General features: G+C 35.6%; 4 protein-coding genes across 5 annotated transcripts in view; 1 reads left to right on the top strand and 3 right to left on the bottom strand.

Annotated features, from left to right (window-relative positions):
* LOC136035037 (probable endochitinase) overlaps positions 1 to 9,746 on the bottom strand; it is a gene marked incomplete in the record, with an annotated part of 42,699 nt that extends 32,953 nt beyond the window's left edge. Inside the window, 2 exon segments of the mRNA XM_065716638.1 lie at positions 6,731 to 7,032; positions 9,662 to 9,746. Of these exon segments, the coding sequence (XP_065572710.1) occupies positions 6,731 to 7,032; positions 9,662 to 9,698 (339 nt within the window).
* A 6,083-nt stretch (positions 9,747 to 15,829) lies between these two features.
* LOC136035036 (leucine-rich repeats and immunoglobulin-like domains protein 3) lies at positions 15,830 to 157,584 on the bottom strand. Of its 2 annotated transcripts, XM_065716636.1 has the most exons (18): positions 157,413 to 157,584; positions 141,873 to 142,185; positions 130,941 to 131,012; positions 123,959 to 124,030; positions 119,399 to 119,470; positions 100,623 to 100,760; positions 91,391 to 91,534; positions 83,565 to 83,708; positions 69,474 to 69,617; positions 48,778 to 48,921; positions 46,984 to 47,194; positions 41,680 to 41,857; positions 34,861 to 35,093; positions 32,732 to 32,849; positions 31,334 to 31,615; positions 25,779 to 26,057; positions 23,482 to 23,690; positions 15,830 to 20,144 (listed from the first exon to the last, which is right to left on the bottom strand). In XM_065716636.1, exons 2-18 carry the CDS (start codon positions 142,031 to 142,033, stop codon positions 19,728 to 19,730), a joined length of 3,018 nt encoding a protein of 1,005 aa, XP_065572708.1. In that variant the 5' UTR covers positions 142,034 to 142,185; positions 157,413 to 157,584; the 3' UTR covers positions 15,830 to 19,727. The 2 variants fall into 2 exon arrangements, with proteins under 2 accessions (XP_065572708.1, XP_065572709.1); XM_065716637.1 differs by lacking the exon at positions 123,959 to 124,030 and having other exon boundaries at positions 19,542 to 20,144; positions 157,413 to 157,554.
* A 9,006-nt stretch (positions 157,585 to 166,590) lies between these two features.
* LOC136035034 (zinc finger protein 91-like) lies at positions 166,591 to 255,301 on the bottom strand. Its single transcript, XM_065716634.1, has 5 exons — positions 255,281 to 255,301; positions 234,839 to 235,774; positions 227,239 to 228,216; positions 215,771 to 216,799; positions 166,591 to 166,808 (listed from the first exon to the last, which is right to left on the bottom strand). The coding sequence occupies exons 2-5, from the start codon at positions 235,763 to 235,765 to the stop codon at positions 166,641 to 166,643; spliced, it is 3,102 nt and encodes a 1,033-aa protein (XP_065572706.1). The 5' UTR covers positions 235,766 to 235,774; positions 255,281 to 255,301; the 3' UTR covers positions 166,591 to 166,640.
* LOC136035033 (SLIT-ROBO Rho GTPase-activating protein 1-like) overlaps positions 248,708 to 259,388 on the top strand; it is a 239,328-nt gene continuing 228,647 nt past the window's right edge. The window contains exon 1 of the mRNA XM_065716632.1: positions 248,708 to 248,830. The gene's annotated coding sequence lies outside the window, so the exon portion shown is untranslated. The remainder of the gene's footprint in view (positions 248,831 to 259,388) is intronic.

The following is a 259,388-nucleotide window of genomic DNA, read 5'->3' as shown; positions in this document are numbered from 1 at the left end:
TGTCTCTAACCCTAAACAACAACAATAACACTTTTGCATAGATGGTAATGATATTTTGCGCTGAAATACATCAATGATTTCCTGAAGAGAAACAAGGGATATTAATTTTCCCTTGAGTAGCAGCAGTGCATTTCTTTTTTCTGGCAGGGCTCAATAGGCTATTGCAAATGCGTAGAGAGAGATGTATATTAGCTTATTCATAAGCTACTGCTCCTCATCTACTTGATTTATATAAATTTGTTTTGATATCTCCGTCGTTAAGTGTATGAGTTTAGTATCTGAACTAAAAGGAACTAGCTTATGAACCTAATCGGATTACTTTTTGTACTGCATTGTGTTAGATTGCGCAATTAACTTGCGGACTTAATTGTGAGGGATTGCTCACTTCATACAAAGTGAGTTATTATTAGTGTATAATTGAATATATTGATGTTATCGCTGATTAAAAACTGTGATTAAGACTGATTAACAGTTTGTGAATCTGCAGTATCTCGTCGGAATAAATGACGGAAAATAGCCCCTAAGGCTACCACCCGAGAAGGATACTCCCACTGAAACCCTTAGCCGGTCGCCATTCCAACCTACCTATAAAACTCTTTCTAGAACCCCCCCCCCCCCCCCAACTACGCGATCCAATACTGTTAGCCACTTGTCAAGAATTCAGGCCTTAGCCGAAACTAACTCTAATGAAAGAGGTGAGACGCCTGGCAAAAAGAGGAAAAAGGATGAAGCTCGTTCACCAACGATAGTGCAACCCCTCTCTTCAAGTGTCCGGAAACAGGTGCTAACGATCACCCCAATTATTATACTGTCTCAATCAAGAAACCAATGGCCAACCCTTTTCAAAGATCGAATAATGCAAATTAGGAAAGTTGTCTTTCTGATCACCAAGGTGAATTTTGAACTTGTTTTCAAGCAGGACGAGTCTATTGATATTTACTTTACGTCTTGTCAGGCGGCAGACCATGTCCTGTCAAAATCCAAAGAAATAATTCTTGATGGCTCAAAAATTTAGCCACAAGAAAAGATGTGGAAAAGTTACACAAGTATGTGCTGTATGGTGTTGATACCAGTGTAAAAGTGGAGGAAATACAAACTGAACTAATAGATTTATCAGGTCTTCTCATCAATCCTTCAACTGCTATAAGACTAAGTTTAAACAAAGAAGGTTTTCTTCACCCTAGCCGTTCAATCCTTATTTCCTGCAAAGTTGAGCTAAGTGGAGAAATATTCTTGTACGGTATGTCTCTTTTTTACAAGATTTATAAGCCTAAGCCCCTACAATGCTCCACTTGTCTGGCCCACGGCCACAGCAAAAAACACTGCAAACAGTCCATCCGTCTTGCCTTAAGTGTGGGAAAACAGGCCACGCAAAAAGTGAATGCCCTGAGTCAGACCCTTTCTGCAGAAATTGTAACCGTAAGGGACACACAGCCCTCCAAAAACAATCTTGCCCAACTCACCAAAAGCGAGTTGTAATCCTTAGAACATCTGATAAAATGAACCTACCCTACTCAGTTGTAGCTGCAAGAATCCCTTGGCAACCCACACCCCATCGGCCCAGTAGAAGCCAAGCAACAGTTGCTGTAGCAGATGCAAAGACAGTGTCATTTCCAAAAGAGGCAAATAATGTTCATACTCAAGGTTCTAGTCATTCCCCCCATCCCTTACCTAAGTTTACTTCAACATCCTGCCCTCCAAAAGATTCATCTAAAATAGCCAAGAATGGCAAAGGCTTGCAACTTATCTCACAGTCAGTCACTTAATTGAGGTTAGTAATGAAGCTGAGGAAACCAAAAATATTCTCAAGAAGAAAGCTATCACTAAACTCCTAGGTGATGACATATTAGAAACAGCTATGGCTCAATTATCCTCCATGAAAAAGGACATAGATTCCACATCAAAGCTAGTTAAGCCTGTAGACTCAACTGCAAATCAAATCAATGCAGGCTCTGAAATTGCCACAACCCCCAAGACGGTAGTCGATGCCACTGCCCTAGTCAAAGGCAAGAAATCTAAGAAAAAACGGCAAACTTTCCATCCCAGTCCAAAATTACCACCAATGATATTTCGTCGGCTTAAGAAGATTTCAGTATTCTAATCAAGGAGATGATGAAACTCAGACCACAATGGATGTTTAAATGTACACCGTACAAGATTTTACGTTTCTCACGAATTTATCACTGTGTAATAATGTTGTTTTTAACTATTACGATGACCAAAATAATTTGCCCACCAGCCCCTTAGCTAGCCCCGATAGCCCTTTAAACCAAATTAACTGTGAATATCTCGACACTTTTGATTTTGTGAAAAATGTGAAACCTAAGCTAATGGAAGAGACCAAACTTAATGTAATTTGCTTTAACATCAGAAGTATACGGGATAAGTGGGCTAATTTTAAAGACTTAGTTTTAATTAATGGTTACTGCCCTTTCGACGTAATTGGAATAACGGAAACGTGGCTTTCAGAAATTGATGATAAGAATGAATTTTCCCTCCCTGGTTTTCAAGCTATTCATATTGAAAGAAAATTAACCAAGTCCTCTGGCGGCATTTCTCTTTACATCCGGTCAAGTCTGAAATTCACCAGGCTATTAGACTGTGAATCCTTATTCTCGCAGCCTATAAATAATAGATGCATTTATTCAATAATCGTAGACATAAGTGTTGACGAGAATTCTTTTATTTTTTCATTATTTTATAAGCCCCCCTCACTTCCGACCCCTTTCTTTTGTAACCTATTTGATGATTTTTCTAGTTTTATTAATTTACCACAAAAGAAGGCAATAGTTTTTGGGGACTTCAATTGTAATTTACTAAATGTTAGCAATAATAATGATTGTGATACCTTTTTTGAAACATTCACTTCAAGTGGTCTTCTTCCCACAATCCTTTTCCCTACTAGAGTTGATCCTGTGAGGTCTACAGCTACTGTAATTGACAACATTTTTGTATCCACTTCCCTGGGAAACCACCTGTCCTCCAAAATAATATTTTCTGACCTGTCAGATCACTTTCCAATCTATCTCTCGCTACCCTCCCTACCAACTACTCAGCCCTCTAGAACTAAAACCCCTACGTATAATAGAATATATAGTACTGTGAATATGAACAGGTTCACGGATCGTTTGAAATCCTTCGACTGGTCCAAGGTTTTGGATTGTCAGGATGTTAGTTCAGCCACAAATGGTTTTAATTAAGGACTGAGTGATCTTAACAGTGCAACCTTTCCAGTCTGTAAATAAAACCGAAAAACTACCCATATACGCCCCTGGATGTCTAATAGACTGATAATCTCTTCATACCGAAAAAATGACCTATATAATTTAGCTTGCAAAACCAGTAACGTTATTGACCTGACTAATTATAAAAAATACAAAAATTTATATACCAAACTTGTCCGGGAAGCAAAAAAAATTATTATTATTCGAAAATCTCTCATTGCAAAGGGAACTTGCAAAAAATTTGGTCAACAATAAATGAAATTCTTTCAAAAAAAAGAAATTCAAGATCTGTACCTCTTAACCTTAAGGACATCAGTGGCAGATTAATTAACCCGAGTTCAGTACCGGATGCTTTTAATAATTATTTCGCTAATATTCCAAATGCTAACTCCTGTTCCTTCTCCCAGTCAGTACAACCTAGCAAGAATCCTGGATCCATGTTTTTCTCTCCAACTGATCGTAAAGAGGTGCTTTAAGTTATCAAATGTCTCTCTAATAGTAATACACCTGACTTCTTTGGCATAAGTAATAAGCTTCTTAGGACCGTATCTTCCTATATTTGTGAACCCATTGTGCACATAGCAAACCTGTCTATGACCAATGGAGTCTTCCCAGAAATATTTAAATCAGCAATTGTTATCCCGATTCATAAAAAGGCGATCCATCTGAGATAAGTAATTATCGTCCAATCTCACTTCTCCCAGTTATATCTAAAGTGCTCGAGAGAATTATATTCCGACGTCTGTCTCCCTTTTTATTTGGGATTCATTCATCAGATTCGTTGATTTCTCCTCATCAATATGGCTTCCGTTCCAAATTTTCAACTGCTCATGCACTAATAGACGCCACACAATTTATACGTTCCCAACTTGACCTTAAAAATACTGTATTGGGCTTATTTCTGGACTTTTCTAAGGCCTTTGATATGGTTGATCACAGTTTTCTATTAAGTAAACTCAACAACTTAGGGATTCGTGGAGTTCCTTTCTCATGGTTTGGCTCTTATCTCTCTGGTAGAGTACAGAGTGTGAGTCTGGGCGGTTTGACTTCACATCCCCTACCTGTCCGAAGGGGCGTCCCACAAGGCTCTGTTCTTGGTCCAATACTTTTTCTCCTTTATATTAATGATTTGTTTACGGACCTGGGTCCATCAGTGCACCCAGTACTTTTTGCTGACGATAACAACTTTTTCATGACTGGTCCTAATTTACCATCCGTCGTCTTCTCTACTCAAACCCTTCTGAATAGAGTACAGGAGTGGTGTCTAGTTAACTGCATGACCATTAACATCAAGAAAAGTCAGGTTGTATTATTTCGAACCCCTTACAAAAAAAATGAAGCTCAGCAAGCACTTGGCCTAAGATATTCTACCAATCTCCTCCCACAGGTCGAAGTAGCCAAGTTTCTTGGTGTCCACATAGACTCCTCCCTATCATTTGCAACACACGTGTCCTACATCAGAGCCATAATTTTGCGACAGGTAAGTATGATTAATCGTGCGAATTATTTTCTTCCTCCCGATATCCTTGTCACCCTTTATTACTTTTTTATTTACCCATATATCTCATACTGTGGATCTGTTTGGGGCAACAATTTTCCTTCAGTTACCAATAAATTAAAATCTGCCCAAAACCGTGCCATCAAAGCAGTTTTTTGGCTGCCCCGACTATATCCCACCCAGGACTTGTACTCCGATTTTGGTATTATCCCTTTTGAACAAATCATCAAAAAATTAAATCTATACCTTGCATACTCCGCTTACCATAAAAATCTTCCTCCTCAATTATTATCTTATCTTAATATTAATAATTCTGAAGGCCTCTGTCTCCGTTCATCCAACCGTTGCTTCATTGTCCCCAAGTGTGTGTCTAGTTCCGCCCAGCGATCCCCCATTTATAAATCTATACTTCAATGGAATATAATACCCTCCAGTGTCGAGCTATCCACAAGTTTTCGCACGCTGTATGTACTAAAATTTTGATATTATAACTCTCTAACTTCTTATTCAATTTGCTTTAGTTACCCATGTTTTCTCTTTTCTTTTCTTTCTCTCTTCTTCATTTTCAATTTTTTGTGGTTATGGTCCTCAACAAGTTCGCTTCCAGGATCTTTATTATTATTGGTGTTATATTTTAGTTTTATTTGAATAAAGTGAATTGAATTGAAGTGCGATGTAGTACAATAATGGCACTTTTTAGTGCCAATTCTGAAGTCGAATACCTAGGATGTATATTAAAGGTAACGTTATAATATCCTTGTTTGAAAATAGTTGGTACGAGGTTTACAATCCTCTCCCAGGCAGAGCTCCTTTCACAACCCCTTTAGTAATTCAAAAGTCGGAAATACGACCTGAAGAGAAAACATCCAAAGAAAAAATGTAATCTGTTTACAATCATTTTCATGAAAATAATTAAAATTATGTTATCCGAATTTTCTCACAAATACTTTTGCCTCATTGTTTAGGCTAAAAAAATATTTCTGTGTAAAGCTTACTATGTAGAAAAAAATAGAAACAAACGAAAATAACTTGATAAAAGCGAAGTTTTTCTTCTGGAAGCAAAAATTGAAATCGAAACTTAAAATGACCGAAAATGAATGCTTTGTAGATTATGCAAGATATATCAACAAAACTAGTCCAACTAAACTGACTCGTTATATTTCCATAGAAATATATTTCCAATTCTAAAAACTTGTGCCAAGGAGGTGCCATCTTTCAGATATCTCGTGCACCAGGTTGTGCCTGTCAAGTGTTGTGGAAGTGTGTCAATTGTGGCAGAAGCTGTGCTAACTGTGACAGAACGTTCAGCTCGTCTGGAGTTCTAATATACACACCAGGTGGTGGAAACTGGGCAACCCTTTGATTCGCACTTTACTGAAAACTAAGCTTGTTTGAATTTTTTTAGGAAATTATAATTATAGGTTAAAAGTTATCATTATCATTGGCACTGAAAGACTATTGAAAGCATTTTAAATACAACCGTTATTTTCAGCCAGCTACTGATTTATGGACTTTTCTGACCTTAACAGAATATCTTGTTTTGGATGCTAGTTTTACATCACTAATTAACAATGGAACGGAAATGCCCTGATTTTTAGTTAGAGCCCTCACCCCCAAGTTAAAATTTGAAATTCTTTGTGACAATATCTGGGAAATCACAAAGCCAGCTATCAGAAGACTGGTCGACCGCGGTGGCAGCAAGTAATGCAGCCACCACAGCCAGCAATTCTAAAAATATAGGGCATTGTAACAAGTTAGTTTATTTGAGGTAGGTTTACAGAAAATTTTTGAATAGCTTACAAAAGTATTGCTGTCGTTTGTTTTAAGTTTCATCTTCATTCTTTACATTTGTAAGAAAAACTGTTTGTTAAAATAAAATACTAAAGGTTCAACCAGACTAATTTATGCGAAAAAATCTTTAAAGCACACAGAAAGAAGTTGATGGCCAGGGCTACTGACAAAAGATTAATTACCTTATAGCACCAATAAAAAGGAATAGAAAACTCACCCTAGAATATTTCTCTGATCCCTCATTCCATCCACCAATTGCTATCCAAGTTCTAAGATTCGGGTTAATAATCTTCAAATTGTTGAATCGTTTATACGCTCCCCTCCCCCAGTTTTCATACAGGTCATTATATTCATCTAAACTAACAATTGTGTTGCTGCTTGACAAACCAGCAAATGAGTAGACAAGGTCGGTGCAAAGGAATGGATCTATATCTTCAACTTCAAATTTTCCATCGCCCCATCTATATACCGACCAGGCTCCGTAGTAGCAGAAAAAGTTTTTGGCTTGAACACAGGCTCCTGGTTAAGGAACATAAAATATTTTAGTTTGATTAACTTAGTTTAATTAGATACAATAAAAGTTATCCTCATTTTTATCCAAGTTTATGAGCCATTCATTTGTCATACCTGTCCAAACCATAAAAGAAGCAGCAGAGAACAGGGAAACAAAAAACTTCGATTGTAGCATTAGAAAGTGATCGTCAAGATGGGACCAGAAATACACAATCTAGAGTAATAATAAAAGAGGGTTTAAGAGAAAAAATTGAACGTATGAAAACCCTAGCGTAAAACAGGCAAACAAATTTTTAGCATGAATAACATAATTGAAAAATATTTTTTGGAGTTATTGTATTTGATCAAACAATTCGTGGTAACAAACTGTAGTAAGGAGCGACCCGGCTCAATAGTAACCGAAAAGCTAAAGAACGGATATTGATACCAATAGTTGCATCAAAAGAATCGTGTTTTTATGTTGATTTTAAATATGTAAGTTTCTTTAAGTTTAGTCTTACCCATCAAAATTTAGCCTTATTTTAGAAAATAGGGGTAAATACCCTTAAAAGTCATAGAGTTTTAACGAAATCACACCATCAGATTCAGCGTATCAGAGAACCCTACTGTAGAAGTTTCAAGCTATTTACAAAAATGTTGAATTTTGTATTTTTGCCAGAAGACAGATCACGGATGCGTGTTTAGTGCCCTTTTTAAGTGACCAAATAAAATGAAAGGGCTCCTAGGCCCCCTCTCACGCTCATTTTTTCCCACAATCACCGGATCAAAATTTTGGGATAGCCATGCATAGTCAAAAAACCTAATAACTATGTTTTACAGACGAATTAATCCCCCGCAGCCCCGGGGGGAAGGGCTGCAAGTTAAAATTTTGACCATTGTTTGCATGTAGTTATGGTTATTGGGGAGTGTACAGACGTTCTCGGGAGGACTTTTTCGCGTTGGGGGATGGAGGGTGGGCAGGGGTTTACATGGGAAGATCTATTCATGGAGTAATTTATCATGAGGGAAGAGAATTTTCATGAAGGGGGTGCAGGATTTTCTAGCATGTTTTAAAAAAAGAATGAGGAAATACATAAATAATTTTTTTTCAACTTGAAGTAAGGAGTAGCACTAAGACTTAAAACAAACCAAAATTATAACGTATATAGCGGGGTTCATGTCCTCCTCAATACCTCGCTCTTTACGCTAAAATATTTTAAGTAATTTTAACTATTCATTTTACGGCCTTTGTGATTCCGGGGTCATTCTTAAAGAACTGTGACAAAATTCATGCTTTAGTATAAAGAGCGAAGTATTGACGAGGGAGTGAACCCTCTCATATACGTAATAAAAATATAGAAATATATAGAAGTTCGTTACGTAGGTTTATTCGTAAGTTACGTACATTTATTACTAATAAAAACATTCGTAAAAAAAATGAAGTTCTAGTTGCCTTTTTAAGTAACCAAAAATTAGAGGACAGTTAGGCCTCCTCAAAATCGTCCTATCAAAACTATGAGAAAGCCATTTAGCCAAAAAAAAATATGCAAATTTTGTTTTAATTATTCATGTGCGGTGAGCCAAAATCAAAACATGCATTAATTCGAAAACGTTAAGAAATTAAAAAGAAAACAAGTTTTTTTCTACTGCAACTAAGGAGCGACACTAAAACTTAAAACGAACAGAAATTATTCTGTATATGAAAGAGGTTGTCCCCTCCTCAACGCCCCACTCTTTATACTAAAGTTTGACTCTTTTTCACTTCTCTACTTTTTAAGACAACAAAAAAGCTTTAGCATAAAGAGCGGGTTATTGAGGAGGGGACAGTCCCTTTCATATACGGAATTCGAATTAAACAGCCTTTGTGATTCAGGAGTCATTCGTAAATAACTGGAACAAAAATCAAACTTAGGTTATTATAAGGTTATTATTAGTTTTAAAAAAAAGTAAAACTAATAGGCAAATTCCGTCTTAATTCTTCATGTATGGTGAGAAAAATTGAAACCTGCATTAATTCTAAAACGTTCAGAAATTAGGTAAAAGAATGTTTTAACTGCAAGTAAGGAGCGATATTAAAACATAAAAACAAACAAAAATTATTCCGTATATGAAAGGGGTTGTCCCCTCTTCAATGCCCCGCTTTTTACGCTAAAGTTTGACTTTTTTCACAATTCTACTTTTTAAAACAATTAAAAACCTTAGCACAAAGAGGGGGGCGTTAAGGAGGGGACAACCCCTAACAAATACGGAATAATTTCAAATTTGCCGGAATAATTTCAGAAATATTTATGAAATAGCCTAATCTCAGATATTGCACTTTTTCATATGATACAAGTAGGATGAACGCACTCAAAAAGTCCTAATATTAATATAGAAAAATCGATTGTTGATTTTAGATGTAAAATTTGTCTATTATCACATGAAGCTGTGTAACAAGTGATTATACTGAAGAAATGGGGGGTTAGTGTTGTTCAGTCTGTATGGTAGTGCTGAGTTTTTATATAGTGAGGCAATATTGAAAAAGGAAATACAATATAGAAATTAAAAATAAATATTCGTTTAAGGCTTAGGAGGGCAGGTTAAGACATTGATGAAAGAGTCTAATCTCAGATACTGCACTTTTTCCTTGTGATGCAAGTAGGATGAATGCACTCACCAAGTCCTAATATTAATAGCGTAAATAGAAATCTCATTCTGGATAAACTGAAGGAGTAATAGACAATTAGCCTCTTATTTATATAAAAAAATCACCTATCTATCCTCTACAAATGCGTCATTATACGATAAGAAACAAGATATCGATAAAGTCTACTTTTTTTCTTTAGGATTAACGTTACTTTAATCCTAAAGTATACAATACATCGTTTTTCGTATGCCTAAGTGTGTTTTTGAGACATGTTTTAAACTGTGATTTGACATGATTTAATTTGATTTATGATTTGAAATAGTATTTAAGCTACGAAAATTCCAAGAAAAAAAATATTGTTGCATCAGCGATCAATGACATGCAATCTCTAAGTAATATACGCCTAATTTATGTATAAGAGAAAATAAAAATAAGAAGACTTGTTCGGTAGATAAAGCTAGTGGTTAAGTTTCTTGGGAGCATATCCCACACGGGTTTGCTTTTAGTTAAGTGACAGTCACAGACTACATAGTTCTGTCCATAGAAAAGAGAACTAAAAAAAATCAAAAATGATATAAATTACCAGCTTTGGTTTTACGTTTTAAATTATTTTTCTTTCGAATAATTGTAAGTGAAAACTAGGATGTCAATAAATAGCCCTGTCATAAATTCTGAAATTTGACGTCAGAAATTACTTTCTATGATAAGGGCTTGAAAGCATTTCTACCCTTTCTTCCAGCTATCAGTATACCTTGGTGTTTCAAGGGTACGAGTTTCTGCGAGTTAAGTCTCTAAAAGCTTTCTATTTAACTTTCTTTACGGGTATGTGCTTCTGGAGGTCTTAGAATTCAAGCCTAAAAGAATATCTTGAATCAGCTCTAGATAATCGATTTTGAAGTTAAACACTTTTTATTGATAAGTTCTGGGACCTAATTTAGACAATTAAAATGGCCAAAACTTCCAAGCTACTCATAAAACAAAGGGCCTACATTAAAATTAGTTAAGAATAGTCAATATTAGCCTAAATTTTGCCAATATTAACCTTAGATGGGCGGAACATTTTGAGAATGTGCTAAACTGGGATAAAGTTATAGAATATCATATAGAAAAGAATCAAAAAGTTCCTGACAATTTGGACGTGAAGCAAGATCTTTTTTACAAAGAATAAATAGAGACAGCACTAAAATGATAAAAGAATAATACGGCCTCATATGCCGATAGTGCGGTAAATGGTTTTGTTTTAAATATGGTGGCTTTGAAGTTAGAGATACTTTCACTTACCCAGGTCCAAATATTTTGTCCAATAGCTCCTTCTCCCCAATTTCTCCCTCTGAGGCTATAAATAAAATGTAAAAGGTTGGAAAATCAAGCACTTGCCCCTTAGATATCTTCTTAAACGAAAACAAGAAAAAAAATGAACCGCTGGAGTTTTGGAGCGACTTCCTGTACTCTTGTGAACTTGTACTCTTGTACTACTTGCACTCTTACCTGACGTCAAATGAAATCGCAGTCATGTATAGCTCAGTGCCTGCAACTTTAGGACCAAGTGAGAGTGGAGTTAGCATTGCGGGATGCTTTAAGCAAAAGCAGTGCTTGTGAGTGACTACCAAGTCCCTTGAACTTTTGATATTTTTAATTGATAAATTTTAATTTGTGTGGTCTTTTTACAGATTTGTTTTTTTTTACTAATCAAAAACTGAAATGAAAATAGAAATAGATTTTTTTTTTTTTTTACCTTTTCTATGTCTGTTTTGTGTTTCAGCTGTTGTTTTTTACGGTTACTTTTTTAGCCAAAAAGAGTAGAGTAAACTAAGAGTAGACTCTAGACTAAGAAGTCCTGCATACATTGTTGTAGACCTTGATAGTCTGATACTACCACTACTAATAACTCACTGCAGCACCAAGCCGCCTGAGGGCAAAACAGCTACGCACGCTCCTCCCTTTAACCTAATCCATTCAAGGCCTCCCTCTTTATACCCTCCCAGGAAGTTCCTATTTCCTTAAATCTTTATTTATGACATCCTCCCAACCTAGACGAGGCACCCATGCTTCAGAGCCATATTTAACCACTGTCATCACTGTAGCTTCCAATATTCTAATCTTAGTTTGCAGACTTATCTTCCTATTCTTCCAAACTTTTTTTAACTATGAAAAACACCCTGAGCCTTTGCTATTCTATTTTTAACATCTTCACTGATCCCACCGTCTTTACTAATAATACTACCAAGGTAAGTGAAGCTGCCAACCTGATCATTCTTTTCGTTACCCAACGTCACCTTTTCATCTTCACTTATTCCTAGCCTTAGTGACTTAGTCTTCTTTAGCAGACTAGCTAGAATAGCGTAATAGCAGGTTTCATATAAATAATTGGAATACACTATAATCAAATGGCTACTTTTCATGAGTACTAATAGCAGAACTGAATAAATAGATGCGAATGAATCACCTTTTTAGATTCACGACTACAACGCTTATAATGAAGAATATCTAATGACGGATGATCTAGAAATACAAAATATATAATTTCAGTATTTAATTTCAACAAAGCGTATACTCTTCATAGAAGACAAAAAAAAGAAACAACAATAGGAGCCAACATAATCGCTTTGACAAAAACAAAAGCTGTGGAATGATTACTTTCATTTTTCATTCATTTTATATTTCATTCAATCATTTTATATATTCATTTCATTTCATTTTATATAGGAAATCAGCTTTGGATAAAACTTTTTTTCGTTCATTTCAATAATATATTGTACATATTGTACATAATATATGTACAATTTTGTATATATATTGTACAATATATTTACAGTATGTACATATTGTGCATATATTGTACATAATATATTGTACAATTGCCTCTCTTCAATTATGTAATCATTTGTTTAGTATACCAGTCTTGGGAATAATATTTCAATTGTCAGATGCTAATAAACCGAATATAAAAATTTAAGACAAAATACATCAAGTCATGAAATAAACCTATTAAAAAAATTAGATACAAATTAAATATTAGAAATGATTTTCTTTTATCTGTGCATAGAAATTTCGTGGAATTTGTTTTGCTAAGTGGTTCATAGTTCAATGGTTATCTTTTAAGGCAAAGTGTCAAATTGAATGACATAGAAGTGCTTCAATTTCCGCCTCTTTTTTTATTGACAATAAATGACAAATTTTTTTATTGACAATACACTACAGAAATATTTTTGGTTTTGTTTCATACATTTTCTCCACTGCTTTATTTTTATGGACTTCATAAGATTGCTCTTGGAATGGTACAGTTTCGTGCAAACAGTCTTCCTTTTCTCCTTCTGTCTCTTTTTTTTTTTTTTTTTTTGTGTTTGTGCTGTAGCATTGGTGATTTCTCTTTTCATGATATATATATATATATATATATATATATATATATATATATATATATATATATATATATATATATATATATATATATATATATATATATAAACAACTCAAATACCGATTTAGAAACAGCATTTTTGTCTGTTTAAATAACCTGCAGGGAACTTCTAAAACAGTTCAGGAAAATGCACAAATGGAAAGCATTTCAAATACAAGCCAAGTCATAAAAATTTTTCGTTGATAACTTGAACCAAAAAAGCATTGTGGGAGAAAATTAGAAGAATTTAAGGGCAAATGATATTGTATGAGAGAAAAACGATAGTTAGGAGACAAAAAAAGGCATCCTCTATGGAGTATCGGTCAATGCAATCAATCAGTATTCACAAAATTCATGATCCATCTCAATTACTACAATGTTACTTTTGTTACAAACGTTAATACTAAATGTTAGTGTCAATCGTTTTAAAATGCAACGAATGCTGGACAGATTGAAGGGTCTGAAATATTATTATTATATTAGATTTTATTATATTATTTTATATTATATTAATTTGTATTATATTATTATTATATTATTATATTAGATTGAAATATTACATCTCAAAGCTGACTTCCTAACTACTCTTCTCCATTTCTCGCACGAAATACCGCATACATTATTGGTCAAATATCATTTCAAAGCTCGATTTGAACAACAATAGTCATATATACACATTAATATAATTACGATAGTACAAGTCAATATTAAATAAGCTATAGCAAAATAGGCTTAAATACAATCAAGAGTAAAATTTTACTGAAAACCCGATTCTCAATATTCATAAAAAAAATTAGAAATAGGTCAATGAATATAAAAATACGGTTGTGCCAGGGACGTGCCATCAGTGCGCATAATTGGCAGTGTATTTTCCTATATTCAGGATGTCTCAGCTGGCACCTACATAGACAAGTATATTCTCTGCACGCGATGGGTTTTGCAAAACCATCTTTTGTGTGCGTATGTACCAAATGAATTTTTGTTCGGGGGAGGGGGGGTACAAAAGAATGAGGATAAAAGTGTTTGTTTTCGTTTTTATCTGAGTATTTAGGACCAACTTAAGAATCGGAGAAAGTTTTTAGTTTTTCAGGAAATAATTCTTTATGTGGATTTCACGACCAGTTTACGAACAAGAGAAACATCTCAGGAGAAAGGAGTGGAACCTAGTAGACCCCCACTCCTGCGCTGGATACGGTCCTGTAAGAGCCAATACAACTAAAGTAAACATCCAATCTGTATCCGTAGTGGAATTCATATCAGCCAATGCAGACAACTACTAAGAGCGGCAAAATTCACCAAAAAAATATGGCACTTTTACAGAAGTATATTCATTAACACATTACTTTGGATTCCCAAATATATAGACTTACTTTTTGTGAGGTCAGTTAAAACCCCAACTAATCAAGGTTTAATAAGGCAAAAAATTTAAAATTGTACATATTTTTTCAATGGAGCTCATCCAATTTAACACAAAATCAAATTAAAAGTTTCAACAAATAAGATAAAAAGATTATATTAAAATCAGGTATGGTAGGTAACACTGTTACCTAACGTTTATTCATTGTAATACATTGTCATATAAAGACCACTTATACAACTCACAAAGCCCTAAATGCCTGTGTTGAGTAAAATAAGTTCTTATTCTATTCAAGAAGAACAAATCAAAGATAGACATATCCTAGGAGACAATTTAATATGAGGAAGTTTATCGCCTAAAGTCTACTGAGTTTTTCAGGTAAGTCCTTTGCTCTACTCCCTGTATACAGCCAATATTCCAAATGTAACACGTTTTATAGCCTTATTCATGATTCATTGAGACAGCACTATGACGATTCTCCTATCAGGTCACTTATTACAAGCTAATAAGTGACTTCTAATAACGTTATTTTCTTCTAAAAACGTTATAATAACGTCATTTTCTTCTAAAAACGTTATAATAACGTTATTTTCTTCTAAAAACGTTATAATAATGTCATTTTCTTCTAAAAACGTTATGGAAAAAATACACTTTCTTTGGAAATGGAAACTGATATTCTCTTCCAGTTGGGTGGATTGCCAAAACGGCAGCCAAAAACATTCAGCAAAGCTGATAAAAATGAAAGACAAAACACAGATGGGCCCCCTAAAAAATACAAATTTGAAGATCTACAGAAAATACAAAATAAACAGAAAATGTATTATGGAAAGTTTTTACTCAACGATTGGTCAGCTATCAAGTTAGACAAGTTAGATATACAAAAATTAGACAAAAGGGGTATTTTAACAAACTATACTCTCAAAATATAATCTAATCAAAGTATTACTGGCTATTGACAAAAGGGTTATTTTAATAAATCATACTTATAAAATATTATATAGGCAAAGTGTTACTGGCTATTATCGTGGTAAAAGTTGGCACAAAAGAAGAACCCAACTATAAAATCAGCACAGGCCCAAATATTGAGAAGATTTTGTACTAAAACTTTCATGAAATTTTCAATTAATTCTTTCCGTTTATATTTGTTCAGTTTATTAGCAGTGAACATTTTAAATACTGCTCTTAAGAATTAAAGAGAACATATAAAGCTCTTTGTTTATTGCAATGCATTCCCAAAGGAGTGAACCAATTGGACTGAAACTCGACAGAAAAAGTGGGACGAGGAGCCCGTTAGAGGGACAAATTTTAGCATTATATTCATCATTTATTTATACGGTTCTAAGGTGTAGTGGTTTTAAGGTCTTTATTAAGCGCACCAGGTATTCAATTCAGTCCAGGAGGCAACTTATTTTTTCTTCTTCTTTTTTTTAATTTGATTTTTACAGTAGGAAGCTACGGGACGTGGCATGATAATGCCAAGAAGAGGCGAGGGGGAGTTTGTTGGAGAGAGGGGGATAGTTGATAATCGAGTGATATAAGGAAGAACTAACTTTTTGGAGATGTTTTATAGACGTGAAGCATTATAAAGATTCTCGAGCAACGCTGATCTGTTTCGGCAAGAAAAATTCATTGATCATACAGAGCCATGAAATATAAATTTGGAAATATGTTCTGAGACTTAGCACAAACTACAAAACATGTGTGCGCTGAAATTGAATAGAACTAACCAAGCTTCAAGTTCATTTCCTTATCTGATATTGGTAAAAAACTAAAATTAGAAATTACTATATATAACCTTAGATTCATCACGCTCTGTGTTTATTGGGAAATGTTCTATTTAATAATACAAGACATAATGTTTAGACACTTTTTGATATTAAAACAAAAAACTGTGATTATACTGTAGACATTATTGAGGTTGATAATTTGTTCGTGTTATCTCCCCTTCAGCTACATGTTCGGAAACTTAAAAAATCAAATGGATCGATTGCCTTAATCTACATTTTCAGAAATAGGGCCAAACTGGTAGAGGGTAATGAGACTCGGACTCCTTTATTGCTGAATTTGTTTTTTGTTTCCTCGTTATTTGTCGTAATTGAACTTCATCTTTGCCCACTTTTTTGTTCAGTTGAAGACGGCTATTAGTTCTATGAGCAAAATACTCAATTTGTTTTCTTCTGCAATTTATTCTCTTTAAAAAAAAATCCTTCGTTGCATTGTCTCTTCTCAATTGTTTGTATGATGGAAAGGCTGTGTGGTTTTCGTCATTATTTATCCCACACAATGGAAAGTTAATATTTCCTCCATTCATTATACATTTGGTAAATCCTAATTTGTAAAGTTTTAATGAAATATTTCACAAAAATCGAAAAGAAAATTTAAAAAAAAAGGGGGGGGGGGTAGGATCAGAAGTGAGAAATTGAAAAGCGATGTTAGGTTAACCTAGCCTCACATGAATCATTTAGCCTGTATACAACAGTACATTCTAGGCTTTGAGAAAAAAGAGTTCAAACTATTATAATTTAAAAAAGGAGGGAGAAATCTAAATTCACCCAAAAACGAAAAGAAAAAATACTGTTGACTTTAAATTTATTCCATTTTTTAAAGCTATTATGGTTTATATTTTCTCTTTGTCAATGCTGAAGACATCTGGTTACATGCAGGCAAAAAATTTGTGTCATTCTCCTTTTTTTTAATAACCATAGACCTTGTTTTTCAATATTTGGTTTTGTCAGAATAGGCCACTTCTGATTTAGATTTTTTTTATCTGAAGTACATGATTTACTTCCATAGTAACAGAAAAGGAATTCTCTTAAGTCTTTGCTATAATCTTCAGTTTATACCATAAAGTGACCATACTTCTTGAAGCAAGTTGGTTTTACTGTTGTCTACATTAAAAATCATTATCTTGTAAAATTTATCGTTATCAGACAAAAACAATGTGCGGAAGGAAGTGATTTAATGTCAGCCATAAACAAATAGTTACCATCCCACGGAAGAATCTTGTAGCGTCCTGCGAAAAAAAAAATCGGGCCGTAGCCTTAAGGTGATAATGCTGAATTCCTAAGCAGGCTTAGCTAGACATCAATGTTTAGGCGAAAATTAGTTTCGACAAATCATAATTTAAATCTTTTCTTATCTGACTGGTCTAAAATAGTCGTGTGTAGACAGTGATAAATACGAGGCTAAAAGAAACTTTGTAGTATTAATTATATCTGAGGAGGATCCGGAATTTTGGGAAGGTGAGAGGGCCAGTATCTCTAGCCCTTTTTACGCTCAACAGATTCATATGGGAGATATAACCTTTTTTTAATTTTTGCTTGAAAACTGCCCGAAAATAAATCGCACTACATCAACAGGTGGGAGCATGGCGCTCTTAGATCAGCCACTGATGTTCACGGAGCAAAACTTCTTTTGGTTTTTGAGCGAATTTAGATTTCTCCCTCCTTTTTTTAATTATGATGGTTTGGACTCTTTCTTTCTCAAAGCCAAGGATGTATTGTTGTATACAGGCTAAATGATTCATGTGAGGTTAGGCTAACCTAACATGACTTTTCAATTTCTCCCTTCTGACCCTACACCCCTTTTTCAAAAATGGCATTCAATAAGATATTTTCACTTTAATGCTACCGCACAGACAGTTTCCTATCTTCTTTTTATATATGGTTTCAGCCACTTTGCTTTGGTTCACTCTGATACCGAACCTACTATCAAAACTAATTTTCTGGTGGCGTTTCTTAATCATCCAACTATAATATCCATATTGTGTTTCTACCCTTCAAGAAAAATGTCAATATTTTACTCTCTCTTTTTTTTAACTTTACCCTCTAAACTTCATTCATTTCCCCCTACCTCCCAAAAAAATAGAAAAAAAGAAAATTGCCTCTTCAATAAAAAGAAAAAAAAGCACAGAGCTCCTCGTCTACACTTTAAATTAGATTTGGGGGGAAAAAACGTAAGCATGTCTTATTTTAGGAGGAGTTTTTGGATCATTCCAGGACAATTGATTAAGATAATAATCCAGGCTACAAGATCTGATTTCCTATTCAATAGTAATAAATATTCTTGGAACATTGAGGAGGTTAAACAACCCAAGACCCTTGATAAAATAAATAACCAATTTCTTACAAAACAACAGGCATTCCGAAAAGACAACTCTTGAACAAAGCAACGAAAATATATAATGAAAGGCAACACTAAAAACACATATAGGAACTACACAACATAATAAGCTCTCTACTTAAAAACTGAGATCCATTTCTGAGAAATATATGACAACATTTTCAATCATTGACAGTACAGAGAGTCAAACACTGCTAACATTGGACGCATAATATAAAATATATCCTTCCCTTAAATAGGCTTTGACAGGATTTGAAATTTACTTAGGCTAAGGACTTTCGGCCGAGGTAAAAAAAATTGTCTTAATGCAAGCAAGTATTCAATTAGCTTCTGTTTACGATAATTATTGAGAAAATTGTTTCTCCAATCGAAATCATTGTCGGTTTCCTAGAATTACAAAATTTGGATCTATCTTATATAGACCAAGATGTTCAATTCCAAAGAAACATATGGACAGGGGTTCACACTGAATTCTCGTTTTGAATATTTTTGGATGACAAAATTTGCCGTTTTCTGTCAAACCTTAGCGCGTGTATGATGAATACTTTAAAAGATTCGTTCCAAATACAGACCAGCACCACTTTATAGAAAGATTAAACAAAAATTATATTTAGAAAGCTTTAGGTCAAATTTTGCTGAAAAAACACCTTTTACATCCTTTCCTAAAAAAATTTTCAGATATTCTATTAATTGAGTGAAAATATTGTCATATTATTAACTTGTCAAAACCACTTCGAACATAAGCAAAGCGTAATAAAATAACGAAACAACACAACAAATTAACTGAAACAGCTAACACTTTTCGACACACATTGTCAAACAAACATGTGGTGTGTTCCATAGCACTTAATACATAATATGTCTAGTTAATATTATAGATAAATGTCTTGCTACGTCAGATTTTAATATTAACATCTTAAGAAGACCGTTAGAACGAGCAACTTCCAATTGTGTCCGATCAAAGAACCTATTGCACCGACATATTCAAGTAATTGTAACTGATGACTAATAAGACTGCCAAAGTCCAGTAATTTTGTATTTAAGCTGAAAATAATAGACTAGCTTGATCCGAAATTCAGAACAGCTAATGGAATTGCAAACAGTAAACCGATTTGGCTTTAACTTTAATAGTCCCCCCACTATTCTGTGCATCAATGCATTAAACACCATAGAACACACACATGATCCTTCATTTAATTTAAATTTTAGCTATGTCATTAGCATATAGCAACTACCTCTTCCCCCTCATCTGGTAGCTGACTTAATGGATTTGTCCGTAAATTTATCACCTCTTCATTTACTTTAGTCATAAACTGAGGAGGACGAGGAGGAGCAACTGGCTGAAATGTACTTAAAGTTCGTACATGCCTCGGTCGAACACTCAGCTTACTACTATAACTCGAATTCCGAGTGTCACAACTAAGCTCACTATTTGTCGGGTGTAAGCTTTGGAGACTAGAGCCACGCAATAACGATGCACTCTCATGATCTAGATGGATTTCATCTCGGGTTCCTGTCACTTCGTCCCGAGCACTATCTCCTGTGCCGCTATCGCGGAGGCTTTCACTATCAGAGTGATCACTATTACTATACTGAGGATGGAGGTATGGACTGGGGTTGCTATAATTGACATCCTAAAAAAGAGAAGCATCTTAACTAATTAAATAAGGCTTGTAAAAATTCTAAACCTTAAGAAGCTTATGCAGTAGTTGCAGGAGGGTAGCCTTCGTCCGGTCTTAACTCCTGTTTAAGACAATTACAAAGGTCATACTTTTTTCTCCTGAGTTATTCTCCTAATAAGACGATTGGAAGAGCGCAAGCCTTTATCTCATTCAAACCAACAGCCACTCTGAGCCTATCTCCAAATATTACTTTGATTTTCTTTGAATATTACTTTGAATAGTTTCCAGCAGCAATGTGATTTGAAGGAACAGTTCTGATGTTGTAGCCTTTCAATAAATGGAATTCATTTAATATTAAACGGCTGAGTTTTCTAATTGGGACTAATTGGGTTTTCTAATTGGGAGCAAAAGTTTTCTAATTGAGAGCAAAATTGGGACTTAAAATGAACAAAAATTATCGCTTCGCATTTTATCCAACCTGTAACTGTAAAACTAAATCTAATAAACTGACATGTGACATTCCTCTGTATTTATAGAATTCTGGAAAACTAGTGCTTTTTCTTTCTTCTTCCGATTTGATATTTAGTAACACTGGAATACGGGGCCCCGGGTTCGATTCCCCCTCCCAAAAGGTAGGGTGACAGCCTTGCTGCCTGTCCCTGTAAAAAAAGACGCAGCAACTGAAATGTCGATGTGATGCCCTATGCCCAATCAATGAGTCTGGAGAATCTTTTATCCTTTATAGCAAGTCTATGAACTTTGTACAGGGTTTACTGATGTTCCTTGGCGTTACCCAAGTAAGTGAAAACCCAGACTAAAGTAAGCTTTTGTATCTCTTGTTACTTTAAATCTTTATTTTTAACTATATTTTTCATCCAATATTAATCTAACATAGAAAAAAGCAGAGTATTTTCATTACTATTTAGACGCAAGAAGATTAAAAAACGCCCTCTTTGTTTCAATTACAAGAACTTCCGTTGATAAACTGAGAAGAATATAATTTTCAAAACTGGCTCCCATGTAAAGTATGATCTAGTCATAGATATTTAGTATTAACATCCTGGAAACTGAATGTATTTCTAATGAACATAGCCACACCTTGCAATTCTTCAAAATATTTAATCTATATGAAAATAACTAACGAGCATTTTCGAATTAACTTTGAGAATATTTATCTGCGGAAACAGTTTGGAATTTTTCTCTCTTTTTTCATATAATTTCATTACTCAAATAGCTTAATGCATTAATAGTATAAACAAGTAAATAGAAGATTGAAAAATACACATACTGTATTAAACGATCGTTTTCGCTATTTTTTGCCCCACAGGGGAGGTTATGGCCAAAGTAGGGCCGATATATCACAAGAACAAGAATTGTGAGATCGCATCTTGGTTGATATATCGAATTATCGATATATCGATAATATATCGATATTATATCGAGCATTTTCTGAAGACAGACTAACACGAGTGTGCAGTACAAGTAACTTGTACAGTCTCTAATTTACTTATTATAAAGGGACATAAAGACGGGCATAGATTTAAGGGAAAAAATTTTAAATAGGAAGCAAAACCCGATATTAACGCTTTAAACGACCAGAAAATACTCTAAATACGAAGGGGGAGGGGGTCTATCACCACTCCTTACCCAGAAGCTTAGCTTTAAGCACTAAACTTTTAAACATCGAGCTGAAAATGTTTGTTATCGGTATCATCAACAATGGTAAATGAACTAACGCAAATGTAACTAAATAAGTACACCCAATTATGAAGCATTGTGGCAAAAGAAGGAAAGTCAACGTTTGAAAACATGTAGTGTCTTTTATTAAAATATGAGTTAAACTGAAGTACAGAGATGAGGGGGCAGTCATCTCCATATTTAGGAGTTTTTAGGAAAATTTACGATTTACGTCGGTCTTAATTTGTGTTCTAAAAAAAATACTTATTTTTAATTTTATTTCTAAAAAGGTTATGTCTATATTCACATAGCAGACGTACATGAAAATGAAGCTTTTGATTACCATTTTTCTTATCTTTTGAAAATATAACCTAAATGTCTTTAGTAAAAAAAAAAGCAAGAAAAGAATGAACAAAAAAATAGTCACCATATAGCCAAAAAACAGACTATCTATAATACCGTTTGCTTTATCGTTGCTACCCTCATTTAACTCTAAGCATTTTGTTTTCAAAAGCGTTAAGACTGATTTTAGGTGAACTTTTTTTTGAATTACCATGACCAAAACAAGAACTGTACAAGCTTTTAAAGTACCGAGGACAGTGAAAATGAAACCTGATTGTCTGAATCGGTTAAGGACAAACTTAAAACGCCTTAAAAAAAAACTATAGAAATCAACAATCCAGTTTTTAACCAAAAAGAAGATACATATCCAGATATGTAAGTAGTGATCTTTAATATAAAGAAAATCTTTTTTTTGCGGTTCAATGTGGCAAAACTGACGAAATTGTGGGGCTTATGGGGCTACCCTAAAAATTGTAGGGCTACTTTTTGAAACAATCGAAAGAAAAATTGTTAGTAAGTTGCAGATTTCAGGTACAATCAGGCTAAGAAGGGTCCCGGGCCAAAAAGTGGGTAAAATTCTAGTTAATTGACTTCTTGCTATCTCGGAAAGGGTTTAGGTTAGGAAAATGGAACTTTCAGGGATGGTTCTACAGGCCAAAGTATGTCCTGGGAAGGTATTTTAAAATACCCATCTCCACCCCTTCTCCCTCTAGAAGGCCCTGAAATTTGCCTACATGACAGGTCTATACCTATTGAAATTTTGACAAAACAACATTTTACATTAATTTTCAGTTACTAGTTGCTTTTTCTCTGCCTTTAGTTCTGAAAATACAATTCCTGTTAATTGAGTAGAATTTTGAGCCATGTCAATGTTGTTTTTTTTTTTCTTCAAAATTTAGGAAATGTGTTTGCATATCTTTAAAACCTTATACAATGGAATTGAGCAAAGTTATGAAGCTGAAAACAATTTTGTTGTAATTCAATTGAGCAGAAGATCCACTTTGCAAGGTTTCACTTTTATAACACACATATTTTTAAAGGTCATCAAAGTTCAGGGCCCTCTAGAGGGAGAAGGAGTGGAGATAGTTGCTTCATAATACCTTCCCGGGACATACTTTAATCTGTAGATTCATCCCTGAAAGTTTCATTTTCCTAACCTAAACCGTTTCTGAGATAGCAAGAAGTCAATTAACTAGAATTTTACCCAAAAAGTGTGTTTATATTGATGTCGTTGGTACCTTAACACAAATGGTGCAACGCCACTAACAATGGTGCCCTCACAACACTACCAACACAACTAGCATTGCATCAAAAATAAGGAATAAAATACCATTTCTGGGTAGAGCATCGTAAAATCAGGTACAGGAGCTTCAGATCCAGGGGGTAGCATTTCTTCGGGTAGGCTTATTTGTTTTTTTGAACGATAGATACAGTAGACCCAAACAACCGATGTCAAAACAATGGCCAAGACGACGACAATGACGATAATTGCTGCAATTGTCGCTCCGTCTTGGACTGAAAGGCCAAATGTCAGTGGGGCTGAAAAAAAAAACCAGAAAATGGTAAGAGGTATATATATTAATTATATAAATTATATATTATTATAAATATAATATATTATTATAAATATAATATAAATTATAAATTATACCTTATTAATTATAAATTATTTTATAAATTATATATTATATAAATTATACAATTATATAATATAATATAAATTATAAATTATAACTCTTTAAAAGATAAATTATTAGTTTGTTTTCAGGAGTTTGTTTCCAGAAAATCAATTGACCGAAAAGAAAACATTTGCATGACACTACTAATACTATTGCTACTACTACTACTACACCTACAAAACTACTAACACTACAACTACTGTTTCTGTAGCAAACACTCCCAAGGTTGAGGGTATTGAAGTGAAAATTTGAGGAAATGCTGAGTGGAAAGGTGAACTCAATCAAAAGGTACTATGTGCATACGGATTGTCAAAAGGGCGTATGAATATAATAATTGATATAATTGATATGAAACTGAAGAATATTTTCAAATTTCTTCACATAGTAGACCACGAGTTAGTTTAGTCTTTGTCTTGAAGCAACTTCACAAAATATATTTGAAAATAAATAATAAATAATTCAAATTAATTTAGCGAATAATAAGTTCTCATTAAAGTGTACAAAGAAATGAAGGTTATCTAGTATATCCAAAGCGTTGACTAGTCTACGGGTATATCAGGTCAAGAAGTGATTCAGGATTATTCTTGATTTTCAGTTAAGTTTCTTCAGCAAGATCTTTTCTGTATCTTCTATATAGGCCGGCAAACGGCTGAAATAAGTCCTTTGACGCTCAAAAATCACCTGATATATCTATAGGCAAAATTAAGCCCTAAGATTTATTAAAAATTAAATTAGCTATTCTCTTCGCAAGATTTCCCTATTCGTAAGTTCCTTTTTTATGGGGACGTTCGTGTCAGCATTATTCTCCATACTTTACATTTTATTTTAAGATATTTTCATAGCTTTCGTATTCTTCATGAAGGTTGCTGTAGATTTTTATAATAAATGGAAATATGCGAGAAAGTTTCAACTGTTAGAAGGACAAATTTGTTTGAATCAAAGAAATCGTAAAAAATTGAAAATAATTGCTCATTTGGCATTTGAAAATGGCATTATTAATATTGAAAACTATTAGAGCCAGTGACCGTACACCGTTAATCAGCAGAAGCAGAAAACTTCAACAAAGCATAAATTAAATATATTCAAACATATAGGCTACAAACTAAAATATTAAAATTGTAGGAAAAAGCAAAGTAAAGTAAGAGTCAAAAATAAAACGTCCCTTATCCTCTATCGGCGAAAGCAAGCTTTCTTCTTCAGCCCAAAGTAAAAATAAAAAAGTAAAAGAGATAAATTACTGATGAGAATAATATTTATATTAAGACTTTATTTATATTTGATTATATTTATAGATAATATTTACTTATATTCTTTTATTTACGTTTATATTTTTTATATTTATTTATATTTATATCTTTATTTATATCATTATCTTGGTTGAAAATTATATTGCGTGGTTGTTTTATTGGAAAGAAACCTAAGTTTCCTCACTTAATCATTTTCCAAAAATCTTTCGTTAAAAAACAAGCCCCTATGGTTATTTTCCCTTAATAATAATAATTTATTACTCATCCACAATACAAGAGGTGAAGGATAAACAAAAATTAAAAGAAAAAGTATAAATAGAAAAAGGGACTGCACTAAAATCAATGAAAATCCATAGCGCTACGGTGTCGGTGATTAGCCCCCAGTGTAATAGATATATTCTTTTAAATTGTTCCATTATCTAGCAAGACAACTTCAAATATCAGAAGCAAGAAAAATACACATGGTTTTCCTACTCCTATACTTCACTTCGCTTTTTATTGTGTTATATATTCAAAATTACATAAACTGAAACTAAGTAACAAGTAACAGTAACAAGTAACTAAGTAAGAAACAAGTAACTACGAAAGTAAACTAAGTAAGTAAACAAAGTAAGAAAGTAAACAAACAAAACTAACTAAGTAACAAACAAACTAAGTAAACAAACAAAACTAAGAAAGTAAACAAGAAACAAGTAACTAACCGGGTTTAACAGCGAGCAGGGTCGCTCCCTGACTTTTTCCAAGAACGTTGGACATCTCACATTCGTACCGGCCTGTATCTGATTCCTTTACATGAACAATGATTAATAACTGATTATCAGCCGTAAAAAAATGACGTTCAGTAACAGGCAGTGGGCCACCGTCTTTTGTCCAAACGAGGCGGGGCTTAGGGGAGCCAGACGCCATACATTCTAATACAGCTGTTGATCCAGCCATTACCTCTTTACTAGGTTCCATTGGACGGACGAAATCAGGTGTTTCTTAAAAAAAATTGATATGTAAATAATTAGATAGAGTTAAGATTGTGTGGGGGAATGTGGTCTCAAGTCGATTTGCAATTATTTCAAACAAGTTGAAGATTTACAAGATAAACCAAGTTGAAACATTTGAAGATTTAACATACTACACGAGGTATAGTCCACAAACTCCTTTTCATCTGAGCCAACATATTTACCAACATATATATATATACCAACATATACCAACATATATACCAACATATTTTAACACCCAATGCTACCTTCAGGGAATAAAATACAATGGCTAATGTGTATATTTTCTGAACAGCTTTTGAGATTTAAAACAATAAAACCGAGGAGCAAGAACACAAATGATTATTAGTTTTTCAACAGATTAATTTTTGAGTTCACTAATTTTTTAATTCCGCCCGCTCTGGATACAGTACTGTCGACAACTAATGCCTCTATCTATGAGAATTCAAACGAAGAGTGGGATCTTCGTTTGTCAAACGAAGAATGGGATCTCCTTACTTTCAGTTGAAAAAACTTGTCTTTTTTATTTAATTTCTGAACGTTTTTAATTAATGCATGGTTTGACAGATTCTAAACATGCAAAAAACAGTGTTGCAATTCTGTTTGAAAAAACAGTGCGTTAATTTATGGCAAATTCTTGTATAAAAACTTTCCTCAAAACTAAAAAAAAGGCTACATTACCCTTAATAGAAATAACGACAAAATGTATACTGTCTTTCATCACACAAGCAATAGAGAAAATAACGACATGAGAAACTTTTAAAGACAGTAATTTTAAAGGAAACTAATTGAATATTCAGCCTACGTATGCAATAACTGTCCTCAGCGAAAAGAACAGCTATCACCTACTGTTTCTTACTGTTTTAAAAAGCAGTTTCGTACTGTTTTAAAAAGTAGAGTTAAGAGAAAGAGTCAAACTTTAGCGTAAAGAGCGAGGCGTTGAGGAGGAAAAGCCCCTTTCATACACGGAGTAATTTCGGTTCGTTTTAAGTTTTAATGTTGCTCCTTACTTTCATTTGAAAAGACTTGTTTTTTTTATTTAATTCCATCAAAGTTCGAATAATAAGTTATGTTTCATAATTAAGAATCAGTTTTGTGATTGCCATCTAAATTTTAAAGATTTTTCTAAAAACGGTTTTTTTGGATATTTTTCAATGAGTCCTATTTTACACCAATTTAGATTTCTTTGCGTGTAAATTATAACCTAACTCAATGAGGACGTATTCTCAGATTGTAATGACTATTGAGTGACTATTAGTCAATATTATCAAGTTCATTAGTCTAGATACACATCTAATAGTAACTCAAAAATCCTTCGTCAATCTTCATTCACAACATTTCCACAGAGTCGGCACCGTATTAAACCAGAATACTTGTTTGGAAACTAATTGCTGACGAAATGAAAATATTCACAATTATATAATTTAACAACAATAGACTTAATTACAAAATTTAGTCATATATGTACAAAGACTTTGTGTAAGAGCAGAACAGCACCATAATTGAATGAAATGTTACTAATTTGGAGATTGAATACTAGGTACTTACATCACAATGAATTCTTTCAAAAGAACATTATCAAGTTCATTAATATTGATAACCATAAAATAGTAATTTAAAAGCTTTACGTAGACCTTAGAGCAAGATTTACTCAGTAGGTTAGCTCTAAAATCGAAGCGGAATATAAATAATTTCGAAACTGAATAATTGCACAATAAAACGCATTCAATTCCTTTAAGAGAAAAAAGCGGCCAAATCGGTTCCAGAAATTATGTACTTTATACACATCTCAATCAATTTTAAGTTGTCATTTGAATGGCAAAAACTATGGTACTAAATAACAAACAATACAAGAAGATTTTCAACAAGTCATTCAATTTCACTGAACCAAATTAGGGAATTCAATAGGATTAAATACCACAGGTTTGCATATAACATGTCAAAAGTCAAAATCAGTTTTACACACCCACTGGTTAAAACTGGAGATTCCGATGGATTTGATGCTCTTTGTTTAAGGTGTACTTGACTCAAAGCCGGTATTCTTTGCTTGGAAACGTCCACAGATGGACAAATTAACGAATATTTCCTAAAAGCTCGCAAGTTAATAGAGCAAATATCGCATTCACACGCAGGAAGAAGGATTGCTAATAATCCCCCTTTCTAAGACAAGTCCAGCGACAATCCCTTCCCGAGAAAACAATAGCCTGAAAATACATTTTCATGTGTTTCCAACCTACCCTCTCAATACGAAAAAAGTGTTTAGAGTTTAAATAAAATACAGTTCTGACTTTCAATGAAATATTTATACTTGAAGTCCACTAAAACTGAAATTATACTAAGCTACCGAAATACTACCGAAAATTACACTAAGCAGGATTTTGAAAATTCCGAGTTTCTATGTAAATATTGTTGCCATCTTGTCCTTAACTGTTCTAACATAGATGTCAGCATCAATACACCCACTAGCAAGTGCAAAAACGGATGAAGACGTAGCATCTCACTAAAAAAAAACCTATGAGAAACTTGGCGTTCTGGGGATAGGCAGGATACCAGTAACAGATACATTATCTTGATTTAAATAATGCAGATTTAAAATATTATCAAATAAAATGAGAACAATAATCAAACACAGGATTTTACCAGTAAAAAAATATATACATAGAAAAACACATCACCGAGGTCGAACATTGCACGTACGGAAAATAAAAATGGGCCCAATGAATATAAAAACTGCCAAAAAGCCTGTGGCTTTTACTCGCTATAAGAAAAATAATAGGAAAATCACTGTTTATATATAAGTTAAACCCACGCGTCTTCGGTAACTAGCCGAAGGCTTTACCAGTAATATTCGTAAAGGCTTCGGCTAGTTACCGAAAGCTTCTATGTTAACCTTCCACGTCGATTGATTTTTTTCTAGCATTTCCTTTCCATCATAAATCTACCTTTATTAGTTTTTTAAAACCTTTTTTAAAAGGCATTTTCAAAAATCTAGGAAGAATTCCCTTTTTAAAAAAATTAAAGTAAATAAAAGTTGTTTTTAAATTTAGGAAGGGGGCAATCTAGGGGGCCGGCAGAAAAAGAGGATTTAAACAGCGCAAGAGTAAAAATTTAAATGAAGCGTTATCATTGTTGATAAATCCCCAAAACTTTACTTGATTATGAGTATACCTCACATAATTAAAAAATATCAATCAAATCAGCCGAAATACCAACATAGTATCCATAGAGTAGCCAGGGGTGGGCCCGGTTGAAATTTTTAAATTTAAGTGTCGAACTAAACAAAATAAAATAAAACATAATACTGAAGTAGCCTATCATTTCACTTTCTGAAAATGAATTAAACCATAAATAGAAAACCGAAACAAAAAGGTATCATACAGACCTCAACAGAGAAACACCGCAATTCTATATAGATTTTGGCTCTTCAAATCTCCTACCCAGGCTTAGTGACACCTCCGGAATAATAGTATAGCAGCCTATACTTTCTATAATGTTCATTAATTAACAAAATAGTCATAATTGCAAATACCCAGGAGTCCCTCTATCTTATACCTGGATAAAAAAGTGATAGCTCATTAAAAATGGCCTAAAAATATATCTTTTTCTAGTTAGCAGAATAGCGTGCTTGCAACAACCTAGTGTGCAACCCTTCAAAAGGCACGAGTTTTTCCAACTTGATGTTTATTAACTATTGAGATACATTTATTGCATGATGTTTGTCAGTTTATGATTTTTGGTATCAACATCAATTCTTAGATCTTAGCACGATATTATCACTAAGTTAAACACCACCTGTGTACACACCAAGTGAGTCTGGTAATAAAATGTCACACAACGAACATCCAAACAGCAGGTTGTCACAAGCCTCACCTTACTCCTCCTCTCTCGAATAAGCGCAAAAGACCGCATGAAATAAATGTAAAGAATGACCAATAAATAGCGGTTAATCAACAGACAGAAACAGCTAGTGATTGGTTGTAAACTAATAAAAATTTATTTCGATCCTTTACTTGCAGGTCACGCAAGCAAGTAGCCTACCTATTTATTGCTAGAACTGACAACAGACTTTCACTCATCATGATATATCCGTGGCCCCACGTATCTTGTACTTTTTGCATGATTATCTACTCATCAGGTCCTTAAGTGGGTTTTTGTCCGCAGAAAAAAATAACAGAGGTGTATTTACTTTACAACAGCCGAGGAAAATCATTGGTGATTATTCTAAACATTGATTTTTTATTTATTTTCTTTTTATTATTCAGCAGCACATTTAATTTAAACACATTTTTATCTTGTTAAAATTCTAACAACAAGAAGTTCAGGAATAGTTTCAAAACTTTATTTTCGCTCCACTATAAAACTATTAAAATAACAGATACGCTTTCTACTTTTAAAAGAATCATACACACACATGTTGCCTAACATAAAAATAAAAAATTTTGAATTTCCAAACATTGGCAAGAGCTCATTCCTACATTCAAAGAGGGCTCGTTGAACACGTTGGTATGTGCCGAAATCAACGAGTCACAGAGGCAGCAGGGAGTTTGATGACCTCCATACAACTTTCAAAGCCAATGAGCTGTCTACGGTAACATTTCCAAAACGGCTTTACGTTAACTCGATCCTCTGAATTAAGCAGGCTAATATTAGAAATAAATTCTTGCAAGTGTAGCCATACAAATATGAAATCATTGGGGTATGAGAAAGCAGTTAGTCTAAACGCAAAATGGGCAAATAATACAAAACGTATTTATATGGTGAAATACTTGAGCTGAAAAATTCATGACATTTCAGGGGATTTGGACTCGAACCAGCCCTCCCCTTCCTCTGTTCAACTGTCTACTCGAGGGTTTCAAAAAATTAGTTTGAATGAACTAAATACATCTGAATATAAAAATGTACAAAAAATATTATGATCGTAACTTCGAATTCTAAGGATTAACCGGGACTTACTATGCAAACTATGATCTATACATATTTTCCCCTAAAAAACATAGACTACTTGTTTGAACATAAGTACTTTTTATGTTGTACATTTTTCTGAATTGACACAATGGTGTGTTAGGTTTTAGGCATATTCAGAAACTCTATCCAATAAAATCAGGTTAGAATCCTAATATAAGACCAGCGAGAATAATGACACTACTCAATTTTGAAAACTTCTCAAAGGATAAATGGAAAACTTTTAGATACCTCATTCGTACAAACTACCTTACTATTCACAACAACTCGCAAAATCCTCTAGTAACCAATAAATAGCTTACCTAATACAGTCAATGAAGCGTTTGCAGTCACACTACCCGCGGGATTCTTTGCCATGCATGTGTAGACTCCAATATCAGATGGGGTTATTCCAGTTATAAAATATACATCATCTTCAGGCATCACATGCATCCGTCTTTCTCTGGCAGCTGGAAAATCAGAGCCTCCATCTTTGAACCAGCTTATCTCTGGGGAGGGGTAGCCATCAGCGTCACATTCTAGTCGAGCAGTTCCACCCACTTTTATTCTGGCATCAGTTGGTACTTTGGTGAATGAAGGAAACACTAAAAAAGTAATTAGAAGACTTCATATTTTATAACAATGAAAACCTTATATAATAGTTCTGAGTTTAATGAGCCGTATACCCCCCATCTCCTGCTTAGAAGGGATATTTGCCCTTTCACCTAAGACCAATAACATATACAGAATGTAACACTCAGCATTTGTAACACTCAAAGAGAAAAATAGTGAAACAAAAATAAACCACTTAAACTTCTTTTCCTAACTTCAAACCTCCCCTCAAAACACTTTGCCACACTTGTTTCCTTTTAGAAAATTTTTCGACGGTACCCATGTTTTTTGAAAGAAAGGGGTCTTACATTAAATTCGAGTTAGTTTTTTTTTTTTTTTTTTCAGGAGGCTTTGATCAGTATCTGCCTTAAGATATTGTTCAAAATAATATCTAGGAAAGTCTCCTTCGAACTAAAAATGGAGGGGGAAGAGGATACCGTATACATATCGTGAGTAGACTCTGTGCTAGATAGAATAAAGATTTTAATATGTTTTGCCTCTAAGTGGAAAATACATTTTAAAACACCATCATTCAATGATAATACTCGAAGGAAGTGTCTGGGAAGAGATGGGTATATTTACAATGTATGTGAAGCTTCCGCAAGATACAATGTAGTCATTAGTAGATCTAGAAACTTTTTTTGTAAGCATGGAAGGAGGAGGTTGTTGAACAACAAATTTTTTAAATCTTGTTTATCCTTTAAAAACAAACGACCGGGGGAAAAAACATTAGGTTTCAGATAAACGAAAGAATATAATTTTGACGATATCTAGACCGAAGAGATTTCTAATAAAAGGAAAAAATAGCATAAGCTATTGTCACTTAACTATTATTTAAAATATATATAAAAAAAAGAATACTCTTTTCCCTAAAAAATATCAAAGGGTATGGGACAGACGTCTTAAAACCTGAAACAGTTAAACTTCTTTATCTTAACAATTTATTTTCAATCAGAGTCAACTCAACTTTCATTCAATCGTTCTACATTAAGAGAGAAAGAAAAAGAAAGAGAAAGAGAGAGAAAGAGAGAGAGAGAGAGGGGGGGGGAGTTAAACTAGCTAAATTCATTACTAATATCCAAGTTAGAATTAAAACGAAGTCTTCTCACCATGCACTAAAATCTTAGCTTTAGAGGAATAAGTTGTCCCGAAACTATTCGACGCAATGCATTGGTAACGTCCACCATCACTATCGGTCACGTTGCTAAAAACCAACTCAGAAGTAGTCTGAAAATGAAAAAAACATAATTATTTCTTTTATTTGTGAATAGCTATATTAAATATTTTATCACTAAACTATATCTTCGACACGAAGGCACATTCTTAGGTCCCTTAGAGGGGGAGGGGGTGTTCCTTACCTCCAGGGACGGAATTTATTTTCCCACATGGACAGAAATTGGGTATCATAATTGCGGACTAACAAGTCCTTTTAAAATTTAGCAGTTGCTCGTCGGTGATAAAATGGCTGTCGTAATTAAAGGGTTAATATGTAACATTTTTTTTTTTAATGAAGATTTGACCAGTCCTCTTTAACTCCTAGATTTTATCGATTATGCTATCCGCTTCCCTATATCCTATTTTATCCTCGATAGAAATAAGATTTGTAGTTTATTTTTATGAAATACTTAAAATTTCTTTTTCTCATTTACACAAATATTGAAGAACGGAGCTTTTACTATTAAAACTTTTCTTTAATCCATCTTCAATGTTCAAAAAAATCCTCTTTTGACAAGCAATAGGTGGTAAATAAAAGGCAAAAAACTTATTTTTTCTCTTTTTTTTAGGGTTTTGAATAACACAGCCGAAATCAGCAACTTTTACTTACTTTCGAGAAGAGTTAAGGGACGATTTAAGATGAAATTTAGGATTAAGTAACGGAATTATATTAAGTGCAGTATATTAACAGAATTAATGAAAGATATTTATGCAGGATGTGAGTGGCTCACTTGCCAATTAATTGAACCATTGGTGGCTTTGACAGATTATTCCGTTTTTACTCCCTTATATTTTTATTTGTTATCGTGGGCGCTTTGAGACGCTGAGGAAGATTTGTTAAATGTTTTCCCGATTAACTCTCTAAGAATAGTCTTAGGTGCTCATTTTGACTGAATGCATATCAAAGAATAAGCCGAACGAAAATAGGAGTTCGGTTCAGTACCAAAGATTGCGCTTTTTAGCCATCCATCTAGGACCAAACGAAAAGCCGGTCGTCCCCGGATAGGGTGAGAAGAGGTTGTAAGGGAGAATTTAAAAGAACTTGGAACTTCATGAAAGGGGGTAAAGGGTGAAGCTTTGAATAAACTGAGATGGAGAAGGAGCATGCGCAACTATGTTGGCCTCAGGCACCTTTTTCCTTTAGTGAAGTTGTTAGTAGCAGAAGTAGTAACAGTATGAATACTAATTCTTCAATCATATTGTATTACAAGATAGTTAAATTTGCTTCGGAGGAAATTATTTGGCAATACAGTTTGTTATTGAACACAAAAATACCCTTGTGGTGTTAGAATCGTTACTTTTAACTGATTTTCTTGCGTTAAGATTCATTCTAGGTCTTTGAGGCTGACAAAATAAAAAAAAAATGAGCCTTAGTGCAATCTATTCCGCTCATATTCAAATCATTCCGGAATCAGTTGGCAAAACTCTCCAGCGAGGAAAAGAGCTGACATGATATGTTTTTCTGATATGTTGCAAGGAAAGACAAAGATCTAAAAATAACCTAATTACCAAAACTAGGTACTAGGACAAAAAAAAACATAGGCAAGAAAATGAGAAAACGAAAACAATAATATATTGCGAGCATTTCAGCTATACACAAAAAAAAGCCACTAAATAAAAACCACTACCCAAGACCAAAATGAATTACAAATATGAGCAGGTCTATGATCCAAAACTACATAATATTTACTCTATTTTTGTTTGAATTTTTTGTTGGAATTGCTCTCGAAGGGAGAATCAGCAGGACAATGTAACTTGAGAGGATCAAAGTGTGGTTGAACATCACATCTTGATCTAACATCTCCCTTTGAGAACAGCTTAGCAAACAGTTATCGGTAATAATCTTGGAGGCTGGAAAATGCCGAATACGACCTTTAGAGGGTGACAATGGTTTCACCATGAACCGTCATTCACCATAAACTACTGGGAGCTTTAAACCACACTTTCCCCCATTAATGAAAGGCAAATATGAAACTTTGGACTTTGGAAAACCCTCTCCTCCCGTGTTGAGGAATAAGCTTACTACTGTTTTCTTCTCATCATCCGAAATCTTGGAATTCAGGGTCTCATCAATGACAGATCCTTCTGATAGCGAGCTTATTTCAGAGAGTGTTAAAACAACATCATCTTTTTTCCATTGAAACGATATAATACCAGCGGCTGTTGATTCAGCTGTGCATCGAAGGGTAAAATTACCACCTCGCAGTGCTATCTGTCCTTTGGGCTCTTCTGTTACCAATGGCTTGGGATAGTCGTCTAAAAAAAGAACATACTGCTAGATTTAATTTGTACTTTCTCGTTTTTTAGTGCTTCAAGAAATTGGTCCCAATCTAGAAATCTAATGAACCAACGTTCTAGGCTAGCAATCAGTGGTATTTAAAAAAGTAAGACCCAATCTGTAAACATTGAAATGAAAATAAAAAGCAACAATAATAAGAGCAAAATAAATATAGACGTCGCTCCAAATTGTACTTCATTATCTAAAAATGAATTTTAACCCAAGAAGAAGGAAAACATCTTCAAGGTATTTTCAAAAACCTTAAACAACTTTCAATTACTTTATTTAATTTTTAAAGATATAAAGGCTATTAAATGTAGATGTTGAATGACGTTGAATTGTTGAATGTGTTTCATAGTAATTTATCAATCTATTATTCCAATAAATTGAAATACAAACAGAGGTCCAGTCAAACGAAGAAGCTAATTTCGAAAAGGGGGAGGGGATGAAAAAACCCGAAAAGCAGCCATAAAACAGTCAAAGTACACGAACACTAAAGTATACATAACAGATATTAAAATTATGATTCATTTACCCCCCCCCCTCCCCATGCAGACATTATTTATGCTCCAGAACTAAACCATCTAAACGATGGTGGAGCCCCCGAATAATTTTTTGAGTCAAATCCCCCCTCATCCGAGTCAATGTGTGTGGCTATGCACAGCAGCTCCAACAATTAGATAATTTTCAAATTGCCTCATCTTAACAGAGCGCCGTCATGGAGATAGCACATCTTTACCGATCAACGCATTACATCCAGAAAAAAATTTAGAGCCATTTTGGATCGTAAACAGTTTTAATAAAAAAAAAAATAAAACTTTTATCTAGACAAAAAAAAAAATCCTCTGACACTTAATTTTTATGGAGAATCAACCACAAGGAATGGATTCGCCCATATTCAAATTTGCTCATAAACAGATGTATATTACAACCCATACAAACCACATAATTTTTCGTACAATCACGTCAAATCTTATGAAACAACAGCAAATAAAACTGCAATAACTTATGGGACAATAGTATTACATTGCTTCGAGACCACCCAGACATATGACATCTGGAGGTTAATATCAAAGAGAACCACCTTCACCTTTTTGTCATCTTTTGTCAAGTACCACCTAAACATTGCTGAAATCTGATGCATTTCTTATGTTGTCCGTACAACTATGTAAACACTGGCCCATGGCCACTATTCCCACTATTGACTGGCCAAGACACCCCCCCGCCCCCAATCCACCCCTAATCCGAAATTACAACTTTTCTTTGGGAGCCCCTGTATCCAGCAGTTATTTGTTTGTTTTTTTTTCGAATTAGCGTTGACTTATAAACTCGACCTTTGCGTCTCCCTCTCCTCACCTAGCAAAAATACTCTGATTAAGCGCTTAGATTTTTACTAAAGTCATTCCCAAAGACATAGTTATTATGGTTTTTGACTATGCGGAACAAAATGGCTGTCTCAAAATTTTGATCCATTGACTTTAGAGAAAAAATGAGCGTGGGAGGGGGCCTAGGTGCCCTCCAATTTTTTTGGTCACTTAAAAAGGGCACTAGAACTTTTCATTTCCGTTAGAATGAGCCCTCTTGCGACATTCTAGGACAACTTGGTCGATACGATGACCCCTGGGAAAAAAAAACAAAAACAAACAAATAAACAAGCACCCGTGATTTGTCTTCTGGCAAAAAATACGAAATTCCACATTTTTGTCGATAAGAGCTTGAAATTTTTACTGTAGGATTCTCTAATACGCCGAATACGATGGTGTGATTTTCGACTTTTAGGATTATATGACTTTTAGGGGATGTTTCTCCCTATTTTCCAAAATAAGGCAAATTTTCTTAGGTTCGTAACTTTTGATGACAAAGACTAAATTTGATGAAACTTATATATTTAATATCAGCATGAAAATCTGATTCATTTGATATATATTTTAGAATCAAACTTCCGTTTTTTAGAGTTTCGTTTACTATTGAGCCGGGTCGCTCCTTACTACAGTTCGTTACCACGAACTGTTTGATACAGGCTCAGATCAGTAATCAGATCAATTTGAGTCCCTCAAAGTACCGAAAACATCAAAATACTTCATTTTTTTTACTCGAACCCAGACTCAGATCTATTCATACCTGAAAAGCTAGTTTTTTCAAAGCTAGCCATATACAGTTTTTACAGGAACATCAAAGGGCAGTGTTGCCATTGTTTTACCGTGAAAACAAACAAGAAAAACTAGTTCGTTAAATTTGACAACTCATTTTGTCTGTCTAAACTCAAACATTAACAAATTGTTGATTCCAAAAGACGAATACAATTTCAAATGAAAGCGACTTGTTGTTAAGCTATCTGGTGCCATATGTTTTAAACTTTTTTTCGATTTTTCACCCACATTCCCACTTATATATTCTAAGATATATATGACAACAAGGCCGTATTCCAGGATTTTGTTAGGGGGGGGACTACAAAACAAAATTAAAAAACGCATCAAAAATGTGTTATATGCGTTTTTTATTACGTCTTACGAGTCAGGAGAACATTTCAGGGGGAGGGGGTCAATCATCCTCCCCCCCCCTCGATATGGCCTTATATGGTAGTGTAAGTTTCACATGTACGCAACAAGGCGTTCAAAGTATTGAAACAAGAAAGAATTTAAAACCTAACAGTATTTTTTTTTTCAAAAAAGGAAAGTATCTAAATTGAAGTGACTACAAAGAAAAAATCACGCCAATGTAAAAAAATAACTACTCTGAGCAAAAAAGTTATTGCTTTGGCTTTTTCATTTTGTTCTCTTGTAATGTTAAGATTTTTTATCTTTTTATGGTTTAAATCCTTCCACTTTTTCAATTTTGTAGACGCCTTGTTTGATTGTTACTCTTTTTCTTCCTAGTGGCTATGTACCTATCGTTTTAAAGATTTACTTATTCTGTTTTGACATGGTAGGCTAGCTCGGTTTAATAAAACAAGCAAAAACCAAATTTTTAAAGCATCGAGTCCATGTCCCTGGCATAATTCCCTCACCTATCCCGTCCCAAATATTAGGAGTTTACACCTATAAATGATGACTTTGCACGTAGTAGCTCGTACTGTTTCCGATAGAAATAAAAATAAAGGGAAAAGAGAGAAGACGTAGGTAACCTCAAGGAATATCAGCTACGTAGCTAATAAAACAACCAAATATTAGACACTTTAATTACAAAAGATAATAACCTTTGCTCTTAAGTTGGTAGAGCCTGACAAATTTACTATTTTATTGTTAATTTTTAAAGCACTTATCAAGTAATGATAGGGTTTAGCAAGGCGAAATCCTTTTAAAGAGCAATTCAACCTCAGAATATCAGTTACAACTCGAGGAACCAGTTTCAACAATAAAAAAGTAATAATAGTAATAACAATAGCAATTGTCTATCCTCAAACATCCATTTGCATATGAAGAAAGCCTGGATATACATGCCACAAAGAAGCGATTGAACAGAGACGGATCCTACATATTTAATTCTTACATCGTTTCCGGATAGCCACATCTATGTTTTAGATTAAAGAGACACTCTAACAAAAGTCCCACTCCCACAACAGACAGTCACATATCCCCAAACTGACTCCCATCCCCGTTAAACATGAGATATCGGAAGAGTTTTGTTCCGAGTTTGGTTGAGTTATATAATAGCCAGGAAAATTAGTCATTAATTTTATTGTTATCTATTTATTTTTTATTTTTACTTTTAACTAAGTTTTGACTCATTATATTTTTTAAGTATTTTCATTAATTTTATTGTTATCTGTTTCTTTTTATTTTTGACTTTTTAACTAATCGTCCACTCTTTTTTATGTAGTTTGTAGAATGAATTATGTTTGACGTGAACGTCAAGTTCTTTCGATGATATATATATATATATATATATATATATATATATATATATATATATATATATATATATATATATATATATATATATATATATATATATATATATATATATATATATATATATATATATATATATATATATATATATATATATATATATATATATTTCTATACCAGTGCTTGTTTGACGTTAAATTCAAAGTCGGCAACCATGCTGTGATAGAAATTTTTAAAATAATATTCTATTCTACTCAGAAGTCGCATTTCGTTTTGACAGTTGGATCTTACGTCACTCCATAAGAAACGTATTGTTAGCAAATATTCAGTATGCGTATGTTTCGGATCAGAATTGAAAAAATATGTTTTTCCGCCGAAAAGAGATTCTTTATTAGAGTTTGAACTACATCTCAAAATGTTATTGTTGTGAATTTATTGGTTGAACAAATTGATTGATTGGAATCCACTGAGAACGTTAGGTGCTTCGCCGTCAGAATCACATCACTTTCTCGGCAAAACCACTCAAAAATAAAAAATTTTGATTTAATTGGCACGTGACAGGGGAATGTTTTTTATTTGAGCTGACACATTCGACTCTCGTCGGGGTAGACTCTCCAGAACCACCCGAAAATAACCAGTAAATGAACGCTGCATTATGATGTTAGGATGACTTTTCTAAGAGCGTCCTTTTGTGGAAAAAATTACAGTCCTAGACGGAATATTTCAAGATGGAGAGGTCCAAAGAAAACTTATGTCTTATAGCCACCACACTCAAGTTCTTGGTCTGAGTAGAACCGGTTCCTTTCTGTATTTCAGTACGTACTCGGTGATAATAAGCTTAACGTGAGAGAGATAAACAACAATGTAGGTATATTTTAAATAAATACTAGCTGTTGGGTTAGCACCCCAACACCTAATTAGTGGGTGTATATATATATATATATATATATATATATATATATATATATATATATATATATATATATATATGTTTTTAACTACGTAAAACTTGCGAATATACAACATTCTTTGCTGTCCCATTGTCTGAGCATATAAATAGATTGTCAGGTTTACCGACTCTTGAACATGCAACATATAATTGTCCATGGGAAAAACAATCCGTATTCAGATCTATACCTCATTATTCTAATGATTGCCCTTGAGCTTTGTTGATTGTGATTGCTAATCGAACATTCCCTGTGTCCCCATCGTCATTTATATATCCCCCCTGTGCCCCCCGGCGTCCCCGTTGTAATAGTGTCCTTGTGTCCCGGTCGTCATTTATATTCCCTGTGTCCAGGTCGTCATTAGTGTCCCGGTGTCCCAGTCTGTAATTTCTCTCCGAGTGTCCCGGTCGTCATTTATATTCCCTGTGTCCCGGTCGTCATTTGTGTCCTGGTCTGTAATTTCTCTTTGAGTGTCCCGGTCGTCATTTATATTCCGTGTGTCCCGGTCGTCATTTGTGTCCCGGTTGTCCATGGGAAAAACAATCCGTATTCAGATCTGTCAGTCAACAGACACACAAACAAGCAACTTATTTTTATATATATAGATTGTATATATATAGTTGGTATTTTGGTTAGGTTAGAAACCATTTAAATACCATTTAATATAATGCGTTCTGGGTGGCATGATTTCCATATTTCTCTGTTGTTCTCGGTTGTGTTTCAATAGTTTTGTTACTAAAGTATTATATTTTCATTATATTTAGGATTATATTTCATTCTTTTTTAGGATTATATTTATATTTCATCATATTAGGATATTTCATTAGGATTAAACTAACTTCACTTCTTGAGTGTGGTGGCTGTAACACTTAAGTACCGTCCAAGGCATACTATGCACCGTCAAATAGACATGAAACCGCTAAAGAAAAAAATATGGAATATTCAAAAACTGTTTCATATTAAAAAATAGATATTAGAAATATCTCCACTGAAAAGGACTGCAAAAATTAGTTTTAATTAAAACCCAATTAAAAGCTTCTGTCGATAATTAACATTAAGAAAATCAAAAACATAATAGTAAAATGAATATCAGACAAAACTAGGTAATTTCCAGGAAGGAAAATTTATGGAGAGCTTCCTTGGTCAAAAAAAGCTGTTTTGTATCATTTTCTTCTTACGTAACAGTTCTTTTTTTTTATTATCTAAAGGAGAATACAAATCTTAACCCAAGGAGTGAGTTAGTAGTAGACAATTTTATTAGAAATAAACATTTATTAATCAATAGCACAACATAAGCGAAGCTTGCGAGGCTGTGCTAAATTCAAAGAAAATAAAGAGACAATATGGAGAATAAGAAAATATGGAGAATGAGACCATATACCGAAATCAACAAAAAAAAAAAAAAAAAAAAAACAATACACTTCCTTGCGTGACCCCAAGACAACAACAAAAAAATACATAAATATTACAAATGAATAAGCTATGTAAAATTTATTTTAGTTAATCTGTTTCAAAAGCATACCTACCGAGCAACTCCACACGTAAATCAGACTTAAACTGGTCAAGGCTACCTATTTCCTTGATATCTATACTCAGTTTATTCCAAAGTTTTGAAGCTCTGTAAATAAGTGGAAAAGAAGACCTACTTGAAGCTAATCGAGGAACCTCAGTATTACCTCGTATCCGAGTTAAAAGAAGAAACAATAATATGAATTGTCTAACCTTCAGCAACAATTTGCATATAAAGGAAGAATAAACATACATACCACAAACTAGTGACTGTAGAGGCACCGCCGCCAAGGGTAATCCTTGTAATGTTTCTGGGTGAGCACACTTCATAATCATTTCTGAGCCGAAATCAATAACACGTAACCACTCAGTTAACCATCGAAGTTGGCAGTCACATAAAAGACTGGAAGTATTGACATGAATCTCAGACAAACCCTAAAAAATTGAAAAAACCTTTAATACTGAAAACGAATGAATTGTTAGCTTTTTCTCTATAAAATTTCAAATCCTGTATTCAAGTCAGTCATTAGGAGGGGTGGGAGTGGAATCCCCCTCCAGCCGAAACGTCAAAATAGCATAGGAATCTGTATTATTTGGTAATTTTAATGGCTGAAAAAGATACTTTTCCAGTAGGAAACTGTCATAAGATGCATTCCTCGAATTCTTTGCTCAGGGAACAGTATAGTGCATGGCCATAAACTATTAATTTGTCCAGAAGGAGGTAGAAGCCATTTGAATTTAAACCGGTTCAGCATAAAAAAAAGGACATTTTAGGTACTTTAGGACATTTCCGAACTTTTCAATAGGGAAGCAGCACCTAAAAGCATCACATCAGGATGCCTCTGTCCCTGAGACACGTCCCCTTCCCTCAATTTGTGCGAATAGTATTGTAAAGCTTAGGATCAAAAAGAATTTGATGAAATTGTTAGATATAAAAATACTTTAAAATTAAAGGATAGAAAACAGTGCTTCCGGAAGTTTTCGACCGATTTTGCTAATAATTAAAGGGAAGTTCTAAGTATGTATTATTTTCCTCAGTCTATCATTTCTTAGATTGAATGGCAGTCAGTTAATTGTTAAACTGGCATAAAAGACACGAGAAAACCCAATAAATATAATTTTGAAAAATCGAAAAATTTTACAACGGTCAACAATTTTTTATTTTATTTTTTTTTTACCAAGATTCATTTAACATAATTTACTAATAAATTGGTATGACTGGCAAATAAACTTTTTTAGCAATACTAAATCCATCCCAGAATTTAGAGTTATCGAAAAAGCTTTTTTTCTAAAAAAAAATTCTTTTTTGTTATCTATATTGGAAAATACTTTTTCTGGTATTTTCAGCGAAAAAATCGAGAAAAGCGACAAATCCTCTCCCCCCCCCCATTAGAATTAGAAAAAAAATCTAGACAGAACAAAAAAAGAGACGGGACAGTTAGTTAGAAAGGTCGTTTATTCCGCTTCTAAGCAAAAAAAAAAATAATGAGGTTGCCGATAAACTTATTTTAATTTTAAAGGAATTTTTGAAAGAAAAGTTGCTATACTTTTTAACATATGAAATATATTGATATATAACCCAATAAATCCGCCGTCTCTCCAATGAAAAGAGACGGCCATTGTTTAGATTGGTTCTTTCTTCTCTTTTTTTTTTTTTGCCAAAAAATTCTAAAGGACTGCAATAACCTTATTCGAGAAAAACCAGTTCAGATCATATGTATCGTCAGTTAACAAAAGTCTAACTCTTTTTACAACAAATCAAATAATACAGCTTAAAACTTATTTTAAAGTTGAATGAATAAGTGGAAGTAATTTCGACATGCACTTCAACATATAAAATATATTGACCCATGACCATAGTTGGTCATTTGATTATGTTCTTTCCCAGAGGAGATAGGAGCAATGGAATTTTTGTTTTTTTATATTTAAGGATAATATTGTGTTATTTTTGTCTCTCCAAAGTATTCCTACTAGTGCTCATGAGGCCTAGTCCATTCCTTAGACCTTAGTTCTTCCTATATTGCCAGAGGCATCCAGGACTTCCAGAAAGAGCCGCCAATCATCCCTCATATGTGCTGCTGCACACACGTCTTCCCATTGGAGTTGGATTGTCGAATTGATAAACTTCAGGTCTCGCTGTTATGTACGACGAAGTGTATTTTTTGGCCTTCCTCTTCTTCGGGTTCCCTCTGGTTGCCACTCGAGTGCCGTTCAAGGGTAAATTTTTTACGCAAAAGCTAAACGATGTAGATAAAAATAAAACAAATTATCTAGAAGTTAATTATTTTTTTATATAATATTCATTCTGAGGATCTGTCAGCCAAAAACACTGCTTGTCTGGTTAGTGAGGAGATATGAATTTTGATTGCTGCCGTATTTGAACCTTGGGGCATTCCGGAAACCCTCAAATAGATAGTTAGAACAAGCCATTTCTTTTTCATATGCAAATCAAACAGAAATTTTCTCATTCATAATATCATTTCACAATAGAGTAGCAACTACCAATATATTTTTTAGGGCCTGCCAGAGAAGTAAAAAAAAATCTTACAAGAACATTCAAAGACTCTTTCATATTAACAGTATTCCAGGAGAGAGGACATCAAACAAAACAAAAACCAGAAATGTAAATCAGTAAGCATCTTTATTCTCATCGATCAAATGATTTCACAACAGAGTATAAGCAACCGATAATTAACTTTTTAGGTTAACTTTTGATTAGGTCAAACTAATTTTATCATTATAATGAAACTAAGAATTCATGGGAATTAAGTGTCTGAGGCTCGGAATACTCAACAAGCATCTTTATTTCCACGTTTTGCTGGATCACAAATGTGGAATTCTCAACCAGAGGGTATTAGTCTGGCAGAAAATATTAGCCAGTTCAAAAGTTTAACCGTTTTCTTCTGATAAGTTGATCATTGAGACTAGAATTTTTTGTGCGGGTGTGAGCGTGTTTATAAATTAAGTTATGAATATATAATAGGATGTAAGGATGGGAACAACCATGATAAACAACCCAATAAGTTGAGTGGTCATTGAAAGATGCAACAAATATTATTTTTTATAATAAATTTATCTGATCTTTAAATTTTTTTCCCTAGGTGTCATAGTAAGAAAGAAAAAAATTATAATCTATAAATAAATAGGGGATTTTAATATGAGCGCATTTTAAGCTATATGCTCCCTCCGAAACAAGGGATTTCCCGACGAGCCTGCAACTGTACTCTGCACCAACAGGACAAGTTACTTGTATATAATAGGATTTATTAGTCTCAGATCTTTCAATTTACAGAGTAAAAATAATGATAGCGCTGATCCTTTTTCTTAGAGAAGGATTTAAACTTATTTTCGCCTTATTTTCAAATTATTTTTAATCAAAAGTGACCAAGTACATGAAATTCCAAAAATTTAAATCGATGGATTAAAAACGTAAGATCTCAGCTATAAAATGATTGCCAGATATTCGTCTTAAGGAGAGCAGAAAATAACATTACAAAACATGTATAGGGAACACAAACTTTAATTCAAACAAACAAAAAAGACAAACTACACAATTTTCTTTCATATCAATAATTAATATTTATAAAAATAAATAAAGCTATCTCTGTATTTTACGACGATGAATTTCAGGAGTAATTACTATATTTGTTATTTCACTTACACAATACAACATTAAAGATGATTTTGAACTGTACATTCACATAAAGTTTCCCCTCAGTCTCTCCCTCCCCCATCTTAACTAGTCTGCAACCCTTTTTCTCCTGCTAGCTTGATCTTGTGTTCAATCATGGCTAACAAAAACATTATTTTATGACAATAAACGTTTGTATTGAAATACTTAATTAAAATCATTTTTCCTACTTTTAAATCATGTAAATGAAGTGTACTATTAGACGGATTAAGTACTTGGGAGTTTTTTTTTTTTTTTTTTTTTTTTTTTTTTTTTTTTTTTTTTTTTTTTTTTTTTTTTTTTTTTTAGAGTTTGGATTTCGTTTTAACGTTCCACCCGAATCTTTGGTAAATCAGCTCTCGTCTGTCAGAACCAAGGCAAAAATCTGACTTTAATTTAAGGGTGGACACTCTCCTACTGTCGACTCCTACTGTCCAATGGAACTGTCTGAATGTTTCTATCAGTTTCGCTTTGTTAGATACGACCTACTATTTACGTGGAGAAAACAGACTTCACAGTTTTCTACAGCTTACAGCCATCGGTTTTCTACAGTACAAACATATCAGAATCACAAAATCTAGCATCGATGTTTAGCAAAAATGGAGTGGCGACGACAGAATAAAAATTACTTTGAAAAACCTATAAACAATTCTAAATATTTTTATAAATTTCTCCCATTCTAAATAGAGAAAAAAAATTCTATTTTCTGTGGTCCTGCCGTTCTGTGTACATATTAGAATTATTGCCCGATGAATAAATAGATCTGTGGCAAATAAATCAAACAATATAAATATTTTTTGATGCAAAAAAAAAGAAGAAAAAAAAAAACAAATAAAACTGTCTTAGTCTTCTCGCAAAATTGCATGCTTTAGCAGGGAACAGAAGCCTTAGAATTGCATAAGTCAGATCCTCAGGAATTTTGAGCCCAAAAGTCAAACCATCACTATCCTATCCATATTAAAAGTTGTAGCCAAAAAAAAGATTTTACTCTCTGTGGCTGGATAATAAATAACTATAAGAGAAGGATGAATAACAAATTAAAGAACAGTGAGTCAACTTTAGTGGCTTCCGACCTATGGCCAAATGAACTCGTCCCCAATTTAATATTATGCTAAGTTATTCGCACCTATTCAACATACCATAAAGATACAGCCCAACTCTATTTTGATCACTTTTTATATGCTAACTAACCACAAGAAATTACCACACTTGCCTCATGAATCAAGTTGCCTCACATACATTATGGCTATTTATAGGATGAGTGCGTATATATTTAATGCAAATACAACAACTAGGATATAACATAATGTTCACTGGCGAACGTAGTCACATCAAAATTGCTACTAATTGTATAATTAAATTATTTTTGGCAGATACTTCATAATGATAGCTGGTGGAATACTACTATGTTTAAAGTTGCAATACAGGATTACAGTTTACTAATAGAAAAATTAGGTCTACTTCGTAACCGCGACGTTAGAAAGAAAACGGTTGCCACGACAAGTGTAATTTTCAAGCTTTCAAGTCAGAACGTCGTTGAAAGTCTTCGTCTTTGGCGAACTTTACAATGTAATGTGAAGAAAATTGTTGGTTTCCAGTACGAGAACCAGATTGTTTCAAACAAAGTCATACACAGGAATCAACGTTATTTGGGACGCTAAAAGCAGCTAAGATGAAAACTAGTCAAAATATCCAAGATAACTTTGCTTGTTACTATATATGATTTCCAAATGCCTTTTAATGCATTTTGCGGGGTTTTTGAAGTTTTATTTATTCTACATTAAGTAAAGAGCCGACAAGCCGATATTTTGAGAATGCTTGACTTCATACACCTAAATTGTTCTCTTCATTTTTATAATATAAATATATGTAGGCCTTTATACAAGCTTACCCTTATTTCAGCAAAGGGGTTATCCTCCAGAGTTGTGATGGGATTAGCAGATAAATCAAGGACTTGAAGTGAATCCAAACCAGCGAAAGCTCGACGAGCAATCGACTTAATTTGATTATCGGCTAAGCCCAGTTTTGTCAAATAGTTTAAACCAAAGAATATACTATTTGTGTCTTCAATTATCCAAGAGATCTGATTTCTTCCAAGCTCTCTATAAATAAGAAAAAAGTAATAGAAGTAAAATAACAATGGTAAAACGGGCAAAAAAAAATAGAAAATAAAATTTTCAGTCAAAGCATAAGTAAAAACAGTCGAGACCGAGAAAGATATATTTGTTTCTAAATATGAAACTACAGGGGCATAAAGAAAGAGTAGAACTCCTTAAAAAAAAAGGCAAATACGTGAACAATTGACGAGATAATAGAAAAATGGTGAAAACCTTACAATTTTACAGTGGAGTCAGACTCGATATATCAGTTATTGGTTTACATCAGTCTTAATTGAGCTGACTAGGAAGCTATCCCAAACAAAAGATAGGACAAAGAGCTATTCTACATGTTAAGTAAAAGTAAATGACTTGATATTGACATTCATAAAAGTTGGACATAATCCTTAAGAGCGAAAAATGATTCCTTAAGACAGAAACTATACTCTGCAGGCAGAGTCACCAACTCTTCAACCTACATATCTAGATATTTATAGTTAAGCATTCAAGTATTCTATATCTTCTTATTTACATATTCTGTACTTTAATATTTACATAATATCAGACCACAATAAAAAGAGTATAATGTGGAAAATGATATTAAGTAAATAACTACAGCAATATCATGAACAGTTAATAAAAAATTCGAAACTGTGCGAAACAGATGTGAGAATACGCTAGCGGAGAGCAGTTGAGGTTTGAGCGGAAAGACTCCCCAACACGGCAGCAACCTTAGTCGTTTTCTGCAGGGAGGCCACCAGCTCTTGTGCATATCATAGCAGATAATTATCAAGCTAGTAAAAATAATGTGCCACTAGTGATTTATGCCGCTTAATTACGAGGTTTTATGCCTCTGTCAAACCTGGCTTAAAAGATTCAATAGACAGTCTAATATCGATGTGCAGCGAAGAACAAATCATTTTTCAAACCCTCTTATCAAGGTGTTTCCTCCTCTATTTATTCAGAGCGAGCTCTGAGCAAAGAATTTTGCCTGTTTTAATTTTGAATTGTCTTATTTAAAATTATTCCAGCTAGCATTCAGGGAGCTGAGCACATTGGTCAGTTTTAAAATAAACTAAAAAAGTAGTTTTTAATGAAGAAAATATACCTTATTAGTCAAGATTTTTTATTTATGTTGACAAACAGGATATTTTTTTTTAAATAAATGAATAAATCATTGAGAGTGAAAGGGCTACCTTTCATCAGGCACTTTGTTGCCTTCCCTTGGCGTTGTTGTGATATTTATTTATAGTAGTTTCAAAATAAACTAATTTTATTTAGTTACCGTTTTGCCACCAAGAAAAGTAGTGGTACAGAAAGAGAAGGGGCATCATGAGTTGGTGCAAGCGATTATCATTGGTGCCAAATCTGATAGTTCCTTTGTAGTTGGTGTTTGGCTTTGCAATGGCCTGCATGTTATGGCGGCGATGGGTTATTAGGATCCCCGACATAAAGTATTTGGTTACAGTTGTTATACAGAAAGATCAATATTTAAAAAAAAATAAATAAATAAAATTATAGCGAGCCTACGGTATCTCCGAACTATATATTAAAAAAAAATCTCAGTTAAATAAGAAAAATGAACTCACAGAATTTTCAAGGCTCCAAGGTTGGCAAAAGCTCCCTCACGAATAAAATTAATTTTGTTGCCATTCAGGTGTAGACTTTCTAACCTAGACAAGTGAGCTAAATTCCCCCGCTCTATACGGGTCAGCTCATTGTTGGTTAAATCCCTGGAAAAGATTCATAAAATTAGTTGCTATAAGTATATATATATATATATATATATATATATATATATATATATATATATATATATATATATATATATATATATATATATATATATATATATATATATATATATATATATATATATATATATATATATATATATATATATATATATATATATATATATATATATATATATATATATATATATATATATATATATATATATATATATATATATATATATATATATATATATATATATATATATATATATATATATATATATATATATATATATATATATATATATATATATATATATATATATATATATACAGGTTAGTTTGGGTTTTCTAACTCATTTCCGATATTTATGACCAAAATTAACCAAAACTAGCATACCTTTATGCTAGCATACTAGCATACTTTTACCATCATAGCTTACGTAAGACTGAAAAAGCTGACTCGCTAAGCTAATTAAATCCAAGCATAGAAAAAGGAAACTCGGACATTCACGGGTGAATATCGACATTAGCCAGATTTCAGAAATTCCCGGTAACATTATATATATATATATATATATATATATATATATATATATATATATATATATATATATATATATATATATATATATATATATATATATATATATATATATATATATATATATATATCAAATTCTGTTACAAACTATTTTCCCTAGATGTTTGTAGGGCTCGTCGACATATTATAGTAAATGTAAAACCCAACATTCATATGGGCCATGGATCGAAAAACATAGCATGAACATTACACATAAATTCAATATTCTTCGTTTCTGAAGAAACGTTGAAACGGATTAAATCCCATAAACAAGAGAGGAATGTCCCTCAAGAATATACACAGCTAGTTTCGTTCTTAACGTGATTAAATAAAAAAAAACAAGTTTTTTGAAATGAAAGTAAGGAGCGACATTAAAACTTAAAACGAACAGAAATTACTCCTTATATGAAAGGGGTTTTTCCTCCTCGATGCCCCGCTCCTTGCGCTAAAGTTTGTCATTGTTTTAAAAAGTAGAGTTGCGAGAAAGAATCAAACTTTAGCGCAAGGAGCGGGGCGTCGAGGAGGAAAAATCCCTTTCATATAAGGAGTAATTTCTGTTCGTTTTAAATTTTAATGTCGCTCCTTACTTTCATTTCAAAAAACTTGTTTTTTTTTATTTAATTTCTGAAAGTTTTTGAATTATGGCATGTCTGATTTTGGCTCTTCGTACATAAATTATTAAAATGAAATTTGCATATTAATTCTTTTTTTGGCTAAATGGCTTTCTCTTAGTTTTGATCAGACGATTTTGAGAAATAAGGGGTGGGGAAGGAGGCCTAGTTGTCCTCCAATTTTTCGGTTACTTAAAAAGGCAACTAGATCTTTTAATTTTTAACGAACGTTTTTATTAGTAAAAAAAATACGCAACTTAAGAATTAACTTACGTAACAAACTTTTATATTCTTATATTTTTGATTATATATATGAGGGGGTTGGTCCCCTCGTTAATACCTCGCTCTTCACACTAAATCTTGTTTTGTCCCAATTCTTTAAGAATGACCCCTGAATCAGAAAGGCCGTAGAATAAATAGTTGAAATTACTTAAAAAATTTTTAGCATAAAGAGTGAAGTATTTATCTCCTCCTAAATACCTCGCTCTTTATGCTAAAGTATTTTTAGAACCCCTCATATGCGTAATAATCTCTGTTCGTTTTAAGTTTTGATGCTTCTCGTTACTTTCAATTGAAAAAACTTCTTCATGTTTATATTTTCATTGTTTGTTTTTTTATAGTAATGCTAGAAAGTCCTGCGCCCTTTTGATTGAATTTCTCTTCCCCCATGAAATATTCCTCCAAGAAAAGATCCTCCCATATAGCCCCCTCCCCTGAACCCCACACCCAAACCAAAAAAATCCCCCTGATAACGTCGGTACACTTCCCAGTAACCATTACTGTATGTAAACATTGGCCAAAGTTTGTAACTTGCAGCCCCTCTCCCAGGGACTGTGGGGGGTATGTCATCCCCAAAGACATAGTTATTATGGTTTTAGACTATGCGGAACAAAATGGCTATCTCAAAATTTTGATCCGTTGACTTTCGTAAAAAAATGAGCGTGGGAGGGGGCCTAGGTGCCCTCCAATTTTTTTGGTCACTTAAAAAGGGCACTAGAACTTTTCATTTCCGTTAGAATGAGCCCTCTTGCGACATTCTAGGACCACTTGGTCGATACGATGACCCCTGGGGAAAAAAAACAAAAAAAAAACAAATAAACACGCACCCGTGATTTGTCTTCTGGCAAAAAATACGAAATTCCACATTTTTGTAGATTGGACCTTGAAATTTTTTCTATAGGGTTCTCTGATACGCTGAATCCGATGGTGCGATTTTCGTTAAGATCCTATGACTTTTAGGGGGTGTTACCCCCTATTTTATAAAATAAGGCAAATTTTCTCAGGCTCGTAACTTCTGATGAGAAAGACTAAATTTTATGAAACTTATGTATTTAAAATCAGCATAAAAATCTGATTCTTTTGATATATCTTTTAGCATTGAAATTCCGTTTTTTAGAGTTTCGTTTACTATTGAGCCGGGTCGCTCCTTACTACAGTTCGTTACCACGAACTGTTTGACAACTATCGAGTAGTTCACAGGGACTATCATTAACCTTTTATTAAATGACATTTTAGCATGTTTTTGGTAAAATTGGCTTTCAAAAAGTAGTATTTGATAGCCAAAATTATTTTGTCTTCTATTAGCATTAATCCATAATTTTAGGTAGAAGCTAATAAAAAAAAAAAAAAAAAAAAAAAAAAAAAAAAAAAAAAAAAAAAAAAAAAAAAAAAAAAAAAAAAAAAAAAAAAAAAAAAAAAAAAAAAAAAAATCATGAATATCGTACCTCTTTTGGCATCCAAAAGAGGCATCGGAAGCAGGAATGGCAGTGTAGGGAAAATGTCTTAGGTCATTTTCCAGACATTTTTGGAAGGGAGAAGCAGGCAAAGAGTACCCCTCCCCCACGGTGAACCTTATCATAAAGGCCCAGATGAAGGTTTTGCGCTCCATCTATTCAATCATCCGCGTGAAAATATAAATAAACAAACATGCATCAAGACAAAGAATTTCAGATCTTAGAAATGAGTTTCCAAGAAGTAGAAGTCAAGGGGAAAATTTAGTATCCCCTCGTGTAAATGCTAGATGTCCGGTGATGTTGTGTTTAATGCGACATTTAAGAGCCGAACAAAGAACATTTTTAGTTAAGCTACACAATGTTTTAATTTAAGTTTTTGAAATTAAACTTGATAAAGCTTAGGGATTTTGATGGTAGAACTTTATTTCCATGTTTTGTGACTGACTGACTTACTAACCCCATCAAAGAGCATCGACAACTAATAAGAGTGGAAACTCGCAATAGTACCAAAAAGAAATCGCCAACACTATCAAGCGTCTGGTAAAATTATAAGGTTAGGCCTAGTATATGTCTTTTAAGCAGTAGATTCGCCTACCCTAGACAGCCAAATACTTGACTTTTTAGGCAGTTTGAAATGCGGGTGAGGGTAGATAGCCCAAAACTATTTAACTAGTAGATCAACCAGTTTAAACCTAGGATTCTAACATGTTATAGCGACCAAACCAAAGAAGCCTATTGGTTATAGAAACCAATGAAATATATCAAAATATGATAAAAATATAATACTTTAGCAACAAAACTATGGAAACTATAACAGATGATTATGAAAAGCAGGCCGCCCAGAACGCGTTATATTAAATACCTAACTTAACCACCTCTATATTATATTTAATTAAAATATACCTGATTCCAACATGTCTGAAAAATACAAAGTGGTCTTTAAAACCAAGCATTTCCATGGAGGAGAGAATAGTCTCTGAGACTATTACTTGGAATGCTCTAGAATCTACACCCTTCCAAGAACATGAAAGCATTCAGGCTCATCTATATAATGATGATATAACTTTCAAGAAACGATTTGAAAGTTGAACACGGAATTGTTCTACTACTGTCGGGTCCTTAAGACGGGCAACGTCAAATCTTTTTGGGGGTTCCTTCCGTTTACGAGCCACTAGCCTGATCTTCACAGACATTTTGACCAAGGTATGATCCGACCCGCCCTTGGAACCTGTGTCAGGTCCTCTGTAGGCTCTGCAGTTCTGGATCGAGCTTCTCCAACGTGACGACACGAGTAGGTAGTCCAGCTGGGAAGATGTCCTTCCATCTCTGGATCTCCAGGTTATGACGTGTGAGGGCTTGTGTCTGAAAAGGGTGTTTGCTATTACGAGGTTGTTCGCTTGGGCGAATTGGACCAATCTGGTTCCTCGTTCGCATCTTTCGCCGTACCCGTGAATTCCAAGGCTCCTGTCGCCGTTTGCCTGTCTGCTGCCGACGTGTGCGTTGAGGTCGCCACCGATAATGAGGAGGTCACGTTTGGGGGTCTTTTTTACAGCTTCGTTGAGTTCGGCGTAAAACGTATCTATTGCTTGTTCAGAGCTGACCCTTGTGGGTGCGTAGACCGCAAACACTGTATAAACCTATATAACATAGGGTGAAGCAGAACTATACAGTACATGAACAGCAAATGAATGAGATGTACGCTTGTTTGATGACTACTCTATACACAGCAATGTATTTCCTACACAACTACGCTCATACTTTCTGCAGAAGTCTACGTGACCGGTGGGTTATTTCCAAATGTTTTGAAAAAAGACCAGTTTACTCAGTTAGAATTCTCGCAAAATTTGACGCTGTTAAATGAAAACAAGAAATATCACCAATTACGCAACTTAACAAATTACAACTTAACAAGTTATTAAAAATTACACAACCTTCAAAACGATAAAATTTAATGTGAATAGTTAAAATGTATGTTAACGAGAAGATTATTACGTGAAATTGGTTTTGAGATGAATCTGTGACGGACTTGTATAAATATCATCTTTTGCCTTTGCTTCGATTTCAAAATATGTCTATTAAGGATTTGCGCAGTATCTTAATCAATTCACAATGGACACGGATGAAGAAGCATATATATGTTAAAAAAAAAAAAAAACTAAGTTGAGTGCAACCGCCACATATTGTGTACCATGCTCTTGATATTTACCGGGTATGAATTTTTGGTGCTGCCTGACAGAAGGTCCTGGTTTAGACAGGTATTTATAGCTGCATTATCTTCATTCAGGTTCATAATCAGGGTTTTCTTCTTCTTTTGTTTGGGGGGGGGAGGTTTACCAATAATCAAGACCAGCCCAATTATACAAACACGAGGGAAAACTGAAAATATAGGGGATGGGGCCCAAATACCCCCCCCCCCTGTAAACACATCAAGATGCACTTGCTTTATTTGTTTTTATTACTCATGTCGCCAGATTTCAATAATCACTATAATTAATATTCGTGGCTGCAATATCTTCATTCAGATACATAATTAGTAAGTTATTCGGGCGGTGGGGGGGGAGGGTTGAGATTGTATATAATCAAAAGTGGACGAACTGTACTAAATATATGAAGGAATACTGGATTTTGAGGGAACCCGAAGGCCCCTTGTGCATATACCTGGTTTCTTGTTTTGATTAGTCACATCATCAGATTTCAATAATCACTACAAAGATAGCAAGCTATGCACAGCTTACATTAGTATTGCAAGTAATTGTATATAAATTGCGAGGTCTTAGACTAGGGCAAATTCTGAGAACCGAATCTGATTCTTCGCAGAGAAAATAAATCAAGTGGTAATTGTACTTACAAGGAACCGAGAAAAGGGAATGAAAGGATTCCCATTGGTGGGTTGGTAGATGAATGAATACTATACCCTATTTTGTTTACTGTGGGATTTGTAGCACATAGAAGGATAACCCGTAAACAAATAGACAAGAAATATAATTGCCATTTAGCGTCTCATGGGGAAACAAGGCAATAATACTAGGCTGCAGCAATAGTTTAAAAAGCTTCACCTGACGAATATTAATGAAAGGTTGATTGATCAACACTACAGCGACTACAGGCTGTCACAAACGGCGTATTTGCACTCATGATCTTATAATGATCTGATCCGGTTATTTTATTAGCGTTTTTTTGTGTGATTCTTTTTTTTTTTCTTCCTTCTTAATGTTTTACTACATTATACATCTTTTTCATACGTGTGGGTAAAAATTAAAAATTGTTATATTGTCATCTTATAAAGCACAACAAGTGACATTGTAATATTCGCAATTTCTGGAATAGAACTTACACCTTTTCTTTTTCCATATTGGTATAAGCCGCGTGAGGCACTCATATAAGCTCAGCTGAATCAGCTATTGTAATTCTACATTACCAGTTATGATGATTCTAATATTCTCATAAAGGTGATACAATGGGGGCTGTTGAACACCAGTGTAGAGTGAGTTGTCCCGGCTTAAAACATCAAATGGCGGGTATATCCTAATTTCCATACATAATTAGCAGTGGGCGGAGGAGAAGTGTATACAGATACGTTGGCCTCAGGCGGCTTGATGTTGCAGTAAGTTATTAGTAGCAGTAGTTTAGTATTAGCAATGGTAATAAGCGTCGAAGGCCAAATTTAATTTAATAGAACATAAACATGGTTCCACTGAGTCAAATGGATCTAAAAGACGCATACGTTCTCCGACAGGTCAAGTATTCTGAAAAGGTATCTAGTCAAACAGTTCGTGGTAACGAACTGTAGTAAGGAGCGACCCGGCTTAATAGTAACCAAAACTCTAAAAAATGGAATTGTGATACCAATAGCTACATCAAAAGAATCGCATTTTAATGCTGGTTTTAAATATATAAGTTTCATCAAGTTTAGTCTTACCCATCAAAAGTTACGAGCCTAAGAAAATTTGCGTTATTTTAGAAAATAGGGGGAAACACCCCCTAAAAGTCAAAGAATCTTAACGAAAATCACACCATCAGATTCAGCGTATCAGAGAACCCTACTGTAGAAGTTTTGAGCTCCTATCTACAAAAATGTGGAATTTTGCATTTTTTGCCAGAAGGCAGATCACGGATGCGTGTTTTTTTTTTTTTTTTTTTTTTTTTTTTTTTTTTTTTTTTTTTCAGGGGTGATCGTATCGACCCAGTTGTCCTAGAATGTTGCAAGAGGGCTCATTCTAACGGAAATGAAAAGTTCTAGTGCCCTTTTTAAGTGACCAAAAATATTGGAGGGCACCTAGGCCCCCTCCCACGCTAATTATTTTCCCAAAGTCAACGGATCAAAATTCTGAGATAGCCATTTTATTCAGCGTAGTCGAAAAACTTTATAACTATGTCTTTGGGGACGACTTACTCCCCCACAGTCCCCGTGGGAGGGGCAACAAGTTACAAACTTTGACCTGTGCTTACATATAGTAATGGTTATTGGGAAGTATACAGGCGTTTTCAGGAGGATTTTTTTGGTTGAGGGAGGGGTTGAGAAGAGGGGGATACGCTGGGGGAACTTTCCATCGAGAATTTGTCATGGGAGAAGAAAATTTCCATGAAGGGAGAGCAGGATTTACTAGCATTATTTAAAAAAAAAAACAATTAAAAAATAAATGTGAAAAAGCTTTTTCAGCTGGAAGTAAGGAACAGCAATAAAACTTAAAACAAACAGAAATTATTACCCATATGAGGGGCTCACCTCCTTCTAATACCTCGCTCTTTACGCTAAAGTATTTTTAGTAATTTCAACTATTTATTCGACGGTTTTTGTGATTCAGGGGTCATTCTTAATGAATTGGGATAAAATTTAAGCTTTAGTGTAAAGAGCGAGGTACTGACGATGGGGCGAATCCCCTCATATATGTAATAAAAACATGAGAATACAAAAGTTCTTTACGTAAGCTAATTTATAAGTTACGTAAATCTTTTACCAATAAAAAGATTCGTAAAAAATTAAAAGTTCTAGTTGCCTTTTTAATTAACCAAAAAATCGGAGGGCAACTAGGCTTCGTCCCCCGCTTTTTTTTTCTCAAAATCATTCGATCAAAATTATGAGAAAGCCATTTAGCCAAAAAAAAAAAAAAAATGCAAATTTCGTTTTGAAGCCAAAATCAAAACATGCATTGATTCAAAAACGTTCAGAAATTAAATAAAAAACAAGTTTTTTAACTGAAAGTAAGGAGCGACATTAAAACTTAAAACGCACAGAAATTACTTCGTATATGAAAGAGGCTGCTTCCTCATCAACGCCCCGCTCTTTACGCTAAAGTTTTTACTGTTTTAAAAAGAAGAATTTAAAGAGCGGGGCGTTGATGAGGAAGTAGCCTCTTTCATATACGAAGTAATTTCTGTATGTTTTAAGTTTTAATGTCGCTCCTTACTTTCAGTTAAAAAACCTTGTTTTTTTTATTTAATTCCTTTTAAAAGGAATTAAACATATAAGTAAAAGCCTTCAGTAAAAAATAAGACCTGAGAAAAAGATTCATTTTTTTTTTTTTTGAAGTGGTCAGACATACAGACACATACAAAAAAAAAATCAAAGCAAAAAGAAATGAAAGGTAAACCGTCAAAAAAAGTAAAACAGTTTTCTAAAATAAATTAGGAGATATCTAGATCCTCAAAAGATCCCCCATTCTATGAAACCTAATTTGGTCCATTTATAGTTAATCCGATTTCCAGTTTCATAGCCAACACAGGCACAAGCTACGAACTATTGGGTAATCCTTTCCAATACTGAAATCTAAAACACAATAGCCTACAGCATTTTCCCTAAAAAATCAACATCACCCAAAAAACTTTCCAAATGACACGCGCTAGAAGAATCTAAACATAAGTAGGCTAAAATGTGGTCTATCGTGTTTTGACCCTCTTACCTTGGAAAAAGCTTCTTATACCCGCCTCCCCCTAAGGTTCGGACCTGTGGGCAGACATGACTGTTCTTTTACTAAAAATGGTAATACTATAATTATTCTTAATAGAAAACATTTTCATTAAAAAGCCAACTGTCACGGACAAAATGTCATTGAAAGCAACAAACTTCTCCATGGTCATCAGTATTTTCGTCAAATTTGAACCCAACTTGGTTCTGCAGTCAATAAATCTTGTATCTTATTTTTCTTATATATTGTATCTTATTTTTAAGATATATTGTATCTATACGAAATATTGTCTTATTTTTCTGAAGTTATTTTAAATTTAACCTTAAGTAATGATGACAAAGAAAAATAATACAAAATTCGCTGTTTGCATTTCCAGACTCAGAAGTTAGAATATTATCTATCTAGATTTTTTTAAGAAGAAGTAAATTATTTGTGTTAAAATAAAACAATTTTGCCTGTATTTTCTTTTTTTTAGTCCTTTCGGAGTCAAAACATGGGGAGTTAGAAACCCAATAATCAACAAGCAAATTTAAGGTGGCGTTTATTACATCTAAGTTGAAATACACACTATTTAGGAAACTTCTCAAATGTCTTATTTCTTCTATATTGTTTTCCCTGCATAAACAAACTACTAATTAACAGAACCGTTTTTACAGCAACCAACATTATGCTTGCTTCGGTATTCGGCTATTGTTAACCCCAAATGAAACATGATATTTAACGTGCATGTTGATATCCGTCGGGCAAAGTTCCTTAATATTTATTACTTCCCTCATAAAAATGCGTTTCAAATTGCGAAAAATTAATAGATATTAAACAGTCATATGCACCGTCCAAGAAAAAAAAATTTGCCCATTAAAGTTTCAGGCAGAAAATTGCCTTTATAATTTTATTATTAAGTGACATACCCCTTAATGAAGGTGCAATTTACGGACAATAGGCATTCACACCCACGGGTGGTATGAAATCAGCATGGGTTAGATAGAATCCAGGGTATGGGTCCGTGACGAACCGAAAACCCCAAAATCGATCATAATGCCGAACAAAAGGAAGCATTTAATGTCACCATTTTAGTCAATTCAAAGAGATAAAAATACGAAGTCATTGCAATGACTGGAAAAGTGCAGGAGAAGCAGGAATAGTTTAATGGCTTAAAAATTACGAATCAGAAGTTTTTCTTAAGCGGAGCAATTATGTAACAGAGCCATATTGTCTACGTTATAAATGAAATCTATTTGTCACATCTCCAGTGCCATAAATGCATACAACAAGAGCAATTTTGGTTTGTTGGTTCTTTTCTCTTGTTGAAGCCAAGTATTTCCTTAAAGAGGGTCTAGACTGGGGGAAAAAGATGCCTTTTTGTGAAATATCCTCATTCTTAGTAACCATATTTACGAGTTTCTAAACCCTATGAGATATCATAGATACCTTGGTCTATTCCAAAGGGCGTCTCTGAAATGAAGTCGACTCACCAAAACGTAGGGAGGGTGTATTTAAAAAAAAAACAAGGGGTGATTTACTTTAAAATTTGTCAATGAAAATACCAAAAAAGCAATTTCTCAATGAAAACTCTCAAAAAAGGTATTTTTCAAAATAAAGAGAATAAAATCCAATAATTGACACTCCTGCTTCCCAGAAATGTCTAAAGATTAGAGGCGGCATTAAGGGAAAACTCCGGGTCAGGTACAAGCAGGAGCCTTACAAACAGGAGTCCCTGCTCTAGGCGAATATAGATGGGCATATGTCACTTGATTCCTTACAATTCAACGGTAAAAATATATATAAAACTATAATTACAAGCCTAATCACCCCCAATAGATCCCTCACTCTTACCCCAATCTTACCCCCCACCAATAGATATTTCCTAGTAATACCTAGACCTTCCGCAGTTATACAAAAATTAACAATAAATTGCTCGACACACTTAAGCAAGATTGGAGGGGTAGAAGTTCTTAAAACCCCTGGAAAACGGCAAATTAAAAAAATGTGGGGGAAAACATATGGAAATCGTAGAAATTTGTGACGTTTTGGGAAAAGCGAAGGATCTAACCCTCCATAAGCGCCTGTGAGGTACACTTTAGTGTAATAATTTAATAAATCGTCACCAGAAATGAACTGTTTAGGCAAAAAGTATACCATGAATAAAAAAAAAACCGTTATGTACCCTAAAACCAAAAGCACTTATGATAATTTTGTTTAAAAATAGGACAATTCAGTCCAGGTTACACAACCAAACATACCACCTTGAAGTGCCGCAGATTCAATCTAAAAGACCTTCACGAAAACAGACAAGAAAAGCATCTCACATTGCAACCACAAAACATATTATTTAAAACATGATTGCGCGTATTTTGATGGATTCTGTTACAACCCTCTACCAAATCTATTATTCAAAGACGGGACGAAACAAAAACACAACCCTCTCTAAATAATTTCAAGACAAATTCAGAGGAATTGTTGGCACAAAAAAAGGAAAAATACTTTACCATGATGAAAGTTCATTTTAGTCTCTTTTTTTCAACTAGTGTATTAGAGGTAAAATCCGTTCCTATGAATAAAACATTTAGAACTGATTGTATCTTTGTGTGAAGATATGACATTATGAAGATTATTTTTGCAGAAAGGACAAATGAAAAACAACTAGATTGAATTTAGGAGCATAAAAGAGAACTTCCATTTAAATGACGACCATCTGAGCAAAAACATCAAGTCATGGCACCATCATTTACCTGAAGAATTCCAGCACGTTTGCAAAGGGGCGGTGGGGAATTCCGCCTGCAAGAGCTCTCAGTATTTTTCTCCCTTTTTTATACAATTTACTTATTTTGCGGTTTTTTAATCTTTTTTTACCCGCATTTATCTACCCCTACCATGAAAAAATTCTTACACGCATGTCTGAAACACATAAAAAATCATGGCTATATAGACTTTAAAAGTCCGTATGCAAGACATTTGTTCATGGGAAGGTTTTTTTCTTAGGAGGGACAAAAAGCTAAGAAAAAACGCATCAAAATTTATTTATATGCACTTTTGTTATGTTTTCACGAGTCAACAAAAGTTTCGGAAGGGAAGGGGGAATTCAAACCCCATAGCCACCCTGGACACGGGCTTGAGACTTTAGCGGGATCATTTTTGTTGTCAAATATGGTTTAACTGCTGTCTACGCTCTGTAGTTGTTCTATTAGTAATCGCTTAATCGAAATATTTACCGTAAATGACGTCCCAGATATCCTTTTAATCTTCCTATTAAAACATTGTTTACAACAGAATTATAGTATTAAAAAAGAAAAATCAAATGGGGCATTTCAGTTTGAAACCCGGATATGTCGGATTAAGATAATTAATCAGGTTGATCACAGTTTCCGTAGAAAACAGAGAGGAAGACACAGATGTTCGTCATCATTTGTAATCCTACGTAGCTTTTTAAGCATCTTTTTAGACAAGGGAGGGGAGCGAGACTGGCCAGAACAATGGAATTTCCACATTTCCCCCCTGTCCATCCCCTTGAAACATTTTTCAATGACAAAGTGAAAAGTCGAGAGTGTCTCAATACGCCACGCCAAAAGACACAGATGCAGAACAGGAGGCAAGACGTAAGAGCCGACAACACTCTGATTGGTACAAGAGGCAAGATCGGAGGAAAAGGACATTGGACGTACGCCTGAGAGGCAAGGGCACCGGCGGAAAATTTCCCAGGGAGTAGACACCAAAATAGCAGTGGTAGTTGGGTGACAGTTTAGGTGGTTTATGGCACCAAACTACGACTTTATCCAGAAGAGGACGAATTTGCAATCAATTTAAAATTCTGACAAGATAAATTGATTTAAAAGTATCTATAACTATATTTTAGGCTTCCCAGTTGCAAAAGAAGTAATGTCACGCGGTAGCAGTAGTGGATACAACGAAGATGATTTTCATTGTTTGTAATGAAATTAGGCTACGTTTGGTGATCTGCAATTGTGTATCAGCTATAATGAAGGGGGATGAGTCATTGTTGAAGCAGCGGTAGGGTAGATTCTTACAAATGTACATTTTAATGGATAAACTACTTACTCTTCCAGAGGCTTCAAATAAATGTTGAAAGAGGTAGGGGGATTGGAATTAATTAAAATGTTTCTCTATACAACTAAAATGCTACATTCCCATATCTAAAAGCACAAAGGTGGAAAAGGTAAGGCAAGTCATCAACAGCCCCGCCAGGAAATTTCTTTAGGGTGGCAAATACTGCTGGGAACTTGGTTTTCAGCAATTTTAAATGGCAATATTTTTCTCTTTCTATTTATATGAAGTACTTCAATGTATGTAAACGAATGCATGTAATGTATTTATCGATAAGAAAATCTTATTATAGAGGTTTGTGATTTCAGTTATGTAGAAGATCAAAAGTCTCACAGAATTTCCATCCATACAAACAATACTACTCCTTTTCATCCAACCGAAATTCTTTAGTAGTTATATTAACAAGGACTTTTCACCAAGGTTACTCTTCATCGCCAATTTTTTAGGTATTTTTAACGTGAGGACGGTACTAAAAAGCAATTGACCAATTAAAAAAGTAAAATCAATTAATAAGGGATTTAACGCACCAGTACCTCAAATTATGTCTTAGTTGGGTCTGGGTATGATTTGGAAAACAATCAGAAATTAAATAAAAAAAAAACTTTTTAACTGAAAGCAAGGAACAGATTTGGAGCCTATTTGAACAAAATTTGGAACCTATTGTTTGTATGAAGGGGGCTGTCTGCTTCTTAGCTCCCTACTCTTTACTGTGAAGTTTGGCTTATTTCCAAATTTTTAACAAAATACACAATTGGAAAAAAAGATTTTTCAAAGCACTAAAAAACTTGTTTAATGAACAGTGTTGAGAAAAGGGCAGTCTCCCTTATATACAGAGTAACTTATATTTATTTTAAGTTTTAAACTTGCTCCTTACTTTAGTTGAAACATCTTTTCCATTTCTTTAATTAAATTTCATGAAACTGTAAAGTTTTATGAATACAATAATTTTGGTAGCGAAGAAAGAACTACCAATATTTTAATGATCTCTATTTGGATTTTGATGGATAATCAAACAGTTCGTGGTAACGAACTATAAGCAAAGAGCAACCCTGCTGAATAGTAACCGAAATTCTAAAAAAAAAACAGGATTCTGATACCAATAGATATCTAAAAACAAATTAGCTAAATATCAACGAATATCAGCGTCTTAGAAAATTTTTCTGATTTTCGAAGAAAGGAGGAAAGACCCTCTAGAAGTCATAAAATTTTAATGAAAAACACAATATCAGATTTAGCGTATCAAAGAACCCTGGAGTACAGGTTTCAAGCTCAAATCTGCAAAATGTGGAATTTTGTAATTTTTGCCAGAAAAAAAGGTCACAGATGCGTGTTTATTTGTTGTTGTTTTTTTTTGTCAAGGATGATCGTATCGACACAGTCTGTCTAGAACGTCGGGAGATGGTTCAGTCTAGTTCTAGTGCCCTTTTTAAGCGTTTTTTATTGGAAGGCAACTAGACCCCCTCCCACGCCATTTTTTCCCAAAATCGTCCGATTAGAATTTTGAGACAGCTTTTTTTTCAGTATGGTTGTAAGGCCCAACAACTATGTCTTTGGATATAAATGACCCCTAAAACCCATGGAGAAAGGTTTTTAAGTTATAAAATTTGTCCATCATTTTATTGGGAAGTGGGAGGAGAGGAGGAATTTTCTGCTGGGAGAATTTTCCATGGAGGACGAAGTTTCCAGGGGGTGAACTTTTCAGGGGAAATTTTACACAGGGCGAATTCGCCAGAATTCCTATACGAAATTTCTTTATATGTCTTGCTTTCACTTTACCGATTCAATTTTACGGGTGGAGATGCCAAGGGTAATTGTCCGGGGTAAATGTTCGAAAGAATTGAATTGTCCAGAGGATATTTCTATGGGAAGGGGGATTTTTCCGTGGAGGTGGTGTCAGGTATCCTGGTGTTATTTCAAAAACGATAAGAAATTAGACAAAAAACGCGTTTTTTCAACTGAAAGTAAGGTGCAACATTAAAATTTACACGAACAGAAATTATTACGCATATGACGGGGGTCGCCCCCTCCTCAACACTTTGCTCTTTATACTAAAGTTTAAATTTTATCCGAATTGAGGCTCAGTGTTTATAAAAAGTAACGCATTATCAAAGTAGTTCATCCACAGAACGTGCCCTACCCCATCTATCCCTACCAGGAAATCACGGTACTTATGTATTACAGCAACCCCACTCAAGAAGTGAAGTTAGGTTAATCCTAATGAAATATACTAAAATATGTTGAAAATATAATACTTTAGAAGCAAAATTATGGAAGGTACGAGAATTATGGAAAGCAGACCGCCCAGAACGCGCTACATTAAATACCGGTACTTCTTTATTATACGGTACACATATCGAGAATTTGGATATATAAATCAGAGAATAACCAGTTTATAACTGTTAGTGTTTGAAGATAATTAACTTACACGCAGTTGAAATTTACATTGTAGATGTATTTTTATTAAATATTTACTATATAGAGATAGTATTTCGGTTGGGTTAGGTTAAGTATTTAATAAAATGCGTTCTGTACGGCCCCCTACCATAATTCTTTGTAGTAGTTTTCATATTTTTGTAACTAAAGTATTGCATTTTCATCACACTTTTTCATATTTCATCAGGAATAACCTAACTTCACTTCTCGAATGTGTACCATATAATACACAAGTATCTAAATACCTAACCTAAAAAAACCAACTCTACATATTAAATATTAAATAAAATATACCTATATACTGCTTTATCTCATTGTGCCTAAACCAATTGTCTCCGAATGCAGACAGACAACCCGGTTTTACGCAGACAGATAAGATCAAACTTGTCGAGTGGGGTCGCTATAATACATAAGTACCGAAATCACGATTTTTTTAGATCACCATTTTGGTTGTTTCTATAAACTATGAAGTTTTTAGGGTAGAAACATATTTCGTTAGTGATGCCATGTTAAACCGTCAAAATAAATAAGCATCATTAATTAGTTAAATTTGCGAACGCTTTTCACCCGCAGAAATTAAATGCTAATTTGCGAATATTTAAATTTGCGAATATTTGCGAATAGTTAAATTTGCGAATATTTTCATTCGCAAAGACAACTACAACTTCAAAGGGAAGATACCTGTTCTTAAGTTGTTTGGTGCCATTTGGATTTAGCTAAGTTTTGATGATTTTCACCCATGTTTGCTAAATTTTGCACCCACTACAACCAAAACTACATATTTGGATTTTTTTTTCACTTTCCACTTAATCAATTTTTTCCACTTAATCAATTCAAACACTTTGATAAAATTGTCTTTGGTACTTTAAGTTTTCTTCATGTTGACGTGATATTATTTTTTAATCATCCCACGGGAATGGAGTGATCGGGAGTGTAGGTCGTACTGAGTATTTTCCTCCCCCTCCTTCCCTAGGCATTGGGATGTGTATAAACAAGGTGCTCTAGTGAAATTAGCATAATAAACGTTGTTGAATGAAAAAAAAAACATAAAAAAATAAATGGCACATTATAATACCAAATATGGTTGAATATAAATAGCGCAGAACAAGCTTGATTTTTCAATTGAAACTGACATCTCACAACCAGGTGGTAAGATACAGTCTCATTGAGTATAATGCATTAATAATAGCTATCATATTGAGTAAATCAATGGATGATGAACATACTGCTTTATAAGAGCTATTCAAGAATGACTGATTACATGGAGAGACATGGCTTTTTAATCCATAACCATTGGTTTTTATTAACATATATCAAAGGTTAGTTCATCTTTACATACGAAAGCAAAACTTTTCCTTAATAAAACTCAACAAGGAAAACACATAAATAATAATAATTTACGAGTGAATTACAGATGAAAAGACGAATGCGACCATTTCCATTCTCTTTGACATCCTTTGTTGAAAATTATATTGATTTTATGCAGTATGATGGATCAAAAAAATAAAAATTTCATAAAAATCAAAATCTTTAATGGGAAGGGGGAGGGACTACCCGCTGAGAAACTACATTTCCCTTAGAAATTTTTATGGCAGTTAGTGGAAACATAAATGATTCTCCCTTAGTCGAGCTGAAATACGTTAGTCGAGTATTAATAATTTACGAGCGAATCGCAACTGAAGAGACAAATGCAACCATTTACATTTTCTTCAACATCAACTGTTGGAAGTGAAGATTATTTACTTTAAGGCAGTAATGGCGGCTCAAAAAATAAAAATCTCGTGAAAATCAGAATGTTTACGGAAAAGAAGGGGGGCAAACTGCTGAGAGATTATATTTCCCTCAGAATTATATCTCCCTGTATTTTATGGCAGTAATGAGGGTTCAAAAAGTAAAAATCTCATGAAAATCAAATATTTTACGGTAGGGGGGGGGGGGTCAAACCGCTGAGAAATTATATTTCCCTCAGAAATTTATATGGCAATTCAGCACTACCAAAATAAAAGCCAATATAAAAACCTGGGTAGAATATTACGCTTTAATTAATTGCAACACCGATGAGGGAATAGCTGTATATCGTGGACCATTAATGATCCACAGTTTCCTTGAATCACAAGGAGAAGGGATGAGGGGAATCCCGCCCATCAAAAATATCGCAAAGACTCCTCCATTACAAAATTGTTGGCCTATTTAATCTTTTTCTTATTTCAATATCTACCCCGACCTCACCCCCGCGTGGTAAAACTTCTGTCGTGTGTCTAACTATGCTTTGGAGAATTTAACTGGTTCTGGCGAAATTAACGATAATTTTTAAGAAATATTTTTTGTCAAAAACAGCACAGAGGGGGGCAGGCGTAGAGAGTGTAAACTTGAATAAATAATTACCATAAACTACATTTTTTTTTGTATTTCGACCATATACCTACCTCCCATGGTTCAAATTTGTGCCTTTATGAACTGATTTATTTCGTAGCTTCATTCAAGTTAGATAAGATATTTTATTTATTTATTTGCTTGGCCTCAACGGATTTCAACGGGCCTCAAAAAAGATAAGTTTTCAAATATTTAATCGTCTAATACTTTGACGAAGTATTTAACCACCTATCAACTGCAGTTATAAACAACCAAATGAGAGGTAGAGCCACCAACATAAAAAAGGCACAATGCCACAAAAGGTAGCCACTAAAGAAAGAAGTAAAAAGGGTTACGCAACGTAATAAATCAAAAGCGTTTCTAATATCTAATTTGAGTAAGGAATAATTCTGTAAATGGGACAATGGATTGGGTAGGACAACCCGCTGCTGCCCAGGCGCCCTTGGAGCCACCAGGGTGTCCATATTAACAATACATTGGAATGAATTCAAAGTCGTTGAGCCAGAAAGATCGAATAAATGGATTTCAAGCTGAATGGACGAAATTCTTGGAATTAGTAACATCAAAGAAATACAATTTTCAAAACATTCAAATAAATTCAAGCACAAAATTGAGTCTTTTTTTATTTGTTCGAGAGCAGGCTTTGCAAAGACAAACAATGGACAACAACCTTAAAAGAGTCATGCAACAACAGTTCATAGTAAACAAAAAAAAAGAAAACCAAAGATTACGCAATTGAAATGGTCGGAAAGACTAAGCTTGCCCACTTATGGGGAAAGCGATCTCCAATACCGTTATCTATTTTTTCGGTTATTCAACACTTTTCCAAGCCCATTATTTAAACATTGGTTGAGCAACACGGTAAAGTCTAAAATTGAAACCATATGTACAACATCACTTAGAACTTGACGGACAACTGTTCCCGTAGAAATTTTCCCTTGGTGGCTTTTTTTTTGCTTTTTGTTCTTTTTCAACATAAAAATCAGGGTCTCTGGAAATTCGAGCTTCCCCTTTCCGTTCCCTACAGGCTTCCTTGTTTGGAGGGGTATCTGAAGAATATCCCGAAAGAGGTTGTATGAGGCCCAATAAAGTAAAGCTTTATGCGCGAATCCCAGAAATTATTTGCACTAATACTTGGATTGGGGATAAGTGCCCCTATATATCCCTGTCATCGGGTTTAGTTGTGATTATTTTTATATATTTGCAGTTAGGCATTCTACTGATGTACATGAATCAAAACGCTTCTGTTATTCCATTCGGACAAGCGGGGATGTTTCCAAAAATTGGGTTGGCTAAACCCTAACAAAAGTGAATGTATAGTAGGGAATTTGGCTTGAAGTTTATCGTTTCTTTTATGCTTAACCCTTTTTGCATACTTTTTTCGGAACATAAACCCCTATATGAGAAAACATAACCGAAAACACACGTTCGAATTGTGATTTTTTCGATTATTTATTTGGCGAGGTACTTAAAAACAGCAGTAATTTTTCTTTTTTACCCGTTTTATAAGCACAAAAAGAAATTATAGATCTTGTATATACAAGAAATTTATTTATATGATAATTTTTTTTAACTACATATATACTATCTTTATAAGCGAGCAATAATTGTGTATTTATTTATTTATTTATTTTTCTCGAAAATAACTCCATATCTTTTTCGGAAAAATTGCATCCTGAGATTGTCTGGCCTAAAAAAAACACAAACAAAAAAAAAACAATAAAATCTAGATAGGTCAGAATTTTGAGAAAATTCGTTAAGAGCCTTAATTTTTTTTTTGGGGGGGGGAGGTACATACGAGTTACGTCATTTGTTTATACATCATATTGCAATGACGTTGTCAGACTTGTCACACTTATAAGGAAAAATTGAAGATTTTCATCCATGGAGCGGTTTACATTAGATTTTCAAAATAGAAAAAATATAAAAACCAAAAATTAAAAACAAAAATAAAAACCAAAATAGTTATGATTCTAAAAATAGAAGCCGACTGAGAAAACCAGTTATTTATCAAACAATGAATTCAGTATCAAACAGAACAGATAACAAATACTAGTTAGTTTTATTTTGCTTTGCTAGCCCGTTTTATTGAAGGATTAAAATTTGTCTATAAATATTTAGAAACGTTTTACGGTTAAAGCAAAGCAATTTTTGGTACTTATATATTATCCCGACGACACTCAAGAAGTGAAGTTGGTAAATCGTAATGAAACATACCAAAATATGATGAAAATATAATACTTTATAAACAAAATTATGGAAACTACAACAGGGAATTATGGAAAGCAGACCACTCAGAACACATTATATTAAATACCTATCCAACTCTATATATTAAACATTGAATTAAAATATACCTCTATAGTAGTTTATCTCACTTAGGTTGAGCGGATTATCTGAGAATGCACACAGTTCATTGTAAGCGCATCAAACTTCTTGAGTGTGGTCGGGATAATAAGTAAGTACCAAATTTTTCTACTTCTGTCATTTGCAGATTTATTTATACTAACTGATAAAACAAAAAAATTTGTAGCCTTATTTTAAACTAATTAATTGTATATCAACTTTATGGAAGAGAAAATAAAAAGTGTTACCAACGGTTCAGCAAGTTAGTGGCATGATTATCGAATACTTTTCAAAATTGAGGTGATTCTAGAACAAATTTATTAGTAAATAAAATGACAAAATGTTAAAAACTGAAGTAGAAACGAAGAGCAATGCTCAAAGTTCAGCCAGTTGCAAGCATTATTACCAAATATCCTTATTGAGCCGCTTCTATAATAAATTAGTATATAGAACTACATCAATATCAGTAAATCGGAGAAAGAAAGAAATGAGTAACACTTACAGTTCAGCAAGCTGATGGCATGATTGCCAAGCATCTTTCTCCATTGAGCTAATTCTATTATAGCTCAATGAAAGCTTTTCAAGCGTCGTCAAGCCATATAACCATCCTTTTCTAATGCTTGAAATATTATTACCGTCTAATTGTCTGAAACAGTAAATTTAAAATCAGTTAAATCAGAATGGTTTCGGAATTTATTCTTGTTTCTTTTTTTCACCCAAAAGGCGAGTCATCCGCTTTTCTTTTGGGTTACACTCACGGAAAGTTTCCCAAGACTACCTAAGGATTTTTCTCAGGAAGACCCAAGTTCCAGTAAAATAACAGTCTCAAGAAATTCCTGGACCCAGCTAGAATTTCCTATCTGATGCAGAGGTCCTTGTTGCTCACCACCCCTTGTGGAGAAGGCTGACGACGCTCTCAGTGCCACCGCGGCATGAGGATGCAAGTAAGCAAATTAAGATAATCATTTGAAGGAGGAGGGAGGAATTAGGATTTTTACCCTCCCAAACATTAAATAATCAAAAACATAGCCTTAAAAAAGTGACAAATATATAATAGTAGAAACGGATGGCGCTTTTCAGTCTTAAATCTTTGGTTTAACACATTATACCCCCCCTGGAATTTTTTCCCAAAATACCCTTATGGAATAGTTTTAGCAGACACCAATGGTGTATCGATTACAAATTATTTTCACAAAAATGTATTGCCTGGTGTACTATTAGCAATTTCAAGCCAACGACAGTGTAATATTAATTACACCTAATAATCATACAAAAGCAGATATTTCCTTAAAAAAAACTTTAATTCTCCGCAATATCCAAGATTCCAGTTAAACTGAAAGAATATCCACTCTCTTTGATGTCCCACTCAATATTGACCACCTTAAAGAAATTCTGTTGGATCTTGAATGGAGAAAAATGCGATTCTTTTGATGTAGGTATTGGTATCAAAATTCCATTTTTTAGAGTTTTGGTTACTATTGAGCCGGGTCGCTCCTTACTACAGTTCGTTACCACGAACTGTTTGATTATAAGCTACGATTTTTTTCTCTTTTTTTCGTGCACAATTTTCGTAGATGCAGGGTCCGTAAGGCACCACCCTTTGATGTTTTTATTTGTCTTTCAACCTACTACTTTCTCTTTTTGATTGTAGTCTGGATATTGTCGCTTGGTTAGTTTGCATTTCGACCGCACTAATCCTCAGCCGGCTGAGGTCCCTATCCTCAGCCGGCTGAGGTCCCTATCCTCAGCCGGCGGATAGGGGGACATCCTGCAGATATGTAGAGCACCACTAAGTGGCAAGAAGCGCAGACCAAAGGGGGACTTAATCCCTGGTGGTCAAACATTGAAACTGGGGCATCCTCATCCGGAGGGTCATAAAAACAGACGGAGGAGGAAGAAGACCCTTTTGATGAAGACGGAGCGGGACCCACCAGCGTGTGGACACGTTCCAACTGCTACAAACCTTCTCCCTGCAATGAGTTAAATTGCAATGTACCACAGGGTAGAATCGTGTGAGGGGGGACGATCTTCTTCTGCAAATGGGCGGAAGATTTGAACAGGGACAACGGCTTCTACAAGTTAACGGAGAGGAGTGGCTTACCACTATCAACTGATCAGCCAAGAAACCTTTCTCTTTTCGCCATTATATATGAATATGAAAAAGCGATTAAATATGAAAGCAAGTTCTACCGTGTCCGGGGTAACCGAAAAAAGCTATACGTTAAGAACTAGTGTGTTCGAGGCAACCGACGATGTGACGAACGTGAGTCGCGCGAATAGGGCAACTCCAATCCTGGATAACATTGTATCGCCAAAAGTAAACCTCTCAGTGGTTACCCTTAATTCCAGAACCTAAAGAAGGAAAAACAGACTTACTTCTGAGAGGGATAAACCAGTACAAATGGAACGTTATTAGTTTACCTGAAACCCATCTCCCAATCACTGGCAGAGAAACACGGGGACACCACTTTTATTCTATCTGGGGGTAATGATGGGAAGTATCGACAAGGAGTCGCTTTTCCACTGCCCAGGAACGCTAGAAAATTTATGATCAATGCATCTTCCATATCCGACCGGCTTATTATGATCCAGCTGAAAGGATCACCTACGAACATGACTCCAGTAGAGACGACGAAGATTTGAAACTTTCTATATCCAGCTTCAAAGTCTAGTCGCTCCGCACTAGAAAAGGTTATACTATTTGTCAATGATGACTTTAATGCCATTGCTGGCAAGGACCAGGTCATCACGAACACAGTCTTCAAGCATAGACCCCGACGTAAAACTACCTGGACCCCCCCCCCGATGGAAGACTTCAGAATCTCAATGACTACATCCTCGTGTCTAGACGTTGGAAGTTGCATATCACTAACAGAGTCACACTAGTCGGCGGTTAATTTGACAGTGACCATTCCCTTGCTATATCTAACTTCAGAATGAGACTTAAAATAGCTTCCAGACTGTCTAAGAAGCTCCCCAAAATTAAAGTAGGTCTCATGAAGGACCAAGCAACCGAACTGCCGAAATTGCCACCTATCTAACAAGATCGCGAAGCTCGCTTCATATTCTCCACTACCTCTGCATAACAAAGACACTGATAACCAGTGAGCAGCATGCAAATTGTCTGCGGTGTCGCTCTCTCCATACTAGGTGTCCAGAGAGATAACCAGAAGCCCTGGATCACAGATGATATCATTCAGCCCTGTGATAAAAAGCGCAATGTCACCAACAGGCACGGCAGGAAAAGCGGAGACCGATACAAGCAACTCAAAAGGGCTGAAATAAACAATACGCTGTGCTCACCGCACCTTAGTTAAAGAAAATGAGAGCACTGCGGAACGGCTTTCAAGAAAGGTAACTCACACTTAATGTACAGTAAAGAAAGGAAACCCCCCTTGACGAACATGGCAACCAGATACAAGCTATAGGTGGAATCCAATCCAGACGCAAAGAACACTTTGAGAATAAACTAAATTCGACCATACTCGCTTACCCAACTGTGTTATCCATTTTCATCATAATAGTTATCGACCTAAGCCCGACCCTCCCCTCTTCGCTCGGTAATAGAAGCAGCCATCAGAGACTTGTAGACCAATAAAGCTGCTGGGCCTCATAGAATACAGCCGAAACTTCTGAAAGTCAATCACGGTCCCCACGTTGATCTTTATCATAAAATCATAAGAGCTGCCTGGGAAGTAGATCACTTCCCAGAATCACGGTGTGAAGCCACGATAGTCCCTCTCCATATGAAAGGCTGAAGAGCAGTTTGTGCCTCCTACCGACCAATCCGTCTAGCAAGCCATGCCGCTAAAATAGTGACTAGAGTCATCCTATGGCGCATCCGAGCAATATGCTCAACAGTCGTTCCAGATTACAAAGCAGGTTTTAAACCAAATAGGTCGATAGTTGTTGGTCAGATTTTCAATGACCGTCAAATTTTGGAAAAAATACCGCGAACGACACCGCAGTATCTACCACCTCTTCATAGATTTCAAGCAAGCCTTTGAAGTTGTCTGGAGAGAAGGTCTTGGGCACTTTCTTCTTCTCTTTCGAATCCTATGTAAATTGTCTCTCTGATAAGAGACATGTATACGAAGTTCAGATGTCACGTTATGCCTGGAGAAGGCCTTATCGAAAGCTTTGAAATATCGATCAGTGTTATACAAAATTGCTTGCTATCACCGGAGCTCTTCGGTCTCTTTTTAACTGCTGGCCTTTCATTCATGGATAATCACGATGTGCCGTCGTAGCAGGTGTAATAATAGATAAACGTGCTTATGCCGACTTAACCCTAATTTCTGAGCCTCTCCATGATCTCCAATCCCATACCGACATCGTAAATACGACCACAAGCCTACCTCCGACATTAAACACACAAAAGATATCAAGAGGCGGCTGGCACTTAGCTTTAGAAGCTTTAGAAGCCTGAGGCCCATCTGAAGTAACAAGAAACTATCAAACACACTTAAAGTAAGGCTGTTCAACTCGCTTATCGCCCCTATTGATATTTATGCCTGTGAATCCTGGACTCTAACAAAGATAACCAGTACCGTAGTGATACCTTTGAAGAAAATCTCTATGAAGTATTGGTGGTGTCACTTATTATGATAGAATCTCCAACATCAAGCTTCTCCGTAATCTCAAGGTCAAACCAACCATCCTCAACAGAATAAAACTGCAGCAGCTTAGATAGCTACGACACATACAACTTATGGGAAACACTCATCTCCCAAAGATAGTCTCTGAAGGCCGAAAACATGGTTCTCAAACTAGAAGATCCCCCCCCCCCAAAAAAAAGATGAAAGGACTTCATGTCGATTAACTCATCGCATCCTCTCCGTCTGGCAGAAGACAGAAGTTCATACTCCAAGACGACCTTCAAGGACGGATGGGACTTAAGTAGGTAATAACAAACTCAGTAGTAAGTAGGACTTCAGTAGTAAGTAGTAGTAATCAATCAAGTAGTGCAATATGGTGGTTCTACAAAACTGAGATTTGTAATTAATGGTAAAAAATTCAGTACACTTTATTAATTGGTGCAGTTTCTTTTACCTTATCTTATTTACTTCTGAAGATATTTGGAAGCTTCTGCTTGTTCCATAATACGTTATATTTACTCTTCTCACTCACAGGAATAGTAGGAGCCTAAATTTCAGCAACTGGGATTGTTTTTCCATTTCTATGATGTCCAAGAGAATCTTTTGTGCAAGAAAGAGACTGCTAAAACGGTTAAAAAAGCAGCGTTTTAGTTTTTTGGTTCTCCGGTACAATTTATGCATATTACTTCTTGACTTAACGCAGCCAAATTTCTCAGTGTCCTTCTTTATCCTTCTTCATTCTAGCCCTGTATAATTTCCTATCTTTCTCACTTACTCTTCCCTCTTCAGTATTCTCTCTCTTTCCCCCTTTTTGTCTCTCTCTCGCTTGTTCCTTTTTTTATGCTGGGACAATATGAACAGCTTATTTAGATTCTGTCTCCAATTGCTTCAAGACAGGATTGAGAGCTTTTACATGCTGTGAAATAAGTCTAGTATATTTAGACTTTAAAGGAAATTTAAAGTCTAACCAAATATTAATCTATCAATTATGAGGAAAACTCAGGCCTATTTATTTTTTTTTTTTTTTTGACGATATCTTGCCAGATGTAAGAAAAAGAAAAAAAAATCCTAAATTAAAAAAAAAAAAAACAACAAGAGCTAAGAGCTCATATGGCACTTGTGACGAGGCGAGAAGAGCTAAGAGCCATGAGATCATATGATATGAGCTCTAACAAAATTCTATGAATCAATAGATTGATTTAAAAAGGAAAAGAGGCTTAATGCTGGTCAGGATTTAAAATAAGAGCTCTGAGTCACGATGTCCTTCTAAATATCAAAATTCATTAAGATCCGATCCCCCACTCGTAAGTTATAAATACCTAATTTTTCCTCTCCCTTTAGCCCCCCAGATGGTCGAATCTGGGAAAACGACTTTATCAAGTCAAATTGTGCAGCTCCCTGACACGCCTACCAATTTTCATCGTCCTAGCATGTCCAGAAGCACCAAACCAGCCAAATCACTGAACCCCTCCCCCCAACTCCTCCAAAGAGAGCAAATCCAGTACGATTCTGTCAATCACGTATCAAGGACATTTGCTTATTCTATCCACCAAGCTTCATCCCGACTCCTCCACTCCAAGTGTTTTCCAATATTTCCCCTTCCAACTCCCCCCAATGTCAAAAGATCTGGTCAGGATTTGAAATAAGAGCTCGGAGACATGAATTCCTTCTAAAAATCAAATTTCATTAAGATCGGATCATCTATTCGTGAGATAAAAATACCCCAATTTTCACGTTTTCCAAGAATTCCGGTTTCCCCCTCCAACTCCCCCCAATGTCACAGAATCTGGTCGGAATTTAAAATTAGAACTTTACAGCACAAGATCCTTCTAAATATCAAATTTCATTAAGATCTGGTCACCCTTTCGTAAGTTACAAATAACTCAATTTTCAAAATTACCCCCCCCCCCCCCAATTCCACCAAAGAGAGCCGATCCGGTCCGGTTATGTTAGTCACGTATCTTACACAGGTTTCTATTCTTCTTATCCAGTTTCATCCTTATCTCACCGCTTTAAGTATTTTCTAAGATTTCCGGTCCCCCAACTGCCCCCCCCCTTATTACGCTTGATCCGGTTGAGATTTAAAATAAGAGATCTGAGTCACGAGGTCCTTCTAAATATGAAGTTTCATGAAGATCCGATCACTCCTTCGTAAGTCAAAAATACGTAATTTTTTCTTATTTTTCAGAATTAACCCCTCCCCCCCCCCCCAATAGAGCGGATCCGTTCCAATTATGTAAATCCCGTATGTAAGACTTCTGCTTATTTTCCCCTCCAAGTTTCATCTCGATCCCTCCAATCTAAGCGTTTTCCATGATTTTAGATTCCCCCGCCCCAAACTTCCCCCCATGTCACCAGATCCGGTCGGGATTTAAAATAAGAGCTTTGAGACACGATATCCTTCTAAATATCAAATTTCATTAATATCCGATTACCCATTAGTAAGTTAAAAATACCTCATTCTTTCTAATTTTTCAGAAATAACCCCCCCCCCCCCCAACTACCTCAAAGAGAGCGGATCCGTTCCGTTTATGTCAATCATGTATCTGGGACTTGTGTTTATTTTTCCCACCAAGTTTCATCCCGATCCCTCCACTCTAAGTGCTTTCCAAGATTTAAGGTTTCCCCCCTCCAACTCCCCCCAATGTCATCAGATCCGGTCGGGATTTAAAATAAGAGCTCTGAGACACAATATCATTCCAAACATCAAATTTCATTAAGATCCCATCACCCGCTCATAAGTTAAAAATACTTCATTTTTTCTATTTTTTCAGAATTAACCGGTCCCCCCCCCCAGATGGTCAAATCGGGTAAACGACTATTTCTAATTTAATCTGGTCCGGTCCCTGATACGCTTCCCAAATCTCATCGTCCTAGCTTACCTGGAAGTGCCTGAAGTAGCAAAACCGGGACCGACAGACAGACCGTCAGACAGACCGACAGAATTTGCGATTGCTATATGTCACTTGGTTAATACCAAGTGCCATAAAAACGGGAAAATTTGGATATCGTCCCATACAAATTTGAGCTATAGTAGCCACTGTCAAATTCTCACTTTACCGAATGGGTATACAATAGATCTTCCATTTCACAATTAAATGACAAACGAGACCTTAACGAAGAAGCACGATTCTTTACGTTTGCTTCTTTTTTGTAGGGGCTAAGTACAAAATAGGAAAATTTTCATAGATCACATTAATAGCAAGATCGACAATGAAGGACAGACGGACCATTGCCCCCTAGATTTTGTTACCTTTATAGATTTTGAAAAAAATCTTTTTTTTTTCATTGAAGAAAAAATATTAAAAAAACAAACTTCCCCCTCACCCTAGATTTTGGAAAATATCGTCTTTTGTACCCTTACTTATTTTTTCATTAGAAAATCCTTACCTTCCCCCCATATTTGTACGAATTATAACACCTGATATATAGAATCTTGTAAAGCCGATTCGAAGAGAGTTTTTTTTTTATCAATCGGCGAAAAACACATCACCAATCAACAAAACTACTTTGGCACATACTGGATTGGATGAAATCACCTACCCCTGAGATGAAAAAAAGTGGTCACGATCAAATTACAACAGAATATCGAATGTTGTCAGTCTGCATACGAAGCTATTATATAAAGTTGAAGCATAATAAATTCATGATAAAAAAAAAGTTAAAAATATTTCAAATTAAAGGGAATGGGAAATATTATCAAAATATATCACCCAAACTAGACGTTTTTATTATAGAACTTTTAACCAAATAAAGACGGTTTCATTTTGTCTGAAATTGAATGTAAGTGACCGATCCAAAAAACAGCTTATTATTCGTTTGAAAACAGTAATAGATACAGTACAATTTAGACTGGCCGAATAAAGCTCTTCTAATGAGTTAGTCTGTCAGCAACACCGAGGAGACACAACCACTTATGTAGTTTCAAAGGCAATTAAGTCTCCGAGTTTTTACATACACAGTTGGGAGAAACAGCTTCAGACCCAAGCTTTTACCCTAACTATCGAGGTTGTTCCTGTAATTTCTTATATTTCCAAATAATTTGTCTGTTTTTGCTTTTATGTTTAATTTATACCCCTCCTCCGAAGTAGAGTCCTGGGTACATGCTTATCTTAGAGCGCGTGATGTTTTTCCAGCTTTTAATTTACTGAAAATACTGAATTTTCATTGCATATGAAAAGCCAGATTAGTTGCCCTGCGCATAGCAAATAAAGTTAAACTTGGTATTTCTACTAATTAGTATTTCTGGCTACAACCCAGAGAGCACGACCTTAGTTAAATTAGCCACCCTAATCGGACAATACATGTTATAGCGGCATAACGAAGGCAGATTTATAGAACAGGGATCTGGCTATTTTGACAATTCTAATAGCCTATTTTTGACTATTTATAAACGAATTTTGACCCACCCGACTCAATTCAACTGTTGGAGCTCAATGCACACTAAAACATTTTACAAGTTTCTAGTTACACACATAACCTGTGGCTGGCCCTCAACTCGAGATAAAAAAAAAAAAAGATAGAGTGAATCTCAAGTTCTCACAACTAAACAAAACGAGCAAATAAGATTTTTTTCGGCGTACAAGATTACAGAATTCGAAAATACCTTCATTACAGAATTCGAACATACTAATTACAGAATTCCGCTTACAGAATTCGAATATTCATTTTAATTAGATTCATAATCACTAGATGAGCAAAAATAGAAGAGACCTCCCCGAGACTGCATAACTTCTTAATTATTGAAAACAATCAATTTAACATTAAAACAGTGTAAATTGGTTAAATATTCGGTTATTTTGCTGTATTATTCCTTTTTCCAGAAATAAGAGTATTACCTCCACTGAAACAATTTTAAAACTGGAAACAGATATAGATGTAAGCAATCCAATTCCACTTATTTCGGAGATTGAGTAACAGCATTTATCCGAAGAGGTTCTAAAATTTCTAAAACCATATATTTAGTACTGTATTTCCAGGTTTTAAGTCAATTTAATGGATAGTATGTTATTAAACTTCCTTGAAGAAGGAGTGAGGCTCATTAGATGTAAGAGGGGTTCCTCCCGTCCCCTCCCCCCTGTTCTGCTATTGAAGTAGACAATTATGTGGTAAAATGAAAGAGAATTTACAAAGCAAAGGTTCTATCTACCTGATCTTGTTCTAATTTCTTATTTTTATATTACATATAAAAAATACGTATTTTTAACAAATATACAATAACGAATATAATATAAATAGTATACATAATATTGTAAATAATATTTAAATAATAAATATTATATAAATAAATAGATACTATATATTCTTATATTTATTACTGTGTTATTTTCAAGAGGGATGTATAATTAAAGTTTGGGGGGAAAGCAAGTACCAACGAAGCTTGGTCTCTTTTATTAGTGTTTTTTTGTACATCCACTCCTGTTATTAAAATAATGTTCAACCTTCTGGGGAGAGAGGCCCGTTTACTCCATGGATCCACCCTAGGATATTTCTGAAAACGAAACTAATGAATCTATATCATATTTAATTTTTGAAACAAAATACACCTGATTGTCTTGAAATAGAAAAATTTACTCTACAGGTTGTTTCTTTTCTTCTTGTTCTTCGTTGCAATTAAAAAACGGGATTGAACTTTAAAATACTTTCAATAGCCTTTCTAAAAAAAAAGATCAAATAGTAGAGACGAAATTAAGAAACAAATTTTATATAACAGAGGAACAAGAGAACAAGGATGTTCTTTTTCCAGGACAATGAGTGTCTAACTTCCAAAAAAAACCTTTTAGACAACAGAAAAAGGTGTACCCTTTTTCCACTACTAAAATTGCTATGTTTAACAAAAAAAGGTACCAAGGACTGAAGGACAAACAAGACAAAGATTGTTAATGCATCATTTTAAAATCCACCCCTACGCCTTAAATTTAGAATCAATCCTCAAACAACATGCCCCCCCCACATGTATACGTATCCGTTCCCGTCGTTGTCGAGAAACAAGGAAATTTAGGATTTTTTTTTTCTCTCGGATGTGCCAAATTTAATGGTATAGTTTCAAACAGTTCGTGGTAACGAACTGTAGTAAGGAACGACCCGGCTCAATAGTAACCAAAACTAAAAAACTGAATTTTGATATCAATAGCTACATCAAAAGAATCGTATTTTAATGCTGATTTTAAATATATAGGTTTCATCAAGTTTAGTTTTACCCATCAAAAGTTACGAGCCTGAGAATTTGCCTTATTTAAGAAAATAGAGGGAAACACCCCCTAAAAGTCGTAGAATCTTAACGAAAATGACACCATCAGATTCAGCGTATCAGAGAACCATACTGTAGAAGTTTCAAGCTCCTATATACAAAAATGTGGAATTTTGTATTTTTTACCAGAAGACAAATCACGGGTGCGTGTTTATTTGTTTGTTTTTTTTTCCAGAGGTCATCGTATCGACCAAGTGGTCCTAGAATGTCGCAAGAGGGCTCATTCTAACGGAAATGAAAAGTTCTAGTGCCCTTTTTAAGTGACCGAAAAAATTGAAGGGCATCTAGGCCCCCTCCCACGCTCATTTGTTTCCCAAAGTCAACAAATCAAAATTTTGAGATAGCCATTTTGTTCAGTATAGTCGAAAACCATAATAACTATATCTTTGGGGATGACTTACTCCCCCACAATCCCTAAGGGAGGGGCTGAAAGTTGCAAACTTTGACCAGTGTTTACATACAGTAATGGTTATTGGGAAGTGCACTGACGTTTTCAGGGGGATTTTATTTTGTTTGGGAGTGGGGCTGAGGGGAGGGGGCTATGTTGGAGGATCTTTCCTTGGAGGAATCTGTCATGGGGGAAGAAAAATTCAATGAAAAGGGCGCAGGATTTTCTAGCATTCAAACAGTTCGTGGTAACGAACTGTAGTAAGGAGCGATCCGGCTCAATAGTAACCAAAACTCTAAAAAATTGAGTTTTGATATAAATAGCTACATCAAAAGAATCGCATTTTAATGCTGATTTTAAATATATAAGTTTCATCAAGTTTAGTCTTACCCATCAAAAGTTAAGAGCCTGAGAAAATTTGCCTTATTTAGGAAAATAGGGGGAAACATCCCCTAAAAGTCGTAGGATCTTAACGAAAATGACACCATCAGATTCAGCGTATCAGAGAACCCTACTGTAGAAGTTTCAAGCTCCTATCTACAAAAATGTGGAATTTTGCATTTTTTGCCAGAAGACAAATCACGGGTGCGTGTTTATTTGTTTTTTTGTTTGTTTTTTTTTTCCAGGGGTCATCGTATCGACCAAGTGGTCCTAGAATGTCGCAAGAGGGCTCATTCTAACGGAAGTGAAAAGTTATAGTGACCTTTTTAAGTGACCAAAAAAATTGGAGGGCATCTAGGCCCCCTCCCACGCTCATTTTTTTCCCAAAGTCAACGGATCAAAATTTTGAGATAGCCATTTTGTTCAGCATAGTCGAAAATCATAATAACTATGTATTTGGGGATGACTTACTCTCCCACAGTCCCTGGGGGAGGGGCTGCAAGTTGCAAACTTCAACCAGTGTTTACATATAATAATGGTTATTGGGAAGTGTACAGACGTTTTCAGGGGGATTTTTTTTTTGGTTTTGGGGGTAGGGTTGAGGGAGGGGGCTATTTGAGAGGATCTTTCCTTGGAGAAATATGTCATGGGGAAAAAATTCAATGAAAAGGGCGCAGGACGAATCTGGTCACGTTAGAAAAAAACGTCAAATTCAGAGCTTAATATACAATGTTGGATGTTCGGAGCCTCTCTATTATGGAGTATAATTTGAAAATAACACAACTATACGAGCGATAAAACATATATACCACAACCATAACTCAAAAAACGAAAGAACTGCTAAGAGATAACACAACTATAAAGCGAAAACAGGTGAAAACTAACAGGAAAATAAACGAACTAAGAGGTGGAAGGGGCCCAGAGAAAAAATATAATCCTTTTCTAATTTTGGGACTAACTTCCGCAAAAGAGTAATAATGTCAGAAGCCCCGAAATACCGAATTATTTTCTTTTCAAACAGTACGTGGTAAAGAACTGTAGTAAGGAGCGACCCGGCTCAAGTTTCATCAAGTTTAGTTTTACCCATCAAAAGTTACGAGCCTGAGAAAATTTGCCCTATTTTCGAAAAAAGGGGGAAACATCCCCTAAAAGACATAAAATCTTAACGAAAATCACACTATCGCATTCGGAATATCAGAAAACTCTATAGCAAAAATTTCAAGTTCCTATCTAAAAAAAGTGGAATTTCATATTTTTTGCCAGAAGACAAATCAGAGGTGCGTGTTTATTTGTTTGTTTGTTGTTTTTTTTCTTTTCCCCAGGGGTCATCGTATTGACCAAGTGGACTTAGAGTGTCGCAAGAGGGCTCATTCTTACGGAAATGAAAAGTTCTAGTGTCCTTTTTAAGTGATAAAAAAATTGGAGGGCAAATAGGCCCCCTCCCACACTAATTATTTTCCAAAAGTCAACAGATTAAAATTTTGAGATTGCCATTTTGTTCCACATAGTCGAAAACCATAATAACTATGTCTTTGGGAATGACTTACTCCCCCACAATCGCTGGGGGAGGGGCTACAAGTTACAAACTTTGACCAGTGTTTACATATAGTAATGGTTATTGGGAAGTGTACAGACGTTTTCAGGGGGATTTTTTGGTTTGGGGGTGGGGTTGATGGGAGAGGGCTTTGTGGGAGGATCCTTCCTTTGAGGAATATGTCATGGGGGAAGAAAAATTCAATGAAAAGGGCGCAGGATTTTCTAGCATTACTATAAAAAAACAATGAAATAATAAACATGAAAACGTTTTTTCAAATGAAAGTAAGGAATAGCATTGAAATTTAAAACGAACAGAGATTATTACGCATATGAGGGGTTCTAAAAATACTTTAGCATAAAGAGCGAGGTATTTAGGAGGATATAAACACCTCGCTCTTTATGCTAAAATACTTTCAGTAATTTCAACTACTTATTCTACGGCCTTTTTGATTCAGGGGTCATTCTTAAAGAATTGGGACAAAATTTACGATTTAGTGTAAAGAGCGAGGTATTAACGAGGGCACAAACCCCCTCGTACACATAATAAAAATATAAGAATATAAAAGTTTGTTACGTAAGTTAATTCTTAAGTTACGTATATTTTTTACAAATAAAAACGTTCGTTGAAAATTAAAAGTTCTAGTAGCTTTTTAAGTAACCGAAAAATTGGAGGGCAGCTAGGCCTCCTTCCCCACCCCTTATTGCTCAAAATCGTCTGATCAAAACTAAGAGAAAGCCATTTAGCCAAAAAAAAAATAATATACTAATTTCATTTCAATATTTTATGTGCGGAGAGCCAAAATCAAACATGCATTAATTCAAAAACGTTCAGAAATTAAATAAAAAAAACTAGTTTTTTTAACTGAAAGTAAGGAGCGACATTAAAACTTAAAACGAACAGAAATTACTCCGTATATGAAATGGGTTGTCCCCTCCGCAGTCCCTCGCTCTTTACGCTAAAGTTTGACTCTTTGCCACAATTCTACTTTTTAAAACAATTAAAAACTTTAGCGCAAAGAGCGAGGGACTGCGGAGGGGACAACCCATTTCATATACGGAGTAATTTCTGTTCGTTTTAAGTTTTAATGTCGCTCCTTACTTTCAGTTAAAAAAACTAGTTTTTTTTATTTAATTTTAATAAAGATTAAACCCCATTCTGGATTCATTCCAAACCGAAAAATTCCACAGCAGGTAAGTACAGAACTATTTTAGTAGTGACAGGAAAGAAAGATATTTATTTTTAGTTTTTGGGAGAAAAAAAGCAAATACAGGGCACAACAATTACACACATAGATCTTGTAGAATTTGACTTCAAAATAAGTTATTTGTTATCAGTTAATTTACTTCTTCATTTTGATTTACGTTGAATGTGGAAAAGGTTTTATGATTTTAAAATGCTTTCAGCAACTTCTCTAAAAACAAAGACTAAACAATACTTACAGCTGAGTAAGAGAACCGAGTCCCCAGAAAGCGCCATCACTCAGGGTATTGATTTCATTTTTTCGAAGTCGAAGCGTTGTCAATCCCGCCAATCCATCGAAAAGCAGTCCATCAATTTCCTTCAAACTATTTCTATTTAGGTCCCTGAAATCAAAATTGGAATAGAATACATATTCAAAGTCATGTATGATAACCCTTGTCATCCCTACAACAAGATACTTTCAACAAAAATGTTTATTTTTAACGCAAAATCACTGAACGAAAATGAATCTGGGATACCTTCAGAAATTTTTCGTTGCCAATTTTCTAAACACAGCTACTTCCCTAAAAAAGTACCCTGCTCTAATCTTATATGAAGTGAGTTCTTTGACAGTGCCCTAAAGCAAATAATAATTAGATTGGAATGGACCAGGTCAAGATCCCCCCCCCAAGTATGTACCGTTCATTTTTGAATTAAGTTTGCTTTTAAATCAAATTAAGAGTATAAAATATCCTATCTGGATACTCATTTATAAATGAGGTGTTTTGTGGCAAAATGCTGAACATTTCACATACTCGCTTTAAAAAAATGTATTAGAATAAGTGAGATTCACAAATGACTTATATGTGAGTAGTTTTATATTTGAGCGACTGTTTGTATGTCATTTGGAATAAATCACGTCAACACAAACACTTTCAAAAGCTGAGGACATTACACAAAGCCAAGCAGATTTGGTTCTCTGTTGCTGTGGAAGATGATCAAATATTTCACGGCACCGAGCAGCTAATGGAAAAGTTCAGATAATGCATGAGCTACGGACATTATAGGTTTAATAGAGCCACAAAGGAGAGCCCGTGGATCCATTACGTGCTTAAAATCTCAATATTCACTGAACATCCACTTTTTTTCGAGTGGTTAGCGCTCCGGACTTTGAAATCCTGCGGTCGGGGGTTTCAGGCCTGGTGTCGCTGGTTATTTGGTTTGGAGCAGGGGTCAAGGGTGTGACCCTGTAAACTCAGCCAGAGTCGACCCAGCTCTAAATGGGTACCAGGAGTAAATTTTGAAAAAAAAACCGGAAGCGTCGGATAATTTGCCCCCAAGCATGCATTGCACTCCCGGCCGAAGGCATTGAATCAGGATATCGGTACCTGCAAAACGCAGACCAGCATGCGAAAAAGTTTTTTTTAAGTTTATTTCCGTTTCCCCCTTTTGTTTTAAACATTATTTTTTCCGATTGTATAATTTGATATGGTTTATTTTGTCATTCATATTAGATCAATAGCATGGATTATATACTGTGTGCATGATATTGACGTGGTAAGAAGAGGAGAGTAATATACGTTCGGTTTTTTTGTTTTGTTTTTTTCTCTCTTTTTTTATTGTTTTTTGTTCTTGTTGTTGTTTTGCCGGGAGGGGAGAATAGATCTATGTCACTATATTGTGATATGTCACTAATTTTCGAATACTGTATTGTATGGCTTTGTTCAGTTTATAATAAATCTATGTATCTATCTATTACAGAGATTTGGTCTAAATGATCCACCTCCTCTGAAAGAAATGTACTAAAGAAGCTACGTTTTTATGTAATAAAGGCAAGCTCTTAGATTTATTTAGTATAATTAAACATAATTCATCTCCAGTGAATTGTAACTTGGTTTAAGAAAATACTGGAAAACCTCAATTCTGTACATACGAAACAGCAAAAAAAAGACGAACATTCACTAGTGTGACTTTGTTTTTATCTTATTCTGCATAAAATTCTGCACAAGCGCTACAGTGTTTCACTTCCTTAATAATTTTCACTGTAGTAGTTAACACCAGCCTTCCAAACTATACAACTTTTCCTTTTTCTGTTAAAATCAAACCAAAGAAGGGGATTTCTTCCCTGTGAGATTGTCAGAGGGAGCCCCTTCCTCAGACAATTCGGGCCTGATAGCCCCTTCCTCAGAAAATTCGGGCCTGATAGCCCCTAAATTTTGGGGGTTTGTCTCCTGAACGATGTCCCTGAAATAACTTCTCGTCTCCAACGCAGATGCGATTACATCCATGATGCGTAAAACATTTTAGTCACACATTGGCTCAAAAAAAACAAGTAATTACTAAATTATTGACAATAATCTTCGTCATCTGAAAAGGTTTATTGGTAAGTTGTTAACAAAGGTCTTATACTACTTGGCTCCAAAGTCGGATAAATTATACTGAGATTTCTCGATGATTCAGATTTCTCGTTGCAGACAATACATAATTGGCTATTTTGCCATGGGTATTGGCTATTAGTTAATTAAATACAGAAGCTACAATTAATAATAACGAAGAAGTCCCATGGAAACTCCGTAAAATGCCGTTATGTGGTTTACATAGCATATAATATCTTTGGCTATTATAAATAACAGAATTACTAGTTGCTCTCAGCCAAAAAAAAACTACATATGGTCGTTTCCTGTATTTCAGGGAGTCGAAAGCTGGGACATAGAGGCAAAGACACAGGAGCAGGTCCAGAGGTCAGGAGTGTAGGTACAAATATCATGCACGCCTGCAACAGAAAGTTTCTGACTTTTATCTATCACCATAACTCTAATAAGAAAATTTGTATTTATATATTTTTATATACTTTTTTATATATTATTTATATATTATTATTGCGTCCTATTGTGTCTTTACTTCTCTTTTCCTTTTTATACCTTTATAAACATGGATTTGCTAATCGGTGCAATAGGATTGTCCAGGTTTTATTAACTTCTATTTTTTCTTATGTGGCTTCTGGGCCACGTATTGTATGTTGTGAGGTCTCACAGTTTTAAATGAAATGAATCATAATTTTGAGCTGTTTAAACATTTTCTGTATACATTCTAGTGTGTTTTAAACTAGTGGTTCCATTCGCCGTACCGTGGCACACTAGTGTACCGCGGCAAGTACCCTGGTGCGTCGCAAAAAAAATACCATGAAACAGTATTAATTACATCTAATATAAGCAATAATTGATAAGTCTCTGAAAACCCCATTTTCAAATGTTTACGATAGCTTGTATGAAATAGTTGCAAGATATTGGTGACCTAACTACTACCACTACTACTAACAACTCACCGCAGCACCAAGCCGCCTGAAGCCAACACAGCTACGCACGCTCTTCCTCCATACTAATCTATTCAAAGCCTCCCTCTTTACACCCTCCCAGGAACAATCTTTATTTATGACATCCTACCAACCTCCCAGACTAGGACGACCTGCTTTCCGTTTAACCCTAGACGGTTGGCCGAAAGGACAATCTTCGGTAATCAGTCATCCTTCATAAGCAGAGCAGCCCTAGCCATCTCAACCTTTCTTTCATTATAGCCCTAGAAAGCGAGATTGAACCACATTTTTCGTACAGCCTACAGTTTGAAATAAAGGTTAGTCAGCCGGGTACCCAGAACAATGCGTAGGCAATTTTTATGGAAAAAAAAATCTAGTAAATCTTCATCCGCTTTTCGGAGCGCCAATGCTTCAGAGCCATATTTGACCACTGTCATCCCTGTACCTTCCAATATTCTAATCTTGGTTTGCAGACTTATCTTCCTATTCTTTCAGACTTTCTTTTACCCGTACAAAAAAAAACCAGAGCAGTGGCTATTCTACTTTAAATCGATTATCTAAGTTATGTATAATTCATTGTATTTCGTTCAATGGTTGAATTTGGTTAGGACGGTTGAGCAATTTTCACCAATTTAACCGAAACAAAATGGATAACCATAGTGGCATTCCCAATCAAATTATTTAGAACTGTAACAGCTCTTGTCATTTTCCTTTTGTCGCAAAAAAATTATTTGTTCGGTTGCTTCAACACATTTTATTAATAAATAAGCATTATTATGGAAGGTGAAGACTTAAGTAGCTTCATAGTGCGTCGTAAAACCATAGTGGCATCAAATTATAAGTGGCATCATCATGGAAAACCATAGTGGCAATCAAATTATTTAGAAGTGTCACAGCTCTTGTCATTTTCCTTTTGTCGCAAAAAATTCATTTGTTCAGTTGCTTCAACACATTTTATCAATAAATTAGCATTATTATGGAAGGTGAAATTTAAGTAGCTCCATAGTGTGTCGGAAAACCCTAGTGGCATCAAATTAAAAAGTGGCATCAATTAAAACAAGCATCATAGTGACATCATCATGGAAAACCATAGTGGCAATCAAATTATTTAGAACCGTCACAACTCTTGTCATTTTCCTTTTGTCGCAAAAAATTCATTTGTTCAGTTGCTTCAACACATTTTATCAATAAATTAGCATTATTAGGGAAGGTGAAATTTAAGTAGCTCCATAGTGTGTCGGAAAACCCTAGTGGCATCAAATTAAAAAGTGGCATCAATTAAAACAAGCATCATAGTGACATCATCATGGAAAACCATAGTGGCAATCAAATTATTTAGAACCGTCACAACTCTTGTCATTTTCCTTTTGTCGCAAAAAATTCATTTGTTCAGTTGCTTCAACACATTTTATCAATAATATAGCATTATTATGGAAGGTGAAATTTAAGTAGCTCCATAGTGTGTCGGAAAACCCTAGTGGCATCAAATTAAAAAGTGGCATCAATTAAAACAAGCATCATAGTGACATCATCATGGAAAACCATAGTGGCAATCAAATTATTTAGAACCGTCACAACTCTTGTCATTTTCCTTTTGTCGCAAAAAATTCATTTGTTCAGTTGCTTCAACACATTTTATCAATAATATAGCATTATTATGGAAGGTGAAATTTAAGTAGCTCCATAGTGTGTCGGAAAACCCTAGTGTCATCAAATTAAAAAGTGGCATCAATTAAAACAAGCATCATAGTGGCATCATCATGGAAAACCATAGTGGCAATCAAATTATTTAGAACCGTCACAACTCTTGTCATTTTCCTTTTGTCGCAAAAAATTCATTTGTTCAGTTGCTTCAACACATTTTATCAATAAATTAGCATTATTAGGGAAGGTGAAATTTAAGTAGCTCCATAGTGTGTCGGAAAACCCTAGTGGCATCAAATTAAAAAGTGGCATCAATTAAAACAAGCATCATAGTGGCATCATCATAGAAAACCATAGTGGCAATCAAATTATTTAGAACCGTCACAACTCTTGTCATTTTCCTTTTGTCGCAAAAAATTCATTTGTTCAGTTGCTTCAACACATTTTATCAATAATATAGCATTATTATGGAAGGTGAAATTTAAGTAGCTCCATAGTGTGTCGGAAAACCCTAGTGGCATCAAATTAAAAAGTGGCATCAATTAAAACAAGCATCATAGTGGCATCATCATAGAAAACCATAGTGGCAATCAAATTATTTAGAACCGTCACAACTCTTGTCATTTTCCTTTTGTCGCAAAAAATTCATTTGTTCAGTTGCTTCAACACATTTTATCAATAATATAGCATTATTATGGAAGGTGAAATTTAAGTAGCTCCATAGTGTGTCGGAAAACCCTAGTGGCATCAAATTAAAAAGTGGCATCAATTAAAACAAGCATCATAGTGACATCATCATGGAAAACCATAGTGGCAATCAAATTATTTAGAACCGTCACAACTCTTGTCATTTTCCTTTTGTCGCAAAAAATTCATTTGTTCAGTTGCTTCAACACATTTTATCAATAATATAGCATTATTATGGAAGGTGAAATTTAAGTAGCTCCATAGTGTGTCGGAAAACCCTAGTGGCATCAAATTAAAAAGTGGCATCAATTAAAACAAGCATCATAGTGACATCATCATGGAAAACCATAGTGGCAATCAAATTATTTAGAACCGTCACAACTCTTGTCATTTTCCTTTTGTCGCAAAAAATTCATTTGTTCAGTTGCTTCAACACATTTTATCAATAATATAGCATTATTATGGAAGGTGAAATTTAAGTAGCTCCATAGTGTGTCGGAAAATGCTAGTGGCATCAAATTAAAAAGTGGCATCAATTAAAACAAGCATCATAGTGGCATCATCATGGAAAACCATAGTGGCAATCAAATTATTTAGAACCGTCACAACTCTTGTCATTTTCCTTTTGTCGCAAAAAATTCATTTGTTCAGTTGCTTCAACACATTTTATCAATAATATAGCATTATTATGGAAGGTGAAATTTAAGTAGCTCCATAGTGTGTCGGAAAACCCTAGTGGCATCAAATTAAAAAGTGGCATCAATTAAAACAAGCATCATAGTGACATCATCATGGAAAACCATAGTGGCAATCAAATTATTTAGAACCGTCACAACTCTTGTCATTTTCCTTTTGTCGCAAAAAATTCATTTGTTCAGTTGCTTCAACACATTTTATCAATAATATAGCATTATTATGGAAGGTGAAATTTAAGTAGCTCCATAGTGTGTCGGAAAACCCTAGTGGCATCAAATTAAAAAGTGGCATCAATTAAAACAAGCATCATAGTGGCATCATCATGGAAAACCATAGTGGCAATCAAATTATTTAGAACCGTCACAACTCTTGTCATTTTCCTTTTGTCGCAAAAAATTCATTTGTTCAGTTGCTTCAACACATTTTATCAATAAATTAGCATTATTATGGAAGGTGAAGACTTAAGTAGCTTCATAGTGCGTCGGAAAACCATAGTGGCATCAAATTAAAAAGTGGCATCAATTTAAAAAGTGGCATCATTCTAAAGTGGCATCATCATGGAAAACCATAGTGGCAATCAAATTATTTAGAACCGTCACAACTCTTGTCATTTTCCTTTTGTCGCAAAAAATTCATTTGTTCAGTTGCTTCAACACATTTTATCAATAAATTAGCATTATTATGGAAGGTGAAATTTAAGTAGCTCCATAGTGTGTCGGAAAACCCTAGTGGCATCAAATTAAAAAGTGGCATCAATTAAAACTAGCATCATAGTGGCATCATCATGGAAAACCATAGTGGCAATCAAATTATTTAGAACCGTCACAACTCTTGTCATTTTCCTTTTGTCGCAAAAAATTCATTTGTTCAGTTGCTTCAACACATTTTATTAATAAATAAGCATTATTATGGAAGGTGAAGACTTAAGTAGCTTCATAGTGCGTCGGAAAACCATAGTGGCATCAAATTAAAAAGTGGAATCAATTAAAACTAGCATCATAGTGGCATCATCATGGAAAACCATAGTGGCAATCAAATTATTTAGAACCGTCACAACTCTTGTCATTTTCCTTTTGTCGCAAAAAATTCATTTGTTCAGTTGCTTCAACACATCTTATTAATAAATAAGCATTATTATGGAAGGTGAAGACTTAAGTAGCTTCATAGTGCGTCGAAAAACCATAGTGGCATCAAATTAAAGTGGCATCAATTAAAACAAGCATCATAGTGGCATCATCATGGAAAACCATAGTGGCAATCAAATTATTTAGAACCGTCACAGCTCTTGTCATTTTCCTTTTGTCGCAAAAAATTCATTTGTTCAGTTGCTTCAACACATTTTATCAATAAATAAGCATTATTATGGAAGGTGAACAGTTAAGTAGCTTCATAGTGTGTCGCAATACAAAAAAAAGGTTGGGAACTACTGATTTAAGTGTTTAACTTTAAGCTGTTAATAGTTATGTTTTGTTATGTTAGTTGTGTTTTTTATTGTCAGCGTCATTGACCGGTTTTTTTTTCTTTTTTCGCACGCCTTTACTGTATAGAAAGTCCAATAAATCAGCCTTGTTCTGTGAACACGAATGTTCAATAAATCGTTATTATGTGAGTATAATAATACATTATGGTTACTCTGGGTTACATATTGAAAAATACTCTAGATATCTTTAGAATAAATACAATCAACGCACAGCAACTGAAAATAAATTTACAAACAACAATGCAACCTGACCAATCAAAACTTACAGGACTTTGAGGTTCGCTTGTTTCTTGAAAAGCTCCTTGGGCAAGCTTTGAAGTCTATTTCTGTTCAATCGCAAATCGTATAAATTCGTCAGATTATTGAGGCAAGTTTTATCCAAGCTGGATATTCGATTGTTATTCAGGTTCCTAAAAAGTAGAACAAAATTATAAACCTCCACTCAAAATATAAATAATTTTTACCCGAGCCAGGGGGTTACATCTCCCCTTCCCTTTAACTTAATTGGCTTGTGTGCAGTCTAATTTGTAATTATACAAATTTGTTGGACTCCCTCTGGCTTGAATAGTTCAATTTTGAGCAGTTTTTACGGGTATTATACGACTTTATCGCACAGGGAGGGAAATGTCGTCGAAAATTTAACTTGCGACTCTGTCGAGCGAATAGTTATCAAAGGTCTATCCAGCCCCCTTCCCCCAAACAGCAATTCTGGACATGCCAGTAAACATGTGTATACAAGACCTATGTAAACTTTATTTGGTGTCTAGAAATAACTAGAAACCTTGCATGGTAAATGTCACGAGGTCAGGCATAACTTTTTCCCTCTCCCTGGAGCTTTAATAACCAGCAATAACTGCATTTGACCTAGAAATGCTTCTTAGTTCAATTTGATCAAAATGCGAATACAAGAATATATCTTGAAAGAGAAACGAAGAAGAACCCTTCTGACCACTAATGTAATCTACTACATTGTCACGACTTTAATCTGCAATTTAAAGCAAATCATTTCTCAGCACCTCATCAACTCAAAAAACTGCATGCAAACTACTTTTGAGCTTTGAATGATTTATATTACTAGGTTCTTTGCAAAATTGCACTATAAAACAATTACAAAGCATTCTTGTGCGTGCACTGCAATAACGGGAGAGGGGGGTTCCTTCTGCCGAGATTGATCTGGGGGTTCATTGCCCAGCCAAAAAAGCAGAATTGTGGCCTAAAATGAATGTGCCTCTTTCATCATAGTCATATGAAAACACTTTCGTGCTTCCCTTCGACAAGATATTTTCTGATCATCGATCCCCCGCCCTGAGGGTTAAAACCTGTGGGCACCAAGGCTAGACCAAGTTCAGTATGTTAGATCAAGCGCAAAATGTTTAGATAATAGCCTAAGTTTAAGTCAACAACGAGATTCTATTATAGCAACTACTTTTTGACTCTTTGGAGTTGATCTCCTTCAGAATTCCTATATGGCAAATAGTCATACTAATCAAAGAGAAACATATCCAACTTGTAAGACAAAATCGGTTAAGATCGATAACACATCGCTACGCATCTTGACCTGACAGCAGTCAAGCCCAGTGTTTCCACTTTCTTTTTTGAAAAATCCCGAATCAGAGACGAAAAATCCCTAAAAATCCCTTTTTGGTTAAACAATAATCCTTTGAAAAATCCCTCTCATGCTAATCACGACAGTTAGCTACTGGTTTCCTGGTCCACGAAGTCCATCTGTGTGCTTCTGTCTGAGCACCCGATTGTTTTAAATAAAAATCTCTCCGAACGAACTGAAAAGCACTGGAAGATGCAAACACTATAATTTTTTTAACAAAAAAAACTTCAAAACTAAATCCCAAAATTTGCATTCTCCTATCTTGAGCATGGATACTAACGAATGCAGAATTCAACCTCTCGTTCAAGAGTCAAAGAACAGAACATTATTTTTGTTGAAAAAAATCCTTGAATACACCATCAAAACTGAAAATCCTGAATATCTCTATTTTTGTAGGGAAAATCCCTTAATATCTCAATTATCCCTGAAAAACCCGTATCCCTTTTTAGAGAAAGTAATCCCGCGGAAGGCCTAAAAATCCCTCAGAAAGGGATAAATCCCTCAAAGTGGAAACACTGGTCAAGCCAACTTTAGTTCTGACAAGGCCTAAATATCGTTTGTTTCTTTGCAAGCGAGGCAATAGCCAGATGGTCAAGTAATTTTATTAGAAATGATTAAACGTAGCCTTTTTTAAACACCATGAAACCATCTTAATCGAAAGCTCTAAAACCGATGGCTTTAAGCCATATCTTTATTATGACTTCTTCAGGCTATGTCCCGCATGCGTTTTTACTTTTCCGACGGTCTCTTTCTCAATGTGTAATTTTTGTGGCTCAAGAGGCAAATCAGACAAACTCGCAGTGGCAGTTTTCACCTAAAAGAAAATCCGGTGAACGAATGGCTATTTCTACTCGGCCCATTTCGGCTGGCACAACCATAACGAATAAGTAAAATGTCCAACATTCTTAAGTGATTTCGCCTTGACTCTACTTACAGACAACAGTTACGAAAAATCAACTAGAGTTTAGCGTCAAACGTCCAGAGTGACTACGGAGAAGAACGCTTGAAGGTGACATAGTTCAAGTATGCTCCACAATGAACATGGTTCATACGCATTCATAAATAACCGTATAATGACAAATTTAATTGCAGTAATATTATAGAGTAATAATAAATTTAACAGATTGCAATAATATCAGTGATTTTATTAAAAAGAACCACCGTTAGGAGTCAAAACTCATTCCCCGAAAAACGATTAGTTAAATGCGTTACATATGATGAGGAATCCTCCTGAATCGATTGGTGATGTCTGTTGAATCACTTCTGATATCTATTTTCAGCATCTATTCTTATTCAAGACGTTATCTGCCTTCGCTTGGCATGTATCTTGAAAATTTGAAATTGCTCAAAACTTGCTAATTGCAGGAAATGTTATTTAGATTGGCGTCTGAACATCTTTAAAAATTAATGCGCAAAAAATTAATAACAAAATAAGGGCAATATATTTTGGGCTTAATTTATTACCATATTATATGATACAGTATATACTTAAGTATAATTCGGTACTAAACGAAACATTAGCAAAAGGAATACAAAAAAAATAAAAATAAAGTAAAGGAGCTACTACCTCTTTTTTTCATTTTCTTTTTTTTTTTACCTAATAAGGCTCAGAGATCCATGGTAATATAAGAGCTACATTATAGTAATCTGGCCATAAAAAGAACACATTTTCAAGTGCCTGCACCTGGTTGCCTACAGGTGTGCATAATGTGCAAATAATGTATTGCATGAAGAGAGTGATATCAGTATCCATAATGGGAGACTTTTGAAAAATGTACCGAAAAATGACAAGGCATCAACAATGATCCAATCACCAAGAACGAAAAAACAATACAAGGAAAAAAAATCACGACCATCAAAAAAAAAACAAGTGATATGCAAAAAAATTAATTTGGGAGCAATGATAGTTAATCACAGGCGCTTAATAATTAAAATATTAATTAAATATATTAAAATTATTAAAATTAAAATTATTCCATACATGCTTGTTACCCCTGTTAAGCAGACAGGCATGTCCGCAGGAATTAATTTGCGGGGAGGGCGGGACAAAAAAAAAAAATAATTGTTATTTTGTGCTAGACGTGTTCAGAAATTTGGAGGGATTTCAGGGGGCCTATCCCCCAAAGACCCACTTTATCGTACGTCTCTATATGCAGCATGACTAAATACCGGTTTATAGCGATAAGACTCCAAAGCCACATCAAGTTATCGAATATTTCCATGTAGTCAAAACAAGAAAAAGTACAATTTCGTACCTTAATTTCCTTTGTCTTTATAACATACATTTACTCGTGCACTTCTCAAGTGTCTCAGGCTTGTATATTGGGTAGGCCTACTACACATAATCAGCCTATACATCTACAAAGCAAGCCAAGACCACCATACCACAAACGCAAAAATTTCGGAAATTCTTGGCAAGACCGGAGAATTTTCGGCCCTATCCAGTAAAGGTGCCAATAGTATACCTCAGACAAATAGTAGAAATCCCTTGGAGGTACTATACTACTTCATTCTCGAAATCTCTTTTCTACTTTAAAAAAATTCTGACCGGAAAACAAAATAATAGTCTCTAATTAAAAGACTTCGTTTTGATTATAATTTTCAAGCTAAATCAGGACATAGGAAGTTATAGCAGAAAACTATTCATCGGTGATTTCCTGTTCCCAAATTTATGAGAACGAATTTGTCAAAATTGAATGAATGAGTTCATTCCTGAGTAAATGATGAGCTTATATGACAAAATGGAATCTGGAGAAATAATCCCAGCCAGACTTGAAATTGGGACATTCCATTGTGGCATAAGAATTTGAAATTAAAAAAGAATTATATTTTAAACTTTATCAATTGTTCAACGTATTTCTTTTTAATACATTCAGAAATGTTTTAAAATCCAAAATGGAATGAATTGTGCTCGATTACCTTTTTCCAACACACAAATCCAGACAAGGGATAGAAAGGGTGACATTCTCCCCCTATCCCAATATCAACCTGAAACACACACCCCACGCGGTAAACTAGAGAAATCTCGGCTTGAATAAGTGCTTTTCCATGGTTTCAGACACGTCCAGTCTCCCTCAGATAAATATTTTGTAACCATCACCTATAAAATATTGGAGTTGTGTTGGACCCAAATTGCCACCAGTTTCTGTAGCACTTGGTATGAGAGATCGGCTAAAATTAAGACGACAAGGAAGGGATTCGGCTCTTACCCTGAAATCACATTTCAAAAGTGAATCCCATATTTATTTCAGTTAATTCGCCTGTTTTTCCCAATTTATGAATTTGGGATCTGTACTCGGTGCCACGGGGTGCAAATGCACTCAGTGCTGCCACAGGATGTAACAAGCACAGAAACCGGTAAGGCTAATTGTTAAATCGGCCAAGATCAGATGGAACTAAATCGACAATGGAGTGCGAACACCAATAACTACAATACTACTACTACTAACAGCTCACGGCCGCACTAAAGTAGTGACCGTCCTTCAGGTTTAAAGACATACCTATATCATACATTAAATCCATTAGTTCATGCTCTTGCAAATCAACCCTCCGTAATACACCATGTCATTTTACGTCACAGTACCACACTATGACTGGCCCTTTGGAACCCTCTTGCATACCCTCATCATACTTAAGACATTTCTAGATACTTTTTTAAAGAAACTGATAACCAATTCCGCTTCCCCCGCTTCTGAACCCTGGTTTCGACGGTTCAAACTCCGATTCTGCTGGCATCGACCCCGGTGGGCTGGTACATTGTGCCACGCTGGCCTCAATTGCCAAGAATCATCAGAAGAGACGTTATTGGGGGTTTTCATTAGGTTTAAACGATAAATTCCAGTGTAGAAGGATATTCTTGCAGGAAAAAGTCTGAAAATCCTGCAAAATGTCTTGCAGGAAAATGTCTGAAATGTCTGGCTTTAGGTGTGATAATGCACGCCAGAGGATGCCACACGCTAGCAATTGAGTGCCACAGACTGGGAATTGCCATGGAATATTGAAATGTAACAATCAAATGACAAGTTTCAGCTGTTCAAATAAAAAACAATGGTCATTTTTAGTCTATACAGTTATTTTTGTGGGAAAAAAGGTTGAAAACTTTTAGGCATGATAATATGCACCAGGGGTGCCATTTGCCAACCGCAGATTACCAGGAAGGCAACCGCATACAAAATCTTGGAATTGGCGGAACTTGGAGCGAAATTGGCGGAATCAGAATTATGGAATCGGGGAGGGAAGTGAGGAATCCGGAACTGACGCAACCGGAGCCGGATTTGGAGATGAGATCGAAGCGGGTATAGTGGGAGCTGGAGTCGGTTGAACCGGGGTGGAAGCCAGCAGAAACAGAGGGGGAACCGTTGTAACTGGGGCAAGAAGCAGGGGAAGCGGAATTGGTAATCAGTTTATTTTAAAGAATATCTAGAAATGTCTTAAGAATGACGAGGGTGTGTCAGAGGGTGCCAAAGGGCCAGTCATAATGTGGCACAGTGACGTCAAATGACACGGTGTATCACTGAGGGTTGGTTTGCAAAACCATGAACCAATGGATTTAATGCATGGTTTTTCATACGAAAATATCTAGAAAGTGTCTTAGAAATGCTGAGGGGTGCCAGAGGATGCCAAATGCGTCACTTCTAATAGGAATTTTTCCACTAGAGTATGAATAGTGATAATTCTCTTAGCAGGCGTGTACGTGTGGTGAGAAGGAGGGTTTTGAGCATGACTTCTAAATTGTCAAGGTTTATACGAATCTTATTTACTTTTCTTTCGGCAGCGATTAAACAAAGAACTATCCTGCCGGGCACCAATGGATTTGGGAATTACGTCCGACGATTACTTCAATCTCTTGGTTTTAGCTTCCCTAGCGATCTGTGGCTGAAGCTCCATAGCTTGTACGAATTGCTACATAGCTTGTCTGTTTTAGTCTGTTTTATCCTCTTCTCGCCTCCCAACTGAATTCTTGCGTATGTTTTACCCTCCCTTCGCCTCCCAACTGAAATCCTGCGTATTGTTTTTATCATTCTCTCGCCTCCCAACTGAAATCCTGCATATTGTCTTTACCCTTCTCTCGCCTCCCAACGGAGTTCTTGCGTATTGCTTTTTACCCTCCCCTCGCATCCCAACTGAATTCGAGCATATTGTTTTTATCCTTCTCTCGTCTCCCAACGGAGCTCTTGTATATTGCTTTTTACCCTCCCCTCACCTCCCAACTGAATTCGTGCGTATGTCCATGTCAAGTTTCTTGACAAAAAATTGTCAGCAGACTAAAGTCAATACAGCGACTAGAATTATGTCCTGACAAGGGTAGCCTTCTCATAAAGAAAGGTTATTGAGTCTATGAGAAATGGTTATTGCTTGGGCGTTTACCTGACAGAAGCAACAAAAAAGTGCACCAAGTGAATCATACATCACACTAAATAATAACGCGTATTGCAGTAGCTAAAATGGAGAGAAAAATAATTTGTTTTCCCCAAATTTAGCTCAACAGAATGACATTTATGATAGCCATATAAGTAAAACAGAAACAGAATATATCGGAGCCCCCAGGGAAAGAAGACCACCCATTCCCGATCTCAATCACAAGATCAGGGAACCGTAAAAAGCATCAAGTTTTACTGCCTGAAAAACGATGACGGCGCTCATATTCTTATCAAAATGGCATAAAATTTTGAGTAGTGTACATTTTTAGTTTTTGCTATGTAATATATTAATATGAGGTATAATCGATCCCTGTCAAGAGTTCGTAATTACAAATATTATTGCATGGTGATAATTTCAAAGCCTCAGGAATTACAACTAACTGTCAAAGTAACAACAACCGCTTATGTAGAAAACAATAGATGAGATCATTAACGCTTTATACCGGCCACTTAGAGATTATTTTCGACCATCGTATGCTACAGAGTATAAGCATTAATTATTTTTACGCAAAAGCCAAATAAATCACTCTAATTAACTAATAGTAGTCCCCTAAAGCGCTCAACTAAAATGTCTTAATATATGTTTGGTAGATCATTTTTATACTCAGTTTTACTCGGGCATTAGATTCTACACAGATAAGAATTTGATTAAACTTATTTCACATAAATTTGAATTTATTATCAAAAAGCATTTTACAGAGGCAAATACTGTATAGGCTATTGTTATGCAGCTGGAATCGGTGAGGAGACACGCCCTTCGTAGCTATAGAAGAGCAAGGTGGTACACAGGCAGGAATTTATTTTTGAGGGAGCCCAATATTCCCAGAGTAGCCTATGTGGGATAAAAATCCCTTGCTCTTTTTGCCCCATCAAACGTTTCATGTATGGTATTTTATCTTCCTTTAACTATGTCCTTTGTTTGAAAATCATACACAACGCTTATTCCTCCTTGATTCCTCAAGTTAATGTTCACTTCTATATGTCCCATTAGCACAGAGGTAAGAGCGAGGACAGACTTCGAGGTAGGTCGAGAGTCACGAAATAATGAGCACATGTGACAGAATTGTTGATCCTAAAAGGAACCCTTAAAATAAACCTAAGAAATAAAAGTGTATTTTTTTCGCTTACTTTCTTATGCCAATATGCAGTATGGTAGATTTGGGTGGTGAATATCTTCCACCCCCAGAGGCAGATCCCCAGAGGAGATTCCTGGGCTTGAGCCCCTCACCCCGCCCCAAAAAAAATATTTCCTCAACTCGTAAACTGGTCATAAAATACAGGTAAAAAGCGTATGTCTCCTAAAATAAGACTTAAAACTACTTCTCCAGCTCGTAAATTGGGCTTAAAATACAGGTAATATCCTTAGCCCCTTCCCCCCAAACAGAAATTATTTTGGTAGGCCCCATCCCGGAAAGAAATCCTGGGTAAGGTCTGGTACTCGACTACTTTGCGCTACACCGAGTATTAAGATCTGAAAATCGAACTCTGGAATTTAGAACAATGAATTACCATGATTTATGCATATCCTCATGTGAAGGAAGATAAATAGCCCTTTGGCTTTCTGATTAATTGATTAGTATCTAAAAGCAGGTGGTAAAGTGTATTTAGTTTACATTATTATTCTCATTATCAAATTTCAATCAATCATTCTTAATATTGTTTTAGATCAAGATACGCAATTCTTACATTAAAAAAGATTATTTTAAGATAAAACAGAGCTGGACTAGACCTTAAAATGACTCAAAATTACTCCAAAGGAAAGCAACATTTGCCCTTTAATTCATTTTTTTTATAATTTCGTTCTGAGTTTTAATCTCACTCTTTTCTGTAACCGATAACAAATACATTTTTATTCAGTTTTCAAAGGACAGTTTACAGTATATATATATATATATATATATATATATATATATATATATATATATATATATATATATATATATATATATATATATATATATATATATATATATATATATATATATATATATATATATATATATATATATATATATATATATATATATATATATATATATATATATATATATATATATATATATATATATATATATATATATATATATATATATATATATATATATATATATATATATATATATATATATATATATATATATATATATATATATACAAGGGACTTTACCAAGCATAAATCCAGTTTTACCAACTTTTGTCGCCTCCTTCCGCTCAATTGGGCCTTTGGCTCTTGCAAATATAGCCTAGTGTCACCTCTCTCTGTTCGATACGCAGCAAATGATATGGGAAGGTTTCATAATGCTAACTTCGGTAAGAGTACAAAATGAAGCTCTGATATGGATAAAGAGGAAGACGAGATTCTGGAGCTGTGTTGAATTTTGACTAGTGACTACTCAGCGGTAGAACTAAATGTCGATTGTAACTATACGCTTAAAATTACCTATAAAAATGTATATATAAAAAATGACTTACAATAGTTCGAGTTTAACTCCTTCGGGAAAAAGACCCGGTTGGAAAGATTTCAGCTTATTCCCGCTTAAATCCAATTGCTTCAGCTGTTTCAATCCCATAAACTGGTTTTCACGAAGAAATTGTATCTCGTTATTTCCCCTGCAAATCAAAAAATAAAAAATAAATAAAATGGGTAATTCAAGAGCGAATTAGATTGTCAACTCAAGCTTTAAAGATTTTAGCATCAAGAACATGGGCCTTTAACTTTCCAAACTCAAAAAAAATTTCTTCAAAATAAGAAGTGGAAAGTTAAGAGTGTTGAGTGTTTTCAACCATCGATGACCAAATTAATTTCTGAGGGGCCAGTTTAATTGTTGATGTTAAATGTACATGCTCCGTAATCAAAACCCAAAATATTCAACCCTTTTCAGTGACATTATGGCTTGTATATCACTATCAAAACCAAGGCTGTAACCGGAGGGGGGTTACTCGATTTGAACCCAACCCCCTCTGAAATTTTTGTCAGAATCGCACAGAAGTAACAAAAAATGCACAAAACTAATTTCTGTAAATAGTAACCTTGATAATCACAAATCTATTGCAGTCAGGGGGTCATACGTCGCGGAACCTGTAATTGTGAAATAGGAAACAAAAAGGGGTAACAAGACAGTCTGTTTTGGCAGTTCAATTTCCGAATTTTTTAAGTGAAGAGTGATTCGATAAATGAAAAGAAAAGGTGATGTAATATTATTTTTTCACCCAAACGAACAAGGTTAGTTATTTCTAATAGTGACATCGATGGTTCGCCTGCGGATTGTTCATCTGCCTTTGCGGGCTTAAATAACACGGAAGCGGTTGCTGATGCTCGGGTGAAACTTGAGGAAGCTAAACTTGATTAATATTCCAGTCCACTCAACACAGTAACTTCGCAGCACGCTATCACTCAATCTTATTTGGTTCCAAACAACATCGGACCGTTTATCCACAAATCGCCGTCACTCAACACAGCGTCCAAACTTGGTCTGCTAAAGAATCCTTGAACACCAGATATTGCATATACTTTTCCAATATCTGGGAATAGAAAATTGAAGTTTTGGTTGGGTTGTATGATTCGTTACAGCTAGTTGTCCTACTCGCCATCTGAAGATGGTGCTTCTTGTCGATTCTGTCTTCCTTTTCGTCCGAAACAGCTGGCAAAGGCAGCCTCCAGTGCTTCGGTAACCTTGTCAGCAAACACTTCTGGGACTGGAAGGATCCAATTGAATGCTAACCAAGTCACCAACAAACACAGCTTCACAAAAAGAAATATATATTGACAACCGACAACTTCATTTCTGTTGCGGAGAAAAGGCAGGGTAACATCATCAACCAGATAGACACAGCAAGGGCAGCAAAGGTTCAGAAAAATCGTCAGAAACTGAGACCGATTGCTGAAACTGTAATATTTTGCGGGAGGCAACAGCTTGCCCTTCGGGGTACGGACGATTCCGGTCCCATTTCACTCACGGATCCAAAACCGTCTCAAAAAGATGGCAATTTCCGAGCTTTTTTGCGACTAAGGGCAAGGGTTGGCGACGAAAGTCTGGTGAAACATCTTCTTTCCACAGCAGCAAATGCCACGTATGTTTCACCTAAAAGTTCAGAATAGTCTGATTGCCGCTTTTGGAGAAATTCTTCAACAGTTCATTGTCAAAAAAGTAAACGCGAGTCCATGCTTTTCGGTGCTTGCTGACGAAACGGAGAACGTTTCCAGTATGGACCAGCCATGTGTTTGCGTCCGCTACACCACTGCTAGAAATCTTCACGGGGATTTTCTTGGTTTTATCCCAGTTACGGATCTATCTAGAAAAGGTCTCGCTTCGTCAATTCTGCATTTTTCGAAAGCCTTGGGCTTCACCTAAACAATACGGTTGACCAAGGATATGATGGCTCGGTAGCGATGACCGGCCACTTAAGGGCCGTTATGCGCCAACAGTATTAAAAAGCACTTAACGTCCACTGTAGTGCAAATAGTATCAACCTTGTCATTTCATCTGTCTACTCTATTCCAGCTTTTAAGCATTCCTTTGGAACCCTACCGCAAATTTACAATTTATACACTGCTTCGCTACTCAGATCCCAAAATCTGAAAGAAAAGATTAACGGACGCTTGCTAGATTTGCGAAAACAAAAGCTCTTGGTCGGCTCTGTAGATGTATTATGTACACAAAAAACTTAAATAATTGCCTTGCTAATGCGATACTGAAAAAAAACAACTAAGAGCTCATATGGCACTTGTGACGAGGTTGAAACCTAAAATTAGACTCGGTACTAGAGTTATTGATTTTGCCGTTTTCTGTTCAAGATAAAGGTCGAGTTCGTAGATGGGTTTAATAGTCTACATTTTAAGGTGGGGAAGGGCTTAAATTAAGGGAACAACAAAACATTTTATACAGCTAATGCGATAGTTGTCGGATCCGAATTAAAAATGGGCATTTAAGACAAGAGATCTTTCTATATATCAAGTTTCATTAAGACCCGATTATCCGTTCGTAAGATAAATATACCTCAATTTCCACGATTTCCTCTCCCTCCAGGCCCCCCCATATAGTCAAATCGGGGAAACGACTATTATCAAGTCAATTTGTGTAGGTCCCTGACACGCCCACCAATTTTCATCGTCCTAGCACGTCCAAAGGTACCGAAATCGCCAAAGCACTGGACCCCCCCCCCTAAATCTCCCAAAGAGAGCGGATCCGGTCTGGTTATGTCAATCAGGTATCTATGACTTGTGATTATTCTTTCCACAAGTTTCATCCCGATCTCTCCACTCTAAGCGTTTTCCAGGATTTCCGGTTTCCCCTTCCAACTCCCCCCAATGTCACCAGATCTGGTCAGGATTAAAATAAGAGCTCTGAGACACGAGGTCCTCCTAAATATCAAATTTCATTAAGGTCTGATCACCCGTTCGTAAGTTAAAAATACCTCATTTTCCCTAACTTTTCCGAATTAGCCGTCCCTCCACTCCCCTCCCCCCCCCAGATAGTCAAATCAGGGAATCGACTATCTCTAATTTAACCTGATCCGTTCCCTGATACACTTGTCAGCTTTGATCGTCCTAGCTTATCTGGAAGTGCCCGAACTAGCAAAACCGGGACCGACGGACAGAAATTTTGGTCGCTATATGGCACTTGGCCGACGGGCAAGTGGCATAAAAACCCTAAGATACAGAAGTATTCCTAGTGGACGCGTCTTCGCTCGCAAGAGGTGGACTCACGGTCTCCGCGGTTGACCGTTAGACTAAGTCCACGGGACGAAATTTTACCCCCCCCCCCTCCCAAAGCGAAAATACTGGGTACGGCCCTGATCTAAACCATTAATGTGTGTTCTTTTTCAGCCTACCCTGGTTTACGTGTAATGAATTAGTTAATTTGGCTTCCAACAGTTCATATGAATTCCTATACATACATGGTAAGGCTTTACCGCTATTTTAGCAAATATTCTCTTATTTCTTTAAAATTCACATGTTTTTCGGGAGGGGGCTTTGACAAACTCCTCCAACAAGAAAAAAAATCCACGTGTGTGTGTGTCTAACGAAAAGGCTATAAACATCAATTTATTGGAATACTTCTTTTTAAGGTTTCAATTAGGATTTGAAGCTTACTCCATTGCTTTTGCTCCATTGGTTTGCTCTTTCTCTCAACTCTTCTTTTTAAAACAGTAAAAAACTTTAGCGTAAAGAGCGGGGCGTTGATGAAGAAGAGGCCTCTTTCATATACGAAGTAATTTCTGTTCGTTTTAAGTTTTAATGTCGCTCCTTACTTTCAGTTTATTTCTGAACGTTTTTGAATCAATGTATATTTTGATTTGACTCCGCAGAGGAAAAATTAAAACGAAATTTGCATATATTTTTTTTTTTGGCTAAATGGCTTTCTCATAATTTTGATCGAATGATTTTGAGAAAAAAGAACGGGGGAGGAAGCCTAGTTGCCCTCCGATTTTTTGGTTAATTAAAAAGGCAACTAGAACTTTTACATTTTTTACGAATCTTTTTATTTGTAAAAGATATACGTAACTTATAAATTAGCTTACGTAAAGAACTTTTGTATTCTCATGTTTTCATTACATATATGAGGGGGTTTGCCCCCTCGTCAGTACCTCGCTCTTTACACTAAAGCTTAAATTTTGTCCCAATTCATTAAGAATGACCCCTGAATCACAAAAGCCGTAGAATAAATAGTTGAAATTACAAAAAAATACTTTAGTGTAAAGAGAGGTATTAGGAGGAGGTGAGCCCCTCGTATGGGTAATAATTTCTGTTCGTTTTAAGTTTTATTGCTGCTCCTTACTTCCAGCTGAAAAAAACTTTTTCATATTTATTTTTTCATTTTTCTATTTTTTTAAATAATACTAGTAAATCCAGCGCTCCCTTCGTGGAAATTTTCTTCCCCCATGACAAATTCCTCGCTAGAAAGTTCCCCCAGCATATCCCCCTCTTCTCAACCCCTCCCCCAACCAAAAAATCCTCCTGAAAACGCCTGTACACTTGTAGCCCCTCCCACGGGGACTGTGGAGGAGTAAGTCGTCTCCAAGGACATATTTATAAGGTTTTTCGACTACGCTGAATAAAATGGCTATCTCAGAATTTTGATCAGGTGACTTTGGGAAAATAATCAGCGTGGGAGGGGGCCTAGGTGCCCTCCAATTTTTTTAGTCACTTAAAAAGGGCACTAGAACTTTTCATTTCCGTTAGAATGGGCCCTCTCGCAACATTCTAGGACAACTGGGTCGATACGATTACCCCTGGAGAAAAAAAAAAAAACACGCATCCGTGATCTGCCTTCTGGCAAAAAATACAAAATTCCACATTTTTGTAGATAGGAGCTTGAAACTTCTACAGTAGGGTTCTCTGATGCTCTGAATCTGATGGTGTGATTTTCATGAAAATTCTATGACTTTTAGGGGGTGATTCTCCCTATTTTCTAAAATAACGCAAATTCTCTCAGGCTCGTAACTTTTGATGGGTAGGACTAAACTTGATGAAACTTACATATTTAAAATCAGCATTAAAATGCGATTCTTTTGATTTAGCTATTGGTATCAAAATTCAATGTTTTAGAGTTTTGGTTACTATTGAGCCGGGTCGCTCCTTACTACAGGTCGTTACCACGAACTGTTTGATACAAGCTGCCCAAACTTTTCTCAATTTTGCTTACAGAATTCACGAAAAAGGTGGTCTCGGAGAGAATTTGATTTAATATGGTTAACTACTTTTGTTACAACAGTAAGGGCATCATGCAGACTTGCACTCATTTTCTTTGCAACTAAGTGTTGACGGTGTATCAGGCAGTGAACACAATATAAAGTGAACAGTAAATTATAGTAGAAATTAAATTTTCAAAAATAAAGAGTGTTCTGAGTTGGTTTTCTTCATGGACCCCCAAAATATCATTGTGGACTCCCAATTTGTTGTGTTTTGCCTGTGGACCCCCGGAAATGTTACATGGACCCCTAGGGGTCCATGTGGACCCCGGTTGAGAACCACTGTTTCAGACGGTTATGTACATTTAGTTGATTTATTTTAGACAAAAAAAGATGAGTAATGATTTCGCCACATAGGACCAGGTTCTTCCCGTTTGACAATGTTCCCTCAGTTCTCTTCTGGTCAACTTTGTTGACTGTATGAAAAGTTACACCAAAACATAATTTTTTATATTTTTAGCTGCAAAAATCAGTCTACAAATGGTAAACAAGAAGTTGGCAACTTGACGAACTTCTGAATGCCCTTTACTCACAACCTTCCGAACAGAAAGTCTGTCGTTGGAATATTCGATCTCTGAAATTTAAACATTATCTAAACCTAATTAGACAACAAATGTGTCTAGACCTAATTTAATTTAAAAAAAGGAAAAACGTTATTTTTCTTGAAATATAAAACCTTTACTGTTATTTTTGTATTTATTCAATACAAAAAGTCAGTTTTAAAACCCGTATCTTAACACGTCATTTGAATTCATGTTGAAGCATACGCTATTTCGAAAATTATTCTAATACTACACAACAAACAATTTTTCAGATGTGCCCGACTTGCGATATGAGGTTAAGTTTCCATGGATACCGACCAAATTTCCAAGCGAGACTTGCAAAGGAAAACCTAAATAATCCACAGGTGTTGATTTTAAATTTCATATATCATATTGAGAAACCTAACACGCTGCATATAGTTCTCACGGGAAGTTTGTTACTACGCTGAAACTATATCGTAAAAAAAATGCTTTGCGTGACAATAAAAACTGCAAATGTTGCAGAAAAAGTTAGACGGAAGAATTATCGCAAGATGTTTCCATTTCTTTTATTAGTAGGCTCAATGAGAGAATACCGAGGAAGTTTATTTTAATATAAAGTTGGCTCCATAAAAAAGATTAACAGCAATGAGTATTGCTGTTAATTGCGACGAAGACCCCCGTTAAAACTTAATACCTGGCACGTACGCAGGGGGGGCCTTCGGGCCCGCCCCCCCGAAATATTGTGAAATGTTTAATTTCCCCATGGTTTCTTGGGATTTCTGGCAAAAGTAGGACATTTATTAAGAATCTAGATACATGTGTGAAGTCTTTTTGGGGGGATTTTACAGCATGCAATTATCCGGTCAAGTCACTGCCCAATTATTTATTAACCCATTTTCTGTGTAACTTTTTACCCTCTTTGAAGCAATTAGCAATTGTACTGTTATTTTTTTGAAAAGAGAGTTTGCTTTCTACATCAAAATAGTATTATCCTTGATATTAGGGCGTTTATCCCCCCTTTTCCGGATAAAGTACAGCTTTTAATGGATCAATTTTGCATTAAAATCTACGTTTTCACAATAGAAGAACTACCCCCCACAGCACCCATATTGCAATGTTAACCCTAAAATTTCCCTTTCAGTGGGATATAATAGATTAATCACTGGTTCTTAATCGCCCTGAACATAATCTGAGCCTAAAGCGTACTTTTGAGGCTTCAGTCTTCTTCTCCCCCCCCCCCCATTCGCTACAATGCTACAGATTAAAGTTAATCTGTATTTTCCGATATACGTGCTTTTTGCATTACTAAATAAAAAAAAGTGCTACTTTATATCTGCTTTTTTGAAGGTTTTGGGCCCCCCGAAAAAAAAAAATTCTGCGTACGTGCCTGACAGAATATTACTTTTTTCCCACTAGATATGCAAATTTTTCACGTGGATCACCTAAAGGAGTCTAGTTGTGAATTTGAAATGGGCGAAACTTTAATGATTATAGGTGGTAGTTCGTAAAATAATACTTTATTAGAATCTCGTTTTTCTGTCTACGATGCTTGTTACTAAAGGGGTCATACTGCATGTCACAGGTGTGCAAATATATGCCTCCAAACCAACATTAAGTTTTGATTCCCTACCTCCGGTGTCCACAAAGTAACCGGATTCGTAGGTCCTTGTTTATTCCACAAACTTGAGTATTCCCCGCAAGCTTCGACATAATAACCTTAAGTCAAATAATTAGTTAAACTAAAATTGACAGGATGTCCAGCAGACCCGAGGCATAATTTTCTTCTACAAAATTTCGAGGCACACAAATATACAAAAAGCTGGGGAGGACCTTAACCCCACGAAAATTTAATTTGTTGTACTATTTTTAATACTTTTCATAAAATAAGCGTCGTTTGTCTTCAAATTCCCCCCCCCCTATAAGATAAGTTCGTTATTTGCTCGAGCCTGGTCACAGCGCTGTTGAATATAGATGCCAGATTGAAATAAAATTACATTCAAAGTTTTTTACGAAAATTACACTAAAAGAACACACTCCTCGTGGACCAAAAAAAGAGGGATTTAGAATGAAAGAGGGTTTCGAGATATAGAAGGAAGGTCGGAGGCGCGTGTTCTCATTCTCTTATCTACTGAAGATGGAAAGTTGCCAGCCACTCGTTTCCGTTTTGACACGATAGAATCTGCTTCTTAATCATAAAAGAAATCAAACTTTTTAAACGGAAAGTTGCATCAAAAATCAACTATAAAGTGCCAAGTCTATCAAAATAAAAACATTTCTTGTCCCACCCTCCTCAACCGATCTTAGGTTTACTAAAACCTAAAAATGATGATTTCAGGTTTTTCTTTTGATTGTTTCAAAGTTATGAAATTTTTAGGGCAGCATCACATTTTCGTCAGAGTTGCTACGTTAAATCAAGGAAATAAGCAACCAAAACCAAATAGAAAATTTTGAAAAAACTTGTCCAGGTGCTTAGCGACCCCACGACCCATGTATTTTAGCAACCCCACGCAAGAAGGGAAGTTACGTTAATCATAATGAAATATACCAAAATATGGTTAAAATACCAATAATACTTTAAAACAAAGTTATGGGCACTGAGACAAAGAATTATGGAAAGGCGGCCGCCCAGAACGCGTTATATTAAATACCTAACATAACCTAACCAAAATACAAACTCTATACATTAAAACTAAAATAGACCTCCAACGTGGTTTTTCCGCTGAGCCTAAGCTAATCGTCTTCAAATACAGAAAGCTAAACCGGTTTATAAATAAAAGTTTAAATAGGGATACAATCCTTTTAATAGACAGTAATAAATTTCACAAAAAAAATACTAGATATTTCGGTCACATACAGTAACCGTCATCAATAGTAATACTACTGATTACTACTTAGAGTAGGCCTATTACTACTGATGATGGTCACTGCAGATGACCGAAATACCTAGTATTTTTTGTGAAATTTATCAATGTCTATTAAAAGGATTGTATCCCTATTAGAACTTTTATTTATCGTCATGGAAAGGCGGTATGGTCTTCGAAATTATCTAAACCGGTTTTTGCCAGATCTAATAGATCAACTCAGATCAAAAACTTGAGTGGGGTCGCTATAATAGATAAGCACCTTTGTCCGTAAAAAATTAAGGATTAAAGAAAAAGCCACACCTTCTTAAGCTGTTTAGTCCCATGTCTTTACTCTTTTTTGGCTGAATATTCAGCCTACCCACTGCTTCCAAAAACTACGTAACTGCACATGGAGGCCTTTAACATTAAAATCGAACTCGTAATTTTTTCTACTTATTTGTTTTTATAAGTAGGCTACATGGTTGTATATGTTTCCACTTAAAAAATTCATACAATCAGATTTTACTTTAACCATCCTTGGTACTCTAATAATACATCACGTAATTTGTGTTTTTCAGTACACTAACTCCTGGTTTGCGAGTATTTCATTGATTACGACCTATTTTTGGGCAAAAAAAGGAGAATTGATTTTTACGTTGTGCAAGTCATCAAATACAAGATTTCAATCATTTTCGGTCACTTCTATGAAGCTGTGAAATTCAACAACACACTATAACTTCAATAATAACATGGTAAGCAGAATTGATAGCTCAAGAGATAGACACCGATTAAGTCAGCAAATAAGCACCCATGACTCAAAATGTACTTTGCACTTGCGCAAATATAATTCGCAGATTATTTGCTATCTGAATCAGGGAAAAATTATACGGTATCACCATCTTCGACATACCACAAACGATCAGTCTTTCATACCGTCATCCTGAAAATAATGTTTCTGAAGCACCAATCACGTCAGACAATAGTCGTAAAACATAAAATATCTAAACATGATGCTACAAAAAGGGTTTCTTAATAAGCGGTTTCATGGATCTACCGTATTACGGTACACTACAGTAATATACTATGGGTAATTAACTGACGGATTTTACTTGCTATAATCAGAAGTAAATTATTACATGAATAAAAATACTCGACAAAAAAGGATAGATTCCTCTTATTCATGACATGCCCTCCCCATTATGTCAGGATTACCAGGCTATAAAACAAAGTACTGCTAAAAAGCTATAGGAGTTAATATAAAAAGCCCAACACATAACTAGACTCAACGATGAGTATAAAATACTACTACCGACAGCTCATTGCGGTCACGAGCCACCTGAGGCCACACAACTGACAGCACCCCTCCTGCAAAACAACTTGTACAAAGTTTCACTCTTTCACCCCTCTCGTCAAATTCCTATTTCCTTTAAATCTCTATCATAGGCATTTTCACCTTACTCCATTCGAGGTCTTCTTGCTTTACGGCTAACCATAGATAAATTGCCAGAAAACCTGATTGTTGGCGAGCTATAATCTTTCATCCGTAGAATGTGGCCTAACCATTGTTACTTTCATCCATAATAGCCCTAGAAATCGGACGAGACCGCATTTTTGGTGAAGTTTTATTGTTTAATTAATTTAAAAAACTAAGTTTTTCTCAGAGAAGTAGCCTAAAGAGCGAAGTTGAAACTTAAAACGAACAAAAATTACGACTTCATATTCTATCTAATATATATCGATAAAACTAGTACAAGTAAACCAACTGGTGTATATCCCTATGTGTGTAGAATTATAGAAAGCTAGCGCTTTTCTGAAAACGCAAAATAATTAATTCACTATTTACGGCCATTCAAGCTATTCCCTGTAACAATCCTTGGACCTTTCGAACCGCCCGCGCCTCATAGCCATATCTCACGACCGTCATTTTCTTGCTCGACTGCATGTCATATTTGCATCAATATAACATTGAAGATTATTGTTAGCGATTAAAAACACGCTCAAATCTCAAAACAGACATGGACCTCGAGGTTTCTCATACACATTTAGTCTTGGGTCGCCGGTTTTGTTAAAATTTATGAAACCAAATATTGATGTTGCTGGGTCTTTTCGACGATTTTTTTTTTCTTTGACAAGTAACTAAACAAGTATCAGTGGGTGCTCATCCATCTAACTTAAAAGAGTTGACTGTTTATGCGTAAATAATTGCTGAAACCTCTATAGTTTCTTGGCAAATTAAGAAAAAAAAACTTATAAAAACCGGTGTAAATGACGAAATAATATTGAATTATCAAACTGACCAGTTTGAAATTTTCAAACTGGGCCCAAGAAAAAACTGAGCAATTATTACACACACGAGCAGATAATTCCGAGATGAAGAATAACTATAAGTTCAATCTAAACATGTGTTTGGTCCTTAGTGAGGATATATATATATATACATTGTCTCCGTCAAAATTTCCCTGTTTGGGAAAAGGGAAAGTGCAATAAAACACTGCGTTCACACTTCACACCAGCGACAGGACTGAAAGTACTAAGTCGTATATACCTACGACAAAACAGTTCAAGGCCTCTAAGTCCAGGTGCAAGAACATTCCAAAATGTTCAATCAGTCTTCTTCTATTCATAGATTAGACTTTTTCGTGTTCTTTGTCCATTTGGTATTGGATTTCATCAATTTGGCCACTGAGTCACTCATCCCCTCATAATTAGGAACTTTTAAAGACATCAGCTAGCATATTCACTACTCTTTCCAAAGGATGGGCTTTCTTTTCTAGGCAAGATTCTTTTGTCAGAAAGAGAATTCACAAGGATCTCTATTGATTTTTTAGGAGAATCCTCTATTGATCTAGGGCTCTCAACAGAAAAATAACTAATTTTTAAACAGATTCTGAGTTATGAAACGATTACTTTATTTTTACTTCTCTACTGAAATCTAACAAAACAAAAAGTAGACCTAAAATCCCTTAAAAGAAAGAAAAATCACATTTAGCTGAAAAAATTGTAAAGAATATATTTGTGTAAGCCTAAGAAAGCCATATTCAGGAATATGCTACGTAGCGGAGAAGTTCAGAGGGAACGACGTTCGATATTTTCAATGGGTCCCAATTCACATCTACCTAACGTTAAGTGTCAGTGAAGAGCCACCTCCTTCTTTAAAAATACCCCCAAAAGCCACCTCTCCCTAATAGAGAAATATTGGTCTAAAACATAGAGAAATATTTGTCTAAAATTGCACTTTTTCAATCTCGGCCCTCCCCTTCCAACATTAATGCTCTAACCCCTAAGATTCGGTCCTGTACGCACCTATGTATAAAGGAATTTTAATTGATGTTTAATTGATTAACTTTTTTAATTGATTAATTGATAATAAATATAATTGTCAAGTATTCGTTTATTCTTTATCTCCAGAAAGCTCTGTAAAGCTCCCAGGATTAATCTCCTGCTCCATCTGGATAAGCCATATCTACTATAGATTCCAAAAAATTTCAGAAAAAAAAAATCAAATTTCCGATCAAATGATATTGCTCATGACTTTCTTGTTTCATAACATGTTTTTCTATAAAATAAAGCCTCAAATTTATAAAATTCTACATCCGTTCTGCAAAAAATTGTAGCAATAAAATTGTGACCATCTAGTTATCACCCAATGCAGCACGAAATATGCCACTTCATGACGGATTTTGAAGCGACGATTATTTATTACGCATTGTAAAGTGGCTGATATTTTTTTTCTCGCGAGGGGGGGGGGCAGATTTAGATACTACAGTTTGGAGAATTTTTTTCCTTGATTGATTCTTAAGCATTTTGACGTTGGGAAATTTTAAGCGGTTAATATATAACTAATTCTAAATTAAGAAAATACATAATAGGATTTCATTTCTTTTTAAATCGCTTAAGTTAGGGTTTGAACGCTCGAGTACAAATTAAATTGGGTACAAACAGAAACTCCAAACATGAAATTCATTTTTAAGCAATTGCAGCTAGAAAAAGAGAATTGTCCACGGACCCATGCACAAAGGCAGTGAGATTACGAGTTTGGACCCATACTTTCCCCTCATCAGTCTTGAGATGCTTACCATTTTTTACAAGTTTCCACAGAGATTTTTCGGAGAGGGAATCGAGGTCAAAGAGTCCCCACTTCAGAATTGACCATACAAAGCAAAGATAGGTTTCCGTCCATACCTCTCATGTTTTTAATCGATAAACTGTGTTCTTTTTTTAAGCTGGCTTTCTCATTATTAGATCAGAATATGCACTTTTAGAACGTCAGGTAGAATAAAAGAGGACCACTAGAAAAACGAAGACATCTCTAAAGTATTTTCCTCGGCCATTGCTATTTTTTCGGATTCTTTTTAGTAATAAGTCATGTGTTTAAATAGAGCCGAAGTTTTCACTAGAAAGAAGAGACCATTATTCGGAGGAACAAAGAGATCTTAGAAATGGACCGGAAGTTTCGTAGATCTGAAAAGACCATCAAGGTCCTTCCAGACAGCTGGACGCCAAGAATGTCACAGCAAACAACTCTCAAGAGAATTCTTTCGTCGGATTTGATTCTGTGTTCAATCCCATTCCAAGTAAAAATATATTAACTATCTTGATTTCCTTAAGTTGATCAAACTCCTTTGGAGAGACCATTAAGCAGGGTTGTCACAAAATAAACATTTAAATAAAAGTATCTAACGAAAAAATACTCATCTAGTTCCTTTTTCTTCAAATAAGTACAAAAAAACAATTTTTTTAACGGAAAGTAAGGAGCGGCATTAAAACTTAAAACGAAGAGAAATTACTTCGTATATGAAAGGGGCTGCTTCCTCATCAACGCCCCGCTCTTTACGCTAAAGTTTGACTTTTTCTCTTAACTCTACCTTTTTGAACAGTAAAAAATTGATTAGACTCGATCTATCTTTAAATGCCAATTTTTTAACAAAGCGATTGTCAAGAAAGAATAAAATGATCAGATAACTTACAGCAGTAAGAAATAAAAAAAAGGGAAGAAATGCTTCCTCAGCAGAAACTCTGCATGGCTGTCCAGTATCAATGAAAACTACCCCAAACTAACGCAATACCCACAAAATAGCAAAGAGTGGGCCATAACTCTGACTAATATAAAGCACAAATACCGAAAATCCAAAAACTACCTTAAAAATTAGTTAATGTTGGAGTAACAATCAAGTTGACATAGGGCTTGAAAAATTCTGTTGCCATTATACGTGCTGCCGTAGGACCGGATCTTAAAAATTCGATCGGATGCCTTCGGGGAAAAGAGGGTTGGGGGGGCTAGTTGCTTTACGGTCCATTTTTACTCTTAAAAAGGGAACTAGAATTTTAAATTTTCATTGGAACGAGCTCCCTCCGAATTTTATTCGACCACCCCTACCATGAAATCTTTATAGATCCCCGGGGCATACCTTACAACGCTTGCCCCCGGGTACTGGGAGGTTGTGTAAACCCTGGAGATCTTCGATCTATTTTGAACCAAATACCTTTCTCAAAAATCCGATTGGATGCATTTAAGGAAAATAAGGCGTGGAAGGGGGGGGGTAATTGCCATCCCAATCACTTCGACTCTTAAAAAGGGAACTAGAACTTCCAGTTTATAATCATTTGAGCACCCTCTGAAGTTTATACGGCCATCTCTTTTATAAAAACCTAATATGCCCAAGGGATAGCATACAGCCCTTCCCCCAGGCTCTATGGGGGTTGTGTTGACCCCAAACTTTTTATTATCTGATACTTTGACTATTTTTATAACAAAATGGCTATCTCAAAATTTCCATCGGATACATTTATGGAAAAAGGACATGGGGTGGCTAGTTGCCCTCTGATCGCTTTTATCCAATAAAGGGCACTAGAACTTCTAATTTTCAGTCGAATGAGCCCCCTGCGAAGTTTATACGACTACCCCTTCCATACGAAGTGCCTCTGGAGAAAAAAATAATACATTGAAGATATTACCTTTACCGTAGGCAACGCTAGGTTTTCTCTGATTGGGTATCAGATGACACGCGCCACGCGAGAAGGAAATGTCACTTATAGAGCAATTTGTACCATTCATGAGACGGAAAGTTGCAGCGTAACAGAAATATACCACACGTGACGCCCTTAATATGCACAGGCTTAAGACGTTCACAGATAGCGGGTGGGGCATTGGGACCCGAGTCCCCTCCCAATCCCAAATTTCTCACAATTGATGGTAACTCTATTCAATTAAAAATGTTTTTATTATTGTCCCTGCTGAAAAAAGGACTGGTTATGTGTCTGACACAGGAGGGCGGAATACAGTCCCCCTCCATTGGCACAAGAGCACTTATAGACATAAATGGTGACTAAGAAAATGGTCTATGAAGCTAGTCTCCAGGCTTCAGATTTGTAACCAACAGGTAAAAATTAACTCAAATTTGTACTTTGATGTAAATTGAAACTATTCTAGAAAGTTTACTCGTTTTGCAGAATATGACACCACTTGCCAGGACCCTACCTAATATAGGAGGCTACCCACCAACGACCAATTCTTCCGTAAAAGTTAAAATTTTTGACAGATCAAATACTTGAACAGAAAGTGAAATTTCAAATACATGAACTCCGTAATAGCTTGAAAGTACAACCAGCTAATCAAATTTAACAGCCCAATAATTACGATACCCATATAACCCTTTTTGTTTCTATTAACTATCAATCTAAATTTTTAATGACAATTAAGAATGAAGGTATTAGCAAAAAATAAGAGCTTGACGTGTTTTTGTTTCAGCTAGACCTCAAGAAAAAAAAAGTGTACATGCACGAAAACACCCATAAGTAAAAATAAAAAACTGGGTGCTGTCAGTAAACATGGTGAGAAGCATTACAAAGGCGTGGACATTAATTAATAAATTCATTTTCAATTAACATAAATAAAAACAACGATCCGTTGTCTCATAATTTGTAGGTACTAAATACTTTTTCAAAACAATTTTCACACTTGATTTCAACCGAACACTACTTAACAAAAAAGCTAATGAGACTTGAAGTTTCATTACTATATGTTTCGTGTGAGCTTTCCAGTAAAGGTTTTTGATTTATTCACAAACACATTTTTATTAGTAAACTACTAAATCACTTTTTTTAGTCGATGATTTTTTAAGCTTCTGGCAAGTCGCAAGTGATTAAATATAGATGAAATATAAAAAAACACTTACTCTACAACCCCCCTCCTACCCCTACTTTGGTATTCCCCATGGTGCCCTATTTGTTCCACTTATTTTTCTGGTATGGTTAATAGCCTTAGATATAATTTCAACCGTCAGATGAAATTTGTAGATGATTCATCTATTCTAGAAATTTAATGTAACAGAATCAAAGCGACCCCTTAAAATTCTCAAAGCTTTGACTGAGGAAGCTAGTACTGTTAGATAAAAGTAAACCCCACCAATATAAGCATCCTTAGCATTATTTTTTCTTATCTTCATTCGCCTAAATTTATGCAAGTGCACTGGAGATGACCGCGACTAGTATAGAAGTCTTGGGCGTCACTACATCTAATGACATCATTTGGAATCTGCATATTTTTAATATCCATAAAAAAAAACCAGATGCTTTAAAATAATCCAACTGTACTTTCTCCAATCTTCTCAGTTACTACAAACATTCTTTAAAATAAAATAGAAAAGTGGGGGTATTAAAATTGGGGTATGAAAAGTAGGGGGTATAACAATTGAATAGACATTGTACAAGGATTATTTCACTCATTCATTTTCAGACTCCTCAATTTATCTGCAGTACGAGAGGACCGAGCTTCATAAGGCGAGGAAAGACAGTTGTTTCAACCTCGTTCGAAAATAACTTTAATTTCATTGTATTTTATTCACTGTAGAAAGTAAAATCATTAGGATATTTGACGTCCGAGTATTTGTATCATCATTCATATGAAAAATGTTTTTTCTTTCAAAATTAAGGCCCTAAACGAATTTTCCCAAACAATTATCAATTATGATAATTATCTTATTATCTTATTAACAATTATCTTATTATGAACAATCTTATTAAACGAACAATGCCCACAAAGCGAAGGTATACATTAGGGTGCCCAAGTATACAAATTATTATTGGAATTGCTCCGCCGCACAACGTAGCGCATTTCGAAGCACTGCAGAATCAGAGACTCACTTCACAGCTATCAAAAGGGAATGTCTTTCTCTGAAAACTCGAATCAACTGATTTGTCAACAAACAAATTGCGGTTCGAAAGTCCTCCTACTTACGCTCAAGGCTTCAAATCTTCAGGGGCTCTCTAATTTTATTCAGGACACGATTTATGAAAAACATTCAGATGGCTTGGAGGGACACAACGAATTTTCCCAAAGCTGTGACCTATCTAGTTTTTTTGTACCAGAAAATAATAGTAGAATATGCAAATTTTCAGAAAAAAAATATAGTACCCTTTTCAAGAATTTTTTTTGAGATATAAAATTTCTGTGTATTTAATATATTAAGATAGCAGGGGGAAAATCCTTTGTATTTTTTTTTTGTTTTTGCATTTGGAGATAAGTTTTTTAAAGTGTTTTTTAATATCAGAATTGTACCTGTCTTTGAGGAATCTTTTAGGATAGGAAAGGGAATCTTTTTATATTTCATTCTGACAATTCCTACTTTATGCCAATAAATCTCGCTCATATAACTTCAATCCCGAGACCATGCTAACCTCTACTCCGAACAACCACTAGCCATAGCATATCTTAGATACGATCATGTCATACCTTTAAGAAGCATATCTTAGAACTCCTTCACCTGGCCACCTTAGGACTATCCCCTTCCCCCTCGGGTAACGTCGGATAAACGAACAACTTTGGAAAGAGCAGAATATATACGAAAGAAAACTTCTGGCGCTTTAAGAAACCTTCTGGTCAGCCTCTCCTCTGAAAATTAGGGCAGGATAACCTATGGTTAAAATTATTTGAAATCTAATTAAGCATCAGGAATAGGGTGGGATGTGATGTATCCTGATATTGAGTATCGGAAGGCATCTTTAGAAATTGAAAACTAATAAACCAGTCAGTACGCACTCTTTAACCTGGCTTTTTTTAGTAGAAGCTCAAGAAAATAAAAGTGATGATAATTGTAAATTAGATCCCCGTAACAACCTTCCGAAAATCCTCCCGGGTAGAATTTTTAATGGTTACGATAACTGTGCGAAAATACGGCCAACTTGAATTTCAAAAATCTGGCCGCATCACAAAATACGTGGCTGACTCACATTTTTGGGAGTCAGAACTCTCTCTAAGAAAGATCCACCCATAGATTTTTGGCTACGGCTGGGATGGTGTCGAGACTATGCCCAGGATTCGATTTGATGCTCTTAGCCAACACTATTCGATATCAATTTAGTAGATAGAGCATTCATGAGCCAGTGCAATGTCTGTGAGCTACCTTCTTTTCAGCGCAAGTTTCAAAAACACAAAAGGGTAGATGTTAGATACAGTCTTAGTGATGAAGGTTTTCCAAGTACCACGGACATGTCGCAAGTACCCATTGGTTATTACCAGGAAGTGGTCTGTGAAATAAGAAGGCATTCAAAAAGTAGGTATAACGAGGAAAATGAGGAATATTGTTATTTAAATGCTGACAAAATAAAACTCCTGGAAGTACTTTCTCCTCCTCCAGGAAAGGTCCTGGTGACGCTCTTGTAAGTCTACTAGATGTGCAAAATCAATTCGTTATGGAAATAAAGAAGCAATCTAAATCCCACGGGAACAATTCTCTCACCCCTCCAAATATGTTGACCACGATCAAATATCATGAAAATAACAAGTTAAGTATGTACTTCTACAGACTTAACTTGTATGAAAAACATACTAAACGTATGTTTTTCGATCAGTGCAGTAGATGTAGAATGTAAAGAGTTATAATTGTATTTCTTAATAAAGTAGGCCTAAATAAAAAAAAAATATCAACGCATGGTCAGTAAATATTATATGTGGAAGAGAGTATCGGATTTTTTTTTTTTTTTTTTACCGAAAAGATGCAAGAAACCGCCTAAAGGTGCAATACCCTTAGGAGCACATGATGCAATTTAACATGGACGCCCATGCCATTCAATGTCTAAAGACAGCTAGGAAAATGGAGGACAAAACTGTCAGCCCGGCACATGTTCCGTGACCTGCCTTATTTTCAGTACAAGCTTAAGAAAATAGAAAAGAGGCAAAGATTCTACTCACAGATTGATCAGTGAAATCTTGGATGGAGTCCCAAACACTGGGATATCTGTCAATCGATTTTGGTGAAGTTTCCTAGAAAATAAAGAGTATAAACAGAGATATCACGGTTGCATCAAGAGAGAAAAGAGACCTTAAGCCAAAGAACATAAAACCTAAATGTAAACATAAAATGTATTTTTGATTGAACACTTTTAAAAATATTTAGTTTAGCAAAACGGAACGACCAGCAACTATAAAGTCGCTGAGAAACGGATATTAAAAAATTTTAATCTATAAAAAGCAAAAAAGACAGAAAACTGGAAAAGGGCATTAAAACACTAAGATAACACAAAAATGAAACCTGACAAAAGTTGGAAAAGTAACAATTATATTTGGTGTACGTTTATTTTATTATGATTTTGTACAAACCTCAGCCACCAGGCACGTTTGTAGGAGGGGGATTATCTCTCTCTGAAATTTGTGTTTACGGTTAAAATTAATCTGCTTTATATTTGTCGTATAATACTCCATTTCTTCAAATTCCCCTTCCTCCTTACCCTATTTCAATAGAAATCCTCGGCACGTCCTCACCAAACATTCTTCTTATCTACTGAGGTATTATGATAGTAATTAAAACTTTAATTAAAACTAGTAGCATACCAATACAAAATAAAGACACATTTAGGATTAAAAATAAAAGTTAAAACTAAGATATTACATTAAATCAAGAGGAAAATGTATTTTTGAAGTACCGTAGATTGTCAAATTGAAATCTGACTGTTAGAACTGGTTAGGTAGAAACTTACCCAAAAATACAAGGAAAATCGAGTAGTCAAAATTTAATAGAAAAGACCTCCATATATGTAATTTTAGGATTAATTAATTAATTAATAATTAAGACACATTTAGGATTAACAATAAAAGATTAAAACTAAGATAATACATTAAATCAAGAAGAAAATATATCTTTAAAGTACCACAGATTCTCAAATTGAAATCTGACTGTTAGAACAGGTTAGGTAGAAACTTACCCCAAAATACAGGGAAAATCGAGTAGCCGAGATTTAATGGAAAAGACCTCCATATATGTAATTTTAAGATTAATTAATTAGCTAATAATTAATACACATTTATGATTAAAAATAAAAGATTAAAACTAAGATATTACATTAAATGAAGAGGAAAATACATCTTTAATGTACCATAGATTGTCCAATTGAAATCTGACTGTTGGAACTGGTTAGGTAGAGACTTAACCAAAAATACAGGGAAAATCGAGTAGCCAAAATTTAATGAAAAAGACCTCCATATATGTAATTTTGGTAGTAGGAGGCACCAAATTAAAAAAAAAGAAACATGCGTAAAAATAAGCAAAAATAAGCTGAAATAAATATGGGACCAAACAGCTTAAGAAAAACATAGCTTTCCTTTGCCGGTGTTGTCTTTGGGAATGAATTGATCGTTTATGTTTGAATTTTTAGAGACGAAAAGCATTGTCAAAATCAACTGATTAGTTTTGCTTATTTTTCTCTTAAAAAGGAATTAGAGTATCTGATTTCAAATCCAATGTGCCCCCTCTGGATTTTATACGGCCAACCTCTCCACAAAACCTTATATGCCCTCGGGCATAACTTGCAGCCCTTACGCTGAGGGCTATGTGGGGGGGGGCGTTATCCTCAAAGACATAATTTCCAGACCAATGGCTATCTCACAATTTTAATTAGATGTGTTTTGGGAATTGATCGGTTTGGGGGGGAGGCCTGTTGCCCTTCAATCGCTTTTGACTATTAAAAAAGGCCCTTTCAATTTCCAATCGAATGAGCCTTTTTGAAGTTTCTACGAGAAAAAAATTTCTATCAAATGCATTTTGGAAAATACGGGGTGTGAGGAGCGTATCCACCCTCCGATCACTTCGAATCTTAAAAAGGGTACTAAAAGTTTTTATTACCAATCCAATAAGCCCCTTCCAAATTTAAACGACCACCCTTTCTAGAAAAACCTTATATGACCCAAGGGCATAACTCACAATCCTTGCCCTGAGTGCTGTGGGGAGGGGTTCTTCATACTCAAAGAAATAATTTTCAGACTTAATTATCAGACGCTGAACAAAATCGATATCTAGAAATTTTGATTTGATGTGTTTGGGGAAATGATGGGTGTGGGAGCGGGGTTAGTTGTGCTCCAATCATTTTCGACAATTAAAAGGGGCTGTAGTCCCTTCAATTTCCATTCGAATGAGCCTTCGTTGATGTTTCTACGACAACAGATGATCGTCTTAAAATTTCTATCAGATGCATTTCGGGAAAATACGAGGTTTGGGGGGGTGCCCACCCTCCGATCACTCTGAATCTTATAGAAGCTACTAGAAATTCTTATTACTAATCCAATGAGCCCCCTTCAAAGTTTATACGATCACCCTTTCTATATAGGCTATACCTTATATGCCCCCAGGGCATAACTTCCAACCCTGCCCTGAGGGCGGTAGGAGAAGGAGGTGGCTTTGCGATCCTTAAAGATATAATTTCCGGACCTTTCAATTACGTTGACCGAAATGGCTATCTCAGAATTTTGATTGAATGTGTTTGGGGAAATTGCGGCAATGGGAGGGGGATTAGTTGTTCTCAAACAGTTTCGACAATTAAAAAGGGCACCGGCCCTTTCAATTTCCCAACCGAATGAGCTCTTTTCGAAGTTTCTAAGACAACAAATGGCCATCTCAAAATTTCTATCAGATAAATTTCAGGAAAATACGAGGTATGGAAAGTCCAATAAGCCCCCTCCGAAGTTTATACAATTACCCTTCCTTTATACATATACCTTATATGCCCCAGGACATAACTTACAACCCTTGCCATGAGGAGTGTGTGTGTGGGGGGGGGGGGGGGTATCATCCTAAAGACATAATTTCTGGACCTTTCAATTACGTTGAAGAAAATGGTTATCTAAAAATTTTGATTTAATGTGTTTGGGGAAATTGTGGGCGTGGGAGGGGGTTAGTTGCCCTCCAATACTTTCGAAAATTAAAAACTGCACTAGTCCTTTCAATTTTCACCGAATGAGTTCTTCTCGAAGTTTCTAAGGCAACAAATGGCCATCTCAAAATTTCTATCATGTACATTTCAGGAAAATACGAGGTATGGGGAGACCACCCTCCGATCACTCTGAATCTTAACAAGGGCATTAGTCCAATCAGTCCAATGGGCCCCTGCTAAGTTTATACGATCACCCTTTCTATATATATATATATATATATATATATATATATATATATATATATATATATATATATATATATATATATATATATATATATATATATATATATATATATATATATATATATATATATATATATATATATATATATATATATATATATATATATATATATATTATATATATATATATATATATATATATATATATATATATATATATATATATATATATATATATATATACATATATATATATATATATATATATATATATATATATATATATATATATATATATATATATATATATATATATATATATATATATATATATATATATATATATATATATACATATATATATACATATATATATATATATATATATATATATATATATATATATATATATATATATATATATATATATATATATATATACTCCTCACACAACCCTCAGGTTGTGTGAGGAGTATATATATATATATATATATATATATATATATATATATATATATATATATATATATATATATATATATATATATATATATATATATATATGTATATATCTATGTATATATATATATATATATATATATATATATATATATATATATATATATATATATATATATATATATATATATATATATATATATATATATACATATATATATATATATATATATATATATATATATATATATATATATATATATATATATATATATATATATATATATATATATATATATATATATATATATATATATATATATATATATATATATATATATATATATATATATATATATATATATATATATATATATATATATACTCCTCACACAACCTGAGGGTTGTGTGAGGAGTTGTCATCCACAAAGACATAATTTCCGAATCTTGCAACTACTTTGAACAAAATGGCTGTCTCAAAATTCCGATTGGATGTACTTTGGGAAATGGTGGGCGTTGGAGCCGGGTTAGTTGCTCTCCAATAACTTTCGACTATTAAAAAGGACATTAGCCCTATCAATTTTCAATCGAGTGAGCCCTTTTTGAAGTTTCAACGACAACTCCTTCAATGTGAAGTGCCCTGGTCTAAAACCGAAAATAATAATAATAATAATAATACAATGTACCCATATTGCTCTTTTCTTAGGCCACAATATTGGGCTGCCTATGATTATTGGGTTGCAGTTAATGCTCCAACCCTAATGAAGGCCAAGTATAAAATCAATTTATTTGACAATTCTATTATGTACGACGAACTACACTGAGTCTAATTAGACAAAATAAAAGCAGAGAATGAGAAAATGATAAAGAAAACGAAAGATGAATGATAGAGCAAAGAACTTACAAATCGGTGAAGTTTTGCTTTGATTCAAAAACTGAAGAGTTTAACCAGCTGATCTGATTCGAGCTTACGTCCCTGAAAATATAAATGCTAAGTGAACTACTTCTCTTTTCATTTCTATTTTTTATTTATTCTATTTTTTATTTATTTATTCTATTTATTATTTATTTATTATTTCTATTCTATATTTTAAAGTTTTAGGCGAAGACAAGATAAACCTTTCAGTGGCCAAAGTTTCCAAAAATCCACTAAAATACAAAAATTTACATAATAAACATTCCTGAAGCCCAAAATGCACTCATTACACTTGAATAATTAAAAAGTTGAATGAAAATCTGCATAATGTCTGAATGTCTAACGTTCGAAAATATCGCAGATGTGCCTTTTTGACCCTCTTTTGACGCCCTTCTCATCTGAGTACTCTTAGCCTTACAAGTAGTTGGAGTAGTAAGTAGTAAATTGAAGTAGTAAGTGGAGTATTTTTGTAGCAGTGGCAGTACTAGTAATAATAGCAGTAAAAGTCGAAGTTTCTTTAGATTTAAAAGAAATACACATTTATTTTGGCTATAAAATAGTAGATAGAACAAATTTCAACCCAAGAGAGGTAGGATCCGAGATACAATATTAAATAAAACTGGTCGTGTTACCATTAAGTTTGGCTTGTTATAATGCGTCTTTTCATCGTAAGTAATATGTCTTTACATAATATACATATTACATAATTTACATAATAACTATTCCTGAAGCCCAAAATGCACTCAGTACACTTGAAGAATTAAAGAGTTGGATGAAAATCTGCCTAATGTCTGAAAAGCAATGCTAAACAACACAGAAACTTACTTCAGGAAGGAGGGGTTATATTAAATAAAATTAAAATACGTAAATAATAGGAATTCGGACAAAAGTTTGTATTCAAAATGTAATTCTTCTCATTTTTCTTAAGACGTTAATAGTTACTGGGAGAGGACGAAAATTCTTCAGATTTCATAGACATGCCCAATAACCCATCTCCTATCCCCTTAAGAACTTACCTACTTTCCTGGCTGGTACATAAACCCTAACCTTTGCTATGGCCCTTTGTTAGGCTACACATGAATGCAAAAATGAGGAGTGTCAATTATCAGCTGTAAATACTGTCACGAGTAAACAGTATGAAATACTTTTCTAGCCAATTTCAAAAATCGTGCAAAATACCCCCTGCAACAAAGGAATAGACCGATATATCACTTTTTTTTGCGTTTAAGGATTGCATTTGTAGGAAGGGTAGACTGCCGTTTCATAGAGCACTTGACACGTTTAGATAATCATTTACATTTACAGAATAAGATTCACTCACAGACGATAATTTATTTGGCCAAGTCATCACAAAAAAACGGGTTAATAAAAATTGGGTGAGCTTATAGACTATCTCGGTCGTATAAATTTTCACAATTCAATGTTTTGGAATATTGGGTTTTGATGAACAGAACTCTTAAACATCAAAGCGAGCCTAAAAACACGAATGTTCGTAAAACGCGTCTACTGAGAAGAAAACACCACGTCTGACCATATTTTAAGCAGAGAAGAGAAATGTGGTCTTTTGTCATGGGCGTAACCAACCTAAAGAAACAGCCCAACTCTTCTGGGCACTATCTTGTAAAGCAATCAAATGGCCAAGAATTGAACTGCTGAGATAGTGTTGATCATAACAGGAAGTCGCGCCTGAAACAAACGGCGACACTCACCTCCATTTTAAGGCCAGTTTCTTTTGCCCTGTGCTGAAATATTAAAAGGCGAACTTGCAGCAACAAGCTTGAATGTGTAATAATCAACAACCCGTGTAATCAAACTGACATCAACGAGGAAAACGTCGCCACAGACTTTTAGTTAAGGGTTAACTTCGTCTGGAAAGTTGCCTTTTAAGCAAACTTCATTGCCACCATTGGTGAAAGATACATCAGCCCTTTTCGTATATTTAATTTCATGAGTTTATGATATTCCATTTGGTATATCTTGAGGAGAGCAGCTTTTTTGCTGGCTTAGATATTTTTGCACTAAGGGAAAGAAACTTCCAGAAACTGGTCGACATATCCAGGCACGTCGAGCATGAGAATGGATCATAGGCCACAGGCCCTCCCAAAGATATTGGGGATATTACGTTTATTTCCAATGTGTTTTTGTACTTTCCGCATTCACCTTTTTTTTATTCTCTGGCTTCCATCATATTGAAGATAAACTCAATCTACTTTGAAGTTTTTTCCGTCACATTATTTTGGAAAAACCCTTTATTTTTTTTATTTTTTTCGCTTGAGTTTTTCTATTACTGTATATCTGCGCAGTTCATACATCCCGAAGAATTCCGTTATTAAAATAGCGATTCCCGGCGAAAAATGTCTTTCTAGAAAAATAATACAAGGTAGTTCAAAATATGGAAATATACAAATGGTTGAAGCTAAAAACAAATTTTTGGAAGTTTCAAGTCCCCCTTCCCATTTGCAAAAAAAAAGGTTCTGAGCTCCTCTCAATTCTTTGAATGTATCCGCTAGTGCACCTTTTTAGAACTAATTCTTCGTGGGATTAAATTAATATAATTTTGAGATTCCACCACTACTCTATAAACTTTCAAAATTTTTGATCTTTTCTTCTTTTTTTCCTGTTTTTACGGAAATGAAAACTGTTGGAGCATACCGGCAAACAGCAGCAGAAGTAATTTACATATTAATTAAAGCACTTAAAAATCTTTTACAAATCTTTACAAGAGGAAATAATCAAAAATCTTTATATATCCTTATTAAAGTGATGGCTGCACAGACCTTTGATACAAAGGAAAATCTAAACATGTCCGTATGTCCTTATGTTATTATTAAATAAAAATGATATTGTTCAAAGCAGAATTCAGTATAAATGATTTTTCAGATTAATTGCTTCTAAACACCTAGGCACTACCCAACTTTACCCTGAAGCCATGCCCCCTGACTGCGTGAACCGACAAGAATGGACTGCCTAAATGGCATTCCAAACACCTTTTGGGTCTCGATCTTTCACACCTGAATTTAAATCCAAATCTATTTAATTCTCACAGCAACCAGATGTACACCGGATAGATTTACAACAGTATAAAAGGCCTTGCAGAAAGATACAATAGCCAATATTTAAGCCTCTAAAACGGATACTGCGGCCCCCTTGTAGAAAATTCTCTAAAGATCCCTTCAAAAATCAATCCATTATATGCATAAAGTATTTAAAACGAATTTCTTGGCTCACAAGATACAAAATTTTATTCGACTTTATGGCCAATTAAAACATACAAAAGACGATGTACAAAAAAAAAAGAATACAAAATTGATTATTAATGAGTTACAAATAATGACATAGATACTATGTTTCTAGTTTGACAAGAATGGTAAGTAAGGGCATTTAAATACTTTTTACTTTGTCTACAAACACAAAAAAAAAGAACATTTAAGCTATATCACGCTACTTGTCGATAAAAGCTGTTATTATATATGACAGCTTTTACAAATGGTAATAAAATACCCAATCTAAATCTAACGAGCAAAAAAACAGACTAAAAAGGAACATTTTTTTTAAGTTGTTTATGAAAGCTTTTTATCAGTAAAAGTTTATATTTTATATGCAAGTATATATATATATATATATATATATATATATATATATATATATATATATATATATATAGTACCAGGCCCCGACATGTGGTAGGCTTCTATATATGGATTCTCATTGCCGCTTGTCTTTGTCTAGCCACGTGTGTCTTTGCTTCTCATTTTTGACTTGCTCACATGCTCAGTGTCGCATGTCTTCTAACCACGCATGTCTACTCTTAGCTCCTATGTAAGAGTCTGGAATTTTCCATTTTTTGCCAGAAGAAAGATCACGGATGTGTGTTTATTTGTGGTTGTTGTTTTTTTTTTTTCAAGGGTGATCTCATCAAACTAGTGATCGTAGAAGATCGGGAGAGGGCTAAATTGATCGAAGATCAAAAGTTCTAGTGCCCTTTTTAAGTGAACAAAAATATTATAGGGCAGCTGGCCCCCCTCCGACACTCATTTTTTCCCAGCTACCTAATCAAAATTTTGAGATAGCCATTTTGTTCAGCATAGTCGAAAAATCTAATAAATAATTTGTCACTGAGGATGACTTAACTTCCCACAGTCCCCGGGGGAAGTGCTGCAAGTTATGAACTTTGCCCATTTTTTACATATAGTACTTGTTATTGGGAAGTATACATAAGTTTTCAGGTGAATTCTTCTGGTTGGGGAGGGGTCAGGGGGTTACGTGGGAGAATCTTTTCATGGAGGAAGTTTTCATGGGGAAGGGAATTGTCCATGGAGGGGGAGCAGATTTTGCAGCATTATTTAAAAAAAAACAGAAGTTAAATTTTAAAATAAGTTTTTTAACTGAAAGTAAGGAGCAACATTAAAACTTTAAACCAACAGACATTATTACTTATATCAATGGGGTTGTCCCCTTGTCAATAGCTCACTTTTTACAGTAGGGTTTTTCTTGTGCTGTTAAAAGAGCTATTTATTCTGAAAGAGTTGGGATAAAAATCAAACCCTTGCGTGAAGAGCAATGTATTGAAGAGAGGACAATCCCATTAACATACATAATAATTTCTGCTCGTTTAGGTTTTAATGTTGCTACTTATTTTCATTTTTTTTTTTGCTTAATTGTACTTCACAAGCTCAACAGAGGTAGAATTAGTAGTAGTAGTAGTTACGAGTGAGTTTGCTTTGACACTGAAATTCGACTTTCCAAAATACCAAGTTAAAATACAACCATAATAGCATAACTTGAAACCACTCACGTTCGCAGGTTTTTTTTGTTCAGGGATGGGAAAGAGTAGGCTATTTATAAAAAAAAAACTCGATTGAATAATTTGAATAAAAACCATGAAAAATGTTTTAATTTTCGATAGCCAAATAATGTCGACACTAATCCTTCGAATAGCCATTCAACCAGACTTAATTAGTACAACCTACCCCAGTTGACTACATTGACACCCTACATGTGTAGTCTGGGTTTAGCAATCCGTTTACACGGATCAGATCCAGTCTCCCTCCCATAACTTCATCAAAAAGCGTCAAGACGTGAGAACAAATCGACAACATATGGCCGGCTGGCATTAAGGCCTAAGAAATCACGACGGGTTGCCCTTGATAAAATATGAAATATAGAGTAATAAACTAATCAAACATCAGCTAAAAGCTAGTAGGGGCTTAATTGACTTTTATAATTCTCGCTGAGGAATCGACATGCAGCTATGTCGAATCTCCTACGAATAAGGTATCAACAGCTCTAAGGGTATTAACACTAAAATCTAAAAATACAGTAAATTGGATAGCATGAGACAGACTTATAACCAAAAAGAAAAAATTATATTGGAAGGGAACAGAAAGCTACACTCGTATGGGATGTTCCATACAACATAATACGGTCTTCCACTAAGATAAAAACAAAAATTCCGAGTAGAAAAGTGACGAAAGGCCCTTTTCTACTGGTGGGGTGGGACGAAAAGGCAAAAGATAAACCAGCCCACCCCAGCGAGCTAAAGCTTATAACAACGTAATCCCAAAATGCAAAAGATAAGTAAGAAAGTGATAACAAAAAACTAGTATTACGTCATTTCAATGTTTTGTTTGATATTTGACGCCTACTTAAATACGCTATTTAACTTGAGGTTCACTAAAAGCGATTTTTTATTGAAAATTTAGCTATTTCACTATTCACAAAAGGAGTATATTAATTCCTTAAGGCCTTTAACAATCTCAGTCATCAAAATTTGAAGCAAATGTTATAAAAAAGTGATAATTAGCCTCATTCCCATCACGAACTAGTGGTCAACTGAAGTTTTCATTGAGAGCGGTAGGGAGTTTTTTTTTGCGATGTCCAAAGGTTTTTTTTTTGTCGCTTGGATTATTGGCTGAAACGCTACGTAACATTGCATATTGGGTTCCCTAGCAGTCATCTTATTTAAAGTTTAGGAATAATAGGTATCAAAGGGTGGACTATCCCCCTTCTAAAACAGGAAAAATAAGATTTTCCTGACGTTAGCAGTTTCACCCCCTCCTCTTGATCTAATCGGGAAGGCGGAACGGTCCCTCTCAGAAGTTTGAAAACATTAATAAAATCTTTACAAAAATAATGGAAATATCCCATCAAAATCACCATTCTTTCCCTTTCCTTACGTTATGCATTGGTTACCTGCGTGGGAGCACACAGGCACAAGCCTTATGGACTATATGAGAGGATTTATAGCGTGAGAAGGGAGACAAGGTCCAAATTCGAAAGTTTTGGTTCTTAAGTATCTTAGGACCAATTTTAGCTAAAGGGATCCCTCTTGTTAGCAAGCAGGGTCACATAACTTATAACAAATTCTGGCAAAACGGGCAAACCCTATGAACCTTCTTCTTAAATATTGGATAAGTGGCAATACTGGAAAACTAAAAAGCAGGAACAGGGAAAAACAAAATAAGTACATAGGTATGAAAGGAGACTAAATGGAAACCAGAACAAATAATCGCCACGAGCTAGGACAAGGTCTTTCTTTTGCTTGGCTAGATTTCTTATCACTCTTTACAGCACCTGGATATATACCGCTAGTCCTCACAATTATTTTATGAATGACTTCATAACCTCTCCCCTTAAGTGTACTTTCATTTGGTCATACTCGCTATTCTAAAGAAAAATAAGTTATATAGCCTACATAAAAGGCACGCATCTCTTTTTTTAATGGAAAAAGTAGAATTTCGCGAAGTCAGTACTATTATGCCATGCAATCTACGCACTAACGTAAATTTCCCCTTTGCAATACAACTGTCGGAAAAACAAGAATTAATCTCGTTCAATTATTCACGCATTTCTCATTCTCACAGAAAAGCACGTAGTAAGCATTCCTAAGAATATAAACCGAACTTAACCTAATCCCACGATTTCAAACATGATCACGCTCACGGAAATATTAAAGAATTTCACTACTTACAAATATCGTAATCCCAACAGTCTTGAAAAGACTTTCGGCGGCAGATCTGTTATTTTATTCCCTTGCAGCTCCCTAAAAGAAAAAGGAATTGAATAAGCGTAAATAACAAAGCTGCAAATCACTTGGTTAGAAAAGCACAAGACAAAAAACGCCATTTCAGCTTTCTTGGGCCTGGTGTGGTGAGTGGGGACAAGAATCTGTCAAGAGGTACCACAAGGCTTCAGGTAAATTATGCTGTCAATCCTACTTTTAGGGAATATTCTGCTTTTAGTTAACGTCATGAATTTGTGGACCACAAAGGAGCCTGGCCCTCCTTAGATAGGTAGGTAGGTTTTATTTTTTATCCACAATATAAACATAAATAAATGGTAACACTAATAAAGTATTGCAGCAAAAAGAAAGTCCTAAGGACTTGCGTTGCCAATTTATGTTATGATTTATATCTTATAAATAAATATCTAAACATAACATCTCATGATTATCCACCTAGCCTATCTTATATATAAAAAACAACAACACATACACATGAGCGCAATACAACAAAATAATCCTATTAAATATTATTTACCGGTTTCAGCCCCACCCAAGAAACTGCGAAAAAAGACATCAAAAACCTCCCGCCCTTCAAAATCTATGAGTTACATTAAACCTGCCTTTAAACTTGCGTTTGTTTAAATAAACGTTAACAGGACTCACAACCACATAGTCACAATTTTAGGAGAATACAATAATATCAAGAACTCGTAGTAGCCTATTTTTCACAAACACTTGTATGGCTATGATGCTTACATAATCCAACTCTTCCTCGAGAAACAAAGATACCGGACGAAGCTCCGCATACAACAAGCCAACGCCACATAAGGGGGTGGGGGTAACGAGCAGCTAGGAGAGCTACCAAATTAGAAGAAGCTACCACTGTCTATTAAAAGGTTATGGCTGTACGCTATGGATGGATAATTCCAACGGAATTGCTTCAAAGGACCGTCCTTCCGGAGAATAGTATCATAAAATACGTATTTCCAAATTTCTGACACCCTTCCCCCAATAAAAAAAAAAACAATTGAATATGTATGCACTTGCTCTGTCGACCACCAAATTATACTAAAAACAAAAGTTTCGTATTCAAATTTCAATAAAAGGGGCCTAATAAATGATACCTAAATAAAAGACATAAAATGACATTTGAACATTAACATTTTAGACAGCATTAAAGTGCCTTAAATAAAGAGTTAGAGCAAAACCAACTGTGTAAAACAGCTTTTCCCAATCTATTTTCAGGTTGACGTCTTTTCATCGAGCCTCACATCACGATTCCCTAACTCCTTTAAAATATGATATAACATTGCTTCGGGAATACTACTTTGCCAAATTATTTATATTCAAATACATTCTCCCCCCCCCCAAAAAAAAAGTCTCTCTTGTACCGCCAGGAGTATGTGTAACCTATATGGTGACAACAGGCATGGAACAATTCACTCAAGCAGCCTAATATTTGTGAACCTAAAAGCGTTGGTTGTGTACATCGGGTACCAGCATCCCTCCCAATTTCATTGTTTGGTCGTCTAACAAAGGCACGTCTCCTAAATCTTAAAGCCTATTCATCTGCATGATCCCACTTCAGCATTTATGCAAACACACGAAAGGGTCAACACATTTCCCAGTGATAACAGGTGTGTTTGCTAGTATCAGGTTCCCATAAAAACTATTCCTGAGATTACTTTACCAATTCCAAGGACATAAATTAAAAACATGTAGTTTGAAAGATAGGCCTACTGACGCAGTAAGTGGCGCTATTTGGGGCAGAGCCAAAGGGCTATGGACCCATATGGGCACTCAAGTTAAATTGTACAGAACATTTTTCAAAAGGAAGGGAAATCGTAGAAGAAAAACTATGAAAAATAATCGAAACGTATGTTTTCAGTGGCATGTCTTTTCGTGGCATTCCCTTGAGTGAAACCCGGCATAAACGGAGGGACTTTTTGAAGGAGGGACATCAAGTAAAAAACGTTCGATGATTTTAAAGAGAACTGCCCAGAAATCCAGGAAATTTTAGAATTTCTTGAGAGTCGACTAACCCCCCCCCACCAGCGTTCCTAACTGAGAATCATCTTATACGCTTCTCGACCCATCTTTACGTGCCGAATCTCCCAGCACGCAGGTCTAAATGGACAGTTCTCTGTTTTCAAAAAATATAAAGAAATCCTTGCGAAAGAGTTGCTTCATAAGAAGTTAAAATGACTTTCGGCCATAAAATAAATCCTTCCTTCCTTCCCTGAATAGCCATGAAACGGTTTTTCTTATCGTTCTCAGCCATCGGTAAGATAATCTAGTTAGATAAAATTAGAAAGATAATATTTTTTTAATTTTTGAAACACTATCAGGCGCTCTGAAAGAGCCGAACTCACCGAATATGTCTCTTAAACCCTAACATTTAAAAACTCTAACAGCAATATTCACAACAGTAACAACATGAATGCATCTTATCTATTTGGGAAAGTTAAAGAAAAAAGATGTAAAGTACGTTGTCAAAATTGTTGAATAGCTATCAAATCCCAGGTTCATACGAGGGTAGTTTAGGGGGGTTAACAAACTAGACGCCTCTTTACTGCCGTTCCATATGCAAAATACTTTCTTTATTATTTAGATGGGATAGGAAAAAAATCAAGAAACTAGGGCGCGAAACGTACTTCTGAGTAAGCATCAGACAATAACGTCTGAAAAATTTGCTCCTTCATAGCCTACTATAAAACTTGTTGAAGCCCATAGCTCAAAGGTTCTAACTAGGTAGTTGACTGAACTGCTCATTATATTTCTAGAAGATTAATTCTAGACCAATCAGCTGCAAATAATTATAATTAACCATAAACCGTGGGATTTGCTCCGGGTCAGAAGTTTTTTTTCTGTGGATGATTTAAAACATAGTTATTATCCGAATTTTTCACGAAGAACTCTCTCAGCCCCTTCAATTTTGAATTATGTAGATATAAGGTTATATCTAGCGGGGGATGTACGAGGTTTAAACCCCTCTCCCCACAAAAAAAAGATTTGATTTCAGACTCATAAAAACATAACAAAAATATTTTTTGACGAGTTTAAACAAAATGGGGTACTTATCTGTTCTAGCTACAATACCAGAGTTCTTTATCAAGTCGAACCGGTTTTCCTGACCATGCATGAAATTCCTTTAGTTAAATTTAGCTTGCGATCTGTATTGATAAAGAATAATGTCCTAATTTGTTAATAAAGTTAAATGTTTTAATGATATTTTGGTACATTTCATTAGGATCGAGCGTCAGAGAAACCGGTTCTACTTAGATTAAGAACTTGAGTGTTTAGCTATAACAGACAGGTACCAAAAATTGCCCGCCTCCATAAAACACTGCACAGATGCTTTATGGCACAGCTAGAATTTCAGGCACAAGTCAAATGATTTTTTTTACATTAGCAAGGATTTTTGATTCTTTTTACACGTGTCTTCCCTTGGATTTAATTATATTGGAAAAACGCCCCACCCCATCCCTGGCATGGTAGGCCTATACCTTGATAGTCCTACAAAGAAAAACTTCTCCATCAACAGCCCATATACCAAGTCTTTTCGTCTTCCTGCACGATTCTAAAATTAGCCCTGAAATGGAAATCAAAGCATCTGACAATTAAATCTTCACTAAAACATAATCAAGTAGATTTTTTTGTGTTCTTCTACAACCATTGCCAAAAAGGAACACCTTTATTTTCACACCTTTGAAACCCTTGATCGTGTGATTAGGCCATCCCTTTTTTCCTCGGGCTACACACATTACCATAATACCCAAAACATCTTTTAGCGTTTCATAGTCAAGACATCAGCAGACAAAACTTTTCGCCTAGCGGCAAGGATGCTTGTTTTTAACCGCAATTTTATTTGAATCTTGCCGCTAACTGCAACAATTAAGATGACCAGCCTGATAATGACACCTCATGCAAATTAAGATGGAGGACCACAAATCTGTCAAATTTACTTAGCTAACTTTCTGAATAGGGACGCCACCTGGAGGAGGGGCATAGCCCTAAGTCCTTTAGTAGTTTTCGAAAGTTGGCGCAGGGAAACATAGTGCAATGTATAGGAAGACATTGGGCAGGACCCGGAAGCTTTCATGGCTGTTAAACTTGCTTTAAAAATCACAGAATTACCTATGTTTGCGCTACAGTCATTAATATTTTCTTTTTTGGCAGTTTTGCATGAAATACCCCTGTCCCCGTGACTCAACTATCGATAAGCAATTCATAGTCACAGTATATACCCCCTCCTTCCAAAAGATGGAATATCGTTTCTTCCATATCGTCCTGTATTTTTAACACAAACCACTTGCTTTTTGCTGGTTTTTTTTGCAAATGTAGATCCTGCCGTCCATACCCCCTCTTAGGTAAGCACACGGAGGGAGCCAGCGTTTACCCCCCCCCCCCTTACCTAGAAAACACTCTCCGTGGCCGGTTGGTCTCCAATCACTTTCGACTGTTCGATATGACAAAAAACGGTTTAGCTATCTGGATTCGGAGACAATTAGCTTAGGCTCGGTGGAAAAAATACATTGTAGGTATATTTTAATTAAACATTTAATAAATAGAGTTGGTATTTTGGTTACGCTAGGTTATATTCGGTATTTAAGATAATGCATTCTAGACGGCCCTTCTTTTCATAATTTTCTGCTGTAGTTCCCATAATTTTGTTAATAAAGTATTATATTGTCATCATATTTTGGTATATCTCATTACGATTAACCTAAATTCACTTTTTTGGTGTGTTCTGAATAATGGACAAGTGCCAAAAAGAACTAGAACTCTCAATTTCTGACGTAACGAACACCCTCCGAAGTTTCTCCGACCATGAGGTGGAGATGGAGATGAGAAAGGGGCAGCTCCTCTCCTACACGGAATAACTTCTACTTGTTTTGGGATTTAATGTTATTCTTTACTTTCATTAAACAAAAAAACAAGTTTTTTTAAATGAAAGTAAGGAGCGACATTAAAACTTAAAACGAACAGAAATTACTCCGTATATGAAAGGGGCTTTTCGTCCTCAACGCCTCGCTCTTTACGCTAAAGTTTGACTCTTTCCCTTAACTCAACTTCTTAAAAAATTTAAAAACTTTAGCGTAAAGAGCGAGGCGTTGAGGACGAAAAGCCCCTTTCATATACGGAGTATTTTCTGTTCGTTTTAAGTTTTAATGTCGCTCTTTACTTTCATTTAAAAAAACTTGTTTTTTTTGTTTAATTTCTGGACGTTTTTAAATTAATGCATTTTTTGATCTTGGCTCTCCGCGCATAAATAATTAAAACAAAATTTGTATATTAATTTTTTTGGACTAAATGGGTTTTTCATAGTTGTAAAGAGCGAGGTATTACGAGGAGGTAAACCCCTCATATGCGTAATAATTTCTGTTCGTTTTAAGTATTAATGCTGCTCCTCACTTTCAGTAGAAAAAAACTTTTTATATTTATTTTTTCATTGTTTTTTTAAATAATGCTAGAAAATCCTGCGCCCCCTCTATTGAAAGTCTTAACTCCCATGAGAAGTTCCTCCATGGAAAGATCCTCCCACGTAACCCCCCCCCCTCAACTCTCTCCCAAACCAAAAAAAAATCCCCCTGAAAACGTCTGTACACTTCCCAGTAATCATTACTATATGTAAACACAGGTCAAAGTTTGTAACTTGCATCCCCTCCCACGGGGACTGCGGGGGAGTAAGTCGTCCCCAAAGACATAGTTATTAGGTTTTTCGACTATGGTGAATAAAATGGTTATCTCAGAATTTTGATCCTGTGACTTTGGGGAAAAATGAGCGTGGGAGGGGGCCTAGGTGCCCTCCAATTTTTTGGTCACTTAAAAAGGGCACTAGAACATTTAATTTCCGTTGGAATGAGCCCATTCGCGACATTCTAGGACCACTTGGTCGATACGATCACCCCTGAAAAAAAAAAAAAAAAAAAAAAAAAAAAAAACACGCATCCGTGATTTGTCTTCTGGCAAAAAATGCGAAATTCCACATTTTTGTCGATAAGGGCTTGAAACTTCTACAATAAGGTTCTCTTATACGCTGAATCTGATGGTGTGATTTTCGTTAAGATTGTATGACTTTTAGGGGGTATTCCCCCCTATTTTCTAAAATGAGGCAATTTTTTTCAGGCTCGTAACTTTTGACGGTATAACTAATCTTGATGAAATTTATATATTTAAAATCAGCATTAAAATGCGATTCTTTTGATGTAACTATTGACATCAAAATTCCATTTTTTAGAGTTTTGGTTACTATTGAGCCGGGTCGCTCCTTACTACAGTTCGTTACCACGAACTGTTTGATAGTAATAGCGTAGATGAGAAACATTCCCAGAAATCAGAGAATTAAATACAAATTTTTTGTACCCCCCACTCCCAAAAAAACAAGTCCTGGATACGACTCTGGGGATTATACATCAATTTCTACCTCCACCCTCCCCTCATCTCTCCCTTAGAAATAATTCTGTGTTTATCCGAAGGCTTAACGAGTTGGAATGTTTCCGCATTAAAATGCACCTTTGAGGTACCCCTCTCCTCCCTGATTAGCCAAAATATTTTTAAGGTCTAAACAAATTTCACCGTCATAGGTGAATTATCTGTTGTTTTTCAATTCCAACATTTTCATATATGGGCTCTAAACCTGTACAATGGACTTCTCTGATTGTTTTGTAGTTTTAGTGTGACTTAATACATGAAGTCCATATTTGACAAATCAATAATGTTTACAAAAAAAAACGTTTCTTCTTCAGCTTATTGTTCACAGGCGTACGCTCTTCAAACGCTATAATATAACGTCACATCAGTCCCTCTCTTTAGTCTTTGCCTATTCAATAATTACATTTCTTTTCGTTTTTCAACGAAAAGTAGGAGTGGTATTTAAAAATGAAACGATTAGAACTGACAAAAAGTAGATGATGAATAAAAAAGTTTGCATGAACAGAACAGAAACCACCACGCATTGGAATGGGTCTGCCACTCTTCAGAACTTTAGTGCATCTTTTGCGTTTTGCTAAAAACTTAATAGGCTGCTTCATCATATGATAGGCTACCATTCAAGTAAATTTAAAATGAAGAAAACAATGATGAAAAAAATTTATTGCCACAACTATAACAATAAAATATTTTCTTCTTCTACACAGGGCGCCCATTCATGAAAACCTAGAGGACAGGGGCATTTTTAATCTAGGGGAGGGGGCAATATTGTTCTTTGATTCTATTCAATGGAAACACCAAAATATGAGTTTTTTTCAGCGACAACCGAAAAAAGAAGTATTTTTGAAAATAGAAGTGTTCACCCAATAAAAGTGTCCTGCTTTTTTGGTGAGGACTAAAATAAAAAAAAACTATCACAGATAAACTAAGGAATTGGGTTAAGGGCCTTAAACACATTGGTCCGGATATCCGTATTTTGACCAACAGTCAAACAGTTCGTGGTAACGAACTGTAGTAAGGAGCGACCCGGCTCAATAGTAACCAAAACTCTAAAAAATTGAATTTTGATATCAATAGCTACATCAAAAGAATCGCATTTAATGCCGATTTTTAATATATAAGTTTCATCAAGTTTAGTCTTACCCATCAAAAGTTACGAGCCTGAGAAAATTTGCCTTATTTAGGAAAATAGGGAGAAACACCCCCTAAAAGTCATAGGATCTTAACGAAAATGACACCATCAGATTCAGCGTATCAGAGAACCCTACTGTAGAAGTTTCAAGCTCCTATCTACAAAAATGTGGAATTTTGTATTTTTTGCCAGAAGACAAATCACGGGTGCGTGTTTATTTGTTTGTTTGTTTGTTTTTTTTTTCCAGGGGTCATCGTATCGACCAAGTGGTCCTAGAATGTCGCAAGAGGGCTCATTCTAACGGAAATGAAAAGTTCTAGTGCCCTTTTTAAGTGACAAAAAAATTGGAGGGCATCTAGGCCCCCTCCCACGCTCATTTTTTCCCAAAGTCAACGGATCAAAATTTTGAGATAGCCATTTTGTTCAGCATAGTCGAAAACCATAATAATTATGTCTTTGAGGATGACTTACCACACCACAATCCCTGGGGGAGGGGCTGCAAGTTACAAACTTTGACCAGTGTTTACATATAGTAATGGTTATTGGGAAGTGTACAGACGTTTTCAGGGGGATTTTATTCAGGGGGCTGAGGAGAGGGGGCTATGTTGGAGGATCTTTTCTTGGAGGAATCTGTCATGGGGGAAGAAAAATTCAATGACAAGGGCGCAGGATTCTCTAGCATTACTATAAGGAAACAATGCAAAATAAACATGAAAACGTTTTTTTCAAATGAAAGGAAGAAGTAGCATTGAAACTTAAAACGAACAGAGATTATTACGCATATGAGGGGTTCTAAAAATACTTTAGCATAAAGAGCGAGGTATTTAGGAGGAGATAAATACCTTGCTCTTTATGCTAAAGTATTTTTAGTAATTTCAACTATTTATTCTACGGCCTTTCTGATTCAGGGGTCATTCTTAAAGAATTGGGACAAAACTTACGATTTAGTGTAAAGAGCGAGGTATTAACGAGGGTACAAACCCCCTCGTATACATAATAAAAATATAAGGTTATGAAAGTTTGTTACGTAAGTTAATTCTGAAGTTACGTACATTTTTTTACTAATAAAAACGTTCGTTAAAAATTAAAAGTTCTAGTTGCCTTTTTAAGTAACCAAAAAATTCGAGGGCAACTAGGCCTCCTTTTCCACCCCTTATTTTTCAAAATCGTCTGATCAAAACTAAGAGAAAGCCATTTAGCCAAAAAAAGAATTAATATACAAATTTCATTTTAATAATTTAAGTGTGGAGAGCCAAAACCAAACATGCATTAATTCAAAAACGTTCAGAAATTAAATAAAAAACTAATTTTTTTTAGTTGAAAGTAAGGAGCGACGTTAAAACTTAAAACGAACAGAAATTACTCCGTATATGAAATGAATTGTCCCCTCCGCAGCCCCTCGTTCTTTACGCTAAAGCTTTTAATTGTTTTAAAAAGTAGAATTGTGGCAAAGAGTCAAACTTTAGCGTAAAGAGCGAGGGGTTGCGGAGGGGACAATTCATTTCATATACGGAGTAATTTCTGTTCGTTTTAAGTTTTAACGTCGCTCCTTACTTTCAGCTAAAAAAATTAGTTTTTTTTATTTAATTTCACTAAAGCTCTAGAGTTCAGTGACTTTTACTATTTTCTGGAGTGGTTGAAGAGTCAAGAATTTATCTAGGATACATCCTTAAGTAAAGAAAGAAGGAACGGAGATATGGAGTTGAAGATAACTTTTTAAGACGCATATTCAGAATATAAATTCATTTATGAGGCAGAAGAACCAAAGGGGAGGGGGCAGAGAGACACTGCCGTATTCGGGATGGGGGCTTACCAAGTTTGAACAACCCAGAAATTTTTGTCCGACTCATAGACAAGTAACAAAATGGAGAAAGAGAAAATAAAGAATGTCCTCCTCTAGCTTCTGAAAAACACCTCAATAATTTCTTAGACCACAATGCCTTTATACTTACAAATCATCTACATCTACTATTACAAACAACTCGCCGCAAAAAAGCCGTCTGAGGCCAAAACAGGTATGCACACTCCTCCATATCAGTCTACTCAAAGCCTCCCTCTTCACACCCTCCCAGGAAGTTCTAATTTCCCTTAAACCTACCTACGACGCTTTCCCACCCAACCGCGGACGACCTGCTTTCCATTTAGCCATAGAAGGACAATCTTTGACAATCTATCATCCTTTATACGCAGAACGTGCCCTATCCATCTCAACCTTTCTCTCATTATAGCCCTAGAAAGCGGGATTAGACCAAACTTTTCGTACAGCCTACTGTTTGAAATACGTTTTATTACTTCGTTACAAACAAAACGAAACGAAAAAAAAACAGGTATAATATTTCAAATAAGACAGCGGAAAATAACAAGAAAAAATGTAAATTCCCGGATTAACTCACTAAAATATAGCTGAGAAATAGATATATATATTTAGAGACAGAATTTCATCGTAAATCCAAATATAACATTCATTTTTTACACACCCCCTCAACATCCAAATATTTACCCCGAGTTTTATATGTAAATTGAATTGTCCTTGAGCCACTCTAATCTCCAAACTGAATTAATATTTTGCCAAATCCCTCCCACGAGTTGGTTAATTATTCTGTGGGTTTTATTTACCATGTACAAAAATTTCCGAACTAATAAAAGTCCATGCTCTGGAGAGGGAAGTGGTGTAGGTAAAAAGTTGAAAATCCTCAACAGTAGATTCACTGCTGAAATTAGCATACGCCAGACTCATTTTTCAGATTTCACTGTAATTTCCACTTGATTTGAAATTGGGTCCCACTTCTCTTCGGCCTAGGATTTTGACGAAATTACGCCACTGAAAATAGCTAGTAGTATTGAATCTGCCCTCATGTCTAGTAAATTTTTATATAAATTGGGATTATTTTACGCACATTTATGAGTGCAATCTCGTAAAACCGCTGTTGCTCTCAGGTTGCTGTCTTCTTTTTTTCAATTTGTTTAGCGTTGTGAACCAGTTGATGAACAAAAATAAGTAAAAAAAATAACACAAAGCCCATAAATTTAGCAATCTTTCGTTTATAGTCTAGGGCTACACCTAGCCCCATTAGGGCAGCTGCCCAATCGGTTTTTCTGACATTAAATTCCTTCCATTTTATATTCTTACATTCCTACGGTATTCCTCACCCACAGATTCTAGGCCTATAGCCGATACAGCATCAGAGGGTGATGGAGTGAAATTGCGACCGAATTAGTTATTTAATTTCGTAAGAATATTGACTGGAGGTTTAACGATATATCTCTTTTTCTTCTCACGTACTTAGTCCTATAAATAACTTTTACCCAGATTAATCATAGTTATCGATACTTACAAAAATTCTGTCCAACTCGGAAGATCATCAGGTACATCACTTAAGCCTTTCTTGCTACAATCAACCAGTCCACCAAAGCAAGAGCAGATATCAGGACATAATTCTTCAGCTGTTGCTAATCCGAAAAGAAGAAAAATCACCATCATCCCAAACTTGTTCATTTCACATATTTCAATTAAAACTAATAAGCACTTAAATTATTATTCTCTTCACTTTCCTTGATAAAGCTCCAAAAGCAACTGAAACTTCTGACAAAACTGGCGGAGTTTTCTTATCCTCTCAAAGTGAACGGGTAATGCACAACAGAGTATAGCTGAAAATAGATAAAATATTAATTAGTTAATGATACCTTATGTTTTTAAAAACAAATTTAAAGCTAAAAATTAGTATTTAAGACAAAAGGATTGGGTAAAATGTGATTCGAAAGCTCATAAATGACTAGCCTACAGACTTCAAGATAAATATTCATAATCCAGACATTAAACGAGATTCAATACAGATAAAGGGCGGGTGCGTACCCGGAATTTGTGTTGTGGGGAGGGGGCGACAATAAACAATTGGCGGGGAGAGGTAATAATAAAAAAGTGAATTTCATTTGATAATTTGAATGACTTCCGATAAATTCAGAAAGATTTACGATTTCTCGTGGATTGGGTCCCAATGGTCCCCTTGGTATACCCCTGTGACGAGGTGGCTATATAAATTTGACCACTGAGGAGGTATCGAAGGGTTGTTTCTAGATGATAAGTGGTCCAAAATAGAATGGAGACCAATTTTGGTCCATCATTCTTTGTGATGACGCTTATACCAAATTTTAGAGAGGTTCCTCTAGTTCCACTAACAGAGCCCCCCTGCACGCAGGAGTGCTCAAAACTATAAGCAAGTACATCTTAGAAAAAAAGACAAGAATGTCAGACATAACCACCAATGAGTTTTTAAAATTATTGCAGAAAGGTAGTTGGCCAATCAAAACTGCCCCCACAAACCCGAAGTTAGGTTTTCACCAGGAATCAATGAGGAATGTTTCTTACTGTTCTATTTTGACACATTTTTAAGGGGCGTCCAGATTTCCAAAGTGGGGAGGGGGGCTTTGGTCTCTCCCTGACATAGAATGTAATTTGAAAACGTAAAATTCCGGAAAATAAGCAAAATGAAATTATGGAGCTCGAGGAAGAACGCGATGTACTGAAATTATTCATTAGAAGTGATTAATGACTTAGTTAATATAACTGATTTGAACATTATCAAATGCCACTAAGACATACACCAAAAATGCAAAATTCAAGGTCAAAACGCAAAAAGTAGTTACGCTCTAGTAAAAACTAATAAATTTTACACTTAAACGTCAACTTCTGTGCCAAAACTAGAAAATATAAGATTTCTTTACATTTTTACTTTTGTATTTCAGCCTACCGGCACAATTATTTTTCCTCTGGAGTAAAATCTTGATTGTCATTAAATAAAAACAAGAAGTTTTTTCCCTGAAAGTAAGGAGCAACATTAAAACTTAAAACGGACAGAAATTATTCCGTATATGAGGGAAGCTACCCACAGTAGACGGGAGCTTGAAACCTCTGCAGTACGGGGGTAATAATACGCTGAATCTGAGAGTGCAATTTTTATTAAGATTTACTGACATTATGGGAGTGCTTCCCCTTTTTCGAAAATCAGGCAAATTTTCTCAGGCTCGTAGCTTATGATGGTAACATTAAAGTTAATGAATCTTATATCATGAAAAGAGAAATCACCAATGCAACAGCACAAAAAAAAAAAGAAAAAAAAAAAAAAAAAAAAAAAAAAAGAGAGACAGAAGGAGAAAAGGAAGACTGTTTTCCTAAATTGGTGATTAATATAGACCAGCACTTGAATGAGGCCTTAACCCTACTCATCCATACAATCACATAGGTCAAACAGCATAGCCACACACAATCAACCATAAAGAATAATCCATGGACAGACAGTCGTGTCGTCAATAAGTATAAGTCGTCATTTACCAAACAATAGAAAAAATAATATAGACAAATAATTCAGAGGCAACACCCAACATAAGGGCTCATCAGGAGAATACACTTCATGTATCTATTGTTATCAGACTTCTGTCTTCAGAGTTTCGATTACTATTGGGCTGAGTCCTACCTTACTTACAACTAGTTTCCACAAATTGTTTGACTACACTAGTTTAGCCGTAAGGATACCGATCAACAAAAAACGTTTCATAGATGAAGGGAAAAGTTAAGATGTCTTTTTCAACCTGTGCATGGTACTCAACGGTAAGTAAAGTGCAAGTTATACAGTTTAGTATAGCTTGCACTGTATACGGTTCAGTGATGTTATAAAGCCAGTGATTTGATCAAATCCCTAGGGCCTATATTAGGGAGTAAAAACTCAATTATTAGAGAGTAAAAATTTTATCAGGATGATTTCGGCCAGAAAAGCTTTCTACATTCATTACAAGAATTTAAGCTCATGTTTAAGCTCATGATAGAAATTCGCTGTATAAAACAGTTCGTAGTTACGAAACTGCAACTAAGGAGCAACATGGGCTAATAGTAAGGGAAACTCTAAAAAATACAATTTTCACAACAATTAATATATAAAAAAATGAGCTTTTATCGTGATTCTGAATATGTAAAAATTTACCATTAATAGTTAAACATTGAAGTTACCCATCAGCAGCTACTTGCCTGAGAAGATTTGCTCTATCTCTAAACCCCCCCCCCCCCAAAAAAAAGGGCAAAGGTCTTAATGAAAAATTACATCACCAAATTCAGCATATCCAGGAACCGTAATACAGAGTTTTCGAGCACCTATCTAAAAGAAAACTTGGAATTTCGTATTTTTTCCAAGAAGATTTTTTTACGTGTGCGTTTCTTTTTTTCCTAGGGGTGTCGAAGCAATTGTGCAGCAAAATCTGGGAAAATCTCATTTCAACAAAATTTTCGTTTTCTGCCATTTTGTGGCACAGAACAACAATATGGCACCAAAAGAATGCCAAAAAGCCATCGACCCATAATTCGGATAGAGCTAATCGTTTTGAATCCCCGAAAAATTATATATTGTGCTTCCAGTTTCAGATGCAGTGGTAGCGCGCAGGAGCGCATTCGTCCCTTAAGATGGTCCTCCCTATTTTCCAAAATAAGGCAAATTTTCTCAGACTCGTAACTTTTGATAAGTAAGACTAAATTTGATGAAACTTATATATTTTAAACCAGCATAAAAGACTATATTCGCAGGATTACCAGCACAATAGGTGAAAAGGTGGAGGGAGATTATGAACACTGTTAGACATTTTCCCATAAGGGAGGAGGTTCAAAACACTCCCCTTGAAAACTTAAACTAATTTTTCATATTTCAGACACCAATCCTGGTAAATATTTGGAGGAGTACATATGTTCAGGGATCATTACCATTCTGGCGGAATTGTAAATCAACACAAATATTAAACTAGAACGTAAAAATTGAGAATCGAAGGAGGGAGTAGTAGCCTACTTCCCATTTAGGAGATCCTTGCATCAAACACCTTGTAGTAACAAGCTACAAGTGAAAAGTGGCCCTTATCAACTGAAACCTAAACTCTAAAAACGAAGTTTTAATTACAATGAATGCAACAAGAAAATATATTCTTCATGCTCGTTCTAAATAAGTAAAATGTGATGATTTTAAAGTTAGTCATTATTGATATTAGTATGTGAAAAATGGGTGGAATTTCAGAAACAGGATATAAACTCCCCAAAAAGGGATACGATACACATCGTGGAATAAAACTTATTTTTGTGAGAAGCCTAAAACCACTACACAGAGGACCGTCTCTCTGCCTGACACGGGTAAAAATTACAATTACCATCCAAATCAATTTTGCACCAATTTTATGCCCAATGTATACATATGGTTAGGCTATATACTTTACTGGGTCTTCCTATATCTCCCATATTGTAAGACATATTAATTTTATTGATTAAGTAATGGGAATGAACTGACAGCTTTGAAAATGATTTAAATCATGTCGTCGTTAACGCAAAAGCATTGCAAGACTTTTTTTCCCTCGTTGTGTAAAAGAGATTATTGTATTTGCTTAGAAAGGAGCTCATCCAATCGTAAATATATATAAAAAAAAATCTAGATTCTAGAACACTTCTCAAGGGCCGAAAGCGACCCGGAAGGCAGCCTATTACCTCTTAAACAAACGCTATACCCCTACAACCCTATATAGCATCGAATCAGAACCAGAATGGTCAATGTCAAAATTGAAAACGGCAGATGGCATGAGATTGCCTTTGGTCACGAGGTCCAAAAAACGTGCTTCTCGGGGCAACAAAGTAGACGCCGTTCAAGAGTGAGGTTGTCAAATTACGCCAAGAGCCCATTTAAATCAAGGTCTACATAGATATGTTTAAATAGCATGTTATACCTTGTCGAACTCGGAGTGGTGCAAGGATTTTCTTAAGTCTACTTGACTCCTGGACATCATTAGAAACGAACGCTTAACAACTTCTTCCAGAAATGTATTATAGAAAGGAGTGAGGCCCTTTGTACATGCCCCATCCAAAAACCCGGACATTATTTTTTCAAAAGAATGGTGTTTAAAGATTTTGTTATTGAGGCGTCAAACTTCAAATGAGGCGTCAGTTCAAAGCACGAACTCTACGGTGGTTCAGTCATTTGGTCCACACGCCAGCAGAAACACCCGCCAGCAAACTATTCAGTCTTTATCTTTCGCATGGCTGGAAGCGCCCCTGCAGAGAGCCTTGGTTCAGACGAAGGGATAGGATTATCAAGTACCTTTCCATGATCCGTACTGATCTACAAGAAGCAGTCACGCTTGCACCAGACCGTTCCGATTGAAGGCGAAGAGTCACGTGTCCCTTTAAGCTGGACCACCAGCAGAAGGCTGAGTTAAGGGATTACAAATTTGGGGCTAATTGTGGAGCACAGACCAAAATATTATATAAAGTCATGCTCTTATATAAGTCAACAAGGATCTATATGTTCTTGGATGGCCAACAGTAGGACTAGCTCCTGAATGACCATCCCGTCCCAGCTTCTCGAATATAGATATGCTCGACTACTTTCGATTCATGATCAGTCAGAGATTATTTAGCAAATTGCCCTAAGTAATTAATTTTTTATCGAAAAAAATTAAAATCACATAATGAATGTCCCAAATTAAGAAACACTAAGCATAGGCTATAATTCACAAATGACAACTAGCCTCCACCAAATTTTGTATGAAGAGTTTTTGAGCTTGTTGATTACAAACCTGAGATAAACAATACGATACAGACGTAAAGATAAATAATATATTCAGTACGTATTCAACATTTGATTCTCAACAAAATTGGTATTAACTACTTATGATATTATTGAGTGAAAACCTGAGGTTATTATTTCAATTTAGGAATCCAATACCAAAACATAATGAGTAATGCATTTCGAGGAATAGTGCTTAATTTCCAAAAAAAATTTGGGTTATAATTATGAGCCTAATATTGCAATTAAGAATTTGAAAATCATTCCACGGCCTCCTGATCATGACCATCTCTTATCACAACTACCATACGGAAGCTGATATTTAAGCGTTTTTGAAGTCACTTAAAATGTGATGCCAAGATTGGATTATGAGCATCCAATTTCCAACAACTAAGTTTGTACCTTAGGAGGATTTTGCAGATTACAAATCAAAGGTTAGTACTGCGACACAAAAATTCAAGATAAAAACAAGCAACACTCCTGCCTGGCTCTTTCAATGCGATTGTTCCTCCGACGGCAACTCCTAGCAAATTATTCTCCAAATGATGGAAATCAACGGCATGCCGTATATGCCATAATATGCACCTTTGACCCCTCTAGCAACCTTTCTTTAACTTTCTAGCAGAAAAGTGGATATATTGAATTTTGCTTGAGCGTAATAACGTGAGGATTTTCAGTCCATATTAACGGAGGTAGAAGTTGGGCAATTTGACTCTTCGAAACCCCCCTCCACAATATCAACAATTTATCAGAATAGTGGGCATGTTGCACCTTGTTTACATTGAAACCCTGTCAGGTGCGTATTCTCCTTTTCCGAGTTTTTCCCAATTTAACATTTCGGAAGAATTTTCCAGGTGGGAATGGTAAGGGGGGATGCATTTTCCGGGGGAAACACACTGGACCCCGAACCTATTAAGGGACGAGGGATTGCATAATTGTGCTATTTGGTGTGCCATTTAATTAGTTTTCGATCGCTTTAAAGAAGATGAATTTGTCTTTATGCAAATAGTTAACAAACGATTCTAAATAATAACGAAACCAATGACATAGTTGTTAAGTGTTTACGTGGCAATCAAATTTTAGAATTACGGCATAGCTTGTATTAGGTTTTATGTTTTGGAGCAAAGTAATTGAACAGAAGCTTTTGTACATGGTATATCTTAAAACTAACAACATTGATTTGAAGCCAGGATTTGAGAATAAAGTTGGTTTAAAGAATGCACCATATTTTAAGACCATTTTATCATATTTTTTTTAATAACTAAATTAACAATTAACATAACCAAATTAAACTTTTGTTGGCGAAGCCTACCAAAAGTTCTGCAGCAGTTCAATGACCTTAGCAACGTAGATTTAGTGAAAAGTGAACGAGTAAGGCAGAACAAAGACTAGGATAAAAGGAAAGAAATCGAAAAATAAGTTTATTTCTGATATTACCTCTCAAAAATAAATACAAAGACAAAATTAGAGGTACAATATAACATCCTTTGAAAGTTTAGGAGGCGCTACCCAAACTCTTGTTTGTAGTGTATTTTGTTCGTTTCAGGGTTGATTTGCATATTCTGCAAATCAACTATTTGCATTTTAATATATTAAGTTTCACTCGTTTTAAGATTTATTTATTCATTTATATTAGTAAATATTATATGTTTGTTTGCATTGATTGTTTTTTTTTTCGTTTTGGGTTTTATTTATACTTCAATAGCAATTCTTTTTTCGTTTTAAGTTTGATTTTTTCTTATATTACCTCTTAAAAATAAATACAAAGACAAAATTGCAATATAATATCCTTTGAAAGTTCAAAAACTTAAGGATTTACGCCTTGTTCTTAACTAGTATAACATCAGAATAGAGAAAATCTTAACCGTCAATACTAATTAACTAGCTTTGCGGTATGAGTTTAGCTTTAAAATGAAGACAGATGATCTTGGTAGATTTAATTAAGATTAAATAAGTTTCATTACGTTTAAACAGATTTGATTAAGATTCCAGAGTTTTAAAAAGCGCTGAGACCTTCGGAATGGGTTAGAGCACAGATTAATGAAGACACACGAGTAGCCACGTTTTTTTTCTTTAAAAAATTCTACTTCTAATACCGACTGGCTGAAACATTAAGAATATGATAATTACCACCTGAAAAACTCAGGTGAAAAATTCAAAGCCTTCCTAATACCGATCTCGACGGAGGGCCCCTTAATTCTTCCGTATTTAATAATTTTTTTTAATTCCCATAATTTGCGAAAAGTTCAATTAAAAAATGTCTAGTTTTTGCACGTTTAACGACTCTGCTCCTGTCCCTACAGACAAACTTCCGTATATGTCTGATTACAGCTCAATAAATAATTAGGTAGGCATTTCAGGTATTTCTACTCCGCAACTGAGCACTCAGAAACAAACAAAACAAGAGCTAAGAGCTCATATGGCCCTTGTGACGAGGTCGGAAGAGCCAAGAGCTCATATGGCATGAGCTCTAGCAAAATTCTAAGAATCAATAGATTAATTTAAAAAGAAAATCAGAGGCTTAATGCCGGTCAGGATTTAAAATAAGAGCTCTGAGTCAGAATTAAAACAAGAGCTCTGAGTCAGGATGTCCTTCTAAATATCAAAATTCATTAAGATCCGATAAACGACTTTTAAGTCAAAAATACCTCATTATTTCTAATTTTTCCTCTCCCTTCAGCCCTCCCCCCCAGATGGTCGAATCGGGGAAAACGACTTTATCAAGTCCAATTTTGCAGCTTCCTGACACGCCTACCAATTTTCGTCGTCCTAGCACGTCCAGAAGCACCGAACTCGCCAAAGCACTGGACCCCCTCCGTAACTCCCCCAAAGAGAGTAGATCCAGTCCGGTTACGTCAATCACGTATCTACGTCATTTGCTTATTCTACCCACCAAGTTTCATCCCAATCTCTCCTCCCTAAGCGTTTTCCAAGATTTCCGGTTTCCCCTTCAACTCCCCCCCCCCCAATGTCACCAGATCTGGTTGGGGTTTAAAATAGGATATCTGAGACGTAAGTTCCTTCTAAATATCAAATTTAAAAATACCTCACGAACGGTCACCCGTTCTTAAGTTATAAATATCTCATTTTTTCTAATTTTTCCAAATTAACACCCCCTCCAACTCCCACAAAGAAAGCAGATTCAGTCCGATTATGTCAATCACATATCTAAGACTTGTGCTTATTTTTCCCACCAAGTGTCATCCCGATCCCTCCACTCTAAGCGCTTTCCAAGATTTTAGGTTCCCCCTCCAACCCCTCCCATTGTCAACGAATTCGATCGGGATTTGAAAGAAGAGCTCTGAAAAACGATCCCTTTAAATATAAAATTTCATTAAGATCCAATCACCCGTTCGTAAGTTAGAAATACCTCAATTTTTCTCCTCCAACACCCCCGAAGAGAGCAGATTCACTCCGATTATATCAATCACATATCTGAGACTTGTGCTTATTTTTCCCACCAAGTGTCATCCCAATCCCTCCACTCTAAGCGCTTTCCAAGATTTTAGGTTCCCTCCTTCAACTCCTCCCAATGTCACCGGATCTGGTCGGGATTTAAAATAAGAGCTCTGAGACACGATATCCTTCTAAATATCAAATTTCATTAAGATCCGATCACCCGTTCGTAAGTTTAAAATATCTCAATTTTTCTATTTTTCGGAGTTAACTGTCCCCCCACTCCCCCCCCAGATGGTCGAATCGGGGAAACGACTATTTTTAATTAATATGGTCTGGTCCCTGATACGCCTGCCGAATTTCATTGTCCTAGCTTATCTGGAAGAGCATAAACTAGCAAAACCGGGACCAACAGAATTTGCGATTGCTATATGGCACTTAGTATTTACCAAGTGCCATAAAAAGTAGAAAATGAAACTAAGCACACAATTTTGCATAAAATTTTCATAATATTTTACAATATAGTTGTGGGTGGATGTGAAAGAGGAATATCGTGCAAACATACTGATACTAAATCTACATGGTTTGTTTACCATCTACAGAACTGAAGCTATCCTTACCCCCATCCAGTTACAACCTTTAATATACATGAATATTGACTGGCATGCTTATTATAAGAATCTTATCATATTATATTTTGTTTAACAGCTTGTTTGTTTAAATGAATACAATTTTAGCTTGTGTAATAAAAAAAAACTTCTGATTTTCAATTAAAAACATAAAAACAAAAATAGGCCAACGAAATCTATGCAAACAGATTGCACTTGCAAATTTATTGCACTTGAAGCTGTTAATTTATACCCTTAACTGTACCTAAAATATTGCAGATACCCTGTTTTGACAACCTAAACGCACATAAGTGTCTTTTAATGCAGTTCAATATCCCCCTGAACATTCCCTGGAAGTTTCAATTTATTATCCTCTACTGTTCCTGAGACATTTTAGATACGCCCTTTTGACAATATAGATACAGATAGTGCCTTTGGATATGGTTCATTATCCAATAGAGGTTTCAATTTACCCTCAACTGTTTCTGAGACATTACATATACAACCTTTTGATATTCTTGATGCAGAGAGTGTCTTTTAATTTAGTTCAACATCCGCCTCTAGTTTCACCAACATTTTTAACTTGATAATCTAAGTTTTCCTTGAGACATTAAAGATACGTCATTTTGACAGCCTGAATGACTTTAAGTCTTTTGATTTAGCTTAATACTCCCTCATTGTTCTCTGAGAGTGTCAACTTAATACCCTTAACCATTCATGGGATATTTCAGATGATCCCTTTTGATAACCTGGATGATCCCTGATTTGAAATATATACTAAAGTTTTGGGGCCTGTGACACCATGGAATTTCAGATGTTTCAGAAATATTTCGAGTGGAATAGGGTCATTGAGATGGGACAAGATTTCAAGAAGTTTAATCTTTGTGAAACTTGATCATAAATATTTACTTGCATACTTAGATTCTTAGGATTGTCCAAAACACAGGTTAGGATTCCAGGGGGGTCACTTTTAATTTTTCTACAAATTAACTTTGAAAACTAACACGTCATTCAGATATTTCCATCTTTGAGGGAATTTATTACTTATTCTAATATCATTAACCATTACATGGTATAAAAGTGGTCCTTAAGATAAGACTCCTTGAGGAATTCCACAGTAAACCAGGAAGGGCTGAGAGAATGTGTTCTTGTTTTTTACATCCCCTCTGATCTGTTTGGGAGAAGCAATATTTTAGCTTTTACTAAGAGAAGGTCAAGTAAGTTGTTGGTGAATAAATGCATCAGAATTTTGTTGTTGACCAAGTAAAAAGGTTTTTAGAGGTGAACTATAACAAGGTTTAGTCAAACGTTAGGCTTTCCTAGAAAGCCAAGAAAGCATTAAGTAAGTCACAGGAAGTTACTTCTGTCAACTCTTTTAAGCATTATGTTGGAAATTCTCCCTCCTTCAAAAAGGAAGAAGAACTACAGTCTATACTTCTAGAAAACAACCCAGACTGTTTACTATTGACAAATACAGTTAACAACAATCAAGAATGTTTAATTTGAGCAAATACAGCCAGCAAATAGACTCTCAGAAAGCTGTATTCAAATTTCATAGCTATTCCAAAAATTAAATACTTGAGATTTTATGTATGACTCATCCAAAAATGATGTCCATTTCAAAATAGTCTATTCTTTAAACATTTTAGAGGTATATTTTTTCCACCACAAGACTGTTGTCAAGTCTACTCAGGTAGGGACACTCTCTACCTAAGGGAACTTTCTTGCATCTCTCCATTTGAGACAAATGCTAAATCCACCACAGCCTATGGACTGATTAAAAGTCAGAGCTAGAACCCATACTGAATTAATTGACATAGGCCTTCTGACATTTGATGAAAATTACTGGTCTTTTTGAAACACATCTTGAAATAAGAAAGTATTTTATAATTGTTTTTAAGCATTTTTCAGAATTGTCTAGTGTTTCTTTCTGGAGAAGGTAACCATTAAATCAGAACCTAAGGAATCTTGGTTGATCCAATGGACCAACCTTAGTTGATCCTTGGAGCCTTAATGATCCTATGGGAAGTTATTTTGAAAAGCACAAACTCAGCTTCTGTCCAGGAGGGGGGATATACAAAGTAGTTGCTCTCCAGAAGGAGACATGCTAAGAAAAGAGAGAGGCATTTTTAGATAGCTAATTTTATGCTTTCTGTTTATAATGGTTTACCCCTACTGCACCTGATGGTCCCATATATAGCCCTTGACTATATACAAAGTCAATGCTGGATCAAAAATTTTTCTAGGGGACAAATGTACATTTTGTTGTTCCCTGCCACATTGTTAATACTGTAAATATTACAGTATTTGTCTAGAGTAAAGGTGAATATATTTCTAGAAAAATAATGGGATTTATTTATTGCGTGTTATTTATTAAAAGAGCTGGTTTTTATCAAAAGATGCATATGATACTTTAAAAAAAGCATAATATTACTTGTTTAAAATGAAAATTACTTTCTCAGATATAGATAAGGCCTAGCTAAATAGTAATGGGTTAGGTTAACAGAATATGAAGTGCAACATTTATGAAATATATATTTATATAGTACAACTATGATAAAAACAGAAGAATGTACTTACTATACAATGTGAAATGCATTTTTTTTATTCAAACCAAAATTATGGATACAAAGACCTATTTGAAATGCTGTAATTTTTTGCTTTAAAGTACCACTTTTCTTTTAGTAGATCTGATCTCTTTTTATCTCCAAGGTGCAAAAAAACAGTTAGTACAAACATAAACCCCCAGTGGTTAGCAAAATGGGCACAGGTTTATATTTCTACTAGCATGTAGTTTATGGTGTCAATTTTACCAATTCACCACTTTGCTTTAAATAATCATCTTAATTTCAATGCACAAATTTCAGAGTCAGGTTGAGCCATCCCAGTCAGTGGTTAGCACTGAAGAATTGAAATCCCAAGGTCAGGGGGTTCAAGTCCTGATGATCTAATTGTGGAACAGGATTATTTGTTAGAATTATTATATAAGGTTATTTGGGTTATTGAAGAGTTATTTGGTTAGGATCAGGGGTTGATGGTGTGGCTTAAGCTCAACCAGAGTTGATGCAGCTTTAAGTGGGTACCTTGAGGAATCTGGGGGGAAAACAAAGGAAGCATCAGATGATTTGCCCACAACCACTCATAACACTCCTGACCAAAGACATTGAATCAGGAGATTGGTACCTGCACAATGAAGACCATGTAAAAAAGTTTTAAGTTAGTTGAGCTTCACCATAAATGGTGCAATAAGAATCATAAGGTGTCTGTACAGATCTTGCTTTGTCTTAATTCATGTATAAGACAATTAGAAGAGTTTATACTCTTCTTAGCATCCTTATTACCTCTCTTTTCCTTATTATTCTTATCTTAACTATTTTCCTCCTTTCCTTACAATGTAATTGGAAAAGATCATACCTGTAAACATGAATTGCTTTAAATCTAGGATAGATAAGAAAAATAGAATGGTATTGTACTTAGGCATTAGTAGTGACATTTGCCTTAGCCATGTTAATGCCCAAAAATAAAGGATCCTCATTAGTGTTATCTGTCAAATAAGACAAGCCACTCCAACAACTAAGATGGGTTTTTAGCTGTTAGAAAAACATGTATTTGCAAATTTCATTGACACTGAGTTGTTTAAGTCTTATATGAAAACTAAACAAAAATGTATGTAAAGCTATGATGATGGTGTCTTGGAACAGTTAATGTTAATTTTTGTAGCTTACTGCTTGTATTTCAAAACTATTTTAACATGGAACAATGCTGTATGAATTTATTGCAACTGATCAAATATTAACAAAATAACAGCATTGTTATGTCATTAGGCATGTATATTGGAATCTATTTGATGGAGTGGTTTCTTGAAACCCCTAAATCAGATGAATTAAATGGGAGCATAGGTAAATTAACGGGGGCGCCAATTGGGGAGTAGACTATGAAAATGTTGTTTTCCTTGTATTGTCATTACAAAAAAAAACAGCCCTGATTTTAGATTTTGAAAAACACACATTTTGTGTCTTAGTTAAAAAAAATAATTGTGAACTGAGGCCCCTCTGAAAACTTTAACACTATTAACAGGGGGACCAACCAAGCTTGGCAGCAGACAACCATTGAAGCCTTAACCACACCCATCTATTATCCCAATGCACGAATAAACCCTTTATGCAAAGCAGGATGAAAAAGACAGATGCCACAAAACACATGTAATTATGCTTGCCAAAAAACTTGGGTACCGTATTATAATTTATATAATTCTAAATGTTGAATTAATTATTTTTTATAATTTTACTCTTGTTTTGCTACCCCTCAGGCTTTCCACCTAAGGTACTTGTCCTCTCCCATAGATCCAGCTCTGTACACAAATAAAAATAAAAATGGTGGAATTAGATTCCTTATTTTAATCTCTTCTTCAACATAATAGTCATTACCCTGATAATGCCATAATTGTATATTTGTTTGTCATGGTTTCTATTCTTTGTTCTGTTATAAATCAGATTCACTGTGAAAAACACATTATTTGTAATACATGTGACTTCAGTATAAAAAAGAGCACAAAATTTGTAATTTTGTTTTAGCCTGTTTCCCAGAGCTGTTTCTAGGATTATGATGCCTAAGGAAAAATTAATAAAAGTGCCCCCCTCCTGACCCAAATATAAGTAAAAAAAAGCCAAATCAAAATGAAAAATTTGATCAAAGAGAACCATCCCCAGCTGGACCTCTGTGGTGCCCAGGACAGCTGACCTAGTTCCCCCTACCCTGAGAACAGCTCTGCTGTCCCCTTCTGGAGAACTGCTACTTGGCATATTTACCACATTGCATTATAAGGGTTCATTGTCAGAAAAGCAAAGATAATACTTTGAAAGAGGAGAATGAAGTTTTATAGTATTTGTAGGCCATTATAAAAGTGAAATATAGCAAAATAGATTCACTGCTCAATTAAGTACTTTCAGTCTCATATCTTTGCTAAATCTGGATGTATGGCTTCAGATCCTGCTAAAGTTATAGAAGATACATTTTCAAAAACTAGAGCCAATGAAAAAGAGCCCAAGGTGTAAGTCTAGAATTGGGGCTATTGAGAGTGAAAAAATGCTAAGAAAATAATTCTTACTTCATAGTATGTAGAAAAATGATAGTTAACAAAAGTTTTGAAAGCAATTAAATTTAATTTACCCTAACCTCACCCCTAACCCCCCCCCCCTGGGGGCAAATATACAGCCCAAAGTATATATTTTCTAAGATGTCTGTCATGTGTCACTCTTGTTTCAATCTGTACACCAATAAATTGAACCAAGAAACATAAACACATGATGAATAGAGGATTTTTAATTACTATTTGGTTATAACTCTGTTTTGCCAAGATTTTATAATCCAAAGGCATTGACTGCCTTAAATCCAATTGAATAAACAATCTATAAGTCTTGAAAAAAAATTTATGAGTTTACTTTAGCCTGTTAGCATCCTTCTTGTTTAAAACAAATTACAGATTAACTCAACTGATTGTATTGAAAAGAGACACAAAAAGCACATGAGAAATATGCAATATGGGTTATACATTTGCATGTGAGGGTGAGGGAGGATAAAGTATAGCAGATCTGGGGTTGAAGTGTTCTGTATAATTATTATCCATATAATGAAGCAAGAATTGTTGTTTTTAACCCTTTTCTATAGCCAAAAATTAAAAAAGGATATCATTTTTTAGGGTCTAAACAAGATAAAACTAAATATCTGAGTAAAATGGCTATTATTCAGTAAGAGCATAAAAAGGCATCAGCTGGTGTGTTAACCTTCTTTTTAGACTGAGTTGGTTATGTAAACTCCTCTATCTTCACCCTCAGCTAATATCTATTTTCACAAGAAATCTTTCAAACAGAACTTTGCCCATAAAATAATGAATCAAATTTAGGCCTTTAGCTTATTTTAGAGTATGCTATTGCTTTTGGAGTTGGTCACTGACAAAATATCATATCAGTTTCATCCTGTAGGCTATATCTATCTATCAGGATGGAGGATGGGTGTGAATTAAAGCAATGCACCCTTAGGATAAATTATTCGTTTTCACACCAAGATGTTGTTAGTAGGCCTAGCCCAAGTCTTACCACATAAAAATAGGCCTCAAAAAATAAGAATATATGTAAAAATGGTTTTGAAATGTTGTATTGCCTTGAGACAGAGTATGGCCCATTGCTGAAATCTTTTTAGGTGAGGAGAAGCTTGTGAATGGCTTAACTAGGCTAGTTCACCATTAGGTTTTGTCCTGATGAATTCAACTCAATTAGCCAAGGTTACTTACTTATTCCATTGCGTAAAGGTGTATCAGGCATAGTCCAGAAAGAGTCAAGAGTACATATATTAACCATCAGTTGCAGAGAAAATACGCTCAGCTTTTGCCCTTTGGATATTAGCCATCAGAAATCAAAAATGACATTCCTAAGTACCACTTTCTTCTTCTTCTTCTTCTATTCAGCGTTGGGTTTTGCAGCCATTTATCTTTTCTTTCTTTGCCGCCCAATTGAACAGTCAAGCAAATAACACCCAATAGTAACCAAAACTCTAAAAACAGAAATTTCAACAATAATAGCTACATTAAAAGAATTATTTTTATCTGGATTTCAAATATTTAAAATTCACGAAGCTTTATGGTGCTTATCAAAAGTAATTTGTCTGAGAAATTTGCCTGATTTTTGAAAAAAAAGGCCGAAACCCCCCAAAATTTTAAGGAATCTTAATGAAAACCCCACCATTACGTTCAATGTATCATAAAACTTTATTGTTGCGGTTTCGGACTCCCGTCTGCAAAAATTTGAATTTTATTTGATTATCAGAATAAAGATCACATATGCCTGTGTATTTGTTTGTTTTTTTGCTTTTTTTATGGGTAATCGTACGGAAACAATGGTTCTAAAAGATCGATTGAGGGTCCATTTGAAAAGATATTAAAATTTATTGCGCCCTGTTTAAGTAACTAAAAAGATTGGATTGCAATGCCCCTCCTTCCATTCCTCTTTTTTACCTAAAGGTACCCGGTGAAAATTTGAAGCAGCCATTTTATTCAACATAGTAGTCTTTTTTCTCCTATTTGGCGTTGGATCTTCCAGGCATTTAGCTTTCTTCCCTTGCCAACCAATCAAACAGTCCGAGGTAATAAAGTGTAAATAATAAGTGGCTCAGCCTAATAGTAACCAAAACTCTAAAAAACAGAATTTGAACAACATTAGCTACATTAAAAGTATTATTTTTTATGCTGATTTCAAATATTTAAAATTCATGAAGCTTTATGTTACTTATTAAAATTAATGAGTCTGAGAAATTTTCCTGATTTTCTAAAAAAGGCAAAAACACCCCCACAATCTAAGTAATCATAAAGAAAATCCCACAACCACATTCAACGTGTCGTTCCACATTCAACATTCAACAGTAGAGGTTGCAAACTCCCGTCTACGAAAATGTGGAATTTTATTTGTCTTCCAGAAGAAAGACCACGGATGTATGTTTTTTTCCAAGGCTAATCATGCAGAGCAAAAGTTCCTAAAAGATCGAAAGAGGACCAATTTGAACGGAAATTAAAAGTTATAGTACCCTTTTTAAGTGACTAACAAGGTTGAAGGGCAATTGCCCCCTTCCATTCCCCTTTTTTACTCGAAGTTGTCCGATGAAAATATGAAGTAACATTTTATTCAGCATAGTTGAAAGGCCTAATAATTATGCTACGGGGTATGATATAACCCCTCATAGCCCCTTGGAAAAAAGGTATAAGTCATAAAATTTTAAATAAAATATTTGCTACTGGAAAGTATAAACTTTTTTTGGCGGGGGGATTTCTTTACCATTTAGGGGGCTTAAAGAAACAGATGTCCTGGTCGACAAAATGAAGGAAAACTAGAATTAATAGGTACTTCATTTTTTATAGATACTTCAACGAAACAAAGAATAAATAAAAATTTGTTGGATGCTACCGGTTGAAAAGCGTTGAAACTGAGGGTCTAGCAAATTTCATTCACAGCAAAGTGACAAGAATGTGGACTCGGATGGAACTGGTGTAAAACAAAGCGCTACAACCGAGCACACATGGTGAGTTAATCAAGCTAATCAATTCTAAGTTAATCAAGCTCAGTTGAGACCAACCTCACCAAACACAGTCCCCATTCATTGCCATGAACATATGCTGAATTTTGTCATTGCGGACTGCATTGAAACTGCCGGCACCTCTGGTTCTTTTATCTCACTTATCCAAACTCTATATGCAGTCATTTCCAACAGTAACACTCGCCACCAGTTGTTTGTTGGTTCCAAGATACCTGCTGAACTGCGAGTCCCGGAGCTATAAAGAAGTGCTGATATATGGTGGTCTGACTGGTATTGATCTATTTCAAAGCTTATACTACGATAATGAATACATTCTAGATGCACAGTCTTTTGTAAGTGAGAAAACTGACAGTAAAGCCAAAAGCAACTTGGCTCCAGAAGGGGATAGAATCATTCGCTGTTTTCTTTCAATCGTATCTGGATAGAAATAATAATGAATAAGACGAACTTGTTGTCTCAACAGCTCCAGGCGGTCGTCTTGGTTATTTCACGATTGTACACTGTGATTCAGGCCACAAAATGGGAATTCACTGACCTGGGTTGAGACGCTTAATTCATATCGCTTTTCAAGAAAGCAAAAGAGTTTGCGACAGAATTAGAAACCGAAGAACCTGACGTGAATGAACATACGATTACACCTTCCTTTGACGGTCAGAAAGGACCATTCCAAAGAACTCAAAAGATTACCAAGCACCTGAAATTATTTATGAAAACTTTGACGCTAGAAGAAAGCCTCATCAAATCAAGCAATTTGACTCCAACTTAGGTGACTGGAAGCGTTTCTTGCTTGATGAGGAAAAGAAACCCGAAAAATTCACAACAGGACAAATTTCACTGTGAAAACATCGAAAAATTCACATACGTTGTTGACCATCTTTTGACATACATGTTGGTTACTCAGAGATAATCAAAGTACTTCATATTGCTCTCAAAATTTATGTGACAACAGCGAGCATATATATATATATATATATATATATATATATATATATATATATATATATATATATATATATATATATGTGTGTTATATACAATATATTTCATATATATGGTCAAAGTCAAAAATATGTAGCGCAGAGGGCTTTGACACGAATAAAAGCTCGTTCTTTTTTCTCTAGATATGTGCTTCATTGAGTATCTGTCTATGCCTCAGTCAATAGTAGCCTCGGCTACGGCTAACGTTTTAACTTCTAAAAATGAAAAGCCTTGTATTGATTGTAAAAAAATTAAAATATTGTAAAAAAATTAAAATTAAAAAATTAAAATTAATTAAAAAATTAAAAGATAGTGAAAAATTGTAAAACCAAAAACAAAGAGTTTTAGCCGGTGAAACATTCAACTTGAGTCCAATCATACAAGGGTGACTCATGACTTGACTTAGTAGCGGATCCAGGATTTCTTAAAAGGGAATTTGGATTAAATTTTAGCAAATACGAAAATTTACAGGGAAATAGCGGGAATCTCATAAATATTGGAAGAGGGATCCACGAAGCGAAGGAACTGTTTGGAATTTACGACCAAGTGTTTCAACTTTGGGTAAGCTATTAACTTTAGATAACGGAGAGCTAAAGTCAACTTTTTTGCATCGATAACCATTCCTTAAATATTCCCTAATGTATGCATTTTTTGGATGTTAAACTGTCTTTGGGAATTTAAATCTGGACCTTCGATTTTTTTTTCTAGTAAGTGGTGGAATCGCCATGACCAAGACATCCAAGACTTCTATTAAAAATAACTTTTTGTTAAAACAATTAGTTAAAAAAATCTAAACAAAAAGGATATTTTCTTATGGTCGGTCATGATTTAGTCGCTGCTCTTATAAATATTCCCTTCGAGTATACACTGTAGGAACAGCTGCTAGACACGACTATGTTGACTGTGAAGACATGGCAAACTTCATCGACATTGTATACTATTTTCAGGCATTACCCTTGCCTTACTCAGAAATAATAAAAGTACTTCGCATTGTTCTCACACTTCATATGACAACAGCGAGCAATGAGCTTTTGTTTTCTGGCCTAGAAATAGTGAAAAACCAACTGCGGTTTACAACATGAGATGATTGTCTCTGTAGCCTTCTTTTGATATTTGCAAGAAAGGTTTTTGAAAAAATTTGAATGTGAACAAGCTTCTTACGATTTTGCAAAGATAAAACCTTGGTGTTTCCCCTTTTTACATTGAGCATTGTAATACGTTTCGATTTCATTGTGTTTTTTCTTTTTATAAATATTTCTGATCTGCAAGATTTCTCCTGAAGCTGTCCAGCCTATAATCCGGTTAAATTTTCTACTTCTGATTGAAGTTTCACTTAACCTCCTTGATTGTAGTAATTAATCGCAGAGGTCAATGTGGTGAAGTTCCAGTCTTGGTCACAGTACAATTCCAAGTGTAACGCGGGTGCTGAAAATACGTTTTACTTATAAAGATTCATGAATGTGCTGCAATTTTTACTTACGAGAGATGGAGCGAATCGACAGGGGGGGGGGGAGATTGAATTTTTGCTCACCCCAAGATTTGGTCCAAATGGCGGTTCTGATTTCTTATTACTATAGGTTATGCAATGTTCCACCATTGCACATTTTGAAATTGAGGGGAAAATCATTGGATCTTTTTATGAAGGGGAGTGGAAGGGTCGAAGATAAAATATATTTTTAGCGTTTACTCTTCAAACGTTTCCTGAGAGGCTAGTGACATGAATGTGAAGGGGGTAGGGGAGGTTACATCTTAAGATCTATTCGGAAGGTTACATTTGAACTAAGCGCGCAATTTTCATGATAAGAGAGCAGCAGTCTATTCTAAGAATGCTAAGAGTATGGAATAAGAAATGAAATTTATATATTTACCCTCACGAAGGTGGACGAGATGGATGGCAACCCCGGGAACAACGTTTATCAGGTTTATTATCACTCTTTACTTTCCTTTCAAAACTCATCCCGTTTTTTATTTAATTTTTATAAAACATTATGCATAGAGAAAACCAAAAAAAAACCCTTCAGCTTACGGTAAGTACTATTGGTATTAATACTACCTTTCGTCAAGCATTTAAAAACAATGAAAAATTTGTAGAATTTAGAAGAAATTGCCGCCCAACATTAACAACAAGTTTTTTTTTTAACTCAAATTATGGAACAACACTAAAAACCAAAATGAACAGAAAATATGCTGTATATGAGGGGAGCTGTCGCCTCCTCAATACCTCGCTTCTTATTCTAATTAAACAGCCCTTGTTTTTCAGGTGTAGTTTTGCAAAAATTGGGCCAAAAAAGTCAAACTTTAGCGTAAATAGGCACGTACTGAGGAGGGGCAGGTCCCCTCATACACGGAATAATTTTTGTTCATTCTAAGTTTTAATGTTGCTCCTTACTTTCAGTTGAAAAAAAACTTGCTTTTATGTTTAATTTCTGATCATTTTTCAACTAACACCAGGGCATTCATCCCCTCCATGGAAAACCCTAAAATAATTCCTTAATCGAAAGTTGCTCCCACGTAAAATCCCCCCCCCCAAAAAAAAATTCCAGCCTCACTGGAATTTACCAAGAGGCATATTTTGCTCTGTTTCATCATGCCCCTAAAGGGACTGCCGAGGTGCCCCAATAAAGCTCTTACCTTTAACAAGGCTTGTACATGCTCTACATTACCACTGAATTCATTGTTTCTGTCTTTCATTAAAATTGTTAGTATCTACTTAGTTTGCATGGTTTTTAACTTCGTCCATGGACTCCATGGTTGCTCTATAGTCACTCCTAATATGGTGCTCGAGAATGTTAGATGTGTTTTGCTATCTTCTCACGCCAACGTCTATGAAAGGTCTGAATTCGTACCTTTTCCTGGAAAGAGTAGACGTGCCACCAAAGTATCTGCTTCAGAAGCAGTAAATACAAACATTCTGGAATTAGGACTCCAGCCAAGGATGCTTTTCATAATATGAAGCACTGAACGACTGTTCCGACTTCCCGTTTGTTATTACTTGCGCAGAGGGTCCCACTAGCTTCAGTTCACATGTTTGATTATGCAAGGACGAAGAAATGTCCTTAGTCCACTTGACCGACGTTGTTCTTCATCTTGTGGAGGTTTTCACCGAGGTTGAGGCTCGAACAGGCGTGCGAAAGGCATAGCGGTTCCTCTGGGTGTTTCGTTTTCTGTTTGGACGATTTGAGAGATCGTCACTTCATTCCAAAGGGACAGAACATCGGTAATAGTTTGTTCAGATCCTGAACCACACACTTGATAGAAATGTACACACAAATTTGAATTCTCACCAGGATAGCTCCCCTACTAGTTTGGTCCACTATTTATTTTCGTTAATTTTCTGAGGTCCAGTGGCAGTACTGGAAAATGATAGTGATGAAAGTAGTAACATTAGTGTCACCGTTTTTGCATAGCCTACATCCTGTAGAGGCACATGAAAGTCATACTTAAGTTATACATATTGATGTAACTGAGAAATTGTAAAGAAAAGTAAATGCAAAAAGAAAGGATGTTAGCCGATGAAATAGTTCATTGTAGTCCAATCATACAAGCATGACTTACGACTTAGTGGCTGATCCAAGATTTCTAAAAGGGGGGTTTAGTTTAAGCTTTAGTGAATACAAAAATTCACTGGGACATAGTGGGGATTTCATACACATTGGAGCTGTATTATACATGAAGCGACGGAACTGTATGAAATTTGCGACCAAGTCTTTCTACTTGGGGTAAGCTATTAATTTTAGATAATAATATTATGCCACAGAGCATAATATGAGCAAGAGCATAATATGTGGGAATTTATGGAAATCCAGTACCTTTGATTTTTTTTCCTAATTGCAATAACCACGAAATACAAAACTTCTGTTAAAAATAGTTTGTTGCAGAATTCATAATGTATTTTCAGAAAATTGGAGCACATGAAAAGTATGAATATACAATAACCCTTGCTGTTTTTATTATAAGGATAAAACTCCTCACCAAAAAGTATGTTTTCCTTCTGGTTGATTATGATTTGAGTCGTTGTTCATATACAGATTCTCTTTGGGTGGTACATTGCAGGAACAGCTGCTAGAAATGGCTAGGTTAAAGTAAACTCATTGCTAATAGGTTTGGTTTGGAGGGCTGGGTAGGGGAGGGTGAGTTGAGTATAAAAGAATGATGGAGACTGGATTTGTTATTATTATTCTCTTTTGTATTTTATTTACCGATTATTATTTTTAATTCAGTTATTTATTTTTTTTTTCGTATATATTCGTAATGGTTTATTTATTTTTGGTTTATTTATAATAGTTTAGGTTTAAGTAAATAGTCGAGTTAATACGTAAGTAGTTACGTGGACTTTCGTACGACCGCAAACCCTCATAGATTTTATCCGGTGCGAAAGTGTTTTTTTATGAATTTGCAATAATAAACTTATATGAACTTATGTATGCATTTCAACTTATGTGCAAGTTTGGTACAAAAAACTTGTCATCTTTCAAGGATCTGCTCAGATTATCTAAATCATTTAATCATCCTAGTTTGCGAGTTCATTGTCAATTGCCAATCGAAGTTTGTTGTGTCCGAGGTATGTTTGAAGACGGAGGAAGAAGTATAACCCCTCTCTGGATCCACCATTGACCTAGCTTTCATTTTTTGATGTTGCTTACTTGTTAAGGCTCAACATATTTCAATCTTAGCACCAAAGGTATTTAATTATCATCTTAATGAGCCAAGTTCTAGAGAGACAAAAACAATAAAAAACAAAACAATGCCAACAAATATATTGCATATGAAGAGAGCATGAGAACATACTTATTCTAGCTACGAGTCGGCACCCTATATACTTACCCTTCGAGAGAAAATTGATCAAACTATGGTTCACTTTTCACTAGGTTGCACCTACTGGTACAACCATGATTATTCTTATAACTAATCTCTTATTAACCTTTTCATTCTCAAATCAATTATCTTTTTCTCATTCATTACTGTACCTCCCTGATCCAAGACGTTCGATTCGTCTTGTTTGTTTTTTCCCTATAGACTATCCTATAATTTTTCCCTGCAGGCTAAAATACCGAGGCAACACTAGTACTAACCATGAAAAAATCCTGCCAACAGTGACTTGTATTGAGTAAAAATAATAGGCTGACAAAGGACCCTTGAGACAGAAGGTTGGGACTACCTGGAATATCAAGAGTGGGCAAATTCTTACATTTTTTGGCCATGCTGAATTTGATTTTATAATTCTTATCAGGATTCCTTCTTCTGCTTTTGATATTATACGAATTTCTTTCATTGGAGTTTTCTTTATTATATAAGTATACTTGACTAACTTTTGACGGGTACTTTTAAACTTAACGAAATTAACATATTTTTAATAGTCATAATTAGTTGATCTTTTTTGTTTTTTAGTTGACTCTACTTTTTGGAGTTCTGGTTCATTTTGGCCCAGGTTACCATTGCTCTTGAAACACGATACCGAATATTAAATGTTGGCTAACAGATTTTTATTTATTTTTTAAAGTTTTTCATTTAGGTAGAACTGTAAAACTTAAAGATCTATTTCCGCTATCCTAGTTATTAATAATTAGAAGTTACAGTTGAAGTTGTTATTTACCAAAACATAAAAATTGCTCATGGTTATTTCGGACTTCTTTTCTTCTAACTTTTTACATTTGAACAAGGTTTGAAATTATTAAAAAAACTGAAAATCGGTAGGAATTGCTAACAGTTGTGTCGCGGAACCAAATATATATAAAAAATTGTAACTAAAAATTTCACTTATTGCTAAACTAATTTTACCAATAACACTAATTTGCCTTATTTTTACACTAAGACCCACAAAAAGCTAGATGGCGTTGGTAATTTTCTTCTTGAAACAGCGCCAGTTTTCGCTCTTATAGGTTACCCATACTATCTGGCCTTAACCGTAAACTGGCATAGCATTTGAGCAGCGATGCTTATTATAAATGATCAGTACCTATAAAATAGATACTTTTTCCTTTAAAAAGCTGATTTTATCTCATGAATTAAACAATCTTAAACCAAAATATGTTCCTATTCAACTATCAACACAGGAGGGTTGACTACTATGCACTGTCGCTGTCAAGCCAAGTTGAATCTGATATTTTCAGATAATTGCCAAAACTGTTTGCAAAGCTGATTTCAAAGGGAGGTTCAGCAGGGCAATACAGGTTAGCAGGATCAAAGTGTGACTGAACGTTCTTTTCCTAGTGATTGTTTCTATGAGAAGAGCTTAGTAAAAAATTTTTGGCAATCATCCCAGAATTGTGTAAGTGTCAGGTTTGACCTGACCTGGCAGCTACTAGTATATATAACTGGAAATCTTCGTTTGGCGGTTAGTATGTTTTGAATTTGAAGTACTGAACTTTCAACAGCTTAACAATCTTAGTAAAAAGGCGAGTATCACATACCCTTATTCATTTATTTATTACCAAGTAGTATATACTTCTCATACAAACTAATTGTTATAAATCACAGATCTCAGGGAGGTGGCGTGCCCGTAGCATATATAAGTGTCTTCTACAAGTTGCCATTTGCTAATTGCATACGGGAAACGGCATCGATTCCAACACCCTCTATGATAACATGCAACGGTGGCATCTTCTATTTGACAGTGGTTGCAACCCTAAAAAAATGACTGATTTTACTCGGTTACTAAGGACGGCTACATAGTTTTTATCAAAAAGTGGAATTAAAATATTTTTTGATTGCACAAACTAGTCCCTTTTCTTACACTAATCCAAAAATACCTAAAAAAGGTAAAACATAAGTATATGCTCTTAGAATTATGTTTCTTAGAGGTGAGTTAGAGAACGAGCATTTTCCTACTGCTACTTCCTAACCATGATCCTCACACAAGTATGGTTTTGTTGAATCTTGTTTAATTTAAATCCCTGAACAAGATGTGATATCATTGATTATTCAATGATATCACAACTCGTTCATGATTGGTAAGCGATAATTTAGTTTCAAACTGGTTTTTGAAATTAAAAACCAGTTTACAGATTCCATACGCTCTCATGTAGGTATGTAATTAGTTAATTTTTTTATTGGTTAACCCTACAAAATTATTCTTTTTCATATGCTTCTATCGCAATTTACAACAGATTCAGATACCTCACCTAGAATACTCTAGTCACCCCCCCCCCCTCACCTCCTCTCTCAATATGAACGGATAGTTTTGTTTTACAAGAATATGAATGGTCCATACTTGTATTCTAACTTTTTAGCATTTTGTTAATTTGAATTTTTCATTATATAATTAAATAAATTAATCTCAGTTCCTTAATTGATTAGCTTTTGGTGTTTTATATTACCGTTTATTTTTGCAGCGTTACACATCATTCTATCATCAACATTTGAGGTAATTTTATTATTTCAAGTTTCTTCCACCTTTTCTTTTTCTTTTTCCACCTTTTCTTAATAAATCTTAGCATAATTTAAAGGTAGCTTAAGATTATCTGAAGTAGAAACTAGCAGGTCAATTCCATGGACACAATTCCCTGGGTTATGCTCAATGTTGATACAGTGATTTTGTCCCATCTTTATACTTGTGTATTGGACATATCACTATATCAGCAAACAATACCAGTGATATATTATCACTATATCAGTAGGCGCTCCCCTCTTCCCCCACAGGAAATCCCTCACGAATAATTTTCGCTAAGCAAAATTCTCCCAGACGCAATATTGAGCAGCCAGAGAGAAAGGACAAAATAGGTACCTCAAAATCTCGACCAGATGTCCTAAGGGGTACCTCCCTCAAAAATGTCGATCAGATGTCCTAAGGGGTACCTCCCTAAAAAATGTCGATCAGATGTCCTAAGGGGTAACAAAAGGACCAGACATCAAAACAGTTTTAGGACAGAACTCCCGATTTCCGATCAAATGAGCATCCTCCGTAATTTCTACGACCGTGGGGGTGGGGGATTGGGATGAGAAAGAAGCAGCCCCCTCCCATACTTAATGATTTCTGCTCATTGTGAGGTTTAGTGTTACTCATTACTTTCATAACAACAGCATACACCAGAAACATTCAAAGATATCAAATGGGATTAAATATCAATTTCTACAATCCCTCGTCCCTTCCTTAGAACTAATTCTGTATTTACCAGAAGGCTTAATGAGAATTAAGAAGTTTTGGCAATAAAATGCACCATTTGAGGCATATGCCCCCTCTCTAACAACAAAACGATCAGACAACCCTACTGCAAAGGTTTCAAGCTCTCATCTATAAATATTTCGAATTGTGTATTTTTTTTTTCCAAAGAAGGATCGCAGATGTGTGATCACTTGCCAGACGTCAAATCACTTCCAAAAAAAAGAAAAAAAAAAGGAAAAGAACGTCCTCGATCGATGAACATCCTCCGAAGTTTCTATGATCCTGAGGGAGACGTTGGGGATGAGGAGGGGGCGGCCCCCTCCTACCCGGAATTAATTCTTCTCATTTTGCGGTTTAATATTTTTCTTTACTTTCATGAGAAAAACAGATTAGACCTGAAATATCCTCGGAAATCGAGATATACATATTACTTTCTACTCCCCCCCCTCGCTCCTTCCTTAGAACAAATTATGTGTTTATCTAAAGGCTCAACTAGAGTTTGGATGTTTCTGTACTAAAATGCATCCTTTGAGGTATCTGCCCCCTCCTTAACTGCAAAACAATCAGAGAGCCCTACTTTAGAGGTTTCAAGCTCCCATCTTCATTTATCGCAGGCAACGCTATAGAATTGGCTAGAGTAAAGGCCATAAGGCTCCAATGTTTTATTATTAATTATTGTTTCTTCTGAGAAGCACTTCATGTGGAAGGAGTGGTCGTATAAACATTGGAGGGGCTCATTCGATTGGAAATCAGAAGTTATAGTGCCCTTTTTTAGTGTCAAAAATGATCTGAGGGCAACTAGCCCCCCCAGACTTTTTCCCCAAATCCATCCGAAAAAAAAAATTGAGATAGCCATTTTGTTAAAAATACTTCAAAGATCAGAAAACAAAAACTCCAAGGTCGACACAATCCCCCTAGGGCCCGAGGATAGGCGTTGTAAGTTATACCCTGGGGTATGGCTCTTTTGGAAGGGGTGCTCTTATAAACTTCAAAGGGGGCTCATTTGATTCGAAATTGAAAAATTCTAGTTTAGTTCTTAAGAGTCAAAAGATATCAGAGGGCAACTAGCCCCTTCACACCCTATTTCCTCAAACCCATCGGATAAAAATTTTGAGATAGCCATTTTGTCAAAAGTAGTTCAAACATCATTTAACAAAAACTCCAGGGTCAACACCCCCGAGCCATGGGGCAAGTGTTTTAAGTTATGCCCTGGGGATATTTTAAGGGATATAGATATGCAAGGGGTAGTCGTATAAACTTCTGAGGTGACCCATTTGATTGGAAATCTAAAGTTCTACCGAAGAGGTGGTCGTAAAAACTTCGGAGGGAACACAAATGATTAGAAACTGAAAATCATAGTTCCCTTTTTAAGATCCAAAATTGATCCGATGGCAACTAGCCCCCCACCCCACCCCAATCCTCTTTTCCCCAAATATGTCCTATTGAATTTTTTATGCAGCCATTTTTTCAAAATAGACCAACGATCATAAAAAAAACTCCATGAATAACACAGCCCCAACCAGAACCCAGGGACATGTGTTGTAAGTTATACCCTAGGTGCATAAGGTTTTTATGGAAGGGATGGTCGTATAGACTTCGACAAGGGCTCATACGATTCTTTCTTCCCCAAACCCATCCGATAAAAATTTTGAGATAGCCATTTTGTTAAAAATAGTTCAAACATCATAGAACAAAAACTACGAGGTCGACACAACCCTCCTCCCAGGGCACTGGGGCAAGTGTTCTAAGTTATACCCCGGGGGTATTTTAAGAGATATGGATATGTTAGGGGCAGACGTATAAACTTCTTAGGTGGCTCATTTGATTGGAAATTGAAAATTCTATGGAAGAGGTAGTCATATAAACTTCAAAGGGAACTCAAATGATTAGAAACTAAAAATTCTGATTCCCTGTGGTCGTATAAAATTCGGAGGGAGCTCAAATGATTAGAAATTTAAAGTTCTAATTCCTTTTTTGGGTGCCAAAATTTATCCAATTGCAACTAGCCACCCCCCCCCTAGCCCAACACTTTTTTCCCTAAGTATGTCCTATCGAATTTTTTATATAGCCATTTTTTTCAAAATAGACCAACAATAATATAGCAAAAACTCCAGGGATTAATTAGCCCCATCCAGAACCCAGGGACATGTGTTGTAAATTACGCCCTAGGGGCTTATATGGTTCTTATGGAAGGGATGGTCGTATAAACTTCGAATAGGGCGGGTCCAATTGTAAATGTGAATTTCTAAAGCCCTTTTTCAAAGTCAAAATGGATCAGAGGGTAACAAGTTTTGAGATTGCCATTTTGTTCAAAATAGTCTGGAGATCAAATAACAAAAGCTCCAGGGCCAACGCAACCCCCAGAACCCAGAAGCAAGTGTTGTAAGATATGCCTGTAAGGGGTGGTCGTATAAGTTTCAGAGATTGCTTATTTTATTGAAAATCGAAAGTTCTAGTTACCTTTTAAGAGTTATCAAAAGTGATCGGAGGGAATCTACCCCCCCCCACACACACACAAACACTCTTTTCACAAATTACATCGGTTCAAAATTCTGAGATAGCCATTATATTTGAAATAGTCCAACGATCAGACGGCAAAGACTACCATAACCTCCCCAGAGCCAAGGGGAAGTGTTGTAACTTATGACAAGGGGGAATATAAGGTTTTTATGGAAAAGGTGGTTGGCTAAACTTCAGAGGGGATTCAAATAATTAGAAATTGAAAGTTCTAATTCCCCTTTTAAGAGTAAAATGTGATCCGATCGCAACTAGCCTCCCCCCACCAACCCTAAAGACCAAAATGCATCCGTTCAAAAGTTTGAGATAGCCATTATGCTTGAAATAGTACAACGATCAGACGACCAAACTTCGAGATCAGCACAACTCCCCCCCCTCCCTTCCGAACTCGCGGGAAAGGTTGTAAATTATAGTAAGAGCGCATGTAAGGTTTTTATGAAAAAGCTGGTCGTATAAACTTCGGAGGGGAATCAAATGATTAGAAATTATATGTTCTAATTTCCTTGTTAAGAGACAAAAGTGGTCCGATGGCAACTAGCCTCCCCCACACACCTTAAGGCCATTAGGCTTCAATGTTTATTTTTTCCCAGAGTCACTTCATATGGAAGAGATGGTCGTATAAACTTCGGAGGGGACTCATTCGATAGAAAATCGAAAGTTATAGTGCCTCTGGGAAAAAAAGTAAAAAGTTCTATTTCCCTTTTTAAGAGTCAAAAGGGACCAGATGGCACCATGTTTTCCTTAAATGCATCCGATCAAATTTAGATAGCCATTTTCTTTGAAATAATCCAACGATCAGACAACAAAGACTTTAGGGTCAACATAAGCCCCCCCTCCCCCAGAGCCCGGGGTAGGGTTGTAACTCATGCCCCGAGAGCATACATGATTTTATGGAAGAGGTAAACTGCGGAGGGGACTCGAATGACAAAAAACTGAAAGTTATAGTTCCCTTTTTGAGAGTCAAAAGTGACCCGATGGAAACTAGCCCCCTCCCCTACCAAATCTCGTTTCCCCAAATGCTTCCGATCGAATCTTTTATATATTTTATTTTTTCCAGAAAAGACCAAAGCTCATATAAAAAAAAAAATCAGGGACTTACAGAACACTCCAGAAACCCGGGGGACAAGTGTTGTAAATTATGCCCCGGGGGCTTATGAGGTTTAATGGAAGGAATGGTCATATAAACTTTAAAGAGGGATCATTCTACATGAAATTGAAAGTCGTAGTTCCCTTTTTAAGTCAGAAGGGACCAGATGGCAACTAGCCCCCTGCCCTCTTTACCCCAAATCTATCCGATCAAATTTTTGAGATAGCCATTTTGTTAAAATAAGCCAAAACATCATATAATAAAAGCTCCAGGGTAAACGCAACCCTCCAGAGCCGGGAGGACAAGTATTGTATGTCCCTTTGGGCATGTAAGATTTGTATTTGAGGGTTTTTAAAATAGTTCAAAGATCATACCCCAGCTCAAAACTCCCACCCAACTAAAAAAACTCATTCCTAAACATAAGGGAACTGACCCCTGGTCCTCCCTGCATACCCCCTAAACAAAAAAAAAGTATTTACACTATTTATTTCGAAAATTATGGCAACTCTCCCCTGGCTCTCCATGGCATGAACCCCTCCCCCCAAAAAACAACAACTTAATACCGATATTTTAATCCAAACCTTATGGGAGCTGATCCCTAATCCTTCATGACCCGTCCCCCCCCCCGAAAAAAAATATCAATGATAAATCATGGGATAAATGATAAATCACTCGTTTTAAGATTTATTTGTTCATTTTTATTAGTAAATATTGTATGTTTGTTTGCTATGATTGTTTGGCTAATTTCTGTTCGTTCTCGGTTTTCATATATACCTCAATCGCAAAATATTTTTGTTCGTTTTCAGCTAGATTTGCATATTTAATTTAAGCTTTACTTGTTTTAATATTTATTTGTTCTGTAATTAATAAAGAATCAATAGTAAAATTTACAATCCTTGCCCTGGAGGCTTTGGGGAACATTGCATCCCCGGAGCCATAGTTAATAGACCTTTTGCCTGTTCTGAACAAAGGCTTTTCGAAATTTTAATCAGTTTCGAGGGAAGGGGGCATCTAGAAAGGGTAGGGAGGACCTTGTAGCCCTTTAATCATATTTTAACACCCCTCTTATCATGCCTTGTAAGCTTCCACTTAATACCTTCAGCCGTCCTTAAGATGGGTTCACGCGTTTACCCCTCATCCCCCTGTGAAAAATACCTCCCCCCAAGTCTCCCCGATAATTTCCTCAATGAAAAACTCCCCCACACGCAAAATTGGCCAGCCAAAGAGAGAGTACGAAATAAGTACCTCAATAACAAAAGGACCAGATATCGGGTATAACAGTTTAAGCACAGGGCTGTTTGGTCTCGAACTACTTTCGACTTAAAGAAAAGGAATAGGACTCTCAATTTCTGATCGAATGAGCATCCTCCAAGTTTCTACGACCATAATGAAGAGGTGGGAATGAGGAAGGGGCAAAATTAATTCTAAGGGAGAGACGAGGGGAGGGTTGAGGTATAAATTGATATATAATCCCCAGAGCCGTATCCGGGACTTCCGTTTGGGGGGGAACAAAAATATAAAACGCACCAAAAAATATGTTTTTATGCATTTTATTATGTTTTTACAAGTCGGAGAAACATTTCCACCCCTCATTGAGCCTTCAGATAAATAAAGAATTAATTCAAGGAAGAGGAAGAGGCGGTAGCAATTGATTTTAAAGCAAAAGAAGGGTAGACCCCGCAAGCCATGGATTACGAAGGAAACAATAGACATGATTAACAATAGAAACTTATTATATGAGCAATATCTTAATAGTCAAGATGACGCAAACTTTACAGAATTCAAGGCAATGAGAAATAAGGTGAACAGTATGAGAAGGCAAGCAAAGAAGAAGTACTTTGAGGAGAAGTTTGCTGATAATAAGGGAGATACAAGAGTTACATGGCAAGTTATCAATGAGTTCCTGGAAAATCAGAAAAATAGTCAGTCACCTTGCACTGATATAAACGGAAATTCTGTGAGTGATAAAAATATAGTTGCGAATTCCTTTTGATCAGTTTTATTCTCAAATTGGATTGTCTGTTCAAGAGAGTGCAAGATGTGACAGGGAAAATATTCTCAGTGAGGAATTCAAGGACTCTCGTGGTGAGTGTTGAGTTCCAGTTTAAAAAGTGTACAAATGATGAAGTGATTAAGATAGCGAAAAACATAAAAAAAGCGAATTCTGCTGGGGTAGATGGCGTGAGTCTCAGAACTTTTAAAGCTATTATGACGTATATAATACCATGTATCCTACATATTATCAATCTGTCTCTGGAAACAGGGACCTTTCCAGAAGCGCTGAAGCAAGCTAAAGTCATCCCGTTTTATAAAGAGGGTGCCAGGACAAATGCTGGTAATTGGAGACAGATTTCGATGCTGGCTCTGTTTTCACAAAATTTTGGAAAAAGTAATTCATTGTCGTCTTTAGGACTATCTCACGAAACATTGCCTACTCAGTGACACCCAATTCGGGTTTAGAAAGGGTCATTCAACTAGTCTTGCTGCCATTTATTTTGTTGATTTTATAAATAATTGTTTTGAAAGAGGTGAGACCCCCTAACAGTATTTTTTGATTTTAAAGTCTCAAGTGGTTTGAAAGTTATTTACGCGGGAGGTATACTGAAGTGATGATTGATGATGTGTTTTCTTCCTCTTATGAAGTGTCATGTGGTGTGCCACGGGGATCGGTCATTGGTCCGCTTCTTTATATAGTTTATGTAGATAGCATGAGGTTTTATCTTCCAGATTGTTGCTTAACGTCATTTGCTGATGACACTGCAATTACATTTTCTAGTCATTGTTTGGATAGCCTTGTCTTGAGAGTGAATAGCGTTTTGAGAAATTTCCATGTTTTTACGAGATTGAGTTGCTAATACTAATTTCATTTTATATTTTAGAGAAGGCAAGCCCAATGGTATTAATGGTAGAATTCTGTTTGATAATATGCATACACTTCAGGCTCAGGAAATCCGTTATTTAGGTTTTTACATTGATTGTAATCTTTCGTGGAAACGCCACAGTGATGTTATTGCAACAAGGATCGCCCGTGGCCTTGAAGATATTGCTGGAATTCCATTTTCACAAACAACAAGGAAAAAGTGTTTTTCTGTTGTGTTTGGCATCCCTCTCAACGTTTCCTTAAAGTTTCACCTTAATACTGTAAGCTTTCTTAGAGATCCAGGATCAAACATGCCCTCTTTTCTTAAAAAAAAGGCTAATATAGTAACAGTAAGAAACATGCCTAGCTTACAGTACTCGCACCGTGGGCAGCGGGGGGGGGGGGGGGTTAACCCAGTAGGCATGGTTATTTGACCCATGGACTATTTTGGACGAGATGACTATATTAAAATTTTGATCAGATGGGTTTAGGGAAAGACGGCACGCGGGGGAGGGGGACTGGTTGCCCTCCAATGACTTTTGACTTAACAAAGGCACTATAAATTTTAATCTGAAATCGGATGAGCCCCCTACAAAGGTTATACGTCCATCCCTTCCATATAAAGTACCTTGCTCCCGGGAAATAAATAAATAATAATACTTGAAGCCTTAAGGCTGTTTACTATAGGAAACGCTGTAGCATTGCCTCTGACTTAAACAGGCGAGCCTAGCTTTCAATTTCCCTTCTAATGAAGATCTGAAATTATCCGAGGCGAATATGGGGGGAGGAGTTTCTCGCGGAGGAGTTACTCATAAAAGTAGAGAAAAAAAGAAGGAAAGAGTGCTCATTCAAAGGAGCCAAGGGACCGAGCTTTACTCTGTGAAACTAATTTCAGACATAAAAAAAGTTATCCGCCGTGTTCCCCCTAAGGTTAGAATCCTACCCTATACTCTGATTCCCACAAGAAAAAAGCATTTCGTGTATTTTTCTAGATTTAGGTGTTTTGATATTCATTATATTTTTTTGCCTAATCAATTCGTGAATTACTGCCCCCGAACTATGCGAATAAAAAACCAACTTACTATACAAAAAATCCTGCCTGAAATAATAATGCTTTTAGTCGAATATCATGCTAAGATTACTTTTAAGTCAGCCTGTAATGTTAAATTGACATGTAAGGTGGCTATTTAAATCAAACAATCGCCAAAATACAAAGCAAAATTAACTCGGGTCGGAGGCTGTATGAATAGTAATGCTATGATTGATAATCAGCCTCGTCAAACTTCCTTTTGTCAGCTTTTCCGGTGTATTTGCTTTTCCAGCATTTCCAAAGATTAAAAAAATATATAATTGAGTCCCATGTGACTAAATGAACCACTAATTTATTTTCGTTACCATCTGCCATTTGAACAATACTTAAATTATGTATAAGCATTTTCTTCCTTCTTACCGTATGCCAGGCTATCCTGCCTGAGAGAGAAGGAGAAATTTAAAGAGGGAAAAAGAATTTTAAGAGGTTCAAAAGTAGGTATGGGAAGGATCATAAAACACGACATTAACTTCTGAACAGGTTTAGATAGGTGGCGAAACTAAAACCCCCCCTAAAAGGATTTGATTGGAAAAATTTCCAATTAATTAATATATAATTAATTTTATAAAATTAATTTTTAAAATAAAATTAATTTTTTTAAGAAAAACAGTATTTTTCATATACAAAATGTGATCAACGGCAAAGGCAAAAAAGCCATGTTATTGTGAAAAAGCAAGAAATTGGGTAGAAAACCTGTAACGACACTAATTTCTTCCCAAGCGTGATCTATATTTGCTATTGGTCCTTCTTTGTACCTTTTGCCAGACTTATTATACAGACAACGTAAACTGCTTTCCAATTTACTATCTGTTCTGATATGCTTTAGACTTTGATCCTGATTGATAAAGCAAAAAACTTCACACATGAAAGCCAAAAGTCGCCTTGGAGGGATTGATCTCACACACGAGGGTTTTTTACATTAGTTCGTCAAGATAGGAGAAGCCAAGAAGGTTCTTTGTTCTTAGGAGTGCCTGTCAATCTCAAGCCCTGTAAACAAAATCAAACACCCATATGTCAAATAGACTGGGGTTCAATCATACCGTTATATTAAACACTCTCCCTAAACATTAAATATCTCTTCTATTTAACGGTTGCCCCTCCCCTTACCATTAGGTACCACTAGGCAGTTGCCCCCCAATAATGTAGAGGAAAAATTATTATATGTCCCATGCCCCTTGACTATCCGGATATAGACCCCTCATGCCCCCCCCCCTAAAAAAATGCTGGACACTCACCCTGTTAGTGTCATTATTTTTTTTTTTAGCTCTAATTTCCTCTGGTTCTATGTCTATCATTACCAAAGTCGCATCAAGTTTAACTGAGCTTGCATCACAGTCATCAATTCTAGAGGTATTTCGCTCAACACACATCTGGTCCTTCTCATCAGTAAAATCAACTACTTTGTTAGAGTTCTCTAACACCGAAGATTCATCGTTATCACTTTCTTTTTGAATTATTTCTAAATTCTTTTTCAATATCTTCACTTTCATTATTGTTTTCACCATTTTTCACATCACTTTTTTAAACCGCATATGATCTCTATTTTCATGGATTAAATCATTTTCATTTTCATCATCATGTTTTGCACCATTTTCTTCATTTTTATTATCCATCATTTCAGTATGCAGTATACCATTTTATTCACATCCATGATCTTTTTCATCAATCGTCATTTCACAATCTTTTTCATATACTACAACATTTCCAATTGTTTCTAAGTTATCTGAACATGAATAATCTTCCACCTTGGCCTCTTTAAGTTGAAGTAGATAACATAGCTTAGGATTTATGTCAACTTGGCGGATAAATACACTAGATTTAGAATCTATTTATAAGGGAGCCGTAGTTGATATATGAGCGTAAATGATCTATTTTATTTAGCTTTCTTTGTATAACATTCAGGAGTGTTATTTCTTTTTCGCTTAAGTGAGCAGGCGTGTACCTTAGCATTCACTTAGAAATATATCGCATCAGTTTCATCTTTGATTGCTTTTGAGTGATAGAAGAATTAAATTCCGTTTTCATTAAATGCGCAAATCTTGAATCCAACTTAGCTTGACCCCTTTAAGAAGTGAAGCAGATGACCTAGCTTTATTTATAGAACATTCCGGTGTGCTATTTCTTTTTCGCATATGTGAGCTGGCATATACCTCAGCACTGACTTGGCATCTTTTGTGCATCAACTTCACTTTTGATTGCTTTTGCCTGCTAGAAGAATTAAATTAAGCCTTTTATTAAATTTGTAAATATTGAACATTACTTATTTTCGATACACGGGTCTTTAAAAATATGAAAGAAAAATAACTATGGGGATAGTTATCTCTAAAAGAATTAAAAGAGTAAATTAAAACATCTTAGGATAAAGGGGCAAACTCATTCTCCAATGAAAAGCAGAGTGAACTATCAAAACACAGTGGAAGATAGAATTAAGCTAAAAGCAGGAAGATAGACAGCTAGAAGCAGAGTGAACTATCAAAACACAGTGGAAGACAGAATTAAGCTAAAAGCAGGAAGATAGAAAGCTAAAACAAGAGTGAACTATCAAAACACAGTGGAAGATAGAATTAAGCTAAAAGCACAAAGATAGAAAGCTAAAAGCAGAGTGAACTATCAAAACACAGTGGAAGATAGAATTAAGCTAAAAGCAGGAAGATAGAAAGCTAAAAGCAGAGTCAACCATGAAAACACAGTGGAAGATAGAATTAAGCTAAAAGCAGGAAGATGGAAAGCTAAAAGCAGATTGAACTATGAAAACACAGTGGAAGATCCAATTAAGCCGCATTGAGAGGCAGGTAAATTCCGTTATGAGGATATAAATAATGACGAAGACCACACTGCCTTTCCATAATACAACTACAGAAGAGAGATTAATGAGGACTTTTTTCCTCAGAAAGTGAACCAACAAAACCTATTTGGTTTTCTTGATCGAACCCATCAAAATTTAGGAACAAGATTACACCAACACAAAGAAAGTATTGAAAAAGCATTAAAATCTAGAAATAACTCCATATCATTCGATTCAGCTTTAAGCATTTATATTTTTGAAAATCTAAACCATTACGTTCTATTTGACGAAACGATTCTAATTAGCAATGACCTAGGAATCAAACAAACTGTCGGCGAGGCAATGGAAATCAAGCAAAACTTAAATAATAATACATCCCTTGGGTGAATACACACTCAACCCTATGTACACAAAATTAATTACAGAAAATAATCTAATTCAAAATAAAACAAAAATAGGAACGAATAAAAACAAGCCCAATCCCAAAAGAACTACAAGATTAGCTGTAGAGAAGGCAAATATCGCAATAAGAAATTATTCCATTTTTTAATAAATACAGTTAGTTCAATGAATGAACCTTTTTAGCTTGTAAAATGTTAGCTTTTATCACACAGTCTTGACTGAACTTTTCGTTAAGAAGATGATGCCAAGGATAATTTAAAAAAAGGATGGATTTTATACCGAAAACTTGTATTGTAAGTGTTTCATTGTTTATTATTTTCTTTGCTGAAGACGGCCCTTAGATATAGGGCCGAAATATTCAAAAAGGTTTTGTTGGTTCCCTGTCTTGGGAAAAAAAAGTCCTCATTATTCTCTCTTCTGTATTTGTGTTATGAGGACAACAGGGTAGATAACATAATTTAATTACGATCACGAATACAGTCATAAAAGATTTTTGTGCTTGCAACTGCTAAAGAGGACAATGAAACCCTGGGGGTGAAACTAATTGTTAATAGGATTATAAGAATAAATGGTTAATTAACAGACAAACTCACAGGTTTGACTAATGACCATTTCTGTTTATTTTCAATGCCCCTTTTATAAAACAGCAAACCCCCTTAAAACATCCATAGTTTTTATTAGTTATTGTCGTGCGTCAAATCTTATCCAAAAATATAAGGAAACTAATTTTGCTACATTATTTTCTGTCTAATTACCATTAAAAAAACTTTCATTTAATTATTTTTGGTGGTTATGTAGATAACGTCAATGAGACACGATATTGTATTTTTTTTCAAATCCATGCTCATTTTTAACATAAGGAAAAGAAGAAAAATAGCAGTCCATTACACTTCATAATAACAATAATAATAATTTAGTTATTTATTTCTCACCCAGTATTGCGGTGATAAAGTGGAGTAGCAAAAACGAAAAAAAAAGAACGCATAGAAAAAAAAGACGAAAACCTTTATGTAACAATGTTAAATATAAAGAGCAACAAATGCAAATCAGAACAATCGAACGAGAAGATGAAATGGAACAAACCGCATGCAAGCCTCATTATTTAACTTGGAGTCAACCATCAGAAACATACTACACTACTATGATATTTCTTTTAGAATTTTTCTAGCATTGACTCAATATTGACATTGGTGCACTGTATTTTTGTTTCATATCTTTGTTATTCGCTTTGTTATACAATCTTTTTTATACAAAAATCTTGTAATGAAAAATCTTTGTTATACAAAACATATCTTTGTTATACAAAAATACTTTCATTTAATTACTTTCGGTGATTATGTAGATAACGTCAATAAGACACGATATTTGTCGTCAACCATCAGAAACATACTACACTACTATGATATTCCTTTTAGTATTTTTCTAGCAATAACTCAATATTGACATTGTTGCATTGTATATTTGCTTCATATCTTTGTTATTCGGCTTAAGTACGATGTAAGGCTTGGGGGAGGGATCTCAGTATTTAGTAAGTTTAAGTAAGTAGAACAAGCAAGGAATTCCTCCAAATATTTCAATATTTTGGTGTTTTTGTACATTTTTGATCTTTCAAAGATGAGAGGAGTAAATTCTGGGTAACACCAAGATACTTAACATTTTTCAAGGTAATCAGTAGCAATTTTAGAGCCCCCTTACCCACACCTTCACAGAATTCACACCTTCACACCTTCACAGAATATCAGCAAGCTGGAATCTCTGGAAATTAAATAAATAAGAGAGTAGAACACCTTTTTGAAAAGGATTAATTAAATTCTAAATGAGGAGCTTCCTCTATCTTGGCAAGTAGCTGATTTAGGCGAATAAACTTTGGAAACGGATTCAGAGCCTGAATTATTTCCCATCAAAGTCTTTTGATGCATCTACCTCGTACCATTCCTCCTCCAAAGAACATTGAAGACTGAGTTCTCCTCAGTCTTGAGACTTGCAAAGTGGTATCTTCTTAGCCAGAAATTTTAAGCAGATCAGCATTAAGAACGAATATTACACAAAAATCCAACCACATTTTTCTTCAGAAATTTAATACTCGTTTGACCCCCCCCCTCCACCAGTCAAAATTTAAAACATACTTGTTCATTATTTTCTCAAAGTTTCAGCTGGGAATCTTAATCCGTTAATTTATACTCCTAGCCATACTGGAGATATTACACATGCAATCTTTTAACAATCTGGATACATAGTGTCTTTGCATTTAGTTCAATATCCCTCTCAACAGTCCCCAAAATTTGAAACTTGACACCCTTAGCCATTTCTAAGGTATTGCAGATAAGCCCTACTGACAAGCTGGATGCTTACAGTGCCTTATGATTTATTACAACATTCCCTCAGAACTGCAACTTAAAACCGCTGAACGTCCTGGAGACATTGTGGAAAAACCCTTCCAACACCTGAATACACACAGTGTCTTTAGATTTAGCTTAAAATTCCCCTCAACTTTCCACGAAAATTTCAGCTCAATGCCATAATCTGTTCCTGAAATACTGCAAATTCACCATTTTGACAACCAAATGGATTTAATTCAAAATCCGTAAAAACATGCCCTGAAAGTTTCAACATAATTCCACAGATATTTAACAAACACCCTTTCAACGATCCAGATGCAGATAGTACCTTTTGGTTTAGGTTTACATCCCCCTCAACTCTCTTTGGAAGTTTCAACTTAATACTCTCAGCCGTTTCTGAGATATTGCCTATGGTGACCGGCATTTATCTCCTGGAAAATACCCCTCCCCCGTGGAAAATAAGGCTTTTCAAATTTGAGAATTTTATTTCAGTTTTTTCCTTAGAGGGAGGGAATTTTGTTACTTGAGTATTATACGCCACTCACTCAAGTTTACGCTGTGTAAAACCCGAGAACAAACCGGTTTCTTCGTTCGTTTCTTTAAGCTTAGCGCGAGACAAGAAAAAGACAAGTGACATAATAGATGGAAATATATAATTTGGGCTATATATTTCCACATAAGGGGGGGGGGTAAAGTATTTGGACAGCTTGAAGTCAGAAAAAATTCTTACTTCATAATATACAGAATAATTGTACCTAACACACTTGGCATGCAGACCCGCTCTACCCCCCCCCTCAATGTGCAAATATATAGCCCAAATTTGTTCCTAAAGTAACGAAGAAACAAGCGAAGAAACTGGTTTGTTCTCGAGTTTTACACATCGTAAACCTGAGTGGGGTGTAATAGACAAGTACCGGAATTTTTCATGGAGAGGAAGAGCCGGATTTCCCGGTATTATTTAAAAATGATCAGAAGTTAAATTAAAAAAAAAAAGTTTTTCAACTGAAAGTAAGGAGCAACATCAAACCTTTTAATTTAAAAAAATCTAACCTAGAATTTTAAAAAGGAGCTTATTGTTCTAATTAAACGGTAATTGTGTTTCAGGGATCATTCTTGAAGAATTAGGACAATAAGTCTAAACTTTAATGTAAACAGCAAGGTCTCCCAGAAGAGAAAACTCCTTTCATATACGTAATAATTTCTGTTCGTTTAGGTTTTGATGTTGCTCCTTAATTTCAGTTGAGAACTTATTTTTTTTTTTTTTAATTTCCGATCGTTTTTAAATAACACCGGGAAATCTGGCTCTCTCTCCATGAAAAATTCCGGTACCTGTGTATTATAGGCCACTCAATCAAGTTTACGATGTTTAAAACTCGAGAACAAACTAGTTTCTTCGTTACTTTGGAAACAAATTTGGGCTATATATTTGCACATAAAGGGGGGGGGGTATTTTGCACAAAGTCAAAATGGATCAGAGGGTAACAAGCTTTGAGATTGCCATTTTGTTCAAAATAGTTTGGAGATCAAATAACAAAAGCTCCAGGGCCGACGCAACCCCCAGAACCCAGAATCAAGTGTTGTAAGATATGCCTGTAAGGGGTGGTCGTATAAGTTTCAGAGATTGCTTATTTTATTGAAAATCGAAAGTTCTAGTTACCATTTAAGAATTATCAAAAATGATCGGAGGGAATCTACCCCCCCCCCCTACAGACACACTCTTTTCACCAAATGCATCGGTTCAAAATTCTGAGATAGCCATTATATTTGAAATAGTACAACGATCAGACGGCAAAGACTACCATAACCTTCCCAGAGCCAAGGAGAAGGGTTGTAACTTATGACAAGGGGGAATATAAGGTTTTTATGGAAAAGGCGGTTGGCTAAACTTCAGAGGGGACTCAAATGATTAGAAATTGAAAGTTCTAATTCCCCTTTTAAGAGTCAAAAGTGATCCGATCGCAACTAGCCTCCCCCCCCACCAACCCTAAAGACATAAGGTTCCAATGTTTTACTTTTTCCCAGAGGTACTTCGTTTAGAGGGGATGGTAATATAAACTTCGGGGGGGGGGGGGGCCTCATTCGATTAGGAATCGGAAGTTATAGTGCCCTTTTTAAGAATCAAAAGTGATCAGAGGGCAACTAGCCCACCCACGCCCTTTTTTCCCAAATGCATCCGATAAAAACCAAAAAAAAATTAGTTGAAAGATCAGATTAAAAAAAAACTCGAATGTTGACCCCCCCCCCCCGGCGCAGGCGTCTAAGTTGTGTCCTGGGGGCATATATAGTTCTTATGGAAGAGGTGCTCATAAAAACTTCAGAAGGAGCTCATTTGATTGGAGACTAAAAAAGAGTCAAAAGTGATCGGATGGCAACACTCCCCCCCTACCCCATGCCCTTTTTTCCCCAAGCCCATCCAAAAAATTTTGAGATAGCCATTGTGTTAAGAAATAGTTCAAACATCATATAACAAAAACTCCAGAGTCGACATAGCCCCCAGGGCCCGGGGCGAGAGTTTTGAGTTATGCCCCTGGGGCATATAAGATTTTTATGTGAGGGGAGGGGTAGTATAAACTTCAAAGGTAACTCATTTGATTGGAACTTGAAAGTTCTAGCTACCTTTTTAAGCGTCAAAAGTGAATGGAGGGCATACACCCCCCCCTCACACGGCCTCTTTTCCCTAAATGCAGCTGATCAAAATTTTGAGATAGCCTGTTTGTTTAAAATAGTCAAACCATCAGACAACAAAAAACTTCGAGTCGAACGTACCCCCTCTCCAGAGCCCAGGGGAAGGGTTGGAGCTTAGGCCCCGGGGGCATATAAAGTTTTTATGGAAGAGATGGTAGTATGAACTTCGGAGGGGACTGAAATGATCCAAAACCCGGGGGCGAGTGTTGTAAATTATGCCCAATGGAGACATAAGGTTTTAATGGAAGGAATGGTTGTATAAACTTCAAATGGGGCTTATTCGATTGTAAATCAGAATTTCTAATGCCCTTTTTAAAGTCAAAAGTAATCGGAGGGCAAGTAGCCCCCCAAGGCCTGTTTTCCCAAATGCATCTGATCAATATTTTGAGATAGCCATTTTGTTCAAAATAGTTTAAAGATCAAATAACAAGATCTCCGGGATCGACACCCCTCCTAGAGCCCGGGGATAGTGTTGTAAGACACGCCAGCATATAACGTTTTATGTAAGGGATGGTCTTATAAACGTCAGAGATGGCTCATTTGGTTGGGAATTGGAAATTCTAGTTACCTTTTTAAGAGTTACCAAAAATGATCAAAGGGCATCACACTCCCCCCCCCCCCCCTACACCCTCTTTTCCCAAAATGCATCCGTTCAAAAGTTTGAGATAGCCATTATGTTTGAAATAGTACAACGATCAGACGACCAGACTTCGAGATCAGCACAACTCCCCCCCTCCCTTCCGAACTCGCGTTGTAAATTATAGTAAAAGCACATGTAAGGTTTTTATGAAAAAGCTGGTCGTATAAACTTCGGAGGGGAATCAAATGATTAGAAATTATAAGTTCTAATTTCCTTGTTAAGAGACAAAAGTGATCCGATGGCAACTAGCCTCCCCCACACACCTTAAGGCCATAAGGGTTTCAATGTTTATTTTTTCCCGGAGTCACTTCATATGGAAGAGATGGTCGTATAAACTTCGGAGGGGACTCATTCGATAGAAAATCGAAAGTTATAGTGCCTTTGGGAAAAAAAGTAAAAAGTTCTATTTCCCTTTTTAAGAGTCAAAAGGGACCAGATGGCACCCTGTTTCCCTTAAATGCATCCGATCAATTTGAGATAGCCATTTTCTTTGAAATAATCCAACGATCAGACAACAAAGACTTTGGGGTCAACATAAGCCCCCCCCCCAGAGCCCGGGGTAGGGTTGTAACTCATGCCCCGAGAGCATACATGATTTTATGGAAGAGGTAAACTTCGGAAGGGACTCGAATGACAAAAAACTGAAAGTTATAGTTCCCTTTTTGAGAGTCAAAAGTGACCCGATGGCAACTGCCCCCCCCTACCAAATCTTGTTTCCCCAAATGCTTCCGATCGAATCTTTTAGATATTTTATTTTTTCCAGAAAAGACCAAAATTCATATAAAAAAAATCAGGGGCTTACAGAACACTCCAGAAACCCAGGGGACAAGAGCTGTAAATTATGCCCCGGGGGCATATGAGGTTTAATGGAAGGAATGGTCATATAAACTTTAAAGAGGGATCATTCTACTGGAAATTGAGAGGCGTAGTTCCCTTTTTAAGTCAGAAGGGACCAGATGGCAACTAGCCCCCTGCCCTCTTTACCCCAAATCTATCCGATCAAATTTTGAGATAGCCATTTTGTTAAAATAAGCCAAAACATCATATAATAAAAACTTCAGGGTAAACGCAACCCTCCAGAGCCGGGGGGACAAGTGTTGTATGTCCCTTTGGGCATGTAAGATTTTTGTTTGAGGGTTTTTAAAATAGTTCAAAGATCATACCCCAACTCAAAACTCCCACCCAACTAAAAAAACTCATTCCGAAACATAAGGGAACTGACCCCTGGTCCTCCCTGCATACCCCCTAAACAAAAAAAGTATTTACACTATTTATTTCGAAAATTATGGCAACTCTCCCCTGGCTCTCCATGGCCTGAACCCCTCCCCCCAAAAAAACATTAATCCAAAACTTATGGGAGCTGATCCCTAATCCTTCATGGCCCGTTCCCCCCCCCCGATAAATCATGGGAGCTAAACCCTGGCCCAATTTAATTTTCACTCGTTTTAAGATTTATTTGTTCACTTTTATTAGTAAATATTATATGTTTGTTTGCTATGATTGTTTGGCTAATTTCTGTTCGTTCTCGGTTTTCATTTATACCTCAGTCGCAAAATATTTTGTTCGTTTTCAGCTAGATTTGCATATTCAATTTAAGCTTTACTCGTTTTAATATTTATTTGTTCTGTAATTAATAAAGAATCAATAGTAAAATTTACAATCCTTGCCATGGAGGCTTTGGGGAACATTGCATCCCCGGAGCCATAGTTAATAGACCTTTTGCCTGTTCTGAACAAATTCACTTTTCGAAATTTTAATCAGTTTCGAGGGAAGGGGGGATCTAGAAAGGGTAGGGAGGACCTTGTAGCCCTTTAATCATATTTTAACACCCCTCTTATCATGCCTTGTAAGCTTCCACTTTTTACCTTCAGCCGTTCTTAAGATGGGTTCACGCGTTTACCCCTCATCCCCCTGTGAAAAATACCTCCCCCCAAATCTCCCCGATAATTTCCTCCATGAAAAACTCCCCCAAACGCAAAATTGGCAAGCCAAAGAGAGAGCACGAAATAAGTACCTCAATAACAAAAGGACCAGATATCGGGTATAACAGTTTAAGCACAGGCCTGTTTGGTCTCGAACTACTTTCGACTTAAAGAAAAGGAATAGGACTCTCAATTTCTGATCGAATGAGCATCCTCCAAGTTTCTACGACCATAATGGAGAGGTGGGAATGAGGAAGGGGCAAAATTAATTCTAAGGGAGAGACGAGGGGAGGGTGGAGGTATAAATTGATATATAATCCCCAGCGCCGTATCCGGGACTTCTGTTTGGGGGAAGGGGAAACAAAAATATAAAACAAACCAAAAATATGTTTTTATGCATTTTATTATGTTTTTACAAGTCGAACAAACATTTCCACCCCTCATTGAGCCTTCAGATAAATAAAGAATTAATTCAAGGAAGAGGAAGAGGGAGGTAGAAATTGATTTTAAAGCAAAAGAAGGACGATCCCCGGAAGCCATGGATTACGAAGGAAATAAAAAAAATGATAAACAATAGAAACTTGTTATATGAGCAATATCTTAATAGTCAAGATGACGCAGACTTCACAGAATTCAAGGCAATGAGAAATAAGGTAAATAGTGTGAGAAGGCAAGCAAAGAAGAAGTACTCTGAGGAGAAGTTTTCTGATAATAAGGGAGATACAAGAGTTAAAAGGCAAGTTATCTATGAGTTCGTGGAAAATCAGAAAAATAGTCAGTCACTTTGCACTGATATAAACGGAAATTCTCTGAGTGATAAAAATATAGTTGCGAATCATTTTGATCAGTTTTATTCTCAAATTGGATTGTCTGTTCAAGAGAGTGCAAGATGTGACAGGGAAAATATTCTCAGTGAGGAATTCAAGGACTCTCGTGGTGAGTGTTGAGTTCCAGTTTAAAAAGTGTACAAATGATGAAGTGATTAAGATAGCGAAAAACATAAAATCGAATTCAGCTGGGGTAGATGGCGTGAATCTCAGAACTTTTAAAGCTATTATGACATGTATAATACCATGTATCCTACATATTATCAATTTGTCTCTGGAAACAGGGACCTTTCCAGAAGCGCTGAAGCAAGCTAAAGTCATCCCGCTTTATAAAGGGGGTACCAGGTCAAATGCTGGTAATTGAAGACAGATTTCGATGCTGGCTCTCTTTTCAACGAGAGCCAAGAGCTCACATGGCACTTGTGACGAGGCAAGAAGAGCTAAGAACCAAGAGATCATATGGTATGAGCTCTAGCAAAATTCTATGAACCAATAGATTGATTTAAAAGGAAAATAAGAGGCTTAATGCCGGTCAGGATTTATAATAAGAGCTCTGAGTCACGATGTCCTTCTAAATATGAAAATTCATTAAGATCCGATCACCCACTCGCATGTTATAAATACATAATTTTTTCTAATTTTTCCTCTCCCTTTAGCCCCCCAGATGGTCGAATCTGGGAAAACGACTTTATCAAGTCAATTTGTACAGCTCCCTGACATGCCTAGCAATTTTCATCGTCCTAGCACGTCAAGAAGCACCAAACTCGCCAAATCACTGAACCCCTCCCCCAACTCCCCCAAAGAGAGCGAATCCAGTACGGTTCCGTCAATCATGTATCAAGGACATTTATAACTTCGAAGACCACACTGCCTTTCCATGACGGAAGTAAAACAGTTCAAAATAGGGATGACACCTTTTTATTGACAGTGAATAGATATAAAATTATTTAACTGGATATTTCGGACACATATACAGTTTTCATCATCAGCAGTAAAACTCAAAAGCAGTAAAACATGAGCTGTTTTACATCAGCGCAGATCCGGTCCGGTTATGTCAGTCACGTGCACCGCTTTAAGTATTTTCTAAGATTTCCGGTTCCCCTCAACTGCCCCCCCCCCAAATACGCTGGATCCGTATGAGATTTAAAGTAAGGGATCTGAGCCACGACGTCCTTCTAAATATGAAGTTTCATGAAGATCCGATCACTCCTCTGAAAGTCATTTTCTCTAATTTTTCAGAATTAACTCCCCCCCCCAATAGAGCGGATCCGTTCCAATTATGTAAATTACGTATAAAAGACTTCTGCTTATTTTTACCACCAAGTTTCATCCCGATCCCTCCAATCTAAGCGTTTTCCATGATTTTAGGTTCCCCCACTCAACTCCCCCCAATGTTACCAGATCCGGTCGGGACTTAAAATAAGAGCTTAGAGACACGATATCCTTCTAAATATCAAATTTCATTGAGATCCGACCACCCGGTCGTAAGTTAAAAATACCCCATTTTTTCTAATTTTTCGGAATTAACCCCCCCCACCAACTACCCCAAAGAGAGCGGATCCGTTCCGATTATGTCAATCTTGTATCTAGGACTTGTGCTTATTGTTCCCACCAAGTTTCATCCCGATCCCTCTACTCGAAGTGTTTTCCAAGATTTTAGGTTTCCCCCTCCCAGCTCCCCCCCCATGCCACCAGATCCGGTCGGGATTTAAAATAACAGCTCTGAGACACGATATCCTTCCAAAACATCAAATTTCATTAAGATCTGATCACCCGTTCGTAAGTTAAAAAGACTTCAATTTTTCTATTTTTTCCGAATTAACGGCCCCCCCACTCCCCCCCCCAGATGGTCAAATCGGGGTACCGACTATTTCTAGTTTAATCTGGTCCGGTTTCTGATGCGCCTGCCAAATTTCATCGTCCTAGCTTACCTGGAAGCGCCTAAAGTAGCAAAACCGACCGACAGAATTTGCGATTGCTATATGCCACTTGATTAATACCAAGTGCCATAAAAATTTTGGAAAAAGTGATTCATTGTCGTCTTTAGGACTATCTTATGAAACATGGCCTACTCAGTGACACACAATTCGGGTTTAGAAAGGTTCATTCAACTAGTCATGCTGCCATTCATCTTGTTGATTTTATAAATGATTGTTTTGAAAAAGGTGAGATCCCCCTAACAGTATTTTTGATTTTAATGTCTGAAGTGGTTTGAAAGTTATTTACGCGGGAGGTATATTAAAGTGATGATTGATGATGTGTTTTCTTCCTCTTATGAAGTGTCATGTGGTGTGCCATGAGGATCGGTCCTTGGTCCGCTTCTTTATACAGTTTATGTAGATAGCATGAGGTTTTATCTTCCAGATTGTTGCTTAACGTCATTTGCTGATGACACTGCACTTACATTTTCTAGTCATTGCTTAAATAGCCTTGTCTTGAGAGTGAATAGCGTTTTGAGAAATTTCCATGCTTTTACTAGATTGAGTTGCTAATACTAATTTCCTTTTAAATTTTAGAGAAGGCAAGCCCAATGATATTAATGGTAGAATTCTGTTTGATAATAAGCATACACTTTAGGCTCAGGAAATCCGTTATTTAGGTTTTTACATTGATTGTAATCTTTCGTGGAAACGCTACAGTGATGTTATTGCAACAAAGATTGCCCGTGGCCTTGGAGATATTGCTGGAATTCCATTTTCACAAACAACAAGGAAAAAGCGTTTTTTTGTTGTGTTTGGCATCCCTCTCAACGTTTCCTTAAAGTTTCACCTTAATACTGTAAGCTTTCTTGGAGATCCAGGATCAAACATGCCCTCTTTTCTTAATAAAAAAAAGCTAATATAGTAACAGTAAGAAACATACCTAGCTTACAGCACTCGCACCGTGGGCAGCAGGGGGGGGGGGTTCAACCCAGTAGGCATGGTTCTTTGACCCCTGGACTATTTTGGACGAGATGACTATATCAAAATCTTGATCAGATGGGTTTAGGGAAAGACGGCACGCGGGGGAGGGGGACTGGTTGCCCTCCAATGACTTTTGACTTAAGAAGGGCACTATAAATTTTAATCTGAAATCGGATGAGACCCCTACAAAGGTTATACGTCCATCCCTTCCATATAAAGTGCCTTGCTCCCGGGAAATAAGTAAATAATAATACGTTGAAGCCTTAAGGCTGTTTACTATAGGAAACGCTGTAGCATTGCCTCTGACTTAAACAGGCGAGCCTAGCTTTCAATTTCCCTTCTAATGAAGATCTGAAATTATCTGAGGGGAATATGGGGGGAGGAGTTTCTCGCGGAGGAGTTACTCATAAAAGTAGAGAAAAAAAGAAGGAAAGAGTGCTCATTCAACTAATCTCAGATATAAAAAAGTTATCAACCGTGTTCCGCCTAAGGTTAAAATCCTACCCTATACTCTGATTCCCACAAGAAAAAAAAACATTTCGTGTATTTTTCTAGATTTAGGTGTTTTGATATTCATTATATTTTTTTGCCTGATCAATTCGTGAATTACTGCCCCGGAACTATGCGAATAAAAAACCAACTTACTATACAAATAATTAGATATGGGAAGGATCATAAAACACGACATTAACTTCTGAAAAAGGTTTAGATAGGTGGCGAAATTAAAACCCCCCTAACAGGATTTGATTGGAAAATTTTCCAATTAATTAATATATAATTAATTTTTAAAATAAAATTATTTTTTTAAGAAAAACAGTATTTTTCATATACAAAATGTGATCAACAGCAAAGGCAAAAAAGCCATGTAATTGTGAAAAGGCAAGAAATTGGGTAGAAAACCTGTAACAACACTAATTTCTTCCCAAGCGTGATTTACATTTGCTATTGGTCCTTCTTTGTAGCTTTTGCCAGACTTATTATACAGACAACATAAACTGCTTTTCCAATTTACTATCTGTTCTGATATGCTTTAGACTTTGATCCTGATTGATAAAGCAAAAAACTTCACACATGAAAGCCGAAAGTCGCCTTGGAGGGATTGATCTCACACACGAGGGTTTTTTACATTAGTTCGTCAAGATAGGAGAGGCCAACAAGGCTCTCTGTTCTTAGGAGTACCTGTCAATCTCAAGCCCTGTAAACAAAATCAAACACCCATAGGTCAAATAGACTGGGGGGTCAATCATACCGTTATATTAAACACTCTCCCTCAACATTAAATACTTCTTCTATTTAACGGTTGCCCCTCACCTTACCATTAGGTAACACTAGGCAGTTGCCCCCCCCCAATAATGTAGAGGAAAAATTATTATATGTCCCATGCCCCTTGACTATCCGGATATAGACCCCTCATGCCCCCCCCTAAAAAAATGCTGGACACTCACCCTGTTAGTGTCATTATTTTTTTTTAGCTCTAGTTTCCTCAGGTTCTATGTCTATCATTACCAAAGTCGCATCAAGTTTAACTGAGCTTGCATCACATTCATCAATTCTAGAGGTATTTCGCTCAACATACATCTGGTCCTTCTCATCAGTAAAACCAACTACTTTGTTAGAGTTCTCTAACACCGAAGATTCATCGTTATCACTTTCTTTTTGAATTATTTCTAAATTCTTTTTCAATATCTTCACTTTCATTATTGTTTTCACCATTTTTCACATCACTTTTTTAAACCGCATATGATCTCTATTTTCATGGATTAAATCATTTTCATTTTCATCATCATGTTTTGCACCATTTTCTTCATTTTTATTATCCGTCATTTCAGTATGCAGTATACCATTTTATTCACATCCATGATCTTTTTCATCAATCGTCATTTCACAATCTTTTTCATATACTACAACATTTCCAATTGTTTCTAAGTTATCTGAACTTGAATAATCTTTCACCTTGGCCTCTTTAAGTTGAAGTAGATAACATAGCTTAGGATTTTATGTCAACTTGACAGATAAATATACTAGATTTAGAATCTATTTATAAGGGAGCCGTAGTTGATATATGAGCGTAAATGATCTATTTTATTTAGCTTTCTTTGTATAACATTCAGGAGTGTTATTTCTTTTTCGCTTAAGTGAGCAGGCGTGTACCTTAGCATTCACTTAGAAATATATCGCATCAGTTTCATCTTTGATTGCTTTTGAGTGATAGAAGAATTAAATTCCGTTTTCATTAAATGCGCAAATCTTGAATCCAACTTAGCTTGACCCCTTTAAGAAGTGAAGCAGATGACCTAGCTTTATTTATACAACATTCCGGTGTGCTATTTCTTTTTCGCATAGGTGAGCTAGCATATACCTCAGCACTGACTTGGCATCTTTTGTGCATCAACTTCACTTTTGATTGCTTTTGTCTGCTAGAAGAATTAAATTAAGCCTTTTATTAAATTTGTAAATATTGAACATTACTTATTTTCGATACACGGGTCTTTAAAAATATGAAAGAAAAATAACTATGGGGATAGTTATCTCTAAAAGAATTAAAAGAGTAAATTAAAACATCTTAGGATAAAAGGGCAAACTCATTTTCCAACGAAAAGCAGAGTGAACTATCAAAACACAGTGGAAGATAGAATTAAGCTAAAAGCAGGAAGATAAAAAGCTAGAAGCAGAGTGAATCAAAATACAGTGGAAGATAGAACTAAGCTAAAAGCAGGAAGATAGAAAGCTAGAAGCAGAGTGAACTATCAAAACACAGTGGAAGATAGAATTAAGCTAAAAGCAGAGTGAACTATCAAAACACAGCGGAAGATAGAATTAAGCTAAAAGCAGGAAGATAAAAAGCTAGAAGCAGAGTGAACTATCAAAACACAGTGGAAGAAAGAATTAAGCTAAAAGCAGGAAGATAGAAAGCTAAAAGCAGAGTGAACTATGAAAACACAGTGGAAGATCGAATTAAGCCGCATTGAGAGACAGGTAAATTCCGTTATGAGGATATAAATAATGGCGAAGACCACACTGCCTTTCCATAATACAACTACAGAAGAGAGATTAATGATGACTTTTTTCCCCAAAAAGTGAAACAACAAAACCTATTTGGTTTTGTTGATCGAACCCATCAAAATTTAGGAACAAGATTACACCAACACAAAGAAAGTATTGAAAAAGCATTAAAATCTAGAAATAACTCCATATCATTCGATTCAGCTTTAAGCATTTATATTTTTGAAATCTAAACCATTATGTTCTATTTGACGAAACGATTCTAATTAGCAATGACCACGGAATTAAACAAACTGTCGGCGAGGCAATGGAAATCAAGCGAAACTTAAATAATAATACATCCCTTGGGTGAATACACACTCAACCCTATGTACACAAAATTAATTACGGAAAATAATCTAATTCAAAATAAAACAAAAATAGGAACGAATAAAAACAAGCCCAATCCCAAAAGAACTACAAGATTAGCTGCAGAGAAGGCAAATATCGCAATAAGATATTATTCCATTTTTTAATAAATACAGTTAGTTCAATGAATGAACCTTTTTAGCTTGTAAAATGTTAGCTTTTATCACACAGTCTTGACTGAACTTTTCGTTAAGAAGATGATGCCAAGGATATTTTAAAAAAAGGATGGATTTTAAACCGAAAACTTTTATTGTAAGTGTTTCATTGTTTATTATTTTCTTTGCTGAAGACGGCCCTTAGATATAGGACCGAAATATTCAAAAAGGTTTTGTTGGTTCCCTGTCTTGGAAAAAAAAAAGTCCTCATTATTCTCTCTTCTGTATTTGTTATGAGGACAACAGGGTAGATAACATAATTTAATTACGATCACGAATACAGTCATAAAAGATTTTTGTGCTTGCAACTGCTAAGGAGGACAAATGAAACCCTGGGGGTGAAACTAATTGTTAATAGGATTATAAGAATAAATGGTTAATTAACAGACAAACTCACAGGTTTGACTAATGACCATTTCTGTTTATTTTCAATGCCCCTTTTATAAAACAGCAAACCCCCTTAAAACATCCATAGTTTTTATTAGTTATTATCGTGCGTCAAATCTTATCCAAAAATATAAGGAAACTAATTTTGCTACATTATTTTCTGTCTAATTACCATTAAAAAAAACTTTCATTTAATTATTTTTGGTGGTTATGTAGATAACGTCAATGAGACACGATATTGTATTTTTTTTCAAATCCATGCTCATTTTTAACATAAGGAAAAGAAGAAAAATAGCAGTTCATTACACTTCATAATAACAATAATAATAATTTAGTTATTTATTTCTCACCCAGTATTGCGGTGATAAAGTGGAGTAACAAAAACGAAAAAAAAAAGAACGCATAGAAAAAAAAAGACGAAAACCTTTATGTAACAATGTTAAATATAAAGAGCAACAAATGCAAATCAGAACAATCGAACGAGAAGATGAAATGGAACAAACCGCATGCAAGCCTCATTATTTAACTTGGAGTCAACCATCAGAAACATACTACACTACTATGATATTTCTTTTAGAATTTTTCTAGCATTGACTCAATATTGACATTGGTGCACTGTATTTTTGTTTCATATCTTTGTTATTCGCTTTGTTATACAATCTTTTTTATACAAAAATCTTTGTTATACAAAACATATCTTTGTTATACAAAAATACTTTCATTTAATTACTTTCGGTGGTTATGTAGATAACGTCAATAAGACACGATATTTGTCGTCAACCATCAGAAACATACTACACTACTATGATATTCCTTTTAGTATTTTTCTAGCATTAACTCAATATTGACATTGTTGCATTGTATTTTTGCTTCATATCTTTGTTATTCGGCTTAAGTACGATGTAAGGCTTGGGGGAGGGATCTCAGTATTTAGTAAGTTTAAGTAAGTAGAACAAGCAAGGAATTCCTCCAAATATTTCAATATTTTGGTGTTTTTGTACATTTTTGATCTTTCAAAGATGAGAGGAGTAAATTCTGGGTAACACCAAGATACTTAACATTTTTCAAGGTAATCAGTAGCAATTTTAGAGCCCCCTTACCCACACCTTCACAGAATTCACACCTTCACACCTTCACAGAATATCAGCAAGCTGGAATCTCTGGAAATTAAATAAATAAGAGAGTAGAACACCTTTTTGAAAAGGATTAATTAAATTCTAAATGAGGAGCTTCCTCTATCTTGGCAAGTAGCTGATTTAGGCGAATAAACTTTGGAAACGGATTCAGAGCCTGAATTATTTCCCATCAAAGTCTTTTGATGCATCTACCTCGTACCATTCCTCCTCCAAAGAACATTGAAGACTGAGTTCTCCTCAGTCTTGAGACTTGCAAAGTGGTATCTTCTTAGCCAGAAATTTTAAGCAGATCAGCATTAAGAATGAATATTACACAAAAATCCAACCACATTTTTCTTCAGAAATTTAATACTCGTTTGCCCCCCCCTCCACCAGTCAAAATTTAAAACATACTTGTTCATTATTTTCTCAAAGTTTCAGCTGGGAATCTTAATCCGTTAATTTATACTCCTAGCCATACTGGAGATATTACACATGCAATCTTTTAACAATCTGGATACATAGTGTCTTTGCATTTAGTTCAATATCCCTCTCAACAGTCCCCAAAATTTGAAACTTGACACCCTTAGCCATTTCTAGGGTATTGCAGATAAGCCCTACTGACAAGCTGGATGCTTACAGTGCCTTATGATTTATTACAACATTCCCTCAGAACTGCAACTTAAAACCGATAAACGTTCCGGAGATATTGTGGAAAAACCCTTCCAACAACCTGAATACACAGAGTGTCTCTAGATTTAGCTTAAAATTCCCCTCAACTTTCCATGAAAATTTCAACTCAATGCCATAATCTGTTCCTGAAATACTGCAAATTCACCATTTTGACAACCAAATGGATTTAATTCAAAATCCGTAAAAACATGCCCTGAAAGTTTCAACATAATTCCACAGATATTTAACAAACACCCTTTCAACGATCCAGATGCAGATAGTACCTTTTGGTTTAGGTTTACATCCCCCTCAACTCTCTTTGGAAGTTTCAACTTAATACTCTCAGCCGTTTCTGAGATATTGCCTATGGTGACCGGCATTTATCTCCTGGAAAATACCCCCCCCCCGTGGAAAATAAGGCTTTTCAAATTTGAGAATTTTATTTGAGTTTTTTCCTTAGAGGGAGGGAATTTTGGTACTTGTGTATTATACGCCACTCACTCAAGTTTACGCTGTGTAAAACTCGAGAACAAACCGGTTTCTTCGTTAGTTTCTTTCAGCTTAGCGCGAGACAAGAAAAAGACAAGTGATAAAATAGATGGGAAATATACAATTTGGGCTATATATTTGCACATAAGGGGGGGGGGTAAAGTATTTGGACAGTTTGAAGTCAGAAAACAATTCTTACTTCATAATATGCAGAATAATTGTACCTAACACACTTGGCATGCAGACCCGCTCTACCCCCCCCCTCAATGTGCAAATCAATAGCCCAAATTCGTTTTTAAAGTAACGAAGAAACTAATTAAAAAACTGCTTTGTTCTCGAGTTTTACACATCGTAAACCTGAGTGGGGTGTAATAGACAAGTACCGGAATTTTTCATGGAGAGGAAGAGCCGGATTTCCCGGTATTATTTAAAAATGATCAGAAGTTAAATTAAAAAAAAAAAGTTTTTCAACTGAAAGTAAGGAGCAACATCAAACCTTTTAATTTAAAAAAATCTAACCTAGAATTTTAAAAAGGAGCTTATTGTTCTAATTAAACGGTAATTGTGTTTCAGGGATCATTCTTGAAGAATTAGGACAATAAGTCTAAACTTTAATGTAAACAGCAAGGTCTCCCAGAAGAGAAAACTCCTTTCATATACGTAATAATTTCTGTTCGTTTAGGTTTTGATGTTGCTCCTTAATTTCAGTTGAGAACTTATTTTTTTTTTTTTTTAATTTCCGATCGTTTTTAAATAACACCGGGAAATCTGGCTCTCTCTCCATGAAAAATTCCGGTACCTGTGTATTATAGGCCACTCAATCAAGTTTACGATGTTTAAAACTCGAGAACAAACTAGTTTCTTCGTTACTTTGGAAACAAATTTGGGCTATATATTTGCACATAAAGGGGGGGGGGGTATTTTGCACAAAGTCAAAATGGATCAGAGGGTAACAAGCTTTGAGATTGCCATTTTGTTCAAAATAGTTTGGAGATCAAATAACAAAAGCTCCAGGGCCGACGCAACCCCCAGAACCCAGAATCAAGTGTTGTAAGATATGCCTGTAAGGGGTGGTCGTATAAGTTTCAGAGATTGCTTATTTTATTGAAAATCGAAAGTTCTAGTTACCATTTAAGAATTATCAAAAATGATCGGAGGGAATCTACCCCCCCCCCCTACAGACACACTCTTTTCACCAAATGCATCGGTTCAAAATTCTGAGATAGCCATTATATTTGAAATAGTACAACGATCAGACGGCAAAGACTACCATAACCTTCCCAGAGCCAAGGAGAAGGGTTGTAACTTATGACAAGGGGGAATATAAGGTTTTTATGGAAAAGGCGGTTGGCTAAACTTCAGAGGGGACTCAAATGATTAGAAATTGAAAGTTCTAATTCCCCGTTTAAGAGTCAAAAGCAATCCGATCGCAACTAGCCTCCCCCCCCACCAACCCTAAAGACATAAGGTTCCAATGTTTTACTTTTTCCCAGAGGTACTTCGTTTAGAGGGGATGGTAATATAAACTTCGGGGGGGGGGGGGGCCTCATTCGATTAGGAATCGGAAGTTATAGTGCCCTTTTTAAGAATCAAAAGTGATCAGAGGGCAACTAGCCCACCCACGCCCTTTTTTCCCAAATGCATCCGATAAAAACCAAAAAAAATTAGTTGAAAGATCAGATTAAAAAAAAACTCGAATGTTGACCCCCCCCCCCCGGCGCAGGCGTCTAAGTTGTGTCCTGGGGGCATATATAGTTCTTATGGAAGAGGTGCTCATAAAAACTTCAGAAGGAGCTCATTTGATTGGAGACTAAAAAAGAGTCAAAAGTGATCGGATGGCAACACTCCCCCCCTACCCCATGCCCTTTTTTCCCCAAGCCCATCCAAAAAATTTTGAGATAGCCATTGTGTTAAGAAATAGTTCAAACATCATATAACAAAAACTCCAGAGTCGACATAGCCCCCAGGGCCCGGGGCGAGAGTTTTGAGTTATGCCCCTGGGGCATATAAGATTTTTATGTGAGGGGAGGGGTAGTATAAACTTCAAAGGTAACTCATTTGATTGGAACTTGAAAGTTCTAGCTACCTTTTTAAGCGTCAAAAGTGAATGGAGGGCATACACCCCCCCCCTCACACGGCCTCTTTTCCCTAAATGCAGCTGATCAAAATTTTGAGATAGCCTGTTTGTTTAAAATAGTCAAACCATCAGACAACAAAAAACTTCGAGTCGAACGTACCCCCTCTCCAGAGCCCAGGGGAAGGGTTGGAGCTTAGGCCCCGGGGGCATATAAAGTTTTTATGGAAGAGATGGTAGTATGAACTTCGGAGGGGACTGAAATGATCCAAAACCCGGGGGCGAGTGTTGTAAATTATGCCCAATGGAGACATAAGGTTTTAATGGAAGGAATGGTTGTATAAACTTCAAATGGGGCTTATTCGATTGTAAATCAGAATTTCTAATGCCCTTTTTAAAGTCAAAAGTAATCGGAGGGCAAGTAGCCCCCCAAGGCCTGTTTTCCCAAATGCATCTGATCAATATTTTGAGATAGCCATTTTGTTCAAAATAGTTTAAAGATCAAATAACAAGATCTCCGGGATCGACACCCCTCCTAGAGCCCGGGGATAGTGTTGTAAGACACGCCAGCATATAACGTTTTATGTAAGGGATGGTCTTATAAACGTCAGAGATGGCTCATTTGGTTGGGAATTGGAAATTCTAGTTACCTTTTTAAGAGTTACCAAAAATGATCAAAGGGCATCACACTCCCCCCCCCCCCCCTACACCCTCTTTTCCCAAAATGCATCCGTTCAAAAGTTTGAGATAGCCATTATGTTTGAAATAGTACAACGATCAGACGACCAGACTTCGAGATCAGCACAACTCCCCCCCTCCCTTCCGAACTCGCGTTGTAAATTATAGTAAAAGCACATGTAAGGTTTTTATGAAAAAGCTGGTCGTATAAACTTCGGAGGGGAATCAAATGATTAGAAATTATAAGTTCTAATTTCCTTGTTAAGAGACAAAAGTGATCCGATGGCAACTAGCCTCCCCCACACACCTTAAGGCCATAAGGGTTTCAATGTTTATTTTTTCCCGGAGTCACTTCATATGGAAGAGATGGTCGTATAAACTTCGGAGGGGACTCATTCGATAGAAAATCGAAAGTTATAGTGCCTTTGGGAAAAAAAGTAAAAAGTTCTATTTCCCTTTTTAAGAGTCAAAAGGGACCAGATGGCACCCTGTTTCCCTTAAATGCATCCGATCAATTTGAGATAGCCATTTTCTTTGAAATAATCCAACGATCAGACAACAAAGACTTTGGGGTCAACATAAGCCCCCCCCCCCCCAGAGCCCGGGGTAGGGTTGTAACTCATGCCCCGAGAGCATACATGATTTTATGGAAGAGGTAAACTTCGGAAGGGACTCGAATGACAAAAAACTGAAAGTTATAGTTCCCTTTTTGAGAGTCAAAAGTGACCCGATGGCAACTGCCCCCCCCTACCAAATCTTGTTTCCCCAAATGCTTCCGATCGAATCTTTTAGATATTTTATTTTTTCCAGAAAAGACCAAAATTCATATAAAAAAAATCAGGGGCTTACAGAACACTCCAGAAACCCAGGGGACAAGAGCTGTAAATTATGCCCCGGGGGCATATGAGGTTTAATGGAAGGAATGGTCATATAAACTTTAAAGAGGGATCATTCTACTGGAAATTGAGAGGCGTAGTTCCCTTTTTAAGTCAGAAGGGACCAGATGGCAACTAGCCCCCTGCCCTCTTTACCCCAAATCTATCCGATCAAATTTTGAGATAGCCATTTTGTTAAAATAAGCCAAAACATCATATAATAAAAACTTCAGGGTAAACGCAACCCTCCAGAGCCGGGGGGACAAGTGTTGTATGTCCCTTTGGGCATGTAAGATTTTTGTTTGAGGGTTTTTAAAATAGTTCAAAGATCATACCCCAACTCAAAACTCCCACCCAACTAAAAAAACTCATTCCGAAACATAAGGGAACTGACCCCTGGTCCTCCCTGCATACCCCCTAAACAAAAAAAGTATTTACACTATTTATTTCGAAAATTATGGCAACTCTCCCCTGGCTCTCCATGGCCTGAACCCCTCCCCCCAAAAAAACATTAATCCAAAACTTATGGGAGCTGATCCCTAATCCTTCATGGCCCGTTCCCCCCCCCCGATAAATCATGGGAGCTAAACCCTGGCCCAATTTAATTTTCACTCGTTTTAAGATTTATTTGTTCACTTTTATTAGTAAATATTATATGTTTGTTTGCTATGATTGTTTGGCTAATTTCTGTTCGTTCTCGGTTTTCATTTATACCTCAGTCGCAAAATATTTTGTTCGTTTTCAGCTAGATTTGCATATTCAATTTAAGCTTTACTCGTTTTAATATTTATTTGTTCTGTAATTAATAAAGAATCAATAGTAAAATTTACAATCCTTGCCATGGAGGCTTTGGGGAACATTGCATCCCCGGAGCCATAGTTAATAGACCTTTTGCCTGTTCTGAACAAATTCACTTTTCGAAATTTTAATCAGTTTCGAGGGAAGGGGGGATCTAGAAAGGGTAGGGAGGACCTTGTAGCCCTTTAATCATATTTTAACACCCCTCTTATCATGCCTTGTAAGCTTCCACTTTTTACCTTCAGCCGTTCTTAAGATGGGTTCACGCGTTTACCCCTCATCCCCCTGTGAAAAATACCTCCCCCCAAATCTCCCCGATAATTTCCTCCATGAAAAACTCCCCCAAACGCAAAATTGGCAAGCCAAAGAGAGAGCACGAAATAAGTACCTCAATAACAAAAGGACCAGATATCGGGTATAACAGTTTAAGCACAGGCCTGTTTGGTCTCGAACTACTTTCGACTTAAAGAAAAGGAATAGGACTCTCAATTTCTGATCGAATGAGCATCCTCCAAGTTTCTACGACCATAATGGAGAGGTGGGAATGAGGAAGGGGCAAAATTAATTCTAAGGGAGAGACGAGGGGAGGGTGGAGGTATAAATTGATATATAATCCCCAGCGCCGTATCCGGGACTTCTGTTTGGGGGAAGGGGAAACAAAAATATAAAACAAACCAAAAATATGTTTTTATGCATTTTATTATGTTTTTACAAGTCGAACAAACATTTCCACCCCTCATTGAGCCTTCAGATAAATAAAGAATTAATTCAAGGAAGAGGAAGAGGGAGGTAGAAATTGATTTTAAAGCAAAAGAAGGACGATCCCCGGAAGCCATGGATTACGAAGGAAATAAAAAAAATGATAAACAATAGAAACTTGTTATATGAGCAATATCTTAATAGTCAAGATGACGCAGACTTCACAGAATTCAAGGCAATGAGAAATAAGGTAAATAGTGTGAGAAGGCAAGCAAAGAAGAAGTACTCTGAGGAGAAGTTTTCTGATAATAAGGGAGATACAAGAGTTAAAAGGCAAGTTATCTATGAGTTCGTGGAAAATCAGAAAAATAGTCAGTCACTTTGCACTGATATAAACGGAAATTCTCTGAGTGATAAAAATATAGTTGCGAATCATTTTGATCAGTTTTATTCTCAAATTGGATTGTCTGTTCAAGAGAGTGCAAGATGTGACAGGGAAAATATTCTCAGTGAGGAATTCAAGGACTCTCGTGGTGAGTGTTGAGTTCCAGTTTAAAAAGTGTACAAATGATGAAGTGATTAAGATAGCGAAAAACATAAAATCGAATTCAGCTGGGGTAGATGGCGTGAATCTCAGAACTTTTAAAGCTATTATGACATGTATAATACCATGTATCCTACATATTATCAATTTGTCTCTGGAAACAGGGACCTTTCCAGAAGCGCTGAAGCAAGCTAAAGTCATCCCGCTTTATAAAGGGGGTACCAGGTCAAATGCTGGTAATTGAAGACAGATTTCGATGCTGGCTCTCTTTTCAACGAGAGCCAAGAGCTCACATGGCACTTGTGACGAGGCAAGAAGAGCTAAGAACCAAGAGATCATATGGTATGAGCTCTAGCAAAATTCTATGAACCAATAGATTGATTTAAAAGGAAAATAAGAGGCTTAATGCCGGTCAGGATTTATAATAAGAGCTCTGAGTCACGATGTCCTTCTAAATATGAAAATTCATTAAGATCCGATCACCCACTCGCATGTTATAAATACATAATTTTTTCTAATTTTTCCTCTCCCTTTAGCCCCCCAGATGGTCGAATCTGGGAAAACGACTTTATCAAGTCAATTTGTACAGCTCCCTGACATGCCTAGCAATTTTCATCGTCCTAGCACGTCAAGAAGCACCAAACTCGCCAAATCACTGAACCCCTCCCCCAACTCCCCCAAAGAGAGCGAATCCAGTACGGTTCCGTCAATCATGTATCAAGGACATTTATAACTTCGAAGACCACACTGCCTTTCCATGACGGAAGTAAAACAGTTCAAAATAGGGATGACACCTTTTTATTGACAGTGAATAGATATAAAATTATTTAACTGGATATTTCGGACACATATACAGTTTTCATCATCAGCAGTAAAACTCAAAAGCAGTAAAACATGAGCTGTTTTACATCAGCGCAGATCCGGTCCGGTTATGTCAGTCACGTGCACCGCTTTAAGTATTTTCTAAGATTTCCGGTTCCCCTCAACTGCCCCCCCCCCAAATACGCTGGATCCGTATGAGATTTAAAGTAAGGGATCTGAGCCACGACGTCCTTCTAAATATGAAGTTTCATGAAGATCCGATCACTCCTCTGAAAGTCATTTTCTCTAATTTTTCAGAATTAACTCCCCCCCCCAATAGAGCGGATCCGTTCCAATTATGTAAATTACGTATAAAAGACTTCTGCTTATTTTTACCACCAAGTTTCATCCCGATCCCTCCAATCTAAGCGTTTTCCATGATTTTAGGTTCCCCCACTCAACTCCCCCCAATGTTACCAGATCCGGTCGGGACTTAAAATAAGAGCTTAGAGACACGATATCCTTCTAAATATCAAATTTCATTGAGATCCGACCACCCGGTCGTAAGTTAAAAATACCCCATTTTTTCTAATTTTTCGGAATTAACCCCCCCCACCAACTACCCCAAAGAGAGCGGATCCGTTCCGATTATGTCAATCTTGTATCTAGGACTTGTGCTTATTGTTCCCACCAAGTTTCATCCCGATCCCTCTACTCGAAGTGTTTTCCAAGATTTTAGGTTTCCCCCTCCCAGCTCCCCCCCCATGCCACCAGATCCGGTCGGGATTTAAAATAACAGCTCTGAGACACGATATCCTTCCAAAACATCAAATTTCATTAAGATCTGATCACCCGTTCGTAAGTTAAAAAGACTTCAATTTTTCTATTTTTTCCGAATTAACGGCCCCCCCACTCCCCCCCCCAGATGGTCAAATCGGGGTACCGACTATTTCTAGTTTAATCTGGTCCGGTTTCTGATGCGCCTGCCAAATTTCATCGTCCTAGCTTACCTGGAAGCGCCTAAAGTAGCAAAACCGACCGACAGAATTTGCGATTGCTATATGCCACTTGATTAATACCAAGTGCCATAAAAATTTTGGAAAAAGTGATTCATTGTCGTCTTTAGGACTATCTTATGAAACATGGCCTACTCAGTGACACACAATTCGGGTTTAGAAAGGTTCATTCAACTAGTCATGCTGCCATTCATCTTGTTGATTTTATAAATGATTGTTTTGAAAAAGGTGAGATCCCCCTAACAGTATTTTTGATTTTAATGTCTGAAGTGGTTTGAAAGTTATTTACGCGGGAGGTATATTAAAGTGATGATTGATGATGTGTTTTCTTCCTCTTATGAAGTGTCATGTGGTGTGCCATGAGGATCGGTCCTTGGTCCGCTTCTTTATACAGTTTATGTAGATAGCATGAGGTTTTATCTTCCAGATTGTTGCTTAACGTCATTTGCTGATGACACTGCACTTACATTTTCTAGTCATTGCTTAAATAGCCTTGTCTTGAGAGTGAATAGCGTTTTGAGAAATTTCCATGCTTTTACTAGATTGAGTTGCTAATACTAATTTCCTTTTAAATTTTAGAGAAGGCAAGCCCAATGATATTAATGGTAGAATTCTGTTTGATAATAAGCATACACTTTAGGCTCAGGAAATCCGTTATTTAGGTTTTTACATTGATTGTAATCTTTCGTGGAAACGCTACAGTGATGTTATTGCAACAAAGATTGCCCGTGGCCTTGGAGATATTGCTGGAATTCCATTTTCACAAACAACAAGGAAAAAGCGTTTTTTTGTTGTGTTTGGCATCCCTCTCAACGTTTCCTTAAAGTTTCACCTTAATACTGTAAGCTTTCTTGGAGATCCAGGATCAAACATGCCCTCTTTTCTTAATAAAAAAAAGCTAATATAGTAACAGTAAGAAACATACCTAGCTTACAGCACTCGCACCGTGGGCAGCAGGGGGGGGGGGTTCAACCCAGTAGGCATGGTTCTTTGACCCCTGGACTATTTTGGACGAGATGACTATATCAAAATCTTGATCAGATGGGTTTAGGGAAAGACGGCACGCGGGGGAGGGGGACTGGTTGCCCTCCAATGACTTTTGACTTAAGAAGGGCACTATAAATTTTAATCTGAAATCGGATGAGACCCCTACAAAGGTTATACGTCCATCCCTTCCATATAAAGTGCCTTGCTCCCGGGAAATAAGTAAATAATAATACGTTGAAGCCTTAAGGCTGTTTACTATAGGAAACGCTGTAGCATTGCCTCTGACTTAAACAGGCGAGCCTAGCTTTCAATTTCCCTTCTAATGAAGATCTGAAATTATCTGAGGGGAATATGGGGGGAGGAGTTTCTCGCGGAGGAGTTACTCATAAAAGTAGAGAAAAAAAGAAGGAAAGAGTGCTCATTCAACTAATCTCAGATATAAAAAAGTTATCAACCGTGTTCCGCCTAAGGTTAAAATCCTACCCTATACTCTGATTCCCACAAGAAAAAAAAACATTTCGTGTATTTTTCTAGATTTAGGTGTTTTGATATTCATTATATTTTTTTGCCTGATCAATTCGTGAATTACTGCCCCGGAACTATGCGAATAAAAAACCAACTTACTATACAAATAATTAGATATGGGAAGGATCATAAAACACGACATTAACTTCTGAAAAAGGTTTAGATAGGTGGCGAAATTAAAACCCCCCTAACAGGATTTGATTGGAAAATTTTCCAATTAATTAATATATAATTAATTTTTAAAATAAAATTATTTTTTTAAGAAAAACAGTATTTTTCATATACAAAATGTGATCAACAGCAAAGGCAAAAAAGCCATGTAATTGTGAAAAGGCAAGAAATTGGGTAGAAAACCTGTAACAACACTAATTTCTTCCCAAGCGTGATTTACATTTGCTATTGGTCCTTCTTTGTAGCTTTTGCCAGACTTATTATACAGACAACATAAACTGCTTTTCCAATTTACTATCTGTTCTGATATGCTTTAGACTTTGATCCTGATTGATAAAGCAAAAAACTTCACACATGAAAGCCGAAAGTCGCCTTGGAGGGATTGATCTCACACACGAGGGTTTTTTACATTAGTTCGTCAAGATAGGAGAGGCCAACAAGGCTCTCTGTTCTTAGGAGTACCTGTCAATCTCAAGCCCTGTAAACAAAATCAAACACCCATAGGTCAAATAGACTGGGGGGTCAATCATACCGTTATATTAAACACTCTCCCTCAACATTAAATACCTCTTCTATTTAACGGTTGCCCCTCACCTTACCATTAGGTAACACTAGGCAGTTGCCCCCCCCCCCCAATAATGTAGAGGAAAAATTATTATATGTCCCATGCCCCTTGACTATCCGGATATAGACCCCTCATGCCCCCCCCTAAAAAAATGCTGGACACTCACCCTGTTAGTGTCATTATTTTTTTTTAGCTCTAGTTTCCTCAGGTTCTATGTCTATCATTACCAAAGTCGCATCAAGTTTAACTGAGCTTGCATCACATTCATCAATTCTAGAGGTATTTCGCTCAACATACATCTGGTCCTTCTCATCAGTAAAACCAACTACTTTGTTAGAGTTCTCTAACACCGAAGATTCATCGTTATCACTTTCTTTTTGAATTATTTCTAAATTCTTTTTCAATATCTTCACTTTCATTATTGTTTTCACCATTTTTCACATCACTTTTTTAAACCGCATATGATCTCTATTTTCATGGATTAAATCATTTTCATTTTCATCATCATGTTTTGCACCATTTTCTTCATTTTTATTATCCGTCATTTCAGTATGCAGTATACCATTTTATTCACATCCATGATCTTTTTCATCAATCGTCATTTCACAATCTTTTTCATATACTACAACATTTCCAATTGTTTCTAAGTTATCTGAACTTGAATAATCTTTCACCTTGGCCTCTTTAAGTTGAAGTAGATAACATAGCTTAGGATTTTATGTCAACTTGACAGATAAATATACTAGATTTAGAATCTATTTATAAGGGAGCCGTAGTTGATATATGAGCGTAAATGATCTATTTTATTTAGCTTTCTTTGTATAACATTCAGGAGTGTTATTTCTTTTTCGCTTAAGTGAGCAGGCGTGTACCTTAGCATTCACTTAGAAATATATCGCATCAGTTTCATCTTTGATTGCTTTTGAGTGATAGAAGAATTAAATTCCGTTTTCATTAAATGCGCAAATCTTGAATCCAACTTAGCTTGACCCCTTTAAGAAGTGAAGCAGATGACCTAGCTTTATTTATACAACATTCCGGTGTGCTATTTCTTTTTCGCATAGGTGAGCTAGCATATACCTCAGCACTGACTTGGCATCTTTTGTGCATCAACTTCACTTTTGATTGCTTTTGTCTGCTAGAAGAATTAAATTAAGCCTTTTATTAAATTTGTAAATATTGAACATTACTTATTTTCGATACACGGGTCTTTAAAAATATGAAAGAAAAATAACTATGGGGATAGTTATCTCTAAAAGAATTAAAAGAGTAAATTAAAACATCTTAGGATAAAAGGGCAAACTCATTTTCCAACGAAAAGCAGAGTGAACTATCAAAACACAGTGGAAGATAGAATTAAGCTAAAAGCAGGAAGATAAAAAGCTAGAAGCAGAGTGAATCAAAATACAGTGGAAGATAGAACTAAGCTAAAAGCAGGAAGATAGAAAGCTAGAAGCAGAGTGAACTATCAAAACACAGTGGAAGATAGAATTAAGCTAAAAGCAGAGTGAACTATCAAAACACAGCGGAAGATAGAATTAAGCTAAAAGCAGGAAGATAAAAAGCTAGAAGCAGAGTGAACTATCAAAACACAGTGGAAGAAAGAATTAAGCTAAAAGCAGGAAGATAGAAAGCTAAAAGCAGAGTGAACTATGAAAACACAGTGGAAGATCGAATTAAGCCGCATTGAGAGACAGGTAAATTCCGTTATGAGGATATAAATAATGGCGAAGACCACACTGCCTTTCCATAATACAACTACAGAAGAGAGATTAATGATGACTTTTTTCCCCAAAAAGTGAAACAACAAAACCTATTTGGTTTTGTTGATCGAACCCATCAAAATTTAGGAACAAGATTACACCAACACAAAGAAAGTATTGAAAAAGCATTAAAATCTAGAAATAACTCCATATCATTCGATTCAGCTTTAAGCATTTATATTTTTGAAATCTAAACCATTATGTTCTATTTGACGAAACGATTCTAATTAGCAATGACCACGGAATTAAACAAACTGTCGGCGAGGCAATGGAAATCAAGCGAAACTTAAATAATAATACATCCCTTGGGTGAATACACACTCAACCCTATGTACACAAAATTAATTACGGAAAATAATCTAATTCAAAATAAAACAAAAATAGGAACGAATAAAAACAAGCCCAATCCCAAAAGAACTACAAGATTAGCTGCAGAGAAGGCAAATATCGCAATAAGATATTATTCCATTTTTTAATAAATACAGTTAGTTCAATGAATGAACCTTTTTAGCTTGTAAAATGTTAGCTTTTATCACACAGTCTTGACTGAACTTTTCGTTAAGAAGATGATGCCAAGGATATTTTAAAAAAAGGATGGATTTTAAACCGAAAACTTTTATTGTAAGTGTTTCATTGTTTATTATTTTCTTTGCTGAAGACGGCCCTTAGATATAGGACCGAAATATTCAAAAAGGTTTTGTTGGTTCCCTGTCTTGGAAAAAAAAAAGTCCTCATTATTCTCTCTTCTGTATTTGTTATGAGGACAACAGGGTAGATAACATAATTTAATTACGATCACGAATACAGTCATAAAAGATTTTTGTGCTTGCAACTGCTAAAGAGGACAAATGAAACCCTGGGGGTGAAACTAATTGTTAATAGGATTATAAGAATAAATGGTTAATTAACAGACAAACTCACAGGTTTGACTAATGACCATTTCTGTTTATTTTCAATGCCCCTTTTATAAAACAGCAAACCCCCTTAAAACATCCATAGTTTTTATTAGTTATTATCGTGCGTCAAATCTTATCCAAAAATATAAGGAAACTAATTTTGCTACATTATTTTCTGTCTAATTACCATTAAAAAAAACTTTCATTTAATTATTTTTGGTGGTTATGTAGATAACGTCAATGAGACACGATATTGTATTTTTTTTCAAATCCATGCTCATTTTTAACATAAGGAAAAGAAGAAAAATAGCAGTTCATTACACTTCATAATAACAATAATAATAATTTAGTTATTTATTTCTCACCCAGTATTGCGGTGATAAAGTGGAGTAACAAAAACGAAAAAAAAAAGAACGCATAGAAAAAAAAAGACGAAAACCTTTATGTAACAATGTTAAATATAAAGAGCAACAAATGCAAATCAGAACAATCGAACGAGAAGATGAAATGGAACAAACCGCATGCAAGCCTCATTATTTAACTTGGAGTCAACCATCAGAAACATACTACACTACTATGATATTTCTTTTAGAATTTTTCTAGCATTGACTCAATATTGACATTGGTGCACTGTATTTTTGTTTCATATCTTTGTTATTCGCTTTGTTATACAATCTTTTTTATACAAAAATCTTTGTTATACAAAACATATCTTTGTTATACAAAAATACTTTCATTTAATTACTTTCGGTGATTATGTAGATAACGTCAATAAGACACGATATTTGTCGTCAACCATCAGAAACATACTACACTACTATGATATTCCTTTTAGTATTTTTCTAGCATTAACTCAATATTGACATTGTTGCATTGTATTTTTGCTTCATATCTTTGTTATTCGGCTTAAGTACGATGTAAGGCTTGGGGGAGGGATCTCAGTATTTAGTAAGTTTAAGTAAGTAGAACAAGCAAGGAATTCCTCCAAATATTTCAATATTTTGGTGTTTTTGTACATTTTTGATCTTTCAAAGATGAGAGGAGTAAATTCTGGGTAACACCAAGATACTTAACATTTTTCAAGGTAATCAGTAGCAATTTTAGAGCCCCCTTACCCACACCTTCACAGAATTCACACCTTCACACCTTCACAGAATATCAGCAAGCTGGAATCTCTGGAAATTAAATAAATAAGAGAGTAGAACACCTTTTTGAAAAGGATTAATTAAATTCTAAATGAGGAGCTTCCTCTATCTTGGCAAGTAGCTGATTTAGGCGAATAAACTTTGGAAACGGATTCAGAGCCTGAATTATTTCCCATCAAAGTCTTTTGATGCATCTACCTCGTACCATTCCTCCTCCAAAGAACATTGAAGACTGAGTTCTCCTCAGTCTTGAGACTTGCAAAGTGGTATCTTCTTAGCCAGAAATTTTAAGCAGATCAGCATTAAGAATGAATATTACACAAAAATCCAACCACATTTTTCTTCAGAAATTTAATACTCGTTTGACCCCCCCCCCTCCACCAGTCAAAATTTAAAACATACTTGTTCATTATTTTCTCAAAGTTTCAGCTGGGAATCTTAATCCGTTAATTTATACTCCTAGCCATACTGGAGATATTACACATGCAATCTTTTAACAATCTGGATACATAGTGTCTTTGCATTTAGTTCAATATCCCTCTCAACAGTCCCCAAAATTTGAAACTTGACACCCTTAGCCATTTCTAGGGTATTGCAGATAAGCCCTACTGACAAGCTGGATGCTTACAGTGCCTTATGATTTATTACAACATTCCCTCAGAACTGCAACTTAAAACCGATAAACGTTCCGGAGATATTGTGGAAAAACCCTTCCAACAACCTGAATACACAGAGTGTCTCTAGATTTAGCTTAAAATTCCCCTCAACTTTCCATGAAAATTTCAACTCAATGCCATAATCTGTTCCTGAAATACTGCAAATTCACCATTTTGACAACCAAATGGATTTAATTCAAAATCCGTAAAAACATGCCCTGAAAGTTTCAACATAATTCCACAGATATTTAACAAACACCCTTTCAACGATCCAGATGCAGATAGTACCTTTTGGTTTAGGTTTACATCCCCCTCAACTCTCTTTGGAAGTTTCAACTTAATACTCTCAGCCGTTTCTGAGATATTGCCTATGGTGACCGGCATTTATCTCCTGGAAAATACCCCTCCCCCGTGGAAAATAAGGCTTTTCAAATTTGAGAATTTTATTTCAGTTTTTTCCTTAGAGGGAGGGAATTTTGTTACTTGAGTATTATACGCCACTCACTCAAGTTTACGCTGTGTAAAACCCGAGAACAAACCGGTTTCTTCGTTCGTTTCTTTAAGCTTAGCGCGAGACAAGAAAAAGACAAGTGACATAATAGATGGGAATATATAATTTGGGCTATATATTTCCACATAAGGGGGGGGGGTAAAGTATTTGGACAGCTTGAAGTCAGAAAAAAATTCTTACTTCATAATATACAGAATAATTGTACCTAACACACTTGGCATGCAGACCCGCTCTACCCCCCCCCCCTCAATGTGCAAATATATAGCCCAAATTTGTTCCTAAAGTAACGAAGAAACAAGCGAAGAAACTGGTTTGTTCTCGAGTTTTACACATCGTAAACCTGAGTGGGGTGTAATAGACAAGTACCGGAAAATGGAGAGGAAGAGCCGGATTTCCCGGTATTATTTAAAAATGATCAGAAGTTAAATTAAAAAAAAAAAAGTTTTTCAACTGAAAGTAAGGAGCAACATCAAACCTTTTAATTTAAAAAAATCTAACCTAGAATTTTAAAAAGGAGCTTATTGTTCTAATTAAACGGTAATTGTGTTTCAGGGATCATTCTTGAAGAATTAGGACAATAAGTCTAAACTTTAATGTAAACAGCAAGGTCTTCCAGAAGGGGAAACTCCTTTCATATACGTAATAATTTCTGTTCGTTTAGGTTTTGATGTTGCTCCTTAATTTCAGTTGAGAACTCATTTTTTTTTTTTTTTTTTTTAATTTCCGATCGTTTTTAAATAACACCGGGAAATCTGGCTCTCTCTCCATGAAAAATTCCGGTACCTGTGTATTATAGGCCACTCAATCAAGTTTACGATGTTTAAAACTCGAGAACAAACTAGTTTCTTCGTTACTTTGGAAACAAATTTGGGCTATATATTTGCACATAAAGGGGGGGGGGGAAGCATAGAGGGTCTGCATGCAAAATTTGTTAGCTACAATTATTCTGCATATTATGAAGTAAGAATTGTATTCTGACTTCAAACTATCCAAACAGTTTACCCCCCCCCCTTTATATGCAAATATATAGCCCAAAAAGAGGGGGGTGGGTAAACACCGGGGGAGTTATTTTCCGGGGATAAACACCGAGGGGGAGTAAACGCCTAGAACCGTTGCCTATATGCTATTTTCATGATTTAGATCCACTTAAAAATCTTTTGATTTTTTTTCAATATCCCCTTCGATATTCCTAGGAAATTTGAACTTAATTCCCTTAGCTGTTCCGGGGATATTGCAGACACGCCCTTTTGAAAACCTGGACACAGATAATGCATCTCTATATAGTTCAATATATCCAATAATTTTTAACTTAATACCCTTAATCATTCTAGAGACATTGCAGATACTCCTCTTTGACAACCTGGGCACGCATTGTATCTCTTAATTTAGTTTTCATTTGGTTCAGCGTCTCCCTCAACATTCCCTTAAAGTTTCAACTTAATACCGTTAGCTCAGAGTCGTCCCTAAAGGGTCAGCAGTCAGCTGCCCGGGTGCCGAAGCTGGCGGGCACCGCGGAGGGAGAATTACCCACTTTGATTCGGCTTTTTTTGCTTATATTTGAGTCAAGATGGGGGCATTGTAATTATTTTACCAGGGCATCACGGACCCTAGGAACGGCTCTGACTTAGCTGTCCCTGAAATATTACAGATGGGCTCTTTTGACCACCTGCAAGCACGCGTTTTTTATGGATTATGTGTTATACTCCACTAAAAATGTCATTAAAGTTTCAATTTTTTACTCTAAGCTGCTCCTAAGATATTAGAAAAGTACAATCTGGATGCTATTAGTTTCTTTGGGTTCAGTTTAACGCCCCTTTCAACATTCCCTGAAAGTTTCAACTTAATACACTTGGTCATTCCTGAGATTTTACATATGCTCCCTCTTCGCAACCCGAAAGGACCGAGTGTTTTTTACTTAGTTCATGCTTCTCTTTAAACTTAATACCTTTAGCTGCTCCTGAGATATTGCTGGTATCTTGTTTCGACAACTTTGAAGCATTCGATATTTATTTTTTTATTTAATTCAATACTTCCTTCTACATTCCCTAAGATTTTCAACTTATTACCTTTCTGAGATATTGCAGGTAAGCCCTTTTGACAACCTCGGTGAGTCTTTTGATTTAGTTCAATTCCCCCTTAACATTCCCCCATAGTTTCAGCTTACTACCATAAGCCGTTCCTGAAACATTGCAGATACACCCTTTTGTTAACATCGATTAAAATAATATCTTTTGATTTAGTTAAAAATTCCCTCAGATTTTACTGGAAATTTTAAATCAACACCTTTAGTCCTTACTGAGGCATTGGAAACGTGCAATTTTGACGACCTAGATGCACACAATGTGTTTTGATTTTGTTTAACATTCCTCTCATTATTCTCTGAGTATGAACTTAATACCCTTGGAAATTCCTGAGATATTATAGATCACCCTTTGGACAACCTGGATGCAAACAATACATGTTCATTTAGTTCAATATCCCCCCCCTCCAGACATTCCCTGAATGTTTCGATTGAATACACTAAACGGTTCCTGAAATGTTGCAAATATGCCATTTTGACAACTTAGAAGCACAGTGTATCTTTTGTTTTACAACTTAGTACCCTTAGGTCTTCCAGAGATAATACAGATACGCCTTTTTGACAACTTGGACACACCCAGTGTCTTCTACTTTCATTCAACATCCGTAAAAGTAAGTCTTGATAGTTTCAACTAAATATTCAAAAATCCGGATATACGTAGTACCTTTTGACTCAGCTTCAAATTCCCCTTAGCTTTCCCTGAAAGTGCCATCCTTAATATCATTAGCTGTTCCAGAAGTATTGCAGATATATCCTTTTGACAACCTGAATGCACATAGTGCTTTTTGATTTAATTCAACATCCCCTGAAAGTTTTAAGTTATTACCTTTAGTCGTTGCTGAGATACTGGAGGTATACCTTCTTGACAACCAGGATGCACACAGTGCCGTTTGATTTAGTTTTACACCCCTCTCAGCATGCCCTAGAAGCTTCAACTTAATACCCTAAGCCATCTCTAAAATAATGTCGATACGCCCTTTAGGTAACTTGAATGCACGAAGTTTCTCTTGGTAGGTTTTAAATTCCTCCCGACATGCCCAGAAATTTACAGCTTAATATCCTCAGCCGCTCCTGATACATTGTAAACACACTTTTTTAACAACAAGGATGCATATAGTGAGTTTTGATGTAGTTCATCTTTCCCCTCAACATTCCATGGAAGTTTCACCTTGATACCCTTTATCTTTTGGATATCCAGGATAAACAAGCCCCCTTTCCCAATAGCAAAACCTATGTTTAAACAATGAGCAGCTTGCATAATTTTCTGACCTTTTTCCAGGGACTTTGGGGGTAGGAAGGTTAAAGCTAAATAGGGCAAGGGATGGAGGTCACCCTTCAATCACTTTTGACCCTTAAAAAGAGCCCTAGAACTTCCAACCTCTAATTAAATTAGCCCTCTCAAAATTTTCAAAAACAACTTCTTCCATACATGGTAGCCTGAAAAAAATTAAAGCCATAGCGCTTTTTGCTTAGGCAGCGTTATTGCGCTGCACTGCTTATGATACAAACTATGTCGCATTACTTAATATATTGCAACACAAATATATGAAATCATGATAAAGCAAATAAATAGGTTTTGAGTTAAAGAAATACTTCAGAAACAATTTACAGAAATCCTTGAATAAATTTTGAATTATCCTAGTTTCAAACGATTTTGGAACTTACTTGAATACGTAAAATTCAATTCAATTGACACAATTTCAGATTGCAGTAAAACTAAAAAAGGAAATATGCTAGTAGCAAACCAAGGGGGTTGAGGTTTATTTAGACATCCTTGAAACGCAATTATTTTTGATTATATACTGAATTAAGTAATTTTATCATGTTTGGCCCTCTCCGCTAAATTCTAAGCCCCTCCAAAACAAAACCCTGGCCAAACCTCAAGCTATAGCACGTCAGATTATGTTTATTAGACACCAAGAGCTCATGAACACCATAGACTATTTTCTTCCCAATTCAGTAATAGCCTATATAATTGCCATTTTAATAATAAACAAAACCGAGCTGGTGAGCATGATCCACCAGTCTCATGGTTATTTTAAAAATGGCATATACCAGTCTTAATATTTTGGATTAGCATCAACAAAAGCAGCTAGCGGTGCTAGCTTCAGACACTGTACCGAAAACCCCAGTTCAAACCACACATCTCAAACTCGAACCGCGGTTCTCACAAAACTTAGATCTTTGGGGTAAGTAAACATTGTTTCTTAACCTTTCTCTGTCAGTTTTTTATATTTTTTCAATGATGCCATGCTTTCAGATAGGCTGAAAGTGAGGCCTTTTATTGACTTACTAGTTTTAGACATCGGTTTAGTCATTTAAAGATTGAAGTATCCTGAAGAAGCAGGCATGTGTATATGCTATAAAAGACGAATTACCATACGCAGCAGCGGTAGATAATAAAGTAGGGAATCACCTTAAAATAGGCAGAGCATTTTTTTGCATGCCTGGATCTGCTACTCTTTGAATGTGCTGTATAACCACAGGAACAACAGACAAAAACATAGCCTCCCTCGCTGTGCTTGCTTGCCATGTGATAGCTCAAATCAGGTGATCTTTTGAAGTTGAGCCCACATGCGCTGCAGCAGTACTTCTTCTCAGTCGTATGTTTTACCATGTGCCGTTTTAATTTGGATATTGGCAATACTTCGTCACAAACTTCGCAGGTTTTGTTTTTTCCATGAGTGTGGAGCTGCTTGTGAACTGTTAGTGTCCTCCGCTGAGAAAAAGACTTGCCACAGAATTCGCAAACAAAAACAGCTGGCTCGTGTGCAATACTTCTGTGGTCTTCAAGTCGTTGCTTGGACGAGAAATGCTTAGAACATGCTTTGCAAATATGTTTTTTTCCAGTCTGGTTATTTGTTTGTAAAGAAGTGGCCAAGTAGCGTCTCTGCTTACAGTCACTTATAATACCATTTATTCTAGAGGTATTTGACTCAGTTCTAATATCATGCTTCTCATCAATCAAATTCACTTTATCTGAGATTTCTGATACCAAATATTCATTGTTATCACTTTCTTTTGACTCAATTTTACATTCTTTGAAGAAAACAGAGAAGATTATATTTCCCTTTTCATGATTTAACATTTCACTATCGTTTAAACACAGTGTATCGGTTCTGTCTTTACGAATTATGTCAATTTCATGTCCATCATTATGGGATGAACCATGTTCAACAATTTTATTTTTACTTTCATGATTGATAATTTCACTATCGTTTTTATGTAGTGTATCTTTGTCACCATTGTACAATGTATAGCTTGTATCTCTATCGTTACGCAGTGAACAGTTCTCATTTTCATTATCGTACCGTACACTATTTTCTCTGCTTTCGCCATCTTTTTCATCGATTCTAATTTTCCTACCCTTCTCGCATGCAGCAGTGACTTGGCAATATATTGTATCACTGTCACTTGCGCCAACATTCCATGACATTTTTGATTCCTAGAAGAATTACATTAAATTTTGATTAAATTCAAAACCTTGAATAATTGGAATCTAAAAACAGGAAAAAATATCCAGATTGTCTCTAAAAGAAGAATCTACTGGGATATAATTTTAAAAATCATGAAGGAGGGGGGAAGAAGGGGCAAACCTATAGATTAAGGTATAGTGAACCAGAATAATCCAATGAAGGGTGAAATTAAGCTAAATTGAGCCGTTGACAATTTGCACTGTGAATAACAAGGTACACAACGTAATATACTGATATGAAAATATTCAGAAATATAATCCTAATTATTGCTTATGCTTGAAATTATCAAAAAAAGTAAATAGAAATCTCGGGCAATCAAATCATTGAAAATATTATAATATATATTATTAAAGAAATTAACATAAACTTATGGTAATTACAATAAATATAACCATAAAAACTACTTATGGTTAAAACTATAGTAGAGGATAACAAAAAAAAACAACTTATTAATAAATTGTTAATACGATTATAATAGCAAATTACTGATTATAATAAATATAATCACCTATACAAGAACGATTACAGACGCTCACATATTCAGCAAGACATACGACGCAAACGCCAAATAGAATGTTGAAGCAACTCTTACCCATAGGTTAAAGTTGCGGAGCAACAAATGCAACTATGTTTCGCGGGAAATAAATTTGTATGCTCCCGTGCCACATTTGCAGATGCATTATGATTATTGTAAATTATTATTTGGAAGGTCAACACGTAATTAGAAAACTTCTGAAATAAATTCTACATGTACGAAGTAATAGTCAAAGTCTGTCTCCACGTTCTTTTTATTTTTACCTGTATTAAGACTTTTGGTGTACTTCTTGTTCCGGTTAATTATCATCCGTGAAACAGTTCGTTGGGTTACCTTTTGTTTCACAGTGCACTGCTCATTTTTGGATATAGAAGAATGCATGTCTACTTGCTTACTTTTCTTGAAATTAAACATCTAAAATATAAAAGGTATCAAAAGTGAAAATTATAGAAAAAATCAGAGCTTAAGGATTTCCTTCCAAATATTTCATAAATATTTGTGAGACATAGGGACAGTTTTGCTTATATTGTCGAAGAGATGAAGTTCCATCTGTATAGGAGTTCCTATAATAAAGTTGTAAAAATTTGTGGCACCGAATTTCAAGTAAGGAGCGACTCGGCACATTAGTAACCGAAACCCTAAAGAAGGAATTTTGACAACGATTAATAATATCCAATGAATTGCTTTATGTTTGCTCGATTGGCTATCTCATCATCTTCAATAAACAGCAGTTTCACCCTTTTTGGGCCAAAATCCTAGTTTGGTGCCATAAAATGGCAGAAAACACCACTTTCCCGTAGTACAATATTTTGGGCTACTTTAAAAGGGCACTAGAACTTGAGGTTTCCATTTAAATGAGCTCGTTTCTCAGTCTTTTATAATCATTGGGTCCGTAGGATCACTCCTGGAAAAAAACAACAACAAATAAGCACGAATTCATGATCTTTTTTCTGGGAAAAATTGCAAGATTTCACATTTTTGTTGAGAAGGCCTTGGAGCCGCTACGATAGGGTTTTCTGACATGAAGAATTTGATGATACGATTTTCATCAAGACCACTTGCGTTTTTTGGGGTGTTTCCAATCTTTTCAAAATCAGACAAATTTTCTAAGGCTTGTCGCTTTTGATAGGTAACTTTAAGCTTAACGTATTTTGTACATTTGAAATCAAACAGTTCGTGGTAACGAACTGTATTAAGGAGCAACCCGGCTCAATTATAACCGAACTCTAAAAAACGGAATTTTTATAAAAATAGTTACATCAAAAGAATTGCATTTTAATGCTGATTTTAAATATATAAGATTCATTAAGTTTAGACTTACGGGCATCTAGGCCCCCTCCCACGCTCGTTTTTTCCCAAAGTCACCGGATCAAAATTCTGAGATAGCCGTTTTATTCAGCATAGTCGAAAAACCTAACAAACATGTTTTTGGGGACGCCTTACTCCCCCACAGTCCCCGTGGGAGGAGCTGCAAGTTACAAACTTTGACCAGTGTTTACACATAGTAATGGTTGTTGAGAAGTGTACAGACGCTTTCAGGGGGATTTTTTTAGTTGGGGGAAAGGGTTGATGGGAGGGGGTTATGCGGGGGGAAATTTCCATGGAGAAATTTGTCATGGGGGAAGAAAATTTCCATGAAGGGGGCGCAGGATTTTTTTAGCATTATTTGAAAAAAAACAATGAAAAAATAAATACGAAAAATTTTTTTCAACTGAAAGTAAGGAGCACCATTAAAACTTAAAGTGAACATAAATTATTAAGCATTTGATGGGTTCACCTCCTCCTAATCCCTCGCTCTTTACGCTAAAGTGATTTCGTTAATTACGACTATTTATTCTACGGCCTTTATGATTCAGCGGTCATTCTTAGGGAATTGGGACAAAATTTAAACTTTAGTGTAAAGAGCGAGGTATTGACGAGGGGATGAACCCCCTTATATACGTAATAAAAATATACGAATACAGAAGTTCGCTACAAAAGTTAATTCGTAAGTTACGTAAATTTTTACTAATAAAAACGTTCGCAAAAAATTATAAGTTCTAGATACCTTTTTAAAAAACAAAAAAAATGGAGGGTAACTAGGCCTACTCCCCTGCTTCTTTTTTCTTAAAATCGTCCAATCAAAACTATGAGAAAGCCATTTACCTATAAAATAAATTAATATACAAATTTCGTTTTAAATATTCATGTGCGAGAGCCAAAATCAAAAAATGTATTATTTCATAAACGTTCAGAAACTGAGAAAAAAGTTTTTTTTAACTGAAAGTAAGGAGCAAGATTAAAACTTAAAACGAACAGAAATTACTCCGTATATTAAAGGGGCTGTTTCCTCCTCAACGCCCCGCTCTTTACGCTAAATTTTTTTACTGTTTTGCAAAGTAGAGTAGAAAGAAAGAGTCAAACTTCAGTTGAAAAAACTTTTCATACTTGTTTTTTAATGTTTTTTTTTTAAATAATGCTAGAAAACCCTGCACCCTCTTCATTAAAATTCTCTTTCCCCATGACAAATTCCTGCATGGAAAGATCCTCCCACGTATCCCCCCCTCAACTACTCCTCCCCCCAAACCAAAAAAAATCCCCCTGAAAACGTCTGTACACTTCCCAATAACCATTACTATATGTAAACACAGGTCAAAGTTTGTAAATTGCAGCCCCTCCCACGGGGATTGTGGGGGAGTAAGTTGTCCCCAAAGACATAGTTATTAGGTTTATCGACTATGATGAATAAAATGGTTATGTCAGAATTTTGATCCGGCAACTTTGGGGAAAAATGAGCGTGGGAGGGGGCCTAGGTGCCCTCCATTTTTTGGTCACTTATAAAGGGCACTCGAACTTTTAATTTCCGTTAGAATGAGCCCTCTCACGACATTCTAGGACCACTGAGTCGATACGATACCCCCTGAAAAAAAAACAAACAAATAAACACGCATCCGTGATCTGTTTTCTGGCAAAAAAATGCGTAATTCTACATTTTTGTAGATAGGAGCTTGAAACTTCTACAATAGGGTTCTCTGATACGCTGAATGTGATTGTGCGATTTTCGTTAAGATTGTATTAATTTTAGGGGGTGTTTCCTATTTTTAGGAAAATATTTTCTTCCCTATTTTTTAAAATGAGGGAAATTTTCTCAGGCTCGTAATTTTTGATGGGTAAGACTAATCTTGATGAAACTTATATATTTAAAATCAAAATTTAGATACAATTTTTTGATGTATCTATTGTTATCAGAATTCTATTTTTTTGAGTTTCAGCTACTATTGAGCCGGGTCGCTCCTTGCTACAGTTCGTTACCACGAACTGTTTGATACGTTACAAGGAGCTGTTTGATTATGAACAGGGGTGTATAATGGCACATCAATTATTATCCAGGAAGGCCAGTCGAGTTTGTGTAGGTGGAGGGAGAGTACTTGAAGCCTCAAAAAGTATAAAAACTGCTCCATGAGCCTTGGGATAAATTTTTCCCCCAAACAATGGTCCCAAAGTATCGAGTTGATGCTTAATAGAAAGGAAACTGAAATTTCTAGTATTATTTTTAAGTAGCAAAAAATTGTGTAGCACCAAGTTGACGTGTGGCACAAAAAGACAATGTTGGCTCAAAGGGTGCCAAGAAGCCGTCGAGTGAAATTCTGAGGTAGCTTGTAACTTTAAATTAATTTGAAGTTATCAAAAAGATGTGTATTGAGCTATCAAGTTTTAGAGGCAGCAATGCTGCTCTTTGGTTAAAAACAAGTTTTTTTTTTCCTCCTCAACGCCCCGCTCTTTACGCTAAAGCTTGACTCTTTCTCTTAACTCCACATTTTAAAACAGTAAAAAACTTTAGCGTAAAGAGTGGGGCGTTGAGGAGGAAAAGCCCCTTTCATATACGGAGTAATTTCTGTTCGTTTTAAGTTTTAATGTCACTCCTTACTTTCATTTAAAAAAACTTGTTTTTTTTTGTTCAATTTCTGGACGTTTTTGAATTAATGCATGTTTTGATCTTGGCTCTCCGCACATAAATAATTAAAACGAAATTTGCATATTAATTTTTTTGGGCTAAATGGCTTATTCATAATTTTAATCGGAAGATTTTGAGAAAAAAGGAGCGAGGGAGGAGACCTAGTTGCCCTCCAATTTTTTGATTACTTAAAAAGGCAACCATAACTTATAATTTTTTACGAATGTTTTCCTAAGTAAAAAATATACGTAAATTACGAATTAAATTACGTAGCGATATTCTATATTCGTATGTTTTTATTGCGTATATGAGGGGCTCACCCCTCGTCGATACCTCTCTCTTTACATTAAAGCTTAAATTTTGTCCCAATTCCTTAAGAATGACCCCTGAATCACAAAGGCCGTAGAATAAATAATTGAAATTACTAAAAATACTTTAGCGTAAAGGGCGAGGTAATACGAGGAGGTCAACCCCTCATATACGTAATAATTTATGTTCGTTTTAAGTTTTAATGCTGCTTCTCACTTTCAGTAGAAAAAACTTTTCATATTTATTTTTTCATTATTTTTTAAATAATGCTAGAAAATCCTACGCCTCCTCCATTGAAAGTCTATTACCCCATGAGAAGTTCCTCAATGGAAAGATCCTCCAACGTACCCCCCCCCCTCAAACCAAAAAAATCCCCCTGAAAACGTCTGTACACTCCCCAGTAACGATTACTATATGTAAACAAAGGTCAAAGTTTGTAACTTGCAGCCCTTCCCACGGGACTACGGGGGAGTAAGTCGTCCCCAAAGACATAGGCATTAGGTTTCTCGACTATGGTGAATGAAATGGCTATCTCAGAATTTTGATCCGATGATTTTGGGGAAAAAATTAGCGTGTGAGGGGGCCTAGGTGCCCTCCAAATTTTTGGTCACTTAAAAAGGGCACTAGAACTTTTCATTTCCGTTAGAATGAGCCCTTTTGCGACATTCTAGGATCACTGAGTCAATACGATCACCCCTGGAAAAAAAAAACAAAAAAAAACAAATAAACACGCATCCGTGATTTGTCTTCTGGCAAAAAATGCGAAATTCCACATTTTTGTAGATAAGGGCTTGAAACTTCTACAATAGGGTTCTCTGATACGCTGAATCTGATGGTGTGATTTTCGTTAAGATCGTATGACTTTTAGGGGGTGTTTCCCCCTATTTTATAAAAGAGGTAAATTTTCTCAGGCTCGTAACTTTTGATGGGTAAGACTAATCTTGATGATACTTATATATTTAAAATCAGGATTAAAATGCGATTCTTTTTATGTAACTATTGGTACCAAAATTTTTGGAAATCCATTTTTTAGAGTTTCGGTTACTATTGAGCCGGGTCGCTCCTTACTACAGTTCGTTACCACGAACTGTTTGATTTGTCCCTGAATATGCATGTAATCGATAAAAAACGTACGGTTAACAAAGAAATTTATTCGGAGGTTTTTATTTAAATAAGATGATTCATCTGGGCCTTGATAAATTACATACAGAGGTGTTGAATTGCAAAACAGCCATTATAGAGGAGAACCGGTCGATCTTTGTGTAGGCAGGGAAATAATAGGCCTACTGAATAACTGAACAATCAGTTTCACTTGCGCCATCACTTACGAACATTTTGATATCTAGAGGAATTATTTTACATTTTTAACTAAATGTACAAATCTTTAATATACTTTACAAATCTTTCACATAATTTATCTTGAATATAAGAGAGTTTAAGAACATTAATGAATATTTATGAAAAGTTTTTCTCTAAGAGAAGTATCGCGTCCATTGGCTTAAATTCCGAAATTCTTGGGGGGAGGGGTGAACTCATTTCCCAATAAAACTTTAAATTAAGGGGAACTAGTGAAAGTCAAAAAGTGGCTAGAATCAAACGTAATTGTGTGCAGGGTTCGGACAGGTCAGTTCGATTCAAATTATAGGCTCTGTCTTATTTTTATAGAATTTCCCGAGCCCAAATATAGGCCAAATATAGGATTCAGAAGTCTTCGGATCAGATCTGTGGTAGATGACGTGGGATGCGTGGTCACATACATTCGTCTTCTTCCGAGTTTCTGCATTTTTTTTTTCTTTTTATTATTATTATTTATTTCAAATAAAAACTTTACAAATAGTAAAAAACAGTAAAAAATCAGATAAAAATACTGCGCCAACGATTGACTGACAGAGGTAAAATACTTGGAATCACTCTTGCTGCTTCTTGGGCATCAATTTCGATTTGAGGTCAGTTTTTCTCTTTGCAAGAGACTGCTCAATTCTCGCAGATTCCACCATCTGCTCTCTTTCACTTGTTCTCGACTTCACAGCTCCTTCGAGCAAAGAAACAGCTAGGGCAATATCAATGGAACTCTTGGACTCGGCAGCCTTCTTCATTCTGTCGGTCGCTTCCTGAAGTAGAGTATCTACTGTTCTCTTTTTTTGCTCTGATGCTCCAAATTTTCTTCTTTTTGCTTTCCAGGTCTTCTATTTCTTTCTTTTTGTCGTGGACCTCCTGTAACTTCCGCTTGTTGTCCTCTTAGAAAGCTGCTTTCTCCTTCTCGGAAAGCTCTTTTCTTTTCTTTTCATCCAGATATTGTTGATACCGATACCGTGTGGAACGTGCAAGATTTAACAGTTCTTTTGTAATAACAAACCAATCTGGTTTTCATCCATAAAGTCTTAACGTGTCATATACCATGAGTCTCACACCCAGAACGCGTTCAGACATTAACGCCTGGTCTTCACCGAGAATCCTACCTGAACGCGAGAACCCACGCTCAACATCTGCACTGCCATGCGATAACGTCAGCACCGCTTTGATAAGCTTTTAAGTTCCGGGTACTCGCTGTCCCCGCGCTCATTCACCAGTCCAAAATAATGGCTCCAAAAATGATCGATCCGAGTAATGTCTTCACGGGGTCCAGTTCCTGTTCGCAAAAGCAGCCACTCAGCTTGGGCGACGTCTGAGCTTACTCCAATCGCAATCTCGCATGCCACAACCGCTTTGTCTGCAATGCTTCTTGAATCCTTCATGTTGATCGGACTCAAACAGCGTAAAGCCTCTAGAAAACCATCCTTTTCCAGAGGACATTTGTCCAAAATATGGCAAATATCTGCAATAAAATGTTTCCGCACATTGACATAAAAAATGGCCTTGTCTTTCAGTGTTGCTTTCTCACGGAAAGCTCGTTCCACATGTTCTGAAACTATGGGCTTATATGCAAATTTTTCAGCAAGGTTCAACATTCCTGGTGAAAAATTTTTAGTCTTGGTACCGAAATCTGAAGTAAAGATCCGACCACAAAGCGTCAGAACTAGTCTTTTGATCTCTGAGTGCAGAACATGAATGAGAGGCTCTTCTTTCTGAAACAGTTGGGTCAAACTTATGAACAGTTCTGCTGAGGCTAGAACAAACCCGAGTTGGGCCTTCGTCGTCGCCCTTCCGATATAAGCCACAATCTTCGGATATTTGGGAGTGGACAGAAGTTTCTTCAGTTTTTTCTCTCTCGGCACGAAGTTCAGGAAGTACTCTAAGAAGGACACGTTCGTTCGTCAGCCAGCGGCTTGGGACATGCTTTATGAAAGTATTCTCTGGCACTCTCACTTTCTTTTGGCACTTTCGATAGTCTTCACAACGTGCTGGCCAGCCGTCAAAAAATGAATGCACAAGAATAACAAAGTCGGAACTTTCTTCTCCGAACACCTGAAGACCTTTCAAGAAAGCGTTATGGATTATATGGATGTTGCAAGTACCAATGTTCAACACTTCCTTTCCCGTCACTTTCTTTTTTCGGCCTTGAACTTGTTCCAAATGCTTTTGTTGACGTTTGGTCCGTCACTTCCAAGCGTGATCAACTTTTCAAGTGGCAGCTGATTCTGCTCAATGGCTGACATAATCTTCCTATATAGGTCATCACTTGTCGGGTGGTCCATAAAATTTGTGCATAAATGTCTGCTCTGGATTTCGTTTCCGTACGAGGACCAATATCGAACACGTATCTGTAACTCTTTCATACCAGCATAGTTGGTTGTCTCGTCATATTCTAGTACAACATATGACTGAATGTCCTTCAGAAGCATTTGCATTTGTAGCGCATCGCTGATCAGATACGTGAGTTTCTTCACACATAGGGACATTCCGTCAGGGATCTTACCGGGGAATATCGCATGGAAGGTTGCGACAATATGGTCTGAAGAGTTAGTAGACATGGAACTCTGTACCGTCTGAAGTACCCATATTAACTCAGGTTAATTATCCGCTTCACGCTCACAAAACATGTTTGTACCAACTAATGGTTTATTTCATCAACTCGAGATTGTCCGGTTAGGTGAAGCTGTAGTGGATGTAGTTGAGCAGTAACTGCGGCTTTGTGTTCTGCAGATCGCACATATTGGTTTAGCTGAGCAACCCCAGCTGTGCAACTAAGATTTTTCAAGCAGAGTTTGCGAATGAACGAGTACTGGTTGTTCCCAGTCTTACACAGTTCGCCAATCTTTCTACCGCAGCAATCCTTCTTAGCAAGTCATGAACTATTAAACTTGGTAGGCCCCATACTTAATTACGAAGCATCGCCTCCAAAATAGCATTCCAAGATTAAAAGACCATAAAAAGAAAAAATGTGGATATGTCCGAAACTGGGCCGTATTCGCATCAGCCTTTTAAATAGCGTTCAGCCAGGAAACGCATAAGTCGCAAGAACTCCAGTCTCATTAAGCAGACTGCTAGCCTATATACTGATCTCCGCTCATTTCGGACAGGCCCAACAGGACAAAAAACAAAACATAGGCTACTAAGTCAACACAACAGCATAGCCCAGGCAGAATCAGCTTATTAAGCCCAGCAAAAAGCATTAGTTAAGTTCAAACAGCTCAACAGTTGTAATTAATTATCAATCTACACCGAAAGACATAAGTCTACAAGTAGTCACAAGCAAAGAAAAGCACATCTTGGCTTACTTAACGAGCATTGAAAATCGCAAATCATGAATAATGTCCTTAGTGCTCTTCAGCCGAAAATATAGGAATAATAGGATTTTAGCCACAATACAGGCATTTTATAGGAGTGCATTAAAATATAGGAATTTATTGGAATTTATAGGCGAGTCCGAACGCTGTGTGTGGTAGGCAATTTGAATTATGCAGATAAAATGGTACACTATACAATATAATGATATACCCATTGTCATAAATATAATTATGAAAATTGGCTTTTCTTAAAACTGTTGAACAAGGAATATATCTTGGAGCAAAAAAAAAGATATTCATTAGATAGTAATAAAAAAAAATTAAATAGTTTGTAACAAATTCATTTATTCATAGCAAATAATTCATGGTTATAGGGTTAGATTAGAAGGAGGAATCTAGGAGATGCAAAGTCATTGCAGAAGTCTAACTATGCATGATAAGTGTAATATTTTCAGCAAATAATACAAAATTGCGCTCCTTTGTCATTTTGGGTGTTTTGTATATGTTTGGTCTTTGGTCAAATCGGAGGCAATAGTCTCAAACCAGAGGACCTGTCAGAGGCATTAGTTTATGGGAGTCATATGGAATGAAGGGGTCTAAAATTTAAACAGTTATTCTCATTAAGTTTTTGGGAGGGGAGGGAGGGTTTTGAATAAACACTTTATATCCTTGTACCTTCTTTAGCCACTTATCAATAATGCGGGCATTTTACGGTAGACTGAAAGTATGGCTTTTTACAGTCATACTAATTTTGGCTCTATCCGGTTCCACGGGGAGCTTGGGGTGCTTCGAACGAGCAGGCATAAGTATACGCCAACAAATGATAACATATCTAAAAGGAAATGCTTGATTTATTCGCAGAATTGCCCCAGAAGGGCTATTTACGTCATTATGAAAAATCTAATTACAATTTAGTAAGCAAACAATTAATTAATTATGGCAGATAATAAGTTTGGTAATCACCTTAAGGTAGGCAAGACATTTTCTCGCATGCCTGTATCTGCTAGAACGCGAATGTGCTGAGTAACCACACGAGGAACACACATGAACATAACCTCCCTCGCTATGCTTGCTTGACATGTGAAAATTCAAATCATATGATCTTTTGAATTTGAGCCCACAAACATTACAGGTGTATTTCTTCTCAGTCATATGCTTTACCATATGCAGTTTAATGTTAGATATTGGCAATACTTCGTCACAAACTTCACAAGTTCTATTTTTTCCATCGGTGTGGAGCTGCTTATGAATAGCTAGTGTCCTTCGCTGAGCAAAAGACTTGCCACAAAATTCACAAACAAAAACAGCAGGCTCGTGTGCTACACTCTTGTGGTCTTCGAGTCGCTGCTTGGATGTGAAGCACTTGAAACATACTTGACAAATGTGTTGTCTTTTTGATTTATTATTCGTTTGTAAAGAGGCATTTGGTTCGGTACTTGTCTCAAGCTTCTCATCAGTCGCGATAACTGCTTTATCTGAAATTTCTGATACTAAATATTCATTGCTGTCATTTTCTTTCACCTCAGTTTTACATTCCTTGAAGAAAATAGTAAAGATTCCACTACCCTTTTCACGATTTAACACTTCACTTTCGTTTTCACACAGTATATTGTTCTCATACTCATGAATTGCATCATTTTTATCTCCATCACTAAGACATGCGCCATTTTCGCCACTTTCATTATCTTTTTCATCACGGGTCATTTCACTACCGTTTTTATGCAGTATGTCATTATCACCATTACGCAATGTATCATTTGTATCTCTGTCGTTATGCCCAGAACAGTTCTCATCTTCGTCATCATACAGTAAACTATTTTCTTCATTTTCATTATCTTTTTCGTGAACTGTAATTTCACTATCCTGTTTATACACAGCAGGGACTTGGTAATATATCGCATCAGTTTCAGTTGCGCCATCTCTTTCGGCTATTTTCGATTCCTAGAAGAATTATATGAAGTCTTTTGTTAAGCATGTAAATCTAGATACATGAGTCTATAGAAAAGTGAAAAAAATTATCATGGCCATTGCTGTCTGTAAAAGAAAATCTCATCCGTTGGCATAAATTCAACAAACATCAAGAAGCAAACCAGGAAGCAGAAAACTAGCAAAACCAGGACAGACAGACCGACCGACAGAATTTGCGATCGCTATATGTCACTTGGTTAATACCAAGTACAATAAAAAAAAGTTCTTAAGCTTGAATTATCGGAGAGGAAAAACGATTATAATAGCACTGATTATAATAAACATAATTTAGCTAACATGAAAAAAATGTAACGTTCTTTCTGACCCATCCTAAATAAAAAATGAGAGCATACCTTCACAGACTTAAAGAAGACGGCCTTAGGAGCTTATTAAATATAAATATATTTAGTGCCACAGTCATCAGACCCCTTTAGTCCTCATTTTTATAGGTCAAGCGTCTGATTTTGCCGATAAAGTGCTTTGACAAAGGCCCTATCTTTGTATGGTATACCAGATAAATATATTAAAGTTATTACTACTATGTACGAGAAAAACATTGCTGTGATTAAGGTAGGAAATTAGGTTAGTAGCTGGTTTCGTATTAAAACAAGAGCTAAGCAGTGTTTCGTTTCATCCCCATTCACTTGGATCATTGTGATGAACTTTGTCCCAAAACAATACACCAAAGGCTATATGGGAGAGCATGGAATCAAATGGAAAATATAACTCTCCTTGACTTAGATTATTAAGATTATCTGAGTGTCTTCGATGAAAATTTTGGCAGAATTAATGATTTTTTACAGGCTTCAAAAGTTCAGAGTTCAAAAGCAGGTTTTGAGATTGATGAAAACTAAGTCGCTTAGTATAGGAATAAATGAAGGTTCTCCAGGTAGATGTTCTCCAGAGGAATTGTCTACGTATTGTTTTGGTACCCATCTGACTGATCGTATTTCAAACAGCAAACTGTGCAAAAAAATGAGGTACTATCCTGCTTTCTAGGGCTATAATGAGAGAAAGGTTGAGGTGGCAAGGACATATTTTGGGGATTAAGGGTGACAGATTGCCATAGATCGTTATTTTCTATCATTAATCTAGGGTCCAAAGAAAAGCAGGTCATCCCCAAATGAAATTTGGGAGAAGGTAGTAAGAAATAATTAAACGGAAATTGGAACTTCTAGGGAGGGTGTAGAAAGGGAATCATTGAATAGATTGGGACGGAAAGCAGCGTACGCAGCTGTGTCGGACTTAGGCGACTTGGTGCTGCAGTGAGTTGTCAGTCGTAGTAGTAGCAGACACACTATTTTTTTTATATTGCACTTATTATTTTGCAACTGATAAAAAATTATACAATTAAAAAATATGATTTTTAAGGTGCCCAGAAAATGTGCCCAATTTTTGAAAAAGGGGGAAAGCAATCCAAAAAGGCAAGTGGTTTTAATGAAAATTGGGCAATCGAGTTAGCGTATAAAAGAACTCTGTTATAGAGGTTTCACGCCCTCATCTAAAAAATGGGAATTTTACATTTTTTCCAAGAAGGATGGTCACGCATGTGTGTTTATTTGTTGTTGTTTCCTTTTCTCAGGGATGATGGTATCAAACAAATGGTTGTAGAATATCAAAAGGAGGCTCATTGGTACAAATCCGAATGTTCCTTTGGCCTTTTTAATTAGACAAGACTGTGCCAGAAACGAAGCAGCAATTCCTGCCATCGTAAAACGACAATTTTAGCCCAAAGAGTGTCGAACCGTAATCGAGTAAAAATTCTGAGATAGCCAAAAATTCTCGATTATATTTATCGATAAACTAAACATTCAACTTTTCGTTATCAGAAACAATAATACCCAACCAAACACCGGCTTATTAAAAGAAACCAACAACGGCATATTTTTTGTAGAAATTAATCTTTAATCGCCCCTGATTCATGGGAAAATCTTTGGTCTGTGCCTATTGGTACTATTGGTGCTGCGAAGTAAAAGCACCCCTTAAAATCCCTATTTTGAAATCTTGATTGGATGTGTTTGGGTAAATGATGGGCGAGAAGGGGAGGGGGTTTGATTGCCCTCCAATCTCTTTCGACTATTATAAGTACACTATAACTTTCAATTTCCAATCCAATGAGCCCAACCCCTTGAAGTTTACGCAACCACCCTTTCTATAAAATTTTATATGCCCCCAAGGCTTAGTTCACAACCCTTGCCTTGAGGGCTGTTGGGTGTTGTTATCCTCATAGATCTTTTTCTTTGTAAAAATAAAAAATTATATTCATATGCCTCCCAACGTAGAAGTGGAAAATTGGGAACGGGGTATTATCGGCGCTGCCAGATAATTTCTGGGGGGCCACCAGTACTACCAAGAGCTTTTTTTCACAAAGTTTAAATGGTAACTCTAAGCAGGAGGGGAATCTCTACTCCACACACCTTCACCAGTATTGGAGAAAACTCTAATGCCACCAACGTAGCCTTGTGGTACCTCAAGGATCAGCGTAACTTCCATGCGCCGCAAATTTCTACATGTCCTGTCTCTGGTGGTTTGCAAAAAAAAAAAAAAAAAAAAACGTCAGGGTTCTGACAAGTGTACTTTCCCCGTGGTATAAAAGTTCCACAATGCTTGGCCCCAGGCACCATAAGCATTAAACTCCCCAATTCTCTTTCTTCTCTCGGGGAAGATCTCTTAATTAGTATAGGATTCTCTTCATATACCAAGCTAATCTAATCTCAGCTTCTCTCTTGGCTTCACACCCTACCTGGGCTAAAAAGTCAAAGGTATAAAATAAATAAATCTTATTTTTCCCTCTGAACTCAATACAAGAGCTAAAAAAACAAACTCTCCTTGCCCCTAGACCAGCATAGACACCTGGGTGCAGCGAGTCGATTCCAGCCAATCCAACCCTCACCGGGTGCAAGATCAAACTCAATTGAATTAACTTATTCCCTTTTTCTCTCCCCGTCAATTTCGACAAGAATTGCAGTTCAAAAATACATTTTTAACCAGGGTGAGTCACCCTTGTAATTGCCCAGTAAGAATCCGTGAATTTAACTGTCTACGAAATGAAAGGAAAAGCTGCCATTATTATAATCAAGAGAAAATTAGAGATTACCACGCAAAGGAAAGGGGATATTTAACAGAACCAAAGAAAGAGAGAAAAAAAAGAAAGAACATTTATCTTACAAAACAAGGACCGAAGGTTCCATTGCCTCCCTCCTAAGATAAATGGCCGCTAATCCGGTAGATTGGCTGGGGCCTCGTGCGCCAAATAAAATCCTCACGTAAAATAGTATTATTTCCTTCTTTTTCTTCTTGCCTTCTCCTTTATTTTCTTTTCCTCAGTGATCCTGCTGTGCGGGGGTCTCTGCCTTTCTGAGTAGTGTGAGGTACGATGAGCTCCGTTTTGTCTTTTACCAACCTCACTTCCTCTTTTGTAGGGAATAGCTCTAAGATGTCGTCTTCAGGACTCTCTTGACAGTAAACAAACATATCGAGGAGAGCCTTATCTGTCAGATTCTCTGCGAAGATTAGGGAGGATGATGCAGAGAGTAGAGATTTTATTGTTTCTGCTGGATAGCGAATATCAGTGGCGGGATAATAGATTTCTGCTCTGCTTGTAGATACAATAGGAAGTGGTTGAGGTTTTGGGGTTGTTGCAAAGACTCTTTCTTTTCTCGAAGGTTGTCCTTGTTGTAGGGCGATTCCAGATGTGGCTGGAGATGGATTTGGGTTGTAGTGGGGAAGGTTCCAGGAATGGATACTTGAGATCTCTACTAAATGTTTAACCTTAGGATTCAAAGACATAAAGTCTCAAGTAGACGGGGCGAGTTAACAAGCAGGAAAGTCAGCGAGCAGTACCCGAGTACACAAACATTTCTCACTTGCTCAATAGCTGACTGGCTGGCGTGTGGAAATCACGTGCCCACATCCCCACATGGCGTTGAATCCACTTGCGAATTCACCTAAACAGAACTCTGGTCAACATCTAGCTTTAGCAGGTTAAATTATCTTTTACCATAATCCAGAACTTATGAATTTGTTAAAGGCTATACATATCTCAATCCAAATATAAATTAAATAAAAAAAAAACAAGTTTTTTGAAATGAAAGTAAGGAGCGACATTAAAACTTAAAACGAACAGAAATTACTCTGTATACGAAAGGGGCTTTTCCTCCTCGACACCCCGCTCTTTAAGCTGAATTTTTTTATTGTTTTAAAAATTAGAGTTGCGAGAAAAAATCAAACTTTAGCGCAAGGAGCGGGGTGTTGAGGAGGAAAAGCCCCTTTCACATACGGAGTAATTTCTGTTCGTTTTAAGTTTTAATGTCGCTCCTTACTTTCATTTCAAAAAACTTGTTTTTTTATTTAATTTCTGAAAGGTTTTGAATTAATGCATGTCTGATTTTGGCTCTCCGTACATAAATTATTAAAATGAAATTTGCATATTAATTCTTTTTTTGGCTAACTGGCTTTCTCTTAGTTTTGATCAGACGATTTTGAGAAATAAGGGGTGGGGAAGGAGGCCTAGTTGCCCTCCAATATTTCGGTTACTTAAAAAGGCAACTAGAACTTTTAATTTTTAACAAACGTTTTTATTAGTAAAAAATATACGTGACTTAAGAATTAACTAACGTAACAAACTTTTATATTATTATATTTTTAATTATATATATGAGGGGGTTTGTCCCCTCGTTAATACCTCGCTCTTTACACTAAATCTTATGTTTTGTCCCAATTCTTTAAGAATGACCCCTGAATCAGAAAGGCCGTAGAATAAATAGTTGAAAATACTAAAAATAATTTAGCATAAAGAGCGAAGTATTTATCTCCTCCTAAATACCTCGCTCTTTATGCTAAAGTATTTTTAGAACCCCTCATATGCGTAATAATCTCTGTTCGTTTTAAGTTTTAATGCTTCTCCTTACTTTCAATTGAAAAAACTTTTTCATGTTTATATTTTCATTGTTGTTTTTTTTAATAGTAATGGTAGAAAATCCTGCGCCCTTTTCATTGAATTTCTCTTCCCCCATGAAATATTCCTCCAAGGAAAGATCTCCCATATAGCCCTCTCCCCTGAACCCCACACCCAAACCAAAAAAATCCCCCTGAAAACGTCGGTACACATCCCAATAACCATTACTGTATGTAAACATTGGTCAAAGTTTGTAACTTGCAGCCCCTCCCCCAGGGACTGTGGGGGGGGGGGGGGGTAAGTCATCCCCAAAGACATAATTATTATGGTTTTCGACTATGCGGAACAAAACGGCTATCTCAAAATTTTGATCCGTTGACTTTGGGAAAAAATGAGCGTGGGAGGGGGCCTAGGTGCCCTCCAATTTTTTTGGTCACTTAAAAAGGGCACTAGAACTTTTCATTTCCGTTAGAATGAGCCCTCTTGCAACACTCTAGGACCACTTGGTCGATACGATGACCCCTGGGGAAAAAACAAACAAACAAACAAATAAACACGCACCCGTGATTTGTCTTCTGGCAAAAAATACGAAATCCCACATTTTTGTAGATTGAACCTTGAAATTTTTTTTATAGGGTTCACTGATACGCTGAATGCGATGGTGTGATTTTCGTTAAGAAAATGTTTCCCCCTATTTTCCAAAATAAGGCAAATTTTCTCAGGCTCGTAACTTTTGATGACAAAGACTAAATTTGATGAAACTTATATATTTAAAATCAGCATAAACATCTGATTCTTTTGATATATCTTTTAGCATCGAAATTCCGTTTTTTAGAGTTTCGTTTACTATTGAGCCGGGTCGCTCCTTACTACAGTTCGTTATCACGAACTGTTTGACTACACATTTACCATTTCAAAAATAAATAAAGCTGAGCAGGCGAACATTAGCTACCAGTCCTAAGGTCATTTTGAAAATGGCATACATCAGTCTTTCTATTATAGAATAGGAGCAAACAGTTTGAGAAACTGAACCGCAAGTCTCAAATCCAATCCGCGAGTCACATAAAACTCGTTTATTTAGTAAGCAAACATAGCTTCTTAAACTCTCTCAGCTTGTGTTTTCTTTGTATCTTGCAATAGTGCAATGTTTTTGAGGTTTTTGATGTTTTTTTCGCAGCTTTTTGGGGTGGGAGCTGAAACCGGTAAATAATATTTAATAGGACTATTTTGTTGTATTGTGTTCATGTGTATGTGTTATTGTTTTTTATATATAAGATAGGCTAGGTGGATAATCATGAGATGTTATGTTTAGATATTTATTTATAAGATATAAATCATAACATGAATTAGCAGCACAAGTCCTTGGGACTTTCTTTTTGCTGCAATAATTTATTAGTGGTGTCATTTTTATTTATATTGTGGATAAAAATAAAACCTACCTACCTACCTACCTAATGCCTTCATTTCAGACAGACTGAAAGCATAGATACTGAAATGCATAGTAATTTTAGCTATTGATTTACCCATTTAGAGATTAGAATGCCCCAAAGAGGCAGCCATAGTTATATGTTAGCAAAAAATGGAAAATCTAACAATGAGTTTAAAGGGCTAAATCGCTTCTGAGGTACTATTTATGCCAATTGATCATATTTTAGTAGGTACTTACACAGAAATGGTAAAAATAAAGTAAGGAATCACCTTAAGGTAGGCAGGACATTTTTTAGCATGTCTATATCTGCTAGCCTTCGAATATGCTGAGTGACCACACGAGGAACATACATGAACATAACCTCCATTGCTGTGCTTGCTTGAAATATGAAAATTTAAATCATATGACCTTTTGAAGTTAAGCCTACATATGCTGCAGCAGTACTTCTTCTCAGTCGTATGTTTTACCATATGTTCTTTCATTCTGGATATTGGCAAAACTAGGTCACAAACTTCACATGTTTTATTTTTTCCATCGGTGTGAAGCTGCTTGTGAACTGTTAGTGTCCTCCGCTGAGAAAAAGACTTGCCACAGAATTCGCATTTAAAAACAGCTAGCTCGTGCGCAATACTCTTGTGGTCTTCGAGTCGTTGCTTGGACGAGAAATGCTTAGAACATGCTTCGCAAATATATCGTTTTCGAGGCTGATTATTAGTCTTAAAAGAGGTATTTGGATCAGTGCTCATTTCCTGCTTCTCATCAATCAAAGAAACTACTTCATCTGAGATTTCTGGTACTAAACAGTCACTGCCATCGCTTTCTTTTGGCTTATTTTTACATTCTTTTCTATTTTCTTCCGTTTTATTACCTTTTTTACGATTCGGTATTTCACTATTGTTTTTATGCTGTCGATTGTTTGCGCCTTCATGATCATATTTGGATCTATAATTTTCTTCACTTTCATTATCTGTTTCATTATTTGTCATATCACTATCACTTTTATGCAATGTACCGTTTTCAACATCATCACTAACATCTCCTTCGTCAAGTAGTGAAAACTTCAGATTTTCATCGGCATACAGTGAAACATTTTCATTATTTTTTTCATCAATTGTCATTTCATTATTGTTTTTATGTGCAGCATTGGCTTGGCAATATGCTGTATCAGTGTCACCTTCCCCACCACTCTCTGGCATTCCTAATTCCTAGAAGAAGAATATTAAATCTTCGACTAAATGTACAAATATTGAATATATGGGTATTCAAAGAATTCCATAGGCAGGTTTGTCTTTAAAGAAAATCCCATCCATTGCCATAAATTAAAAAAAATGAGAAGGTGGGGGAGCGGATGGAGCGATGGTGGGGGAAATATAATAGAGGGTAAATTAATAGAAGCGTAAATTAAATAGAAGGGTAGAAAACCTAAGGAAAGGGTAGATTAATAGAAGAGTAGAATTAAGCAAAATGTTGTGGTAGGCACTTTCAATTCCGTGAATAACAGGCATAACTAAATAAAAAAAAACGTCATTTTTTTGGGGGGGGATTTTTTATAATTCCTCCTCCATATGACGCTTGGTACTTGCTATGGCATTTGAAGGGGATTTGTTTATGTTCAGTTTTTTATGGTTGATATTAAATAAAATAAAATATGATCAGAAGATAATCGTAAGAAATTTTTATGGTTTAAGCCTGAGGCGAAACCAATTGTTAGTAAGATTATAATATTAATCGTTAAATAAATTAAAATAAACTTATTCATAATAAGCAAATTATAGGTAAGATAAATGTAATTATAAAAATTGCTTATGCTTGAAACTCTAGGAGAGAGGAAACGAAGTCATGTTAGTGTGTTTTTAAAAAGATTACAATAATAAATGACTAATTAACGGAAATATCATCATAGCCACAAGAATGAGTGCCCACGTTCACAGATTTAATGTAGATGGCAGTTACAACTTATTAGAAAAAAAACTTGTTGACAACCACTTATGTAAACTATCAGAGACCTCCTTTTAACCAAGCAAATCCCCTTGAAAATATCCATTACTTTTCTCATTATTATTATTACTGTTATACATGAAAGTGTAATCAGAAAATGATTACAAACACATTTCCGTTAATTTCTTAACTTTACTTGAGCCGTCTACAAAAATATAGGGTTTAGTTAGGAGGAGGTGGGATAGAAAAAAAATTTATCCCTAGCCCCCCCCCCCCCGATCCCTGGGAATATTTTTGAACCACATACGTAATTAAGTCGCTGTAGTAGTAGTAATAGTAGTAGTAATTGCAAATGGGTGTGATTCTTATGAAGTTATGCAATGAAATCAAAATTTATGAGTCCTACAACTGCTATCAACAAAATGTGAAATTTCTTCTTTTCCTTTTAAACTAAATGAATATTCAGATGATTGTGGATCTAACCCCTGAACTACCTTCATTAGCTGTCAGCAATCAGTCTCCGACAATTTAACTCAATGCTGTTATATGCTACTTTTACATATTTTCTCTTGGATAATTTGGTAAATTTTCCATTGACTCAAAAGTCACTATGTGAATCCCGGTTGTCAAAAGAGCTCATCAGCAACATCTCAGGAATGACTAATGGCATCAAGTTGAAATTTAATGGGATTTTGAATTAAATCAAAAGAAATTATGTGTGTTCAGGATTTCAAATAACATCTTTTCCACACCACATCAAGCAACCCCCACGTCAAAGTCATAAATATGCACAATCAAACCAAAAGATACTATATGCTTCCAGGTTGTCAAAATGGTGTGTGCAACATCCAAGGAACAGTAATTGTATTACGTTTAAAATTATCAGGTAATGTTGAGGGGTATATTCAAATAAATCAAAAAACGCCATGTTCATCCAGGTTGTCAAAAAGGCGCATGTGAAATATCTCAAGAACAGCTAGGGTTGGAAGCTTGAACTTTCAGGAGATGTTGAGAGGGATGATGAGATCAGCCAATTCACATTATGTGTATCTACATTGTCAGAATGATATCTTTCCCAAACCACACCAAGCAAGCGCTCATGTCGAAGTCATGAAGTCTAAAGAGTCAGAGATAAGAGCTGAGTCATGCTTTTGATAAATATTTATTTTTATATCCCATTTTCATTCATGCGTTATCTTTGAACATTCTCCCAGGAGGATTCTTTCGATCGTGTTTTTTAGAAATTGCTGTTCAATTAAAATTGTTGTTCAAGAACAGTTTAAAAGCTTAATTTCAAACTGGATCCATAATAATAATGGATACAGTCAAAGACAAGTCTCATATCATTTTTAGAATCCAATATTTTAATTTTTAAGCAGAAAACCTGACAACTGGAAAAGTATTCATAATGGTAACCAATAATACAACTTTGGCAATCAAAGACAAACTGAAGTTAATTTTGAAAATAACTTCCCCAAAAAGAATTTTTCAAAGAAAAGTAAAGAGCCACATTAAATTGATTTAGAAGTTTGAGGGAAAAAGAGAGATAGAAAAAAACAAGAGCTAAGAGCTCATATGGCACTTGTGACGAGGTCGGAAGAGCCAAGAGGCAAGAGCTCATATTACATGAGCTCTAGCAAAATTCTTAGAATCAATAGATTGATTTAAAAGGAAAATCAGAGGCTTAATGCCGGTCGGGGTTTAAATTAAGAGCTCTGAGACACAAGGTCCTTCTAAATATCAAAATTCATTAAGATTCGATCACCCATTCATAAGTTAAAAATAACTTGCTTTTTCTGATTTTTCCTCTCCCTTCAGTCCCCCAGATGGTCGAATCGGGGAAAACGACTGTTATCAAGTCAATTTGTGCAGGTTCCTGACACGCCTACCAATTTTCATCGTCCTAGCACGTCCAGAAGCACCAAACTCGCCAAAGCACTGGACCCCCCCCCCTAGCTCCCCCAAAGAGAGCAGATCCAGTCCGGTTAAGTCAATCAAGTATCTACAACATGTGCTTAATCTTCCCATTATGTTTCATATTGATCTCTCCACTCTAAGCGTTTTCCAATATTTCCGGTTTCTTCCTCCAACTCCCCTCAATGTCACCAGATCGAGTCGAGATTTTAAATGGGAGCTCTGAGACATGAGTCCCTTCTAAATATTGAATTTCATTAAGATCTGGTCACCCGTTTGTAAGTTAAAATACCTCACTTTCTTAATTTTTCCGAATTAACACCCCCCCCAACTCCCCCAAAGAGAGCGGATTCAGTCCGGTTATGTCATTCACGTATCTAGGAATTGTGCTTATTTTTCCCACCAAGTTTCATCCCGATCTCTCCACTCTAAGCGTTTTCTGAAATTTCCCTTTCCCCCTCCTCCAATTCCTCCCAATATCACTATGTACGTTCGGGATTTGGAATAAGAGCTCTGAGACACGAGATTCTATTAAATGTCAAATTTCATTAAGATCCAATCACCCATTCGTAAGTTGAAAATACCTCATTTTTTCAATTTTTCCTCTCCCTCCAAGCCCCCAGATGGTCAAATCGGGGAAACAACTGTTATCAAGTCAATTTGTGCAGGTCCCTGACACACCTACCAATTTTCATCGTCCTATCACGTCCAGAAGTACCGAACTCGCCAACGCGCTGGAAATCCCCCTAACTCCCCCAAAAAGAGCGAATCTGGTTTAGTTATGTCAATCACGTATCTAAAATTTGTGCTTATTCTTCCCATCAAGTTTTATCCCGATCTCACCACTCTAAGCGTTTTCCAAGATTTCCGTTCCCCCACTCTGCCCCCTATATCCAAGGATCCGATTCAAATTGAAAATGGAGCATCTGAGACATAAGATCTTTCTATATATCAAGTTTCATTAGAATCCGATCACCCATTTGTAAGATAAAGATACCTTAATCTTGACGATTTCCAATCCCTCCAGCCCCCTCCCAGATGGCCGAACCGGGGATACGACTCTTATCAAGTCAATTTGTGCAGGTCCCTGACATACCTACCAATTTTCATTGTCCTAGTACGTTCAGAAGCACTGAACTTGCCAAAACACTGAAAATCCCCCCCTAACTTCCCCAAAGAAATCAGATCCGGTCCAGTTATTTCAATCAAGTATCTAGGACTTCTGCGTATTCTTCTCACCAAGTTTCATCCTCATCTTTCCACTCTAAGCGTTTTTCAAGAATTCCAGTTTCCCCCTCCAACTCACCCCCCCCCCATTGTCACCGGGTCTAGGCAGGATTTAAAATAAGAGCTCTGAAGCACGATATTCTTCTATAAATAAAATTTCATCAAGATACGATTACCCATTCGTAAGTTAAAAATACCAAATTTTTCCAAATTAACCGTTCCTCCAATTCCCCCCCCCCCCCCAGATGGTCGAATCGGGAAAGAGATTATTTATAATTTAATCTGGTCTGGTCCCTGATACACCTACCAGTTTTCATCGTCTTAGCTTAACTGAAAGTACCTGAACTAGCAAAACCGGGACCGACAGAAATTGCTCGCCATATGTCACTTGGTATATATCAAGTGCCATAAAAACCATGGCTAAAGTGAGTTTTAGGTCTGGTGGCTTTGGTTAATGCAATTTGGAAAATGAAAGAAGGTGATCTTGCATTCACACGTTTCCATGAATTTCCCTGGTGGTCAGTTCAAACATTAAGTGAATAAAACGTGCTATGACAGACCTTGATAATAATCCGGATTGTTACAAACAGACTGTGGTAACTCTCGGTTCACAACCTGAAACGGTTGAAATAGAAGCTCTTAGAAGCGAGATACAATCTACGAACAACTAAATCAGCGCTTTACTCAAAAGTAACATTGCAAAACAACTTTCGAAAATAAAGCTAACTCAGACTGAACTTGATAATATTACTCAGACTGTTTACTCATCGGTTATGCGCGACGTTAAGGTAGTTCTGGATGGAGTAATTTGTTGTTTTGGTGCTCTCGAGAAAAAAAAAGATTCCTAAAAAGAGGAAATGCAAAGATAACGCGAGGAAATGGATTTAATCAAACAAAATAATAAATCTTTGTCTGTCATCATCTATAACTTACCTGGGCTAGAAGTGAACAACTAGACCTCAAACCAAATCAAACTGATTGTGTTTTAATCTTGCTACGAAAAGTTTGGATTTCAAACAGGAAACTCTGATGTCGTCGATGTTAAAATGCTTGGAAAGCCGATTGGTGATCATATTCCTCCGGTCATAGTAACTTTAAAAATCCCCTTAATTGCCAGAGAAATAATAACAACCAGCCAAATTTTCGCAGTACACATACTCTCATGACAGAAAATTTAACAAAGCGACGTCAAGAAATTCTACAGGCCTCAAAAAATGTTGGTGGAACCAGAAATGATTGGTCTAGCCAAGGACATGTTTTAGTCAAGATGTGCTGTGCAATGAGATTCATGACGAAAATGGACGTTTATATTTGAGTGTTAAATCTCAAGAAACCAAGTACGGAAAATCAGGTGATATCCATGTTGCAAAATTACCCAATACGCTAACAATTGCCACTTACAACGTTCAGGCGCTAGAAACGGCTATGGACAGTCTGTGTACAATACTAATCAAGTAAAATTTTTCTTTTGACATAATAGGCCTGACAGAGACTTTTATAACTGATGTATCTCCTTTTTTTTTTTTTTTTTTTTTAATTCAAGGGTATCCTTTCCATTTCCTTAATTGTAGTAGTATGCGAAGAGATGGCTTAGGCGCTTATGTACAAAGTGATTTTTCTGTGTCGATATTAGATGATGTCTCTTTTTGGCGTGAAGGGCTACTTGAATCCCTTGTCATGCGATTGTGCAAAGATGGTGAAGAAATATTGCTTTCAGTTGTATATAGACCTCCGAGTTCCCCAGTAGCAGAGTCATTAGCATCTTGAGAAAATTTATGTAATACATTAGGATCCTTTAGGGTACCAACTTTATGTTGGTTTTATGTTATGAGATGTCAACTTTAATTTACTTGAATTGACTTGAATTCAACTTGAATTTTACATTAAAATTCAACATTACTTGAATTTTAATTTATTGAAATGTTGGGAATTTAGAATTTCTGACTGCTATGTTATCGACAGATTTTTACCTTCCATTACCACCCCAACCCGTGTAACTTCGTTTAGTGCTATGTTAATCGATAATATATTTTTGCCTCAAATATGGTATGTCTGATTAAAATTTTCGGAAGTGCTTGTGTCACCAGGTTCAGATCATTTTTTAAACTATGGTGTATTAAGTCTACACAAGCAAGAATTTGATAATGGCTGTAGTTGAAGGGTAACCAGCCATAACCCTCGAGGAAATGTTTTTAATTTTTCTACTAAAAATTGCGGAAAACTCAAAATCTTTCTTTCAAAGATAGATTGGGAAGAGGTATACGGAACATGTGACATGGCAAGTTCATATTAATTATTTATGGATAAAATTATATTCCTTATTTATAGATAAGATTCTTCAAGGCATGGATTCATGTTATATGGCCAAACCAAAAGATTCTAGAAAACCCGTCAGTCTGGAACCATTTTGACTCACAGCTGTGATAAAATTGACAAATAGCCTTTACGTAAAGAAAATAAAAATCCCTTCCTTTAAAAATGATAAACTTTATAAGGAGCACAGGGATACTGTGAACAAAAAGAAACGAGAATTAAAAAGAAATTATTGTTATTCCATTTTTTTATTAAATAAGAATATTATATAAGCAACATGGAAAATAATAAATGGGATATATTCACCTCATAAGATATATCCCTCATATATTCACCTCATAAATGGGATACTTTCACCTCATAAGAAACAACTCAAAGAAGAAAGTCCAAATGTTATTACCTCTCCAAATGGGGTTTTGTCAAAGGAGGATGCGGATATAGCTAATGGATTTTGTACTTATTTTTCAGATGTTGGTCTATATCTCGGCAAATTAAATAATACTGGACCAATTGAAACAACTGAAAACATTAACGTGCTTGATACAGTTAACTCAGGATGATACAATACAAGTGCAGGAGTTAGAAAAAGCATTTCATTTAAGAAAGGAGTTGTTCTCAAACAACTGAAAAAAAAGGTCAGATAATACCTATACATAACAATGGAGATAAATGCCAAATTAATAACTACAGGCCAATTTCGATTTTACTGGTATTCTCTAAACTATTTGAAAAGGTAATGCATGAAAGAATGACAAAATTTATAAATGAAAATGGAATTTTACCGTCTAGCCAATATGATTTTCCTTAACATGCTGTATATCATCTCATTATAAACATTAAGGAATTTTTGGACTTCGGATCAACGACTTTGGCAACTTTTGCGGATCTTTTGAAAGCTTTCGATACAGTTAATCAAGAGGCATTAATAACGAAAATGAATAAAATACATTTTCCGATTTGGATGATAAAATGGATAAAATCGTATTTGGAAGATAGGATGCAGACTATAGTTGTCAGATAATGAACATCATTAGAAAGAAAAATAGAATGCAGAATTCCCTAAGGTTCGATCCTAGGGCTGCTACTTTGTTTAATATATGTTTGAACATAAAATTAATTGCATACTAATAACATATGCTGATGACACAGTAATGCATTTTAAGTCATATATGGTAGATGATTTCTTTGCTACTATAGCCGTAGCTACATTTGCAAGTAGTCACAGTCACAAGCAGCCACATTCGCAGTCACAAATAATCGCAACTGTGTCGCACTCGTAAGTAGTCACAAGTGGTCGTAGTGGCAATAAGTTGCAGTCAAATAACATAATTCCCAAAATACAAAACAAGATATATTTTTAATGTTAAAAAACCCAAATTGTAGACAATTTAAGCAACAAATATTAAAATATATTAAATTGTCAATTCAGATTCATTAGTTATTTTCAGTAGTCTTAGTTATTATGGTGATTTTCTTTCTCTTTTGTTGATATTACCACAAATAAAAAAAAGAGCTTACAATAAAAATTGTCCTCAGTATAGTGTAAATGATGGTTTGATCTTTAGATGGCCTAAGGGGGGAGGGGGTATCCCTTCTCCTATTTACGTTAATTTATCTTCGTTTTAAGTTTGAATTGATAATTTATTGTTTAATTCCCTTCAATTAGGGTTTTATTTATTTATTGATAGTAATTTATGCTAGTTTTACCCCTGACTCCTAGGAAATTTAGCCTCATAGATTTAAAGATCTGCCTTCAGTTTTCCTAAATCATACCTTCTCAACTTAGATGCAAAACTTGTATGGCTATGTGGCTATGTTGGCTATGTGGCTATGGCTATGTTGTATGGCCATATGGCTATGCTTTTATTAATTTTTTAATTTACTGCTGATTGACAATTGGTACAAAACACAGACGAACTGAAAACAAAAAATAATAAAATTAGTAAACTTTTTATACAGCTTAGAGGGTTATCTCACCCCATTAAGGGGGGCACGGATACAATTACAACAGCATTTATTAATTATATCTGTAAAGAGTATTAATTAAGAATCAAATAGTATGTTTTTCTGTCTAATTTCTGTTCAATAATACATACTAGCAAAATCCAGTTTACCCACTGTTCTGAACTAAACAGTATAGCAACCAAATCTTTGCTTCGTTATATGCAGAAAATTTGCTTTCTACTGATATTCCAAATTGCTTCTACTTGAAGTGCATACTACCATTCCAATTTATGTGCAGGACTTTGCTAATTTTGTAGGTTTCAATAATTTTTATATTTATTTTTCACCAAATGTTGATTCAACTTCAAATTAATCAATTAATTCAATTTCAAACAAAACAATTAGCAATCTTTTGTACGTGGTATTGAGTTATACCCTAAAATTTTTTTAATAAAATAATGTGCTGGACCTCGCTATGGAAGGGGGAAGAGATCCAATTAGAATGGCATGGATACATGTCATATTCCTATCTATTTTTTGGAACGTTCATTTCTGTCCCATAAGGTAAAACCCCCGTACAAGAAAAAGGGGTGATTAAAATGGCCAAGGTGAAGAAGAAAAATCTACAAGGAAGCAATAAGATATCTAGAAGAGAGTTTGGGAGGCAATATTTCCTGTCCTGAAAACTTTCTCATCAAGTACTTTCTTAATAAATATTAACAAAAAATGTTCAGAAAGTCCCTGTTAATTCTATCATCTGCCATTTACCCCAGTGTGAATTTACCTGCTGAAATTTTGAACCTAATCACTATACCTAGATATTTAATGTGCCAAAATGGAAAAATTTTGGCTAGTCCCAGCACCTAATTTACACATAATTTAAAGACACACTGTCTATTGGCATATCTGAAAGTATTATTGTAATCTACCCCAACATGCATTAGCCGGATGGACACCAAAAGGTCCTAGGAATTTAACTCCCAAAAATTTGCTGTCACCTCACACTAACAAATGGCAACTCTGAAGCCATTATAAACTTTGTTTAAGATTTCAAAGAAGGCAATTGATCTTTCTAGACAGAGCTTACAGAAATCAACTCCTGAAGGTCTCTGGAAGTTTTATTCACCAAGGCAACATCAAGTTCTTTATTGTTAATTGCTAAACACAATTTTTACAGAAACAAATTGTCTGCCCTATTCTTTTGCCCTACTCTGTAATTACATACTAAAATTTGAATTAACTTACAAAGTCTATATCTAGACAGTCCACTTTTCATTTTTTTTATTTTTTTATAATTGTCAGTAATCAATTTACACAGAATTTAGTGGCCTGGACATATTTGCTATTACCACAGGGGAAAGACTAAATTATGAAAGAATCATCATAACCTACTTTAACATGCATTGGGGGAGTTGCATGGACAACAAGAAACAGGAGGCCACCAGGAATTTATCAACTGAAATTTTGTAGTAATTCACTTATCCTAGCCTAATACAAATAGTAAACCTGAACAAATTATAAGTTCTCTTTAATGTTTAAGAGAAAATAGGGTATCACTGTAGGAGAGGGCCTCTTCTGAAGGAAGCATCTTAAGGAGAACATCTTAACTTTTTCCGCGCCAAATTTTTTAAGTCATCTAAATATCCTTTGCTTGTAATCACATGGTTGCCAAATTCCAGTTCAAGCCTAAAGGCGCTCAGAGGCCTTTTAAATGAAGTAGGCTAATTCAGAGGATTTTTAAAAAACAATCAATTTAGAGGATGGAAACAACCAGGGTCTGATCCAGGATTTTTTTTTCAGGAGGGGGGTTGCAAAAGGTTTTTTTTCACATGGTTGTCAAATTCTGGTTTAAGTCTAAGGAACATAGAGGCCTATATATGTACCTTAGGGTTAAACCAGAATTTGACGACCATGTGAAAAAAAATCCTTTACCACCCACCCTGGAAAATAACCCCCCTTGGCTGGTTGGTTTCTAATCACTTTTGACTTATAGAAAAGGACAAACTCTCAATTTCTGGCATAGTGATTTCCATTTGAAAAAAATGTATGAAAGTAGCTTGTTTAGTTTTCTGGCAATGCACCCCCACACAGACTACAGCCTGGGTATATAAAAAACTAAAAGAAAACAATGCAATTCTTACTTTATAATATGCAGCATGTTTCTATTAATCAGATTATAATGTTTCCTTCCATTATTATTTAACTTTTAAAATCATTTCATACAATATTTTAATAAATTATGAACTCAATCACAGATAAAGATAAATTCCAGAGTATAGGAATGACCAGTTTGACAAAGGAGCTATGATATACAACTCATGAATCAATGGAGAAATACATGAGGGCAATATACATTAGGGGTGCATGTACAAAACACATTAGGGGGGAATTGTCAGAGTATTAACTACAATATTGAAAAGGAACATAAAATAAGGAATGAATGGTCTTACTTTTATTTTGTTTATGATGATTCCTTTAGAAGAGCCCTTCTCCTATGGTGTTACCAAAAGTAGTTTTAGGAATCAGCTCCTAAAAATCTGTGAGTTATTTCCACCTCAAACAAATATTTTCTTCATAAGTAAGATTTTAACACAAATGTGTTGAGAAAAACTGCCAAATCTACCTTATTGTTAATTTTAAGAAAGAAATCAAACAAAATAAATTTTCTGTTCAACAGTCTTCCAAAAAAAAATTACTTTTGCTTCAATTTTGTATTCTCTCCATCCCACCCCAAAGCTAGATATAGGCTAAGACTCTATAGCTTAAAATGATTTGATGGTCTTTATTTGTGTAATTCTTTGGTAAAGGTTAATAATAAGGGGCTATTGAGAACAAAACATGATAAAACAACCATTCTTGCTTCCCCCCCCCCCCCAGTGTGCTAATATATAGTCCAAATTATATATTTTCAATGTATTTCACTACCCATCACTCTTATTTTTCAAGTTCTTGTTTCATCACAGTTGATTCAATTTACAGGTGCACAGGTTGAAACAAGTAATATACATTATGAATATCAATAGGAAATTTATAATTATGGATATATATTTGCACATTAGGGGGGGGGGGTAATGATAGCAGAGCTGTATGCAAAATGTGTTAGCTACAACTATTCTGCATATATGAAGTATAAAGTTGAGATGGTTATGGCATGTTTTTCAGATGAAGGATTACATATTGCCAAAGATTGTACTTTTTGACTAATCATATAAGGGCAAACAAAAGGCAAGTTATCCCTGGTATGGTGGGAGGATGTCATAAGGAAAGATTTAAGGGAAATAGGAACTTCCTTGAAGGGTATAAAGAGGAAGGAACTGAATAGATTGGGATGGAGAAGCACTGTTCATAGCTGTGTTGGCCTCTGGCAGCTTGGTGCCACATACTTGGTGGCAGCTTGGTGCATAGATGTGTGGCAGCTTGGTGCCACATACTTGGTGGTAGCTTGGTGCATTGCTGTGTGGCAGCTTGGTGCCACGCACTTGGTGCATAGCTGTGTGGCAGCTTGGTGCCACATACTTGGTGGTGGCTTGGTGCATAGCTGTGTGGCAGCTTGGTGCTGTACTGAGCTCTTAGTAATAGTAGTAAGAAATTTTTTTTTAACATGCTTCCTTCTCAGTAGCCCCTAATCTAGAACTTTACCAAATTTTCTTGTAATTGGCTTTATTTAGGGTTATCTTAAAATTATCTTAAATTGCATTGTCCAGCAAAATAAGGCAAAAATCGTGTAGATTTGGAGTTGTTGGTCAGTGATGATGGAGAGCCATTGACTCAATTGCATCCCACTCTGTCATCTATGTTTTAATGGACCAACTCTTGTCAAAAGTAATCTTAAAGGTATAAACAGAGGGAGCAATGACTACAGTATCAGAAAGACTGTTTGAATGGGCAATCACTCTATCAGAGAAGTAGCAATTGTGAACTCTGGCATCTCCCGTCTTCCAGGCCAACTTCATACTATGTCCCCTTGTGCTGGAGGATTCATCAAACTGAAATGGCTTTTGACCTGAAAGGGCTTGGTTATGAAGCAACTATTGATGATAAATAAGTACAAAGATAATGCTAAACCCACAAAATTGGCAAATTTTTTATATAGTCTAAACTAGAGCTAAATCAGCCATCATTTAGGAGTAGGAGAGATGCAATTATAGCAGCAGTGATTACTAACCTAGGGTAATCTAGAGCTAGTTTACAAGAACATTGAATGGGCAATTGAATGCTATATGTTTTTTTTTTCTGTCTTATTTATGTCCAATAAGCAACATTAATTTGTGGTATTCCAACTCACCTTTCCAATCTGGTTGACTTGTGTTTCTACAATTACTGAAAAAATATCTTGCAGTACCACATGAATTTTACAAGGTTGAGTTCCTCAAGGGTTCAGTTGCATGGTGCTTCTGTTTCAAGGAGATTCAGTTGCAATGGGGTTCAGTTAAATAGAGTTGAGTTGCACAAGGGTTCAGTTAAATGGGGTTCAGTTACACGAGGTTCAGTTGCAAGGGGGTTCAGTTATGCAGTGTTTCAGTTGCAATGGAACCACTTGAATGTGTACATAAACACAAATTAAATGCCCGGTAATTTGAAGCACTGAGCCCCAAGTTCTGACCTTTTGTATTAAACTTTGTAATTCTTATGCTTCTTCTTAAAGGTCACTTTCAGCTTCAATGGAAGCGCTTTCAGTCAGTCCAATCAGCTTCAATGAATAGGCCTTGTTAAAAAAAAAGAATATTGAACAATTTTTGACACATTTCAAAATCCTCTGTAAGCTATTAACTTATCTTTTATGTTTTTATCCAATTTTAGATGACAAGTATGCCATCTGCTCCTTTAGTGGTTTTCAGTCTAATGTCAAACTGGCAGAAGATCTTATTAAAGAAGCTGAAGGAAACTATTTGAAAATAGGACATTCAGAAATTTCTGTCCCAGAGGTAGATTTAGTATACTTTTTTGTTCGCGGACATAGCTACAGGACTTGGGAGTTTAATAGAGTGTTGTAATTTTAATAAGACAGGTGAGGGACATGGTGGAGGATGATTCCCTATTGATAATGACCAAGTAAATCTGGGTTGAACTCTGTCAGATCCATCTGCCAAGGTCTTTAGCCAAATTTTTTGGTTTTGCATATAACAGATAAATGTTTGCAAGGTGTAATTTTACAAGGTTTAAGACATGGAAGCCAGTATACTGCATATTGTAATGGATTGACAATGCTTAATTTCACCTTTCTCTTGTGAAAGGTTTCCAGCAAGTGATGAACCAAGATTTTGAATTTCTTGTCCAGGAATGTGTCCCCTGAGCATCCAAAAATAGCTAGAATCTATCCACCTCGAGATCTTAAAAACTGGGGGTTAATTTTTGGTAAATATCTAGATTAACAGAGTAGGCCTATTGTGTTCAGATAGCTAAGAAACAGGCTTAATTCTAGAATCAGAATTTCATCTTGAATTCAAATATGACAAGATTTCCATTGCAAATTCAATTTTAACCTAACTTAACTCTTGCAACTATTTTGCTCCTAAGTGCAAATTAAAGTAACTAAGGTTAACCAGTAAAATTATAGCAGTTCATATAACTGGCTTACCAATAAAGTGAACATATCACTTGATGCCTTTTTTTATACTCTTTACAAATATAATAATTGCTTCTACCTTAAATTCAGATTTAAGCACTTTTTAACCTAACCTAACCAAACCTAACCTTATTATAAATAATTCTAGCACTGCAAAAATGTAGTATTATTTTGTGGAAAACAAGCAATAAGTCATACTTTAATTAAGATTCATCATTTTTAAGAGCTTAAAAAGTGCTTAAATTTGAATTTGTGGTAGAAGTGATTATTATATTTGTAAAGAACATAAAAAAGGCATCAAGTGATATGTTTGCTTTATTGGTAAGTCAGTTATATGAACTGTCATAATTTTTTGAAAATTTGTCATTTTTGAGAGCTCAAAAAATGCTTAAATCTCAATTTAAGGTAGAAGCAATTATTATATTCATAAAAAGTATAAGAAAAGGCATCAAGTGGTATATTCACTTTATAGGAAAGCCAGTTATATGAACTGCTATAATTTTACTGGTTAACCTATCCTTTCTAACCTTACCCAAATTAAATAAAAAAAACTAAATTTTTTAGCTGAAAGTAAGGAGCGACATTAAAACTTAAAACGAACAGAAATTACTCCTTATATGAAATGAGTTGTCCCCTCTGCAATCCCTTGCTCTTTACACTAAAGCTTTTAATTGTTTTAAAAAGTAGAATTGTGGCAAAGAGTCAAACTTTAGCATAAAGAGCACATATAGCTTACACATAATTTGAACCTAATACCTTTTCGATGGGAAACCAAACGTTCCATGCATTATTTTCAAATTTGCCTGCGGGTAGAAATGCCAACTTACGACATTTCAGACAGTTCGTGGTAACGAACTGTAGTAAGGAGCGACCCGGCTCAATAGTAAAAGAAACTCTAAAAAACGGAATTTTGATACCAATAGATATATCAAAAGAATTAGATTTTTATGCTGATTTTAAATATATAAAATTCGTCAAATTTAGTCTTACTCATCAATAGTTACGAGCCTGAGAAAATTTGCCTCGTTTTTGAAAATAGGGGGGAAAACCCCTAAAAGTCATACGATCTTAACGAAAATGACACCATCGCATTCAGCGTATCAGAGAACCCTACTGTAGAAGTTTCAAGCTCTTATCTACAAAAATGTGGAACGTCGTATTTTTGCCAGAAGACCGATCACGGGTGCGTGTTTATTTGTTTGTTTGTTTGTTTTGTTATTTTCCCCAAAGGTGATCGTATCGACCCAGTGGTCCTAGAATGCTGCGAGAGGGCTCATTCTAACGGAAATAAAAAGTCCTAGTGCCCTTTTTAAGTGACCAAAAATTGGAGGGCAACTAGGCCCCCTACCACGCTCATTTTTCCCCAAAGTCAATGGATGAAAATTTTGAGATATCCATTTTGTTCAGCATAGTCGAAAAGCATGATAACTGTGTCTTTGGGGCTCACTTACTCTCCCACAGTCCCCAGGGGAGGGGCTGCAAGTTACAAACTTTGACCAGCGTTTACATACAGTAATGATTATTTGGAAGTGTACAGGCCTTTTCAGAGTGATTTTTTGGTTGAAGGGGGGGTTGAAGGGAGGGAGCTACGTGGGAGGATCTTCCCTTGGAGGAATTTGTAATGGGAGAAGAGAAATTCCATGAAGGGGGCGCAGGATTTTCTAGCATTATTTTTTTTAAAACAGTGAAAAAATAAATATGAAAAAGTTTTTTCAACTGAAAGTAAGGACCAGCATTAAAACTTAAAACGAACAGAGATTATTGCGCATAGCGGGGGTTCATCTCTTCCTAAATAGCTCGCTCTTTACGCTAAAGTATTTTTAGTAATTTCAAATATTTATTCTACAGCCTTTGTGATTCAGGGGTCAGTCTTAAAGAATTGGGACAAAACTAAAGCTTTAGTGTAAAGAGTGAGGTATTAACGAGGGGGAAAACCCCCTCATATACATTATAAAATATACGAATATAGAAGTTCGTTACGTATGTTAATTTAAAAGTTATGTATATTTTTTAGTTATAAAAACCTTCGTTAAAAATTAAAAATTCTAGTTGCCTTTTTAAGTAACCGAAAAATCGGAGGGCAACTGATCAATCAAACTAATAAAATCTAATCAAAACTAAGAGAAAGACATTTAGCAAAAAAAAATTAATATGGAAATTTCGTTTTAATTATTCATTTGCGGAGAGCCAAAATCAAATCATGCATTAATTCGAAAACGTTCAGAAATTAAATAAAAAAAACAAGTTTTTTTTAACTGAAAGTAAGGAGCGACATTAAAACTTAAAACGAATAGAAATTACTCCATGTATGAAAGGGGCAGTTCCTCCCTCAACTCCCTCCCTCTCTTTACGCTAAAGTTATTTACTGTATAATAAAGTAGAATTGAGAGAAAGAGTAAAACTTTATCGTAAAGAGCGGGACATTGAGGAGGAAACGCCCCTTTCATACACGGAGTAATTTCAGTTTATTTTAAGTTTTAATGTCGCTCCTTACTTTCAGTTAAAAAAAACTTGTTTTTTAAATGTTTAATTCTTTAAAGAGGATACATTTTCTTGTTCCTGGTCACAATGACGTAAAAGGGAAAAAAAGTGACATATTGTAGAGATTTGGGATATAAAAGGGCAAAAAAGGACATAAATTTATGACCAAAAATGAAACATTTCCCTGATGGATATATATTATAGTCAGTATTTCGCTTAAAAGAAGTTGTCTGGAAATTAAAAGGCCTAGTACCCTTTTTAATATTTGAAAGTGATTGGAGGGCAACCGGCCCTTCCCCCATCATTTCACCAATAGTTATTTTGTTCAGCGTAATTGAAAGGTCCTGACATTATGTCTTTGAGGATGACCACCCCCCGTAGCCCTTGGGGCAAGGGTTGTAGCTTATGCCCTAGGAGCCTATAGGGTTTATATAGAAAGGGTGGTCGTATTAGCTTTGGAGGGGGCTCATTGGGTTTTTAATCAGAAGTTTTAGTGCCTTTTTAATATTTGAAAGGGATTGGAAGGCAATTAGCCCCCCCACGTCCATTATTTCCCCAAACACATCCAATCAAAATTTTGGGTATAAATTTTGTTCAGCGTAGTTGAAAGGCCCGGAAATTATGTCTTTAAGGATGATACCCCCTCCCATAGCCCTCAGGACAAGGGTTCCAGGTTATGCTCTTGGGGCATATAATGTTTTTATAGAAAGAGTGGCCGTACTAATGTCGGAGGGGGGGGGGCTCATTAGATTGGAAATCATAAGTTTTAGCGACCTTATGAGAGCTAAAGTGATCGGAGGGCAGTTAGCCGCCTCTACCATACGTTGTATTTTATTCGAATACATCCAATAAAAATTTTGAGATAGCCATTTGTTCCAAAAATGTCCAAAGATCACATGATGAGGCCTTTGGGGTTGAACCTCCTCCCCAGAGTGTGGGAGCAACGGCTGTAAGTTATGCCCGAGAGCATAATTTTTATGGAAGGGTAGTAGAATGAGCTTTAGAGGAGGCTCCTTTAATTACAAATCTACAGTTCTAGTTCCCTCTTAAGAGTAAAACGTGAGGGAGAGCAATTAGCCCCCTCCCTTATGTCTTCTTTTCCCCCAACGTGTCGGAGTGAAATTGTGAGATAGCAATTTGATTCAAAATAGTCAAAAGAGCATGTAACAATGTCTTTAGGGTGGAAACAATTCGTGACAGCCCAGGGGCAAGGGTTGGAAGTTATGCCCCGGGGTACTTAAGATTTTTTTGGAAGGGATGACCGCATAAAGTTCAGATCAGATAGAGCTCTTTTGGAAGTCGGAATTTGGAGTGCCTTTTTAAGAGTCGAAAGTGAATGGAGAGCAACAAGCCTCCCCTCTGGCCTATCATTCCCCAAAACATATCCGATCAGAATTTTAAGGGTTGTACTTTGTCTAGCATTGTTGAAAGGTCCAGTAATAATATATTAGGGGATGCCAACCTCTCCGAAGTCCTCAGGACAAAATCTGTAAGTTAGACGTTTCGTTCATGCATGTTTGAACTTTACTTTCCAAAAAGACGAATGGCATTCATATGAACCTTTGAGAGAATGTTCGGCGGACTGTTGAAATGAGTCAAAACACGTTAGGTGTGCATGGATTGCCAAAGAGGCGTAACTCAGGAATGACTGAGTATATTAATTTGGAACCCTCAGAAAATGACAAGGGAGATGATCAAAAAGGTAAAATTTGCATGCTACCACTACTACTAAACTACCGCTACTGCTAATAGCAAACTACTCCATTTGCAATATTGATGGGAAATTTGAACAAATCAAAAGACCCTACACATTGTCAAAAGAGCGTATCTCAAGAAATCATTTGAGTATTGAGTATTGGTACTTTCAGAGAATGCTAAAAGGGGAAGATTAGTTATCCAAAAGAGTATATGTGCACGCTACTGACTCTGTTAGGATTCTTCGAATGTTTAACTATTAGTAATAAACAGTAAAAAACATAGTTTTGATTAAAGAGTGAAATAGGCTTATATTCGTGATGTATGGCTTAACTACTACTACTGCGAACAACTCACAACAGCATCAAGCTGCCTGAGGCCCACGCAGCTATGCACACTTCTTCTTCATCCCAATCCATTCAAAACCTCCCTATTTACGCCCTCCCAGCAAGTTCCCAATTTCCTTTAAATCTTTCTTTATGTCATCCTCCAATCTCAACCGCGGACGACCTGCTTTCCGCTTACCCCTAGAAAGTTGGCTGAAAATTACACTCTTTGACAATCTGTCATCCTTCATCCGCAGAACGTGCCCTAGTCATCTCAATCTTTCTCTGATTACAACCCTAGAAATCGGGATTGAATCACTCTTTTTATATAGCCTACTGTTTGATTTACGGTCAGTCAGTCAGGTACCCAGAACAATTTGTAGGCAATTTTTATGGAAAATATCTAGCAAATCTTCATCCCGTTTTCGGAGCGCCCATGCTTCAGAGCCATATTTGACTGCAGTCATCATAGTAGCTTTTAATATTCTAATCTTGGTTTGCAGACTTATCTGTCTATTCTTCCAAACTTTTTTTAACTATGAAAAAAACACCCGAGCCTCGACTATTCTACTTTTAACTTCTTCACTGCTTTCAATGTCTTTAATAATAATATTACCAAGGTAAGGAAAGTTGTCCATCTGATCAATCATTTTGTTACCCAATGTCAGCTTTTCATCTTCACGTATTCCTAGCCTTAGCTACTTAATCTTCTTAGCATTTATTTTCAAATCCATTCTAGTACCCTGAACTTTCAAAACCTCTAAAAGTTTATTCATTTTGCTCAAATTTTCATCTAGGATGCTTAAATCATCAGCATAATCTAAGTCCAGGAGGGTTTTTCCTCTCCATTTGATTCCGTGGTCTCCCATTGCCTTTCCTGTGCCTCTTAAGGCGAAATCCATCAAAACAATCCACATTAAGAGGGATAGAACACAACCCTGCTTAATTCCTGATTTAATATGAAACCAGCTGCTAATCTCATTGGCAGCCGCTAACTATTTTGATATAAAGAATGAAAAAGATCAAAAATGGATTTTTTAAGGCCAAATGAGAATACTGAAAAAGCATACAAAGCGCATATTTAGAGGACAACCGCCTCTCTTCTTCAGTGCGAACAAAATGATGTATATAAGAAAAATGCAGAAGAAAAAGTGAACAAAAAAAACGCGGAAAGTCAATGTGGAAAAAATAGAAAACCAATGAAAAAAACAAAAAATTAAAAGATAAATAAAATTCGATAAAAGCCAAAAACCATAAGAATTAAAACCAAATACCTAAACACGATAAAGTGAGTGATTCGCCAATACCTGATTTGCAAAAAATCCAAACAAATTAGAACTGTCATCGACTGATACTAGTGAATAACTGAACAATAACAGAAAAATTCATTCACTCACATCGAAACGAACCAGCAATTAAATAAATCAGATAACTATGTCATCTGATATCTGATTTTAATAATTGCATTCCTTGCAGACACCCTTTGAGACCTAAGGGGTTGTTGACGTGTTTGATTATGTGATTGGAAACACATCAACCACTCTTTGGTCTCAAAAAGGGTTTGCAAGGAATGTAATCGATTTTTTAATTGCTGATTCGTTTTGTTTTGTGTAAATTAATTTTGTCTTTTATTTTTTCATTTGTTATCCTCATCCTCTTTTATTTCAAAGTTCTTGTATTGTTGGCGGTTGTCCTCTCAAAATATTCGCTTTGAGGTTTTTTTCTGTATTCTCGTTTGGCCTTAAAAACCTTGTTTTTGATCGTTTTCTTTCTTTATATTATGGCAGGCCAATGTGGTTTGAGAAATTATCTTAATCACTTTAATATATTTGTCTGGAATACCATACAAAGATAAAACCTTTGCTAAAGCTCTTCTATCAACAAAATCGAACGCATGCTCATAATCTATAAAACTGAGTTCTATGGTGCTTGATAACTCAGGCACTTCCAAAATTATTAACCTAAGAGTGAAAATTTGATCGATACATCCTCTACATTTTCTTCTACGGCACTGTTCTTCTCTTAAAACTTTGTCTATAGCATCCTTCAGCCTAAAAAGTGTCATAGTACTAAGTAATTTGCTACCTACTGAGACCAAACTAATGCCTTGATAATCAACGCACTCACTTTTATCACCATTATCTTACAATGGTTTAAGGCTAATCATCTTTATTTGTGGCCAATGATATTTTCCCTATGCTATAAAAGCGGGAATAACAACTGCGTTTTAAGTGATTTTGCGCTGATTTTTTTTTCTGACGACTCCCGAGTTTGAAAGGAAAATGATGTTGGTTTCACTTTTTCGATATTCTGTTATCTTTTGTGGGAAAAAAAGAAATCAAGTTATTTTAGTTTGCTGAGTAAAAATTCAGTAGATGGGAAATAGAAGTAGATATTTTTTCAGTTGTTTCTGCAGATATTAAAAAAATGTTGGCTACAGAATTGTTATTTTTTTTAAGGTGCAAAAAATTATTTTTAGTTTTCATCATTTTCTTGCTATAAGGCATGAAATCTGCTCTATCGCTCGATTTTTAATTTATTTCCCCACTGTTTCCCGCTTGGTAGCGTTGTTTTGTCAGCCAATAGGAAGAAGGCCTGCAATTTTCATTGGACTCTGTTTTGTATTGAATAAAAAAAAACAAGTTTTTTTAACTGAAAGTAAGGAGCGATTAGAAAAGAAAGCCTGCAAACTGAAATAAAAATTTTAATGTCTCAATAAAATGTATAAATTAATAAAAATGTAAAAAGTGTAACAGGGAAAAGAGGATTAAAATGACCCAGAATGTCCAGTAACAAGTGTAAAAGAATGTCTTTCAAGCTTTAGAGACCAGAAAAAGGTTACTTTCTCGAAAAAAGATTCAAGTTTAAAAGGTTGCTTGAACTTGAAGGTCGTTTGGGGAGCTACGGGCACTGGAGGTGGATATTCTACATTGTGTGAATTCTTCGGAGTGCTTGGAGTGAAGTCAATGTTGCAAGTAGTTTATTCCCGTATTGAAAGATAGCTGGGTAATGCTTGGATGAATAGTTTGTCGGAAATCTTGCTAGAAAATGGACGAGAGGCCTTACAATTAGCCATTCATGAAGATAGGTATAAAGGGGACTCATACAGGACAAAAGTGATATGTGATGGAGGCTGGAATAAGTGTAGGAAAGCGTATGATTATTCAGCGCAAGGTTGTGTAGCAGTTATCATAGATGCATTTGCAGAAATTATTACGTTTACGTTATTAGGGGGAAGGATGTCACCTCCTAAACACCTTGCCGTTCAAGCTAAAGTTTTTAGCATTTTTAAAAACGCTTCCTATTGTTCTAATCAAACGACTCTTGTGTTTCAGGAGACTTTTTTTTAAAAAATTTTGGACAAAGGAGGCGGATAAAGAAGGATAGCTTTATCCTGATGGCAAACCCACCCAAAATATATAATAATTTCTATTTGTTTTAAGTTCTAATGTTGCTCCTTGTTTTCAGTTGAAGAACTTTGTTTTTACTTAATTTCTTATTATTTTTAAAATAATGCCAGAAAATCTGACTCCGCCTTCACGGTAAAATCCCCTTCCCAAGGAAGCATCCTTTAGACAATTTAATCCCGGTGAAAATTTACCCAGGACAAATTATCAATATCTCCGTGCGTAAAATTGAGTCGGCAAAGATAAAGCAAGACCTATAAAAATAATTTCGTATTGGAATTCTGAGAAAGTCCCCCATGATATAACTTTCCCTAAAAGTTCACCCCCCCCATCTCCCTGAAGCTTCCCTCCACATGGAAAATTCTCCCCGTGAAAAATGATTCCAGCAGAAAATTCGCCCGCCACCCCAAAAATGAATGCATTCTTACCATAAACAGATACTCTGCGTAAGCAACGGGAAAAAATTTTAACTTTAAGACCTTTCCCCAGGGGCTATGGGGAGTCATGCTATCTACAAAGGATAGTTACTGGGCTTTTTAATTATGCTGAACAAAATGGTTATCTCAAAATTTGAATCGCCAGTTTTGGGAAAAGGGGCATGGGAGGGGGTCTAGTTACTCTCCAATCTTTTTGGTAACTTAAAAAAGACACTAGAACTTTTAATTTCCGTTCAAATGAGCTCTCTTTCGACATTCTAGCACCACTGGGTTGATACGATTACCCCCGGGAAAAAACGAAACAAACAGTGCTTAAATTTGAATTTGTGGTAGAAATGATTATTATATTTGTAAAGAATGTAAAAAAGGCATCAAGTGGTATGTTTGCTTTATTGGTAAGTCTGTTATATGAACTGTCATAATTTTTTGAAAATTTGTCATTTTTAAGAGCTCAAAAAGTGCTTAAATCTCAATTTAAGGTAGAAGCAATTATTAGATTTATAAAAAGCATAAGAAAAGGCATCAAGTGGCATATTCATTTTATAGGAAAGCCAGTTATATGAACTGCTATAATTTTACTGGTTAACCTATCCTTTCTAACCTTACCCAAATATAACCCATATTATAGCAAATATATATTACATTTATTATGACCCATTATATATTGCATTTATTGATTCTTGATTTTATCACAGTCAGTTTATTTTACAGGTAAACTGAATTTCCGTTCTAGATCGCCAGTTTTGGGAAAAGGGGCATGGGAGGGGGTCTAGTTACTCTCCAATCTTTTTGGTCACTTAAAAATGGCACTATAACTTTTAATTTCCGTTCAAATGAGCTCTCTTTCGACATTCTAGGACCACTGGGTTGATACGATTACCCCCGGGAAAAAACGAAACAAAAAAATAAGCACGCATCTGTCATCAATCTTCTGGTAAAAAAAAATTATGAAATTCCACATTTTTTCAGACAGGAGCTTGAAAACCTCTACAGTAGTACGCTGAATCTGATGGCGTGATTTTTAATATGATTCTTTGACTTTAGGAGGTGTTTTCTCTCTTTTTCGAAAACCAGGAAAGTTTTCTCAGGCTTTCAGTCTTTGGTAGGTAACACAAAACTTTATATTTATAATCAGCATTATAAGCCGATTCTTTTGAAATATCTATTGGTATTAAAATTCCATTTTCTGGGGTTTCTGTTAGCATTGAGCCGCGTCACTCCTTATTTATAGTTTGTTATTGCGAACTGTTTGATAAGATCGTTTTTTATTAATTTTAACCTCGAAAATGATCTTCTCCAGGAGCAACAGTTACATGAATTTAAAAAAATATTTCCCAGTTTAAAAAAGGTGTTCATTTTGATGGCAGGGTGGGGCCACTAGAACGCGGGGCGCGATCTAGCCCAATTGTTCCAATAGCCCTCTATCCGGCTCTGTTTACTTGTTCATATGAAGGCCATTTGTCAAACCAAAAAGTCATAAAGAAGAGATTACAGGCCTTTTGCTTTCGTTGTTGCATTTTAATGGGGGGTATCTTCTATAGAAGCGGGTCTTTAGACTCTTTCTGTGAAAT

Source organism: Artemia franciscana, chromosome 13 (genome assembly GCF_032884065.1).
Source record: "Artemia franciscana chromosome 13, ASM3288406v1, whole genome shotgun sequence".
NCBI classification, from domain to species: Eukaryota; Metazoa; Arthropoda; class Branchiopoda; order Anostraca; family Artemiidae; genus Artemia; species Artemia franciscana.
This window is presented reverse-complemented; position numbering and strand designations above follow the sequence as displayed.

What these genes read in the sequence shown, in the direction of transcription:
- LOC136035036 (XM_065716636.1), bottom strand. Translation starts at nt 142,033, where the DNA reads ATGAACAAGTTTGGGATGATGGTGATTTTTCTTCTTTTCGGATTAGCA. An exon ending in CCGAGTTGGACAGAATTTTT is followed by an intron (nt 131,013 to 141,872) that starts GTAAGTATCGAT and finishes TTTTTCTTTTAG; the next exon opens with GGAGCTGCAAGGGAATAAAA. An exon ending in CTTGGAGCCTTGAAAATTCT is followed by an intron (nt 47,195 to 48,777) that starts GTGAGTTCATTT and finishes TCTTATTTATAG; the next exon opens with AGAGCTTGGAAGAAATCAGA.
- LOC136035034 (XM_065716634.1), bottom strand. Translation starts at nt 235,765, where the DNA reads ATGCCAGAGAGTGGTGGGGAAGGTGACACTGATACAGCATATTGCCAA. An exon ending in AATGTCCTGCCTACCTTAAG is followed by an intron (nt 228,217 to 234,838) that starts GTGATTCCTTAC and finishes TAATTCTTCTAG; the next exon opens with GAATCGAAAATAGCCGAAAG. An exon ending in AATGCTCTGCCTATTTTAAG is followed by an intron (nt 166,809 to 215,770) that starts GTGATTCCCTAC and finishes TCATTTTTTTAG; the next exon opens with GGTTGCAACCACTGTCAAAT.